This window comes from Peromyscus maniculatus, chromosome 3 (genome assembly GCF_049852395.1).
Source record: "Peromyscus maniculatus bairdii isolate BWxNUB_F1_BW_parent chromosome 3, HU_Pman_BW_mat_3.1, whole genome shotgun sequence".
NCBI lineage: Eukaryota > Metazoa > Chordata > Mammalia > Rodentia > Cricetidae > Peromyscus > Peromyscus maniculatus.
Window position 1 is genome coordinate 167,354,015 of NC_134854.1, and position 287,179 is coordinate 167,641,193.

Genomic DNA, 287,179 nt, shown 5'->3' on the forward strand with positions numbered 1-287,179 from the left:
GACTAGGAGAGACTAAATAAGGGACAGTAAATTAATGATTGTCCAGGAGCAAAGGGGAGCGTGGTGGCAATTAGAAATGGCACTGGGCCGGTTAGAAATTAGAAATGAGGTGTCCCAGAGTGTCAGATGGGAGACATTTGGATTAGCAGTGAACCATGAAATACGAAGCAGGAGCTTTACCTAACTCTGTGGTGAGTAAAAAGTCAAAGGGCAGTCACCAGCCGTGAGCATGCTCTGTCACTGTTGGAGCGCGCTTGTTGAGTGGAGGTCTCTGTATAGGGTGTGTTAACCAGACAGATGAGCGTGACCTCTGACTTCTCCAAAGACCTGATGGCTTGGGAAAGGCTTGGCCTGCTGGGGATGGATGCTATGCAGATCATCGGCACAGATTGGGGAATAGGAATGCACCTATGTATTGAAAAGCTGGACTCTATCCTGGGGGGGAGGTCTCCTCAGAATATCCCAGGTTAGCCCACCCCTTTCCCGTTGACCCCACCCCCAGAGAGGGTCTTCTTGTGTTGCCCAAGTTGGCCTCAGGTTCCAGGACTTAAGCAATCCTCCTGCCTTAGTCTCTGGATTGTTTGAGATTATAGATGCACACTACTATCTAATATTTAAAAATAATTTAATTAACTAAGTTTGTAATAAGATTATTTAAGGGGATATACATATATATATATATATATATATATATATATATATATATATAGCATGGAGGTCCCTAGGATGACTGTGGCTTATAATAAATTTCGGTTTTACTCAATTATTGAAAAAAAAAAATAGCCAAATGAATGGAAACACATGAACTATGAACCAAAGGCTGAGGGGCCCCTAGCTGGATCAGGCCCTCTGAATAGGTGAGACAGTTGATTGGCTTGATCAGTTTGGGAGGCAACTAGGCAGTGTGACCAAGTCCTGTGCTCATTGCATGAGTTGGCTGTTTGAAACCTGGAGCTTATGCAGGGACACTTGGCTCAGTCTGGGAGGAGGGGACTGGACCTGCCTGGACTGAGTCTACCAGGTTGATCTCAGTCCTCGGGGGAGGCTTTGCCCTGGAGGAGGTGGGAATGGGGGGTGGCCTGGGGGTAAGGGAAGGGGATGGGAGGGGGGAGAATAGGGGAACCCGTGGCTGATAAGTAGAACTGAATGGTATTGTAAAATAAAATAAATAAAAAAAAAAAGATTATTTAAGGGAATTTGCTGAATCTCATCATTAATCAAAGGCTGTGAAAGGAGCTGATTCTTATTTTTAATTAAGAATGTTTCCTTCAACTTATAAATGAATGAATAAAATGTTTAAATTGAATGTACCTAGGTTTTTAGATTTATCTGGTGGATGGATGACTAGAGAATACCCGTAGGGTGCTAGGAAAAATAAAATAAGACTCACCCTTGGGACAAAGTATTTGAGTATTACTGACCTGATTCTATGGGAAAGAAGGGCTGGATTCACAAGTGATGTTCCTAGTGAGAGCTAGCGTCTCAGTTAAGATGGGGTCTGTGTTGTCACCAAGCGCCATGCCCATGGTCAGGCAGAGCAGCAGCACTTCCCTTTTGAAGGAATTCTAAAACCACGCTTGGTTTTGACTCATGTTTTCACTGTCTGTTTAGCGTACTGTGGGCTGGCCATGTGACTGAAAACAGCTGGGGACTCCAAAATCCTCTGGGGACAGTCTGGCCAGGTTGTTACTGAACCTCTAAAGACCTTGTCCACAGCAGGGTACAAAGGGGGGCATTTATTCAGTGAGTTTTTATTGACTGTCTACAGTTCTAGGTGGCTGGAGAGATGGCTCAGCGGGGTTCTAGACTGGTCTGGGTGTTGTAGAACCTACACTTCAGAATCCTGCTTAGCCTTTTCATTCTGTACGTTAGAATGGCACTGATGATCTAGGGCTCTGGGTAAGAGCACCTGCTACTCCTGCAGATGACCTGGCTTGGTTCCCAGCACCTACACGGTGACTCATGATCGTCCGTCACTCCAGTCCAGGAGATCCGATGCCCTCTTCCAGCATCTGAGGGGACTTTAACTTCAGCAGGTGCCTGTATACATAAAATAAATCTTTAAAAGACAATGCACTCATCTCATGGACAGTTCAGGATTACTGAAGAATACTCGGGAGGGGCTTTTGGAGAGGGAAGTGTGAAAACCAGGCTGTGGCGCAGTGGGATGAAGATCCTCGTGGTGGTCGCTTTCCTGGCTTCTCTGCTCCTCTTCCTGTGGGAAATGCTGAGAAGGGCTTCTTCCAACAGGAAGTTGCATCACATGACATTTAGGGGTCCTGTAGGGTTCTACTTTACCCTTTCTTCTGCTTTCTAGTCCCTAATAGCCTCTTCTAGTCCCCACTCCTAATATAAAGATAATACCTGGCAAAATTCCTGAGGCTCAACATCGGAGTAACTAGATAGATAATAGTCATGTGACCTACCGAGCTAGTGTGGATCCACAGGTGTCACGTCGGGACATTCCCATAAGCCAGAGATGATCTGGGATAGAGGTTGGTGCTGGGTCTCTGACCCTCACCATCCTGTTTTCTTCTGTGACAGTGTCCTGATTGGAGTTTCCCCAACATACACAGAGGCCTATGGCTTCAATGCTAATTAGCAGGCTGACTTTTTATTTTATGTGTATGGGGTTTTGCCTGTATGTATGTCTGTGCACCATGTGTGTGTAGTGGCTGCAGAGGCCAGAAGATGGTGTTGGACCCCTTTGACTGCAGTTACAGATGGTTGTGAGCCCCCATGTGGTTCTGGGGATTGAACTCTGGTTCTCTGGAAGAGCATCCAATGCTCTTAACCACTGAGTTAAGCCGTTTCTCCAGCCCCCGAGGCTATCTTATAAAAATTCAGTGTTACAATAAAATCCAAGCGTAGAACAGATGAGAGCTGGGACTGAACTCTCCCCCACTGGCCCCTCCCCTACTCTCCGTGGAACCCCTGTTTTGAGCAGACTGCTCCAGATTTGTTCTGTTTTCAGCTTTCCTTTTGAGTCTTTTGTTTTCTGGACTTTGGTGGCAGCTGTTATCATTCCAGCTGTAAAGGGAATGGGAGGCAACTTCCTGTTATTCTATCCTGCCATCTCTACGGGGGTGGACATTCCCTCCCCCTCCTGTGGCTGGCTGTGGTTTTGGAAGAGCTGGAGTCTGGAGGCCGCCATCCCATTACTAGGGCTGGAGGAGTGGCTGGAAGCTTCTGTGAGGGCCCCTGGGAGCAAGGCGAGAATACAGGCACTGACAGAGCAGGAGGAGGCTGGGATGGCAGAGGGAGGTCAAGCGGTGAGTTTAGAAGATTCAGGAGGGAGTTAGGGATTGGATGAGTGACTAGCAGGTGGAGGAGGGGGAGGGGAAGGGAAGGCTGCCACTAAAAGGGACAGGAAGGGATGGAGGGAGGGAGAGAGAGGCGGAAACCCACTAGGAGATGGTTGATGTTTTTGGCTAGAAACGATTTGTGAGTAGACTGTGTGTGAAGAGGGAGAAGTGACATGGTCCCCTCTCCAGGCCTGTGTAGTTGTTAGATTTGCTGAACTCGTTCACTGAATTTGGCATAAGGAACACACAGAGGGACTGAGCATGAAGCTTGCTCTTCAGAAATTTTAAGTGCTGAGTATGTGATACAGGCCTACAATCCTGTCACTCTGGAGGCTGAGGCTAGCCTGGGCTGCATAGTGGGTTCTAGGCCAGCCTGGACTACATAATGAGACTGTCTCGAATATTCATTTTCTGGGTGTGGTGACATACGCCTTTAATTCCAGCATTCTGGAGGCAGAGGCATGTGGATCTCTGTAGATTCCTGGCCAGCCTGTTCCAAAGTACCCAGGTTACATAGTGAGACCCTGTCTCAAAACACATAACCCCACCCCATCACAGAGTACACAATGTTAGCAGAAGGCCAGGACTATCTCTGACTGGGTAAGCACAACCACTTCTTACACACCTGTAAATACCCTGCATGATAACCTTGGATAGGTCTTGTCAGCCCCACTTAGGGTGGAAGTAACTTGTCCAGTGTTGCACCAAGCAAGTGGCAGAGCCCTGCAAGGGTCCCAGACCTCCCCAGCCCTGCCCTGTTTTTTCACTGTAGCACCCAGCTGAGTCTTGACAAAGGACAAAAGCCTTAACTGGACCTGGCCAGAAGAATGGGCAATCCAGTTACACCAAAAGCTGACACCCAAGCATCGGTCTGTGAGTTTTTATAGTCAATGGTGGATTCCCAGGACAGATGAGGGAGGTAAGGTTGGAGTTGGGGGTAAAACAGAAGCCAGATTAGGGATAGTTGAGGAGGCGGGCTGAGAACTTCAGGGGAGGATGTTGATGACAAGAGCAAACATTATTTCGGAAGGAAGCTCGTTTGGTTTGGTGTAGAGAATCACAGCTGGAGAAAGCCAGGAATGCAGGTGAATGAAGGCTTTGGAATCGAGTCAGTCAGACAAATACCATGTGACAACATAAAGTAGGTGTGAGCACAGTGGTTCAATCTAGATTACTTCTGTAGTGTTAGAACGTCTAAAGTTGTGTGGAGTATGAACAATCAACGCTCTTTTTTTCTAAACGTGTCATGCTCTCAGTTACCTGTGTGCATTGTGTGTGTAGTACCCCTGTAGGGATGAAGAGGGCGTCAGATCCCCTGCATCAGTTACAGGCAGCTAGGAACCTTGCTGAGACTGGCTCCTTGTGTTAAAATCAATGAACCTCCCATGGACTGGGGGGCCGGGAAGATTACATGGAACGCAACGATGGACATTGTGAATCCATTCCACATTTTGGCAGAAGGGTGAATGTATGACATCAATCAAAGACAAACAATAAAGCCAACTGGAAAGTAACATACCCTAGCATTGGTGAAGAGGAGGCAGAAGGCTCGAGTTTGAGGCTAGTATTTGCTACATAGTGAGCTCCAGATAGCCTCAGCTACCTAAGAATCTGTCTCAAAAAAACTAAAATCAAATTAAATCCCCAATCAACACACACACAAACCCGACATCTTCCATCCACCAGAAAACCAAAGCCAACAAAAAGCTAACAGAAATTAATTGTTCTTCTAGATGACGATGGCTATAGTTTGACACCTATATACATATTCTGTATACATAAAGCCACCTTTCATCATTCCATTCTGTCCTGGGTCTGATGGGGAAATTGAAAGAAGTGTTCCTGAGAACCTTCCTGACTTAGCAGCCAAGGGGATTATGCCGCTGATATCCACCGGAGAGTAAATAGTAGTTAATTCTTAATTGTTAGCTCAGTCACTGCAGTCGGTTCAACAGTAATTATTATCGTGTGGTTGAACTCAGTCGTGAGGGTCCTCCCTCTTCGGTTGTGCTTCGGAAAGTTTAGGGCAGGGGCTGAAGAGAGGCCAGACAGTTAAGCCCTTCTGCTCCTTTTGCAGAAACACCGAGTTCAGTTCCCAGCTCCTACCTCACAGCTGCCAGTCATTCCAATGCCAGCAACTGCCAGTGAACCTAGGGCTTCTAGCCTCCATGGGCGCACACATACACATAATGAAAAATAATGAAACAGCCAGGTTGGGGGGCGCACATCTTTAACCCCGGCACTCAGGAGGCAGAGGCAGGCAGATCTCTGCTCCTGGTCTACAGAGTTTCAGGACAGCCAGAGCTACACAGAGAAACCCTTCTCGGGAAAAAAAAAAAAAAAAAAGCCCAACAAAAGTAATAAAAACAAATCTTTAAAAAACAGGTTAGGGCTGGGTTTGGTAGTGTGGGCCTGCAATCCCAGCCACTAGGAAGGCCAGCCCAGAAGAATAACAATTTTAAAATCAGCCTTGGGATACAGTGAGATCTTGTCTCAAAACAAAAACAAAATGTAAATAGTAAAATTTCCGCTCCCTCAGCAGAGTCCATTTTATTTGCCTGAAAGCTTGCATGGTGTGTGGTTTTATTTATTTTTTTGTCACTGCATGCAAAAACAACCACGTGGTTGGTTGAGCGCCACCAGTTGACCACGCAGAGCTAGGGTGACCGCGTCGGGGATGCCCTAGTCCTCCCAATCTCTCCAAGTCCTCAGTTTCCCCGGGGCCGGATCCCCCGCGGCCCGCGCTGCAGGGCAGGAGGCCTTCGGGGCCTTCGCTTTATCCGCAGGGCTCCCCGCCGGCCGTGTCCACCCCGTCCGCGAAACCGAGGCAGTTTTCGGGGTGAGCGCCGCTTCTGCTCCGGGAAGAGCGGCGACCCGAGCCCACAGCTCTCCGCCGCCCTTTCTCTGCGCTCGGACCGCAGGCGAGCCGGCCGCGCTTCCCACCGACGCCCACTTCCAGCTCCGCCGGGCTCCGCCAGGAATGTGGGAGCCCCGGCGGCGCCTCGGAGTGACCGCGCGCCGGGCCAATCAGCGGGCCGCAGGCGCGAGGCCCCGCCCCCTCGGCCCCCGGGGCTGGTTCCCGCCGGGGGCGGGGCGGGCCGAGGAGCACCGAGGGGAGGCGGCACCTGGGCGGCGGTGATGTCAGCCCGGCCCCGCGCTCCGGCCCGGGCTCCTGTCGCCGTGTAGGGCGCGGGGCGAGCGCCGCGGGAGCAGCGATCTGGCAGCCGCGCCGGCGCCGGGAGGCGGGACCGCAACTTGTGGCGCTCGGCGGCCCTCCGCCCCAGGTAAGCCCGCGGGCGGTTCCTCCTGCGAGCCGCGCTCGCGTCCCCGGGGACCCCCGCTTCAGGGAGTGGGGGGCAGCCTCGGGGTGACAGGAAGGGCTCGTCCCGGTCCGCGGCCCCTGCGTCCCGACTCCCCCACAGCTCAGAACTCCAGTCAGGGCAGGGTGCTCCGAGCCCACGCCCCGGACTCCTCACCACAGACTCCAGGAAAATGTGCTCACACCCGGTCTCCCCTCCACACCACAGACTCCAGGAAAATGTGCTCACACCCGGTCTCCCCTCCACACCACAGACTCCGGTCGGGGCAGTGTGCACCCAGCGCACACCCGGGACTCCCCTCCACACCACAGACTCCAGGAAAATGTGCTCACACCCGGTCTCCCCTCCACACCACAGACTCCGGTCGGGGCAGTGTGCTCCCAGCTCCCATCCTGGGACTCCCCACCACAGACTCCCGTCACGGAAGTGTGCTCCCAGCGCTCACCCGGTCGGTCTCCCCTCCACACCACAGACTCCAGTCAGGGACGCGTGCACGGTGGGCTCCCTACCACGCCAGACTCACCCCAGACTCCTCCCCTCCACACCACAGACTCCAGTCAGGGAAGTGTGCTGGGACCCCACACCCCACAGTCTCCTCCACACCAGACTCCAGTCAGGGAACTGGGGTGGGACCCCGCACCCCCCACTCCCTCCAATATGCCACAGATTCCAGTCAGAGCTGTAGCGGAACCCCGGATCCCCTGTTCCCCATGTAACACCACAGAACTCCAGTCTTGGAAAGTGTGCTCGGACCCTGAATCTCAGTTTCCCGCATTATTAGAGAATGCCCACCAGGGATGTATGCTTGAACCCAGTCTCCTCCACTCTTACAGAACCAGCAGGGAAGTGCATGTGCGGTTGTGGATAGGAGTGAAGAATATTTAAAAATGCCACAGATTTTTGTGAATCATCATCCCCAGAAAGTAAAGAGAAATCGTTATATTTTTTTCCCAGTTTCCTAACACCCTACTATATATTGCTTAAGTGAAAGAATATCGACGTTATTCTTACACGCCAATGTAAGATATTCTTTTACATAGTACAGTCAGGATCTGAGAAATTCACTTGAGGTGTATTCACCGTTTGTGGGAAAACTGGTTTCTTGGGGGCACAATTCTAAAACTGTTGCTGTGTATACACCAGAGTGTTAGGAAGGCTGCTGACAATTTAGATCTTGCCTGGGGCTTCTTGAGAAAAGGTTGAATGAAGGCTGTTAGGTGTGTTTTCAGAGTTCATTTTTAGAGAAAGGAGTTTAAATTTTATTTTATTACTTTTCAAGCAGAGTCTCACTATAGCTCTGGCTGGCCTGAAACTCACTGTGTAGATCAGTCAGGCCTGGAACTCACAGAAATATGTCTGTCTCTGCTTCCTGAGTGCTGGGATTAAAAGCCTGTGCCACCACATGGGTTGGGAAAGGAGTTTTAACAGGGAAATGTAGTGGAAGGCTTAGTATACAAACTCTTAATAATAAGAATATGACTTTTTCCAACATGTGGGACAAAAACAAACCCTTGCTTCCAGTAAGAATTGAGAGCAGTGCAAAGGGAACTCAAAAATAGAATTTTTTAATTTTTAAATTTTTAATTTCTGTTAAATAGAAAAAGCAATTGTCTTTGGTAGGATTCTGATTTTTATTATTTATTTTTATTATTCTTGTTTCAAACCCCTTTTCTTGCTGGGAGGTTTTTCTGTGCATGGGTCACTGAGTGTGATTGGCTTTCTGGGGGAAAATTAACTCTGAACACACTGATTCTAACGCTGTCTCTATCAGTGTTTCAAGCGCTTAGAGCAAGAAAAAGAAAGCACCTAGCTGGGTCTTGTGAGTGGAGCAAGTTTCCCCTCTCAGGGCAGCAGTTCCTCAGCAGAGAGGATTCTCCCTTGCCAAGTCTGGAGGAAGTAGGAGTGGGCCTCATTGTTAGTCAAAAGCTGCATCCCCAACTCTGACCTAACGGGCATTTCCAGGAGCTGGGCAAGATTCTAGTAAACCCAAATCAGGAAGTGGGGGGGGGGGGGGGAATAGAGGACTTTAAAGATGGAATTTAAAAGTTATCTCTGTAGTCAAACCTGGAAAGGGCATTTGTGTTTTGTTTGCTTTGTTTTCAAAAAACTTGGTCAGTATTGTTCTCAGTTCCTGGAATAATGAAATAGCACAGGGTATTTGGAGAGCAGACTTTTTGACCAGGATCTCCCCACTCCCCTCTTTCTTCATTGAGACAGGCTCTCACCATGTAGCCGAGGCTGGCCCTGAACTTTTGATCTTCTTGCTCCCTCTGGCATTAAGTGTGTGTGTGTGTGTGTGTGTGTGTGTGTGTGTGTGTGTGTGTGTGTGCATGCGCGCCAGCAAGAACAGACTTTGTGAAAAGGGAGTATGTGCTTTACAGAATCAGAACATTTTAATTTTGGCTGAGTTTTTGGACTAAACATAGAAATAACTAATGGCCCAGCAATAATATTGGACAACATTTTGGTGTTTATGTTCAATGAAACTATATAAAACATATTATATTTTTTAGTGCTCTTTTCTTTTATTAGGAAAGAGATATGGAGTTCCTATGGGTGTTAAGGTGAGCATTGTGTAGCCATGGTTGATTACAGTATTTAGACAACAGCATGCAGCTAAAAGAGGGAACCCCCAAAACCACACAAATCAAGCAAAAAATATCTTTATAATGTGTATATATATTATATGTATATAATATATATTATTTCTTGACAAGTTTTAAAACAACTTTTTTTGAGTAATAACAGTTACTGTACATACTTAATTTGAAATACTATTTCTCTTTTTCAATCATGTTTATGAGGGCAGATGGGGTATAATAAAGCATGGTACTTTCATTTCTTATTTCATATGTATGAGCTTATTGCCTGTATGCATGTATGTGCACCCCATGCTTTGCAGTGCCCAAGGAGCCCCGAAGAGGGTGTCAGAACCCCTGGAACTTGAATTACAGACTATTGTTAAACCCTTGCTGCCAGATCTAGTCTCTGGAACCCAGAATGGCAGAAGGAGAGAACTGAGTCCCCCAAATTGTCTTCCAGCCTCAGCTCCTTGTAACATATGTGGGACACACATGCTAAATAAATAAATATACAAGGAAAATTAAATGAGAGTTGTTAAAAATATATATAAGTTAATTGAGAAAGGTGAGATTAGGTTTTGATTCAATTCCTTTTGACAAACAACTGTTACTGTTCATTATGGATGGTGGTGAGCCAACATGTGGTTGCTGGGAATTGAACTCAGGACCTCTGGAAGAGCAGCCAGTACTCTTAACCGCTGAGCCATCTCTCCAGCCCCTGTTACTGTTCTAATAGCTACATGAAAAATAAGAGGCAGTTGGCATCGCTGGACAAGAAACTTGAAGTCTAGGCTGCGATCTAATTCCAACTGAATGATGCCCAACCTGAAAGCTGTCTTGGACTGTTCTTGAGAACAAGTTCATTGAGGCAGCACCAGTAATAGTTTATTCAGTCTTTCTGTCACTCATTGTACCAGCAGGGGACAAATCAGAACAAGGTCATTTTCTCCTGTTGCTGACCAGCTGACTGACTTCTTTAAAAATCTCTTTTTTTAATTATTTATTTTTATTTTATGTGCATTGGTGTTTTGCCTGCATGTATGTCCGTGTGAGGGTGTCTAATCACCTGGAGCTGGATACACATAGTTGTGAGCTGCCATGTGGTTGCTGGAAACCTCTGGAAGGGCAGCCAGTGCTCTTAACCACTGTGCCATCTCTCCAGCTCCTAAAAATCTTTTATATCCATGGATTGTTTTATGGTTAATTATGCTGACAAATTGTTATATTAAAGTTGAGTTTTTGAGGTTTTCATCTCCAATTTTTAAGGTACATATATTCTAAATAGCTTAATTTTCAAGCTTAAACTGAAGAAAAACCTTATTTAACACTGTGTTTTCAATGATGTTACATGTCTCTGTCCTGCTTTGAATTACCTTTACAAAACAATGAGTGAATGAGTTAATGACTGCATATCCATTTGTACTTGGGTTTGTGTCTTGATTTCTTTTTCTTTTGTGTGTATGTGTGTGTTCACATTTTTATTTAATGTGAACAGATGTTTTGCCTGCATGTATGTCTATATACCACATGCCCAATATCCTTGAAGGCTCAAAGAAGGCATTGGAGCACCTCGGACTGGAGTTACAGACATTTATGAGCTGTCATTTGGCTGCTAGAGATCAAGCTGAGCTGTCTCTCATGCCCCACGATTCTAATTTTTAAAAACCACTGTCAAACAGTTAGGTTTAAATGAGAGATACAAGGTTGTTAAGGTTAAAGCTCAGTTTTGGTGCTGGGTGGTGTTTAGAAATAAAGCAAAGTGTCCCCTGGCCAGCATTTTGGTGCAACTAAAAATTCATAAAATTATGATTAAATCAATTATCAAACTGTCCAAAAACCTCTGTGGGCTTGTGTAATTCCCTCATCTGTTCTATTACTTATTCCTCAGATTTATTGCAGTGCGTGTCAGAACCCATTGCCTATGATACCCCGCAGCTTTTGTCACATATATCACAGAGATTAATGCTTCATTAAATAAGGCTCATGGCTAAGAAACAAGAAACAAAACCTAAACTGAATTAACCCACCCTACAGAATTCAAAGACTTCTAATTTTTTTTGCATTCTTTGATATGCAGTAATTATATTGTTAGAAAGCAAAGTGGTGAGGGTTCCTTTTCTGTTTCATTTTCCACTTTGAAGGAACTGAAATACCGAACAGTTGGCTTTTAGATTAAAAATTGGCCTCTCTGAAAAGATTTATGTTTACATGCTTATTAAGTAGTTTCAGAATAAGAAGGGAGGGTCTGAGTTAAATTCGGAGTAGTCTATGCATTGGACAGTTTCTATTTCTGAAATGTGCGTTTGGACTCTTGAATGGACCAGGTGGGTTTGTTGTCACAGTTTGTGACTGCACTGGGCTTATGTGTCTCACTGGAACATGGTATGACTCACATTTTGATCAGCCCACACACATGTCTTTGTTTTTGTTGGCAAGTTTAAGGAGTTGAGAATAGACAGACCATTTAGTGCTTTCTGTACGGCGTGACACCTGAAAACGGCCATGAATGCAGGGATTGTATGAATTTAAGGTACATAGAGGACCAGTTATTATGGCAAAGACTCATAGCTCAGGAATGGAGCATGTAGGGGGAAGATCAGACACTGTAATGTTTGGGGTTTGCTGTAAATTTCATGGGCACCCTATTAGCTTGAGTGTGAATGGGGTAGTTTTACCTGTTCTCTAATTAATCAAGCCTTTGATGTAAAGCACACATCTTCAGGAAAGCAGGTATGCTATTCATAGTGCACGTGTTTTTGATAACGGCGCAAACTTGAGATGAAAATGAGATTAAAGATGGTGCTTTCAGGGGGAAGGGCTCATGAGGCCTCACACTTAGCTGAGGAACTATAGCCTGTAAGGGAAGCAAGAGTCCATTTCCTTTGGGGGTGTGGCCTCTGGTAGGTTGCTCCAATCTATGGCCCTAAAGCTGGGCTGCACACACACACACACACACACACACACACACACACACACACACACGTGAGAGAGGGAGAGAAGGATGTGTGTATATGGAGGGTTTCCCAGAGAAGAAGGAAAGGGGAGTAGAGTAGTGGTGGATTTGACCAAGGTATATTGTATACATGTATGAAATTGTCAAGGCATAAAATAAAAATATTAAAAAAGATACTGTTCTCAGTGACCAGATTTTATGCATAGAGAAGCGATCAAATCCTTCAGGCAGACAGGATGCAATATAATAAATTTTCTTACATTCTTTTTGCTGTCACTCATATCTCTAGCTTTACAACTTTGTATAAATGTTATCTCATTACTACAGAGTTGCATGGGTTTTTTAGTAGGAAAATTTTATTGAATTTACTTCATTTAGAACATGAAAACAGGAAGAACTTTAATGGCCTGTTTTTATTGTTGTTTTTAATCATGTAATAACTTTGAAGCATAGGTGGAGTTGAATAAAGAACACCCCTGCAGCCATTATCTTTTTCTAAGATGCTGACTCATCGAATTTTGTTTGAAGTAAAATTTGAACACACTCTATTTTCTCTTATGAATGATGGGAGAGTCTGTGAGCCTGTGGGTTGTCCTCTAAGTTAGCTGTGGGCTGAGGTGGAGAGGGGGAAGGAAAGGGAAGTAGTGATGAATCAGAAAACTATCTGGTTGAACCTGTGAGTCTGCTGGGACACATGGGTGAAGTTACTTTGGTCTCACTGTTTCCTTCAGATCAGCTGCTTGGATGTTTTTGTCAAACTTTCATATTCTCCCGTCCCCTACCTTCATCAGAGTGTAACTGCACAACGGAGAAGGTGTTGAAACACAGAATTAAGGTTCTTGATCATTTTTTCTTAGGGACTTTGGTTCTCTAGAATGACATACCCTTCACATTACCATGTAGGGGTTGGTGACTTGAAGCTGCTTGTGGTTTTAACTGAGTTTGGATTAGAAACCAGCTTATTCTTTTAATAATTAAAAGAGATTGTTCTGTGTGAGGTCCACAGGCACTCAATTAGAAGTCTTGCCTTGTTGTTTAAAGCAGATTAATATTGGCAAGTCACTAAGCTCTCCCAACTTTAGTTTTCCTATCTGTAAAGTGGTAGTATTGATTTTTTTTGTTGCTATTTTTTCTGCAAGAATTAGAAATCATTAGAAATAAGGAATCAGAATAAAAATGGCACTGAAGATAGAAAGCTTAAGGGGTTAGAAAGGCAGGTTGGGAAGTTAATTGGAGGATGAGAAGTAAATGGTATTCTGGATCTGCTGTATTAGATTTCATCTGCCCATCTCTTGACTGCCACTGGCATATTTTGCATATAGATTTCTAAGAAAAGATGTTAGCTATAATGGAAGATGTTAGCTGTTTTGAAAGGAACATGTTGTAGGGACCCTGAAGAATGGGAGCTGAGTAACTCAGTAGTTTTACTCCAAGTAGGTTCTCAGTTAACCTAGGTGGAGTGGTTGGGTGGTATGTCAGCATCATAACTGCAGTTTCTTGTCTCTGTCTACTTATTGTTCCTTTAGCGCTCATCTCAGTTCCACTTCCTAAACCAGAACATCCAGAAGTCTGCTCTCCAACTCTGAGAAAGTAAAGGATATGCTTATGAAAATTTCATTAGCCACACCCTACAGGAATGAAGGGTGTGGGCTCTGGAGCCAGATGATTGTAGATTCGAATCCCTTGTCTTGACTAGCTATGTGATTTGGGTTAATTAAATTGCTTGTGAACTGGGAGTAGTTGGGTGGTTATGAGGTTTAAGTATGGTAATGTCTGTGAAACACTAATAGCTTTATTCTTGGCAAACAACCTGCCCTGGATTGATGATAGATATTGTTATTATTCCATTGAATATCTGACAAGCTACTCCTACTTGGGGATTTTTTTTTTAAGGTGTGGAAGAGGGTGATTATAAAGAAGGTTTTGGAAATAGTATGTTGGGTATCACTAGATGTGTAAGTGAAAATGGGACCACAGAGAGTAGATGACTCTTAACCAAGAAGGAAAAGTGGAATTTTAATGGGAAATATAATGAGTTAAGTTTGATCTTTTAGAATTCGAGATTGCACTATGATTCATACATTATCATCAACCTTTGTGTTCTCACTGTATAAATTAATAACATAACCATCTCACTAGGTTTTTAGGTGAATAATATTATCAGTGAGAGTTGCTAGTGCTTACCTAGCTCTTTCTATGCAGTAAACACTTGTAAACATCTTAAATGCTTTAACTTAATCCCTGCATTTGCTCTAGAAGAAAGTATTGCTATTATGTGTACCTTCCATACAAGGACTCAGAGGCACTGAGAGAGAGAGTTTCAGCAACTTCGTCAAGGTCATGCAGATTGTATGAGCTGGGCTTGGGTGGGGATGGGGGACCATGCTATAAATCAGGCTGATGGTTAGTCACTAATGTCAGGTAGGTAGAGTTTGAGGCCGTATTCTTGCCTCTGGTTTGGCTCTGTAAGGAGTATACTAAAGGCTTTTAAGCATTGTTAGGTGGGGGCTGGAAAAATGGCTCTGTGGTTAAGAGTGCTTGTTCTCAAACCACAAAGACTGGAATTTGCATATTAGCATCCACATAACAGGCCAGGCATCTCTGCAAATGCCTGTAACCCCAGCTCTGAGAGAGGCTGAGACAGAAGGATTGCTGTGGCTTTGTGGCTTCCAGTCCAGCCAAGAAATATGAGCCCCAGGTTCAGGGGAGACCCCTACCTCAAAGGTAGGCATGGGTGGAGAGGTGGCAAGTGATAGAGGGTATATTCGATGCCCCCTTCTGGTCTCTGCATGTGTACACACCTGCATAAACACATGTCCATATACTCACATAGACAGACATACGAACAAATAAATACATCTTTTAAAAAAGAATTGTGAGTTGATATTATCCACATGATTTTAAACAAAAATTAGAAATTTAAGTTTGCAGTGTGAGCAAATTCCTAGGTTGATAGTCATCTCCATAGAATTGTCATATAAAAGCTAAGAGTAGATGAACTCCCAAAGAAAAGTATGTAAAATAAAGAGAAGCAAGTACACAACATTCAGGGAACATGTGACATTTAGGAGTGGTCAGGCAAAAGAAAAGCTACCCAGGGAGGTAGAGCAGGAACCATAAAAAAATGGTGGCCAAAGAAAGGGGTGAACCCTGCGTTGGAATTGTTCATAGCATCTCAGGCAGCAGACTCATTGCAAGGGTAGACAGGGGAGCCTGCCAGGGCTTTTTGTGAACTCACAGAGAGCAGTTTGAGTAGCACAAGAGAGAAGGAATCCAGAGGGTAGAACACTGAGGGTCATGGAAAGTGATGAGCTGCAGGTGATCATTTTGTCTGTTGCCTCAAGGAGTTGATGGGAGAGGCGTGACATAGTAGCTGGGGTTGGAGAAAGTATGATCAAGGAGTGAGTGTGTACCAGGCATGGGGAGAAGGAAGGGAGAGAAACAAAATCAGGTGGAGGGTGGTGGGTTAATTTGAATTCTAGAAAACTCTTGTTTAGGTGGGGTGGAAGGAAGCACTCAGAGAAATGGAAAAAAATATTATGGGAAGGGTTAAGTGTTGACTAAATTCTCTGCAGGCCGTCTTCAATAGAGTAGGAAGCAGTGAAAGGAAATTCATAGACAAGTTGCTCTGGCTTCAGAGGAACTGGCTCTAAGGATTATTGGTCAAGAGGAAAAAACTTGAAATAATGACAGAAATCTCTCATCTAAACAATACAAAGTGACATATTTACCAGGATGTGTCTTGAGGCAGTCAGTTGATTTATTGAAGTGGAAAGTGGTGGGGAGAAAAAAAAAAAAAAAGAAAAGAACAAAAAAAAAAACCCAGACAAAGGAAAACGGGTTGTTTGAAGAAGGAATTTTTAGACAACCAGACTTAATGGCTTAATGGTTCCCAGGCTAGCTTCTTGGAAACTTGAGCATTCTAAGGGGTGAGAAATAGCTGTTAAAGCTACCAATGCACCCGGAAGTGCTCTACAGGGAGAGGCTGTGACACAGAGGCCATTACATTAGATACTAGTTTCGATAAGGTTGCTGCTGATCTTCATTTTAACTAGTTACTTCCAGTCAGAGCTTTTGCTGGAAAGACATCGGGTTGTGGTATTTCAGATTTGTTGTGGTGATGATGTCAGGATGATGGAGCTGAAGACTAAAGCAGTCCAGTAATGAAGAGTGTGGCGCAGTGATGTCCCTTCATGATTCGTTTAGTATTTTGCTGTATGGGTTATCAGCAGTCAGACATGGACCAGCTGTATTAAATCAAAGATTCCAGAAATAAACAGTTTTTAAGTTTCAAATTGTGTGCCATTCTTAGTAGCATGATGAAATCTCACACTGTTTTCTGTTTGCCTGGAGTGGGAATCGTCCCTTGCCCAGAGTGTTCATGCTGCATCTGTTTCCTGTCTTTTTGGCTCTGGCTTACATCAGGATTCTCATACAGGTAAACCTGAGGTAGAGATTGCACAGAGATAGGTATGATGTGGCCTGCACAGTCTTTAAGAAATTTTAGCCAGCATTTTTTCCTAGGAACTTTTACTTACTGAAGTTAAGATTTAGAAAAGATCTGGCTCCTGTGGGCTTTCGCTTTGGTGAAAGATGAGCAGAAGAGCAAGGTGAATTGGACTCTGAGATAAAGAATATATATAAACAATTATATACATGGAGTATATAATTATGGCAGATTGACTTTACCTTCAGTCACACAGCTTTAAGCATTTGTGTTTCCTATGAATTCTTGCCTAAAAGTCAGAAGGCACATCTTTTATTCTGAGACATTCATTATGGAAGTTGAGGATGTGCTTTGTAGCAACCCTTGTTTATTTTTTTAGGAAAAAAAAATTCTTAGATTTTGCCTGGCTGTTGTCTCACTGTGACACCGTGTCCCATCACCTGATCTTGATCTCTTTCCAAGCTTGTCTTTCCTGCCCCTGTGCAGAAGGACTCACCTCTGGCGTGCTTGACAGGTATGAGCCCTCTTCCTTATTGCTTTTCTTGCTTAAATCCATCTTCCCTTCAGAGCCCAGTCAAAGAACTCTACAAGGAATCAGGTAACCTACGTTGTAGATTTTAAATGCCCAGCTGCTATGTAAGGGAGGAGTTCAGGTTGTCCAGCCTAACTCATTTGATACTTTGAGTCTCCTAATGCCAGGCTTGTTTATTGCTGTTCATTTGGTATGTAGTTGTTTCTTAAATTGTGCTTTATAATAAGAACTTCATTTGTGCTATCTCAGCTAATTATGAGAGCCATGTAAGCATTGTTTCTGTTTTACAGAGGAGAGAAGAGTTTTCTTCAAGATAGACTCTCCAAACGGTTTATATCTGGATGTGTCTTACTTTTTTAAGTAGATTATATGCTAGTTGAAGACCATGACATTTTTGCTAAGACCCTAGTAGGAAGTAAGTAAATATGTGACGAGGATAAGGTTTCTCGGACCTTAGCACCAGCATGTGCTAAGGTCCATTATTGGCTCCATGGAGGGTAGAAAGATGATTCAATAGGCAGGATATGTGAGAGAGGCATCCTACCTGGAGGCACATGGAGTACAGAATTGGGGATCATCGCTTCACTTGCCCATTTGTCAAGTGAGGGTAATAATGGTGTATGCTTCTGTAGCAGCGGCTTGCAGTGGAGCTGATTCTGACTCAAAGGAGACATTTGATGATGTCAGGAGACGTTTTCTATGTCACAACCTGGGGGTGGGAGGGAGTGTCACTGAATCTTGTGGTAGGGTCCAGAGATTTATGTGCCTAGGAATCCCACAGAGGAAAGCCCTCCTGACGAAGCCTTTCCTGGCCCCAGATGTCTGTCATGAAGATGAAACAAGACAGGGAGCACAAAAGTTGCTGTAGTTATCAGTTGCTATGAGAAAACCATCTCAGAGACCTCAAGACCAACCTTTGAGAGGGCGAACCTCTTAAGAGTTAATTTTATGACTGTTGCCAAGGCAAAGCCATGTGCTCTGAGCTTCACACTGTCCTGTTCAGAAGCAGACAGACTCACTGGACATGATTTGTTTATGTTACACTGTGTACCAACATGAGCTGGCTGTGTTATTCAGAGCTGTAAAAACAATTATTAGTTTTTAGGGTGTTCCTAGTAAACTTCCTGCCCAACTAGTTTGTTTTGTAGAGATAATTTTGGTGTGCTGGCATAAGTTCCCTGGTAGAAAAGGTTTCAGTTTATGAATTTCCAAAATATGTTTTGATATGTGGGACTTGCAGCTTTTGTTCCGACACCAAGAAGCCTAATGTTGTGCTAGGCCCAGTTCAGTACAGAGTGGCTGTCTTCCTGATGTGGCCTTAACTGTAACTTACTTGCTACCTGCAGAAATGTGAGCGCCTTCGGCTTTCCATCTATTGTTCATTATGTAGTTATACTTGAAATTATTATTTACTTACTTTTTTTGTAATCGCATAAGTAATGAATGTACCTTATAGATTTGAGTAGTATAGAAAAAAATATAATGAAGACCCATTTTTCAAAATGTCATCAGGAGCTGGAGAGATGGGTTAAGAGCACTTGCTGTTCTTTCAGAGGATCTCAGTTTGGTTTCCAGTGCCCACATTGGGCAGTTCATAAATGCCTGTAACTCCAGTTCCAGGGGATCTGGTACCCTCTTCTGGCCTCTGGGCCCTGCGCTGCACATATGTGGCACATATACTTTAAATGCCCCCCTCCCCATGTGTATCCAAAATTAAAATAAAATCCTGAAAAATCCAGGAAGGAAAATTAAAAATAAGACTAAAAGCCAGAGTCACCTGTAGTCCTGCTGCGTAGAGTGTGCTTCTTTGGTTTGGGAGGCAAAGGCAGGTGGATCTCTGTGAGTTCGAGGCCAGCAAAGCAAGTTCCAGTACAACCAGGGCGACACAGAGAAACCCTATCTTAAAAAACAACAACAACAAAACAAACAGCCAAAAAAAAAAAAAAAGAAAAAAAAAAAAGAAAAAAAAGAAAAAAGAAAATTAACGTTTTATTTCTGAAGTATCTGAAAACACAGTTCTCAGGACTGTATGATGTTCTAGATATTGTGGACAAGTTGCTTGTTTTCAGCTTTGATGAACATTTGTACTGTCAGCATTTTCTGAGTTTCATATCTGTTCCATCTTCATGGGATGGAAGCTGCATTGAAGGGTTTGGATGTGTGCACGTCCTGAGTAACATTGCTGTAATTAGCCAGAATTAGCTGTTTTTGTTCCCATTAGCAGAGTGATAGTCTCACTTTGATAATATTTGGGGCATTTTAAAAGAGAAAAGATACTTTTTCTTTTCTATGTGTTTGCTATTAATGAGATCAAATGTGCATATATGACTAATGGCATCATGCTCTTCACCCATTTTGTCTATTTTTAATTTTTAAATGATTTTATTTATATTTTATATATGTGTGTGGTTTTCAGGCACATGCGAGCATGCAGTTGCCTGAGGAAGCTAAAAAGGAGATGTTGGGTCCCCTGGAGCTGGAGTTACAGATGGCTGTGAGGTGCTGGAAACTGAACTGTGGTCCTCTGCAAGAGCAGTATATGCTCTTAACTGCAAAGTCATCTCTCCAGTCCTTAATTTATTATTTGCTACCTGAGATCTTCAGTTTGCCTCTGTCAATGTTAAAATGAACTCTTTTTGCTCTGCAAGTCACCATTTGATATAACCAGTGTTTAAAATTATATGTTAAAGTAGATGACTACTGTTTCCTAAGGAGAATTGACCTCAGGTGTCTATGTGCCAACTGTGTCCTGGGGTAAAAGCCTTCATGTACATATGGAGAATACAAAAGGGAAAGTTGGCAAGAGAAGATGAGGCTCTTACTGTTTCAAGGTTTGCTTGATTGCTTTTGATGCTGATTTCCCTTGCCTCTAGGTGGAAGTGAGTTTACTGAAGGCAGGAAGACTTTACTCAAGGCTGATTAACTATGATCAGCAGCCGTTGGCCTCCTCTGGTATAGAGTTGGCCCACAATCAATTTTTATGTTTTTTGTTTGTTTATAGGAAGATAGACAGAATGGGGACTGTGACAGGTCTCATCCATGCCTGAGCCCTTATCCCTTCAGGCTCTGTTGTCTAGTCTTAACCAGGCCATGGACCTGCATTCAGTTGCTTGTTAGCTGTACCAGCCCAAACTTATAGAGGAAGGTAATACTTATGGAACACTCGGCCTTGTTTTGGCAAGGCCTTTCACTGTGGCTTTTATAGTTGCTTCTCACCTCAATGTTATGAGGTTAAATATCATTTTCATCTCCATTAATTTGGGAGGAAACCACCACTCAATGGAGGCATCATAACAGAGAGCTTCTGACTCCAGGGCTGATCTGTTCCATTTAAGAACAATCCCATCATTGTAATTTGGGCTCGGAAGTTCTTGGTGGAGCTACTAGGAAGAGTGTAGCATCAAATATTTTAGGTTTTGGAATCAGATGTACTTTGGATAGAATCCCAGCATACTCTTGTCTTAGGACTGTGGCTCTGTTTCTTATTCACCCTGAGCTCTGGCTTCTCATCAGTAGGATGAAATATCTTTACCTCATAGGACTGTTGGGTTAAATTGAAATGCCTAGCATAATATCCAGCACATTTGCTGTAGGAGTTGAGTAATGATTATGTCCTAGTTTGAAACCAAATATACAACTTTTATTTTTTTGTTCAAAAGTTTTAGAATAACTGGTAAACCTATTTTGAATTTTTTGAAATGAAAAAATACAAATATTTTGATGTGAGAAAATTTCCTCATTCACTATGTTTTCTTTTCTGTTTTGAGTAAGTCACCTGCTTCTTTCAGGTCTTTCTGCTTAGAGAATTTCATGATGAATCACCAGCTGAGGACTGCTCACAGCTAAAGCAAAGCATGTTTTGTCTGTTCATGTGAAGAACACAGCTCTTGTGAAGGGCAATAGCTCAATCATTCCTTTGCACATAACACAGATTTTTGGCATTCTTTAAAGAGTTGTTACTTGTCCATGTTTTATAAACAGAATAATGAGAAAAGACAAAGTTGGTAAATATCTCACAAGAGAACAGTAAACTTAAGTTTTCATGCCATTTAAAAGTCAAATTGGTTTGGTACTTTGCTAAGCCCTTGTGCTGTGATGAGATCATCACTATAGGAAGTCATTTCTGCCTGACAAATTCAGCGTGAGGTTATCTTACCATTTAACTTCTACTATTTGTTGAGGCTTTGACATTTTAATCAATTAAGCCAAGTAGTTAAATGCTTTCAGAATTCTAATCCAATATAGTCTTTATTCTCCAGAGTTAAAGAAAGACATTCATTGGGAATCTTCTTAAAAAAATGTTTTCTAACTTCATGTTTTATTTATTTATTTTTGGTCCCTGAAGCCATGGTTGTATTTAATGTTTTAAAAGATTTATTGTTGGGGGCTGGAGAGATGGTTCAGAGGTTAAGAGTGCTGTCTGCTCTTGCAGAAGTCCTGAGTTCAATTCCCAGCAACCACATGGTGGCTCACAACCATCTATAATGAGATCTGATGCCCTCTTCTGGCATATGGCAAACTTGCACAAAGAACACTGTTTACATAATAAATAAAATAAATCTTTAAAAAAAGATTTATTGTTTTATGTGTGTGGATGTTTTGCCTGCATGCATGTCTGTGCACTACATGCATCTTGGTGTTCACAGAGTCCAGACAGAAGAGGGCATTGGATCCCCTGAAACTGGAGTTACAGACAATTGTGAGCTGCCATGTGTTTGCTGGGAATCAAACCTCGGTCCTCTGAAAGAACAACCTCTCCAGCCTTGTGGCTGGACTTGAACAGTAAATCAGCTTAGTATTGTAATAGTGGATGGGTTGTATTCATGAGCAAAGTGCTCCCTGGGTTGATGACTGGCATCTGAGATTTTGTTCTGGGAACTTGGATCTGTTCCTACAGTGTTCCACCTCCTTTCTTGCATCTTTGTAAGAATGGAGAGAAGATGGGAAATTTTCCTTTATATTACTTATATAAATTCATAAATTAGAATTTTAATATAATTTAGGATGTGCATATTCCTTATGTAAGACATGGGTACAGTAAGCGTCAGTGATTATATAAATTGATGTGATTTCTATGTTCCCTTACATATCTAGTGTTCTGCAGACTGAGTCTAGGACATTGTAAAATGCTATGTTCAACTTTATGATCAATAGGAATTGTTTCTCTAAAATTCCAGGCTTGCTGTCTGATTTCTTGATTGGAAGTCAATGTGGACATTTGGGGACAGAGGTGGAGGTAACAGTGAGGCAAGTTGATATTGGTGAGGAGAGAATGGCCGAATAAAACTGATGCTGATTTGACGGTTAATTGATGGGCTCAAAGGACTGGAGAGAGTGTTTCATGATCCTGAGTTAGAAACCCAGCAGGTGCTCTGTGCTGGCCACTTGAAGTCATTTTGGCTCCAGCCCTTTGAAACAAGGCAGGGGTGGTACCTGCAAGAACACAGGGAGTTTTGCCAGGTGTCTTGTGTCTTGTTGGCTGGTTGGCTGATGGAGTAAATGGAGTGATTAGCTTTCATTAGTGTTTGCCTGAGCTGTGTGATATACCTACCCGAGGCTGAAAGATCCTCTGACTCTGTTGACAGCATGAAGATTCCTTTCTGACTTCTGCTCCAGCATCTTTCCTTGCAGAAACAGATTGCCAACTTGGCATGAATAAAATCCCGCAAGTGCCTCAAATAACAGCAGGCAACATCTAATGACCAGGGACAGTCTTTTCTAAGAACAGTTACTATTGCTAAGAAGTCTGTGAACTGTGTAAAGCTCTTTTTCTACTTTCTTCCACATATATGCATTTGACAAGAAGTGAATTAGTGAGTGAAGTTCAATGCTGGTGAATTTGACCCTTTCAACCTCTGTCAGCTGTACTTTTGAAGTTGTGGTTTGTATCAACAACAGAAAGTCTAGGTTATTTAGAGTCAGACAGAGACAGAGAGAGGGACACACACACACACACACACACACACACACACACAGAGAGAGAGAGAGAGAGAGAGAGAGAGAGAGAGAGAGAGAGAGAGATTGGGATTCCTTTGGTGATGTAGGCGCTGCCCCAGGATTTTGTGCCATTAGTAGTCTTTTTTCTAATGAACTATTGGTCTGTAGCATGAAGGTGGGAGGTAGGGAAGTAGAAAGGGACCAAGCTTTCAGGGACTTGTATACAAGTTTGAAGAAATACATAGATAAATTAGAAATGGGCAGAATTTTATAATAATAACCCTGAATCTTCAGAGGGAGGAAAGGAAAGAGGAAATGATGTAGTTATATTATAATGTCAACAACAACAATAATAAGATAATAATCTGATAGTTTGACCCCAATGTTGGTAAGTTGTGTGGTCTTGGACAATCATACTGCCAGTTGTAGAGTAAGTATAATAATACCAGGACAGCTTTAATAGGGAAGGCTGTCAGGCTCAAAAATGAGATCAGATGTGAGATACAGAAAATCATTAGGCAGAAATGTAAGGTTAGGCCAAGTTTTCATAGGAAGTCTACTTCTCCTTGAAACCTCCTGACTGCAATCCTCTGGTAGTTAGAATAGACACTGCTTTCCCTTCAACTGGTTCTGACAAGTCTCCTTTCATCCCATATCCTTAACTGGACTGGAGCCTGTATGGATCCCAGGCAGTCTCTTGGGGTTTTCTGAAAGAAGATGCAGCTTCCTGTATAAGGCAGTACAATCCCTCCTCTGTCTGCTCTCTTGAGGATACAAAAATTCCTAGCTTGTCATCAGTATCAGCCCCAAGCATTGTGCTTGTTAGTAAAGGTTGTAATGATGTTCAAAGCTCAGTGTATACTTAAGATAGAGCTGTTCTTGTTAGGTAGCTTAGCAGGGGGAGTCTGCTGGGGTTTGAGGGTGAACTACGTGGTGCCAGCTTTGGAGTAGTAACAGTTCATGGTGCACATTGTTAGTTGTGTTAGGTCTTGCTGTACTGACGTGTGACTGTGCTGTTCTCCTGTGCATCACTTACCTCTTGTGGTTGTTGACCAGCTTGGATTGGTGTTCAGAAAGGGATCTGAGCTGACTGTCAAACATTTGTAGTTTTCAATTGAATGGCCACCTGACAAGTATCAAATTTCAGCTTTCATAAGACTTTTGAGGGAGCCTGTGGTGTCCTCAGCACAACTCTTTAAACCTAGATTGCCAGCATATATCCTAGATTGGGTTCACTAGAAGCCCTAAAGTGGGTGTTGAACGGAGCTATGCTGTGTCCATTGGATTGTCCCAAGGAGTCTATCCAATTAGAAAGGAAACAAACACAAATGTAGTATGTGGCAAGACACTTTATTTGCACGGTCAGAAAGTTTGGACCCTGTAGCCGAAAGGAGGGAGAGATCATAACCCTTTTGTTAATTATTAAACAGCAGGTCTGTAGCTTCTTGGAAGTTCACACGTTACTTGGTGATATTTTTGCCTGATTGTGGTATAGTAAGGCCTAGCTTCTGTATTTATGAAGTGGCTGACTCCAAATTGAGTACTTTTCCCAAGCTTGAATTACTGCATGATCAGAATATTAATCTTGTATGTATATAAATACAGTATTTTCTGAAACACTTAATTTATGTTACACTTACAAACTGGTAGCTCATCATCACAAAAGGCAAACAAGCAGAAAATCTCAACTTAGAACCTTTTAAGAAACAAGAGTGGAGGGCAAATGGAGGAGATTTTGTCTCCTACTGACATTCAACCCCTGCTACGATACTTTAGTCAATGCTGAGGTTGGGATTTATGAGTCTGTTCTCGTTGCTTTTCTTGTCACTGTGACAAACACCCAGCAGAAGCCATTTAAGGGAAGAGATTTGTTGTGGTCCATGGTTTCTGAGCATTCAGTCCTTCATGGCAGGGAGGCTCCGTGGCTGTGGGAGTGTGGTCAAGCTCCTCACATGGTGGCCAGGAAGTAGAGAGCTAGACTAGACTCAGGCAGATAGAGCCTTCCAAGGCTTACTCCGAGTTGCCCACATCCCCAGAGTTCTACAGTGTCCCCAGAATAGTCAAACCAGCAGAGGACCAGGTCTTTAAAGCATGAGCCTGTTGGGGACATTCCAGATTCAAACCATAACAGAGCTCCCTTGCCAAAAGATAAAGTCAGCCCTACTTCCTGGCATTTCCAGAAGCTAGTTGTATTCAGCAAATTTCTGAAACGTTCTGTCATGGTTTGTGGTGTGAGTGAGCAAGGCCAAAGTAACACATAGGTCACTGTGCACAAGCTCCTTCCTGAGCCCAGAGTGAGTCGTATCTGCAGAAGTGAGCACAGATCTGCTTGTCTGTCTTTTGGTGAGTTAAAGGGTTGTAGGCTCTGTTCACCTAATGTATCCATAGGTTGGGTATCCTGTAGGGCCTAGAGATAGGAAAGTCTGATGATTTGGCCTTGGCACACAGCCAAAATGGTGATATGCTGGTATGTGCTGGTGTGTGTGTGTGTGTGTGTGTGTGTGTGTGTGTGTGTATGTGTGCGCACGCGCATGTGCATGTGCTGGCTTCCCAGGAAGCCTCCCTCAACTCCTGGGCAGGTTTTGTAATCTTTGCTTTGATCTATATTATCAGGCTGAGCACTCTATTGCCAGGTGGAGGAAGATGTTACCAACCTGTTTCCATGATGTTTGTAGTGGAAAGATAAATAGTTCACTGTTCTCTGTTCAGAAACTGAGCAGACTCAAATTGCCATGGTGACAGGTTTTGTGTAAAAACACCCATCTTTGAACCTCTTAGAAAGATGTTGGCAGTTTGATGGTTGAGATGTGACGTGGCTGACCTGCCAGTTGGCTTACTGTATTGACTAGAAACAAGAGACAGTATATAATTAGAAGCTCAAGTGTCCTCAGATGAGAAGGAAATTTGTAGCACTCTGATTGTACTGTGGTAGAAAGTCTGAAGATGCCTCTCTGGTGTGTGTGTGCCGCCCAAGAAAACTTGGATGATCTTCTGCTGTGTGAACCCTAGAGCCTTTGGAGTTCTCACTTGGTCTTTTGAACATGCCTATACGCATGTACCCACTCGCCTGCTTGAGTTAGCCGATTACCTCTTACATAGTTCAAGTGAGGAATCTCCAGCTGTGCCTTTTCATTGTGACTCATGTCTGCAGAGGATGAAAGAAGAGTTTCCTGGCAGGGAGGGTGGTGCTGTGCAGAGAGAAATGACTGTTGTTAGGAGAGAAACTTTGGAAGAACTAGAATTTTAAAAAGTTTATTAAGAAGAGCTGGACCAGAAGTGATCTGCAGAGTGTTTCATAGACATCTGGGAAATAAATCAGGACAAGAAATGGAAAAAGGTCAAATGAAAAACCTTGTCACTTAGGACTGGCTGCAGACTTCGGAAAGAGGCAGAGTCATTTGGGCTTAAAAACCATTGGAAACTCTCACTCATGCCATACCGTACCACACCACCCTCTTACCCCACCTTGGCCTCATTCTCTTGCAGTAGGAAGGTCTGACACATTCCCCAGGGAGGATGCTCTTGGCTGTTTGCAGGGTGGGACCTTGAAGTGTGGTAGAGATTTGCTTCCTTTAAGCTGATATATTGCATAATGTCCCCAGGAGGTAGGACATGGTACTTAAGGGCAGGCTTGCAACCAGGCTGACTTAGACACTTCGGCCTCAGGAAAATAGGTTATTAATAAAGAGTTAGCTGATCATAATGAATAAACACTCAAGATTTTTATTGTTAACACACTAAGCGTTGTAGCTGAATTTGTAAAAAGCACTTTCATATCTTCCCAGGTAGACTTTGAGCCAGAGTTCAGCCATTGCCAAGAACTGGGATCTTAAGGGCCCCACATGCGGCCTGGTTAGTAACCTTAGGCTTTGGGTGGTGTTTAAATCAGGGGCAGGTCCTCACAAAGGGTGTGGGGTGTGAGCATATTGTTCTATTAGAGGGTTTCTGTATTTAGCTATTTAACACCTGATATTTGCAAAAAATGAGTCCAGCCAGAATTTTGTATACTCAAACATGTTAGCCAAACATTTCCACGGCTAATAGGTTATTCTATAAAATATATGAAAATACTTATCCAACTCAGGAGATGCTGGATGTGTAATGCTGTTAGTCATTTGTATGGTTATTTGTGCTTTGTTACACCAAGTGTTTGCTAGGGGTTATGGTTATTTTTCCCCCATAACTCTAAGAGATGTGGGCAATACTAATTTTATAATTAGTTCTATAATTTTATAGAGATTAAGTAGCTTGGCTAAGATGAACAGTGAATAGAAGGCACCACTGATAATAAGATACTTTCCAATTTGTCAGAGAGTAAAATGTGAAAGGATATCTTTTAAATTAATGAAATTGTAAGTAGCAGAGCTTTGATTCTATTCAACCTCAACTACACCTGCCTGATTTCAAATCTTGTGGGTTCCCCCACCCCATAACACACAAGTACTTTACTACCTCAAATTTGCAAAGGCAAATTAAAACAAGCACAGGTAATAGACAACTGCCATGTGTAAGTCTTAAAAGTTGGCATTTATTGGCTATTGTGGCAAAGCTTTCCTTCACTTAGATTCCTAGGAACATTTGTGATCTTTATAACTGTCTGAGATGGACCTTATTTTCCCTCTCAACAATGGAGATAGGTACTATCTCTCTTTTTTGAAAGATTTATTTTATTTTAAATTATGTATATGCATGTATATCTATCTGTGTCTGGGTTTATGTGCACAAGAGTGCAGATGCCTGTGGAGGCCAGAAACATCCCTTGGATCTGGAATTAATATGGTGTTGAGCCATGTGATGTGGGTGCTGGGACACAAACTTGGGTCCACTGGAAAAGTGGCAAGCATTCTCAGTTGCTGAGTCATGCCTCTAGATGGGCACTTATTCCCATTTTCACACGAGAAACGACACACAGACTTCCAAGGTAATCTTGGGACAAGGTCACATAGCTAGTACTAAATGTAAATTCTGTACCGTGATAGTCAGATTATTTTTCATCATGACAGAACCTGGTTTGGGTTCCAGAAGTGTATGTTCTGGTGAGGGATCACCAGAGTTCCCTCTGGACTCTGATGTAGACTTACGTAGGACTCAGGCGGTATGCCCTAAGGGTGTGGCGGTCCCTTCACTGAGATGGGAGTTTGTTCATCCTAGTAACTGTGCTGCCAAAAGTAGTTGCACTCGTCCCACATTTCAGACTTCCTCTAGTCCCAGGTCTCTTACCCTGGCTTAGCATGAAGGAACTGGCTTTATTTATAATTTAGATCTTTCCACTTCCTAGAGCAATTAAGGAATTGCACAGATGTATCTAGGAGAAAGTTCAGGAGCCTCGCTAAAAGTTGATCAAGCAGAGAATCTTCACCACTCAATTGATTGGAATACAACTGACCTTAATTACACTGCTGTTCTAGTCCTTGCCTGTGGTGGAGAAAGTGGTGGATTGAAAATATAGATGAGCACAGTTTGAGCATGGTAAGGAGGACAGTGGAAAGACTAGGCTGGTCCTTCCTGCTGGCCCTCAACAGTGCTGCTTCTATTATTGCTCACCCAGGCTGGCACAGTGCACTTGCATCCTGTGCGATGCTACTTTGGGTCAGGCTCTGTTGGTTCTGCCACAACCTTTTCTGGTTTACTGGCTGCTGCAGTCTAGCAGCCTGGAGCCTGAAGGCCATTAGCTGCTGGGCTGGATAACCTGTGTATGCCATATACAGTGACTTCATGAGTGTCCTGTGCAGAGTTCTCTGTGGGTGGGATTACTGTGCTCCTTGACATGTGTCAGAAAAGTCACTAGAACTTGAAATCTTCAGCAACCCCCATATTTTGAGGCGACCCTCCAGGAATGATGGCTTTCTTATGAATTGGTGACCTAGGAGTTACAGAGAAAGTAATTCTGGTCTGCAAATTTTACCTCCAGTTACAGGGAAAGGCCACTAAGAAAGGGCACTGATTACGATTACATAAAGCCTTATTCTTAGGGACTCAGGACACATTATGACAGGGAGGCACCACTCATATCACCTAATCTGATCCTCTCAATAGTTCTTCATACATTTTAGTATATTTTTGGTGACCTTCTTTGTGAATAGGCAGATGTGATTTCTTGGGCTTTTTTTCTGCCCCTCTAGGCCTTCCAGATTGAATGACTAAATGCTTTAAGAATTCATTACACATTATTTAAAACCTGTTTAAAGAAGCAATGGATCAGTAATTCTTGCTGAGTATTTTGGGTAAAACCCACTGTCTCATAGAACTAAGCAGGGCAGAAAAAGCATCTTGCAGGAGTGCCAGTGTTTCCATACAATATCATTTGGGACCAACCACTGCTTAATGGCATCCATCTGGTTTGCCCAGGGTGGATGGATGGGGGAGTAGCTTTGAACTGGGAGCTCATCAACATGGACTGGCAGTCCTGCTAAGATACTGCACAGCATAATCCAGAAAAGTGGAGTGGAGACAGAGAGGGTGGCAAGAGTGGCCATGTTTTCTTTTTCTTTTTTATTTATTTTATTTTACAATACCATTCAGTTTTACATATCAGCCACGGGTTCCCCTATTCTCCCCCTCCCACCCCCTCCCCTTACCCCCAGCCTACCCTCCATTCCCACCTCCTCCAGGACAAGTCCTCCCCCGAGGACTGCGATCAACCTGGCAGACTCAGTCCAGGGAGGTCCAGTCCCTTCCTCCCAGACTGAGCCAAGTGTCCTTGCATAAGCTCCAGGTTTCAAACAGCCAACTCATTCAATGAGCACAGGACTTGGTCCCACTGCCTAGTTGCCTCCCAAATTGATCAATCCAATCAACTGTCTCACCTATTCAGAGGGCCTGATCCAGCTGGGGGCCCCTCAGCCTTTGGTTCATAGTTCATGTGTTTCCATTCATTTGGCTATTTTTTTCAATAATTAAGTAAAACCCAAATTTACTATAAGCCACAGTCGTCCTAGGGACCTCCATGCAATATATATAGCTTCCATGGTTCTATGGGTTGTGGTCTGATTGTTCTTTATTTTATATCTAGAATCCACTTATGAGTTAGTACTGTCTTTCTGGGTTTGGGTTACCTCACTCAGGATAATTTTTTTCTAGTTCTATCCATTTGCCTGCAAATTTCATGCTTTCATTGTTTTTCTCTGCTGAGTAGTACTCCATTGTGTATATGTACCACAATTTTTTTCATTCATTCTTCCGTTGACGGGCATCTAGGTTGTTTCCAGGTTCTGCCTATTACAACTAGTGCTGCTATGAGCATAGCTGAGCATGTATCTTTATGGTATGAATCAGCATTCCTTGGGTATATGCCCAAGAGTGGGATGGCTGGGTCTTGAGGTAGTTCGATTCCTAATTTTCTGAGAAACCGCCATACTGATTTCCACAGTGGTTGTACAAGTTTACATTCCCACCAACAGTGGAGGAGTGTTCCCTTTGCTCCACATCCTCTCCAACATTGACTGTCATTGGTGTTTTTGATCGTAGCCATTCTGACAGGTGTAAGGTGGTATCTCAGCGTCGTTTTGATTTGCATTTCTCTGATGATTAAGGATGTTGAGCATTTCTTTAAATGTCTTTCAGCCATTTGTGATTCTTGTTTTGTGAATTCTCTGTTTAGCTCTTTAGCCCATTTTTCAATTGGACTGTTCAGTATTTTGATGTCTAGTTTCTTGAGTTCTTTATATACTGTGGAGATCAATCCTCTGTCAGATGTGGGGTTGGTGACGATCTTTTCCCATTCTGTTGGCTGTCTTTTTGTCTTATTGACTGTGTCTTTTGCCCTGCAAAAGCTTCTCAGTTTCGAGAGGTCCCATTTATTAATTGTTGTGCTCAGGGTCTGTGCTGTTGATGTTTTATTTAGGAAGTGGTCTCCAGTGCCAATGCGTTCAAGAGTGCTTCCTACTTTCTTTATGTTCAGGTCTTTGATCCACTTGGACTTGAGTTTTGTGCATGGTGACAGATATGGATCTATTTGTAATCTTTTACGTATTGACATCCAGTTATGGAGTGGCCATGTTTTAACCAGTAATGTCTTCTTCCTTACAACTGCTTTCCCCAGATTTCTTGTCCTAGTGAAATTGTTCACTCCATTTCAAGCAAGTTGCTTTCTGAAGTTCTGTAAATTTTTTTTTGTAGAAAGATATACATTTAGAGATAATTTGGAATCAGTAGCACTCAGCACAAGGTTCTTAGCATTTTTATCAGTGGCTGGTTGGAAGCTGTGGTTGAAACATATCTGGGAGAGACAACTGGTGGTAGTCAAAATCCAGAAAACAGCCTGGAAGCTGATAAAACTTTAACAGCTGCGTCATATCAATCTACACTTTAAAAACAATCTAAAATGGGGATGACTTGGTTTGCTTAAAACTTGAGGAGGTTTATGGTTCAGCACAAGCCAAATGTGTAGTGTCGCTGCTAATCGGAAATTAACCCAATGCAAGTTAGTGTCTGGGTTTGTAGTTATTGCCCTTTGGGCTCCTGGTTGGAGATTCCACATCTGGAGTCTTTGCCCTCTTTTCTGATTAAAGAGGAATGTTGCCCAGTTGGTGTGTTTCCAGTGCTGGAGTGTTGACATGACACTGACCAGAAACCTGCAAGTTGTTCTCTTATAGGTGTGGTTTGAAGAGCTGGAGCTCTGGAGTCGCTGGAGGTTAAGGGGAATCAGGGCTGTTGGTATCAAACACCCGTCTGTGTGCCAAGCAGAAGGAATAGGCTTATCATCTTTGATCCTGAGAACAGTCCTTAAAAGAGCATGGAGCTGGAGTGAGTGAGGCCTGAGTCCAGGAAATACCTTGGTCAAGGCTGGTGAGTGGAGCAAGCCTTTGACATGTGTTACTATCAGCACTCAGGAGGTAGAGATGGGAGGGTCATGAGTTCAGGGCCAGTCTGTAGAAGCAAGACCCTATCTGAACTACACATGCAACCATCCTGGGAAATATTTGGATCTTGATCCTAGCCACTGGCTCTGGTCTCCTTTGGCGACCAGGTTCTATGGTTTTGTAACTATCCCTGCTCAACTGTCCTTGTTGAACATTTAAATTTGGAGGAGTGGCCCAAAGGCTCTTATTTGCGTTTCACATGCCATAGGAAGAAAAGTACAGCTGCTGGTGTCTGAGGACTGCTGAGGAGGCTCTGGAAACTTTTCCGAGGTGGTTTGTCTTATTCCTGCCAGGACCGTGGAGTCTTTATGCCTGTGTTTGCTTTGGTTTTACTTGAGTGGATTAAATGGCAGTGATTATTATATGCAAAAAGTATTGCTACAGTTTTTTTCCTGATGTGAAAGCTGAGCCTTGCTTGGCAGATATTGTGCTTTTTTTGTGGAGGAAAGCGTAAATCAGGAGTAAAGGTAAAAGATATTTAGACCCAACTTTTTCCTCTTTCTCTGCAGAGGAGCAATTGCTTGGCTCTGAAACAGCGTAGGGATTGATAATCCAGAATTTAACTTTCTGTTAGTGAGCTTGAATTTCCATGGACTCAAAGTCTTTTAGGAAGTATTTTGGGGGAGTAAGAGCTCCTACTTTATTCTCATTTGTCTGATCAAAAATATGGCAAGTGTGTTTTTGTTTTAAGGCTACCCTTTACATAAAACTGTAGCTCACTTTTTATATTAGGTGTTGTGTTTTATGTTTATGTAAATGTATGTATGTAGGTATATTCTTATGTAGTTTAACATAAAATTACAGACTTATGGTTGAAACTACTGTAGAAAAAGCAATTACTTGTCAGGGTTAAACTTAGACAGTGTTTGGAGCTTAATTGTGAAGCTTAAGTTGAATTATGAATAATGAATACAGAATATTTTGGAATTAGCAACTTGCTTAGTGACTCAAGCTGCTTCCTGAAGACATCTGTTGCTATTGGGATAAAGCATTTTCTTGGCATAATATGCTGGTTTTGAGTAATCTTTTTGTGGTTGGTAGGCTAATTTTAAGATCTTCTGGAGAAACAAACTTTCAGTGTAGGCTTTTAATTTCTCACAACCTAACTTTAAATTAATTTCTGACACACATATAAATGGCTAATAATAATATTTTCTCCAGCCTCCCAGAGTAACAAAGATCAGCAGCATCCATTTCTGTATGTTAATGAAACATGTAAATATTTTACAAAACAAATATTGTCTAGCTTGGTGCTTTGAGCATTGTCTCTGTTCTCTGCCAGTGGTAATATTTGCTGTCATAGGATGGACCACTGTTTTTTCAGTGTCGTCAGACAGCCACTGTAAGAGCCAGAGAGGGATGAAGACCAGGTTACCACTGCGTAGATTTGTTGTAGAGCCTTGATAGGGGCTTTGGTTATGGGAATTGGAAATTCTAAATGAAGTTTTAGTCTCGAATTTGTTGTTTTTTGTTCTGTAGGGCATTGCCCTTTCTTACTGAGGGCAGGAAATCCAATGTCGCGCTGACTTCTAATCCTTGACTAGGAGAGTCTGTTGGAAGGACTGACAGAATGACCTAACAAACCACCTCACCTTTATGCTTTAGTTTTCAGACAAGACTTCTTAGTATGATTTGGAGCTAATACATTTGCTAGGGATATTTGAAGGGAGAGGGAAGGACTGGGAATCTTAAGAACTCATGAAGACTACTTTACCCAGCCCAACCCATGTCCTCTACTGGTGCTTAAAGAATGCCTCAATGGCTTAGATTTTATTTCTTCAGTTTCAGAATCTGAAATTGTGTTGAGTCCTCCTGTGCGAAAATCCCTCATGACATACTGGCTTCATATGTGCTTTAGGAAAAATGAATCTCTTCATTGTTTGATTATTTATTTATTATTATTTTGGTTTCTTGAACAAGGTTCTGCTGTGTATCCCTGGCTGTCCTGGAACTTGCTCTGTAGGTCAGGCTGACCTCAAACGCAGAGATCCACTTGCCTTTTCCTCCCAAGTGCTGGGATTAAAGGCACGCACCACTACACCCAGTATTTGATTTATTTTTAAATTAATGCGTGATAAACTTCTTTTCTCCCATAGACCTTCTTTTTCTGTATCAAACTGAAAGTTTTGGGAGTAACATTATATTAGCAGTATTTACTTTTACACAAAGAAAGGAAGTAATCGGAAAAGTTAAAAGTAGGTTTAACAGAGACCCAGGACTGTAAATGTTTACCGGGTACATCTATTGCTTTAAAACTCTGCCTTTTGTATACCAGTGTCTATATCACTGCTATTTTTACTTCTCAGACAGATTGGAAAGTGTCCAGCCTTGTAGGCATGATAAATTTTGTCTATTTAAGTGCTAAACGACTCCCTGGAGATTTTATACTAGAAATGAGTGATTCAGATTTATTAGGGGCAAACATACAATTATTAGAACATGAACTACCTTCTGTGATTCCATTTCCTCAGGAGAATTCTCACTGTGAGAGTTCTAAATGAAGTTTCTGATTGGATATGTTTGAGTGTAAGCTGGCTGAGTTGTCTTGGCACTGTATCATTTGTAAACTCTTTGTTAACATGTCCGTGTATGCTGTTGCTCCCACCTTGAACTTTTCCTACCATCTGGACTTTTTCTGAAAGTATTTGATTCTTGGAATATGTAACTCACTTTTAAACAAACAAGGCTACTTACATCAGAGCATATAATAAAAAATGGAAAGAGCTACTCTTCATCTTCCCTCTTCCCAGGGGAGCAGCAATCCAGGAAACTGAAGCTATATGTGACTGTGTCTTAATGTGCTTGTGTGTGTAATGTCAGACAATATTCTATACAGGTTAAGAAATTCCTTACTCATATGGAGGTATAGGTTAGGACAAATAATTTTAATAAGCAATTCCCTCCCCCTCACTGACCCAACACAAACATGCTGTTTATATTGAGTAAGTTATAAATTGTATCATTTTTCTTCTGCAAGGCAGAAGCATAAATGAGCAAGTGCAAAGTATACTGTATCATTAGGAGTGTGCCTACAGTCTCATTAGCATCCCCAAGGTGATAAGTTCAAATTATTTAACCTGAATTTGGTATATAGCCTAAAAATGATCTAATTGTGATTATTTATTAATTTGCCTACTTGCCAACATAGAGATATAACCCAGAACTTCCAGCATTCTACTGAGACACACCTCCAGTTCATTATGACTCGTGTGTGTGTGTGTGTGTGTGTGTGTGTGTGTGTGTGTGTGTGTGAGAGAGAGAGAGAGAGAGAGAGAGAGAGAGAGAGAGAGAGAGAGAGAGAGAGAGAGAGAGAGAGAGAACGAACATACTTAGGTATGTGAGGCTGGAGGTTGATATTGGTGTCTTCCTCAATCACGTTCCTCTCTTTTTTTTTTTTTTTTTTTTTTTTTGATACGGGCTTTCTCACTGAACCTGAGACTCATCAATTGGCTAGACTGACTGACCAGCAAGTGTCAGGGCTCCTCCTTTCTGCTCTTTCTGGGGCTGAGATGCAGGTGCTCACTGCTGTCCTGGGTTTTTATGTAGTCAGGGCGTCTGAACTCAGGTCCTTACGTTGACACAGTAAGCACTTTCAACCATCTCTTCAGCACTGCTCATAATGGTTTAAAGTGTTACCAAATATATACCAAAATCTCACCAATGGCAAATTCTGATGACAATTATAATAGCTTAACTTCCTTATTAAACATACACCTTTTAGCCAAGATTTCCACATGTTTTCTGAGGCCTGAGGGGTGTGATAACTGAGGAGAGAGAAAAGTTCACTGAGGAACATAGTACCAGAACCCTCTGCTGTTTCACAATTGGATCATAGGGATACCTATGGTATTAGAAGACCTAATTATAGTTATGCCTCATGGCATAATTATAAGTTTCTCTTTCCAGACATGAAAATTAAATAGTGAAGTTTCTATGCACATACGTAGCAGCAATGTGAACAAACCCTGCTATTTCCGAACATGAAAAATAAGTATAAGTGGGCTAAGTTGACATTCTCCAGCAAGGACACACAGACTGGGAGATGGTGAAGTTGTTTATTCTTCCTCCTTAAAACCCACAACACTGTACACCATTTAAACCAGAACCCCTATGCCAATGGCCAAGACTTCCCTTAAGGACAGAGCCCACAAAGTCTGTGCTGTGTTCTTACTTTGTGCAGAGATGTGCTGATAGGAAACTTCACACACTTGAATGCTTTATAATTGACATTTGGAACTTTGTCCTCCTGTGAAATATATTATGTTTCTATCAAAACCAAGGTTTTTTTTTCTTTATTTTCAAATAGCAGTCGATAATCTTTTATTTTAGAGTCAAATGATTGCCAGATATGGTAGCTTTGACCTGTGCTCAGGAGGTAGAGGCCAGAGGACCAGGAGTTCCAGGGTCATTCTCACTTACATTGTGAATTTAAAGCTAGCCTCAGCTACCTGAGTCAAGGCCCTGCCTCAAAGAACCAAATTAAAAATAAATAAATAAGTAAATAAAAAGAAAGAGGAAAAAGTGATTGGCTAGCTTGTGAGGACCCACCTGCCTGGAGCCTTGAAGGAGGATTTGCCTGAGGAAAGATGAGTCTACCCTGAAATGGAGACTAAAATAGGCCTGTTGGTTTTATTTTGATGCTTTTGGGACTTCTGTCAATGTTTGTTTTTGTTTCTTTTGAGTCAAGGTCTTTTGATGATTCATCCATAGTTGGCCTGAGCGCCTGGCAGTCCTCCTGCTTCAGCCTCCCCAGTCCTGGGAGGACAGATGTTAACCACCATGTCCTGAAGGGACTTGTCTTTTCTTTGAGGCAGCCTTGCAGAGCACAGATAGAAGGACAAGGGGTGTGGTTTGAGTCTCATACATGCTACCAGTGTCCAACACGTGGTCGGTCCTTAAAGAAGGACTGGCTGTGGGGGCCTTTGTGATGGGTGCCACTTGGTGTGGTCGGCCTGGGAGCTCTCTGTCACAAAATGGCCAGTTAAGGTGGCTCTTAGCCTTCTATTTTAAGATGAGTAAATTAAGGTGGTGAGGCATTGGTGACTTGAAAGGGTGGAGCTGGGATCTAAATCTGGCCTGGACGATCCTCCAGATTCTCCCCACTGTACTTTGTGCCTGAGACTCACTGCTGTCCTGTGCATTGTACCTTTTAAACAATCCATGAGTAAACCTGGACGGGGTGGAGGTGTTCCCAAATCACTCAGCCGCCAGGAAGACAAAATTGTTGGAACATTCAAGGAAGCTTTCCTTTTCTGTTAACTTTCAGTTTCAAGGCCTGTGAACTAAAAGAAAAAAAAAAAAAACCTGAAAAACTAAAGATAGATTGACAAACAGAGGGAGTGTGTGTTTGTGCAAGTAGCTGGTGACATGGTTAGTTTATGTACTAATCTAGTAGGGAATAGGGAAGGGAAGGAGAGGAGTCTGGGAAGAGAACCCACATTTCTCTAGGAATAGCAAAAGGGGTTTCTAGACAAAACAAAGCTGGAGATATTTTTCTAGCCGTGGAGTTTGGCCTTCTACTTGCCTTGAAGTCTTTTTTATTTTTTAAGTAGGATTTTTATTCTTTGCCTATTCCCACTTCCTCCACCCCACCCCCCTCTCCGCTTCATTTGTTATCTGTTTTTTAACCTATGGGATTGGTCAATGCTGTCTGATGGAGCTGACGGCTCTCGTGGTCTTGACCCTGTGCAGTAACCGCAGTTGCTGTGCGTCCATGAGTGTAACAGCCATGCTGTGTGAGCACCCCAGCACTCCCTCCATCTTCCCTCTCCTCTGCTGTGTGTCCCCTGAGCCGTGAGTGGTGACGTAGACGTCCCATTAGGGCTTAGCATGCCTCCTGCCTCATGGTCTTCAAACTCCATGGCGTTTCCCTAACATTTTATGTTATGCTTATCTTTGGTCTGCTTTCTGGGTGTAAAAGTCACTGAGGGAATTTAAAAAATACATGTATTTATTAATTCTTGGAGAATTTCATACATGTGTGTAATATAGTTTGATCATATTAACCCCTTACTCTTCCTCCTAAGTATTCCTGGATCACTCCCCAGCTTTGCCTCCCAACTTTTTTTTTTTTTTAAGTATTATGTTACTTTAAATCATGTGTATGTGTCTGTATCTTTGTGAGTCCATGCTACATGTGTGTTGGTACCTCTGAAGACTAGAGGCATTGGATCCCCAGAAGCCAGAGTTACAGGTGGTTGTGAGCCTCCTGATGGGAGTGCTGGGAATCAAATTCAGGTCCTCTGGAAGAGCAATATACTCTCTGAATTGCTAAGCCACCTCTCTGGTCTTCCTCTCTCCACCTCCTCCTTCTTTTATAACCATTGAATTCAGTATGTGATGCCCACATACTCAGGTGTGGGGCCATGCACTGGAGTGTGAGCAATATACTGGGGGCCCCCCCGCACTCTTAGAGAAAACTGACTCTGCTTCCCCCAGAAACCACAGACTGTCAATAGCTCCTCAGCTAGGGGTCAGGATTCAGAAGCCCTTCCCATTTCCATGATGGGATGTGGACTGGCTTGATCTTGTGTGGCAGCCACAGTTCTGTGGGTTCCTAAGAAGCAGTTGTCTTGTCATGCCTGGAAGACACTGCCTCTCTCGTCTTCCCGGATCTCTGCCTCTTAAAATCCTTCTTCCTGCCAATGGGCAAGTGGTCTCACACACCTTTAATCCCAGCACTCTGACGGCAGAGGCAGGTGGATTTCCAGGTTTGAGGCCAGCCTGGGCTACAGAGTGAGTTCCAGTACAGCCAGGACTAATAGAGAAACTCTGCCTCAACTTTCTTCCCTCTCTTTCCAAATGGTTCCTGAGTCTTAGGGTCTTAGGGGTAGAAGGTATGCTATAGATGTCTTATTTGTGGCTGGTTGTTCCATAATGTGTTCTCTGTACTTTGATCTGTCGTGAATTTCTGTATTAAGCATCATTCATTGTACAAAGAAACTTCCCTGATGAGGTCTGAAAGCAGTACTAATGTATGGATATAGAGATACAGCTTGGCAAGTAGTTTTATATTATACCTATTTAGCAAACTAATAATAGTACATTTACCTCTAGGGCCTAGGAGATCCCTAACCATGGATTTTTGGCCAACTTTACAGTACTAGGGATGCATTTCCTCCTTAAATCCAAGCAGAAAGCAAGCAGTTTGTTACCCTCATAATATTCATCCTATTATTGCACCCATGGGCCTATCTTACCATGGTGGTCATTATTGTAGTTCACAAGGTTCATAGCTGGGACAAGACTGTTTTACTTACACACACACAAACACACACACACACACACACACACACACACACACACACACACACACACACACCCTGCAGCTTGCATAGCACCTTATATAACCATAAAAGCTATCCACCAGGGAGGAAACTTTCTGGTTAATCAAGAAGCAATGGCAGTATCCCTGTATTGTTTAGTGACCAACTGGAGGGGAGGTATCCCACACCTGGGGCTTTTATTTGGCAACCTATAGATTATGGTAGGAACATTACCTGCCATGTAGGTAGCTCCAGTTAAACTCTTTTATGTGAAGTGTGTGTGTGTGTGTGTGTGTGTGTGTTTTATAAAATAGGTTTCCATATGGTGTTTCCAAACATTTTAAATGTTTGTTTCCCCTCCCATCTACCTCCTCCTCTACCTGTCCTCCCACCCCTCTCCCCACTGAAACCCTCACCACTGTTCCCCCTTTCCTTTTCTTATTGTCTGTGTTCTGTCTCCCCCACCCTATACACTTTACGATCTATCTTTCGTCTTCACATCAGTGGTCCCTTTATAGTTTCCTAGATTCAACAGGTACTTCAAATTAAGCACAAAAATCTGAAGAGTCAACACTAAGTAAGAGCCACACATGAGAAGAACATGTAACATCTGTCTTTCTGGATCTGGGTTAGTTCACTTTCCAGTTCTATACATTTACCTGCAAATTTCATTTTTCCTCACAGCTGAATAGAATTTCATTTTGTGTAGGTACCACATTTTCATTATTCATTCATCAGTACATGGACATCTAGGCTGCTTTTATGTTGTGGCTATTGTGAATAGAGCAGCAAATAACATGGATGACCACATATCTCTATATTAGGATATAGAGTATTTTGGGTATATGCCCAGGAGTGGTGTAGTTGGGTCATATGGTAGATCTATTTCTAGTTTTTTGAGGAACCAACCACATTTATTTCCATGTTGACCTCACTAGTTTGCACTCCTAGCAGTTCATGAGGGTTCCTGTTCCCCACATCCTCACCAGCCTTTTTTGTCTTTTGTTTTCTTAACCTTAACTATTTCTGTGGGTAAGATGAAATCTGTAAGTAGTTTTAATGTGTATTTTCCTGATGGCTAAGTTTGGCAAACACTTTTAGAGAGTATTTCTTAGCCAATGTATTTCTTCTTTTGAGAACTCTGTTAAGTGCCATAGCTGTTCATTGGGTTGTTGTTTTCTTGGTGTTTAGATCTTTTGAATTCTGCCCTTCTTCTTTCCTCGTTCCCTTTTCTAGTAGAATGAACACAAGTTGCACATTAGTTCTGTGCTTTCACAGGCATACAGTGTTCATATATATGCATATCTGGATGTTTTTGTTGGTTTATAAAAGTGCTGTCATGTAGTTACTTTAACAGATTTCTTTCTGCAACTCCCAATGTGTGAAAAATGCCTTTCTGTAATTTATATGCAGCTCAGTTTTTAAAAAGAGATTTATTTATTTTTATTTTATGTGCACTAGTGTTTTGCCTGCATGTATGTCTGTGTGCAGGTGCCGGGTTCCCTGGAACTGTAGTTACAGACACTTGTGAGCTGCCATGTGGGTGCTGGGAATTGAACCAGGATCCTCTGGAGGAACAGCCAGTGCTCTTAACCACTGAGCCATCTCTCCAGCCCCTCAGCTCAGTTTTTAAATGACTCTACCATGCTCTACTGGGCTAGACTCTGTTCTTTGTTGTTAGATCGTCCCTAGTTACTCACTGAGTCACTTGGTACACAGCTCATTTTTGTGGATTCCTGTAATTGGTGTTTGGAGGTCACAGCTTTCATCCATTTTAAATGTTGCCACATGCCTCTGTATTGCCCTTCAGTGAAGTCCGTTGATTTATGTTATACCAATGGTTTGATATACTCTGGAAGGACACCCAGGAAACTCTTAACAGGTAGTTGAGCTAAGAATAGGATCAGGTATGTGAGAATCAAACATAATGAGGAGATTTAACCCCCTTTGCACCTTCTCCTTGGCCACGAAGCAAGATCGCTGATAACTTCTTGTTTTCCTGAACATTTCCAAATGGGTGTTCTGGGAGGAGAATCTCTTGTTAAAATGCTGGGTCAGATGTCTTTAAGATTTTTGGAATATTTGTGTAGAATTTTGTACTGAGCCTCAAAAATGCTCAAACTTCTTCAGGGTATTTAGATTTGGGTTGGGCTGTTCAGTTCATACCACAGTTTTTAGTAGTGAAAAAAGTTTCATGTTAGCTTATATTTCCTAGATTGTTAAAATTATTACTTTAGTCTCATTAAAAACACGCACACATACAATTTGGGAGTTTTTTTTTTTAAAGTACATTAAAATTTAGTGCGTGTATGCATGTATATGTGTGTGTACATGAGCACATGTGTGTATCATAGTACATGTGTGGAGGTCAGAGTATAGCTTGAAGGAGTTGGTTCTCTCCTTCCTCCATGTAGGTTCTTGGGACTGAACTCAGGTCATGAGCTTGGTGACAAGCACCTTTACCCACGGAGCCTTCTCTAAAGGCCCTCATTTTTAAAAAGCTTAATTTGAAGATAATTTGAAGATAAAAGAACAGATTCTGGGTGCATTCTCATTATTACAGCAAATAGCAGATCCTCTCAGGGCCTGCCATTGTAGCACCTAGTAGTGTCCCATTCATTCTTGTCTCTGCTCATAGCTGCCAGACACCTGCTGGTATAACTTTGGAGAAGTCTCTATGTTTAATTGATAATTTTTGGGTATGTGCTTTAAGGATGTTAGTGGACTTATGGGATATGTAGACCTCAAAGGTTCAGACCCTGGGTGAGCCAGTTGTAAATACCGGTCCCTTCTAATTCTACATGCATAAGATATGTCTGAGATGCTGAGAGCTTGGCAAGCTTGGAACTTGGGCATCTTTTCTGAGCTGGAAATGGTATGTATTCTGCATATAAGAAGAATCAATATACGGTTTATGAATATCGGAGAGTAAATCAATAGTGTGGGTTAAAAACAGTCTTCTTGTGGCTGGAGATATGGCGCAGGGATTAAGCGCACTGGTTGTTCTTCCAGAGGACCCATGTTCAATTCTCAGCATCCACATGGCGGTTCACAATTATTTGTGATTTGGCTCCATGTGATTTGACACCCTCACACAGACATAAGTGCAGGCAAAACACCAAATGCACATACAATTTTTAAAAAGTAAAAATAAAAACAAAACAGTCTTCTTAAGCATTGGCCTTGGGGCCGGTAGGTGTGGCACAGTGGTGTGGTACATTTGTAATGTGCAAGACCAGGGGCTTAATCCCTGGCATCAAAGCAGACAGAACAGAACACACCCATTTGGTTCATTTCACAAGTACAGTTCTGTGAATTTACTTCAGCACAATTTACCAAGCTCATCTTGTTTTCACTTTTTTAAAATAAGGAAAAAAATTAAATGTAGTTGATTTCTAGAAGTTGAATATTAGAGAAACAAAAAGTGAATTTGCATGATCCACTTTTCCTTTTGTGATATCCTTCAAAGACCTCCACCTCATCTTCTCCATTGCCTTTAATGTGTCTATCATCCTGTAGGTTTGCACAGATACTGTTTCCAAGTTGTTGCCAGAATACCTCCCGAGGGAGTCTTCCTGCTTTCGTGGTCCCTCCTTCTTCCTTCTTATCTTTGCTTTCATGGAAGTTCTTCTTCCTTCTCCCAGGCCACCAGCCCTGTCAACATCTTCTCTAGGTGTCGGCAATGGCTTTTGTCCTCACCAAAGTTCTGACTAGGTCCTAGACCCTTTTGTCTTTTTTAATATCATGACTACCCTGTGACTTCTGCTTCCAGGCCAAGTGACGAATCACTGTTATCTCTTTGGCAGAGGAACAGACAGCCGTCTTGATTTTTCATCTGTTGACTTCCTGCCCACTTTCTTGAAGCTGCTATGATTTCTTCCCCATAATTTTCAAGTCTTTTTCTACAGTCCCCACTTACTCTCTGGGGATGATGTTATCTCCTTTATTTACTGAAAAGATCCAGGCCAGGGGTCACAAATTCAAATGTCAGCAGGAGGTGTTGAGATGGTTATAATGCAGCATGTAAGTGTGGTCTGTCTAAGCCAGGGAGGGTATGGTGACCTTTGCCCCACGGGAGCTTGGGCCTAGTGTTGCTCCTTCTTCTGTTTTCTCTAGAAAATTCAAGGGTCTGTTTTTCTGTGTGAAGTCTGATCGTGTTGAAATCATACTGTGTAGGCCACCAAACAAACAGGCAGATAGTCACCTAATTCCAGAGCTTTCCTTTCTTTTGCCACTTCATTTGTCACCCAGTCTTTGTCTTCAGAGTGTTCTGTGTTTTCTTTCCTCTCCAGGGATCTAATCCTTTGCCCATGACTTTTTTTTCTCTGCATAAAAACCCTTAAGCTGTCTCCTTTACTCCTTAACTTTCTTGACGCTGTTTGTACTTTTTCTATTGGTCCTGGTGGCCCAACTCAGCTTGTTGGAATGGGAGTCATTCCATCACCCCTTTCCCAGGCCCCCCAGCTGCTCACCTGTGTCCTCAGGACCTCATTTTTTCTCTATCATGGCCAACTGAATTTAGAGGGTTTGCATTGGATGGTTGATTGATTGATTGAGACAGGGTCTCATGTAGCCAGACAGGTTTTGAATGCCTATATAACTGAGGCTACCCTTGAACTCCTGATCCTTCTGTCTCTGGCCTTTGAAGCGCTATGATTACAGGCATTTTCCACAATACCCTGCCTTTACTTCTTTACATTTTTTGCATATATTAATTGTGCAAACCAGTATGTTTCATTGTGAATTTCCATCAACCCCTATAACATTCTTGGATTGTATTTATCCTGTTTCCCTCTGTTAATCCCACACCCTATCTTTTTCTTATTCTCTTTACAGCCCAGGATCTACTTACTTCTTTAACCCTTACTCTAAGTCAAGCTGTTATCTTCACACTCATTCTTGAGGTTCTGAGATTGTACTAACTTGAATATTTGTCTTTGAACATAACTTTACCACCTGTTTTTACTTGTTTGCATTGCCGTCTCCCAAATACTTTATCTCAAAGATTTTTATCACTGTTCATTATACTTCTGCTGTTGCCCCTGGCCCAACTCTACTTCTTGGAATGGGGCTCACTCCATCTCCCTCTCACCCATCCAGCTCCTCAATGACTCGTCCACTATTTCAGAGTGACATTTTTCCTTCTGAAACTTCCTTTGAAGGCTTTCACTTAGGAATTAGCATATAGGTGGTTCTCCTTGTCTTCCTCTACTTTCTCATGTGTCCATATTACACTATGGAAAGCCCAGCTCTGGCCAGGCTACCCCAAGAGCTGTGAGTTAGCAAAGTGTACTGCCTTGCTTGCCACCGTTGTCACATATCCCTCTAGATACTTCTCACTGCCCCTCCAGATGCTCTAAGCTCCAGCCCACTGGAACCATGGCTATTGCTGGACACTCTGCTTTAGCCCTGTGCTTCTTGGCTGATTTTCTTTTTGCTTCTTCCAGCCCTCTCTTAGCTACATGAAATTCTACATTATTTACATTCCATCTACCCATCATCCCTTCTTTAGTAGCCCTTTAACTACCTTTAGTTGTGAGCTACTATTCCATTTTGGCTTTCTCAGCTTTTCATCTGTGCTTCCTCTATGACATGTGTCTTGGTAATGCATTAGTTTACTTTGCAGAACATTTATAAACCTCTTTTCTAAGTCTCTTCCTAGAAAGATTCTGTTCTTTTAAAATTTTATACCCAGTACAGAGTATAATGAAGTGGTGGTAGGTACTGAATATAAGTTTTAATTAGAAATTCATGTTACTAATAATTAAAACATAAGACCATTGAATTTTTTGTTTCCTTCTAACTCAGCAGATTAGAATTCATGAAGTTTTTTTCTTCTTCTGAATGCCATACTTGGCACATGACAAGCACTTGGTCAAAGAAAAAACTTCCTTGTCCCCAACTTGAATTTATCAAAGATCAGTTCCATAACTGTATCCAGGGACAGCCGTTTGCAAACCATGGAGGATATGTTGCTGTGAAGTGTCTCTCTGTATGCTTTAAATATGTGTTGCTCTGATTGGCTGATAAATAAAGCTTCATTGGCCTATGGCAGGGCAGGATGGAGTCAGGCAGGAAAATCCAAGGGAGATAGTGAAAGGAGAAAGGAGAGGAAGGAGACGCCATCCCGCTGTCCAAGGAACTGTATGTAATGGCACACAGGTGAAGCCATGGAACACATGGTGACATATAGATTAATAGAAATGGGCTGAGTTTAGTTGTAAGAGCTAACTAGCAAGAAGCTTGAGCCGTAGGCCAAAACCATGCAATTCTTAATTAATATAAGCCTCTGTGTGTTTATTTGGGTCTGAGTGGCTGCAGGACCAGGTAGGATAAGGAAAACTTCTGACTACAGTAAGTTATCCTACAGCAGGGCTGGTTTTGTTCAAAAGTGTCATGTAGGACAGAAACTGGATTCTATAATAGTACAAAAAATAAATGTTTTCAGCTTTTAATATTTTTCACTTTGCTTTTTCTGTCAGTTGATAGCAGTTTTAGTGAGAATAATACAACTGTGTGTGCTTTCTTGTTTTTAGAATTCTATTTCCACCTTTTTATTTTTTTCCATTTTCACATATACTTGTGTATGTATGCATGTTTGCATGTGTGGTGTGCATGCTTGCATGTATGTATGGGTACACATATATATGTGTGCACGCTTGCATGTGTGCATGGGTACACATTATCTCTTTGTGTGTGTGTTTATGTGTGTGTGTGTGTGTGTGTGTGTGTGTGTGTGTGTGTGTGTGTGGTGTGTGTGTGTGTGTTTGTGTGTGTACATGGGCCTGAAGTTGATATCAGGAGTCATTCTCCATTACTCTTCCACCTTATTCACTGAGACAGGACCTCTCAATCAAGCCCAGAGGTCACCAATTGGCTAGTCATCCTAAATAGCTTACTCTGTAGATCCCATCTCTTGCCTCTCAAGGCTAGGATTACAAGCAGCCACCACTTTTGCCTGACATTTTCTATGGGTCCTAGAGGTCTGGACTCTGACCCTCATGGCCTTCTCCCCAGTCCTATTTTCACATTATAATAGAGTAATCTTAAAAAAAAAAGTTCAGTTTATTTATGTGCTTGTTTTTGGAGTTGCTCATCGCTGAGGAAGTTAATTTATATTGTTTTATTATTATTCTCATGTATGTGTGCATGATGTGTGGCAGTCACAGTTTTGTGATGTCAGTTTCTTATGGTCGCGTGTACTTCTGATCCTGGTTCCTTTAAGTCATGCTTCTGCTTTGTGGAGTCAGTCTGGTGAAATTACAGCAATAACAGCTCGTGTGCTCCTACACCTGGGCACATAACTGGCTCAAGGCCAGCTGGGAGGGTGACTGCTTTGTGGAAAGTAGAAGGGAAGACCTGTTGGAGGAAATAGATTCCTTGGACACTTATCCTGCCCTGAGGGCTCCTTCCTGGCCACCATGAAATGACACCTTCCCTGACACGATGAACTGACACCCAAAACTGTGAGACAAAGCACATGATTCCTCCCTTGTTTATATGACAAGAAGAGGTGTGTAACTCATCTACCTTCTGTGTCCTGAACTGTTGATAACTCCCCTGGACCTGTCTAATCTCCTAAGAGGTGGCTTGTAAGTAAGACCTAGGATTTACACCCATAAGAGGTAGAGAGATGGAGATTTAAACCCATAATCCCAGCACTTGGGAGGCTGGAGAGGAAAGATCAAGAGTTCAAGGCCAACTACCAATACATAATGAGTTTGAGGCTAGCCTGGCCTATGTGAGACCTTTTGTTAAAAAACCAAACCAAAATTAATGGATAGGTTTTACATATAAATTCTTTCCATCTTTTCATATAAATAACATCATTGTGAAAAATATATGCACCCATCTTCATCATTTGTCCAACTTTAAGCTTTATGTGAGTCAAGGTTATTACATATTTAAGACTTTTGGTAACCTTTGCCAGTTTTCAATTTACTGTACTATACAAGCATTTAATAATTTGTCTTGTGCTAAAATGAAGAGGTAGAGAGATGGAGAAGGTGAGAAGAGCTTTGGTGTTGGCCTTGATTGGTATGGTTTCAAAAAGTGGGCTAACCGTTTTTGGTGGTAAAGGCTTTCATGTTAGAGGTGGCTTGTAACTCGTCCCATGTATTTTGTTAGTTCCTTAATTAATAATTGGGGCACTTGAGTAGGAAATGTTTTAGCCTATATCCTCCTTAGAATTGTGATGGAGTCTCTTGAGGTTTGCAAAATTTACATGCTTTCATGGAAGCAGGATTTGAGGGAGGAGTCTGGACTGTTTGTTGGGTCAGCAGCAATGACATTCAGAACAGGCTGACCCTTTCCAGACCTGTGGGACCTCACTGGGATTGGTCTGCTGGTTTGTGGAGTTCTCCTGACGTGGTGAGTGTAACATAGTAGTGAGCTGAGGTCACTGACTTTACTAATGCGTTAGCTATGTGAACGTCATAGTGCCTAAGGACCTGAGTGTTTTAACTTCATATTTTGTGAGTCATGTTTGCAGAAGCAAGTTAACTAATGATTTGGTGAAAGAATGTAGCCGGAAGTGTGGTCTAGATGAGTCTCTCTCACCTGAGGTCCTGTAGTCACTTATAAAATAATCACTCAGAGGCTTATATCAATTACAAACTGTATGACCTATGGCTTCAGCTTCTTGCTAGCTAGCTCTTTCATCTTAAATTAATCCATTCCTATTAATCTATATGTTGTCATGTGGCTATGGGGTTTCTGGTCTGCTGGCATCTTGTTGCTTCTTTGGCTGCGGCTGGCGTCTCTGTTGATTCTGCCCTTCTCTCAGGATCTCTGCTTGCATTTCCTGCCTGGCTGTAAGCTTTCTTGCCGTAGGCCAAAGCAGCTTTATTCATTATCTAATGGGGGCCACACATATTCACAGCATACAGAAAGATATCCCACAGCATAAGAGCTTACTCTGCAGAATGTCTTGGGTGTAGGTGGCAGTGTCTTGGAAAGTCTTCTCCCCACAAACACAAATGATTACGAAGCAGCATGATGATTTAAAAACATGTGGGCTTTTTTTATGTACCCAGAGCAAATGCAAATACTCTGGAATCTTTGGGAAACTATAGGGACTATAGGGGCTATTAATTTAGCAGGAGAAGTGGGTTAACCAAGGACCTCAGATATTGCTGTCAGGTTATTTATTCTCCTGAATGTATGTATGTATGTATGTATGTATGTATGTATGTATGTATGTATGTATCTTATCTATCTATCATCTATCTATCTATCTATCTATCTATCTATCTATCTATCTATCTATCTATCTATCTATCTATCTATCATCTATCTATATGAGACAGGGTTTCTCTGTGTAGCTCTGGCTGTCCTGGAACTCTCTATGTAGACCAGACTGGCCTCAAACTCACAGAGATCTGCTTGCCTTCGCCTTCTAGTGCTGGCATTCAAGGTGTGCGCCACCATGCCCAGCGCTATTCCCCTGGTTTTAAAGCTCAGTGCTTGTACTATAGTGACATACAAGAACCTGTACACTGAGCCCCTTAAAAGCCAGAGGGAAGAATCCAAGTCCTTCATCTAGCTTCAGACTTAAACATGCACTATAACATCTGAACATCTGATTTCCTCCTCTCTTCAGTGTTGTGGTTTTTAAAATTATTTATTTTATGTGTATGGCTGTTTGCTTTTATGTGTCTGTGCACCACTTGTGTGCAGTGTTCACAGAGGCCAGAAGAGGGTGTTACAGATAGTTGCAAGTTGCCCTATGGGTGCTGAGAATTGAACCCAGGTCCTCTGGAAGAGCAGCCAGAGTTCTTAACTGCTGAGCTCTCTCTAGTTCAAATGTTTTTGTTTTTTGTTTGTTTTTGAAGCTAGAGACCATGATTTTCTTGTCCTACTCCACTTGATCTTCAGTTTCATTGCTAGCTTTTGTTATTGGTTTTCTGATGTCCTATGAAGAAATAGTTTTTAAGTCTGCTCTTAAAAGTTACTAGATAGGCAGGAAACAAAGCTATGTTGGAATACAGAGATGTTACATTGTTACTTGGGAGAGATGTGCATGTAACTAGCCACACAGCCCCATTGCTTGGGAGGGGTCCCCATGTAACTAGTCACAGAGCCCTGGAGGGTCCCCATGTAACTAGTCACAGAGCCCTGGAGGGGTCCCCATGTAACTAGTCACAGAGCCCTGGAGGGTCCCCATGTAACTAGTCACAGAGCCCTGGAGGGTCCCCATGTGACTAGTCACAGAGCCCTGGAGGGTCCCCATGTGACTAGTCACAGAGCCCTGGAAGGGTCCCCATGTAACTAGTCACAGAGCCCTGGAGGGTCCCCATGTAACTAGTCACAGAGCCCCGGAGGGGTCCCGATGTAACTAGCCACACAATGCCAGTTTGTGACTGAAATTTGCTTCGCAGCTCAACTTAGCACTGCTTGCCGAGGACCCTGAACCAAAAGTTTGAAAATGCCAAGTGGTCTTTCTGAGAAAATCTACAGCCTGCTAACAAAATCTTCCTGAGAATCATATAGACTATGGGAATATTTAGAGCGCGAAGTCAGTGTGTGAAGAAATCTCCTAGAGAGTGGATGGGAGAAAGAATCACTGCCATTCGCACTGAGACCAGATGCAAGGTGTTGTGATTTACACAAGACTTAAGAACCCACTCCCAGTGTGGTTTGAACTGGGTTAGACACCAGCCTAGTGTATTTGATCTGAATTCCTACACACACTGTTAGAGCCGCAGGTTTCCAGGATTTTGGACTCAGGGCTGTCTTTGCTCTGGAATCTGTGACATAAATCTTTATCCTGTGTGTTACTCTTCCACCTTTAGAAACAACCATTCAGCCCCCACCCCTTTCTTTAAGGTTCAGTCTAGGTAACTCTCTCTCAATTTGCTAGTCAGTAGCCTGTGAAATCTTGATCCTCTCATGTATAGCTTTGATTTAGTCTGTTACCCACCTCCTCCTCTGTTGTAAGAATCTTCAGGGAAAGAAACACTCGTTAACACTACACAGGCTTGAGTGCAGACACTGTGCTTAGTGTGAGGTGAGAAAATGGTATCCAGTGAAAGCTGCAGAATGAGCCTTGCCTCAGAGGAAGGAACAGATGTGACAGGCTACAGGAAAAGCAGGGCATCGTAGGTGTGAGAGACCAGAAACAAGAAGTGAGGTCCAAAAGCCGGAACCAGCTCATATTCTTAATCTCTATGCTATAATGACATTAATCTAATGTTAGACAAGCCATATAAAATACAACCAAATCTCAAAAGGCTTATTAGTTCTAAGTGTTACATCAATACAATAAAGTGTCCCTCTTAATTGGATATTTAAAATAATATAAATGGGACTTCCCGGCAGGTTTAAGTCCTTTCTGATGCTATGGTTAGACCTAATCTTTAGGTATTAGGAACATAAAAGCTACCATAGTCTTGACTGTCACAAGTAGTCAAAGAATCAAGCTAACTGACCAACATGGACCTTAGCATGCGAGCACTCTCCAGGAAGCCCAGACATTTTCCAGATTTGTACCCATCTGGCTGTATCCTTCCTGTGAGGCTTCCACCTGGGAGAGGTGGAGCAAACACTGACAGAAATCATCAAAAACCGTTCCTCATGACCCATCCGTGCACAGGAAGAAGCCCTCTTACTGAATCTTCCCCACGCTTCCTGCCTTCTCTGGGATTTCTGGAGGAAATGTGTCATCTCCATGTGACCTAGTGCCCTTTTGTCCTGAAAAGAGGTTGGTGAGGTTCCAAATAACTGGAGGGAATTTGAGAAGCTCCTCCCCCCTCCACTCCCTCCACCTGCACATCCCTGGTTCCTCTGCAGGCAGAGTTGTTCTCGGTCTCCAGCTCGTTTTAAGTGCTGTAGAATGAAGCCCAAGGTGTAGCGTTTGAACCTGGTTCCGGCTTTTGGACAGGTTACTTAATCCTTCTGCCCCAGTTCTTGATCTAATTTACCTCCCACATGAAGTTTTTGTCTAATTGACTATTTTTTTTTTGTGTGTGTTTACTAAAGATAAAGCTCTCAGTATCTGGCATTTACTTTCCCAGTAAATATTAGTAATTAGTGTATCATAAATGATGTTGATAAAGCAGCTAAAGGTTAAACGGGTTAGGAAGATGTCAGGCATTGCCACTGAGCTAGGATTGGTATTACTTTTTCAAGGAGGGGCAAACCTTTTCTTAAAGGGCCAGATATTAAACAGCTTATACTCTGGGGATCTTACAATCTCTGTTGGTATCATTCAGTTCTGGCATTTCATCTTGCAGGCAGCAACTATGGACAGTATGTAGACCCATGGACATAATTGTATTCCAAGCAAAATTTTATTTACCAAAATAGATGTCAAGCCATGTTTGGTTATGAACACACCCTTGCCCTGGACACTTTAGTCATGTCTGATTCCATCCACCCTGGAGCTTGAAATACGGTTACAATAGTAGCTTCACTTAGCGTGTGGCTCTCAGGATGGCCAGACTTTGGAGCAGTCATGAATGTGTCCTTTTGAGGGTGACACAGAAGTCACTTATTTAAAGGCTGGGAGCATTTTATTCGAATTTGAACCTGAGGTTGTAGAAAGGATCAGGGTTTGTTTTATTCGATGGACACAAATACAGACTGTTTTCTTCTATAATCTCTATATAGAAAGGGTTTGTGAGGCAAATAAAAAGCTGTTTGTATTTGTGCTTGTTGGCACATTGAGGGTTTTTCTTCTAGGCATGCTGTTTATATGGGTTTGGATTTTTTATTTCTTATTTTTCAGTTTAATAGTGAGCTCTTGTTTTTAAATTAAAGTTGCCAGTGGGCCTTTCTGTGAGTGGCTGACTGTGTTGCTGAGTTTGTATTTATAGTCTGGGTCTGTTTCTGAGGAAGTGACTAACGTCCACTGCATTCCATTGAGACTACATAACAAAGACCATCTTTGACTCAGGGAAACAGGGCCTACGATGAAGACTCAAAAACCTAATGATTAGTGTTTATCAATGTTTTTATGTATTCAGTCCTGCTTGGGCGAGATAATCAGAGCTTTGTGCTGAGGGCCACATTAGAAAACCACTGTTCCTAGTAATCCAGAGAGAAGTTCTCAGGAGCACGTTCAGGCTGTGCTTAGCTTTCTTGTGGCCCCGTTTACATTTTTGATGGTTTAAAGTGGGTGTTATAGAACATGGGTATTTATTTCTTGTCTTCAAAGAATTCTATCAGAACCCTTGCCTTATGTCCAGCAGAGAGGTCGCTGGTGTGGTGGTGGGACCCAGGAAGTGATTGACTTAGGGAACTCATTATGTCTTATTCTTTGTCACAGCCCCCTGGTTTTCCCATCATGCATTTTTGTGGTATTGTAATAAAATACTTGAGACTGAGTAAGTTATAAAGGAAAAAGCTCCCCGCCCCCCCCAGTTTTGGAGGCCTTCTGCTTGTTCTTGTAGCCAGCAATGATGGGCTGAGTAGGAAGAGTGAGCCGGTCTAGCCCTGGGCTGTCTTGGGTTCTGGGGTCCAGGCTGGAACTCATACTTTCCCGGAAAGGATCCGTTAGAGATGGTGGTTGGGCTGAGGCTGCAGCTCAGTGTGGAGTGTTGGCCTAGTAAGAGCTGGGGCCCTGGTTCTTCCCCCAGTGCCAGTCTTTTAACAAGGAGAGAGAGGACTGGAGGAGATTAGATTTTGTGTTTCAGTCCTCTGTGTGTGTTGGCTCATTGGGTTTTTCATACTGGTTGAAATGGTCATTATTGTTTGCTTTTGTTGCTTCTTCCCTTTAAAGGGGTTTCTGCACTTCGCAGTTATTGTAATTATAAGTCAGGAAACCTTCCATGTCCAAGAAAGTGCACCCTCCTCCTCAATTCTTCTCTGGTCATGTACCCAGAGAAGACCACGCCCATAAGGGCTAGTCACCCCAATACCATTGGCTAAATGGATCAAATTTCTACAACAATTTACACTGATTTTTTTTTTCAGTCTTCTCATAAGCCACTCAATAAGTCACTTTTAACTAAGTTGTGGAAGGAGTTTAACTATAACTATAACTAACTATATATATATATGAAGGTAAAATTGTTCTGCGCGCTGTCACACAGCTGCTGGCCCCTGCCTCTGTTCTCAGAAGCACCTATCAGCTGGGCACTCTAGAGGGTCACTCTGAAAGTGATTTATTGGGACTGAGACGTTTCAGTGGGTAAGAGTTCAAACCACTGTTGCAGAGGACTCCTTAGTTCCTGCAACCCACCTCAGGCAGTTCACAACCTCCTAGAACTCCAGCTCCAGGGGACCTGACATCATCTTCTGGCCTACACACACACACACACACACACACACACACACACACACACACACTAAATAAATAAATATAAACATTTTAAAAAGAGAAAAATGGTTATCAGGTAAACTTCAATTTTGGAGTGCAGCTTAATCTGAAAGCAAGGCTTATCTTTATGAACATCACTAATTGTCTATGTGTGTCTATAAAGTGTGTCTATGAAGCTAACTTTTGGAAAAGCAAAACAGACAGATGCTTTCCTGATGTGACTTCATGGGGTGTGAGAAATTCCTTAAAGACCATCTACACCTCCATTCATGCCTAAAATGTCCGTGCCAGCAAAGCGTTCTGTTTCAGTGTTAAATACCTGTTCCTTTGGAGCTCTTATGAAGAGGAGGAGCCGAGGAAAAGAGTACATAGATAAATACCTTCAGCTGGAGCTGATTTTGGCTTCCCTGCTGGATTTGGACCCTGAGGCTACTGTGTCAGCATGTGTCTTGTGGGGGCTGTTGTTCCCATACACACTAATGGGAGTGATTTGTTTTCCTTATGTATGCAGTATTTAAGAGTATTTGGAGGGCAAGTCTTAAAACTTGCATGTTGTCACGTGTTGTCCACTCTGTTCTTCTTGGTAAAGAAGCCTTCACTTGCAGGCATCTCTTGGTTCTTTTTACCTTGACACCTATGTACATCTGACTCCATATCTGTAGGACTCAACCAAGTGGATTCAGCAGGATTGGATAGAACGTATTTGAGGCGATTACATCTGTCGCCAACCTGTATGAATTTCCCTCTTGCCATTACTCCCTAAATCAGGGCTTCTTAAACTTCCCACGTGTCACCTATTTCCACCTGAGAAAGTTTTGCATGACCTGTGATATAGGCGCATAAAGTAGGTATACAAGTCAAGTGTCTACTGTTGAGGAATCAAAAAACGAATCAAAAATACGTTTCAAAGAGATTCTTTGTGTATATTAATGATTAAAAATGGATGGCTGAATATTTGACATTGTAGGACATTGAGCACCTTAACATTTTCAGTTGATTAGTATTTTATTTTCAGAGATGATCTCACTCATCCCAGGATGCCTGAACCTTGTGAAGTAGCACAGGCTGGCATTGAACTTGTGACCCTTCTGTTTCTGCTTCTCGAGAATATTATGACTTTATAATCTTCAGTGCTGAGAATGCTACTATGCATAAATGTGTGAAATAACAGTGGAAGTATGTTTAGAGCTATTTAAGAAAAACTTGAAAATTGTGTTCTAATCCTATCAAAATTTATTTTAACAGTTAAAAAATGAAAAGCAAGCAATTCAAACAGAAATTAAAAAAAACAAACATTCTAGCACAATACAAAGATACTATTTTGCTACTTCTGTGCTGAGGAATGGTGGTAAGAAGATATTAAGGTCTTTGTTTTCATAACTAAGCCATTATGCTTCTACAAGAACAGAAAGCTTTGTATGTGTGGCAAAATCTCTTTGGTTCATAGCATACAATAGTCTTTTTAAACTTTAATCTTTTTTTTTCTAGACAGGGTTTCTCTGTGTAGTTTTGGTACCTGTCCTGGAACTCACTCTGTAGACCAGGCTGGCCTCGAACTCACAGAGATCTGCCTGGCTCTGTCTCCCGAGTGCTGGGATTAAAGGTGTGCTCCACCACTGACCGGCAACTTTAATCTTTTAAAGGAAACTTTTTATTGTAAAAGACTGTTGAACTACATCAACAAAACATACACAGAGGAAGACAGAAAAGTGAATTACATCAAGGTGCTTGTGTTTCCAAACTGCTTTCTTGACCTAAAATTCTTAATTTATATTAAGTAAATAAGTGTGTAATTAACAGTGAAAGTGTAAAACCCTAAACTCCATGGCTTTGGACTGGCCATTCTAACTCTGTAGAAGTTCACTGAGATGCATAGAGTTTGAAGGTGGGCATGTGCTTGAGTGGCTTCCTTAAACCAGCCATGGGTTTGTGTGTATGTTAATTAGAATAAATTGATTTTATTAAAAAAAATCCTGAACCTGAGCTGAGGTGTCTCAATCCATGCTTACAGGTATGCCATAGTGTGAGGGCGTGTTTGGCTCAAAGAGTGAGCTGTGCATTCTTTGTCGAGGTCACACAGCATGCATGAACTGCCAGAAACACTTAAATTTGTTATGTTTGAATTTGAATTGGCTTTTGATCATTGTGCATTCTGAAACTTTTTTTTGCTGCCACATTTTTCATGACTCTACATTCAGTTATGTGATCCTATATCAGGTATCAACCTATGGTTTCAGAGGCTGTGTTCTAAACAGTACAACAGCTTACATAATGTTTACACAGTAATAAGCATTATAGATAACCTAGACATGATTTGACATATACAGAACGGTGAGCTTGGACCATACACAAATTCTGGACCCTTTTATATAAGGGACTTGAGCATCCTGAGATCCTGGTATCTAGCAGGGGTCCTGGAACCAATAGCTGGGCAGATAAAGACTAACAAATGTATGTATTGTAACTAACATAGTGCTGAGTACTTTGGTTATAAAAATGAATGGTGATGGTTTTCGCAGTCTTCATACAGATTTTCTTGTTTTTTTATAGCTCCTGTGGTATTAGCTTGATGTGCTTTGTTTATATAACGGTTTACCATCTAAGCCCTTTTTTCTGCTGTGCTATGATTTGAAATTTGTTTTAACATGATTTTTATTTCTTTTCAGTACAGAACCTCTATGGATCAGTTTGCTAAGGACATGCAAGATTAGAAGAGCTGAGAAAAATCAGCGTTGAATCCGTTTTTTTAAAGTGAGTAGGCTTACTCCATAGATGTTCATTTCTGACGTCTTTATACCTGTAGTTAGCAGTCTACACATCACATCCTAGAACTCACAGCACACCCCCTCCTTATAGGCTTCTAAACTCTAAGAGCAGCATGACAAAAATGGGCTGTGCAGGCTTAGACATGTCTCCCCGCTGTCAGGGAGCCAGTCTTCATCTGGTATCCAGCAGGAAAACACAGGCCTGGTAGCATATCAAAGGCACCACCTTCTTCCTTCTCTGGTGCTTTGTTGCCCTTTGCCTTCCTGCCCTGTGTTGACTTGTCCACAGGAGTGAGGCTTGTTGACCCTTCGGTGACCCCGCAAGCTGAGGAAGCGTTTTCATGTGGCTTACTGGTCTCCTTTCTCCCCATTCCTCTTGCCAAGTGGTAATAAATACTGTTGCTGAACTTCTGCTAGGTGGTAAGCATTGGATTGACTTGTTCAGACTTACTTTGTAAGTTCTTCTCCTTTATTTTTACCTTATGCCAAACACTTCTCTGTCCCTGTTACCTCATCACCAGGTAGTTAATGACTAGTAAGTAGTAGATATTTCAGTGGCTAAGAGAAGGGAGGATGCTGAGGGTCAGAGTGTACTGTCAGTTATCTGGATGGTGAATGTGGACATAGCACTATCATCTCTCTTTGACTGCCATATGCTCAGTAGTGATAGAATGCCATTCCTGTCATGGTGGTGGCAGGACACTGGTGTTTTCTGGGTTGTGATCTTAATAGAAATGTGATTCTGCTCCTTTTAAACCCTGACAGGAAGGAAGAGAGGGAGGGAGGGAGGAAGGAAAGAGAAACATTATTCTGTGTTAGAGTTAAGAGGTGACTGTCCCTGGATCTCTGTGGCCTTGAGAAGCTGACCTCCCGAGGGCTCGAAGTTTCACACATACACAGAGACCAAGCACATGTCCTCACGGTGTCACAGGTGAACCCATTTGAGTGAGCAGCATCTCCGTTAACAATCACTGGTGCTGCGGGTCTCCTGCCCTTGCATTCCCAAGAATAACTGTGTCCTGACTTCTGGTGTCTTTGGGTAGTTTTACTTGCCTTTAAAATCTGTGACTAGAATCCTGCAGTGTATATTCCTATGTGTGTGGCTCACTTGGCTCAGTGTGTATGTGAAATTCTCTTGTTATTAAATGTGGTTTACCTTCTTGATTTCTTGCTCTGGTGGTATCTAATTATGTAGTTGCAGGGCACTTAGGTTGTATTCAGTTTGTTTTTAATGTTGTATATACATATGACTTTTTTTTAAAAAGATTTTATTTTGTGTGTCCACAATTTGAGATCCTGGTGTCTGGGGAAGCCAGAAGAGAGTATTGGATCCCTGGACCTGGGCGTATAGATAGTTGTAAACCAACATGTGGGTTCTAGGAATCAAACCTGGGTCCTCTGGAAAAGCAGTCAGTGCTCTTAACTGCTGAGCCATCTCTCCAGCTCCTTATTTTTCATTTTCATTTTGTGTATATTTATGGGTGAGGAGAAGTATGTGCATGTGTGTACAGTGCCTATGGTGGTTGGAAGGGGGTGTTGGATTCCCTAGAGTTAGAGATACAAGCTGTTGTGAGCCTTCTAATATGGGTACTAGATATCCAACTCAGGTTTTCTGCAAGAGCAGTATGTACTCTTAACTGCTAAGCTATTTGTGAGGATGTGTGCTCTTCTTTCCTCTCTGTGTGAAACTTCAAACCCCATGAGGTTAGCTATCTCAAGGCTACAGAGATCCATGGACAGTCTTCCCTTAACTCTCTGTAACATGATCTTTCAAGGCCCAATACTCAGTTTTGACCTTGTAATTATTTCTATGCCTATCTTTTGACATAGGTTGTCATTCAGGGACCACTCAGCAATTTAGGTTCTGTGGAGTGATGTGAAACTAGACTTCTTTGGAAGCAGGGGTGTTGACTTTTGGTGGCCAAATGATATGCCTGCTTCCCTGCGATGCTTTGACATCATATTCAGCAGGAACAGATGTTTTCATTGGTCTTCTGGGGCATAGCCAGGTAGAAGTCCTCTCTGGTGTGTATGTGCTGGTCCCTTGGCACAGACACATTTTGTCTGTATGGCAAAAAAGGGATTGCAGAGGAAAAAGAGATTCTAGAGAGAGATGTATCAGGACTGCCCTAGAAACTATCACAATACTCTGCACACCAGATCAAGTGCTGGGAAAGGGACATCCCAGAGGGGGACTTGGTGTGTAAGACCCGATGAGGGAGGTGAGTAAATGAAAATGGATCTGATGCAGCGGGCTAGAGCTCAGAAGGAGCTTTGAAAGTACATTCTGAACCAGCTTACAAGGTCTGTTTTTTGTCTTTAGAAAGCTTTGAAACACAGTTTCTAAAGTATGAATCTTCAGCCAGGAAGTAACTGAATAAAATTACTGAACTAGGGGATGTAGTTTTCATAACCAATGTGAGCTATAGAGCTTTGTTTTGAGGGGGTTCTGCCTTCAGATCTCAGCTCCACTTTTTCTCGTCCCATGACTCCTTGGTTGGCCTCCTCAGCAGTGAAATGGGGATATTATCATGCCCCATAAATTTACTGTCCCAGTTTGGTGCAGAAGTGTCCCCAGTGTGCACACTGCCACCGTGGCCATTATCTGTGGTGCGCTCTCACTCTTGTTACTAATGTCAACTGACTAACTAATACAATGTACTAATTTTCGTCTTTAAAAATTATGAGACTAAGCATGTGGGATGCTAGCCAAAACCTTAAGCTGCAGAGGAAAGATGTAGGGAAACACTTTTCCCTGTGTCCTTGGTGTGTCACTCAACAGGGTCCACATTGAAGACTTTACTTGTTTGTAGTGGTGTTTGCTCTGCCCATGACCTTGGGCTATATGGCCCAAAGGAGGCGGTACTTCCTGCCATTGTATGTGACCTCTTATAAGGAGTTGGAGAGGGGTCACATGCCCCTTCTCTCTGCTCCTGCCTGAGAAGTGGATTTAATCCTGGTCAGATCAGAGGACATCTTCAGCTGTCTACTCCATTCTGTAATCGTGAGTGTATTTCCTCAATTCATAGCTTAATAAATTCTGTTACCCATTTAATAGACTCATGTGGATTGATCGTAATAAGTGGCGCCCAGTGTGGGGCTCAGATCCACGTTGTTGGGACTGAGTGGCTCAAATAGTGAAGTTAATTTTGTATTATCAGGAATACACTCACTTGTTTACTTGTATTGGCTCAAGAGTCCATTGGAGCTGAATTCAGAGGGGGAAGCAGGATCATTTTGCACATTGTCATTTAAGGCATCACACTCTTAACTCTTGCTGGACATTTTGTAGTCTTGATGGGTTAGGGTTTTGGTGAGGGTCTCAGAGAGTGACTGACTCTGCAGACCATAGCCAGTCTGAGGTGTCTTTTCAGCCAGCCATAGTCAGCGGCATCCACCTCTGTCAGAGCTGTGGCACATGTGAAGTATGATTGTTCCCCTGATGAGTTCATGATCTAACAAGCTATCCTAGTGTGAGAAGGGAACTTGTCAAGGTGCTTGAGTTAGAAGGAGCAGTGTTTGTGAGCCTCTAACTCCAGCTCTCACTTCTCTACTGTGTGGCCTCCATTTCTTCCTATATAGAAACCAGTAATTTTATAACTGGAGAATTTCTCTCCAGCTCCCTCTAAGTCCCGCCAGTCCCAGAACCCATTTATAAAATAAACACACAGACTCTTACATTATTTAAACTGCTTGGCCATTAGCTCAGGCCTATCATTGTCTAGCTCTTACTCTTATATTTAGCCCATTTCTATTAATCTATACTTTGCCACATGGCTCTTGGCTTAATGGTACCTTACATCTTGCTTGTCCTGGAGGTGGCTCCAGGCAGTCTCCCTCTCTGTCTTCCTGTTCCCTCAATTCTCCTCTCTGTTAGTCCTGCCTATACTTCCTGTCTGGCTACTGGCCAATCAGTGTTTATTTATACAGAGCGATATCCACAGCAGAATTTGGTTTAGATTGAGACAGAAGCACAGGAGGAGTATGTGACCCCATTAGATGTAACACTGAGTTGTGTGTACATTTGTTTTTCTTGATGTTAGCTTTTCTCTCATGCCTGTCCAGGATCAGAAGTTCTTGTGACTGTTAGGGAGAGGGTGGTCTTATGTTGCAACTTGTGTTCGCCAAGACTGTAAGTGATGCATGGCTCTATGAGTAAGTCCACTTCACACTGATATTACTTCAGCCAGCTCCAACACACGTGCTTTGTTCATTAAAGGGTGTGTATATTTTTGTCTGAATTAAATAATGGATATAAAAGTCATTGCATATCCATGTATGGTGTGGTTGGATTATCGAAGCTACACTTAGGTTTATGTTCTTTGTACTTATTTATTTAATGTCCAGAATGTGTTTATTGGGGTGGTTGCTTTTAGTATGTGTTCTCCTGAAGGAACATCTTTCTGTAAGCTGACAGAAGACAGTAAACAGTTAACATATAGGTCTACCATTTGTGCAGGGTCAACAATCATGGTGATTTTATTGCATCTTGGGATTTCACATCCATGAAGTAAGAATCAGGGTTCTGCAGAGGCTCTTCTTGTGTTTCCTTTCCTCTTGTGCTGAAGGATGAAGGAGGTCCTTTGTGAGAGGCCTGTTTTTTGGGGGGTTGTCATGGCTGGAAGGCTTATGTCTGTTTTTAAATTTTCAGTGCCCACATTGTAGTCACACAGTTAAGAATGTTCCATATAAATATTGAGTTTGTTTTGTTGTTTAATTATTAAAGAAGTAAGTATTTTTGTTGTTTTTTGTTTTCCGAGACAGGGTTTTTCTGTGAAGTAGTTCTGGCTACCCTAGAACTCACTCTGTAGACCAGGCTGGCCTTGAACTCACAGAGATCCACCTGTCTCTGCCTCTCAAATGCAGGAATTAAAGGCGTGTGCCACCACCACCCAGCTAGAAGCAAGTATTTAAGAGCATTATTTAAAATACCAGCATTGCCTGGTGTAGTGATGCATGTCCCAATCCTAGCACTTGGGAGGCAGAGGCAGAGGCAGGTGAATCTCTGTGAGTTACTTAGCCTAGTCAACATGTCAAGTTCCAGAACAGCCAGAGCTTCATAGAGCCACCCTGTCTCAGACAACAATAACAACAACAAATCCCCAAAATAAAATTAAATATTAGCATTAAGGGGTAGGTGTAGCATGTCTGGCATCCTAGCACTTGGGAGGTTGAGACAGGAGGATTCTGTTTTTGAGGCTATATTGGACTACATAGCTTGTCCCCATCTCCAGAAAAAATTAAATTGAAATATTAGATTACATGGAATTAAAAAATGTACAAATAAGTATTAGATCGTGTTTTCACGTAATCACATGGCTGTCTGAGCCTGACAGCAGGATCAGCACAGGAAAGCACTGAAACCCTGTAGCATTTGTCCGTTTGGCCTGGGAGGCATTCTTGCAGCTTGGATATTGATGCAGTATCATTTATTTGCCTAAGAGCATAATTAATGCCTTAGTCTCTCTCCCATGACACTGGTTCTTGCTTTCTTGAGGACAGTTGTGGCCTCTTGTACCTGGGTATACTTTTGGGGATGGCTGGAACCATGTGTTCCTAAGAATGAGGTAGGCCCTGTCTACCTATACCATCTTTTCATTGGTTCAAGAAAGGTTCTAGGATTGGATGGTTTCCACCCACATAGACCTACCTTCCTGTGTCTCTATGTAGAACTTTGCTATAAACAGGCAATGTGTAGCCTCTGAAATGTGTCACTCCCCCAAGGAAAGCACACCCCATGACTCTGTTCTTTGTATCCTTTTCTTCATAGTCCTTACAGTCTTTATCTCTTTGTTCTTTGGAGTTGAAGTTCCTATCTCCTGACTGCTTTGTGTGGACCAAGCATACCTAATTTAAGTGCATTTTACCAAACCACCACCAACAAAAACTAAAATAAACAAACAAGCAACAACAACAGCAAAAAACAAAAGTAAAGATTGAACATCCTTAATCTGAAATCTCAAGTGTTCCAATACCTAAAACTTCTTGAAAGTGGCTAAATTTTGGATTTTGGAGCATTTGTGATTATAGATTTTTGGATTGGGGATAATCCATTGGTAAAGTCTACACAGGTGTTCTAGAATCTGAAAAGAAAATCCTAAAGCCAGAGCCAGTTGAGGGCCCATACAAGGAGATGTCACCTGTGCTATTGGGATGGCAGCGCCACCTGAACATTGGTCACAGTGCTCTGCCTGGTGTTTTCCTGGTCAGAACAGGAAACTTCTCATGGTGTGACTCAGAAGATTTTCCGTACCTAGGATCTTGCCTACCAGACACCGAGGCTCCTCTTTATAATCAAATGGAAATTTAGTTGGTCTTTTTACCTCTTCAAGTAAACACTTGTGGGTGTGGCCAGAGTTTGAGAAATTCAAGTGCTATATGCTTATCTTGCCAAAGCAGTAGGAGTCTTTTCTAGATCTTCAGTTTCTTAGGACATTTCAACAGTGATTGGGAATTCCTTTTTTGTCTGTATGAGACAAGTGTGCTAGAGTATTACTGCAGACAGAGAAAAAAACAGCTTGCATGTTTAACAAACTGAGAGTTGGGGAGAGAAGGAGAGAGGGAGGGAGAGAGAAAGAGAAGAGGGAGAGAGAACTTTCCTCTCAGGTCTTCATGCATTTATTTACTTAATTAGAAGACCATACTTTCTATTTAATGGCTACTAGTTGTGAATTTCCTTTTCACTCTCTCCCTCTCTTCTTCCTTCTTTCATTTCTTCCTTCCTTTGAGGGCAAGTGGTCCCCACACCAGGGTTTCAATGAGCCAGGGCGTTCCATTGCTTCAGAAGTAGAAAACTAGGAGGTAGATGTAAGTGGTTTAGTAGCAGTTCAAGGGTCTGTGCATTGTGATCAAAGGATGGAGACTCTCTCCCCTGGGTCTACACTGTTCTTTTGGTGCCCGTCAGCCTTTTCTGATAAAACCCCAGAGCTTCAGTGTTGAGGGGTTGTGGTGGTTCAGAACCACTGTCACAGCACCAGGAGGCTCTAAGTAGCAAGTCGTAGGCGGTATCTCTGTAGATATTATGGCAGCTTTGAGGTGGTGGTGTATAATTCCTGGCTAACTATAGTACAATAATGTCCTCCTCGTTTACACTTGTACCAAAATGCAAATTGTCAGATTTGCTTGTTTATGTGGTTTTTACTTTACTCCTCCCTGTGGTAGTAATTCTGGCTCAGCCTTAGATAGTTAGGGCTTTTGACACTGTGATATTTAGATTTTAGAGAAAAGGTCATCAGCTGTCTTTCTGGGCTATTCTGGGCATTTCGTACTATATTTACTTTGGACCTAACTTTTTTTACTCTTGTTCTTTGATTAGCTGTTCCTTCTCTTTGCCTTGGCCTGTCAGCTTGCTTGGAAGCTTTTCAGCAGTTCTGCATGTGGATGCCAGTTTTGTTCAACAAATAAGCATTAGAATTTGAGAAGAGCTAGGACATGGGGCAGAACCACTCCACTAATGCCTCTGGTCCTGAGCATGGGATTCCTGAAGCAAGAAAGCCAGCTTCCTGTGCCTTGGCATTTAAGTTGTTTCCTACTAGAGGAGGTTAGCTCTGACCTAGGGTCATGTGGCTTCTGAAGCATTCTTGAAGGTTTTTGATAACTTGGTGGAATTTGAATTGCCTTATTATTTATAAGTTTTGGAAAATTGTACAAAGTATTGTTTGCTCAGACAGGTGAGACTTTGAATTGTCCTAAGAAAATCCACTGTGTAAGAACTGGCTACCAAAGACAGAAGGTGCCAAAGGATTCAACAAATACTCAGATCCAGGACTGTGCAAAAATGCAATTATCAGTGACTCATGGATGGAAGTATGCCTTGAGCTATAAGACAGGTAGATCCTCATACTCTGAGACAGAGGGAAGTTTATAGGATGAGGCAAACATAGCCATGGGCAACTGGAATGCATCTGGACTTTCTCAACAAGCAAAAAATAGTAGTAGAGGAGCCAGGTATGGTAGTACACACCTGTAATCAATACTTGGAAGGCTGAGGCAGGAGGATAGTGAGTATGGGGTCAGACTGGCTTATATAATAAGACACTGTCTCAAAACGACAACATCACCCTGTTACTGGGCTGTGTGTGCAGCCCAGATGTAGAAAGTTTACCTGGCATGCTCAAGGCCATCAGTTTGGTCCCCAGCAGCAAAGGAAAAATTGTATATTAAAAATTATATACATAAGTAATGAAACTATTAGTATAATAATATCATCTAAGAAGTAGCATATGTGTCAATGACTGGCACAAAAACCTCAGCTGAGGTCTTTTATTTTTTGGCTTTTGAGACAGAGACTCACTGTATAGCCCAGGCTGGCCTCAAACTCACAAATTTCCATCCTCAGCTTCCTTCTTTGCTGGGATTACCAGTTTATACCATGTTGCCTGCTTGGCCAATTATCTTTTTAATTTTTTTTAAAGATTTATTTTTATTTCATGTGTATGTGTGTTTTGCCTGTGTGTATATAAATATGCATACCATATATGTGCCATGTAGGTCAGATGAAGGTTTTGGATACCCCGGAACTGGAGTTACAGATGGTTGTGGGCTACCCTGTGGATGCTAGGGACTGAACCTGAGTTTTCTTTAGCTCCTTGGCCAATTATTTTAATGACTATGTTTATTCTGTGGAGCTTGGGATACATGCCAGGGTCTCAAGCAGAATGGTAGATACTGCTAGGATGGTGCATTTGTGACAAGCTGGGTCCTTACTGTGTTCTGTATTGGTTTTATTAGTGGCTTCTCACGCACATTGGTCCTCCCTGAGGTTGGGCAAAGTTGACACCAGAGCACCAAGCAGGAAATGATAGGAGTGGCAGGCCTCCAGTCATGAGCCTTCTCACAAGAGGAAACAGCACACCCCCAGCCCACAGCACCCTTGGCCATATGGCCTGGAAAACAGCAAGCTCTCCTTTGAAGGCTGTGAGTGAGGGCTGGGTGTTGTTTCTCAGTCTGTGGCCTGGCCTAATCTCAGGAGGTGAGGTTCTGCTCTCCAGACCGGATGTAATGAGTGGTTCTTGTCTTTTGTCACCTCAGGAAGTTATTCTCTTTAAGGCTGGCATGAACCAGAACTAACTTGGTATTTTTCCTAGAGGAACTACAGAGTTAATTTCCTGCCAGCCTCTGGTCACAGCATTTTTGTCAACCAGTTAGTACTTAACCTTGTTTTATGTGTTTCTGTTTAGACACTATTTAATAGTTGAATCATTAACATTGAGTACACGGCCAAGTGCATTCTGACACAAGCCTGCACAAAGCTCGGCTAAAACACATATTGTTTGTCCCCTTGGTTTCTCAACTTTCTTGACTTAGGGATATCAGGCAGCCTTTCAGCACCAAACTTGGTGCTTTGAAATAGTAAAATCTTCAATGAAAAGCACACCAGTGTGAACAACTTCAGGATACACCTTGGGAAGGGAATTTCACAGCATGAGGGCAAAGCTGAACTAAAAGGCAGAGCCTCCATAACCTGGATATACATGTGGGCAATCAGTGATGGCCATACACCCCACCTCCCCCAACCTAGAATAGTAGTTTTGGGTTGCAAAATGTTAGTAAGACATGTGAGTAAAGTGACCCCAGTTGTTGGGCATGAATCATCCTCCCCCAATAGTCCAGCTATACAGGTCATGTGGTTGAGGCACAGATGCAATCCCCCCTAGAAGCTAGCTAAAGGTTGTGAAAGGAAATGACATTCCATCCCAGATCTTATCTTACTTAAATTGTTTCCTGCAGATTAACCATTCATTTCACCAAAGGTTTATCATGGAGCCTCTGTATGAGAAACTGGGTCAGGGGCTTTGGAGCATGCAGAGATAAGCAGAACACAGAGCCTTTGTCTGTTGGAGAGAAAAACATGGACATGTGTTTCTGTTCTGATTCCTACAAGAAAGGGTAAAATGTGCATTGACAAAAACAAATGCTTTAAAGACATAAGGGAGGTGGGATTGTGCCCCAAACCTGCTCTGTTCTGTAGCATAACTTGAATTTAGCCTGAGCCTTGAAGGATACATTTGGAGAACAGAGAAGCAAAATGGACTGAAGATGAGGCAAAGTTAAGGGCAGTTCCTGACAGAGGAAGTAGCATGAGCCAAGGCCCTGAGGCAGGAGCTCATAGAAACATGTGCTGCAAGGCTCTGGCCACAGGTCTGAGACCATAATAACAAGGTGTACTGGGAGGGACTGTGGAGAAACAAGGTGCCATTTTACTGGAATTTTCTTCTCTGGCCACCAGTAGATGTGACAGATTTCTTAGAATAAGGGTATTATGTGACAGCAGTTAGCAGCTTCTAAACTCTGTAAATATATGTGCCGTTAGTACTTAGACTAAGTACTCATTACAGCTTCTTTTTTTAAGGTCGGTGCTTCTAGTGTTACAGCTTATAGATGAAAAAACAGAAAGCACAGAGATGTCAAGTAACTTCCTCAGAATTCACAGCAAGTCTTAATAACTCTATTCACTCTATTCTCTAACTTGGGGTTAGTTTCTGGGTGTTCTGAGCTGCTTGCAGAGTATTCTGTGTATGCTAGTGTGTACATTTGTTTAAGATAAGCCCTAAGCTTTAGCTGTGCAGTCCCCAGTGTACACAGTTCCCTATCTAAGGACTTGGCCTCTGCTTTTGATGTTGTACTTCCCAGAAAAAAAGGAAACGTCCAAACAATCTATGGGAACTCTTAGACCTGAACACCAGGCTGTTCCTGGTGAGGGACAGATATACATACAGTGAATACTTTCCAAGGTAGACCAGATGGCAAGTCCTTGAAATTTGAAGTCATTGAAAAGGCAGGGAACTTGCCTCTAATTAGCAAAAATTATTCTTCTAATCTTAACAAAGCTAAGTAAGCTAGGATCTTGTTTTAGGAGAATGCTTTGATGATCTTCTGCGCTCAACTAGACCAGCTTGTATGCTACAATTACAAACTGGATATTCCCTAACTTGCATGAGACTTGAAATTCCTTGGAGTCAAGGAATCTAAGACAGGGCCCAGAATGAATGAGGGAGTCTAAAGAGCTGCCCCATTTATATAGCTTCAGCAAGTTAATATCTTGTTCCAGTACTTTAAATATTAGTTTTAAATGTGTATGTGGCTAAGATATTGTGTCATGAAAATGTTATGTTAGAAGGAGAAAGCTGGATTCCCTACTTACAGTTTATTTTTCTTTATGTTTTCCTGGTCTTTGCTTTCTTATTTTCTAATTTTTAAAGAATCAAAGGTATTCTCTTATGTAGACTTAATGTTACTATACAATAAAAATTCAATCATGTCATCTGTTGATAACTACTATGATGGCTATTTTGGTTGTCAACTTGACTACATCTGGAATTAACTAAAACCCATGCAGTTCAGTACACCTGTGAGGGATTATTTTCTTAATAAAATCTTCTGAAGTGGCAATACCCACTTTTAATCTGAATCTTTTGAGGTAGGAAGATCCACCTTTAATCCAGATCTTTGTGAGGTGGGGCACGGAAGAAGGAAGCTTGCTCTTTGCTGCTTCTCTCGCTCTTGCTGGCAAGTCCATTCCTTTACCAGCATTAGAGCCTACTTCTTTAGGATTCCAGTATATACTGAAGACCAGCTGAGATATCCAGTCTTGTGGGCTGACCAACTACTGGATTCTTGGACCTTCCATTGGTAGACAGCCATTGTTGGATTAGCTGGACCACAGCCTGTAATCCATTCATTATATATATTAGAGAATAAATACAATTCACCTTATAAGTTCTGTTCCTCTAGAGAACCCTGATTAATACAACTACTCAATCATATTATATACTGTCTACATTTAGGTTTTTCCTAGATGTTATGAAAACACCCTCTACCTAAGTTTTGTTTAGCTTTGTGGATTTGATCAAGGATTCAGTCAGAGATTGCCTTCATGTCTCTGTAGTCTCCATTATGACCTGTCATGTCTTTCTGCCTTTTTAAATTAAAAATTAAATACACACACACACACACACACACACACACACACACACACACACACATATATATATATAGTGTTTTGTGATGCTAACATGTTTACTTCCAAAGTTGTCTAGTAGAACTTTCTGTAACCTAAGATTCATTTGACTGTTGCTGTTCTTGTAGTGAGATTCAGGTTTAACATTGCAGGGCAGTCTACACTGCTTCTCTTGAAGGTGTATGATGTTGGCTAGGTGGTTTTCCACTTGAGGGTGACTCTTGGACCACTCGTGTATCCTCTTCCCTGACAGCCCTTTGCCCAGTGACTTTAGTGTCTATTTCTGATTCTTATGTGAATGAAATTTCTATGTTGCAATATGATACAAATGGAAGTTCTGGTGCCTCTTTACTGGTAAAAAGTGTTTCTCATCCCATACCCTATTTGGGAAAACTAAGACCCCAAAGACTAAGCAGATATAACTAACCACTGGGACACCTGGCGTGCTATCTCTTCTTCTGTGAGAATAGGCTTATGGGAAAGTTTTATAGGGGTGTGTGTGTGTGTGTGTGTGTGCTCTTTTTATTTTAGAAGAGTTTTTTTTTTTTAAGCTTAAAATGTGGATACTGAGGTAGATGAGAATACAAGTTGATCACCATTCTGATTCCCTTCTGAACAGAGAATGTTAATGAGATTAGTTTCTCTCCAAAGCCTCAAAACTGGAGAAATGCCCTAAGTGTCTCAGAAGTAGTTTCTTTATCAAGTGTATTATACTGAAATAAAATGGCATTAAATCCACGAGGTTCGTTTGAAAGATAGGGTAAGACGGAAATTGTTTAGCAAGGGGACTTCTTGATCTAGGCTAATCATCTTCTAGGGAATTTATCCAAGGGCTTTTGCACCATTGGCTGAAGATGGGCTCGTTCATTCAGCAGTGTTATCTGATGGGGATTTTGTTTCTTCTGAAAGCTGACCATTGTTCTGTTTGCTGGGGACTTAAGGGGGTAGCAGGAAAAGACTCATGGCAAGCAGTGCAACATAAAACCCAGCTGTCATCCTGGAATTAGATACATGTGCTATGTAAATTCTTCACTTGCAGTTCACAATGAAACAGTGTGCTTTTGAACAAATTGATTATCCTTCCCAACAATATCCATCTTCAATATTGAAGCTAGAGCTTTAGCATTCTCTAGATATTTAGTTATCATTGGCTTCATTTTTATTCTTATATCTTTTGGGGGAGTTTTAAACATAGTCTCTCTATGTAACTGGCTATCCTGGAACTGAATGTGTAGACCAGGTTGACCTCAAATTCACAGAGATCTGCCTGCCTCTGCCTCCCAAGTGCTGGGACTAAAGGTGTCTGCCAGCATGCCTGAAAGATGTTGTTCTTGTGTCTAAATAGCTTTGAACTCATGCCTGCTCTTGAACCATGAATTTGTATTTTATTCTTAAAGTCTTGAAAAAAAGATTTTGCCCTTGTTTATTGACAGATCACCCTACACATCTTTCTGGGGTTCTTTTCATAGGTGATTACTATAATATGGTCACATTAACATGGCATGCTTGTGTTTGCAGAGAGTTGAATAACTTTTAAGTTTGATCAATTTTTATGCTATATTCAAGATTATTACAGTATTATGAATTCTAGAGTATGATTGCATAAGTTATACCCCTCTAATTCGAGCAACTGAACCTTCATTTCAAGGTTGAGACACACTTGAAGGAATGGTTTTAGTTTTCAGTCATAAGGTAATAGATCCTAAAATCTATTGATTAATGAAATTATCATGTTCCTGAAAATTATAGTAACTCTACAGGAGACTTGAGGGTTCAGCCAACCTCTTTTTTCCCCAGTGACCACTTGCAGTTCATGCTTACTCTTTTTGCTACTTGCTGTGGCCAGATCCACCCCTTCCCCACAAATTTGGCACTGAGGACCTGCTTTAGTTGGACTTACAGCATACTGGACTAAAATGGATGAGGAATGCTAGAATGTTTCCTATTGCTGAATTCATTGTCTTATTTCTGGTATATGACATGCTACATAATTCCAGAGATTAGAAGGAGTACAAGGAAACCAGAAATCTTACTAAAGAAGTGGTCTTGTTCTTCTGTATAGGTGAGGCATAGACCTGGTGAAAATGGTAGCTCCTGGCCAGTAATCCCCGGTTGTTTGTTTTGTTTTTTCCCCTTAATAATCACAGATCTCTGTTATCTGTGTCTTATCCCAGCAAATTACTTTGACTTGAGCTGAAAATATACTTGTTGAATTCAGAAGGCTGAACTCATTCTTAGAAAACTTAGGTAGTATTTTGCTTCCTAAATAGTATCCCTCCCCGCTTCTTTTTGCTGTATTTTGCTCAATTGTGTCTATTTTATGTGTGTTTTACTCATTCTTCATTAACTCATACCCTCATTTCCAGAAGGCAGTATATATCCCACTAGCCTCCCACCATGGCAGGATGGTTTGGGCTGTGCTTCCAGCAGGTATTGAGCAGGTTTGGAGCTACCACTTGTGATCATGGCTCCAACATGGAGACAGCAGTTCTGATGATCCGTGGTACCAGACTGCTTCAGGCACACTTGTTCTCAGGTGCCCCAGCATGCTGGTTGTAAGTGGCTGGTTCAGAAGGAATGTGAAGATTGGAAACTCCACCTATGTGTTCCTAGTCTTGATTTCCTCATTTGTGAGGCAGAGGAGAGAACAACACACACCACCTCTTAGGGACTGTCAAACAAGGGGCTTCAAAAAGTTTAAGAATCTGGGAATGTCAGGCGAACTCATTCTTGAGTCATTCTTGGGGTTGGATTCTGTTGCCTCTAAGAGAATGTATCTTTCTTGCTGCCTTCTGGTGCCAGCTGGTGGTGGCCTGGCTAGGGTGTTCTCTCCTTAATCGGGAGAAGACTTGTGTCCTCAGCCAGTGGAAGATCCACCGAAAGTTCAGACAGAATACACTATATGAGTGAGAAGCATCCTCCTGCTGAGTGGATGGCACCGGGGAGGTCTCCATGGAGCTTTGAGCTATCTGGCTTATCTCCTGTTGAGAAAACAAGAATGAATTAGATGCATGTAGCGTCAACAGTAGTGGGCTTGCTGTCTGCTCCCTTACAGGACCCAAGCCCATTTGCCCAAAATAGCCCAACTACAGCAGAGCTTCTAGACCCATTGTCTTGGACACATATACAACCATTTTTACGTGGTTGGTTCTACTTGCTATTCCTACCCTCACCCCTCCCTCCATGGTCCTTGGTGTCTTTCCTGTAGCTCTACCCTCTCTCCTTTCCTGGGTATCATCTTCCTCCCTTGTCCTAGTCTCCTGGGGCTCACGTTGCCTCAGAGCAGGTAGTGAGGCTCCACTGTCCAACCCTCTCTTCCCCAGTCCTTCCCCTTGCTCTCCTGGGAGGCTTCTCTGTGCTCACCACAACTTCATCTTTCTGTAGCCTTGGAGGATTCTCTAAGATCTGACAGATATCTTCATTTCCTGGTGTTTTGTGCTTGGGCAAGTCTTGACAAATGTCAAGGAGTGGAGGGGGAGTACTGGTCAGGTGGACGTCTTTGTTCTGAGTAGATTCAGGGAGTGCATGACCATCATGTTGGCTACCTTTTTCTTTTTCTAGAAATGTCTCGAGTTTCTGTACTAGGTTATCCAGTTTGCAGAGAGTTAGTTTTGTCCTATCTTCTGGCCACTTATCCATCCACAGGTGGTGGCCATTTAGATCCATATTAGCTAGAGAGTCTGCATGGTCAGACCTCACATCAGTATCCCAGGCCAGGGTGATGCTTAGCTTGCAGAACTGCTCTGGGTCACCCTCCATCTGATCTCGTTTCCGGAAGAGTCTCCTTACACTCTCTGTCCCCCAGGTACCTTGGATAGGAGGGAGGAAGTGGATGGAAGAATCCATGGAGGCTGCCTCCTCACAGGAGAACATCTCCTCATAGGAAAACGTGTTCTCAGGGGGGTAGTGGCCAATCGAGAGGCTCTGGTAAGATTGGCATTCGGAAGCAGAGTCCTCTGTGCTACTGTAGTCACTGCTAGAGGGTGAAGTTGTCATGGTGCTGAGTCTCCAATCTCATGTCTTCCTTGACTCAGGGAACTTCAGAAGGAAAAAATTAATACATGATATTGGAGAGGGAAGAGAGTCGTGTGAGCCATCCCTTTTCTATGGAACTATCCCACTCCATACAGTACAGTCCATCTGTTTGTACTCTCTGCCTCTGTAAAAGCATTTCACAGTGTGACAACAACCCTCTGGGCATCTCTTCTTGGTACCTCTCATTCGCTTGACAGTATTTGAGAGAACGTGTATCATAAAAGAAAAAGGAAAATTGAAAATGACAGGAAAGTGTGGATGGAGTTCAGTATGCTTTTGGTCCACAACCCTGAGGTCAAGGAGACCAATTTCTTGATAAATACATGTATCTGTGTACATATGTACATACATACACATATCCAAATACATGTGGTTCTCATCAACAGAAATTTACTATTAAATTTATAATAATATATGGCTACTCTGTATTCTTAACTATTTTCTTATTAAATAGCCTATTAATATTAATATTTAATTTTAATTTAATAGCCAAGTAAGATCAATTTCTTACTAAATAGCTTATTAATAATCCTTAGCTTAGATGACTAATGACCATTAGATTACTTAAGTCCATTACGGGGTGAGTGGACCAGAGATCACAAATACATAGTCTTACAATAGTTGATACCAGAGTGCTTTCTGGACAGGTGACTGCCATTCAAGCACCCATCCTCCCACTGTCTAATAGTATGTTTATTCTGTATTTTCCATGATCCCTCTGTAAATAGAGCTGGAGGACCACACACACACACTCACACATGCCCATGCCTCTGTCATTCCCTGATGAGGGCTGCCCACATGAGACAGGCGCTTCCAGCTCCCGAGACAAGTGGGGGTGTCAGAAACCCTTCAGGGTCCACATCTTAGTGATATAAATCCCAACTGCTTCTGAGAAGTTTGCGTTCCAAGACCGTTGGTTACCATGGCAACAAAGGAACCGAGTTTATGGTCAGAAATGTGTAAAGGGACAGGACCAACCCTTCAATTCCAGAGTATTCTGTGCACATATCGTAGCAGGCTGAACTCTACTCATTAGAATCAATCAGTTCCGTGAGATTTTTCCCAAATGTTTTCGTCCCCTAAGATTGCAGTTAAGGTTCGCCACATGTCACACTTAGGTTTTCACCACTGGACTGGCTTCCATTTCTAGGTTCTGTTAAATTAGATTGCTGTGGGTGTTGGTGGCATGATACAAGACACAGGTCTAGCTGGAAGCAGGAGAAGCACTTTCCTCTGCTGTCCAGAAGATACGACTTAGCAAGGCTCTCAGACTGCCCCAACTTTACCAGCCACTAGGGACCACTTAGCTGTGTGCTGGGTCTTGTGATAAGCCAGTTCTGCGTTATCCTGGAAGGAACATGGGCTGTAACCATTACTGTTTTTCTGAAGAGTCAAGGTGGGAGTGGTTCTGTGCATGTTCACCTTCCCAGACCATATCCTCGAGAACCTGAATTCAGACAGGCTATGCTTCAGGCACTAGTCTCTAGCCTCTGCACATCCTGTCTCTGGGGAGGTTCTCCATGCACCTCCTCCTTCCATCTGGGTAAAGTGATTCAATCCACAAGCAAAACCATGTCCTGGTTCCTCAGGGAACCGCATGCTCCAGGAGACATGTTAGTGCTGCAAGTGCCCTACACAAGGACCACATATGATACAAGGAAGGTTAAAAATAAGCCTCCGGCTTCTTCCTCTGCTTTGACTTTTGCATTCCAGAACACTAGGTACTCTCAGCAGGCTTTCCTTTTATGCACCTGAAGAGGGGACAAGGCAAAACTGTGCTGCTCTGCCCCTCATGAACATAGGCCACTGTGAACCAAATATGAGCAGTGGAGAGGAGAACGTTGTCCTGCAAACAGGAGAGCTTCAGAGAGAGAGCCCAGAGAAATCTGGAGTTTTCATTTTTACCCTCCCTTGTTCTCTTGTGTCCCACCTCCCTCCCCACTCTCCCTTCTTCTCTCCTCCCCTTTTGCTTCTCTCTTTCCACACATGTACACACATTTTCCCTCATTTTAAATGTACAGTTCAGGTTGTGAAAGTCCCTGAAACTGACTTTATTTCCAGCCTCCAAGAAAAAAAAAAAGATAGCCATGACTATTAGTTATATATATATATATATATATATATATATATATATATATATATTCAGAGTCTTAAAAAGCCATCATAAAATGGCAGTGACTCATATCCCCCTTAGGATGCCCCCTCTGTCAGTTCTACGTGACACCCAAGCTTTTGTCTCCAGTCAGTCAGGGGCTTGGGGTCTTCAGCAGCAATCCATTGTGTTAGTTTCTTTTTTGTTTGTTTGTTTCTTGTTTTTCCAGACAGGGTTTCTTAGTGCAGCAGCCCTGGCTGTCCTGGAACTCACTCTATAGACCAGGCTGACCTCGAGCTCACAAAGATCTGTCTGCTTCTGCCTCCCGAGTGCCTGGGATTAAAGGTGGCCATGCCCCACCACTGCCTGGCTCTTGTGTTAGTTTCTTAATTGCACTTGCTGGCCTGGCTTATTTTGTACTGCTTAGACAGTGTAACCTGACTTTCTCTTGAAGCAAGACCACCCATCCTCAAACTTGAGATTTTAACAGTGATAATGTGCTGTGAACTTAAAGAAGTTTGGGCCACAAGCCAGCAATAATAGTGACTGAGAACTGGAACACTTCCTAAGATCCCTTGACTTGATAGGACTTGAAACCTAAATTTGTAAAGAAGGAAGCTTCTGATTTGATGGTTATAATTTTTGTGTCAATTTGACTGGGCCGTGGAGTTTCTAGTTTTGTGGTTAATATTTTTCTGGGTGTCTGGATGAGTTTAGCATTGGATCTGGTGGGCTGAATAAAGCAGGATGCCCTCCCCTGTGGGGCCTGACTAGGACAGAAGACTGTAAAGGGAAGTTTGAGCTGCTCAGCTGTCCAGGAGCTTCCCTTTCCCTGTCCTTGGATGGGGTGTAAACACTTTCAACTCTCCTGCTTCTCAGGTCTCCAGACTCAGACTACAGCTTTACTGGTCACCATCTTGGGTCTCTAAATTACAGATGGCAGATCTCAGACCTTCTCAGCAATTCCTTGTAACAAGTCTCTTTTTGTGTATTAAGATCTCCTATTGTTTCTGTGTCTCTAAAGCAAGCAGGCTATCCACTTATTTTGCTGTTTTTGAAATTAATGTAGTATTTTAGCTGGCCATGTAGTACATACCTGCCCTTGGGAGATGAAGGCAGGAAGAATGTATGTAGCTCAGGCTGACCTTGAAGTTGTGATCCTCTTGCCTGAGCTTATATGGGATTACAGCTCATTTATATATATAAAACCTGACAGTTGAGTGCCTATCAAATTCCAGGCCCTATGTCCTGCCACTTGTAGCAGCAATGTTTATTTATTAAACTAATTTATTTGATGTATGTGTGTACACCACATAGATGCCAGAGGGTCTTGGTCTTGTAACTAGTGTTATAGATGGCTGTGGGCCTCCTGATGTAGATCTTCGAACTTAACAGGAGTCCTCAGCAAGAGCAGTAAGTGCTCTTACCTGCTGAGCCATCTCTCCATCCCTGTTCTTAACATGATTTTATTCATCTGTAAAACAGAGATAATGCTATCCTCCTTGGTAAGATTTTGAGGTGATTGGAGATTATATGTAGGATGTTCGATACAGTTTATTTTCATTCCATGATTAAGCACACAAACCTCTCCCTCTGCCTTGCATTGGCAGCGCCACCCTCCTCTGGAAGAAAAGGATGTATTTTATCCTAATATTTCAGATATACATACCCCGGTTATGTATCAAAATCATGTGCATTTATTAACTATAATTCTGTTTATGTGATGGTTGCCTCTGAAAAAGCATGGTGGATGAAGGTTCAAGTTAGTGTCTGCTCCTGCCAGCATGGCACCAGACCGCAAAAGCCTGAGACTACGGGGGTCACAGTAGAGGAATTCCCAGAGTTGGTGTCCATACCCAGTCTACTGCCAGCATGGGAGCCGCTGTGGAAACTTCAGTTTTGAGTGTATTGTGCCATCGAGAGGAAAGAACCAGAAGGAATCTTTTGGGTAGGAGGGAGAAAAGAGTGTTACCTACCCTGGACACTCGGGCAGTGGTGATGGCTGACAGTTCTCCCTTTGGCAACATTCTAATTTGGATGCAGTGTTTCTATCAAAACCAAAAATGTTTAAAAGGGAAGACTGGGAGGATGTAGGCTCCCCAGGAAACAAGAAACCAAAGAGTGGAATTTCCTTAAGAGACTAGCAGCAAAATGCTTAAAATGCAGACGATCTTCATTCTGTCTAGTCCTCAGGGCACTGTGAGGGTAAGGGCAGAGATAGGTTTGAAGTGAAGGGAGGGCAGAAATGTCCAAGGTTGACTGTTAAAAAGGAACCAATTTAGAGGCAGAGGCACTGTCACCCAGTTCCCAAGTTAACTTAATAGAAAGTGGGGCTCAGGGCTGGGGATGTAACTCCCAGCCTATGTGAGACCCTCTATTCAGTCTCCCGCACCACAAAAATACAGCGTCAGAAAGGAGATAACCTACCTACAGTGTTTCCTGTATTTTGGAAAATCAGACATATGGTAAAAAGTATCTGAAGAGTAAGTAAATATGACTATGAATAGCAGCAGGCAGCATGAACGCTTGTTATAAATAATAATTATTTTCAGTTTAGTTATAAGGGATCCGGAGCAAAGCAGAGAGGGAGCAGACAAGGCTGGGGTGAGTGAGGCAGGATGCAGTTGGCTGGCTTTGCCTGTCTCTGGATGTTATCATTGAGTACCACAAAGTCCTCCCTCACAGGCCTGCTCCAGCCAGAACACCCTTCTCCTGCTTCCCTCCCACATCTGCTAACTCAGTGCTGTGCATTTCTACCCAGCCTGTTAAAGATAAAGCCTTTTCTACATACACTTCCTGAGGCTAAGAAAAACCAAGCTCTGGGAGGTTCCCCACCTTTGCCTCAGATCTCCCGCAGCATCTGTGAATAGATGCTGTTGTGTGTGTGCACAATGGCCTCCGTTCATTTGAGGATCACCATGCACATCCCTTGGAAGACAGTTTACTGCCCCAAGTGCATCTGAGGCTGGTTAATGAAATGATACTGATTGACAAATATTATAGATGAGTCTTTAAAAAATCTTGCAAACTTAAAAATGAATGCTAAAAATTATGTTTTAAAAGCCTCCACAAAATGCTTAAGAAAAATTAGAGACTACAGGATAAGTATTTTAAGGGAAGTATTTTAAATCCTCTTAAAAACAAATCTTTCAGGGATACAAGGTAATTAGTAGTTGCCTGGAGCTGGGGCCGGGTGTGGTATTCCCTGCAAATAGGCAAGGTGAAAAACCATCTGTCAGCAAAAGACAATTTGAGGCACAAGTGTGATCATTAACTTTTAATTTCTAATAGGTGCATAAAAAGAGGGAAGACACAGGTAAAATTATTTTTGCTGTACTTCAGGTGATTCATATACAATATTGTAATTTCACATAAAATAAATATAAAAGTGTTAAGCTCCTTTGCATTTTCTCAACCAAATCTTTGATGTCTGGTATGTTTTTTTACATTTAAATCATACCTGGTTTGGGGCCTGCTCAGTCCTCACCCCCCATGCTCATATGCATGGTGCCTTCATTGAGCAACAAGGCTCAACAGCTTTGGTAGCAGTTACATGGCTGCAAACATGGTCAGGGCTCATACTGTACATCTTAAAAGGACAACTTTTGCTGTATGTGGATTATATTTCAATTAAAATGTTCTTCCAAAAATTATTCTTGCAAGCCTGCAGTAGCCAATGCTTGTTTCTTCCACGAATATGTATTAAAGCTGTTCTCTTAAAATGGGTCCTGGAAATGGGATTTGACCAGTCTGTTGTCAAATTCAAAAGAGGCAAAGTTAGCCACAAGCCAGTAGTTTTCATAAACTTCGGGAATATGTGTGGGCGAGTGAGAATGTGTATGTTCGTTTTCTCATGTGTTTCTATCACCCATAGTTTATGTGCATCTTAGTTTAGGAAGGACTAGTGGAAATTTAATTAAAAGGGATTGGCATGTGTTTGGCAAGATAAAGACAGGCACAAGTTGCTTCAAGAAGACCCAGTGATAATTTTTGTAAAGAGCTTGTCATTTTTTCTTTCTGGTTTACAGCCATTTCTTTTTTTCCAGTTAAAAATCACTTGTCTCTGACTTTTTTCTGCATCTATTACATACGTTTTGGGGTGATTATTTGACTGGCTGCCTACAGGTACACAGGAGTGGAGAAAGGTGGAGCTCATGGGCATGGAACAGTTGGTTACGAACAAGTTTAACCTTCATGGCTAAGACTGGGATAGTTTTGGGGTGGGACATGCTACACTACTTATAAGTAACATTGCCGGCAATTTGGTAGTTACCTGGATGTCTTCCCTCGTGTCTTGAAATTCCATGTGTCCATTTTGCTGAAGCTTGTAGAAACTCTGACAATTTACAAATGACTTAAATCAAGGAAAATAAACCAGAAAACACCTTCAAGATGGTCTTATAATACCTGGGCTGAAGATAAAGCTCAGTAACCTTGAAATTTAATCCTGTAAATTTGAACCAGGGAAAACTATGTGATAAGAAAATGAGCCCAAAGTTTTCACAGATAAATCTTGAGTGAACACAGGACTTGGTGGTTGTTTTAAGCTTCACAACCACAGAATACATTTGAGAAGTGGGCCACGTGCTAGGTTACCCTTTGGTTTAGTTTAGAGTCTATCCCAGTGTTTTCTTAAACCCAGAGGCAGTTGATCCAAGGTTAGTTATCAAGATGAGTTTCATCCACAGCCGTAAAAATTAAATTCCAATGTGTCTTGAAAGTATGGATTCTCATACCCCATTCCTAGGACTTTCTGGTTAAATAGATGAGGAACAGGACCTTCCGAGTACTTGTGTGTGTTGACACAGGGTCTTACTCTGCAGCCCAGGCTGGCCTGGGGTGCATGATCCTCCCTTTTGGCCTCCCAAGTATACTATACTTAGCTTCCAGGTGATTTTCCTGCTTGTTGATTTCACCTTGAGAAACAATTGGCCTAGAATAACCAGATGTTGTGATGAACTCCAGTAAAAGGCAGGATCTCTGTTGTGTGTGTGGAATAAGGCTGTGTACTCAGAGTGGTACAGCACAGTAGGAGCCAAAGACGCTCGGATCAGGGTGGCAGTGCCACCAGACTCGACTCGGGGCATGGGTAAGACTCGAGTTTGGTGGAGACAAACCTTAGATCTCACAGGAAAGCTGGCATTGGTGGAGAAGGAGGGTTATGTAGATATTGAATGCAGCTTTTAAGTGCCAAGGAGCTCTTAGTGGAGAGTAAAGCACAGCAAATGGATGGAAGCAGACACGAAGGAGACCTGACTGGTCAGTCTGAACTTCAGTGCATTTCCTTGTCATCCCAGGGACTTGTTATGACACAGTTTTCCAGCCCCACCCTCAAACTTTCTAGTTCAGTAGGTCTGGGTGGAGTCTGAGAATCTTTGGTCTTAATGGATTGGGTGTTTTATGAAAAGTTCAGATTATAGAAGGGAACAAATTAAAGTAGCAAAACAGGGAAGGATGATGATTAGTCTGTCACATGATCTTGACTACCTACCCTTTTTCTTGTGAGACTTCTTTACTCTCAGAGCAACTGGTCTCACCAAAAATATTCTGGGGGTGGGACAGGAATGTGGCCATGGAGAATAGTTTGAAGGTTCCCAGTTTTAGAAGCAGCTTGTAGGCTCAGTGCTTCTGAAACTCTGATCATGATTGCATTTTCCAGTTTTATTTTTGAAAATTTAAATCTAGCGTGTTATATTTTGGTATCAACATATGCCAAAGAGCATTTTAGCACATTGTTCTACAGAAATCCCAACTCTAATACTGAATCCATGACCCTCACCATCAAACTTGTCCTTCTAACTAGTGTTCTTCATAAACAGCCATGGTATATGCCAGTTCCTTCACACGCCAGGCTGGACATTGTCTTGGTGACACCCCTGCCTCCCTCATGCTTCTGTTATTGCACTGTCTCTCAAGAATCCTTGCAGATTCTGCCTCCCATGGTGCCCTAAATGTCACTTCCCCACTTCTCTGCTTTGCCCCGTCTAGTTCTCAGATGGACTTTTTTTTCTGGGTTCCTCCAGGAAAGCCAGGAGAGTTTTTAGACACATAAGTCATATCAAGTCACCTCTGTACTGAAGGGTCCTTACTGACATCCCTGTTTTTTAAGGTAGACTTTAAATTTTCAAAATGGCCCTGCATGGCATGGTCCTCAGCACTGCCTGTTTCATCTGGAGCTATTCCTAGTCCATTTCTTTAAACTCCAGTTGTGCTAATTATTTCATCTCCTGAACCAAATGTATTTCAAACCTTTACAGTGATAATCTTAGGTCATTAACACAGGGTATCCATCTCAATAATATTCATGGGGGTGTGTGGAGTGAATGTGACACTCTGAAATGACATTTTTATTCAGATTGAAGCTGAAAAAATGATATTGAAAATGTGTTACCACTGGTCCATAGAGAGCCCATGCATAACGTGCTGAGTTTCAGCATCTATTGGCCAAGGATGAGGGACCTGCTTCAGGGAGCATCCGTCAGGACAGTGGCCTGACTGCAGTGTCTGCTTGACCTATCTCATAGTGGAAGAACAAAGAGTAATGTCTAGGAAGCCCAGCGATGTGGTAATAGTAATAACTAAGAAAGGCTTTTGCCACAGGTGGTAGAATGGTTCTCCCTGTGACCGGTGAGGCATCGTAACTATCTTGTGAGCCAATGTGGTTGGGATTTTGCTTCTCGCTAACAGCTGTGGGTTGTAGTTGAAGATCAGGTGTGCTTTACAGTCTGGAAGGCCCCTAGCTACTGGCACTGTCGGTCCTCAGCCTGCTGTGACTTTACCACTTGAAGGGCCTCCAACATGCCAGGAACAGCATTCTTTGATCTGACGTGTTTGCTCTTGTGGAAATGGCTGAAAGTATTTGAGACCTGGCAGCAGCAGAAGTGGGAGGAGGCCCAGTTCTCTCTAGTCGTGAGTCATCCCAGGAACATGTAAAGTGGATATTTTCTTCATCGGTTTCGATGTTGATAGAGTGCTGTGTGTTGGTCTTTATGTGAGCCTTGATCCAGTTAGCCTTACAGGGACAGCTGGACTTGATTTGGAGTCTTCCCTAAACCAGAAAAACAATTATAAGTTGATTGAATTTTGTCCCTTTCTAGACCCCACAGAATGTCATGGTGCTGTTTCTAGTCAGCACCACTCTTGGTCTGTGTTTGGGGAAACGTCTAACACAGTCTAAGCTCTTGGGGTTTAGAGTGGAGCTTGTCACAGTCTTGCTTTGCCGATTGTTGTCCTTGACGCCTTGTTTTGGCCCCATCTTCCTTAGATATTCCCATCATCCACAGGAGCCTCTCTTGGCTGTGCACTTTTGACATTTTCAGCTTTCCAGTGCTCTGGATGGACTGTTTATCCCAAGAGATAACAGCTGCATTTTCTGGCAGGTCATTCAGCTGTTTGGATGCTGTCCGGTGACTCCGTCAGAGCTGTGGGTTGTCCTCTGTTTCTCCTCTGCACTCTTCCTTGTCTCTGGATGTTCAGGGTATCTGCCAAGTCCCTCTCTCTGCAGCTCTTGGCTTCTGCCACACTCTACACCTCAGTTAAATCTTTAAATGCACCTCATTCTTCATTGCTAAGTGTGTGGTGTGTTGGTGTCACCAGTACATCCCATCTCAGTCCTGGGCACCAAGATAATAGCCATGTTTTGTTTGTCCATGCAGGGACCAGGCAAAATTAAAACTTTTCTCTCCTTTGTTATGCTAGCCATGTTTTGTTTTCCCCGACAAATATTCTAAAATACCATTGTCTTCTAATAAAACCGCCATGCCTGCCAGAAGTTGATTTTGGAGGAATGGATGACATTCCTCCCTGTTAATATCACTTGTCATCCAGGCCACACTAGGCCTGTGGCAGTGAGGAGGGAAAGGGAGCCAAGAGTCCTTTCTGTGTGTATAAAAGGCTGCAGTGACCATTACTGTTAAGGTGAAGACAGTCACTCACTTTCTACCCCTGTTGAATACTTTCTAAACTAGGTATTCTCCAGTTGACGATCTTAGGTTAGCTTGGATCCCCACCCTGCTTCTCTCCGTCCCCTAGGAGAAAGTTACTTCTTGGGGAATTCTCCCCTGGAACTGGAGTCAGCATGCATATGCTTTCCCTGCTGGCTTATTTGCTGCTACGATGAAATTTAATGGATGACAGTCATTTTCTCTGCCACTTTCAAAATGGGCAGGTTGCTTGGTTAAAATGAGCTAGCCAACCCCAAAGAAGCAAGCCATGTAGTGTGACAAAACTGATATGCAAGATGCTTAGCCGTCACAGATGGCCTTTAAATGCAGGTTTCCTCCCTTGTGTGCCTCCTATCAGAGCTTAGATGAGAGGTCATCTTTAAAATTCTACCCGGAGCCGGGCGTTGGTGGCGCACGCCTTTAATCCCAGCACTCGGGAGGCAGAGCCAGGCGGATCTCTGTGAGTTCGAGGCCAGCCTGGGCTACCAAGTGAGCTCCAGGAAAGGCGCAAAGCTACACAGAGAAACCCTGTCTCAAAAAAAAAACCAAAAAAAAAAAAAAAAAAAAATTCTACCCGGAGCCAGGTGGTGGTGGTGCACGCCTTTAATCCCAGCACTCGGGAGGCAGAGGCAGGCGGATCTCTGTGAGTTCGAGGCCATTCTGGACTACAGAGTGAGTTCCAGGAAAGGCGCAAAGCTACACAGAGAAACCCTGTCTCAAAAAAAAAAAAAAAAAAAAAAAAAAAAAAAATCTACCCGGAAGTTGAAGTATCAGGCCTAGAATATTCTTTGGCTATTTGCATTAGTCCCTCGAGCTGGTCTTTCAGGACGTGTAGTGTAGCATGAACCTTAAAAGGTCTTACTAATAAAAAATAAACCTGAAGCCAGGTATTGGGGTGAACGCTGGAAGATCAGAGAAGCAGAACAAGCCACAGCTTCCTCACCTCGCCAGTTCCTCAGCTGATCCTGTTTCCTCAGACTCTGAGTCCTCATCCAAATGGATCTCAGCTGAACTGCTTCTTGAAAGCCTGAAGCTTAACCTGCATGAGTTCCTGGTCCTCACGCCTTATATACCTTTCTGCTTCCTGCCATGACTTTGTGGGATTAAAGTTGTGTGTCACCATTCCTGGCTGTTTCCAGTGTGGCTTTGAACTCCCAGAGATCCAGATGGATCTCTGCCTCCTGAATGTTAGGATTAAAGGCGTGTGTGCTACTATTGCCTAACCTCTATGTTTAATATTGTGGCTGTTCTGGTCTCTGACCTCAAGATAAGTTTATTAGGGTGCACAATATTTTTGGGAACATAGTATCACCACAGTGTAGGCTGTTCTCTGGTATGGTCCTGCCTGCCTCTGACTATTTCTTTTATTGGAATATAAGATAAACAACTAACACCCAGCTCCTCCCTGCAGGCTGACATCTCTCTTGCCTTCCCCACACCTTTCATACAGCTTTATTCTTTGCACCAGTGCCTGAGGTATTAGCCTTTGAGGTGGCTGCTCTAGGTCCAGGCTTCCTTCCTGTCATCTGGGAAGACTGTCTCAGCACAGATTTGTACTGTTCAGCTCTCAGTTTCCCTCTCGCCATTGTCTTAAGCTTGGACTTCCCTAACTCTGTACACCAGGAAATGTGATGAGCTGGACAGGAATTCCAGGCTTGGCTGTCTCCCTGCAGACGAGAATCTGGGGTACTTCATGGTTCTAAGCCACTCCTGGGTTATAACCAGACCCATTTGCTTGTCCAGATGGCACAGTTGTCACAGGTGGGTGAAAGCAAGATGCTGCCTTCAGACTTTTCTGTTTATTCTCAACCAGGTGATAACTTCAAACCAGTAGGAAAGTTCAGCCTGATATTTCCCTAGGGGAAATTAAAACAACAACAAACAATTATGACTGGGTTCACTTAAACAAACAATGACTATGTGATCAGATTCATAAGTATTTTTACACTTAATTTGAAGTAGCAGCTTTGAAGATTTATATTTAGTAATCCAAAAATGATTATTTAATTTACTTGAGGAAAAAAAAAAAAAAAAACTCCGAAACATCCATTTACTGATTTGGTGGAGGAATTGGTTAATGGAGAGACTTTAAAAATTTTTTAAAGATATACTTTTATTTTTAAATTATGTGTGTATGTGCCTTTGTGTGGGTGTGTGCACATCTGAGTGCAGGTGCCTGTAGAGTCCAGAACAGACCCTTGAACACCCCATGGCTGGAGCTACAGGGATTTATAAGCTGCTTGATTTGGGGGCTGGAAACTCAACTTTGGTCCTGTTCAAGAAGAATACATTAACCACTGACCCACCTATCTAACCCCAAGTTAAAGGACATATTTTAAAAATGATTTTGTGTAAGTTAGCTATCTAATACATTCGTGTTGATATGATTTATAAACCCAAGGAATGAACTGTGACTAGGAGAGCCAATTAGAGAAAGCAGTTCCTGGAAAGGAGCCTGGGGGCGTGATGCCCTCCTCTCGTTCAGACTACTCATCACTTCTTCCATTCTTTTGACCTCTGAAGAGTCCATTGTTCAACTCATTTTCCCAAACCCAGGAAGTTAAGCAAGTTATTTTAAAAATTCTTGGAATTATATGCTTAGAGAAAGATCTTGAGAGTGGAAAATGACACTCTGATGTAGCTGAAGTTTTCCTGTGTCCCACCTGGCTCATGGTCAGGGCAAATTTCTCTCACTCACCAGTCCTGCAGCCGCTTGGACCCAAGTAAACACACAGAGGCTTATATTAATTAAAACTACTCGGCCATTTGCTCAGGCCTATCACTGACTCAGGCCTAGCTCTTACATTTATACTAACCCATAATTCTTATTTATGTTTAGCTACATGGCTTGGTACCTTTTCTCAGTTCTGCCTTGTCATCTTGCTTCCTCTGTGTCTGGCTGGCGACTCCTGACTCAGCCTTCCTCTTCTCAGAATTCTCCTATCTGCTTGTCTCGCCTATACTTTCTGCCTGGCGATTGGCCAATCAGCATTTTATTTATTAACCAATCAGAGCAACACATTCACAGCATACAGAGCGATATCTACAGCACTCTGATTTTGTGCTTTGTTGCCTTTGGAAGAGCAAAGACAGGATAACATTAAAAAGGCCATAATCATGCTTGCAGTGGGTATGTCCACACCCAGCAGAGGGGTAGGGTAGAACTTGAGGACCAGTTGTGTTAGATTTCAGAAAAGAAAAAAAAGAAAATGTGAATATGTCTGTCTCCTCAAGGAAAGAATTTATAGTATTTAATATTACAGAGTTATTGTCTTAAAAATCTAGTCAACCATTGTCATTTTTGTGTATTGATAATGGCAGGTGATGGCTTGTTCAGGCCTGATGTCCTCTTCTGGCCTGTATACAACTTTAAATAACAAGTGTCCAACTTTAAATAACAGTCAGGTACAGATATGAAGAAATATTAAATTTATTTGGCTTAATCTCATTTTGCAAAGTAGGGAAAGAAGGCCTGGAAAATAAGCCTGAGCAGTGTGCTCTGTCATGTCTCACATTGCTTAGCTTTGTTGTCTTCCACAAGGGGAAGAAAACAAGTGTCCACCTCTCAGAGTTAGAGATCATTCACATTCTAGTTTACTCTGGTGACTACCCCAGACAGCCCAGTGGCTTCTGCTGAGACCTAGGCGCTTTCCCATTGCTGTGGCTGGAGAGATGGCTCAGTGGTTATGAGTACTGGCTGCTCTTCCAGAGGGTCTGGGTTTAGTTCCAGCACCTACATGGAGGCCCACAAATACCTGTAACTCTAGTTCCAGGGTATCTAATGTCCTCTTCTGGCCTATATACATGGGTACTGTATACATATACACACACATAAAGTAAAAATAAATATTTTTTTAAAAAATGTGTCCCAGAATAACTCAGATGTTCATAGTCATTTTATGGGAGAAACCCAAGTTTTCATGAAAGAAAAATTCAGGGTTTGGGAAGATGTCTTGGAGGGTAAAAGCACTTTGCTGTGCAGGCTTGATGACCTGAGTTCAATCCCCAGAACCCACAGTGGAGGGAGAGAACCAACTTACAAGAGTTGTCTTCTGACTTCCACACACATGCCATTGCATATAAATTCCTGCATTCATGAGTGTAGTGCATGTGCATACACATACAGTAAAGAGATAAAAAAGAAAACAATTCTCAGAAGACATCTCAACTTTTTCACACCCCACTTTTCTTTCCTATGAAAGGGATATTAAAAGTTGGGGTTCCCTAAATCACTTGGATACTTAGCACTTGAGAAATGCTACTTTCTTTCTTCCTTTCTCCTTTTGTTCTTCTACCACCCTCCCCTCTTCTACACCCTTACTGCCATTATTGTAGTCCTAATCTAAGGGGTAGGAACAGATGAAAACTGCATGTCCTGAACACCTGGGGCCATTGGTCAGTCCTGCCCCATGTCCACAGCACCAGTAGCTGTTGTACAGTTGCCCTGAGAAGAGGTGAGTCCCTGTCAGGTGCACTTTACCCCCCAGGTCCATCGTTGCCACTTTGTTTTACGTGTGTGAGTGTTTGTTTGCATGTATATCTCTGCACCATGTGTATGCCTGGTATCCTTGGAGGCCAAAGAAGGCGTTGGATGTTCAGGAACTAGAGGAGAACCCAATGACGGTCCTCTACAACAGCAGTGCAGGCTCCCAAACACTGAACCATCTCTCTAGCCTCTGGACTTAGCTTTTTATAGAGTGTGGTGTTGCTTTCAGGATTCTACACCAAGCTTACTCTAGTGGCCTCTAAAGGAAATGAGTAAGTAAGAGCTGCTTAAATCTATCAACACAAAATTAGTTGCCACCAAATACTCCTAGGAATACTAGCTAGGTGTGGTGGCTCATACCTGTAATCCAGCACTTGGGAGGCTGAGGCAAGAACATTGAAAGTTCAAGACCAGCCTGAGCTATGAAGTGTGTACTGAAGTCCCCAGAACACCCCCACTTCCCCCCTCCAAAAAATGTTAAAGAACAACTTTATGATTATAGACAGTTGGAATGTTGCAGATCCAGAACCATAATCCTAGACTGTCTTTAGTTCCCTTAAGAGCCTATTACTTCTTTGTCTGACCTGTCATCCTCATGACTGTCAGGTAAAACTTGCTAACTTAGTAGATCACTAACCTAGAAGCTAAGAGTCATCAGACATCATCTGGAACCTTAGAATTTCTCCTGCTCCTGCCTCCTTCTACCTGCTATCACCATGAGTATAAGTGAACTGGCATCAGACCTGTCTTTTGTTCTGCTGTAAAGGCTCACAAGTCGCCTCCAGGACAGTCCAGTTATTTGGAGCATTGTGAACTCTATGTTCCAAAGCTGTGGCCTCTCAGATTTGACCAGAATAGACTTAGTCCTTGCTCACTTGGAGGTAACAGCTGTCTTTTGCATCAACAATAATGAGACTCTGTCTCAAAACAGCAAATGCAAATCCAAATCTAGTTATACCTGTGCTTCCTTTAGCTCCTCACAGCTCAGCTTCACAATTCACATTGAAAATCCCATGAACAAATAAAGGCCTGATTTGTTCCCCAGAACCCTGCCTTTCACACACAAAAGTCAAAGAACAGCCCAGTAAGTAAGTACTCGCAGGAACATTTGACAGACAAGACTTTCCCTGGGTGGATGTGGTATCTCCTCAGGGGTAGATGTGGAAGTCATGTGCTGAGATGAAGAGTGGGCAGGAACAGGCTGGGGGAGGTTTACTAGGGACTGTTAAAGACAGTGGAGTGTTGTAGGGAGGGACCTGGGATCAGTAATGATTCCTGCGTATCATCAAGTGCAGGCCAAGGTGACAAAGCTAGGAGCTTCCTAGGAGGAGTCAGTATTCGCACTGCTACTCTTTAATGGAAGACTGAACCCACGTGTTCTGAGATGAAGATAATTCCAAGGTGTTTGGTAACACAGCCGAAACTGAACCCCACTGTATCATTTCCTGACCTTATTTTTTTAGAAAACTCTTGAGAATGCCTCATTAAGTAGAACACATTCTCTGATAACTCAGAGTACCCAAGCTTGGGGATGCCACTTAAAAATATACATACTTAGCTAGAACAGAGGACTGTCTGTGCAGACTGTGCTCTGTGAGGTAGACTCGATTGGAAGACACCCAGTGAAGAGAAAGCTCTGAGAGTTCGGATCTGATTCTGGCACACAGGAACTCAGTGGGAAATATCATTGAATCCAGTATGTATGTGTGTGAGGACATGTACAGTCATCCAGGCTAGATTGCAGCACTGGTCCTATCAGATGCTACACAATATAGAAAAGCCTGATGGTCATGGCTAGCTCTGCCAAAGCCATTCAGCACACACCTACAGTAAAAGCAAATTTTCAAACTCCCATCAGGGCATTTCACAATGTTCATTCTCTTCTTTTTTTTTTTTTTTTTTTTTTTTCTGCTTCTTCCCCTTCCCACCTGGTTTCTTCTCTCTAGAATGCTGTTGCCAGAACCTTTACTGACATAAAAACAAAATCTAGGTCAATGATTTAAGACATAAAAGGAGCTAAGTCCAGTAATGTACCATCCTTTCATGAATATTACTCCTGAATATATGGTGACTAATGAGTAGCTGTATGTTGCTGAATAGACATCTTTGATGAATAATTTATCCTTGTTAGAGATTGATACAGTAATCCTGGTACAAACTATGTTGAAAGTGATGTCAGAGTCCCTAAGAAGCTCACTGTAGTAGATACTGGACCTGGTGAGCAAACCCAGCTTCCAGGGACTTACCCTTCCCAGGGTCACTGTAAAATAGTTGGGTTTGTGTGGATGGTGTATGCTTGTTGCTGGGAGGACTGGTGGGAAGATTCATCAATGGATTCCTGGGTAAGATTCTGCCATGGCATGCAGTTTTCTTCAGGCTTTAGGAGCACAGGTGATATCTCACCCTGGTGAAACTTTGGCTTCCTTTTCATGCTTGGGGTGAGGAGTAGGCAGTTAATCAATTCAATGAAACTCACCTTTGTGTAGCATAGGCTACACTCTTGAGCTTGTGCTGTATTGTAAGTAATCTAGAGGTGATTTAAAGCATATGGCAAAATTGCATAGGTTATATACAAATACCACATCATCTCACACAGGGGACTCATGCAGCTGGGAGTTTTGCTATTTGGAGTCCTGTAGCCAGTACCTGCAGATACCAAAGGACTACTGTGTGTGTCCCACGACACAAAGCCTGGTCCAGGCAGGGAGAAAACAGTATGTGGGACAGCACAAAGATAAGATAAAAGGGCAGGATGTGCAGAGGGCAGGTTGCACAGCTGTGTGGTGAAAGGCAGGGGTGGTGCCCCATGCATACTGTGTGGTTGGGTAGAACTCAAGGTTGGTAGCCCTAGTCTGTTGTTCAACTCTTAGATGGTCTTTTAATTAACAACAACAACAACAACAACAACAACAACAACAACAACAAAAACAGAGCCAGATATCAGGGTGAAAGCTGAAAGATCAGAGAAGCAGAACAGCCAGCCACTAGTTCATACCTCTACGAAATCCTCAGCCTAAAGAGTTCCTGTCTCCTCACTCCTTATATGCCTTTCTCTGCCTTGCCATATTACTTCCTGGGATTAAAGGTGTGTGTCACCACTGCCTGACTCTATGTCTAATCTAGTGTCTAGCTCTGCCCTCTGGCAAGTTTTTTTAGGGTACACAATATATCACCACACTAGTCAAGGCATAGCAGTTTGACAAATTCTTGTTCCATCAGTGAGATACATACCTGAGTAGAGATCAGGAGAAATGGAGCATCCTTACCCCAGGTTCACCATTTATCACATTTATTCCACATCTACTTTTCAGTAACAGCAGAGTCCTTTTATTCAGGGAGAAAAAGAGCTTGACTTATCGTGTGGATCTTTCCATTAGTTCCATTCTGGCTGTCATTCTTAAATATTAATAGCAGCGAGCCAACGGCCTCACTTTGTTTTCCATTGGTCTAGTTCCCCTCGCTGCTTCTGTCATCCTTCCCCATCGTCACCCCCATCGTCCTTTGCAGCATGTCATTTAGCTATCAAAGGAAGTAATGCATATTAACTTCCCATTGTTAGTGCTCCTTGACACCCACATCACAGTTCTCTATCTGCAGGAGGCTGTTCTATTTTCAGAGAGTACATGTCTGTGATAGTGTTTATATGGGTAGCTAAAATTACAATTATTTCATTATTTGGCTTGTAAATATTTGGGGAGCTCTCAGTATGCTTGTGTTCATGAGAAAAACAACCTATTTAAGACAGTATGTCATGGCTGAAGGTGTTTGAAAATCCTGGAGCTTGAACGTCTGGGTAGAAATGAAATACCTTTGTTACAGAAATCTCCAGTATGCAAACATGTAGCTAGAACAGAAGGACATGCTTGTCACTTCTCAATAACTATAGTCATTCCTGGCTTTGTTTCACATATATTACCCTCATCCCCGTCTGCTTTAATGTAGGCATTTCAGATGTCATATTTCACCCATGAATATTTTGAAGCTCATTTCTGAGAAATTGGGATTCAGAAATGAACTGAAGTAGCATTATTGATAACTTTCTAATAATTTTTTAATGCAAATGTAGTTTTCAAACCTCTAAGGTCAGCAATATCATACATGCTTTGCAGTTTGACCGATTTTAAACCCATGACATTAAATATTACCCCTGCCATGAAGACCCCAGCCTTTCTGTTTTCACCTCTGCTGTTCCCAACAGCCTTCCACCCCCACAGCTCCCGCTCCACCCTGTTACACTACTCGAGGACTTTTTACTTTGTCTGGGCACAGTAAAAGCATATTGGAGATGAAAAGTGTTTGAGTTGATGGAGTACAGAGAAAATCTGTGGTTGCAGGTACATTACAGAGAATCAGGAAGTAAGTTGCGAGCCTGATATGGTAGCATATGCCTGCAATCCCAGCACTTGGGAGGCTGAGGCAGGAGGATTGTGAGTTTAAGGCCGCTTTGCGCTATGTTCCAGGACAGCCTAACCAGATCCTGTCTCAAAAAAAAAGTGGAGAGAGCACTTACATGTTTTAGATATGAAGACTTAGGGAGAAAATTTTCAAGTTGAAACTTTTTCTTCTTTAGAACTGTTCTTTTTGGATTGGAAGTTAGTAGCAAGGTGGGAAGGGGAATTTTGCTCTATTTACCTTGGTAGCCAGTTCCCACCTTGTTCCTCCTTTCCCAGAGGGAAAGGCCTGCTAGTACCACTTCTTTAGTTGTCTCAGAAGCTTCGGACTGCCTCTGGCTTCTGCTCCTGTAAGGGAGGATTTGCATTTCTAAGAAGCTTCCAGCTGCTGCTGCCCTCAAACCACAGACCTGGCAAGCTTTCCTACTTCCCCTTGGTCCTTCTGTTTTGAAGATGGCTTATCTTTGTTGAGCTTGTGTTGCTGCAGACTCCTGAGCTGAGCTCAGTCTGGCATTGGTCATCCTCCATTGGTAGCATCCTGAGAGGAACATCTGTTAAGAAGTGTGTGGTAGTTGATGTAAAAAATATGTTCTGTTTTCATAATGATCGCATGCTGTGGTGTTCCACCAGCCAGTCTGAATGTGTGTGAACATTCTCTCTTTCCTTCAGGGGATTTTTTTTTTCTCTTTTAAATTGTGGTCTCTGTGAGTTGTGTCTGTCTTAGGCAAGAATTCCAAGTTCACTTTCAGATGCAGACGTTTTGGATAAAGCAGGCTGAGATTGCTAGAGCAAATGCTGTCTGTTTTCACTAAAGCTCAACGAAGACTTGGTGATTTTCATAAGTCTTTCTTTTCTTCTTTATGTAAAGGCTGGGACAGTTGGCCTGACTTAAAACATCAGCCAGTCAGCAGCCCTGAAAAAAAATTGTGATTTCCTGCCAACCCTTGAGACACCACACCCATTGCCGGACCTTTCCCTGATATTTTATCCTGTTCAGATCTGCCCTAAATGTGTCCCTGTCCAGGTCTGAAATTAGATTCTAAAAAAAATGTATTTCTGTTGAGTTTCTTTCTTTTTGTGTGTGTGTGTGTGTGTGTGTGTGTGTGTGTGTGTGTGTGTGGTGGTGGTGGTGGTGGGAGGTTTCATGCTATAATATGTGAATGTTGTTTTTAGAAATTACTTTTAAGATTTTTCTAAATTGACATTATTAATATAGATCCATTGTGATAGGAAACCACTACCTTTTGGACCTGTGAAAAGTCTTGCACTGCTTCTTACATTGCCCAGCATGGAAGGAGCGTCTCCCTATGAGCTGTAACTTTGAACCTAAACACGCCTTTGCTGTGGTAATTGTGTTCCCTGGTGCCTTTTCCTCCAGCAAGTGCTTAAAGAAGCATAAGGTAGCTTCAACTTGTAGGTTAGAAGTAACTTTGCTGCCGTGGGAGGCTTATGCTGGCGAAGTTTGAATTTTCTAAGTGAGTTTGTCAGCTCAGAAGAAAAAACTATCAGCAAGTGATGGCAAGTGTTTGTAATCCCAGCCTGGGGAAACGGAGGCAGGAGAATTGAAATTCTGAGGCCCATCTGGGCTGTAGAGTGAGACTTAATTTTACAGATAAGCAAAGAATGAGCCCAAAGGGACTTGGGTACCATGACCTTTTACTCTGGGCCTCGGGTGCATAGGGTTAGATGATTCTGGAGTGTTATTATGGGTTCATGGAGGTGCTACTTTTATTCATCTATTTATCTATTTAGTTCATTTAAAAATGTGATTTTTAGCTGGACAGTGGTGGCTCATGCCTTTAATCCCAGCACTTGGGAGGCAGATACAGGTGGATCTCTGAGTTTGAGGCCAGCCTGGTATACAGAGTGAGTTCCAGGACAGCCAAGGCTACTCAGAACAACCTTGTTTCACTCTCCCTCACAAGAGTGATTTTTATTTCTAGTCTTTAGTGATCATTTTCATTTTGAATTTTTATTTGGATGTGTATTTTATTTGGGGCCATGTGCACCTGTGAGTACAGGTACTCTTGGAGACCAGAAGAGGGTGACAGATCTCCTGGTGCTGGAGTACAGGTGGTTGTGAGTCACCTGACATAGGTACTGGAACCTATCCCCAGTCCTCTGCACGAACAATATGTGCTTTTAATTGCTGAACTGTCTCTCCAGTTCCCAGATCTTTAATATTAGAGTGAAATTTGCATACAGTGAAAGTGTATCATAGGGTACAAATTGTGTGTGTGTGTGTGTGTGTGTGTGTGTGTGTGTGTGTGTGTGTGCGCGTGCGCGCGCATGTGTTTTCCCACTTCCAAAGTAGGACACTTATTTAGAAAGTTATCCTAGGAAAGATTGCTAGAGGCATGGGAGGTCAGAGGAATTGGGAAACCTACAAGTTATGCTTTATCAAACCAGTGACCACTCTGAGTGGCACTGAAACCCTTGGTAATTCCGGGCACCAAGGTAGATGACATGAATAGGAGGCAGTAGAAAGTTTAAAGATGGTGACTACCCCCTGGGGGATGTTGATAACCCTAGCACTTCTGGCAACCCCCAAGTTTGATGGCAGAGGGAAGGTTCCCTGAAGTCTTGGTTAATTATAATTTGGGCTATATGTGTGGAAATGTGGATGAGCACTAATTGCATTGGCCTTAGTAACTGAACAGTACTTAACTAATACATGCCTTTTAAAGAAATTTCTTACTAAGCAAGCTTTGAACAAATTGTATTCTTTCAACATTAGCCATCAACCAATAGGTCTGTCTTAGTTAAAACAAATAACTTAGATAGCATTGATACTGGGATCCTTTTCAGGAGTGGGGTGGGAAGAAAAGATTTATTTCAGCTTATACTTCCCAGTGTTAGTTCACTGTTAAGGAAATTTGGGGTAGGAACTTGAAGCAGAAACCAAGGAGGAAAGTTGCTTGTTGAGTTACTCACTGGCTCATACTCAACCCAGGTTCATTAGTAGCATTCTTAATACCTAATAAATTATGAATCTGTTGCCTACTTTGATGAGTATGAAGTTATAAAACTTTGTGTAACCAATCAAGATATGGATCAGAGAGTTCCCCAGTTCTTTAACTATCCATTTGCTAAGGGTAGTTATTTCACTTTCTATAAGACACAGCTTGCTCACAGACTTCATTATAAGGGCTCATGCTGGTCATGGTCATTTGTGTCTACTTTCTTTCACTAGAATGTTGCACAGTATCACTTGTTCAGTCAGGTTTAAATTGTAATTTCCATTGTGTTAGAATAATATTTCATTATATTAATTAATTACTGGAGGGAGCTTGGGAAATCTTCCTCTAAGAATTTTTTTGAGGACATAAAATATTTTTCAGAGCATTGAGCTTTCTAAAATATTTTTATTTAGCATTTCCATTTTTAAAAATTCTTCAGCTGAGCCATGAAAATCAACATAGCTTTATCAACACATGCTCTCTAAACTGGGCTGCATCTTAAATAGCTCATCCATGGGCAAGGCAACATTTTAATAAATGTACTTTATAGCATCTAGTTGTCCTTTCGGGGCTTTCTGGCAGTCCTTTAAAACCCATTTGAAATTTACTGAGGCATATTTTGTGGTTTTGCATCTGTGCTTTTTATGTTGGCTCCTTGGTTTAGGGTATGATTCTTGTTTAGGGTGCGAGAGATCCTCGACTCAAATCCCAGATGAGCCCTACTCTATAGACCCGAGGTTTTTGTCAATAGGTAAGTAGATGCACAAGTTATGTTAGAGTACGGAATCTGTGCCTTAGGGTGGTGAATGTAGCATGCAGACTTGTGAAGAATGTGTGTTCTGCATTTGGGCATTTTGTTCTATAACTTGAATTAGTCCAGGGTAACTGATGGAATTGCTCAAACCTTCTGTATTAGGGTCTGTTCACCCTTATCTGACACCCCAACAGAAAGGAGGAACAAATGAGTTCTGGGATGAATAAAAATTGAATATTTATATTTAATCCTATCAGTAATCACATTACATATAAATGAGCTAAATTTGTGTAATTCTTCCTTAATTCTGCCAGTTTTTGCTTTGTGTATTTTGAAGCTTTCATATTAAGTTGTAAAAATATCTCTACTCATTATGACTTCTTGGCAAATTAACTCTTACCACTGTCAACTATACCTGGCAGGTATAATGGCTTATATCTGTAGTCCCAGCTACTCTGGGGCAAAGTCAAGAGGACCAGCTTGAGGCCAACCTGCCCCCTCTTACCCCTTATCTCCGCCCCTGCCTCTGCATGCCTGTCTTCTGTTCCCCCACCCTCCTTCCCCATTGAGCTGGATTTGAGACCCACACTATTCTTACTGCAGTTGGGGGTGGGTGGGTGGGTGGAGTATGGCTGGGCTAAGCTCCCACAGGGAGCTTAGGAATCTCTCCTGTGGTAGGAGTTCCCTTTCCTCCAGTCTTGCCTACTTTTTTAATCTCTCTTCACTTTCTTTCTTCAAAGCTGTATATTTCATTCAGCATACAATTTGCTCAATATAATCATTCTGCCAATGACCAGAACTGGAATTCCCAGTTGTTATTTTTAGTAATATAATAGTCATTTTATTATTCAGTACTTAACTTGAAAACTTCTCAGTAACTTTAGCCCCCTTTTCCCTTTTGCATAGTTAAATTGACCATGTATTTATTTCTAATATATATATAATTGATACATATTTACAATATACATATTAGTTATCACACACAAACACACACAATTAAGTAGGTCTGTTTAATTGTCTTAAACATTGTAAAATATTTTGCTGAGATTTGGGGGAGCCTTTGTAGGTACTTGTCTACTGTACAGACTACACCGCTGTTAGAGTGTTCACAACCACATGTCCCACAATCCTGTTCGTATGTACCAGTTTATCCCTCCTCATATTGAGGAGTGCTGGATTGTTTCCATAGTTTTGTTCTGTAAAGACTCCCTCTGTGAACATTTCTACATTGCTCTTGGTTACGTGTTTTGAAGGAAATACTACTGTATTGAAAACTAATGTAACCATTTAAAGTGGCAGTGCCAAACTATTTCTCAGTTTGGTAAATCCATGTGAAGTCCCAGCACCATTCTGCAAGAGAGTCATAGCCTTCACAGCTCCTCGTAGTCTTAAAACGTTTGCTAATTAACTCGGTCTAAAGTAATATCACACTGGTTTAAGTTTTTCAATTCTTAACGTCATGTTAAGCACCTCTTCATATTTCTATGGGTGAAAAGACATCCTGGACGTGTCTTCACCCCTTCTGCTCTTTCACTGACTTGCAGGAATTTTGTGCTTGGGAGATGTCCTCTGAGCTCTAGACACCTGCTTTACCCACTTCTAGCTCATGACAGACATCTTTGGCTTTGAATCTGTCACTGCGCCCCCTCCCCTCCAAACTCTGTGCTCCTTTAATCTGGTCCACCTTCTCCAGCTCAGTATCTGCACTCTTCACCATGTTATGGACACATTTGTTACTTAGGCCCTACTTCCTTCCCTCAGGTTATGTGGAGGTGCCATGTGATACAGAGATGGAGAGTAAGCACGGATAAATGTGTGTAGATATTCAATACTGCTGCATTTTATTATCTCAAAGAAGGGATTGGTTTAGTGAACTGGAAACTTTTAAAAAGCTGACTCTTCACCATCTGGACAACTGTGGTCAAGGTGGTCTCAGCCCTCCATGTCATAGCACTCAACGGGCTCCTGACCAGGACGCAGGCCTGCACTTGGAGAGTGCTGGGCCGTTGCTGTTGCTTAGCTTTGTTCTTGCACAGCTGCCAGTCAAACTCAGGGCCTCGTGCTTGTTAGACAGCACTCTACCACTGAGCTGCATTCCCAACCCAAATATAACTGATTCAGTGAAGCAGTGAGCATCTTTTTTTTTCTCCTCTTTATTTTTTGATTGATTTTGGTGAGCATGTTTTTCTGATGTGGGTGTCATTTTGTTGTACTGATAGTCCCACATTTATAGTTGAGCCTCATGTGTGTTTTGTTTTGTATGTGCACATTCATGAGTGTGTGTTTGTGTGTGTGTGTGTGTGTGTGTGTGTGTGTGTGTGTGTGTGTGTGTAGATGGAGTAGAATAAAGGGGTTCAGAGTTTGGAGGGGCTTTCAATTTAAAAGATGGCAAGTTGTATGTGTATGCATATGCTTCTATTTTTAAAATGAAAAAGGAATGGAGTCCACTTAATTATAAAACTCAGGGCTTGCATATACCTTCTGCTTAATCTCTTATGCTCTCAGTTTTAACATTTTGAGTTTTCTAGCTGGTGTCACTGTTAAACTTGTACACCACCTCTACGGACTGTGCCCACCCAAGGCTATGAGTAAACTTTTATTGATTTATTTATTTTGAGACAGGGTTTCCAGGCTGGCCTTGCTCTCAGAGACTGCCTGCCTCTGCCTCTGGAGTGCTGGGATTAAAGGAATATACCACCACACCTGGCCATATGAGTAGATTCTTAAAACCCCTTGGTTTGTAATATAGCTTATTTATGCCTTGGTATGTACTTGGGTATTATTGTGCTAATTATTTTCACATAAAATGATAGTGAAGTTTTATGTCTTCTGAAGTGAGTAAAATTCCAGGATTCATAGATAAACTTATGAATCTGAATATGGTATATCAGAATTTTGAAGCATTTTGCCTATCAAATACTTGTTCTTATATTAAGTTAGTAATAAAACAAAACAAAAAGTATTATTTCATAATTGTATGGAATTTTGTTAGAAAAATTAGATAGTGGAGAACTAATTCCTAAAGCTGATAGCAGAACTATAAATACATTTATGAAGACAGAGTGGTGTGTGAGGTCTGGGTGCTTGGAGACAGAGGGCAAAGGTTTCTCTTGAGCAGCATGCCCTTTACTTCTTAGATGTTTACTATACTACCTTCAGCATGACACCAGCTTTATCTAGGCCTGCTGGTTGAATCTGTGTGGGTGCTGGCACCACATATGCATTAAAGAATGAAAATCGCATGTATTGACTATTCTGTTGCTGACCAGTGCTTTGATAAGTGCAATTTCACTTGATCTTTTAGCCAGTAAATCCATGCATGTGCCTTTAATCCCAGCACTCAGGAGGCAGAGATAGGAGGATCTCTAGGAGTTAGAGGCCAGGCTAGTCTCCATAGCCAGTTCCAGGCCAGGTAGGGCTACATAGTGAGACCCTGACTCAGTAAAGAAACCAACCAGTAAGACCATGGTAGGTAGTGATGCCACTTCAGAGTAAATTTCCTGTTGAGGTGGGACCAGATAAACAGAAATGCAACATGCAGTGGATACCACACAGACCTTTGTTAAAAACTGCTGTATTTGTTTTCTTTTGTTTTTAAAAAAAAATCATACGTTGTCAGTCCTAATTTATAAAATGGAGAGGCCAACTCATTTTACTGATTAAAAATTACGGCTAATGGGGTTGTAGCTCAGTCAGAGAGTGTTTGCCTAGCACACACAGCCCTGGGCTTGAGCCCTAGTTCTGTGAAACAAAAGCAAAATTCAAGGCTTATGGTTGATTTATGTACACAGTTAGGGCTGCTACAACCACTCAGTACATGGTACCTATTTGCATGTTATAAAGTGTGTGTGTGTGTGTGTGTGTGTGTGTGTGTTACAGTTACATTCAACTAACTGCAGGTCAGAAGTGTTTGGAAAAGACACATTCCTACTGATTATGTGCAGACTTGTTTTCTTATTTGTCCCTCAAAGAATGCAGTGTATCATCTAGTTACAAGGCACTTTTATTGGGTTAAATACTGTTAAGTAATCTTCCTTATATAAACTTTATGGTAAACTGATATATGAACTTGAAAAATAGAAAATGAAGGGAACAGTGATTAGATGAGGCTGATACAGAAAAAAAGTTCATCTGCACCCTCCTGACCCCTGTCTGTCTGTCTATCTGCACCCTCCTGGCCTCTTGGAAGGCTTCCACAGTACCATTATGCCCTTCAGCATGCCTGCACCCTCCTGGCCCTCAGAAGGTTTCCATGATACTCCCGTGTACTTCACAGATACCTAAAGCTCTGCAGAGTGGTAAGGATACCATCCCACCAGACTGCGTTTTGCGGTTTGGGGGACTGAACCCAAAGCCTTGCACATCAGGCAAAATGCTTTGTCACCAAGCTTTTCCCCCACTTCTCTGCTGGACTTTGGACAACCTTGAGTGCAAGATCTAAATCTTGTCTTATTAACTGGTAGAGACATGAGTGCTGGTGTGCTGTTACCTCTCTGCAGGTGATTAAAGGGTCCAGTTAATTCAGCTCCATGCTGCTTCTGACATTCTCTGGTTGCTAAGTGGAGTTATAATCTGAAGTAGAATTAATAAACCCATGAGCCAGCATGCGTCACTTAAAGCATGCAGTGATAACATCGTAGTCTTCTGTTCCTTCCCCAGATTAAAGCTGGAATTTGCCCCCGACAAATAGAAAGATGATGAGTGATGCCAGTGACATGTTGGCCGCGGCGCTGGAGCAGATGGACGGGATCATAGCAGGTACCTGAATCGTGCAGCCTGGCCTTCACTCACCGTCTCTGTCCCCTCTCTGCTCTTTTTATAATTTATCGGCTCTCTTCAGTGCTCTTAGGACCCCCAGGTTTTTAACCTTTGTTCTGGTTCTCCAATTCTGTCAGTTATTCTGACATTTTGCAGCAAAATGTCAAAAATTCCACTTCTACCCCCAGGTTTCTCATCAAGCTACAGGGTCCAAGTGCCAGGTTGTCAGATATGGGTGGCCCATGGACCACACTGTAAGAGTGTGTTCTGTCCTGTTTTTGTGAATGACCTGTTCCTAAAAGTCAGCATTCAGGCCATAGGTGACTTGGTTCCTCACTAAGGCTCAGGTCCCTACCTCTGCCAACAAGATCTTTCCTGTGACATGCCCAGTAGGTACATCAGTGTCACATTGAGCTGAAGAACAAACTAAAACATCAGTTGAGCACATTATCTTTCCTTTGGAAGCACTTCCAGTGGCCTTTATCTGGGTTTATTTCTTCTTCTTCCATCCACAATTTCCTAAACCTAAAAGAAGTTACCCTCCATGTTCATTGACTTCAGTCCTGCCAGCTCTCCCCCTCCAGGTTTTACCTTTTCCTTTCGTCTTGTGGAGAAGCCTTCCTGTCTTGCTGCTCATATCTTGCTTTGACCAAATAACCCTTCCACCATGTCACTGAGGTGGAGCGTCCTACTCTAGTTCCCCGCCTCTGGATCCCAGAACCTTCACTCCAAACACAGATCTCAGCATGTGCTCCCCTTCCTTGGAACCTTCAGTAGCTCTTTGTGGTGGAAGCAGAGCCTGGACCCTGACTTCTCACCAGCAGAGCAGCTGGTCTGGAAACACAAGTCCTCATGTCATATTACAGTGTTGTGTCTCAAGAGAAGACTTGTGTGTGCTGCAGGCCTGTGACAGTATTGAGAGGGTGGACAGTCACAGCTGTTGTTGTGACAGGTATATACAGGAGACGGATATCTATATATCTATATCTATATCTGTCTGTCTGTCTGTCTGTCTGTCTATCTATCTGTCCGTCTATCTATCTATCTATCTATCTATCTATCTATCTATCTATCTATCTATCCATCTATCTATCTATCTTGTCTCTGTCTCTCTGTCTCTCTGTCTCTGTCTCTGTCTCTGTCTCTCTCTCTCTCTGTCTCTCTGTCTCTCTCTCTCTCTGTCTCTCTGTCTCTCTCTCTCTCTGTCTCTCTCTCTCTCTGTCTCTCTCTCTCTGTCTCTCTCTCTCTCTGTCTCTCTCTCTCTCTGTCTCTCTCTGTCTCTCTCTCTCTCTCTCTCTGTCTCTCTCTCCCCCTCTCTCCCCCTCTCTCCCCCCCCCTCTCTCTCTGTCTCTCTCTCTCTCTCTGTCTCTCTCTCTCTCTGTCTCTCTCTCTCTGTCTCTCTCTGTCTCTGTCTCTCTGTCTCTCTCTGTCTCTCTGTCTCTCTCTCTGTCTCTCTCTCTCTCTGTCTCTCTCTGTCTCTCTCTCTCTCTCTCTCTCTCTGTCTCTCTCTGTCTCTCTCTCTGTCTCTGTCTCTCTGTCTCTGTCTCTCTCTCTGTCTCTGTCTCTCTGTCTCTCTCTGTCTCTGTCTCTGTCTCTCTCTGTCTCTCTCTCTCTCTCTCTCTCTCTCTCTCTCTCTCTCTCTCTCTCTCTCTCTCTCTCTCTCTCCATCCATCTTACTAGCTCCTGCTCTTCTCTTCTGACCATCGGTTTTACTGACTGTTTGGGGCCCTGAGACCTGGAGGTGGTTTTCTGTTCAGAGACTTCCTCTCCTGAGGGAGGCGGCCTACCTGCTCGTTGTACTTGGATGCCCTGGAGATGCGACGTCACTTTACCACCTCAGTTTGGAGTGTTCTACTTATTTCTTGAAATATCTTTTTCAAGGGGGGTATTTGTAAGTGAACCTCTGTAGAGGGATGAACTTGATAGTGACAAGTTCAATAACCAGATCTAACAAAGAGCCAGTTAGCTTTAATCTGGAAAAGTATTGTCTTGTTCTTGGGATGATACACGCTTTCAAACAGCCTTGTATCTGCAGACGAGGCCAGGCTCATTCTGCTGCGATCTCAGAAGCAAAGCTAAGCTCTCACCGGCCCAGCCTCATACTCGTAGATGTTGGAGGGACAGCACATCTGGAATAGCATTTGGGGCTGTCCGTGTCATACACTCTGCTAGATTAGGGCGTCAGCTTCTTAACCCCACAGGACTTGAGGACCAGAGCTGGGGCCACTAAGAAAAAGGGCCGGCAAGATGGCTCCAGAGGTAAGGGTTGCTGCCACCAAGGCTGAGGATGGGCGTTCGGTGCCTGGGACACACATGGTGGGAGGGGAGAACCGACCTTCAGTGTCCTCTGACCTCCATACGTGCTCTGTGATGACATGTGTGCATATTCACGAGAAAACAGCACACAGACATAATAACAATTAATTAAAATGTGAAAAAAAATTAAGGACTGGAAAGATGGTTCCGTAGTAAAGAGCACTTACTGTTTTTGTACAGGAGCTGGGTTACATTCTCAGCACCCACATTGGTCAGATTACAGATGCCTGTAATTCCAGTTCTAAAGTAATCAGGTTCCCTCCTCTTGCCTCCACAGGACCTACATGCACACGGCACTCATAAATTCACATAGGAGGAACATGTGTGGTCACACACACAGAGAGACAATAAATAAATTTTTATAAAACTTTTGTAGAAAATAATAAAAGAAAAAGACTATCCAGGATCCATACGAAATGAAGTCAGATGTTTTGTGGGTAGGTAGGACCTGGGCTTATCCTAGTTAGCAACAATGATTCTCCAACTGAAGTAGAAGGGAGAGGAGGAGAAATGACTATAGATGCTTAAGGTTTTGTTTTGGTTTTTTGTCTATGCTCACTCTGTTCTGTAACAAGATATAGTGGAGTAGAAGGTTATCATGGGAATAATATCAGGGGATCTTAATGCTTGTAAGTGCTGAAACAGAGAACTTCAGTCTTCAGGAGTGTGTGTGTGTGTGTGTGTGTAATATGCATATTTTTATGACTAGGATGTGTGTGGAGGACTGAAGTTGATGTGGGGTGTCTTCCTTGACCTTCCACCTGATTCTTTGAAGTAAAGACTCTTACTGAATCCCAAGCACCAATTCTGGCTACTCTTTTGACCCAGGAGTCTTGTCCCTGCCTCCCAAATACTGGAATTACAGACCATTGTACTTTTTTTCTGAGACAAGGTCTTACTATGTAGTCTGGCTGATCTGGAACTTGCTATGTAGACCAGGGTGGCCTCAAAATCACAGTGCTGTGTCTGCCTCTACCTCCCAAGTCCTGGGATTAAAGGTGTGCACCACCACATTTGGTTCAGAACTCCAATTTTTAAAATTAATGTTAACTAGAAATTTGGTGCTAAGGCTATAAACAGAATGGCAGAGGAAATGCTTGTACACATATGCTCACATAGGTATGCATGTAAGTCCTTGAACATTACCACTTAAGTGCATCGCTCATTTCAGGGAATGATTCCTGTTTTCTGGGAGGCACGGCCCCACCTGAGCCGGTCAACCACCTTGGGCCGACCTCTCCTGACCTACCACACCCCTTTGCTTCTGTCCCCGCAGCTGGCCCTTTTGTTAGACATCCCACCATTCAGATTTACCATCAATGACATTTAAATTTTTTCAATTATATAAGATTTGGAGAGATTTACATGATGGGATTATTTTGTCTTTTCCCTGTTCTTTGTGATCATTGCTGGTGACTACTTGGTTATCTTTTTCAGGTGTGGTATTTTGCATGACATAAATCCTATTGCTCACTCTGATGTTTTTGAAATCAGGTTCTAAAGCCTTGGAATATTCCAATGGGATTTTTGATTGCCAGTCTCCCACCTCCCCGTTCATGGGAAGCTTGCGAGCTCTGCACCTTGTGGAAGACCTGCGTGGACTCTTGGAGATGATGGAAACGGATGAGAAAGAAGGACTGAGATGCCAGATTCCAGACTCAACAGCAGAGACGCTTATTGAGTGGCTGCAAAGTCAGATGGTAGGCTTCTGCGTGTTCCTTCTCTGTGCTTTCCATCTTTGTTGTTTGTTCCAGAACTGCATGCACGGATCTGCAAGGCAGAGCATGAGATCCAAGTTCCTCTTATCTCTAAAGATAACTTAAAAATTTCCCTACTTCATTTTATAGGCAGGAATATTTGCCTGCATATATGTCTGTGTACCAAGTACATGCAGTTGCCTGTAAGGCCAGAAGAAGGGGTCAGATCACCTGTGTGTGTGTGTGTGTGTGTGTGTGTGTGTGTGTGTGTGTGTGTGTGTGTTTTCCCACGTGCACCTATCTGTCTTACAATAGATAGTTGTGAGCCACCATGTGAGTGCTGAAAACTGAACCATCCTCTGAAAGGACAGATAGTGTAACTTTGAATCTCCCCATCTCTCTAGCCCCTAAGGATGATTTTTGAAAAGACACGGTATTGTGTGGGTGCCAGTAAGCTGTCCAATTCTACCTCTGAAAATGGACTGGCTTTTAGGTTATGTAAATGACCTGGTATGTCTTAAAGCAAACGTTGCTGTGAGGAAAGAACCTTGCATGTAACAGGTGCTCTCTCAGTAACAGTAGTGTGGGGCCACCTATGAAGGACTCAATGGTTATTCTAGACAGGAAGTACAGTGAGTGAGCTCTTGAGAAAGCAGTAACATTTGTAGCTGGGTTTGAGGAAAAGTGCCACCTACTGGCGTGTGACAGTCATGCCGCTCCCACTGTTAGGGCCTACACTGGCATTCCTCTGTGAAAGGTGCCATCCTTCCCCACGCCGCTGATGTGGACACAGTGGTAGATATCATGTCTGATATGTGTTGAACAGCACAAAACAGATGCCAATGAGAAGACAAGGAGGCGGCACAGGATTAAGATGCACGCGTGTGCTTATGACTTGTTTGGTTTATATAAAAACTGATGAGGCCTGCGTGAAAGGACGAAGGTCTGTGTGGCAAATGGGAGGGACGAGAGCTGCCGGCTCCGAGAGTCTGAGTGCGCCTGTTGCCGAACATTCCATGTAGTGTTGCACAAAGTCTGGAGCCCCAGCCCGTGCAGTCCTGGGCCTGGTGTTCTTGGTTCTGCCCGATTTGTACCAGCGCAAACCGTCTTTCAATGGTGGTGCTGCTAGCCACATGGGGTTGGAGGAGCTAGAGACGGTTCATTTCAGAAACAGGTGATGCCTGCGTGTGACGCTCGCCTGGGAGAGACCTCCCAGGGATTTAAGGGTTCAAGTTTGCTGGTTTCGTTGGCAGTAGCTTAGTGCTCTGAAACTCACTGTTCCCTGGCACATTACTCAGCCTGTTCCTACTTCCTACTTCCTGTGTCTTTATGTTCAGCACACAGTGAGAAAGGAATTTGTTACTGGCAAAAGGATTTTCTCCACACTCACACCCAGAGGCTGTCAGTGGCTCAAGAGGACCGGTAGATAATTGACTTGTGCTCAAAGCACTTCCATTAACATGTGCCTATTGGTTTGTTGAGCGTTTCTGAGGGCTGAGGGGGCACAGGGGTGTCAGCAATGGTATTGTTAAGACTGGCCTGGAGTGCAGTGAAGGTTCTTCTCTTACCTGCCGCTCTGCGCGGCCACCCCCTTGAGAACTCTGCAGACTTGGTTGAGAACTCTGCAGACTTGGTTAGTGTGATTGTGGACAGATTGTGGGCTTTCCCAGAAGCCCCGGGACAGTTGCTTTAATGTCAGCTGGGGTGTCTCAGTGTGCTGCTGTGTAACACCGATGACTCAGACCACTTAGAGGACCTTGTTTGCTGAGGCGCACATGAAAGGAAGGGCCTTGCAGAGAGCAGCGCTGTGCAGAGAGCAGCGCTGCGGGAGGCTGGAGAGAAGGCCCTGGGTTGAGCAGCTGGAAGTCTGCAATAGAGCAAGACTAGCCAGAGGCCCCAGAGTGCGCATCTCACAGCTGAACTCTAAATTATGCACATTTGCATTTTTACCCTTTAAAAAATGTGACTTGGGACTGAAATATTTTCATCTTTGAAATATAGAAATAAGATAGCCTACATGACAATTATTTAACAGGTCATAAGCTGGCCAGTAATGCCTCATTTCTGTGCTCTACCTCACAGGTTAGCATCCTTGATTTGCAGACATTAAACTAGTATTTCACTAAAAATGGAATTTTTGTGACTTCTACTGACTGTGAGACTGCCTCATAACTTAAACTGCAGAAACGTGAGACTCGCCTGCCATTCTACCTTGTTTTGCGGTTGACCTTGCTGTTGCAGCTCTGGGTCCTGATCCTCACAGTCTGGGATTAGAAAAAGCATTGTGACACTATTCATGTTAGACCTAAGATAAACAGAAACTGTGTGTTTGGCTCAGATATGTTCTTTTATTTGCTGCCTTAAATCTAGGGCTTGGCTGGGCAGTGGTGGCACAACTCTTAATCCCAGCACTAGGGAGGCAGAGGCAGGTGGATCTCTGAGTTTTAGGCCAGCCTGGTCTACAGATCAAGTTCTAGGATAGCCTGGGCTACCCAGAGAAACCTTGTTTTGGAGGGGAAAAAAGATCTAGGGCTTGATAGACACATTAGTCATGTCCGTGTAACACTGTAACGTTTCATGTCACAATGGAATTCTGTTCTGCCTCAGTAACTGAGCAAGTTTCCTATTGGATAGATTTTTTTTTCCAGCCACAGGAACTGAATCATAAATGTCATCATTCTTTAGAAGCATAGAGTTATAGAAATACCATTAAGACACATTCATGCTTACACACTGTGTCCCTTCACCGTGATAAGCTATTAGCGCATGCCTTATTTTATCCAGCTACCTTTGTTTGTGTGTTTGAGACGTGGGATCCTAGACAGGCCTAGAGTTCTCATTCCACCTTCTGAGAACTGGCATTACAGGCAGGTGTCCAGCTGCCAATTACATGAAATAATTAAGGAGGTGGCAGCAATTAGTAAAGAAGTAACCTGCATTTGGGAAGTCAGGGGTGCTCCAGACCTGCAAGAGTGATAATTAGAAATGCAGGTGCCCAGTGCACTAATGAGAAGATGAGCATCTCCTAGACATGGACTCTTAAACTGGCCACCATTAGACGGGAATGAAGACTTTAATTGCTTAATTGGAAGCATTAACGAGTGACTGTAAAGTATCCTGGGAGCATCTTTCAGTCTCAGAAGCATCTGCTCTCCACCAGAAGTGAAATGCTGTGATGATCTGTAATGATGTAGTGACGGTCCCTTATGGTGGGGCCAGGGTCCTTTCCCTCTGTGGAAAGGCATCCTGTTGGGTTCTCCATCTGTAAGATCTGCTGCTGCCTGTCAGGCTCAGGGAGGACTGCCCAGCCCGTGTTAGTACAGGGCCCTCGCAGTTCCCTTTGCTAACGAGGAAGTGGAGACACGGAGCTTAGGAGAGCCATCTATGAGGTAAGCCCACCTTAGAATTCCAGTTTGCCGTCTTGCCGTCCACTGCCTTCCCCCCAGTTACCAACCTCCTTTACTTGTCACTGGGACCGCTTCCCATGTGCAGTGGGGGAATGTGCTAGGATTCTGTGTCTCAGGCACTTTTCTTGCTGTAATAAAGTGCCTGACGACAGCAACTTAAAGATGGACGGGTTTATTTTGGCTCAGGATTTAAGAAGGAATTCAGTGCACCGCGGTGTGAAACATGTGGCAATGGGAGTGTGAGGTGGCTGGTCACATTGTCAGCAGTTAGGAAGCAGAGAGCTGACAGGAAGTGGGGCTGGGCTACAAAACTCAAGGCCCTCCTCCAGCGTCCCACCTCTCTCAGTGAAGTTCCATGCCTAAAAAATTCCACAACCGTCTCAGTAGCAACACCAGCTGGGAACCAAGTGTTTAAACCCATGAGCCTAGAGGAGGGGACACTTTAAACGGATACCTTGTGTTCCTTCAACTCTGATGGCATTGACTTTTATCTCAAGGGTTGTTTTATTTTTAGTTCTAGAATTACCATTTCAACTGTTGAAGTGTACAGTGCAGAAGTGCTGAGCACAACCTCACTGGTGCAAACCTCACCATCCTCTACCAGAACAAGCCTTTTCACCTTGAAAACTCAAGTCTGCTGTGGGATGCCATCCCTGCTTTCAACACTGTTGTCTTTCTGTCTGTGGGTTAAGAATTCTAGATACCCCGTAATAAAGAGTGAAAGGGAAGAATGGATACCAGCTAAGCTATGTATGTATGTATGTACACCCCCATTTTAATATGTCGACATACATCCTGATTCTGAAATACTTAGTGGCGAAGTCACGACATTGTAAGTGTCAGACCCTCCTCCTGTGGAGTCTCAGCCTCGGCCCAGGTGCACTGTGATGGGCCGGTGGTGGCTCCTTCATACTCCTGACTCTTCTTCCCACACCCACCTTTGCTCTCCTCTTCAGGCCTTGTCCTTTACCGTCTTTCCCTCCTCCTGCTCCTGTTCCCCCCTCCTTCCCTTCCTGATTCTTTCTTCTTCCTCTTTCTTTCTCTGTGTGCCTGAGAGAAAACATTTACTTTGGTTTGGAAGGTTTGGGATGGGAAAAAGGAATAGACAGAGTGAGTTAGGCCTGAAGAAGTTGAAGATGAAAACTCTAACCTCTCCAGATCCATGGGTATTTTGTTACTGTTGGAATGTTATTGTTGTAATGGAATCTTTGTTGGTTCTAAAAAGTATTTGTCATTTTCTGGATTCTTCAGCTTAAAATGTCAGATGTGAAGACAGAATACAACCTGAGATAAAAACCGACCAGCGGCCATCACCCAGCAGTGCACTCTGAGCCATTTCCTATCTTATAAATGCACATAACACTTGGTCAGTCATAGAGCAACTCTTATTGCAGTTACCAAGTGCCTGCTGCACTTGAGACACTGCTCTAGACATAGAGAATACAGTGGGTTTGTTTGTTGTTTGAAAACAAATTTCTCCGACTCATAATGCTGACATGCTGTTGGGAAGACTGGAAACAAAGGATATCAACATGGTAAATGGATAGTACATAAGAATTTGGTGAGTGTTGGGAAAAGCTCCAGCAGGGAGAAAGAGCGAATCCATGTAACTGCAGACGAGGTGGCGAAAGCATCTCTCAGAATGCAGCTTCTGGATAAGCACCAGGATGTGAAGAGACTGAGAGAGATGGTGGCCAGAGAACGAGTTTCCAGATTGTGTGAGCAGCCAGTACACACCTAACCAGCGGGCTTGGTGGTCAGTGACTCCGCCACTGGCAGTTTCCAAAAGTCATGCTCTAGCTTGTCGCCTAAATTTAGGCATCTCCGTTATCACTATTAAATTTATCATTGTGCTAAAAATATTCTCTCTCTGTGTGTGTATGCATGTTCATGTGTGTATAGAAACCTGAGTATGGGCGTGCACATGTTTGCATGTATATGTGTATGAAGGCCTGAGTTTGATGTTCAGTGTCTTCCTTGATCACTTTCTGCCTGATACATTGAGTCAGGGTCTCACACTTGAACCCAGAGCTTACCAATTCAGCTAGTCTTGCTAGCCAGCTTGCTCTGGGGATCCTCTATCTCAGATCCCACCTTCCCTACCCTGAAATTACAGGCATGATGGTGTGCCCACCCAGCTTTTATGTGGGTGTTGGGGATCTAACTGCCAACCTCATGCTTATGTGGCAAGCACTTTACCTGCTCAGCCATCTCTCTAGCCACCAGAATTTTGTTTGTATTTCTAGGGATGGAGTCCAGAGCCATGTACACTGGGCAAGTTCTCTATCACTGAGCTACACCCTCATTCTTCAGAAATACTTTAATAGACTAGATTAAGCACATGTTAAAGAATGTGTTCTGGGCACATGCCAATTGTCTACAGGTCCTCTTGGGCCATGGCTGCCACTGGTGGCCTTTTGTGTGAGTGAGGAGAAAATCCTCTTGCCGGTAATAAATTCCTTTTTCAGTGTGTGGTGAATGTAAAGACACAGGAAGTAGGAATAGGCTGAGAAATGTTTCAGGGAACAGTGAATTTCAGAGCACTGAGATACCCACAAAACCCCCCAGCAAACCTGGACCTTTAAGTCTCTGAGCGAGACACTCCTAGAACAAATGTCAAGTCTTACAAACAGGCACCACCATCTGTTTCCAAAGGCAAAACATCTCAAATTGCTTGAGTTATCTTATTAGCCGCACCACCACTGAAAGGTGAATCATACTGTCTGCACTCAAAAGTCCAAATGCCCTGCAAGGCTCAGGACATTTTGGAAGAGGGTGGGAGAAAAAGTAAGCACTGGAGAAAGGGGTGGCGTGCTGTAGAATGTGTCTTCAGGGCTGGCTTGGCCACTGCACTCTTGAACTCAGCAGCTGTGATTACCTGCACAAGATTGGGCCTGTCAGCATTCCCTCTCGGAGAGGGGAGGGGTGCCTGCAGCTCTGCCTCTTCCAGAGGAGCTGGAGGCAGGTAGTGGTTGCTGGGGGAGGGAGAGGCATTTTCTTCAGTGGGGAGCCTCTGAAGTTGCCCATGCTCCTGTAAGTAACTAGTTAAACTCATTCAAAAGACAAAAGAGATGAAAGTAAAACGGGGTGGGGGGGTTACTTGAGCAGAAGGAGCTCAGTGAGTAGATACGGGGTAGTAAAGGTAAATATACTCCCAGTATGTCACGTGCGCAGAGCCGATTATTATGTGTAATTGTGTATGGTAACAAATGAGCACTGGCTCAGGACTGCACTGGTTGGGTTCTAAAATTTGTGATGGCAGGTGTGTGCCACCATTCCTAGCTGATCTGGGATTTAGACAGAGCTCAGAGAACAGAGCAAGGTGGAGGTGGGAGATAATGCTGATGACTGTAGATGAACAGAACCAGGAGATCGAAGGGAAACACAACCACAAAGCAGGCAAAGGCTCTCTTTCTGGTGAGCTGAGAACTGTGGAGGCTGAGTTGCATATAGAGGTAGCTGTTCCCTCTAACTATTGTGTGTGTCTTAAATGACCCGTAACAAAGGCGGTGGTAAAGCAATCATGTGACAGGATGCCAGCAGTTCCTACATGGTAGTCCTGATGTGCTGGTAACACTTGGCACAGAAATGAAAGGGTGGGCCGTGCCCTCATCTGTGTGTACCTGCACTGTGCTCAGAAAAGCCACATTCCCAGGTCAGATTATTGGCTAGCTCCAGGACTCTATAACTGTGAAGAGACAATACTTGTTAGATGTTTTTCTCCTGACTGTACCAGGAAGACCTGACCAACACCATAAGTTCCTTAAGTGAATATAGTGTCCGTGTGGCTGCGGAGTGTACCGTGCCTCCTGTTGTTGACTTATGCCGCTGGATTGAATGTTGTCAGTGAGACTCGTAACACACTGAAGTGTAAAGAGCTGTCCTGAATGCATTTCAGAGGAGTGAAATATAGTAACTCAGGGTGGTCTTTACTGCCTTGGACATAGGAATCTGTAAAGAACTTATAGTGAATACAGTTTTTGATGATGTGTATCATATTTTATAATCCTTCTGGAAGAATGAAAAGAAATATAGGAGGGTTTTACACTAAGAAACTGTTAGGAAGAATAAATGGCTGTTCTAGTTTGCATATTGATGTTATATAAATAGCAACTTTGGAAGGAAAGAGTTTATTTGGTTTGCACTTCCAAATTACAATCTACCAAGGAAATCGGGTCAGGAACCCTGGAGGACAGTTGCTTAACAGCTTACTCTCTGACTCACATTCAGCTACATTTTTTATGCTGTTCAAGCCTCCCCTGCCTAGGGGTGGTCACACCCACAGTGGGCTGGGCCTTCCTACACCAAAAAGCAGTAAAGAAAATGCCCCACAGGCCAGTTCTGTGTAGGCAAGTCATTGGTTGGGGTACTTTCTTCCCGAATGTGTGACATTGACACCAAGGTTAGCCGTTACAGTGGTCAGTTCACATAAAGTTGGTGATTGGCCATCAGTGGCAGAATGTGGTAAAAAGCTGTTTTATGAAGTTGAGGGCAGGACATGCAAAGGGGGCCGTTGATGAGAAGAGAATGACACACAGTATCCAAAGGAAGAGGTAGAGCTGGTTATGAACGTTGGGTTAACATAGGCAAGGGGATCAGGAGGTGGGCAGAAGTGGGCACAAAGCCTTTGGGTCAGTGTTGAGAGAAAAACTGAAGAAATCTTACTACGTGAAGAAGCTGAAAATAAGAAGAGGCGACAATTACAGGTCTGTGGGACACAGGAGACCAAGGCTCCAGGGGAAGACAGGAAAGATAGATGATGAGGGGTCTTCCTGAAGGAGGATGTGAACTAATGCAGCACACCACCATGAAGTACTGAATTTAAAAGAAATGTGACTGGAACAAGGACAGTTACTCATCTTAAACTCAACCCATGGGTATTAAACACTGTTCCTTCTTTCAGCAGTCATTCAGTTAAGCACTCCTAAAGAACCGCTCCCAGAGCAGCGTCTCTGAGCACGGTGCTTTGGAACTTGTCCAGTGCTGTAAATAGTTTATGAATGAACTGTTCATTCAAGGAAGACTTTATAGACCCAAATGTAGGCAGATAGGGAAAGTTTAAGAAAAGAATAAAAAAGGAAAAGAGGGATGCAATGCATGTGTGAACTCAGAGAGCATGCCACTGGGTGGAAGGCCTTGAGTCACATGGGAAGTGGGTCATTGTTGAAGGAAGGACAGAGGTGACAGGCACCTCATAGGCTTAGGCTTAGCTCCAACATTCTTAAACAGAAGTCACAGGAAGAAAGAGGTCATGTGGACAGACTAGCTCTTTATCTACTTAAATACTTTACCACTCTATATAGCAATTCCTAAGACTTTTTGCTTGTGGTTCCTGTGGAGACTACTAATGCTCCAGAAATGCCAGCTGATTTTGAGTATTATAAGTACTTACAAATATCAGGACATTTCTGATTCATTTGCTCATTTTGAATCAGTTCTCAGCATTTCACTTTGGAGAACTGATTTTGAAACATCTCATGTCTGTATAATATTTGGCCTGAAAGAAAATGCTGCCAATCTGGCTAGAGTGTCTTGCTCTCAGAATAAAGGAACAGGGTGTAGTTCAGAGTGGATCCTGTGAGTGCTTCTGTGTGATGATTGCATCCATGTAAGGCCCTGGGTTCAAACATCATCCAGAACCATGGGAGGAAAAATGAATGGATACTTTTGTTTTGACTTAGTGACACATGACTATTGTCAGAACTAATCAGAATGCTAAGACAGGAGATTTACTTGAGTCCAGATATTTGAGGCCAGCCTGATCAACATATGGAGCCCACCCTGTCTCTTAAAGAGAGACAAAAGAGAAAGTTCTACCTCTTACATTCACTGAACATAAAGTATTTTTTTTTTTACCTAATGAAATGTGTTTATAAAACATTACTTGCATAGGATTTTAGAAACAGATGCCTCATAATGTACATAATCAAAATGAGGAATTGAAAGCTGTCCAGGGTCTGTCTCTGCACTCTCACAGATTAAGAACATACGTCAAGTGTTCTGGCTGTTTTCCAGAAGCCAGTCCTCAAGGAGTTATGAACATTTCATTTTCATGGTCCGCAGGGCCTGTAAGTCATTCCTACTACTCCATCAAACTCTTGTAAGTTAATTCTGGGCACTGTAGTTAACAATGTGAACAGGGTTGTGCAGTGGTAATGAAGCAGGTATGTGGCTGAACAGCTGATACTAACACCACACACACTCTAAGCAAGCATTGCACACCTTGCTGAATTAGCTTTTGAATATTTCTTGGCCTCTTGGGAAACATAATCTAACATGTTCAGAAAGAATGCCCTCAGTTTTTCTTTTCTTTTCTTCTCTCTTCCCCTCACATACTTCTTCCTCCCCCTTTCCTTCCTTCCTCCTTCCCCTCCCCTTCTTCCCTTTCTTCTTCCTCCTCCTCCCCACTTCTTCCTACCCTTCTTCCTCTCCTCCCATTTTGTTTTGTTTTCAACACATGCCATCCGTCCCTCCTAGAACTGAACTAGGAAACTGGAGAGGTAGAATAGTTGCAGGTTAATTCTGGAGAAATAATAGATGTCCCATCAAATGTGCCTGGGGAAGAAGAGTACACAGTTTGTGGTTTTTTTGTGATTCTAACTCTGAAGGGAGTTGAATTCTAGATATCTATTTTGGATTCCTTTTGGCTTTTATCTCTGTTGTATTTAGAGGAATATTCAGGGAATCCTCTGGATAAAATATATAAGCTATTTAAATGAATTTATAAGGAACACATCATGAGCTGGGCATAGTGGCTCATGTCCATGATCCCAGGAGGCTAAAGCAGGGGGATATTTATGGACTACAGAGTAGTGGCATCCTGGAGAGGGAAGGACAATGGAAGAAGGAGGGAGAGCTGGAGGGGGGACGAGGGGGGTTGTCTCACATGCTCTGTCTTAGGGTTCTGTTGCTGTGGAGAGACACCATGGCCACAACAACTCTTACAAAGAAAACATTTGATTGGGAGACTTAAACAGTTTCAGAGGTTTAGCCCATTGTCATCATGGAGGGACATGGAGGTGTGCAGGCAGACATGGTGCTGGAGAAGGAGCTGAGAGTGGAAAAGGAGCTGCATCTTGATCCCACAGGCAACAGGAAGTGGTCTGAGACACCGGGTGTATCGTATCTTGAGCATATATAAGACCTCAAAGCCCATCCCAACAGTGACATGCTTCCCCAACAAGGCCACACCTCCTAATAGTGCCACTCCCTATGAGCTTATGGGGGCCAATTACATTCAAACCACCACACTACTGTGTTTCAGAGTGACAATTTTATGGGTTTTGCTCTTTCATGACTTGGATATGAAAAAAAATAGAAGAAAAAGTAAGTCACAGTGGCACACACCTTTAATCCCAGCATTCAGGAGGCAGAGGCAGGTGAATCTCTGTGAGTTCGAGGTCAGCCTGATCTACATAATGAATTCCAGGACAGCCAGGGCTGCATAGGAAAATGGTGTTTCAAAAATAAAATAAATAAAAATAAAATCTGTAGAAAAAATGTCTGTACTTCCTTGGAAAGTTATACTGTGCATAATATACCAAATGGGATTTTAAAAAAAAAAAAAAGGCAAGAAGGAGAAGAGTGAGAAGGTGAGCATGGGAGAGCATTGAGAAGAGTGAGAAGGTGAGCATGGGAGAGCATTGAGAAGAGTGAGAAGGTGAGCATGGGAAAGCATTGAGAAGAGTGAGAAGGTGAGCATGGGAGAGCATTGAGGCTGACGCCGGGAAGGTACAAGCTGATGCCCAGGCTTTGCCTAGTAGCTGATCATAGTGTTGTTTGGACAAATAAACACATAAGACATTAGTTTAGCCAAAATAGAAAATGATTACAAAGCTGGTAGCCCAGCTAGTCAGTGTCATCAGGGAAAATCACTTTAGACTGGGTGTTTAAGCTTGTGTGTGGGGTGGGGTGGGGGTGGGGGCTTCTGAAGGCTTTCTAGGCAAGAACCTTCCTGTGTGACTGGAGAGCTGAGTGAGCAGGAAGAATCCAGGCAGACATTGCCCCCTGTCTGCTCCATCAGCAGGCAGACAGTCCTGTGTAGGCCTGGGGATGGAGTGGCAGGAATGGGAGGACATCACAAGTCATAACCACCCAAAATTAGTGACAAGAGTCATTCAGGGACAAATGGAGTATCGTCTTCTACCGCTACTCAGAACTTTGCATGCCCCGTGCCTGTGGCCCCTGGAGCATTCCAGCAGCTGCTGCTTCTTAGTCTGTGCTGGTTAGCTAAAGTCATTTGAAAGAGAAACCTCAACTGAGAAAAAGTCTCCATTATCATGTTGGCTTGTAGACAGGTCTATAGCGCATATTCCTAATTAATGATTGATGTGGAAGGTCCACTGCACTGAGGGTGAGGGCATTCCTGGGCAGGTGGTCTTGGGTTGGGTAAGAAAGGCTTATATGGCTTATAAGCTCCTCAGGCTTTGTGGGCCATGAGGAGCAAGCCAGTAGGCAACGTTCCTCCAAGGCCTCTGCTTCTGTTCCTGCCCTGACTTCCAGTATGGTGGACTATAAGGTAAAATAAATCCTTTCCTCCCCAGGTTGTTTTGGTCAGTGTTTTATATAGCAGTATATTTAGAACTAAGAAAGGGAATTGTGTTCTGTTTGCTCAGAAATGGTGTGGGTCAGTCAGTTGTGTCTGGATGCTCAGTTGCATAGAAGTGTTCACTGTGCTTGTCTACTCATTTTGAAGTCAGTTAACTCACATTTTCCACCCATGGCAGTGACAACTGTGCTGAATTTAATTCAGGCCTTTTGAATTTAAAATATATCCATTTTACTGATTCATAACATGTCTGTCCTAAAGGAGAGTTGACCTTATCTATGTTATTTTCTTGTTCAGACAAACGGACACCTACCTGGGAATGGAGACGTCTATCAAGAAAGGCTAGCGCGTCTAGAAAATGACAAGGAATCCCTCGTTCTTCAGGCAAGTGATACTGCAGGATGTTCCTTTCTTGGGACACGCAGGGTCCTTGCAACTGTGGATCACGTATATGTGGACACAGAGCACCTGTAGTGAACATGCCATCAGATCTGACTTTACATACATGTGAACTAGAAATTCAGATCTGGAAATACCTGTAATGGATTGCAATATAACAACTGTTCATGTGCATTCACATTGTACTGGGGAACCTCATGATGACTCGGAACATAAGGAAGATGTGTGGGCTATAAGTGAACACCCTGATGTTCAATGAAGGGACTTGAGCATGCAGACTTTGTCATCTGCAGGGATTCTTGAGCCAGCCCCACTCCGATACCAAGGGAAGTCTGTACCTCCAAAGACTACTGAAAATGAAAAACTCAATTCACATTCGTACAGCAACCCAACTCGCTACTGACAGAAATGATACAGTAGAGCAGAAGGAAGTTGTGGTGTCAGTGTTTGTAATCCCAGCACTTAGGAGGCGGAGGCAGAAGAATTGCTGTGAGTTTGAGGCCACTTTGGGCTATAGTATAAGATCCTGTCTCACAAACAAGCAGTGGTATGCTAGGCCATCCATCCATACAGGGAGTGTAGTGAGCTGGCTGTGGAGGGCCACGGGCATGTCACCCAGTCCGCAGGAGCCGGTCCTTGACTCAGCCCCTCCATTCAGACTCAGTGCCACCTGAGATGACTTTCTGTGTTACCATCAGATCTAATTTTACATACATTTGAGCCAGAAATTCAGATCTGTGAGTACCTGTAGTGTAAAAATCTCAGCCTGAATGTGCATTAACCTTCCAGCTTTGAAAATGATACACGAACCACACAAAGCATCCTGAGTGGAGCCTGCTGCTGGAAACTGCTGTGGGGTGTTTGTTTGCTTCCTTGTGGTGTTTCTAAGTACGGAGCACATGGCTTTACTTTCATGTTTTGAACTGAGTGGATCAAAGAATATTTACTCAGCTGCCTGAGGAGAGACTGTAGATCTGCATGGGACCCTGAGGACGACAGAGGAACCCCACTGTTTCTTGGGACATTTGAGTGTGTTGCGGTGCACTCTGGCTTTTTCTTTTTTTCTTCGTGGTTCTGGGAACTGAACTCAGAGTCCTGCACATGTTGGAAACAGTGTACCTCTCTTCATCACACCCTGGCTTTGAACAAATTTGGGACCATGTTGATCTTGAACGAGCTTGTAGAATTTGAGTTCTTTATTCATTTTTGCTTCTTTTATTATTGATGTATGAGATCTGAGTGGTCCTTAACGTCTGTTTCAAATATGGACCGCATTTCCTCCATTGCCCTACTAGTTATTCACCACTGCCTTAGAAATCAAATTTTCTCTATGTACTCTATAACTGAAATGATTTTAATATGGAAAGTATTGCATATCTTGGATCAGAACCAAGTTCCTCCTAAATTGAATAGGAATCCTTAAGTCATCAGGCAACACAGGGCTTCGGCTGTTACTCAGTGGTACAGTGCCTACCTAGCATGCCCAAGGCCCTGGGTTTGATCCACACGAAACAAATATAAATAGCAGAGGGCAGGATCCCTGTCATCTTGTTAAGTCTGGGATGTTTTAAGCTACCCTGAATGATGGGTGGTCTGTCTTTGTTCCAGTTAGAGAATGAAGCATGCTGTGGGACCCAAAGCCTTTCAAACCCACTGTGGTCTTCTGCTTTAAATTGATAGGTGAGTGTGTTGACAGACCAAGTGGAGGCTCAGGGAGAGAAGATTCGAGATCTGGAGTTTTGTCTTGAAGAGCACAGAGAGAAGCTGAATGCCACTGAGGAAATGCTGCAGCAGGTATGGGCCAAAGCTAGTGAGGGAGGGGCCTGCTGAACTGTTTTAGTTGAGGTGCAACATTCCTGTCTGGTGTCTGCAGCAGTAAATTCCAGAATCCCGTAGACTGGTGCATTTAAAGTCTAGTAGCAGAGTCTAAAAACACAGAGACATACAAAGTTATACAATTAGAATAGAATACAGTGTTACAGGAACTGTAAATATTCATATTATTCATATTATTTCCAGCTCTCAACCATGAGATGATAAAACACTACATGGGATTTGTTTTTAGGCAAAGAAAAAGAAATCCCACCCACATGCATTCGTGTGTGCACACAGGGTTTATAGATGAGAAGCCTTGTGATGCAGTGGACAGAGTTAGTTATACATGGGGCACATGGGAACAAAACTGCTTCTGTTGAATGTCTGTCTGCCGCCCTTGCCTGCCTGCATTACTCCACAGGCTTGTGACCCCTCTGTCCCTCAGTTTCCAGGTCCCTAGAAACCCTGATCAATGAGGCTGATAAGCTTTCTTACCTCCTAAGGTTGTTGCCGAGACTGAACCACTTATGAGTGTGTTCCTCGTCCCGGCACATAGCATGCACTGTGTACAGCCATGTTGTCATCAGGCTTGAGAGTGTGAGGAAAGATCTTTTGACAACGTGATGATGTCTTTAATTCTGTTCAGAAGAGGGTCACTAGAGCGTGTGGTCCTCAGCAGTGTGGTGTGTGGCTGTTATGTGGCCGTTCCTCTTCATCCACAGACCACATTTAACCATTGCTGCTTTGCAGTCACGGCAGAAATTTATAATAAAACAACTTGTGAATATTGATCTGAAATTCTAACAGGAGCTTCTGAGTAGGACCTCCTTAGAAACACAGAAGCTGGAGCTCATGGCAGAGGTCTCTAACTTGAAGTTAAAACTGACGGCTGTTGAGAAAGACAGACTGGATTATGAAGACAGGTTCAGAGACACAGAGGTGAGTCATGTGCATGATCTCCTCCTCCTTCCCTTCTTAGCCTGCGTACACACATACCCAAGACAAAGCTGAAATTCCTGGAGGTGAGAAGGGAGGGTAGCTAGTTACAATATGCTCTCATCCTGCTTCCTTTTAAGAAATTTTAGGTTTGGGAGTGTAGCCCAATGATAGATGTCATGATCAGGGCTCACTAGATCCTGGGTTTTATCCTCAGCACCACTCCAAAGACACAGTAAGCCAGCCATGGTGGCATATGCCTGTAATCCCAGCACTTGAGAGATGGAGGCAGAGGATCAGGGGTTCAGAGCCAGCCTCCATGACATAGAGAGTCAGAGAGTAGACTGAACACCGTGAAGCCCTTGTCTCAAAAGAATAAAGACTATAAATAAAAAAGAACTTGGAATAAACCTTAAACACATTGTAATTTCTTCACTAAATGCTAGGTACAGTTTTTTTTTTTTGTTTAGAGATTTTGTTTGAAATGTTCTGTAGAACTAGTTTTGACTACAAGGTATTTGTGGCAACCTGGACTGACAGGACCACACTGGTTTTCTTTCTCTGAAATTATGTATCTAATCCACGGTTTCACCGGTTGTCCTTGACTGTGTCCTACGGGATTTGTTCAAGTATAGAAACCTTGTGCTATCCATTCACAGAGTCCCAGCAGTTGGAGACCGCTTTATTTGGCTCTTAACTTTTAGTATGTTCCACATACAAGTCACTCCAATTAACAAACATTCTCTGTACTTTCATGATATTTAGGGTGAATTCAACAATGAGAAGTACTTGTGGGGGATTGGTACAGCAGCTCCACAGTTAAGAACACTTGTTGCTCTTGCAGAGGCCTGGAGTTTGGTTCCCAGCACCCACAACAGGTGGCTCAAAATCACTGTATACACACACACACACACACACACACACACACACACACACACACACACACACCACACACACACACACCACACACACACACACCACACACACATACACGCACACACACACACACACCACACACACACACACACACCACACACCACACACACACCACACACACACACCACACACCACACACACACACCACACACCACACACACACACCACACACCACACACACACACCACACACCACACACACACCACACACCACACACACACCACACACACACACACACACATACCACACACACACCACACACACACACCACACACCACACACACACCACACACACACACCACACACCACACACACACACCACACACCACACACACACACCACACACCACACACACACACACACCACACACACACACACCACACACACACACACACACCACACACACGCACACGCACACGCACGCACACACCACACACACACACACCACACACACACACCACACACACACACACACCACACACACACACCACACACACACACACACACCACACACACACCACACACCACACACCACACACCACACACACCACACACCACACACACACCACACACCACACACCACACACCACACACCACACACACCACACACCACACACACACACACACACACACACACACACACACACACACAATCAGTCTTTAAAGTACTTGTGGCTAAAGAAACTTAGCTGTTTCTTCTCTCATCTAACTTAATCTGGGTGTTCTAATTTGGGGAGAGGCGGGGGGCATCTGTCCCTTTCAGATCTTCATTTAGGATGAAGCATAGAGCTGAGGATGTAGCCGAGGGCAAGATCCTTTTCGGGCATGTGCAAGGCCCTGTGTTCAGTCCCTGATACCACAGATGAAGTGAAGTGGAATGAAAAGTGAATGTAGCTGCAGAAATCCCTTCTTAGGGATCACCACCCTCTGCCTCTTTTGTTTTATTTCTTGGTTAAGGGTATGGGGCAGCGTCCTGGGTCAGAAAATGAGTACCAGGAAGGAGAGAGAGGAGGGTTGTTTACTTTTCTCTCCCTTCAAAAATGTCAAATATTTGCATGTTGACCCAGTGTTTTCAATACCATATGACGCCAGGCTTGAGATGATGTAACTTATGCCACTGTGATTTCCAAAATAAAGTTCCCCATCCAAAATGTAATTACAATGGAAAGCCTTGGTTGTTTACTTCCTTTGTAGCAAAAAGAAATAACCATCTTGATTCATGTTCTAACCCTAAAATTCCTTGTCAGCCACTTTTAAGAGCACATTCCACCTTAATCAAGACTGAGCATTTTAAAGCAGGATCATGACCCAGTCTCTTAAAAGTATTATTTTAATGCTTTTTGCTGTTGTTGTTTTGTTTTCTTTTTCAAGACAAGGTTTCTCTATGTAGACCTGGCTGTCTGGAACTCGCTCTGTAGACCAGGCTGGCCTTGAATTCAGAGATCCGCCTGTCTCAGCCTCCCGAGTGCTGGGATTAAAGGCGTGCTCCACCACTGCCTGGCTTTACTTCAGTGCTTTCTAAAAGAATCTGTTAACCTCATCCTGTCATCCTCTGACTTCACAGTCACTGCTGAACTTGAGTAGTGGCTGGGCTGCAGATAGATTGTTCCGTGGTAGAGCTAGGAGGCTGGAGGGAAGGTAGGAAGGAGCTGAGGAGGCCGTCTACACCGTGTAGGCAAAGGTTAGGTGAAGTCTTACCCTATGCATTGTGCTTAGTTTAGTCTGAATGTGAGGTTAAGCAGTCAGGGGAACTAAACTGCAGCAGGTTGTAACACGAATTCCTAAACTGTCTTAACAAAAAACCCGGAGCCAGATATTGGGGTAAATGCTGAAAGATCAGAGAGAGACAAAGGAACAAGCTACCTCTTTCCACTGGGACTCCTCAGCTTAAAAAGCCTCAGCCGATAGGCCTCTAACCAAAAAGGCTTCAGCCGGAAAAAGCCTCTAGCTGAAAGGGATGCTTCTGCTGAAAGGCCTCTTAGTTCCTGTCTCCTCAGGCCTTATATACCTTTCTCCGCCCAGCCATCACTTCCTGGGATTAAAGGCGTGTGTGCTTCCCAGTACTGGGACTAAAGGTGTGCCACCACTGCCTGCCTCTGTTTCTCTTCTAGACTGAGTCAATCTCATGTAGTCCAGGATGGCTTTGAACTCACAGAGATCCAGACAGATCTCTGCCGCCTCCTGATTGCTAGGATTAAAGGTGTGTGCCACCACTTCCTGGACTCTATGTTTAATCTAGTGGTTTGTTCTGTTCTCTGATCTTCAGGCAAAGTTTATTAGGGTACACAATATATCACCACAGCAGGTGTTTTTGACCTTTTTGGTAGGATCTCAGAACAGCACCTACATTGTGTTTTGTGTTGTACCTGGTTTCTCCCCGTTTCCATTCTTTTCACGTGTTCTCATTCAGAATCCAAGTGACACCATGAACACACTAAGAAACACAATCATCCCTGATCATTTTCTACGAAATAATCTACACTATTGATAAAATGGAGTACACATATTCACAGGGCAGATTACAGAGTGTTTGATAATTATGATTTTATATAAAAATAGTCTTCAAAGGTTGAAATAGAATGGAATATGTACTTGTTCTCGCTTAATGTTTCCTTAAAAATAAAACGTTTACCTAGTTATTTCTGCAATCCCAAATCTCTTAACACTATTTGAGAATTTTAGAGAGTTTGGATATTAGTTTCTATGAGAATGTTGAAGTAAGGAACACTTATATGCATTTCCAAAAAAATAGTGCATTAAAGTCGTTGAACCTTGAAGATTTAGGACTTGCCTGTCCTGGAACTTGTTAGTGGGAGATGGTTGGCTCATTCAGCGCCCCCTTCTGGTATGAGCACAGATGGCGGAAATGTAGAGCTCTGAAAGGAGCCTGAACTGATAAGCTAATTGAATAATGTGTATATGTGCACACCCACACCCACACCCACACCCCCACATGGACACAGACACAGACACACATACATATATAACCTTAAGGATATAGTGCCATATTTTCCAGCCAGACTTGTCATGGGCATATCTGACTCCTCCCATGTTGGAATTTTAGATTCATACTTAATGTATTGCCACTGAAAACAATTGGATGGTTTTTCTTTTTTCTTTTTCTTTTCTTTTCTTTTATTTTTTGAGACAGGGTTTTTCTGTAGTCCTGGCTGTCCTGGAACTTGCTCTGTAGACCAGGCTGGCCTCTGCTTCCTGAGTGCTAGAATTTAAGGCGTGTGCCTCCACTGCCTAGCTTAGATAGTTTTTCTTAGGAAAGAAAAAAAGGAAATGACCCCAGTATATAGTTCAGTGTTCTGTGGTTGTTTCTTCGTCTTTGCGCTCACCACTAAAGGAAGTGGCAGTGTTTACAGCAGTGCCTGCTGAGAGTTCAAAGATGCCTGTTAATAGTAACAAAGTCTAAAAGACCAAGGGAAGGGCACTGCTCCTGATTTCTGTGCATGAGCAAATGAGGGAGACTGACTCTTTAAATTTGAATTCAGAACATTTGGGCCAATTTTAAAAGCATATTTTAAAGTGACAGTAGAAATGGTCTTAAATTATATTATATTGTTATGAATCATTTGGATTTTTAAAATTTTGCACATATAAAATTACATTATTGTATTGTATTGGATATATGAATATATTAAAACACATACATGCACATAAAAGGCCTTCATCTACCTTCAGGTTGAGATTTTTGGTTTAAATTTAAGTCTGTAGACTGGGCAAATAATTATAGAAATCTTCAACTAACTACTAATGTGTCACAGAAAAGGGTCTCAAGGTAAATGACTGCACCAGAGAAAACCTCAGGTGTGTGTCACAGAGGTGGGGCCATAGATGGTTTGAATATAGAATGGGTACTAAGTGGCTTTGAGTCGGTGTTAAACTGCCCTTATGAGTTAGTCACGTTTCTCGGAGCACTAACTGTCAACTTGACACAGCCTAGAATCACTAGTCAACAGTCCCAGTTGAGTCATTTGTCTCTTTCTGGTTGGTCTGTGGACATGTCTGAGAAATCATCTTGCTTGTCTTAATTGATGTAGGCAGGCCCAGCCACTGAGGGGGCCTCCATCTCCTGGGCTATATAAGAAAGCTAAGTGCGCATGAGCCAGGCGAGTGAGCCAGTGAAGGAGCCAGCAGGTAGCATTCATCTGGTTCCTGCCTCCAGGTCCCAGACTTGACTTCCCACCCTGACTTCCCCCAGTGATAGACTGTGATCTGAAGTGTAAGCCCAAGAAACCCTTTCTCCCCTGAAGCTGCTTTTGGTCAGAGCGTTCTATCACAGCACCAGAAAGGAAACAAGACACACCACTGGGACAGACAGATATCCAAGATGGCTTCTAAGGAGATGATTGAAGATCTTAGTCCATCATCAGTGGGCAGATACCCAAGATGGCTTCTAAGGAGGCAATTGGAGACTTAGTTCATCACCACTGGACAGATACCCAAGATGGCTTATAAAGAGACAGTTGGAGATTTTAGTCCAGGATCAGCGGGCCCCATTGCCTTTGAGCCAGCTTTATCATGAAGTGCATGGCAGAGAAAAACTACTTACCTCAGGACAGAAAACAGAAAAGAGGGGAAGGTGCCAGGGTCCCACAATCCCCTCTGGGACATGCCTCTAATGGGTAAAGGTTCACCCTGCAGGCCCAACCTCTTAAAGGTCCCACAACCTTCTAGAGTTATGATGGGCACTTGGTCCAAGAATTCCAAGAACAGCATTTTCCTGGTCAGAGTCATGGCTGCATTTGTTTTTATAAGCCGGGCACTTGGGGCCGAGGTCCTGGAAACTTAAGTTAGTGTTTTAGTGGAAGTGTGCTTTGACTGTTAGGAATACATTTCACTGAATCTCCCTTTGTTGCACTGGTTCTCACAACTCATATCTGAGGAGCTGCTGCTGGCTTAGGGCTTCCTGGCTACTCCTTTGATAACTGTGCTGTGTACCCTTTTCTAATTTTTTTTTTTGACAGGGGCTAATACAAGAGATCAATGATTTGAGGTTAAAAGTCAGTGAAATGGACAATGAAAGACTTCAGTATGAGAAAAAACTTAAGTCAACTAAAGTAAGTTTCTTTCTGAAAAAAAAATTTAAACGTGGTCTGCCATTCTGTGAGCAATATTATAAAAAAAAATGTTTTCTAACTAGTACATGATAACAAACATATCTTACAAGTAAACTGTGTTTCCCTGAAGCTGGAGACACTGAGCTTACATGCTAGAGTTCTCAATAAGACCCAAGGCTTGATTAATTTGGCGGGACACAGCCTGCTGTTTCTGAGTTAGCTAGCCTTCTCTGTGAAGTGATGCTGCTTTCTTGGTTATTTAGCTTGTCTTTTCTGCCTCGATTTCTCTCACTCCTCTGTCTCTCTGCCAGTCTTTAATGGCCAAACTTTCTAGCATGAAAATCAAGGTGGGTCAGATGCAGTATGAAAAGCAACGGATGGAGCAAAAGTGGGAGTCACTGAAGGTGCAGTAGACTTGGTGGGAGCCCCGTGGCTGTTGCCTTCTGGCCTGTGTCGTTTTGCTGTGATGGTGTTTTAGTAGCATGTGCATTCATTGTGCGTGTGTGTGTCACCTGTTTATTAAGAATACATACACCCTGATTTATAGGACAAGGAGGTCTCTAGTGTAAATAAGGAACAGGTAAAATATAAAAGTATTGGCTTATAAGCTTATTTCTAAGACCATCTGACCCCTAAGCATAATAAAGCGATTGTTTTAAGTTCACCTGTGGAAGAATTCCATGTCAATAACTGGAGCCTGCTCTCCTCTTTTAGGGTTTTCTGGAAGGTCAGTGTGTATGAGTTCATCATTATGGCAGGGAAGAGAAGCCACCGCTTAGAAGCCCTGCAGGGAGAGGGGCCAGCACCTCTTGTAGGGCTACTGAAGGTTTCTGAACCTGACTCCACCCTACCACAAGTCAGCAGTACAGGGCCCATTGGCCTCCTGGGTGGATTTTCCATCATTGCATGTACAGATAGCTGCAAAATATAAATTTGCAACAGCTAGTGCTCTCTAAGTCAAAACTGAAATTTAAAATGTTAGCAAATGCATCAGTGGCCTGAGCAGCTTTTGCAGGTTTGCCATTTCCAAAGGAAGACTGTAAGTCCTTTTTCTCTAGACTCCTCTTGCTTCCTGCTGCAGGAGTCTGTCTTATTCAGTGATGAGGGTGAGTTCTCGAGTCCACCCCTGAATTGTCTCCCTGTGGCTACTGAGTCATGAGTGTCACCTCGAAATGCTGAGGAAGCCAAGCAAATCTTTTTGATTTTATATTTTATTTTTGCTTTTATGACAAGTATCTGATTTTGACCATCTTCTTTGACTAACTTGGTGAGACATTTTGATTTAATGTAGGTGTAACTTTAGAGAATATCTTGTCCTGGTTAGTCTTCCATTTCCTCTTACATTTACTCACAATCTTGAAACAATTACACTGTAATTATTACAAATTACTCATATTAGTAGTGCTTACCACTGCCTCTGTCTAATTTGTGTTTGTGTGTAAGTTTTTGCAGATTTTTGTCTCATTCCCATAGTCTACATATTGACTCAAAGGGCCAATATGCTCTGTAAATATTGCTCTTCTGCCATAGTCTACTGTTTTAAAATGGGTTTGTAATTTTGTAGGATGAACTGGCATCTTTAAAAGAGCAACTAGAAGAGAAAGAATGTGAAGTCAAAAGGCTGCAGGAGAGGCTGGTGTGCAAGACGCAAGGAGAAGGGATCGAAACCCTTGATCGAGGTAAGACTGACTGACTAGCACTTGCTCTGTTCAAATCCTGTCAATACAGGAGAGGAGCTGATATTGGACAATAGGAAAACAACTCCAGGGACGTGTGTTTTTAGAAACTTAGGTTTGGGTCTGATGGAGTGGCACATAGGTGCCATCCCAGCTCGTGGATGCTGAAGCAGAAGGATCATAGGTTGGAAACCAGCCTGGTGACCCTGATTATTTTTTCAAAAATCTTGAAATATAATATGTATAACATCTGGAATACTATATCAGATTTTACCTTCCTTTGTGATATATGTATGCATGTTTGCATAAATATGTCCAATGGCAGCCACGATGCTGCACACTGGAGCAATTAATTTCTAATTCATTTGGACAGCCAGATTCCAGTTTGTGGAGCTTTGTCATGCCATGTCTTACATGGAAACAAGTAGCATTTTATACCCATTTCCTTATCCATCAGAAAACTCAATTTGTCAAGCTTTAGAGAAGTGGGTGTACCTTCCTGTGTTTTGACATAAGTAAAATAATGTTATAGGACATTCAGAAATCAACCATAATTTTAGGATTGAATTTGCTAATCATGTGCTGTGCCACTGAACCACAATGGCAGTCCCACTTTAAAGAGTTTAAGAATTGGTTGGGCAGTGGTGGTGCATGCCTTTAATTCCAGCACTCGGGAGGCAGAGCCAGGTAGAGCTCTGTGAGTTCGAGGCCAGCCTGGTCTACAGAGTGAGATCCAGGACAGGCTCCAAATCTACACAGAGAAACCTTGTCTCAAAAAAACAAAACAAAACAACAACAACAAAAAGAATTTAAGAATAGAATGGACACTAAGTGAGTAGTTGCTAGAGATGTATTTGGGGAGTGCTGCCCACACCAAATTGGGGATTGGAACCAGTCTGAACTGCTCATTGTCACTGCAGGACCAGCTTAGTTCAGGGTCTAAACACAGGATGTAGAACCCCCGTGCAGTCTGATCCTGATACTGACTATGTCATCAGTGGACTTGTCTTCTTGAACGGGGGACAGACCTTTTCAGTGATGTTGGACTTGAGTGCTCAGTTGGATGTGGCGTGTAGTCAGGAGGAGCAGGTGCCAAACTGACACGCGGAAAACCCTGCCAGAGCGGCACTGGCCAATCCACATCATGGTTGGTTGGCCCTGTGGGCCTAACTTCCCCAGAAACAGCGAGGTTCAGAGAGCTTAAGTTCAGATGTCGCCATCAGCTGAGTGCACAGTGGTTCCTCCCCAGACTCAGCACTGCACTGACTGCGCTGCTGTCCCAAAGTCATGTGGTCGCGCTTCACAGTCGGGGTTGTTCTCGAGATTAGAGTTCTAGCACTTAGAAAAGGAAACCAAATACTGGGACTTTGAAGATAGCGTTTTTTGTTGTCATGTATGCTAATTTCCAATCCGATGGGTTTTCCTGTGCAGATGAGAATGTTAAAAAGAAGCTCAAGGAGAAAAGTAAGGTTTTCGTGTTTCCATCAGCTTCTCATTCGCCAGCCTCACCACTTGGTTCTTTGCATGTCTAAACATTCCTGTCTGTCAGCGTGTGCCGCTGCTGCATCTCTAAGCCCTCCATTGCTTCACGGTGCACACAGAGGCTCATCACTAAACCCTCCATTTCTCCACGGTGCACACGCACACAGACTCATCACTAAGCCCTCCATTTCTCCACGGTGCACACGCACACAGACTCATCACTAAGCCCTCCATTGCTTCACGGTGCACACACAGGCTCATCACTAAGCCCTCCATTTCTCCACGGTGCACACACACACAGACTCATCACTAAGCCCTCCATTTCTCCACGGTGCACACACACACAGAGACTCATCACTAAGCCCTCCATGGTGTACACACAGAGGCTGCACAGACAGACCATAAAGTAAGGAGGAAAAGATCATTTCACAGGTTTTCCCGCAGCCTGTTCACTCCCCATAGTGCAAGAGGGCACACAGAGAAGTGAGCTCAGCAAGTGTGCTCTGGTGTGGGTGACAGGGAGCAGAGGGCAAGACACCATGTGCATCTGTGGAGTCACAGCCAGGGCTTTGCCGGCTTTGAAATTCTCACTTTTCAAGTAACACTTGTATTTGGTTACCAGAGTCTAAGGAAAGTCACATTCTGCACCCCATGGCTGTTGGGTCTTGATTTCTGTTTTAGAGCAGTGTTAGAAATGAGGCTTATGGATGAAGCAAGTTACTCTTCCTTCTGTGGAACTGCAGCTGGCTTCTGGTCATGACTATTCACGTAAAGACCACACCGCTCAGGCTCTTACCATGGCATCTGCAGCTTGGTTATGACTGAGCACCATCCCTCTGCTTTGGCCATTGTGAATACCGTCCATTGCTCTCACTCACTGCCCATGGCTTCCATTTCAGAAGACGTGGTGCTGCCGTTGCTGCTGCGCCCACATTTCATCCTCAGTGTCTAAAGGGAGATCTTGTTCTTTCTCTGAGAGAGGGTGTCCTGTTCTCCTCTACCCACGTCACTGTCTTTCTGGGGTGACAGCTGCGCGGGTGAGGTAGAACATGCTCACCTTTTAGTGTCCCTAAAAGAGAGTCATTGCCATGTTTACCTTGAACCTTTTCGGACAGAAGAGCACGTGGTTTCTCTCACAGGTTAGCTGAAGTACCTCCTAATGATGTTCATCATTTTCAGACATTGAAGTACAGAAAATGAAAAAGGCTGTGGAGTCCCTGATGGCAGCAAATGAAGAAAAGGTACCAAGTGAGACTAAGATGTCACTGTATGTTTATGATCTGCGGGTACCAAGTGAGACTAAGATGTCACTGTTTATGATCTGCGGCACCATTTTGACTGTTGCATACAATTCCCTAGCCACTTCAGCCTCACAGGGACATACACAACAGCCCACTGACATCAAGGGGCCGTCCTTGTCCCTCCCTGCCCCAGTATGTACTGTTTCAATGATGTCACTTGTGACTGTGTCTGTCTGTACAGAGTAGAGAGAGGCCAGCAGCCCGGTTCCAAGGAAATCCTGAGGCTCCCTTCCCCCGCTTGAATTTAGAAAATATTGAGAGCATCAGAGTTCTTTATATGCAGAGCAGAGGAGAAAGTACATTCCATAATGTGTCTGGAAATTCCGGGCTGACTTGACCTCTGCAGGGTGGTGTTCCAACTTCACAGAGGTGCCCACAGCTAAGGAGAAAGAAGACATTAGCATTGCCATGAAATTGGAGTTACTTTCATCACATTCCTGACCTCTGTCACACCTGGGATTGTCTCGGCTTTCCTGAGAGGTGAAATAACAGAACAGACATGGGCCAGGCCCGTGGGTCATCCCTGGTCCCTGCCTTTGCACTTGGCTCTTGGCTGTGGTCTGTTTTCCTCACCCACATTTGGCTTTCAGTGCCTTCCTCAACACCGACCTGACCTCACAGATCTTGGTTGCCTAACGACCATTGGATTCAGCTTATGACACCAGCACCACTCTCTACTGTGTCCTTTAGTGAATAGAACAAAGGGACATTTCCCAGAAAAGACTAATTCCAAGGAGTACAAAACTACAAAATGCCCAAGAGACAGTTTTTCTTTCTTATCATGACTTTTTCCAATGCTTGCATCTTTTCTGTTTTCTCTCATCTTCAGTGTGTGTGTGTGTGTGTGTGTGTGTGTGTCTGTGTGTGTGTGTGTCTGTGTGTGTGCATGCGTGCACACCCACGTGCACCCATATGAAAACCAAAAATCAAGGTCAGGTTGACTTTGAGTGTCTTCTTATTCTCTCCCCATCTTATTTTTTAGAGACAGAGTCAGTGACCCAGGAGCTTGCCGATTGAGCTAGACTGGCTGACCAGCAGGCTCTGGGAATCCTATTCTATCCTTCTTCCCCACTCCCCAAAGTGCTGAGGTTACAGTTGCCATATCTGTCTTTTATGTGGTTGCTGGGGATCTGAACTCTAGAATTTTATCCACTGGGATCAAATGCAAGTCATCAAGCTGAATGTTGGGTCTCCCCACCCACTGAACTATCTCACTGGCCCTTGATTTTTTTTTTTTTTGTTATTGTTGTTAAATGCTGCTATATCCGTTTTATTTTTAAAGATGGCAAGTTAAAGAATCTGTAAGATCAGATTCTCTATGTCTCTGATACACATAGGAAAAATACAAATATTGCCACTTTTACTGAAGTTTAGAAATATTTTTCAAGCCTGGCGGTGGTGGTGAACGCTTTTAATCCCAGCACTCGGGAGGCAGAGACAGGCGGATCTCTGTGAGTTCAAGGCCAACCTGGGCTACAGAGTGAGCTCCAGGAAAGGCGCAAAGCTACACAGAGAAACCATGTCTCGAAAAACAAAAAACAAAAAAAAAAGAAAAGAAAAGAAATATTTTTCAAATAATGTAAACAATGCACAGTACTTACCTTTACTATTTGAAAACTGTAGTAGTGATGATGATTTATGTTATTTACAGGATCGTAAAATAGAAGATCTCCGGCAGTGTCTAAACAGGTACAAGAAAATGCAGGACCCCACAGTTCTGGCCCAAGGTAATAAAGTAGAACATATCTCTGGAAACCTTCCTACTCCACTTGAACTTAACCAGCCATGAACTTACATATTCAGACTCAATTAATTAACAAAGAAAATTGTTACATAGTTCATATGCATTATCCCAGTCTGGGAGGCTAATCTGTTTATTGACAGTAGTGCTAAGCAACTGTCCTTTTGGGAAAGCACTCAGGCTGGTGAGGGTGTTGTAGATCCACGTGTCAGCAAGAGTGTCTCCGTCACAGCACTCTAGAGCAAAAACTACAGTATGTGCAAAGAGCCTTGGGTGTTTGAGAAGAAAGACCAGTATGTCTGGAAAGTTCTGTGTGGTGGGGAGGGTGTGGCATGATGACGTGAGAGGAATCTCAGTAGGGCTGGGTTGGGCATCTGCTCTTTTTTTTTTTTTTTTTTTTTTTTTTTTTTGAGTAGTTTTGTGCCTTTCCTGGAACTCACTTTGTCGACCAGGCTGGTCTCGAACTCACAGAGATCCGCCTGCCTCTGCCTCTTAGTGCAGAGAATCCAGTGAGGGTTGTTTTTTTTTTTTAAGTGATCCGAGGACTTGGACCTACGTCCTTGCACATACCAGACAAATGTTCTACCACTAAGCTACACCCCCAGCCTGGGTCAAGGGGCTGAATAACAAGTTTGCAGCGTGACCTTTGCTAGAAAAGTGTTATGAGGAACACTAGTATCAAGAGCAGGGGAAGTCAATCAAAAGACTCTTGCAATTATTGTAACTACAGAGACCAGTAGATCTGAATTGACCAGATATATTAAGGTTATGATATGCTGAATTAGATGATAGGCAAGAAGCAAAGGAAAATAAATCAGCAAAGGTAGACATTTGTGGCTAAAGTCACAGGTAAGTGATGGTGCCATTAATCGAGGTCAAGGAATGTGAGTTCCTCTTTGAACATGAAATTCTGTTGCCTTACCTGCAGAGGGCCGTTCTCAGACGCGGAAAGACAGAGGGTCATTTGAAACAAACAGAATGTTAGAGCGCTTGTTTACAATGAACATGTAGGTAGTTGTCACCCTAAAGATGATAAGCACTGGGGCTGGAGAGATGGCTCAGAGGTTAAGAGCACCGACTGCTCTTCCAGGGGTCCTGAGTTCAATTCTTAGCACCCACATGGTGGCTCACAACCATCTGTAATGAGATTTGACACCCTCTTCTGTATACATAATAAATAAATCTTTAAAAAAAAAAAGATGATAAGCACTGAAAACATGTCTCTGGAGAGGTATTTTAGTTAGGGTTTCTTTAGCTGTGCCAGAATACCATGACCAAAAGCAGCTTGGAAAGGAGAGCCCTTTTTTTTTTTTCAGCTTACACTTCTGCATCACAGTCCACTACAAAGAGAAGTCAGAGCAGGAACTCAGACAGGACAGGAACCTGGAGGCAGGAGCTGAAGCAGAGGCCATGGAGGAGTGCTGCTTACTGGCTTGCTCCTCATGACTTGCTCAGCTGCCTACTTATATACCCTCAGGACCACCAGCCCAGGGTGGCATCACTCACAATGGGCTGGGCCCTCCCCAATTAATCGCTAGTCGGAAAATGCTGCACAGGCTTGCCCACAGCCTAATCTGGTGGGGCATTTCCTCAGTTGATATGTTCTCCCAAACTATTCCAGCCAGTGTCAAATTGACAGTAAAACTAGCCAGCGTAAGAGATAGTTGTGAAATACTCAAGAACTTGAAATTTTATTTTTAAAATTAATTAATTTATTAGTGCTTGGAATCTGCCTCATACATGCTAGGTAAGTGTTCTACCACTGAGCTAAACTCTCAGAAATTTTAATTCTGATGAATTCATGAATCAAAGGAAAAAACTGCTTTGGACCAGGACCTTCAAAATAAACAGACAAATAAATAGAAGTGGATATCATCATTTTTTTTTTTCATAAGAACTAATAAAACTGTTCACTTTCTGTGAGGAAAACCAAGGATAACTTGTGAGAGCAGGTTTTCTCCTTCTACCATGAGCATTCTAGGCCCAGAACTCAGGTCCTCTGGCTTAGCAGCAAGTCCCATTTCCCACTGAACCATATACTAGCCCCTCCCTGAGACGGGGTTTCTTTGTGACACTGGAGTTCACGGACTGGCTAGACTGGCTGGTCAGTGAGCTCCAAGGATTGCCTGTTTACCTTCCTACCTCTGAGGCTACAGACCACCAGGCCTGGCTTTTAAAGGTTTATTCTTATTTTATGTGTGTGTGGGGTGGGTGGGTGGGTATATGCCACATGTGTGCCAGTGCCTGAGGAGGCCAGAAGAAGGCATCAGATCCCTGGAGCTGGGGTTACAGGCAGTTGTAAGCTGCCTAGCTTAGGGGCTGGAAACCAAATCCAGTTCTTCTTCATGATTAGTATGTGTTCTTGACCTCCAGGCCACCTCTCCACTCCATGCCTAACTTTTATGTGGGCACTGGGGATCTGAACTTGGGTCCTCATGCTTACATGGCAGCCACTTGACTGGCTGAACCTTTCCAGCCCCATGCAGTAGTTAGAAATCAGGACAAGTTTTCACAAGTCATAAAATTCATGCCCTGCTAGGTGAGAGTTACATAAAAAGTGATTTCTCCCTAAGACATATTTAGTTACTCTTGACAAAACGCTAACAACATTTAAAATCTAGTAAAGTGAGGGTACAATTATAGTAAAACTCAATTTAAAAGCTATGGTTGGGCTGGAGAGATTGCTCAGTGGTTAAGAGCATTTGCAGAGGACTGCATTTTGGCTCTTAGCACCCATTCTGGCAGCCTATAACCACCTGTAACTCCAGTTCCAAGGCATCCAACACCCTCTTCTGGCCTCTGTGGACATATGTATACACAGGGCATACACACAATACTCATAAATAAAAATAAAATAAATCTTAAAAAAGATTATAGTGTAGTTGGCATGCCTGTAATCTAAGCACTTGAGAGGCTGAGTCAAGATGACCTTGAATTTGATGTCAGCCTGAGCTATGAGATAGCAAAACAGTCTCTTTAAAAAGAAGGAGGAGAAGGAGAAGAAGAAAAGAGAAGTTACAGCCTTGTTAAGATCTTTAGATAAGTATACAGTTTGCCATTTGGCATTCAAGATTAGAGTTTTTAATATCACTCTATTTTTAAGAAAATGACTGTCTACCATTGTGTTCTACACTTAATCCTTTACATCTTGACTGATGTTAAAAATTTTTCAAATTTAGTGCTTTGATGGATATGTGGTTTCTTTTTTCTGTTAGGCTCTTCCTACTTTAAAATGGCATAAAAGGATCCTTTTGAAGGATCAGCTTTCATTTTTCTTTTTCTTTTATCCTTTTTCTTTTTGTGTATTTTCCAAAGCACAGCAGTGATGAGAAATAATGTGTTTAAATGGTGACTCTGTTGTTGTCCAGAATTAGATGTTCATGCTAGAATAGATAGGAATGTAGGTGGATAGATGGGTAGGTAAATAGAGTAGATAGGTAAGTAGGTCGGTAGGTACAAACTACATACATACATACATACATACATACATACATACATACGTAAACTTTTTTCAGATAGGGTCTCATGTAGCCCAGGCTGGCCTTGACCTTGTTATGTATCCAAGGATGATCTTGAATTTCCGATTCTTCTGCTCCCACCTCCTGAGTGCCAGGATTAAGGGTATGAATCACTAAAGCAGGCTAAACTAAAGCCTGGAAATTTTAAAACAAGATTTCAGTGGGTTCTTGGAATAAATCAAACCTGAGTCCTTCTGTTAACACCATTGGTGGGTACTTACTGCTTTGTCTTTTCCAGGCCAGGATGGTGAGTATGAGGGCCTGTTCCACTCCAGCTCCATCTCCACCTTGTTGGATGCACAGGGCTTTAGTGACCTGGAGAGAAGTACTTCTTCTACACCAGGAATGGGGTCTCCCGGCAGGGACCTATTCAACACGAGTGCTCCAGAAGAGGTACCTTCCATATTCTGACAGTTCGTTTGTGTTGGAGGGGCTGCGTCTTTCCTGTTGTGTAGTTGCTGGTGCCATGTGATGTGGGTTCTTTTCCCGGTTCCATCATCCGTTGGTCTATTCTGACCGATTTGTGCACTGCCAATCTCGTTCCCCTTTTAAATGTGTGCTTCCCCCTCTTTTTAATAAATACTCTGGGCAAAGTAAAAATTTCTTGTAAAACTCAGTAAAAACAAGACAGGTACCTTGGCATGTACCTGTAGTTTCAGCTATATGAGAGGCTGAGGCAGAGCATCCTTTGGATGGAAATTCGAGAGCAGCCGAGAAGGACCCGAGTCTCAAAAACAAAACTCTGAGCATCTTTGAGATAGATAGCGTAAGGTACAAGATTACAGTCTGTCTTTTTAAAGACCAAGTACAGAGTAAGTCAGGTGAGGAAAGTAGAGTATATAAACAAGTCTAGTTCTGTTGTGACTTGGAGAAAGCAATTAGAGGACAGTAAAGTCTTTAATTCATCTACATTCATCAAGGTGGCAGAACAACTGTTCATTACCTACTACACACCAGCACCAAACTGTGGCTGGGTTGTCTTCTTTCTGAGGAGTCTGCAGAGTGGGCAGAGTCTATCTGCTCAGCTCCAGGAGCAGCAGGAAGGCTTCTCATTGCAGTGTCTTATTGTGGAGGCAGCCTATTGGCTGGGACCTCCACTCTGCCTGGCTGCCTCACAGTCTGGTGAGAGCATCCCGAGAAGACCGGGTGGGTTTGCATCACCTGTAACTCAGAAGTCACGAGCTTTGCTGCAGCCACAGCTCAACCAGATTCATAGTGAACGTAGACTTTACCTTTTAGGTCCAAGTGACATCCCAGTGTCAGCACATGGAATGAGATGTGGTGTAACCACTTTGGAAAACAGTCACCATTTCCCCTCCTGGGTAAACCAGTTTACTCCTTCTCCCATATAAAACGAGGCCTTCCCTTCTCCACATGTCCTTCTCAGGAGTCGTCATCCGTCAGGTTGATGTGTGGGGAGGTCCTTCAGGGAGTTCCTAGAGTGTCCTTCCAAACAACTTACAGAGTTGGGACCTCACAAAACAAGGCATCTGTCACCACACACCCAGCATGCGTGGAGAGTCAGGAGCAGGGTAACTCCTACTTAAAAGGAGGGGGAAATAAAGGCCCACGGCTGTCCCTGGTCCATAACAGTTCCAAACCCAGCTGGACAGGTGGTGCCACTTCTGCATTGGAGGCCAGCTTCTGAGGTCATCATTCTTCTGTCCAAGTCCACTTTCCTTCCCCCTCTAAATATTTTCAAATCAAGATTGTCTCAGCTTTGTAAAGTGCCACTGAGGTCCAAAGCCACTTTTTATTTTCTGCTGTGCTTGACCAGTTGAGCCTGATTTAGTGCATTACTTTAACACTCAGAATCTCCTCGGAGTCCTCCAGTCACAAGCTTGTCTGAGCGTTCCTTACTGCCCGTCAGGGCTGCTGGACATGCTGCTTTTCTGTAGATTCTGATAGCAGGCAGCACCTGTCCCAGGATTGCCCTGAGGTCACGTCACACCCTAGTTTTAGTATAATTGCTGTCTGGAGAGACCAGGAACTGGGAACTTCTCAGGCCACGCTACAGCCTTACTGTGTTCTACCATCTCTTCACCATCTCTCCTCTCTTGCCTTCCTTCCCTCATATCTGTTGTTGATAATCCCATAATGAAAAAATGGTGTTTAGTAAGGAATCTCTTTTTCTAGTCCTTTTTTCCCTCTTTGCAGTTCTGGGCATCAAATCTGAAGTCTTGCGCATGCTTAGCAAGTGCTCTGTGTTGAGCTACACCACTAGTCCTGAGAAAGTAAAAATGGGATTGAATGAAAATTAATTCAAAGAGAAAACAACTAACATTGGACACTTAAATGTTAGAGAGTATTGAAACAGTTCATCAATCAAGATTTCAGTTGTGAAATAAGATACAGGGAGAAGTTCCCTGCTTGTTAAATGTGGTTACATTGAGAGGGAAAAAACCCTTTGTTTTATTTTGAGACAGAGGCTCACTTTGTCGCCCAGGTCAGCATAGAACTAGTGATCCTCCTGCCTCAGCCTTCCAAAAAAAAAAAAAAAAAACAAACCCCTTTGATAGCCAATGAGTGTGCTGTTTTTAGAGAGATTGCTTGCATATGTGGCATAGACCAGATTATTCTAGAGTATCTGCTACATGCGCCTTGTCTTAAAGGTTTGTTTCTATTTATGTCTGAGTGTTTGCTTGAATACCTACCTGTATGCACACTGCTTGCATGCAGTTCCTAAAGTGGTCAGAAGAGGGCACCAGACCCCTGGAACTGGGGTTAACAGGCATTGGGACCCACCATGCTAGGAATTGAACCCAGGTTCCCTGGGAGAGCGAGCTCTTAACTATTGAGCCATCTCCCCAGCCCTCATGAATTACAGTTTAATGATGTTTAGTTTGTCATAAATGATTGCTCCAAACTGAACAAAAATGGTGTGATGAGAAGTGATAGAGTTCAACCCTATTTTTAAAGAAGAGCCAGAGGAAAAATTAAAGTTGGAACTGAAGCCTTAAAGTTTGAAAAGGAAATCAAGGAAACAGGCCAGTGTGATAGTGTATTTTTCTCATAATTAGGAGTCCAGGAAAATAGTTGAACTTCAGGAAACATGGGTAAGTGCTAAAGAGATTACCCAGCATTGATTATAAAGATTCAAACCAAAACCAAACCAGGAAAATAAAATAAAAGAAAAAAGAAAAAAGAACCCTATTTTGCAATAATATGACTTGATGTTTTATGAGCTTTCATGGTCCCATCACTCAGTAACAGGCAGCACTCACAAAGCTGAGTTCATTGCTTCTTCATGAGGCTGAGCTTTGCTGGTGTTTACCCAAGTCCATCCTACCCCATTGGGCTTTCGATCCCGGGAGCTCAGAGGCAGGCGTGGCTCCCTGTTTGTGGAGTGTATGGCTAAGAGGAAGCCGTTGCTGAGTAGTCGGTGTAGATGTGTGTCCACTGTGTGTCTTTACCTGGTGCACTGAGGAGGTAGCAGCCAAGCCAGTGCGGCTGTGCCGATGCACACCCGTCATCTCATAGGAGGCTAAGCTCACGGCCAGCCTAGGCTACACAGAAGAGCCTGATCAAAAAGAGAGTTAGAAAAAGAGGTCCTGGATTTGAGGGGGAGAGAGAGAGAGAGAGGGTGAGAGGGGCAGAGAGAATAAAGGAAGGTACGTGGGGTTGGTAGGAAAGGGATGGGGGAATATTATGATTATATTTTAATTTTAAAATTATTAATAAAAGTTAGAGAGGACAGAAAGTAAGTGTGGCTGGGATTATAGCTCAGTAGCAAAACACTGGGTGTGTGCTAGGCCTGCAGATAGTTAAATGAAGAGACCACTGATTGGCTGACTCAGAGTTCACTGAGTGAGGAGACCACTGATTGGCTGACTCAGAGTTCACTGAGTGAGGAGACCACTGATTGGCTGACTCAGAGTTCACTGAGTGAGGAGACCACTGATTGGCTGACTCAGAGTTCACTGAGTGAGGAGACCACTGATTGGCTGACTCAGAGTTCACTGAGTGAGACCACTGATTGGCTGACTCAGAGTTCACTGAGTTTGTCAGTGTTTTCTCTGTGAACTCTTGATGCCACCCACACTCCATTCTCCAGTTCTCACACATTACTGTGGCCTTCAGTCCTGAGACGCAGAGATGGGTGAGAAAACAGGGTCCACGTTTCATTGTTTCCACAGCATTGCCATTATTACACCAAGCATTTTAACTGGAAACATATTCCAGCTGATTTTAATGCATTTTTCATCAGTTACGATAGTTGGACTTAGCTTGTTCACACATAAAAGAAAAATTAACCAACTTGATGCATGTTATGTGTTAGACTACTAGTAGAAATAAAAATGAAAATAGTGCTTTGTTTACAGTGTGTTTGTGCTGAAGAACGGTCAATACCTTGCGCTGGCATTCCATGGGTTTTTAACGTGATCAGAACTTGGTGCTTTTTGTGGTTTAAGGTACTTTCTTATTCAAGATATTTGCTGTCTTAGAATGAAATTAAGCCCCCTTTCTCCAGTGTTTCCTCCCACTAACACCTCATTTATATAGATGTTTGTATTCTGAAAGGATTTTATAAATATAAGGCTAGAGTTCTAAGCACAGGCATGTAAGATTTGGATAGACTAATTCTGATATGTTTTGATTGATTTTATTTTCTTTTTACTTGTAATTTTTTACAGTTTCACACCAGCATCTTGCAAGCTTCAATCCCTTCCCTATCGCCACCATCTATGGGTGTGGAAACTTCTGAAAAGTCCAAGTTGCCTACTAAGCCTGAGACTTCATTTGAAGAGAAGTATGTTATTTATGGGCTAACATTGTGATATAAATGCTCAGAGCAATAGAGTAGCCCAAAATAAGAGCATAACCCATTTTTACAGACACTGTGTTCATCATCAGTTTTGTAATATTAAAATAAAATGCATGAATCAGGAAGTGATAGAGAGGAGCCTGGGGAAAGGAGGGGCCTTTAAGAAACTTGGGATTTACTTTCTAGGTCATCGGTGACTGTCAGAGGTGGAAGGCAGAATGGTCAGAGTTGGTGCCACGAGGCTCTGTGAAGGGTGGCTGTGGAGTCCACACAACAGGGACGTGGTCATTTCTCAGTTAGCAAATAGATATTTTGCCAGAAAATTCTCAAACTAATTGCCTAAATTTGAATTAGGCCTAAGAAAATGTTTAAAAATTAGAAATAGCTTTCTTTGCACTATTTTTTTTAAACATTTCTGTTCACTTAGAATATGCACAGCAGGCCCACCTATGATGGCTTGACTCGTGATTTTCGTTTTTGACTTTCAGTGTTGCTGTATTTCATTTTTGGTATAGTTTTTGATAGGTACAAGATAGTCAGCACACCTTCTAAAGTTGACTTTGTTAGAGAAAGAGATTTTGCTCAGCCATAGGCTATTGGGTTGCTGTAAGTATGACCAAAGTAGAACAGGCTTAGCTGTGTTTTTGGTAGATTAACAAAAGGTACTTTTGACTTGACAATGATTTGAGCCTCCAATGGGCTCTTTGGGACTTCACCGTTGTAAGCCCAGGAAAGTCTGTGTGGTGTTTGATTCATGACATTAACAAATGCCTTTAAAAAATATTTATTGTAGTGATGGAAAAGCAATCCTTGGTACTGCCGCTGAAGCCTCGCTGTGTGATGGTCTCTCGTAAGTTGTGTGCTGTTGAGTGTGAAGTATGATCAAGGCTTGAAAAAGCAGGAATCTGTTATGCTCACGTAACCATTGCTAACAGTGATCCATCAAGGCTGTTATATTCATACATACAAGACTGCGTGGGTCCTGACAGCTGGGCTGGAGGGCTGGAGTTTACAAAGAGACACTCCTTTCTTGGCATCTCATGCCTGGCATTTGCAGATTTTTAGTCTTCCCTCATCAATTTTCATTTGAAGGTCAGAACTTTTCACTCATTTTGTGCTGATTCGTATTTTTTAGTCCCGTAGAAAAGAATCCCAGAGGAAGTGACAGCTGGCAGAGCTGCTCTGCACTTAGAGTTTAATAAATTGGCCTGATGGGAATGTTTATCCAAGTTAAAGTCTGGATCAGATTAGGAAAGCCCAAAACAACCTGGAAAGCCTATTTTCAGAGCAGAGCTTGGATGAGATGTTTCTATTTTTCTGTTATCTTTCACGTTTTTTTGGCAATCAGTACTGCTGACAACTTACGTAAAAGCAGAAATGCCTTTTAAAAGTTCGGTTGCTTAGTTCTAGTTATTAGAGTAAACACATTCCTTCTTTAGTCTCTTCTCTGCTCTGTCTTCCTTTTTATCTTGTGTTGCTAGGGATCAGGCCTCAGGCCTCTCCCGTGCCAAGCACACTCTGGCACTGAAGTATGCCCCCAGTCCCTCGTTTTTTGAAACTGGCCCCATATTTGTGCGTTTAGATTTTGAGTAATACCATCTCCAGCTGTGTATACTGAACACTAATTATGTAAAAGAAAAAGTCTCTGTGACTTACAGACCCTTCTGCCTTCCTAGGCTAGCAAATGAATTATTATGGGCAATAACAAGGATTCCTCTAATGCAGTGGTTCTCAACCTGTGGGTTGTGACCCCTATGGGGTGTGCGTGGAGTGATTCTTTCACAGGGGTCACCTAAGACTGTCGGGAAAACACAGAGATTTACATTACGATTCATGACAGTAACAAAATTACAGTTATGAGGTAGCAATGAAAATAATTCTATGGTTGGGGGTCACCACAACGTGAAGAACTGTATTAAAGGGTCACAGTGTCAGGAAGGTTGAGAATCACTGCTCTAGTGAATTTTTCTTTTCTTCCTTCTCCCTCCCCTTCTCCTCCTCTCTATTTTTTCCTCTCCTCCCTTCTTTCTCATTTTTGGAGGCAGGCTGTCTTGATAGCCCAGACTGTTGTCACACATTCAGCAATCCTTCGGCCCTAGCCTCTTGAGTACTGGAATTACAGGCTTGTCCCACAAAACCTGGCTTATTATGCTTTCCCAGACTCAGAAAAGTTATTCCTCTTTGAAAGAAAAGTAGACATTCATTCTTCAAGTAGAAGGATTAGGTCTAACCGTGCACAAGCTTCTAAGAAGTTCCTAGTGTGAATGTGTAAGCGCCACTAGTCCGTGGAAAACACTGGCATTGCCAGGGCAGTCTTAAGTGGTTTTCCAGCTTCTGTGACATGTGTGGGACAGTTTGTGTTATTGGCGAGACAGTTAACCACCCTGCTTTTAAAAGAACTAAATGCTGCAATTTACTTAAGCACATAAGTGTTTGCTTGGATCCAGATTTTCTTTTATTACCAAGATTCAACCCCCAGACAGTTTTTAGTTTCCTTCTAAGATGATCTGCTTAGACACAGGCACCAGAGTCAACTTACTGTTAATTCTATTTATCATGTCTCTGTTGTTAGAACTTCAAGTCTGCAAAAATCCAGCAGCCTGGGCAACCTGAAGAAAGAAACATCAGATGGCATGGTAGTTTTGTGTTCTCTTTTCCTCCCTTCCCCCTTTTCCTTGTTACCCTGAGAAGAAAGTACTGAGGGATGGATCTTTATTTACACAGGGGAAAAAATCATTTTAGGAAGAGCTTGTGGTTTCTCTGATGGGAAATTACTACCATAGTACAGTTAATGACAGATATTAAGAATGAATATAGAAGACCGAAAGTACATAAATGAAAGGCTGAGACAAATAAAACATTGTAGGAAATAAATACAACTAAAATTTTGTGGTTTGGAAGTGATCTAAATGGCTTCCTATTTATGGAAGTATATATGACAACTGAATATATGAAGGATTTTACAGTAGCCTTCCTTAAATGTCATTGTTTTTGAACAGGAAAAGGAGTCTATCCAGAAGCCTTCAGAGGTAATTTTTATATCTGAATCAAAGTATAAAAATCTTTTAAATTTTATGACTTGTAAGTTGAGGAAATGTCCCCAATCCAGGATACCAAGGCTGTCAGAGCCTTCAAAGCACTATGCTAGGTGCAGAAAGCCAGCTGGGAAGGTCATGTGCACACTCCTGTGTCTCAGGGAGGTGTGTGCATGAGTGTGTGCAGAGAAGGCTGCAGAGAGGTGGAGTGTGCAGCGTGAGTGTGTGCAGAGGTGGCTGTAGGGGAAAGAGTGGAATAAGGAGACGCTGAGGGGCTTTGGCTGTAGGATGGTGGCAGTGTTTTTGAACTAGATGGGGTGGGTATGATTCAGAGAAGTGCTAAATGCCACTGAGTTATTTACTTTAAAAAGTTAATTTTAGCCAGGAGGTGGTGGTGTAAGCCTTGAATCTCAGCACTAGGCAGAAGGACCTCTGAGTTTGAGTTCCAGGACAGCCAGGGCTACACAGAGAAACCATGTCTCGAAAAACAAACAACAGCAATAACAAAAAAGTTAATTTTGAGGGCTGGAGAGATGGCTCAGTGGTTAAGAGCACTGACTGCTTCTCCAGAGGACCTGAGTTCAGTTCACAGCACCCACATGGCTGTTTACAACCCTCTATAATTGTAGTCCCGTGGATTTCAGTGCCCTCTTCTGGTGTGCAGATGTACATGCAGACAAAACACCCATATACATAACATAAATATATAAATAAATCTTTCTTTTTTTAAGTTAATTTTGAGTTAGGCATGGTGACGCATACTTATATTCCAAGCACTTGGGAGGCAGAGGCAGGTGGATCTCTGTGAGTTTGAGGCCAGCCTGGTCTACAGAGCAAGACTCTGTCTGAAAAAAAGTTAATTTTGAGATCTGAACCCAGCACCCAGCTCACAAACTGCAAGAGACCCAACCCCCTTTTCTATTTTACACACACACACACACACACACACACACACACACACACACACACACACACACCATAAAGTCAACCAAGCCCATGTCCATACTCTGCAGCACACTGGTCACCTCTCCTCCCTGGGGTACCACATCTGATCCACTGCCTGCTTTCTCCTCTTGATTCCCATCCAAGCCAGGGCTCCACACCAGTGGGCTTCCAACTCGGTGGTTGAAAGAGTCCACTCCTGGCATTAGAGGGTGGGACAATCATGTAGAAATACAGAAGGGATGTAATGTATGAGAGGAGAATAAAAGTTAAAAAAAAATACAAAGAGCCAGGCGGTGGTGGCACACATCTTTCATCCCAGCACTCGGGAGGCAGAGCCAGGCGGATCTCTGTGAGTTTGAGTCTAGCCTGGTCTTCAGAGCAAACTCCAGGACAGGCACCAAAACTTCACAGAGAAACCCTGTCTCAGAAAACTAAAAAACAAAACAAAAAAACAGAACCACAAACTTAACAGAACTTCTAAGAAATAGGGGTGGGGCATTGCTTGAGAACGTGATAATGAAGGGGCTTCAAGTGACGTGTGAGGCTGAGGTTATTCTGGGGCTGGAGAGACAGCTCGGTGGTGCAGTGCAGACTCTACACACATGAGGACCCGAGGTCAGATCCCAGTAACTACCCAAGGTGCTGGGCGTGGAAGTACACACCTGTCCTCCCGCTGCCGGGAGATCTCGGGGACAGAGGATCCCTGGGACTGGCCAGCCCGTCTAGTCAGTCAGTGGGCTCCAGGTTCAGTGAGAGACTGTCTCAAAAAATACAGTGAGGAGATATAGAAGACACCCAACCTTGAGCCTCCATATGCACACATGAACACGTGTACCTGACATGCATACATTATTATTTACATACGGACATGCAAAGCCTACATATAGAACAAGTGCAGGCCACTATGCTATGGTCTCAGACTGGTTCCCAGGCTGCCCCTGACTAGGGTGTAGATGTAACCAACTGTCTTATTAAAATAAGAAACACAGAACCAATGTAAAAGAGAAAGCCAAGAGGTCAGAGCTCAGAGCTAAAATCTTACCTCCTGCAGTGCTCCTACCTCCCCGAAAGAGAGCTACTTCCTGTGTGTCTGTCTTTAAATAGTCTTTCTGTTCTGCCTTCTCATTGGTTGTAAACCCAAACACATGACTGCCTTGTCACTGCCTGTAAGTACCGCCCTCCAGGTCTTAAAGGCGTATGTCTCCAATGCTGGCTGTATCCCTGAACACACAGAGATCTACCTAGCTCTGTCTACCGAGTGCTGGGATTAAAGGCGTGCACCACCACCGCCACGCTCTTGTTATGGCTCTAATAGCTCTGACCCCCGGGCAACTTTATTTATTAACATACAATGAAAATCACATTTCAGTACAAATAAAATACCACCATACTAGGGTGTAAGTATTGGGTAGTCATAAAACGAACGTTTCAGTAAAAAAAAAAAAAGAAAAAGTTAATTTTGGGCCATTGAGATGGTTCCAGGGGTGAAGGCATTTGCCGTCAAGCCCGATAGCTTAGCTTAAACCCCCACGGTATTCAGGTAGAAGGTGAGAATAACTCCCACAAGTCATGCACTGACCTCTACACACATGTGTTGTGGCACATGCACCCCCACACATGCACATAGGCACACATACACATAAGTAAATAAATATTTTTTAAAAGTTTACCTCCATCTGTTATTAGAAAACCAACCTGTGATGTTAGAGCCATGCATATGCTGTGGTCATCTTTGTGACCACAGCTGCCTTCCCCAGGCCCTGCAAAAAGCCTTTCGATTACCAGCTGGCCAGTTCCAGTCCTGACTGTCAGCTCCGAGTGCCTGAGTCCTTAGAGATGGAACTGGCCAAAAACAGTCAGTGGACACAACTGTCACTCAGGTCCTTTCCAACCCTTTGTGCAGTAAGTGATGGACTTGTCAGTGTTGAGAGACAAGTGTTAGTTATCTGCAGATGATGACTGTATTGTGCATGTAGACTTTGAGTTAGTGTAGTCAGCCATCTTTTGACCTTTCAGCAGCTCTGTAAAAGAAAAGCAGAAAGCAGGAGTTAGAAAAGAAATGCAACCTCTCTCAGTGATACTAAGCTGAGAAAGTTCTTTATGAGCTTAATGGCTGGTGCAAAGTTGGAATGAGAAGAATGTAAGATAACTGAGTAGGATCTCCTCATTGTGTTTGAAAGCATGTGCACTGGCTGCTTTGTGGACTTGCCCTAGGCTTCTGCTGCTGTAGTGGTGATTTAGGGATGTAAACCCATTTATAGCTCTGCGTCATACTTGCATCCTGGGTATGGATGTCTTCACTGCATGTCTTGAAGGAATGAGGCGGATGGAATTAATTGTTTTTTAAAGCTGTCTTAAATATTTAAAGTGACAAATGTATTGATTGTAGATGGAGTTAGACTGTTCACTGTGTTGCTGTTTATTGCTTAGGCTTCCTTAATGTGTCACTTGGCGTTGGTCTTAGTGTGTTCCTTCAGTGGTCTGTCCAGTGATGTGGCATTGAGTTGAGCCCAGCCTCCTGTCCTAAGGATTATGCATCCTAACACTCAGTTACCTCCTCATCACCCCTCAGGATAAAGCTCCACACGACAGCCGCACCTTTGGGACCCTGCCTCCCAAGGTTCCTGGACATGACGCCTCCATGGATGACAACCCCTTTGGCACTCGAAAAGCCAGGTCCTCCTTTGGCCGAGGCTTTTTTAAAATCAAAAGTAACAAGAGGACAGCAAGTGCACCAAACCTTGGTATGTGTGGCAAGAATACGTCGGTCCTGACCTTCCGGACGGAGGGGAAGGCTTGGTTCCACCCATCCTTTGATCGATTCTCTTTCTCAGAAAGGAAGGTGAATGCCTTGGGGGTGGGGGAATGTTAGCAAAAATGCTTCCATGGATTTAATTTTCAGTGTGAAGTCAGCTCCTACCCCATTCTGTCCAGTGATATAAATAGCGAAATGAAATCATCCTACCGCTGTGGTGGTCTGTGACTTTGTGTGGACAGTCTCCCCTCTGTGGTGGTGGGGTGAATGAGTCCCATGGATGACCCTGTACAGTTTGTATAGTCTTGGTGCATGCATGCATTCCTCCTACGGGCATTGGCCTTGGAGGGAGGAGTCTGATCTGTTTCATTTTGTCATCCCTGTGTTCTCTCCACTGGGCTGCGTGTGTTGTGTGCGTTGTTGGGATACCTGAAGATCGTAAACGAAGTGCCAGTGCACCCACCTTAGGTACCGTACCCCTGCATGCCAGCCTTCACCGGTGCTGCATTCCAAGCCATCTAATAACCACTCTTGGCCTCTGTGATCTCTACCAAGCAAGCTGGCTGCAATCAGAAAATGTAGTCTGTTCCAGAATATTCCTTCATCTTTGGCTAAAACAGACTCCACGGAGACTTTGCTTCTGAGCCTACATGCTCTTTTAACCAGTGCTATTGACACTTTTTAAGTAGCTCTGAGAGGCCCTAGAAATGCCCAGCAGCCCGCAGGGTGCAAGGCTGGAATGAACTGGTGTCATACATCCCAGCTCCCCGCACCCGTGACCGAACCGTCACCCACCAACTCCCCTTCCCCCTTCATGTGTTCATTTTCCCAACCTCCCCCCAAAACATCTGCTGCCAGGCAGGAGCTGACTTACTGCTCTTGGAGGAACATTCTGGAGATTTTATTACTTTGGTGTTGGGGATATTTAGTGATGACAGAGGTGACTACACATAGTATCTGAGGAGTCTCCATCAGAGTGCTTGTAAGAGAAGTTCATTTTGTCTCCCTGTGGGAAATAGTGAGAAGAAAGTCTCCCCCCCCCAAAAAAAAAAATAAATAAAAGAAGTATGATGCTTTTTAAATGAGTTGGGCTAGGAACATTTTCAGGGTACCCATACCACTGTGGCTGTGGAGTGAGAGTGGATAGCGCCCCCTGGGTTTCCCTGAGGCTGTCACCTTGTATACATACCCAGTTGTTGACACACGTGTTCTTGCAGAGTAAGGTCATTCTCTTTGGAGCCTGAAGTGTTTGCAGTGAGCGCTGGCTGTACAGACTAAGCTCTCCTGTGTCTCTCTAGGGCAGTAGCCAATGCTTATAGGCCAGTGCTGCTTATTATAACCTGTAGTCACAGCTCTGCTTCATAGAAAATTCAACTTCTGCAACCTCTGCAAACCCTTCTGAGACCTTTTCCTCATTTGTTTGAACAAGTGTTATCTTCCCTTATAAATGTGAAGTTGACATTTTGGACCACAGCAGCCCTGTCTTTGCTTGTGGCTGTCCTTCAGGAATGGGCAGTTGCATGTGTGGGTCTTCAGTGGCAAATGTGGTGCAGCTCTTTCAAAGCCAAGTCAAGAAAGACTGATTTTACATCCAAGGAAAACCTCACATTGTTCTCTCAGCAGCCAATATGTGATAGGCTAGGAGTTGAGACAGGGTCTCAGCTACAGCCTGGTCTGGCCTTGGCCTCCTGAGTGCTAGGATTTAATGGATGAGCACCACCATATTGGTGATTCATTTCTTGAAAAAGAATTGCTTGTCCTCTGTAACTGATGTGATCTAAATGGCAAAGGAGAAGGAGTGTTAAGAAGAAAATGACATAGAATTTGAATTCAGTATCAAATAAAATTTGAGAGAAGACTTTCAGGGAAACTGGAGAGTTTGATAAATCCCCTGTGTCCTTGGCACATCAAAATTGGGACTCTGCATAGTCTGTGGGTATGGGGCTGGTGAGTGAGGTTGGGCTCAGAGGTTTTGGTGCCATCTGCCTATGAAAATCAAGCCATCCTTCAGTGCTGCGAGCCTGAAGAGGCAGCTAAGCAGAGTCTTGGTGTAAAATGCAGGAAGGATAGAAGACGGCAGGAAAGGGGGGTGGTGACCTTGGAGACTGTAGAGACTAGCTGGACCAACACCAGGTTAGGCACAAGCTCATCACGAACTCCTGTCATCAAGAATGTAACAGTTCTGAGACATTTTATTTTAAAGAGTCCCACATTGTAGCCCATGTTTATCTCACAATCAGTTCTTTGTGTCAGCCTCTAGGTGGTGGATTTACATGTGTGCACCGCCACACCGGCCATGCCACACATTTTTAATCTCAAAGGGGTGATTGTAAGCTGATTAACTTTATGCAGGAGAGTAGGCTGTAGAGAACATACATTTACACGAATTTTTCATACTTAAGGGCACTCTTTGTAAATCACTGGTTTATAGACCCAAAGAAGAATTCTTAAGGGTCTAAAACCAAGAAGGTTAATATTTAGTTATATTCATACGGTCTTTATTCTATCCTTGGGACAGCTGAGACAGAAAAGGAGACAGCTGAGCACCTAGATTTGGCTGGTACATCTCGGCCAAAAGGTTCACAGGGGACCAGTCCTTTCCAGATGTCTCCACCATCTCCAGATTCCAAAAAGAAGTCCAGAGGCATCATGAGACTCTTTGGGAAGTAAGTGGAAGGAAGGGCAGGTAGAGTACCTGACTCCTGTGTTGCCCAGTGCAGGGGATAATGGGAGGATTGGCTGGCAATGGGCATTGAATCCTAAGGCTTCATGGAAGGAAGACCGATTTGGGATTCATTAACTCATTGGGCCTTGGCTAACATTTAAATTCAAATACCTGGGCTAATGGCATACAAAACGAACAAACAACAAAAAACCGCTATGATTAACCTTCAAAGCAGAGGCCTCCTGAGGTCTAACACGACCATGTGTGTTGTGTCTTCAGACTCAGAAGAAGCCAGTCGACGACTTTCAACCCAGATGACATGTCTGAACCCGAATTCAAAAGAGGAGGGACAAGGGCAACTGCAGGCCCCAGGCTTGGTTGGTCTCGAGATTTAGGGCAGTCCAACAGGTAAGAACACCTGTGGGGTCACTACTGCCTGCGTCCTGGCTTACTTCTGTGTCTGGTAGGAGTGGTCCTGTTCACCAGCGGCTGATAACAACTGTGTTGGTGAGGGCTGTGTGAGCATGTGAGGTTTCGGGAACATGGACACTTCAGTGGTCCTTGGGCTTAATGTTTAATGTGGGGAGCCCCTGGAAGCATAGTCTTCTAAAGATGGGGCAGCCTAGTGGTTAGGAGCTGGGCCTGAGGGCTGGGCTTGTGGCCTAGTAGCAGAGACCTTGTCAGCATACATGGGGTCCTGACTGAGTTCCAACCTCAGAACTAAGAGGTGGGAGCAGGGTGGGGATGGGGGGATAAAAATTGTGTTCTAGAGTCCAGCCTCTTGGACTTGCTCTCTGGCCTCACTGGCCACCAGCCAAGTGACCTTGATCTGTGGCTTCCACATTCTCCACCTACCCCAAGGGTGAGGATTGAGTTGATATGGGTCAAGTATCTGTCACATAACAACTGATCAATAAACATTAGCCATTGGTGTAGTCTTGGAAAGTACTTAAAGACACATTCTATCAGAATTCCTGGGCTTATCAAGACTGTACGTTGTTCTACCAAATAAGCAAATAAATGCCTCATTACACTGGATGGGGGAAAAGGCTGTACAGTGTTTCATTATTAGGACTCCAAGAGCTTTCCTTGTGCTTTGTTGATGCATAGAACCAGTTTGGAGCCAGCTATACTGACCTCCTGAGCATAAGAGGGTGGGGTTGGCAAACACCAAGGTGTTGATGCTGAGCCTTTTAAAAGAATAATCAGCTGGAAACAGACGCTCCCACACAGGTGGAGTCCTGGACACAGGTTTCATCAAGAAGTTCCCTTTGGCCTTCAGATAACAGATGTTCTCACTTGCCATATGTTCTCAAGCACAATAAAGAACTCCCTTGTGCTATTAAAAAAAAAGTTTTGTCATGTGCATACTGGGGTGTGTGCATGCATGCTCTCTCTCTCTCTCTCTCTCTCTCTCTCTCTCTCTCTCTCTCTCTCTCTCTCACACACACACACACACACACACACACACACACACATACACACTATAAATGTTTTTTTAAATTTAGCTATGTCACCCTTATATTTTTTCTTTCAAGCTATAAAACTGTGTAAATAAAAGAAAATACAAACTTTATTTGGAGAGTCCCTTCCTATACTTAGCAGGAGTATATTTTATTATCTTCTCGGTGACCTCTGCCAGAGAGAAACCATAATTCTGCCAGAGTGAATTCATATTAGACTTGAATTTCTTTCTGCCAAGTCGAGTGTTTCCTTTGGGAGTGTGCTCTTTGGATAGCATTGTTTGAATCTGACTTATATGGCTCATCTTGGTGTTTTTCTATAGAGTGAGTTCTTAGTAGCTCCCATTGATCCATTTGCAGTTTCCTTTGAATTGAAAACAGGGATTTTAGAAGGTAATTTACCAATCTTGTACAGAAAATTAGGTTTTTCTTGGTTAAATGTGTGTCACCATGGAATTTCCATATGGATTGTACACACAGTTGCTCAGTATGGACTGTTAAGCGTCAAGACTGGCTTAGGGTTGTTGCGTATTTTCCCACAGTGACCTGGATATGCCATTTGCCAAATGGACCAAGGAGCAAGTGTGCAGTTGGCTAGCAGAGCAAGGCTTGGGGTCCTACCTGAGTTCTGGCAAGCACTGGATTATATCTGGCCAGACACTTTTGCAGGCTTCTCAACAAGACCTCGAGAAGGTAGCTGCTTCTATTTTGTTTGTGCATATGAAGAAGGGAATGTGGGTGTAGTTGGGGATCTAACTCAGTGGTATAGTGTCAGGCATGTGTGAGACCCAAGGTCCAATCCCCAGCAACACCCACCCCCATCCCCTGCCAGAGTTGAGTCCTTAACTATTCTAAAACAAAGCAGTTTGAGTGGAACCCGTGTTACTACTCTTGAAAAAGTATTAGCTTATGTAATTATATAGCTGTTATATATAATGAATAGACCTCATATCATGAATTGAGCTCATATGTCTCAGTCATTTTGTAGACTACATTGACTTATCTTTTCAATGTAATATATGCAACTCAATTTTACTTCACAAAAGAATATTCTGTATTTTATGTTTTAACTATTAAACATTTGTATACAAAATAGGAGTAAAATCCCCATTACACATTCAACATTTTCTTTTTTACAAATAAATTCCTAGGCAATATCTGACATTCTACTCAGCCCATTGTGGTAGACTTGGGCCTTTTCTTCAGCAATGTTGTGTTGGCCCAAGGTTCATACTATAATTTAATGTAGAATGGGTTTATTAGCCTGAGGTAGTATTTAACTTAATACAGAGCTGTTCTTGAAGTGCAGCTTCATTGTGGAGGATTCTGCATTCTTTGCTGGTGGGTCCTGCACTGATGGGTAGAATTCTAAGGTTCTGTTTATTGTTCAGGAGCTTGGCATCAAGCATTCACTGCATCGCAAGAAGCTCCAGCTGGCCCTGCAGGCCCTGGGATCTGAAGAAGAGACCAACTATGGAAAGCTGGACTTCAACTGGGTCACTAGTAAGAGGCTCTTTTGGGTGAAGAAGAATAAATATTGTCGAATTTTCTCCTTGATCAAGAAATAGGCATTTGCAGCATGGTAACGACACTGGCTTTTCTCCTTTAGGATGGCTGGATGATATTGGCCTCCCTCAGTACAAGACCCAGTTTGATGAAGGGCGGGTGGATGGTCGGATGCTGCATTACATGACTGTGGTAAGTGGCTCTCTATTTTAGGTGTTTCCTGAGAAGTTGATGTTGTAGGATTTGGCAGTTGGCACAGCTTTGAGATAATTTGAAACCCAATTTAAGCCAGCAAAACTAAACTTAGCCTAAGCTATCTACAGGTTTGATATAGTCAATAAATTCTGAAGTGCACATTGTGAATGTTTGCGTTTTGTGGTATGTGAATTATCTCATAGAGTGAAGCCCTGGTCATTTCTGCATTACCCTTTGTCCTGACATCCACAAGGCCTGGCCTCCTCCTTTGCCTTCCTTTACATTACTGTTCCCTGGAATGCTTCTCACTTCAGATCTGTCCCATGAGGCGAGAGTCACTGGGGTGAAGGGGAGGGGAGGCCTTGGCACAACTTCCTTCTTAGAGCAGCGGGGAGATGGATTCCAGAACCTTGTTCTAGACTCCATAGTAGGATTAATGTTTTACACGAGATACTTTTATTTGAAGAGCATTTTGTTAACTAGGCAGCCCCATAGCTGTTATCTTTGTTAAATAAGTGGAAATCAACCTGGTAAGTCCATAAAGATTTCTCACTGTGAAAGAAATTTGAGCTCAGCTCATAGGGTTTGTGTTCTTTTATCATTGAACCAAAGTACTTTCCAGCTCGGTGGGAACATCACATGACCTTGCATGAACAGCCCTAATGAGTTTGGCACATTTTATTGTCACCGTCTTTTTTTTAAGCACATATTCCTGGGTGCTCAATTCTCAGATAACCCTTTAAGTTAGTGTTATTATCATCTCCATCCTTAAGATGAAGACACAAGGAATTGAGAGGTTCCCTTAGTTACTGAGTGGTAGGGTGTCAGAGAGAATTTAAACCCAGGCTCACTGTTCCACCTGGGACAAATAGAGTGACGTTTGACTTGCCTCTGTCCATGCCCATAGGTGTGATGGGTCACATCCATGGGAATTTGAGCAACTTCATACTTAAAAACCACAGGAAGCACGTGCAAGATCTTCATGCCTGAATGACACTGAGTCATCCAGGAAGGTGTGATCTATGAGTCCCAAGTCAAAAGTCCCTCTTAAAATGTGGTCCCCTGCATTGGCTCCAGGAACAGAAAAAGGATCTGGCTGGGAAACTGGCAAAAACCAGGAAGTAAAAGGCCAATCTGGGAGCCAGTGAGATGGCTGGGCAGGTCACAGTGCATGCTGTGTTAGCTGGACAACCCGAGTCCTGTCCCTGTGACCCGTGGAAACCCTGTGACCCATAGAAAGGTGGACAGCGAGAACTGGCTCTGCAAAACTGTCCTCTAGTCTCCACGTGTGTGCTTGAGTCCTTCCATACACGTGTACACATGCACTAGTGATAATAACAAGTGAGCCCTAAAATTAGCAAAAGCTGAATGAAACCTGTACTTTGTTTTATCTTTGTTAGTTTCTTAATTTTGATGTGTGCCACACTTTCATAAAATGTAACTATCAGGAGAAACTGTAAAATGTACATAGAACTCTACACTATCTAGAAATCCTTGTTTAAGTTTAAAATTATTTTAAAATATTTATATATTTGCTTTTTCTATTTTTCGTTTTTTTTTTTTTTTTTTTTTGGAACAGGATCTCACTGTGTAGCTTCTGGCTGTCTTGGAACTCACAGAGATCTGCCTGCCTCTGTCTTCAGAGTGCTGGGATTACAGGCATGCATTACAATGCCCAGACTTAAAAGGGTTTTTTTTGTTTTGTTTTGTTTTGTTTTGTTTTGTTTTACAAGATTTTATTTGTAATGTATGCAGTGTTCTGTGTGTATGCTTGCACACTAGAAGAGGGCACCAGATCTCATTACAGATGGTTGTGAGCCACCTCTGGAAGAGCCGCTAGTACTCTTAACCTCTGAGCCATCTCTCCAGCCCTTTAAAAAGGGTTTTAAATGAAAGCAATCCTTGTAAAAATTCTTCAGATATATTTTCAGAAGTATATATTTAGATGTTTCCTAATTTGATAGACTTTAGTTAAATGAAAGTAGCCTATACTTGAAATGTTTGGAATGAGTATCTTAATTTTAGATTAAAATATGTTAAATGCTTTTTCTAATTTATCATAAGATACTAATTTTAATAAATTAATCCTACAAAAATTTAGGAAATAATTTTTTGCTTAGTAGCCTCAAGGATAAACCACTAACTTTTTATTTTTACTCTTAAAAACATTTTTATAGTAAGTTAATTTCTTTGACTTTTTTTTCACAAGAAATCTGTTATCAGTAAGATATGCTGTGTGCCTACATGGGCAGCCCTCTGCTTATTCTCTGGGTGTGTTTAGAAGATTTATCTCGGCACTGCCCTGAAATCACCTACTGATGAAATAATTTGTTTAGGTGTGTTGGGCATGTTTGAAATTGCTCTTCAGGGTCTCAGACTGTCCAAAGAGTTTCCTTGAAGAAGATGATTGGTAATATGTTGAAATTTAAAAGTCTTAATTTCTTTTCTCTTTTACTATTACCCACACCTTGAACTGAGGGACATGATTTTTCCAACAGTCACCATGTCTGCTAGGTGAAGCAAATAACTCAGACTGGGAACTTTGCAGGCCAGGAAGCTTGATCCTAAGTGAACGTTCTGGCTCAGTGGTCTGCTGAGAGAAAGGCAGGGCTATGTGGCTGCCGACCTTCAGGTGTTTGAGTGTTTACTTTGCTTGCAGAGCGAGTTCTGGGGACTAAGGAGGAAACAGGAATTCCTCAAGGCCCAGCACCACAGCATTTAATCTCAGCTGCTCTTGAGGTGGAGGCAGTGGGGGTCTTGAGTTGAGGCTAGCCTGGCTGCAAAGAGACTGCCCTCCCTGCCCCTAATAAATGGCAGGTCATCGTGTGTAGTGACCAGTGGGTGCTTTTCAGAGCCCTGGTATGACGAATCAGAAAGAGGTAGCAGATTTGGGGAAAAATATGAATTTGAGGTTCTAGGGAGGGATTTGTGGAGAACAGAAAAGGGGTTCTGTTACTAAATGAAACCTGAAATCACAAGCAGAGTTCTGAGATTCCCCAAGGAGTCCCGGCCCCCTGTTGTGGGCCAGCACCATGAGCTCCTCACTTCTCCTGCAGGATGACCTGCTGTCCCTGAAGGTTGTGAGTGTGCTGCACCACCTCAGTATCAAAAGGGCCATCCAAGTCCTGAGGATCAACAACTTCGAGCCAAACTGCCTGCGGAGGCGGCCATCTGACGAGGTAGCGTTTCAGACAGGAAGTTTGCACACATGAACTTGACAGTCTGTGTGTGAAAGCTCTTCTTCTTGGAAGCTGCAGAGAGAGCTGGTTTCCTTAGCCTAGATCCTGTCTTGCTGTCTTCGTGGGCTTTTATTTCTTGTGTCCCTCCCTGTTACTCCCATGAAGATCCCACTGAGTCACTGAGGCCACGGGTTGTTTCTCTGCATCCTCCTGTTCATTGCTGTACTTTTTACCGCCACCTCAGCCTACAGAGTAAAATGTCACCGTAAATATTTCCTTTATCCTTTCTTACTACTGCAGAAAAAAGCTTGAATCTGTGTTCTTTCAAAGAGCAGTCAAATTAGCAAACACTTGTTTTGCCTTTTCTTTGAATAGTTCATGGGACACCAGATAGTTGCTTTCCAGGCCAGACCTGTAGACTGCATGTGTAGGTTTAGTATCTCAGTCCTGCCATCAGCATCTGAAGTATAATATGTGTTTGTTTTCACAGAACGGCATCACCCCATCTGAGGTTCAGCAATGGACCAATCATCGTGTGATGGAGTGGCTACGCTCCGTGGACTTGGCAGAATATGCCCCCAATCTCAGAGGCAGTGGTGTCCATGGAGGGCTCATGGTAAAGCTCTCTTCAGTTTAAAATTGACTGCTTGCTTGGTTTCCTTTAGTCCAAAGGGTGAGCAGTCTTGATCTGAAATCTGCACTGCTTTAAAACCTGTGACTTTGGTGCTTCCACATCACAAGAGGAAAATTATACGTCGTGGACCAGGTCTTGTGTACTAGAAGAATGGCGTCAAGTTATCACGAGGCTGTGCATGTACAAACATAAGTAAATCTGTGTTGCCACTCAGTCCCATCCCCAAGAGAAATCATTACTTCATGCTGATATTCCAGAATCTAAATGCTGGTTCCAACATTGTGGGAAGGGACACTCATCCTGCAGCAGTTGTTTTTAGTGATCCTGAGGTGCCTGGTCCCAGCCCTCCTGTGTTTACGCTGGATCTCTCTTGGATACTACATCGTTAGTGTCTTTCTCTAAACTAGGTGTATGCCCGTTTCTTTTCACTGCTCTTTAGTATTGAATGACATGCAGCAGCCATCTCTCACATGATCGTGGTTTTTAAACTCCTGTGCAGACACAGCTGTATTTCTGCACCTCAGTGTTCCGTGGTGGCTTTCCGAGGCGGCAGCGGTGTTCCAGACAGACAGACTGCTGCCATGGAAGCCTGGGTTGCACCACCAGTTTGCCCACTGACTCAGGCAAGGTGATGAGTGCAGGCTGGAGAGGCAGCTCAGAGCACTGGCTACTCTTGCAGAGGACCTGGGTTCAGTTCCCAGCACCCACATGGTGGCCAGTGACCATCTGTGACCCCTGTTCCAGAGGATCTGACACCTTCTTCTAGCCTCTGGGCACTGTACACATGTGGTATTCATACATCCATGTAGGCAAATGCTTTTACACAAAACAAATAAATAAATCTTAAAACATCGAAGCCCACGCCCTCAGCTGTGCTTCTGCAGACAGTGAAGTACTTCCACTACAGCTGTGTATGACCTGTGGTGCCTTTTACCAACCCCAGTTTTTCTTACAGGTTCTTGAGCCTCGTTTTAATGTGGAAACTATGGCTCAGTTATTGAACATTCCACCAAATAAAACCTTGTTGCGTAGACATTTGGCCACCCATTTCAACCTTCTGATTGGTGCTGAGGCCCAGCACCAGAAGCGAGATGCCATGGAGTTGCCAGATTATGTACTGCTAACAGCCACTGCCAAAGTGAAGGTTGGTCCAAGTTTGTGGCATTTGATCATTGTGTGATGTTTGCAGAGGCTCCATTATTCCATTTTTTAAGATTTACTCAGTTTTATTAATGAGTTTAAAAGTCTATACACACCCATATTTATGAATTTCAAGAGCAATTAAGGGACTGCATGTTTGAAATTTTCTGCTGAAGTCATTTATATTATTAGAATTAAAGACGATGTTGGCTTCTGTCGTCAGTGTATTGTGAAACCTCAGGACTATGACTTGGGCCCAATTTACCATTGCAATGGTTTCACTTTCCTGTTGGTAAATAGGTATAAGAGGGGAACTTAGGGTGGGAATAACTGTGTGGTGAACACATGCCTGGTAGGTATGAGGCCTGGGGTTGGTCTCCAGTGCTGCTAATGAGTAAATAGAAAGGTTTCTCCTTGCACATGTTAGGAAGGTTTCTCCTTGCATGTATTAGGAAGGTTTCTCCTTGTACATATTAGGGCAGTTTCTCTTTGCACATATTGGGACAGTCTCTCCGTGTACATATTGGGAAAATTTCTCCTTACACATATTGGGACAGTTTCTCCATGCACATATTAGGACAGCTTCTCCTTGCACATATTAGGACAGTTTCTCCTTGCATGTGTTAGGAGGTTTCTCCATGCACATATTGGGACAGTTTCTCCATGCACATATTAGGACAGCTTCTCCTTGCACATAGTAGGAAGTTTTCTCCTTGTACATATTAGGAAGGTTTCTCCTTACACATATTCAGCTTGTTTGGTTTATAAGTCAGAAAAATCTTAAGGAGAGAGTCAAAACCAGGGATTGTTATACCTGCCTGTCATCCCAGCATACAAGAGGCTGAGGCAGGAGGATTACAGATCCAGGGTTGGTCTGAGCTATGCATAAAGACCCTGGGGTGTTTTTTACTTACCAGGGTGTGTGGGTTGTAGAAGATTACTTTTCCTTTTTTTGAGTTAGTCCTACATTAACTTGTCTGTGTTATTTCTACATCCTTGATGTGAAGACAACTTATAAGTTCTCCCAGAAACATATGCCAAGCTTTCTTTGTTTGGTTTTACCCTGTCTGCTTTGGATTCCTTTCTCCTTGGGGTCTGTGTAGTGACTAAGGTGAAGTTTCTCTCCTAAAGGTCAGTAGACACTTTCTCTCCAAGAGTGTGAATTCCTTTACCACTCACCAGTCTTACTACGAAGCAGAATAGGCAAACAAAATAGTCACAGCTTTATTATCTGCCATCCCTTCCTCTTCTCTTCCCTCTTCTCCATCCAACTTCAGATTGAACCTAGGGTCTTAATCGTATTGGGCAAGTGCTCTACCATGACCTACACACTCCAGTCTGTCCCCTCCTGTTAATTTTTTTTTTTTTTTTAATTTTGAGTCAGGCTCTTACTAAGTTGCCCAGGCAGGCATGAAGCCTGTGATTCTCCTGCCTCAGCTCCCAAATAGCTGTGACTGCCAGCAGGCCTGTGCCACTAGACCAGTTAGGACCACTGTCTTTTACTGATCTTAGATTAAATAGCCTTGCAAAATTTGACTCATCCCTGAAAGGCAGTCTAATCTAAACAAAGGATTTTGACATGTCCAGCCTGTGGCATAACAGTGAGACGCACTTTTTGAGAGTTATATCAAGATCATTTATGCATTGCTCATGTGTCCAGGATATTTCTGGCCTTCTTGTGATAATTTGATCATCCAAGTTGTTTCCTTTGTGAGATGAAGTGAATAATTAACTCATACATGTTATTAGTCCTTTGTCATAGGAGTTTTATCAAATTTCTGGGTGTCTTTGTTTGCTTTTAAAGCCAAAGAAACTGACCTTTAGCAACTTTGGGAATCTGAGGAAGAAGAAGCATGAAGACGGAGAGGAATATGTTTGTCCAATGGACCTGGGCCAGGCATCGGGGAGTAGCTCCCAGAAGGGGTTGAGAGCTGGCTTGGACATGCGCCTGTATGAAGAGGATGATTTAGATCGGTTAGAGCAGGTAAGCCCTCAGACGTCCACGGAAGCTTTGCACACTGTCCCTCATGGAGTTTGCTGTCTTTGCATGCCTGAAAATAAAAATAGCGAAGTATTCTGAATACCTACAGCTTGCCGCCTACTTCCTGGTCCTGTCCTAAGCACTTGGCACGCTTTCTTGTTGGTACTGACTTAAGACTTTGAAAGTGTTTTCAGGGGAAGCTGGGGCACAGAAGCCCTGCTGCCCCTGCTGCCCCTGCTGCATTCAGTGCCATTTACGTTCTTTGTACTTTCCTTCATTCGTCTGCAGTTTTGAAATTGTACAAATGACTTTGTCACATTTTGGCTTGTTCTTGACAGATGGAAGATTCAGAAGGGACAGTGAGACAGATAGGTGCATTTTCCGAAGGCATCAACAATCTCACAGTAAGTTGAAAATGTTAGTCTAAAAGTATCCAAAGCCACAAACACCCACTTGCCTGTTGGCAGGTGTGTGGTGCTGAGCTCAGGACTCAGTGTAACTTGGCTCTCCTTGTTTTCCAGCACATGTTAAAGGAAGACGACATGTTTAAAGATTTTGCTGCCCGCTCCCCCAGTGCCAGCATTACAGATGAAGACTCCAACGTTTGACAGAGCACCTGGACGAGAACCAGGAGCACGGGTGTCGTTTTCCAGTTGTTTTTCAAATAGCATGTACAACAGGTGACAGGTTGTGCACTGTTTATTGTTCCGACTTCTGCTCACTCAGAAGTGGAACTGTAGTGGAGGGGAACGGTGCCAGTTCTGAAGATGCTGAGAACAATGAGACACTGGGGAACGGAAGTATGCTTGCTCTGCCTCTATTTAATGTAAAGTCTGTGATATATTCTATTTAAAGTGTTGCATTCAAGGTTGGGTATTTTACCAGAGTGCTACATTCACATCCAGGATGGAGGGTTTGGCCACATCAGTGTTCACGGCAGCCGTCTAAGCTGAACATGCTGCTCTCCAGATCCAAGTGCTCACCACATTTGGTGCCGCTAAATGCCAGCTGCACCTCCACTTGCCTCTGACTGTCTTATTTTTATATATTTTTCTAAATATGTGTATATATACAGTATATAGAAAACAGAACTTTTATTTTGTGACACAAGAATCAAAGGGTCATATTAAAAACAAAGAAACCCAGTGTTCTCAATTTTTATAAACCAGCTGATTCCTGAAGATATCAGAGTCCTTTTTCCCTCCATTGATAAATTTTAACAGTGTTAATCATTCAGACTTTTACTTCTTTGATTCCCACAAAATTGCAGAGCAGCTTAGAAGCTTCAGCTTGAATTTTGACTCCATTGGCTTTATAATGGATCCTCTGGATGCACTCATATTCCCCTCAGAAAAGTTTTTTGTTAGAATGACTTTGGAAAAACCAAAACAGAACCTTTACTTATTCAGTTTCTTATTTTCTTCCTTGCTAAATGCACCATTACATTGAACTAAGGAGTCTGCCTAGCCATGTCGAGTGTCAACTGATGGGGCTTCATGTTATTTCAATAAGGATCCAAACACTCTGAAGCTGCAGAATGCTTTCTAATGGTTTTTCTGTCCAATAGCATATTGCTCATGTTTTCTGTAATACAAGGCCCAAAAGCCCTTTGTAAAGAAAGTAGAAAGCTGAAAGCAGCTGTTCCTATGGCATGTGTATATGTGTGTTTTTAGCAGTGTTGGAGACAATCTGTTTTTCATTCAGGGCTACACACACTGTCTACAGACAGGAGCTCACACACTGGGGTGCAGGTGGGCAGTTCAGTCTATGGTAATAGATTTGGTGATAACCATTTCTAAATGTCAACTGTATTCCTTTTATATGCTCAGTAGGTTATGAAGCTGTTCATTGTGAAGTTTGTAACACTGCTCTTTCTTTCTTTTTTTTTTTGGCTTTTCGAGACAGGATTTCTCTGTGTAGCTTTGGAGCCTATCCTGGAACTCCCTCTGTAGACCAGGCTGGCCTTGAATTCAGAGAGATCCACTTGCCTCTGCCTCCTGAGTGCTGGGATTAAAGGTATGCGTCACCACCACCCAGCTACTGTTCTTTATTTCTAACTAAAATTATCTGATGCTAACAGTAAGTTCCTTTGAATGCTCTCATTCATGATTTGATGACTATATTGGCTTCTTCCTGTATTGGGGTTTTAGTTAAATATGAATAAATATCACCATTTGAAAAGCTCAATTTGATACTAGAATCTGGTTGAAAATATGAGCAGACTGTTAACAGATGCCAAATATTCTTTATTAAGGACAATGTAACAACTGATGATATGTGATAAAATTAAAAACTTTTGATTATATATTTTATTTACAAAAGTATTATGCACTGTTGGCATTACCTTATGAAAGGAAATAAAGTCAATTGATAATTGCCTTGTGTTTTAAATTGTCATTATTTGATGTTACTTTGTTCAGAATAACAAAGCCTTGGTTTGTGGTAGAAAAACAGGCTCTTGTATGTAAACTTGCATATGTTTGTTTGAGTTGAGTTCACAGCATGAATCACAAACAAACTGAGATCTCTCCTTAAGTATGTATAAAAGGAAACATGAGAAACATCCTTGGGGGATGAAGTCAGGCAGAAGTGACTTGCAAACTTGGAGACACTGTGTGGAGTAAAAGGCTGCACGACTCCAGCCTGCACACTCACATACTGTTTTCTGGACAAAGGAACCACATCTAGGAAGAGTTTATCAAAGATCAGAAGTAGCTTGTCCATAACCTGGAGAGGAACAGGTGTTCTGTGTGAAATTGTCCTCTGTCACTTGACAGGCAGCAGGAATCTGTTTGAGCACCACACACCCAGTTGACAAACAGGAAGCCCTCCCTCACATGTTTGTCCAACCAGGTCTGTTGGCTAGCCACACCAAAGAAGCTGTGACATTAGGAAGCTGGTGACAGTCTTAACAGACTTGGCTTTGATGAAGGATATCTCCTCTGAAAAAGAAGCAATTCCAGGCGACAGTCACATGTCTGATAGCTAAGAGGAGCATCTACTGGTGCAGGAGGACATGGGGCAAAAAGTCTCGCAGCAGGTGGCTGCTCCAAAGGACAGCCAGGAGGTTCTCGCCATGTGTGAGGTGGTCAGTGCAGCTGTTGCCCACGCAGCCCAGAAGGTGAAGGAGTACCTGGGGTTTGAGTATCCACTGAGCAGACTCGGCCTTGCAGCAAGTACACTGAGTGAAATCTTCCTTGTCCACTTCATCGCTTTCTGCCAGGAAAGGGGGGCTGATGAGTGGCTCACCACCACCAAGATGACCAAGCACCAGGCCTTGCTGTTTGGAGCAGACTGGATTTGGACCTTCTGGGGACCCGAGAAGCAAATACGGCTTCAGGTGGCAGTGCAGACCTTGAGGATGTCCTCTCCCCTTCCTCTGAGGGATCCCAAGTCCTGTGCATCAAGGGGAGAGGAGTCTTGGAAAAAAGGCAGGTTTGATAAGCTGGCAGAGTTCTGTAACTTGGTGGGAGAGGACTGTTTGGGCCTGTTTATCGTCTTCAGTGTGCCTGGAAAGCCTAAAGCCATCAGAGGTGTTGTTCTGGAGAGTGTCACAAATGGGATGGTGGAGAGCCATCTGTCAGGACGCAGGGCTGTGGAACAGTTTGTGCTGGAGACGGAAGATTGTGTCTCCATCAAGGAGCTGCTGGGAAACTGTCTGAGTAAAAGAGATGGGCTGAGTGACATGGGCAAGGTTTATATTAGCATTCTCTAAACTGGACATATTGCTGTGACTGGTGTGTAAGATAAAACAGAAAAAAAAACCCACAGGATGGGGTTAACCCCCCACATTGACTGTAAGTGATTACTTGGGTCAAAACTTGTTAGTGTCACAATTATGGAAAGGAAAAAACCCTCCAGCTGTGTTTGGGGAAACCTAGTCTTTGTTTATTCAAAAATAAAAAATTGGGGGAGAAAATGATAAAGTTATACATAAATTTTGATTTGCAAAACAGAAGTTGTCTTTGAACTAGTCTTATAGTCACAAGCATAAAATGTTATTGCTATTGTTGGGGGAGCAACTACTGAGCAGGTGTAAGGACATTTGGGGTGCCAGTCTTCCCACGGCTGGTCCTCTGAGCCTCACCTCCACTCATGTTCCTCACTAGCAACTCTGCACATAAAGGACTTTCAAAGGATTTAACTTAGGATTCAATTGAGTGTTAGCTTCACCCATGATTTACTATGTCATCCGTGAAAGAACTCCTTGTTACAATATCTGTAATTACAATAAGGAATGTGTTTTCAAACAGAACAGTCATCTTTGCTTAAAAGTCTTACCTAGGCTTAACATTATTATTTATTGAACCTCATGTTGGGCCCACTGATTTGAATATATTTTCATAATTTGTGCATAAGGCTCTAATAAGAAGTAGACATTTGTTCCTATTTGTCAAATCAAAGATGTATGTAATTCCCAAGGCATGAGCTATTACTTAATCCATGAGCTGGATTTTCTCAAGTTGCATGTTTCTCCCTCCATTGACTCCAGCCCTTTCCACCCTATTCTGGAACTCGGGCATCCAGTTATAAATAGCCAGTGGGTTGCCAACAGTGCCTATCTAATCGGCCTTCCTCTGACTCCATCCTTCTCAACAGGCCGTTGTCACTTCCCAGGGTACTTTGGTGATCCTTTTTGCTTTGTCCCATTCCTGCCTCCACCCCACTGTATAAATGTCTTTTTTCTGTTAAACTTCTGAGATATGCCATTTGGTTTCTTCCAGAATCCCAATGCCTTCTGGTTTTTCCATTCAAAGGTTAAGGATGAAGGGAGTGAGTGGGAAGGGTGTGACCCATACCTGTACTCCGGAGGCTGAGGCAGAAAAATTCCCACAAATTCATAACAAAACAAAGATGTGGTTGGGCAGTGGTGGTACATACCTTTAATCCCAGCACTCAGGAGGCAGAGACAGGCGGATCTCTGTGAGTTCGAGGCTAGTCTGGTGTACAAAGCGAGTTCTAGGACAGGTACCAAAACTACACCGAGAAGCCCTGTGTTGAAAACAAACAAACAAACAACCCAAAGATGACAACCCCTGATTTTGTAATGCTGCTATTGATGATCTGAAATCCAGAGTCTTCGGTGTTTAGCACTAATCCAGCCCCACTGAGTCTCTCTCATGCCCAGCACACAGGATGTGCAGAGAGCACAGACAGATGTTACTTCAGTATGGGCAAAGCCTACAGAGCCCGCTCTTGTTTTCTATCCACTGAGGCTTGTGTTCAAATGTGAATACACCTTGCAAGCCCCTAAGCCCTTCCTGTTAGGAGTGGTCACTCAGACAAGTCCTGGGGAAAGCCAGGGGAAAAGTTTTGTAGTCCCCGTGGCACCTTTTTGCTTCAGGGAAGAAATGAGTACACAGCCTTTTCCACTTTTCTTTTCCATCCTTGAAACATGTATTCAGCCAAAGCCCTCTCCTTAAGGAAGTTAGAATGAGGAAGAACTAGAAGCCAGTCGTATTCTGGAAATTGGAACGAGATGCAGTGTTTAATATTGCAGTAAACAAGTAGCAATGCACACGATTACTTATCAATTTAACTTTAAACAAAGTAAGATAGGGCTGAGGATAAAGTTCAATGGTAGATTGCTTGCCTAACGTACAAAAGGCCTTCATCTCCCAGCACTGCAAAAAAATGAACACTAAGGAACAGGGAATGCTGATAGCTTCATCTCTCTCTCTCTGGTGGCATGGTATTTGTGATGATGGTTAACCACAAATAGTTAACTTAGCTGGCTTTAGAATTTCCAAGGAAATACACCTCTGGATGTGGCTGGGAGTTTGGAAGAACCATGGTGAACGTGGGCAGCACCATCCCATGGCCTGGGGGCCTTAGACTGAATAAAAAGGAGAAAGAGAGCTGAGCACCAGCATTCCTGACTGCTTTCTGACTGGGGAGGCTGCTCATCAATAGCCTCAGAATCCTGTTGCCATGACCACTCAGACAGTGAGCTAAAATACCCTCTTCTTCCTTAAGTTGCTTTGGTCAAGATTTTGTCACAGCATTGAGAAGAGAAGGTACTGCCATACCGTACTCAACATCATAGCATATACAACTGCTTTTGCCTTGTATCCAATGAGCATGTTCCTTTAAAAAAAAGGGGGGGTAGTATAAATGGATAGGTTTATTCACAGATGTAACCTAGTCGGGCTTTGAACTTGGAGTCCTCCTGCCTCAAACTCTGAAGTTTCTGGGTCCCCTCAAAAAAAAAAAAAAAAAAAAAAACCACCAGAAATAGAGCTGGCAAGATGAATCAGTGGTAAGGGGCCTTACTTCCAAGTCTGACCACCTGAGTTCAATACCTAGGACTCAAAAGGTGGAAGGAGAGAACTAATTCTGACCACATGAATGATGTGCACATGTGCACACACACAAGCTTTTTAAATTAAAAAACAAACACAAATAACACTAAAAAGGTAAAAAGTAATGCTCAAAAGACACCTAGACTAATAAACAAACACAGAGTGAGGAGGCTAAGACATATATTTTAAATCTCTTAAGGTAATTTTAATGTTCAACCAAGATTGAGACCCATGTTTTCTTTTTTTCCCTTTTGAGACATGGTCTCACTGTGCATCACTGGCTGACTTGGAATTCACTCTGTAGACCACTGGCCTCCAACAACAGAGATCCACCTGCCTCTGCCTTCTGAGTGCTGGGGTTAAAGGTGTGTGCCACAATGCCCAGTTGAGACCCATTTTTTCTTTTTAAGTTTATTTATTTGCTTATTTACTTGTTTTATATGCATGGGTGTTTTGCCTGCATATGTGCATATGCACCCCATGCATGCCTGGTGCCTGTGGAAACCAGTAGAAGGTGTTGTAATGAATTACAGATGGCTGTGAGCCACCATGTGGATGCTGGGAATCAAAAGTGTCCTCTGGAAGCGCAGTCACTGTTCTGAATTGCTATACCGTCTCCCCAGTCCCCCCATCACCATCCATGTTTTCGTTAGCAGCTCCCTCTATCACGTGATGTAACCAATGCTGTTCTGGTGGCTGAATAGGCTGCCTGGATATTTGCACTACACTTCGAAATGGATGTATGTTGTTCACATACTTTTTATAAAGAACTTAGTTTTTATTAAAAGTTATCTCTCATATCAACCTAGGCTTTAAAAGAAGTAAAAGACCATTTAAAAAGAAGGCTTAGTAGTTCAAGTTGTTCTACTCAGAATTACCTATGTAATCTGTAGGGATCAATGAAAACTGAAAATGTGGAGCCCCCTTTCAGAACTTGATATGAACTTTAAGTCAGCAGGAGAGGGGCATTAAACTAAGCACAGGACCCTCTAAATGCAAATCATGTGTCCCAAAGGCCTTTTCCTGGCCTTTGTAACATTTTAAATAATTTAGTTTAAAAGGTTGAGAAGGTATTTTTTATTATGGATGAGGGATTGTACCTCCAAAATCCTTTCCAAGTAAAAAAATTACATAGAGTTTAGAAACTTCTACTGGCAAACTAATACACGCTTTACACTATAAAGTATCTTTGCCTACTGATGTTATAAAGGGGTTACTTCTTGTAAAGATTATTTTTGATAGTGGTGTGTGTGTGTATGTGAATGTGTGTGTGTGTGTGTGTGTGTGCGTGCGTGCGTGCGTGCGTGTGTGTGTGTGTGTGTGTGTGTTTGTGTCCATGGAAGCCAGATCCCCTGAAGCTGGAGTTACCAGAGGTTGTGAGCCTTTCCACATCGGCGCTAGGAATCCAGCTCTGCATGAATAATACATGAAAAGACAGGTATCTAAATTCAAACAATCTAGTTCAGAAGGCTATTTCTTTAAACTGCTGGTGGATGCAGCCATGCCCCGCGCCCTTCCCGGCCAGGTGCTTGTTACTTACTATGCTTGAAAACTTGCTGTCATTTAAGAAGTGTAAGGGCTGGTGAAATAGTAAAGCGGTAAGCCTTACCACTAGAGTTGGGTCCCCAGAACCTGGGTGGTGAAGGGGGAGAACCAAAGAACCAATTCCCTTAAACAGCTCTCTTACTAGTGTGGGTCTACAAACACACACACACACACACACACACACACACACACACACACACACACGTAATTTAAAAATGTATAAAATGTAAAGCTAGGTGCTATGCCCCATACTTATAATCCCAGCACTTGGAAGACTGGGTAGGATGACTGAAAATAAAGAGAAAAAGAAAAAAAGAACGAACGAACTAACGAATCAAAGAACGAAAGGAAGGAAGAAAGGAAGGAAATGGAAGAAAGAAAAAAATGGGGCTGAAGAGGTGGCCCATCGGTTAAGCAGAGGCTGCTCTTCCAGGTGACCAGGTTCAATTTCCAGCACCCACAAAAAAAGCTCACACCTGCTCTAATTCCATGCCCTCTGCTGGCCGCTGTGGGCAATGCAGGCACATGATGCTGAGCTACGCAGGCAAACACCAATATACATAAAATGCATCAATAAAAAGGAAAGGAGGAAAATGTCTTAGAGCAGCCATTGTTTTAAAAAGTCAAACAGAGCAGTAGACGGAGACCGCGAGACTTGTGGGTCAGAGACCCCATCCACACTCCACGCCAGCCCTCTGCCTAGTGCACTTCCGTTCCCACGTCTACGCACTTCCGGTCCCCGCCCCGTCCCGGCGGCGCGTTTCCCCTCGGGCTCGCCGGTCTCCAGCCATGGCGGTCGCGGCGCTGCAGCTGAGGCGGATCCTGTGCCCGGGGGCGCGCGGCCTGCGCACCTTCTCCTCGGCGGTCAGGCCGGCGGACCCGGGAGCCGGCCCGCGTGAGTGTGGGTGCGCCGCCGCGGGCTGGGAGAGGGGAGGGCGCGCACCCCACGGCGAGCGCTCACCGAGGCCGGCCGCTGTGCCCGGACGGGGTGACCCCCGGGGCCCGGGGGGCGGGGAGCACTGCGGTGTGAGAGGCCGTGCAGACGTGGGGCTGGAGGAATGCAGCGACGGGATCACCGGAGAGGCCCCCCCGGGGCGGACCCCTGCAGCCCCGGACCCCTTCCCCAGCTCCCTCTCCCCCACGCCGTCACCCTACCGCTCTTGCTCTCCCGAAGGCTCCTCCACAGCAAACCTTGTTGAAAATCTACCCACAGATGGTTTTTGGATAAGTTATAGGTTCCTTAATACGTCAGTCATAGTGGCTCGTCATGGTCCTAAGCTGTGTCCATCTCCAGATTTTCATTCTTTTACTCTCATAAATGGAAATGTCCTAGGCAGAGTTGCAGAGGCTGGCATACTAGTGAAGTTCACACCCAGCGTGTACATAAGTAAACAGTTACCATAAAATGTATTGTTGGGAAGAATAAGAAAGCAGAATATTGCGACTGATGTGCTGTCGAAGAAGCGGCCCTTCAGGCAGGATAAGGTAGTGAGGAGAGACCTCAGGAAAAGACATGTGAAGGGAGAGAAGGAGGGCCCCCCCCCCGACCTGCTGCGTGAGTAAAGGGGCGAGTGGTAGTCCAAGAATTAGTAATGGTCCGAATTTTAAGGGTTTGGAGGCATTTGGCTTTGATTTGGGCTTGGATTTTGTTAGAAGTGGAGGGTCACACTAGAACAGACATAAAACTTCTACTTGTAAAAGGCCACTGGCAGCTGTGTGGTGAACTCACTTCAGTAGGGTACGACTGCAAGACCAGTGTGGAGGCTGCTGGTATTCTAAATGAGAGGATGGTAATAATGCAGGTGGTTTGGTTTGTAGGATGTATTTTGAAGGGAAAGCCAGTAGGATTTATTGATGAATTTGATGTGAGCCTTGAGGGGTGTATCTCAAGGAAGCGGGGTCGATCCTTGCCTGAGCCATTGGGGTGTCAGTACCACCTACAGGGATTGAGAAGAAGAGGGAAGTCAAGGCCAAGCTGCCTTGTCATTGAAGCACATTAGATATCTTGGCTCTTCTTTTCAGTTGTCTGTTCCTTTTTCAGTGTCAGCCACACTGAGTTTGAGTTTACTTGTTTCCACATTCTGTGCTCTCTCTTTCTAGCAGGGAAGCTATTATATAGCACCAAGTCAGATAAAAAGGGGCATTTGGTGCTGTGGACTAAATGCAGATGTGGCCAGGTGCTTAGCATTATTCCTGCTTCTCAGTAGTAAGTGTCTTCGAGTGTGAAGGACTCAGTGTGATGCTCCAGGTATTCCTAATCTGCATCAATGAAGAGGGAATAATGTTCTTTGCATTGTGGATTCAGTCTAAATATGACTAGTGTCATAAAAGGGCCATACAGTGTCTCGTCATAGCAGAGACTAACGGTTACCGCTACAAAGTTTGTGCTTTCTTAACTGTTTGTCCACAGCTCTTTACCTTCTGACCAAGGGGTATCTCTTCAGGATGTAGGAGTACTCCTAATTCTGTCATCGGAAGAGGAATTCTCTGAGAAATTCAAGCAAGCACACTTCCAATGCCCCCAGTCCACTGCAGGTCCATGGGCTCTGCCTAGTGGGAGCTCAGGTACCAAGCATCTGGGGTTCCTAGGATTCTCTCATCACCCACTAGCTCAGAGTGGAATTCCTACCTTGACCCGATTTGGAGTTTTTCTGGATGAAAACATCCAAGCTATAGATTCTCAGCAAGGAGAATAAAATGTATAACCAGTGTCATATAGTCTAGTTGAGAGGCAAGTACTGCCTTAAAAGTTTATTTTTCTAAAACCCAAAGACTGAAATGTTACAAAGTTGTAAAAATATGGACTCCTTCCTGAATCTGCCTGTCATTCTTATGCAGGGCAGTGCTAACCTCTATTGATCCAGTTTTGCTGTATGGGCTGCTGAAGCGTTCTCTGCTGTCTTCAGACATTTTCTCACCAGCCTGTTTTCATGGCTACTTCCCACTAGCCCTCAAGCTTTAGCTTAAAGCGTGTGTCGTCTGGAGATATTGCCCACCTTGTTATTGGTGTTCTCCAGAAAGAAAGAACCTGTGGAGTGGTTGGATGGGCACAGGGTATTGCGGTGACAGATTTGACCATGTTTTAGGGAGGATTGTGGAAGGACTTTGGAACTTGGGGTTAGAAGAGCCGTTGAGTATTGAGAGCTCAGTGGGCTGTTCTGTCGGAGCTTTGAAGATAAGAATGTGAGAGCAGTGTAGAAGATGGAGCCCTGGCTAGTGAATTTTCAGAGGGAAGCAATGGCTCTACTGGGCCATTTGTGTCAAGAATGTGGTATCTGGTCTGCTGGAGCCGACCAGAACAAGGGGCAGTGGTGGCCCACGCCTTTAATCCCAGCACTTGGGAGGCAGAGGCAGGTGGATCTCTGTGAGTGTGAGAGCCTGGTACACAAAGCAGATGCCAGGACTGTTACACAGAGAAACCCTATCTCGAGAAACCACAAAAACAAACAAAAAACCAAGCCAAAACAAAAAACAACAACCAAGAGACCAGAACAACTGAAGTAAAGCCTTTACTTTACTGAAACAATTGATGCTAATTAGCTGGCCCTGAGAAATTAGCAGTGGTTCAGAAGAGAGTGGCATCATTGAGGTGAAATCTTGTGGGAGGTGTTTCCCAAGAGTCCACACACAAAAGCTGTGTTCCAGAGGTGGCCAAGGTTGCACCCCCCTTGGCAGCCGAACTTGTAATGTAAGAGTCCCTCAGGTGGTACTGGTTTTGAAGGCATGGAGAGGTCCTGAAAAGCAGCAGAGGGCTGGCACTGTGACAGGCCAAGAGAGGCCATTGAAGGTGCAGCTGGAGTAGCAGTGGAAGCCCAGGATTGGAGGGGTCTTTGCTCCATAAAGAGAGCCCAGGAGAGGCTATAGGTAAAAGTGCGGCCTAGCTGCAGCAGAAGAACCTAACACTTCAAGATGCTGGTACCATGGGATAGCCCCCAGAAGCAGCAGCTGGTGTGGGGTGGGGCCGGCCTGAGCCTAGAAGACAGTCTGTCTGTGCTGCAGAGGGCGGAGCCAGAGAAGTGACCCCATCCACTGGAGGAGTCCAGAAGATCATGAGTGAATCCCACATGATTGAACATTGAGTTGTTTATAATTTTGGAGTTTAGTTTTGCTTTGTTGAGGTTGTAACTGTGTCCTCGTTCTTCCCTCTTCAAGTAAGAAAGTACTTGCTTTTGATTTTACAGGAGCCTACAGCTGAGAGACTGAGATTTTAGGTTTTAAAAGAGACTTTGGATTTTCAAAGAGACTGAATTTTAAAGTGTTTTTTAATTTGTAAAGGCTGTGGGACTTGGAAAGTTTGTATATTGTTTTGTATTGTGATTTTGATGTTAATGTGTGGTTTTGGGAATGAAGTAGAAAGGAAAAGTTATGACTTAACAGTGATACGTTTGTGTGTCAAGTTGACAAGGAGTGATTGTCCTGGCCAGTTTTATATCAGCGTGATACAAGGTAGAGTCATCTGAAAGGGGGGAGCCTCAATTGGGAAAATGTCTCCGTAAGATACAGCTGTAGGGCATTTTCTTAATTAGTGATTAATGGGGGAGGGCCTAGCCCATTGTGGGTGATGCCACCCCTGGACTGATGGTCCTAGGTTCTATAAGAAAGCAGGCTGAGCAAGCCATAAGGAGCAAGCCAGTAAGCAACACTCCTCTATGGCCTCTGCATCAGCTCCTGCTTCTAGGTACCTGCCTTGTTTGAGTTCCTGTCCTGGTTTCTTTCAATAATGAACTATGATGTGGAAGTGTAAGCCAAATAAACTTTCTTCGCAAGTTGCTTTTTGGTCCTGGTGTTTGATTGCAGCAATAGAAACCCTAATTAGGATAGGTGTATGTAGCTAGAGTTTTCCTGCCTGGCCCACAGTCAGGACAAATCTCTGTCACCCGCCAGTCCCGCAGCTGCTCAGACCCAACCGAGTAAACACACAGAGACTTATATTGCTTACAAACTGTATGGCCGTGGCAGGCTTCTTGCTAACTGTTCTTATATCTTAAATTAATCCATTTCTATAAATCTATACCTTGCCACGCGGCTTGTGGCTTACAGGCATCTTCACATGCTGCTTGTCATGGCAGTGGCTGGCAGTGTCTCCCTCTGCCTTCCTATTCTCTCGATTCTCCTCTCTGTTAGTCCCACCTATACTTTCTGCCTGGCTGCTGGCCAATCAGTGTTTTATTTATTGACCAATCAGAGCAAAACATTTGACATACAGACCATCCCACAGCAGGTGTATAAACTGAAAAGGGATTCCATAGAAGACTTAACTCTCGTGGTGACGGAGGTGGAGACATCCCATGACAGACCCTTTGCAGGCCAGCAACACAGGTGTCGGCAGTGGGGCCTAGACCGTCTGCAGGCTAGCAACAATATTGAGAGCAAAAGCTGGATTGTATGCATTACTGTGTTCCTAGTTTGTAATAAATAGTAGCAATTAATTTTTGAAAGAATGAGCACTGTGGGATGAATAGAAATATGTCCAATGAAGAAAAGAGGGAAGGGGAAGAGCCAGGATCATGGGAGGGAGGCGTGGTCCAAGCAGAGAACCGAGTTGAGAGATGGACTGAAAGGCCTGGGAAGCACATTGCAGCTGTGGCACTCTCATCGGTGAGACCGGAGACAGTGGACCAGAGCATGAGGAATCTTATATGCTGTGCTGCAGTGACCTTCATTTCTTGTCCTTTGGTTTTCTTGAATATAAGTGGCCTCTAAAAGGACAATAATGATACTTGTATTTGAAATAATAAGAAAGGCTAAATGAAGTGATAATGAGTAGTCTAGCGTAGACTGTACATGTAAAAGTACTTAGTAATGTAGCTATTTCCACAGCAAAGCATTCATTACAGCATGCATAAAATAAGCTATGTTAAAAGTACTTTTGGTATGTGAGGACTCATCTTCTACAGTCCTGTGACTTAAGTGTTCTGTTCATGAGTTTGTTATTGGTAATTTTTGTCATTGGACATTTCAAATCAGTTACCTTTAAAAATTCAAATACTAAGTATTTTAATTTGAGAACATGAACCTATTGTGCTACAAACTTTAAAATTAATGCAAGTATTTTGTTAGCTGAGTGTGGATGCTGTACTCCTATAATCTCAGCTCTTGGGAGACTGAAGCAAAAGGATTGCAACAAGTTAAGGACTAGCCTGGGTTGCGGTGTAAGACCCTCTCACATAAAGGGAAGGCAGTATTTCTCTAGATGATGAGTTCTCTGTATCATTGCCATGGAGTTTCTTTGTTCCCACTTTCTGTTTTAAACTTGAAGAAAATAGGTTATCGTTCCGTTTTCATGTTGGTAAATGCCTTAAGTTATGTTAGAACTGCAGGCCAGTGATTTTGAACAATGCTACATTATAAATTTTTGTCTTTTAGGTCCAGCATCCAGAAGTGAAAGGCCAATGAGAAGAAAGGTACACATGTATTTACTTTACTTGTCTCTATCTTAATGATTTATGAAGTCCTAAAATGAGGCCAAGGGTACTGCCAGAGGAGGCTTCTCAAGGTCTCTGGGCAACTGCCATAGCCCTGTTAGTAGTTAGTCTGAGAATGCATCAGCTTTAGGAGGTAGACTCACTCATACATGCCCAGAAAGCAGGTGCAGAGCCTGAGTACAGACTCTGATGGTGCCTTCTGCAGTTAGCAGTAATCTCACCAGTTACTCTCCTCTGAGCATCTTTGAGACTTAAGGCCAGTTGTTGTTGGTTGTTTTTTTCTCTTTTGGGAGACCCAATACCCAGCTCCCAAATAAATTCACACACAGAGGCTTATTATTACTTATGAACAACCAGCCTTAGCTTGGCTGGTTACTAGCCAGCTTAACTTTAAATTATCCCGTCTACCCTTTGCCTCTGGGCTTTCCCCATTCTCTTAATTCTATAAATCTTACTCTTACTCTGTGGCTTGCTGTGTACCTGGGTGGCTGACCCCTGATGTCCTCCCCTTCTCTGGCTCTGTTTTGATCCCCTCCATCTCTCTTTTTCTTCTATATATCTCTGCCTGCCAGCCCCTCCTGTCCGTTCTCCTGCCTTGCTATTGGCCATTAATTTATGCATGTGTATTTGTGTGTGTGTGAGTTTATGTGCACCACATGCATGTCTGGTGCTTGTGCAGGCCAGAAGAGGACATCAGCTTCCTGGAACTGAAGTTTTGGGTGGTTGTGAGCCACCTGACGTTGGTGCTGGGGACAGAACTTGGATCCTTTGCATGAACAGCAAGTGCTCTCAGCCACTGAGCCATGCCTTTAACCCCAAGCCCTACTGTTTGTATGGAGGCCATCCCCTTCTGTGTGACACTTTTAAATACACACACGTGTGCTAATGCGATTTACTAAGCTTTCAAGTCATTTATCTCGGGCTTGGAGACATTTATGTTTTTAAATCTGTTTAATTTTGATTAGTTTATCTCAGAGTGCCTCTTCTATATTATTAAATTTTGAAATTGTGAATGTGTATGTATGTGTGAGTTGTGGTACCTGTATGAAGGTCAGAGGACTACTGGAGGCAGTTCTCTACTATGTGGGCCCCAGGGGTTGAACTCCAAGTAGTCAGGTTTGTGGCCAGCACCTTACTTGCTGAGCAGTCTCACTGGCCACTAAATATTTATTCTCTCTTACCTCCCTTATTCCCAAATTCCTTCCCACTACCCCACCCCTACTGTTTCTTCCTCCTTTTGAGACAGGCTCTCCTGTAGCCCAGGATGGCCTTAAACTTGCTGTGTAAGAAGTATAACCTAAAACTTTTTTTTAATGTTTAAATATTTATTTTATTTTATGTGTATGAGTGTTTAGTGCATATGTATGTATGTATGTATGTATGTATGTGTACCATGTGTGCCTGGTATCCAAGGAGGCCTTAGAGGCTGTATGTGCTCGTGGCTGCTGAACTATCTCTCTGTCCCTGGCCTTGAACTTCTGATCATCTCCTAGGTGCTGGTGTACAGGTGTGTACCATCATACCTAGTGGCTGGGGTCCAATCCAGGGCTTTGTGCATGCTAAGCAACACTCTGCCAACTGAGCCACATCCGCAGCTCTGTCTCCAAGTTCTTACATTTCTTTGTGTGTTGACTTACATCATTGAGGTTTTAAAAACTATTTTAAAGTATACTTTTAAAATACTTTTTATAAACTTCATAAATGTATTTCATAAGCTTCACAAATTGTTTAATTCTTGTGAAGGAAATGTGACATTAATGGAGAGCTTGTCATAGTTTGAAGCATCTATGCAGAGATATTTATGCTGAGTTAGAGTTTTTTATTTGAGCAACAAATTTGTTGGAAATGAGTCTTTTACTTGTCATATGTGTATGTAGTGTGCGGGCGTATGCGCCACAAATGGAGTGTGGAAGTCAGGACAACCCTGTTAACTTGGTTCTTTCCTTTCACCTTGTAGATTCTCAGGGTCAAATTTAGGTTGCCAGGTGTGCACAGTAAGCACCTTTCCCCATTTCTCACAAGCCTGGAAGTCAGTGTTTTGCAGCTTTTATGTATCTTAGTTACAGCTTTTGTCTTAAAATTAAAGAATATGTTGATATTTAAAAATTTTAAGTATTTCATGTTTCTTAGGCACTACCTCCTAGGACAGAGAAGATGGATGTTGACCAGGACTGGCCCAGTGTTTACCCTGTTGCAACGCCATTTAAACCCTCTGCTGTTCCTCTGCCTGTTCGAATGGGGTATCCAGTAAAGAAGGGCGTGCCCATGGCAAAGGAGGGGAATCTAGAGCTTTTAAAGGTAAGTGGCTGGTTCAGGGCTCAGAAAGCTCCTTGGTGGGTGTAGGTGGACTTTTCTGTCCCACCAGCCAACTCCCAAATAACCACACAGAGACTTATTATTAATTATAAAGCCTCAGCCAATAGCTTAGGCTTGTTACTAACTAGCTCTTTCAACTTAAATTAACCCATATTTCTTATATACACTCTATTACCACATGGTGGTACCTTTTTTCTGCACGGGCATGTTCATCTCCTGCTTCCTCTGCATCTGGCTGGCGACTCTGCCCTCCTTCTTCCCAGTATTCTTTCAGTCTGGCTCTCCTGCCTAACCTCTTTCTGCCTAGTTATTAGACAGTTGGCTCTTTATTAAACAAGTGAGAATAAAACATCTTCACAGTGTATAAAAGAATTATTTCACAGCACTTCCCCTTTTTTGTCTAATTAAAAATGAAGGTTTTAACTTTAACATAATAAAACTATACATAACGAAAACAGTTATCAAGTAAGAATTACAGTTACAATATTCAGTCCATTTGTATTTGGCAAATTTAGAGAAAATATTATCTTTGTGAGTCTAAAGTTTGTACTTTACCTTTTATCATAACTAAAGAAAACTATTAAGTCTGACTCTTTAGTCTTTAACTCTATCAAAGACCCCAGAAGGAAGTACTATAACCTAAGGACTAGGACAGCCGGCCGCCTGGACAGTAACCCAAAGTTCCTCTGCAACATTGGGGTACTTATCTTTCTTTGGCTTACCGGCCTAGAATATCTGACAGGCTTTCCTGTGAAGCAGGGAATTCTGAAGGACTGTCTTGGCAAAGTTCAACAGTTGCTTTTCTTTGTGCCCTGCTGGTCCAGTTTGGATAATATACTGTCAGCATTTGAGGCAAGGGCAGTGTTTTGTTTTGTTTTTTCCCCAAATGGCTAGCTTTTGCTACAAAGAAAGTAAACTCCATGTGGAGTTTCTTTGATGCCCATAATCTTCTCTAAAGTAGATTGGTGCCGCCAGGAGCAGACATGTCTCACTGTCATGAAAAGCCTTAGGTTATTAGAACATTTTAAATGCCACATTCTGTAGGTCTTTGAAGTGTTTGAAGACCGTCTCTTTATCTAGATAAATCTTTTTAACCTTGAAAACATATTTAACATGACTATTATAAGTTTGATTATTATAGATGACTAACTACTAAACTCATTTCTTAATTATACATTACATTTTTAAATGAGTTGCATAAGCACAATGCCCTAAGCAAGAGTATAAACATACATACAGTATAACAAAAATAACTTCAAATTTGTATCAATAAACCAAAATCGATACCATGTAAAATATTTTGAGATTAATAGTTGTTTTATTTTTGGATTAAAGTAGATTCAATAATCTACCCCTTTTTTTCAATCATTCCTATATCTCCTCCCCCACCTTTTTCTTCAGAAAGAGATCCTTGAATCTAACTCATTTGTCTAGTTTTTTGTTTTTTCCCCTTTTTGGTCCATGATCAGTAACAACTTATAACCAATCACCCCTAAATGATGACAAACATAACCCATCTTTTGAGCTCCTTGCTCAAAACATAACATAACCCATCTTTTGAGAATGTGGGCATTGTTTTCTCTAGACTGCTTCCTGCTGTTTGGGGACACTGGCATCTTTGGGGGAACCTTGAGAAAATAAAGACAATGGTTAAGTCTTGGCTGGATTAGTCTGTGAGGCCAGATCATCTCAGCCAGCAGCCTTGAAGCTGTTCTGGATGTGGAATTCTGAGGAAACTGCAGCAGAGGTGCTCTGAGATGTTAGATCACCTGGGCCACCCGTTGTTATTGGTGTCTGGTCCCCTTGCTCTGAAAATACATAAACTTTTAAAGGTAACATGCATATCTGCATTAATGCAAGTGTAGACTGTGTGTTGTTCACAAGTTAGCCAAAGATAATATTTTTGTTTTATGTTTGAGTAGGTGAAATACATGTTACGTGTCTTCTAGTTTTTCTAGGTTTATTTCTTTATGTCTGTAGCCAGAATTTTTTTTTTATTTTTACTTGTTCTCTTTATTTTGTGCACCTTTGTCCTTTTCCATTCCATTTGATGCTCTATAATCTTCTGTGATATGTTATTGTTTATAACAATGATCATTTATATGAAGAATATAACCTCTTCACTAAACTGGTCAGTTAAGAGCTGAGTGTGGTGGAGCATACTTGGGAGACTGAGGCAGGAGGATCAGGAGTCCATCATAAGTTCCAGGCTAGTCTTGGCTACAGGAGACTGTTTCTCAAAAAATTAATTAATAAATAAATACAATCAACTATCTAGTTGAGATTTGCTAGCTTTGTTCATTCAGTTTATAAAATGTTTGTTGTGTGCAAAGCAAAAAGAATATACCAAGTTTCTTGGAGGATTGGGTGATTGACAGATTGGTATCCTTACATGCATTCAAAAATCATTATTATTATTGTTTTTTGGACTTTTGAGTCCAGAGTGACCTTGACTTCACAAACTTCCTGCCTCAGTCTCCCTGAGTGCTAGAATTATAAGTGTAAGCTAACACCCTGAAGCCTTTGGTTTTATAATGGAATTGCACATGAATACTGTAGATACATGACATAAAGAATGCTATGAAAGTGTTTATTTTTTTTAACATGACTGCTGTCTTGTAAGACATAAAATGAAAGATGTGTGCCATCTGATTCTGATGTATCAGAACTGAATCATATAGAATCTACTTCCTGACTGATGTCTGTGGTCTGAACCAATGCTGTAGAAAAGCTGTTGGACTTTACTTTCATGATTTATTGGGCCTGTGGTTTAGTTTATAAGAATATGATCCTATCCGTGTGTTGATGATAGAGCCAGCATGGTGGCGTAGCTGTAGTCCCAGCTACCCAGGAGGCCGAAACAGGAAGGTCACTTGAACCTATGAGTTTGAAAATATCTGGGAAATATATCGAGACTTTAGCTCACAAAAAAAGGGAGTGGGAGGGGGAGATTTGGCTGTAATTTATCCTTTTGAAACATCTCTATTTTTAGATCCCAAATTTTCTGCATTTGACTCCTGTGGCGATTAAAAGGCACTGTGAAGCTCTCAAAGGTAGGCTTGCTTCTGGGAACTTGGGACTGATTTTAACATAAAACAAAGAATCTTAAGTCTAATGAGATACAACTTTATGTTCTGAGTCACTGTCTCTTTCCTTTACTTTTTATTTTGTTGAGAGGGTCTTGTTCTTTGCTAGGTAGCCCAGGGTGGCCTGAAATTTTATGTTATGTGGTAGTGCTCCAGGAAGGCACTACCCTTCTGCCTCTTTCTCCATTAAACAAAGATTTGTAAGTAGTTTGAGTTGTTAAGTGTGTAAGCAGTTTATGTTTGTTATTATTGTCACTGTCTTGTATTTGGGTGTTTTGCCTGCATGCATATTTGTGTACCATGTGCATGCCTAGTGCCCAAGGAGGCCAGAAAAGGGTGTCAGATCCCCTGGAACTGGAGTTATACATGGTTGTCAGCAACCATCAGGTACTAGGAGTTAAACCTAGGTTCTTCTTCTGGAAGAGCAGCCAGTGTGCTTAACTGCAGAGCCATTTCTCAGCCCTTTTATCAATAATTTTTTGCTGAGCACTGTAAACTCGTCAAAAATAAATAGAGGTTGAAACCAAGTAGACTGAGTAGACTGAGCCAGGAGGATGGTCAGTTTGAAGCTATCCTGGATAGTTTAACAGAATCTCAAAAAAACCAAACTAGCAAACAAGACAAAACAAAAACAAAAAACAAAGTGAAGCCTTAATTTTTTTTTTTTAATCACCAGATGGTAGACTGTTTTACCCTAATTCCATTTTACATTTAAAAATAAACACCATTGTGAATATTTAATACATTCAGTGGCAGAAGCAGGTTGTAGACGGGTTTTTCTTTGGGCTGCCAACTCGCAAATAACGACACGGAGACTTATTAATTATGAAAGCTTGGCTTTAGCTTAGACTTGTTCCTGACTACTTCTTATCACTTAAATTAGCCCTTATCTTTTAATCTACATGCTTTTACGTGATTCGGTTACCTTTACTTTGTGCTGCCCATCCTGCCCTCCAAGCCTGGCTGGTGACTCTACCTTTCCTCTTCCCAGCAATCAGAAGTCCTTTCTATCTCTCCTGCCTAGCTATTGGCTGTTCACACCAATTAAAGCAATCACACCAATACATCTTCATACAGTGTACAAATATCCCACATTTCCCCCTTTTTGTCTAAATAAAAAGGGAAAATTTTAGTTCTTAACACAGAACAATCATTAGGTAAGAATTACATTCACAATGTCCAGTCCATTTGTATTTGGCAAATTTAGAGAAAATACTCCATTATCCATCCTATCTTGGTAAGTCAAAGCTTTGCACCTAATTTACTTTCTATTCTAACTTATTTTACCAGTCCAAAACTTATCTTTTTAGACCTCAAAACACTTTCTTAGATAAACAACTTAAGCTTTTATGTCTTTCAGACTTATATACTTTACATTCTCTTTTGTGAGTTTCCTTTCTGAATTTGGTAACAAGGAAAACTGCAACTATAACTATCTACTGTTTAACCTCATCAAAGACCTGAGAAGGATTTAATATTACCTGAGTATACAGGATGTGCAGAGCAAGCAACTTCCAAAACTATAGAAACAACAAGAGATACCTACCTGCCTGCCTGGACAGTCACCTAAGATTCCTCTGCAACGTTGGGGACTAGAATATCTGACAGACTTTTTTGTTAATCAGAAATTTTGAAGAACTGTCCTACCTATCTTGGCAAAGTTTGACAATTACCTTCTTTTGTGTCCTGCTTGTCCAGTTTGGACAGCATACTGTCAGCAGTTGAGGCCAGGGTAGTTTCTTTCCCAAATGGCTAGCTTTGCATCATAGAAAGCAAACTCCATGTGGAGGTTCTTTGGTGTCCATCATCCTTTTTTGAAGTAGATTGGTGATGCCAGCGAAGATGTGTCTCATTGTAATGAAAAGCCTTATGTTATTAAGACATTTTAAATGCCATATTCTGTAGGTCTTAAGTGTTTGAAGAACATCTGTCTATATAGAATATATCTCTTTGACCTTGAAAACATACCTAACATGACTATAAGTTTGATTATTATAAATGACTAACTACTAACCTGCATTTCTTAATTATCCTAAATAGTTAATAATAATAGCTTTCAAGGACTTGAAGTTTACATTACATTGTTAAAGGAGCTGCATAGATACAATACCTTAAACAAGAGTAGAAACATATATATATATATATATACATATATACATATATATACTATAACAAAAATAACCTTGAATTTGTATCAGTATATAAAAATTCACACCAATGTAAAATAGTTGTTACTAGTAGTTGTTTTTTTAGTTCAAAAGTAGACTCAACGATCCTTCCTTTTATCCTGTCATTTCTATACTGTATCCCCCTTTTCCCTTCAGGAAGAAATCCCTGAATCTCCTTTGCTCAGCTTTTCCCTGACCATGACCAACTTTCAACCAACCCCCTAAATGATGATAAACATCCATAATCCATGAACAATCAAAAATCACATATTCTACCTCTTGGGAATGTGGGCATCATGTTTTCAAGACTGCTTTCTGTTGTCTGAGGGCTATAGCATCTTTAGGGGACCCTGAAAAAAATGAGATAATGGTTGAGGCCTGGGAGAGCTAGTTGTATTATTTTTTGTTTAGTTTCTGTGTGATGGGAAATTGTAGAGCTTATCTTGGCTGGAGTAGTCCGTGAGGCTGGACCATCTCAGCTAGCAGCTTTGAAGTTGTTCTCGATACAGATTTTTGTAGAAACTGCAACTGAGGCAGGCATTCTGAGAGGCTGGGCTACTTGTCTTCATTGGTGTTTGGTCCTTTTTTTCCTGAAAGCACACAAACTTTTAAAGGTAACATATCTGCATTAACACAAGTATGGAATGTGGTGTGCACAAGTCAACTAAAGTTGATTTTTTGTTTTATGTTTGAGCAGGTAAAAGTCATCTATTAACTTTATAAGTTTGTTTGGACTGTATAACCAAACCTCTATCCATGCCATATGAAAGAATGGCATGTAATAATAAGTCATGAGAACCCTGTAGCCAACAAGATTTATCATGTCTCATCTAGTCTCAGCTGTTCCCATAGTAGAGGGATCAGCATATACATCACCTGTCCTGTAGTTTTTTGGTTTCTTTTTTCATGTTTGTAGCCAAGATTTTCATGAAGTCTCCCCCAATCAAATCTGATATTTATTAATTTTGAAGAGAACCATAACTTTTTGTTCCTGTGGAAACAAAGGCATAACCCCTACCTCAACACAATATATTTTTGACTTCCATTTTGAAGTTAAGATAGTCTTAAAATATAGAGGTGGGTTTAATTGATCGGTTTCCATAATCCACTGTCTCTCAGCAGCTAATGATTTTTGTACATTATTGAAAAAATTTAAAGTCAACAAAGCACCATACAGGATCCAGACACCCTGTTTATTTCCCATCTTTACACGACTTATTCTTTTTATATTACTTTATTCTTTCTTTAAAGACTTATACTATTCATTTGTTTCTATGACTGTCTCCCCCCCCCCCTTTTTTAAGTATCTAAGCATATTTTCAAACATACTGTACCTTTAGAAGTTTTCTGTGTCTGGACCTGGCTTTACTAAGTACCTGCAGCATTCTCTGACCATGTGAGACAAATCTTAAATTGCCATGTCAGCAGCTGTGTTGCTTAGCTTAGTTTTTAAACATTCATTCATTCATTCATTCACTTATTTGAGACAGGATCTTGCTGTGTAACCCAGGTTAATCTGAAACTTGCCCTATAGAACTGGCTTCCACCTTGCAGTCATCTTCCTGCCGTTGCCTGCAGAGTGCACGATTACAGATCTGACCTGGTTAATTGTTTAAAACATTGACAGCTTAAACGTGATACATGTATGTGGTTCATCAAATAGTAGAAGCCTCCTGCTATTCCATCCCTGCCTCTCATCCCAGAAAAATCTTCTAGTCATTCCTTAGTTCTTGTAATTACTTCCAGAGCACTGCATTTATTTGTACCAGTTCTAGATCTGCTGACTTGGAGCAGCGGCTGTTGCTCCTTAGGCATTAGCGTATATGTCATCCACCTGCATGGTGGCTCTCTCCTTCCCTCATGGATTATTAGTATTTTCTTGTCACTGTGACAGAGTACCCTACTGAAGCATCTTGCAGGAAGATTTGTTTGGGTTCACAATGTGAGGGTTCTAATCTGTCACGGCAGAGAGGGTGTGGCTGTGGGCTCCTGGCTGGCACAGCTGGAGTGTAAAGTGTCTTACTGTCTGACAGAGCAGGATGCAGAGCGAAAACCCCACCCAGTTTCCTCCAGATAGGCCCTACCTCCTAGAGGGGGTTCAACAGTGTCCCAAAGCAGTGCCACCAGCTCACACAGATGAGCGTGCAGAGGAATGCCACGCCCCACAGCAGCAATGCCGTGAAGGCAAACATCTTCACGCAGGTGTGTTCACACAGGTGTGTGCGCGCGCTGCCCCGCAGCTGTTGGGATTCTGTAGTTGAAGAATTAGTACCTTTAGATAGGACCATCAGCGAACACCAGGATGCTATCAGGCACTCTTCGGTGCGCAGAAAATTTGTTCTGGCTTTTTAGGAAAAGAACAAAAGCTAGGGCATTTCTAAAACTGACAACTTCCAAATTGATGTCCCACTTGACACAGATTGAATTCCACGTTTTTATCTTATAAAAGCCAGTCCACAAATGCATTCCTATAGACCATGGTAAATTACATTTTTCATCTTTTTAATATTTAACAAAATAATTTTAAAATTAGATTTTATTTATTCTGTGTGTACGTTGTTGCTTGTGTTAGAGCATGTGCTTGCCGTAGTGTGCATATGGAGGTCGGGGCAGCTTATGGGACTCAGTTCTCCCCCCATCGTGGGGTCCCTGGGATCAAGCTCACACCATGGGGTCCCTGGGATCAAGCTCACATAGTCTTGGCAGCAAGCATCTCTGCTAACTGAGCTGTCTTGCTGACCCCATTTTTATTTTCTAAACATTTTTAAATGTGTTGCTTGTATTCTAGCAACTGATTGTTTTGATAAAGGAGTTCTCTAATTCCTAAACTGAAATCAAGGCTTCTATATAGCATGTTCAGGATAGCAGCACTGTTTCCTACAGGGCGTAAATGAGCATTTTCATGTTTCCTTAATTACACTTCTGCCATCTCTGGCTTGAGATTGCATCTTCCAAAAGACTCAAGGTTTTTCAACATTTCTTCTCAGTTTTCTTTTAAAGTAGGTCACTTGAGATTTTATATCTAACTTGCAAATGGAAAATGTGAAATGCAGGAGTTCAGTAATTTACCAAGTGGAGAAGTCAAGTAAAAGCCAAGACTTTTGAAAGTCAACCCGCTGCTGTGCCTATCAGATGAGGCGCTAATGGGTCTATTATGTGCTTTCTCCTTGGCTGCGTTTTTTTTTTTTTTTGTTTTTGGACATATAATTTAGGTAATTTAAAGTAAAAACTATAATTATCATCTGGTGATTGAAATAACTTATTTGCAGTTTAAAAGAAAAAAATATTCTGTGCAAAACCAACAGTCTGTGTACTTAAGCAGACTGGTCTCTTACAAGTGCTTGGCGGCCTGCGTCATGGCGTAGAATGCTGTCTGAGTCCACAGTGGAAATGATGGTCAACCCTGCCCTGCTTTTCCCTTCTTCACATCAAAGTATTATCCGTGTCAGAGACGTCTCCCTTCCCTCAACACAGGCTTTGGGATTGTCATCTTGTGAGGGTTTGTTCTGTTTGAGACAGGGTCTCGCAGGGTAGCTCAGTCTGGCTGGCGCTCCCTGTGATGGTCAACCCTGCCCTGCTTTTCCCTTCGTCACATCAAAGTATTATCCGTGTCAGAGACGTCTCCCTTCCCTCAACACAGGCTGTAGGGATTGTCATCTTGTGAGGGTTTTGTCTGTCTGAGACAGGGTCTCGCAGGGTAGCTCAGTCTGGCTGGCATTCCCTGTGTAGCCAGGGTGGCCTTGAGTTTATGACCTGCTGCTGCTGCCTCGGCACAAGCCACTGATGGCAGAGAATCTTTGTAACTCAGAGTGACATCTTATTGACTCTGACCAAGCCTAAAGGGAGATAAACAAAGTACGACTGTTGGGAAATTGGGGAAATGTCACAGGAGAAGGGCCTCTCAGTGTCCCCCACGTTATCTGTCCACAATGATGACCAGCTTCTCTCACAGTGTGCTTTGCAAGAGGAAGACAGACATCTGAGGTCTGTCTATAACTGAGGAACCGATTGCTTTTCATAGAGTGGGGCTCTTCAAGGTCTGAGAAGCGCCCCCAGGATGAGAAATCCTCATCCTCAGCTAAAAGCCATGTCCACAGAGACTTGGCAGGAGTGGGGCAATGTGAAATCAGATACTCATAACTGGGGAGCTGGCAGCCACTCCCCATGAACAAATTGGGATCGAGTTTATCCCTCTGCTCGGGGAATGAGAGAGCCCTGTCCATAAGTGCTTGGACCAGACCGACCTTCTGTCTGGGGTATCTTACTTGAAGATGAGGACAAGCTGTTTGTGTTTTCCATTTTACCGCACTGGCTCATCGGGGTCACATGGAAGAGCAGGAGTTGGTGTGGGGACCCTCTTAGGATGATGTAAGTCGGTTTCGGGAAGAATGTTGGCAGGACTTGGCTCCTCCGGGGTCTCAGTTCCTGTCAGTTGATCTTGTCTGGTCATGTTGGTTTGGGAATGAATTAGCAGTGAACTCTGGGCACTGAACTGTCTGCCGGTTGTTGGGAAAGAAGAGTTAAACAGCAGCTGCTCACAGAGCCTGGCACGTCCATCAAGATAGTGTGCTCAGTTTCAGTGCTGGGGACTGGGCCGTGGGCATGGTACGCCCCCCCAGCCACACCCCAGCATCCCTGCTCCCCCCAAAGCTAACATTCTCAGGTTAGGATGGACCACAGAAGAAAGGGGTGAGGAAGAGCAACACGCATGTCCAGTGCAGAGGAGAGCCTGTGCTTGCCCTTCTGTGACTCCAGACTCCTCCAATGACTGTCTTGTCTGCTGGCCCATGTTACAGTGGGCATCACTTACAGAGCTACAAATGAGATAACTTTTTATCATCTCAGATTTCTGCACTGAGTGGCCAGCTGCACTAGACAGTGACGAGAAGTGTGAAAAGCATTTTCCAATTGAGATTGACACAGCGGATTATGTGTCGTCAGGACCGTCTATTCGAAACCCCAAAGCACGAGTGGTAACATTAAGGGTAAGAGCATTTTGAACACTGACTGTCGTTAGGTGTATTTTAAGTGCATTTTGTATCTGATTATAAAACGAATGCATTTTTACTGCTCGTGCAGCCTGTTGTGTTTAATGGGGTGGTATTGTGTGTGCTTTGTAATCTGATGATTGCGTTTCATAGGAATAAACATCGTAACTGTTACTAAGCAATCGTTAGTTGTGTGCTGTGGAGTTGGTTCTCTCCTCCCGCCTTTACATGAATTCTGGGTTAAACTCAAGAGTGTGGTGAAGGAGAAGGAGAACAAATCCTACAATGCAGTTGTTCGTGGGTTCCTATTAGAGACAAAGGACCTGACAGAAGCAGTTCAGGGCAGATCTGTCCTGCTAGCTGTTTCACGGTGGGGAAAGATGGCAGCGGGAGCCCCTGTCCAAGACGGCAGGAGTGTGGGGCCGCTTGCTCGTCTCTCTGGATCTGCAAGCAGAGAGCTTGGCCCGAAGTGGAGCCAGGCTGTAACATGGGGGCTGTCCTCCCAGCTCCCCGATTCCTCTAGCCAGACCCTATTTCCCAAAGGTCCCAAGATGTCTCCAGACAGCACACCACCTGGGAACAAAGTGTTCAGACACGCGAGCCTGTGGGATACTTCACATCCAAACCAATGTTTGTGTGTGGCATGTGAACATATATGTATGCCTGTTTTTCTGTGACTCCGGTGTGTGCATGTGCTTTCTGTGTGTGCGTGTATGTACATGTGTGTTTGTGCATGTTTGTGTGCATGTGTGTATGCTTTCTGTGTATGTTTGTGTGTGTGCTTGTTTTGTGTGTGCGCGTGTGTATATGCTTGTTTCTGTGCATGTGTGCATGTGTGTATGCTTGTTTGCGTGTTTGTGGGCTCGTGTATGTGTGAGTGCATGTCTATGTAAGTATGTTAGGAGGTCCTATGCTCGAGTTAAGAATCATCTTGGGTTACCCTCCACCTTATTCATTAATTAAGGCAGGACCTCTCATTTGAACCCAGAGCTTGCCAACCTAGTTAGTCTAGCTAGGCAGCCCACTCAGGAGCTCCCCATCTCTGCCTGAGCTGGAGTTACTGGCAGTCCGCTCAGGGGTCTGAACGCAAGACCTTACACTGGTGCCGCTGCTTCAGCCTCCACAGCGTCAGTCTGCAGAACGGAATACGTGTTGTTTTTCTCCATAGCCATAAACATTTAGAATCAGGGACTTTATGTTTGTGTAAGACTTGGCTTTTAAAGTGCTTCCCTCTGTTAGTCTCCTATTCCCGCAGAAGTCCCCTGAGTTAAGTTGTCCTGAGAAACGAAGTTTTTCTGAGATAAAGTGACTTGAAGTTACAGAGCAGGTGGCAGACCCAGAAGCCTGCTCAGTTCGAATGTGTGGGCCACAGTTCTGTCACACTGTGTTTGCAGATATGGGAGACATGCCTCAGTGTTGGGTAGTTCTTGTGATAATAGACAGGCGTTGGAGGACAGTGCATTGCACTACAGCCTCCTGTGACCGGAAGTGCAGCATTGTTGGGGGATAATGTTCACAGCACAAGACTGTGGAAACAGAGCTTGTAAAACATGGATTTGGGAAGAGGCTATGAATGGCACTTGGCCTGGAAGTCAGAGTGTTGGTCCAGCTCAAAGATGAGGATTTGCAGTGCCCTTCCAGGCTAGCAGGTGGCGTGAGTGTGCCACATAGCCACTTGTGAAGAGCTTCAGAATGTCTGGCTAAAATCCTTTTATATAAGATATTAATGTGAATATGAGTTTTAAAACAGTGATTGCAACAATAATCAACATTGCTGCCACTTTTTTTGAACATTGGCATAAAAATTGGAATTTAAAATGTTATTGTTTAATACTATGATTTCATAGGTGTTTAAAAAGGAAAAATCACTGTATTCTCATTAGGGTATACCCAATATACCCTAATATAAAAGATACTCATTTTACTGTATGTTGTCACTGCACATAGATGTATGTACATACATTTGCATTGTTATAAAGTAGTGCATTTTGCTATTTTCATATAAATATTTCTCCATATTGTTATCAATCAGTTATCACAGAATGAGTTGCTTATTTATCAAGCTAATAACCTGCTTGTTGATGCATACACTTTCCAGAAGACAGATGGTTCTCCTCACCTGCAGAGGGAAATGGTAGTGAATTGTTTCCTGAGACAGGGTCTCACTGTAACTCCACCTGTCTTGAATTTGGGATCCTCTTAACTACTGGGGTGGTGGGCATGTATCATGACTCAGTGCCTTTCTTTTTAAACTTTATGTATTAATTTACCAAATACTTACCTGCACTATTGCCAACAACAAAATAGACATTGTTCTCACCCTCAGAGGTTTGTAATTCTCTGGGGAAATGGGTGGATGAATAAGCTGCTGTGCTCTGGTGTCTGGAGAGAGGTGCAGGGTTATTAAAGTAAGAGATGAAGACTGGTAGAATCTCAGAATCCCGTTTAACATTTTTTCTTCTTCGTGAGGTTTCAGTTCTTTCTTACTCCTGATGCTTTCCAGAGAATTAACTATGCTTGCTATGATGTGGTAATGGTTGCCACCTGCCCCTGAAGACTTGTGTATTGGGAACTTGGTGCTCAATGTGACAATGATGGGACTTAGGGCCTGTGGGAGTTCCTAAGTCCTGGAGTACCCCCTGGGAAGGGATTAAGAGAGTTCTTGGGAGACCTGGATTAGTTCTTTAGAGAGCAAACTGTGGGACAAGCTAAGCCTGAGCCGCTCTCTTGGCTTTTTAACCTAGGCTCTATCTCAACAAACAGAAAGACCCTGACTCAACTCAGTGTGTCCTAAATATATCCAGTAGAAACAGAAATAGCATTTCTGTCTTTGCATCAGTGGGGATTGTACTCAAAATCTTGCACGTGTGCTGGACAACAGAATCACCTTGAAAGAAGATTCTGAGCTAGGAATGCAGCTAAGTGGCAGAGTGCCTGCCATGTGTGCCAGACTGTGGCTTAATCCCCAGTGTGGGCAAAAGGGGTGAGGGGGTGAGGGAGAAAAACTTCTAGGAGGCCTCCACATCTTTTTAAAAAATTGTATTCATTCCACTGTGTGTGTGTGTGTCCCCTTGTGTGGTGGTCAGAGGGTAACTTGTGGGAGTCTGTTTTCTCTTTCTATCCTGTGGGGTCTGATGATTGAGCTCAGGTCCCCACGCAAGTGCCAGCACTTCGCAAGAGCTCTGAACTGTGTTTTCACTTTCCTTTTCCACTTTCCAAGAGTAAGGTTGGGCTGTGCACTTTGCTGACTGCTAACTGCATACAGAGAAGTTGGGGAAGTTTTGTTTTTTGAGTTTAATGTTGATTTAAATAGCAGCTCTGCTTTTCTTCATTAAACAAATTATATGATTTTTTTTTACATATTTTTTCTTGTATTTTGAAGGTTAAACTTTCCAGTTTGAATTTAGACAACCATGCAAAGAAGAAACTTATTAAACTTGTAGGAGAGAGGTATTGCAAGACAACTGATGTGCTCACTATCACCACAGACAGGTGGGTGGAACTTTGCGGACTAGTGTTCTTCATTGTGTGTGTCTATCTCTCTGTGTGTCTGTGTGTCTGTGCCTTTGTTGTCTGTGCCTCTGTGTGTGTCTGTGCCTCTGTGTGTGCAACTGTGTGTGCATGTGCACCATCTGATAATGCTGCTTTTTCTGTCAATGATAGTACCTATCATTTATCTAGTTATATGATTTATGCTGGCAACTATGTAGAGTTAAAAGACTTTATAATAAGCCATGTGATGCTTTTATTTTATACTTTAAAGTGATTAGAGGCATTTGTTACTTTTTCTGTCTTACTGTTCTAAAAGTATCACATGTCATTCTCATAGGAAGTTTCACTTAATATTGGGGTCTTAGTTCGATTTTAAAAGAGCAGCAATAGACACATAGTACCCCTCATTTTTTGAAAGAATCAGCATCTGCTCTTGCAAAAAAAAAAAAGATTTATTTCTATTTTATGTATATGAATGTTTTGCCTGCGTGTATACCATGCACATACAGTGACCTTGGAGGCCAGAAGAGGGTATCAGATCCCCTAGAACTGAAATTACAGATGGCTTTGTGAGCTACCATGTGAGTACTGGGACCTGAACTCAGCTGTCTCTCCAGCCTTGTCTGTCCTGCTTTTTAAATGGACTCGTTAGATAAGCTTGTGCTGTCCACATGGCTCGAAGCACTGAAATGGTAAAGAGAACTTCTTGGGCATATCGTATTCCAAGTTGCTTAAAGCTACTAAGCTCAAATAACCCCATTAATGATGAAAGCAAAGATAGAAATAACAACAGTATTTAATATCCTGAATATTCTCATTCTTAATCTTTTCAAGACAGGGTCTCACTACGTTGTCCTGACTGGCCTAGAACTCACTGTGTAGACCAGGATGGCCTCAAACTCGCAGAGATCCGCCTCCCTCTGCCTCCCACGTGTGCCGCCAAGTCTAACTATCCTGAATATTCTAAGCACAGAATTTTCCTAAGGCAGATAAAATTCAAAGAATGCTACCTGTTGTCTTAGAATGTCTTATGAATTATCTGTATCCTGAAACTTTGACCTGTTCTCTTCTTAAAGATGCCCTTTGAAGAGGCAGAACTATGACTATGCACTGTATCTCCTCACCGTCCTGTACCACGAGTCTTGGGTAAGTGTGTGTGTGTGTGTGTGTGTGTGTGTGTGTGTGTGTGTATGTGTTTAGAGGGGCAAGAACATATGTGATGTACTGCAAGCATGTATAAAATGTATGTGAAGACCGTGAGGTGATTCATTTGGCCAGTCTCAGGACAGTGTTCCTGCCTTAGGCTCCTTAGTGCTGGCATTGCAGACCTGTGCAGCCATGCCCTGCTCTTAGATAGAGCAGAGTGGAAGCAATGGGGGAAAGCCACCAGTTCACTGAAGGAGCTTTCTATTGGATTCATCCAGAGATATGGTGACTTCTCAGTGGGGCATGGTTTCCTGTGTTGACCCTTAGTGGGGACCCAGGAGAGAAGCCTCTCCCTGTGTGTTAGTGGCAGCCCTCAGGGATGATCGGTGAACACATGCAGCTGTTTCAGACTGCTCCTTACATTTTCATTGTTCCTAACAATGATCAGGTTTAACACAGTGAGTGGCAAGTGGAAGGAAAACAAAGCTTTATTTCAAGATTAGTAACAAAACAGCCTCCGGCCCTCTTCTTCTGCAGGATTCTCTCCCGTGATTCATCTGCATTTTATATCCTGGCTTTGAGAATGTCATCATGGTAGCAGTTAATCTCTTTCCTGTCGATTGATTGAGAACTGCCGTTGGCTTGAGATAATTAAGTTCCCTTTGAACTAAGAACATGTTTGAATTAGCTACAGGTCCATAGTTGCTGTCGAAAGAGTTAATAACAAACAATAAAAACCAGCCAGTTTGGAATCTCTTATGTTGCCAGCTGCCTATAAAGTGAATTCGCCAGAGGAAATGACAGCATAAATAAATTCAGTGACAGTTGACTTCCCATATTCTTTCTGTGGTTCTGTGACACAGAATCCAGCAAGGCTATACTCTGGACTCATGCCATTCATCTTTCATACTAATTACTTTGGTGCCAGAGTAAGTACCACACGTAACTGTCTTAAACGGCTGTAATTAGAGAATTCCTATATGAAAATTGGCACTCGATCCTTCCTGAACAGACTGCATCAGTGAAGACACAGGCACCAGTGAGCCACAGAGCTCTGCAGGGCTCTAGGATGGGGTTTTACTGAATTGAATTATTTCTCCACCAGCCTTCACCAGCTTGGAATTCATACTTGAAACTGATGTTGCCACCTGGTGTTTGATCCAGTGTTCAGAGTCCCTGCCCAGTCCACTGCTTTATTCTCAGTGGGCTGAACACTTGGTGTGCAGACATGAATGTCCTTTGGCTTTTTAGAGTTTCTATGGAGGCCACTTCTGGAAAAGTGTTCATCTAGACTTTAGTGTAAGAGTGTTTGCTGTGTAGCAGTCAAAGCAAGTTAACTATAGCAGTGTCAATCATCTTCAGTCAGTATAGACGTCACAAAGCATGGCTTTAGGACCCGAGGCCAGTGCTTCTCATTCTTGAGTGCTGGCAGTGATGAGAGAAGCATGTTTGCTAGACCAGCCTCCTCAGCTATGCTAAACTTGTGTTAGTGTTTCAGTTTGATGAGCTGTGAATCAGCCTTCAGCATGTGGAACCGTGCAGACTTGGATGCTAGCCTTGGTTCTGTGACTTCCTACATGGGTCATCGTTCTAAGCATCAAAAGCCATGTGTAAGCTATCTAGGCTCTGATACTAGGTTCCTTCTAAACAGAATTTTTTGTAATATCTAGCAAATTATGAACTCTCAGGAACTGCAGTAATTAGTTAAAAATACTAAAGTGAAACTTTTTTTCTTAGAGTTTCAAGTACCATTATTGCGAATTCCTCTGAACAGCCTATCCTTAACTTGACAGAGTTGTGTCTACTGAAGCCAGGCTAGAGCGTGCGATCTAGATCTGCTCACAGTCTGCCTGGCTGCAGAACCTGCTGTCCCCTGTGCAGTGTGATGCTTGTTAGCTCTCCACATGGGAAGGAGGACTGGAGGGCTTGCACAGAGGCAGGCAAGTGCCAGCACAGGGCCAGGGGAGGCTTGGAGGCAGGGGGCTGGCACCAGAGGACCTTGGGGGCTCTGATGCTGAACTGCTACAAAGGCTCCTTTTTAACAATCAAACGTGGGTCTAGATTGGCGTTCACCTTACTACAGTTGTGTGTCTTAATACTGGGCATTGAGCGTGGGGCTTCCTGAAAACTAGGTAAGTGTTCTCCTGTAGCATGAATCTTCAAAGTTCTTATTAATAAGATCAAACCCGAGGCCAGTTATTGGGGTGAATGCTGGAATGTCAGAGAAGCAGAACAAGCCACAGCCATCTCACCTCACCAGTTCCTCAGCTGATCCTGTTTCCTCAGACTGGAAGCTTTTCAGTCCTCATCCAGAATGAATCTCAGCTGAACTGTGCTGCTCAAAAGCCTAAAAGCTTAACCAGCCAAATGCTTCTAGTTTCTGGCCCTCATGCCTTATATATGCTTTCTACCACCACTCCCTGGGATTAAAGGCATGAGTCACCATGCCTGGCTGTTTCCAGTGTGGCCTTGAACTCACAGAGATCCAGAGGGATTTCTGCCTCTGGAATGCTAGGATTAAAGGCGTGTGCTACCACTGCCTATCCTCTGTTTAGTATGGCTGTCCTGTCCTCTGACCCCAGATAAGTTTATTAGCATGCACAATATTTTGGGGAACACAATACTACCACATTCTCCTGCTAGGCTCTTTCCCTAGCCATCATGATGTTCTTATTGCAAAGGGAAAAAAAAAAGCCTGACTTTAAAAATCATGGCGTCTCTAAGTTGATGTTTGTGTGAGGTGTTGGGAGCAAGCCCAGACCCTTCTGATAGCTGAACTACAACCTCAACCCAAAGTTAGATCATTTTATACTCATCAAGAGAGTTCACGCCGGGCGGTGGTGGCGCAGCACTCGGGAGGCAGAGCCAGGCGGATCTCTGTGAGTTCGAGGCCAGCCTGGGCTACCAAGTGAGTTCCAGGAAAGGCGCAAAGCTGCACAGAGAAACCCTGTCTCGAAAAACCAAAAAAAAAAAAAAAAGAGAGAGAGAGAGAGAGAGAGAGAGTTAGTTAATTCACTTTAAAGGGGACCTTACAGTAAATACTTCCAATAAAAAGGAAGTCTTCGTTGAAGTAGAGGCATGCACACCAGAGGAGGTCTGCTGACAGGTGCAGTTGCTTGCCGACTCTTCTCTCACGTAGGGTCAGGGCTGGAGTCTCCCTACAGACCTGTTGATTAGTTTAGCCTCAGCACAACCCTTGACTTGGAAAAAGAGCCCAGTGAGAAGTGGATCCTGTGGCAAAGGCGCTAGCTGGCTGGGTGAAGAAGCATCTGTTCTCCGGGATGCCTTCCTTTCCCAGCCTCCCAAGAGCAGAGCCAGGTCTAATGCTGGACCTGGTGCTCGGCTGTGATTTCCTCTCCTAGGTGTTGGGCTCACTGTCAGCATCTTCCCAGTCAGCTCTCTGTCAGCATCTTCCCAGTCAGCTCTCTTGTTGATTAGAAAAGGTGATGTGTGATCTTAATACCCAAGCCTTCTCCCTCTCCCCCTGCCTTGCCCCTCCCACCATCAACCCCCACTGTCTCCAGTGAGCCCTTTGGGCCAACAGAGGAGTCAGCCAGGAAGTTTTGAAAGTGTTTCAAAGCAATCTTTTTTTTTTTTTTTCTTTTCTGTTTTAGTGCAGAGCATTTAGTGTGGGTCACCCTTTTTACCCTGAAAATCAAGGATGGAAGGCTGTTTTATTACAATCTATTTTTTTTTCTTTAAAAAAATTTTTTTATTCATTTTACATACCAACCCCAGACCTCCCTCTCATCCCTCTTCCCACTCCCCCCCACCCCGCCCCCGCCTCTCCCCTTACAATCTTATTTTTTATGCTGTGAAATTTTGACCAGAGCAGAGGTGCCCAAGGTCACTGAGATTATCAGCAAAGGAGCACAGCCTGAACTGCTGCTGAGTTCCTTCTGTCACAGCAGTGTGTGCTTTTCTTTGTCCAGCTTTGACTTCCAGAATAGTCAACAATCAGAGCTGAAATAAAACCTGACCTGTGCTGTTCCTGTCTTCTCAGAGTCAATAGCTGAGGAATCAAGAGTCACCTGGGTCCATGCCCACTGCCAGCCAGGCTTGTGTCCCCGCACCTGTGGAGTGCTCCAGCTTCGGGGTCAGTCTGTAGCACAGATCCAGAGGCTCTGCAGCACTTCTGTTGAAGAGCCTGACTGTTAATTATCTCATAATTGTTAATAAGGAAACTAATTAGAAGGTTAGCCTCTCTGAAGACAGTTTTTGTACCTGACAAGTGTGAGCAGAAGGATGGAGATGTTTGTCACACAGGAATTTGGACATCAGGTGGAAGTAGCAATGTTGCCTAGAGGCAAGACCTTTCCTCCACTGCTTGCTGAGCTAAGCCTTGCTTCCCTTTCCTCCCAAGGGCTGAAATAAAACATCTGAGAGTTATCCATTCTTTTCTTCCTGTATCTAGTACATTACCAGATCTCTCCTGTTCTGGTGGAAATATCTGTTGAGCTGCTTCCCTCCTGACTTCGGCTGCTGCCCCGTGAGCATCTTCTTGTCCTCCATGGAGTCACTACCGCAGCCTCCTGACTGGTCCTGCCATTGCCTCCCATTTTGCCCTGTCTCCTTCATAATACCCTGGGCTTCCCAGGCTTCATGTTGAGTCTGACTCCAGTGTGTCCTTCACAGAGTGTGCCTCTTCATTCCTAGCCACTTGGGAATGTAGGCTGTGTGCTCTAGTTAGCCGGGGGTGAAGCCACTGCAGTCCCCATGTGTTGTGACTTTGCATGTGTCCTTCCGCATTATTGGTCAGCCTTTCAGATGCATGTGAGACCTTTAATACGAGGATGGCACCACTCCTGGATGTTCCCGATGCTTTCCTTCCTTCCTCGGTGGACATTCTTTCATGTTTAGTACCTGTGCACACATCTGCCTCATTGGGGGCTGTTGTGAAATAATCTTTACACTATGTGAAGATATGTCACTGAGATTGGTTTAATAAAAAGCTAACAGCCATTAGCTAGGCAGGAGGTATAGCAGGACAGCCAAGAGGATGCTGTGAAGAAGAAAATCAGGGTCACCAAGTGACCCAGAGGGAGCAAGACATGCTGGAAGACAGGTAGAGCCTCAAGCCATATGGCAGTATGCAGATTAACAGAAATGGGTTGATTAAAGTTTAAGAGGTAGTTAGTAAAAAACAAAACAAAAAAAGAGGTAGTTAGTAACAAGCCTAAGCTATGGCCAAACTTTTATAATTAATAAGTCTCTGTGTCATTACTGAGGAGCTGGTGGTTCTGACCAAACGGTCCAGCTACAGTGGACAAGGACAGTTTTTTACTCATCTGTTTCCCCAGTATCTAGTACAGTATCTGGCACACGGTACTCAGTGAAATGCTTTTAAAACTGGTCCAGACTGATTTGAACTCCTTGATATATACAGTTAAAATTTAGCCTTGACAGCTAAAATAATTGGCAGGATTTTTTATTTTTATTTTTTTTACTTCTTTTAAGAATTTTTATTTCAAATTCCCTGTTTTGTAGCTATATAAATTACAATGTTTATTTTGTGTGTGTGTGGGAGGAGGGGCACACATATCATAGTGCCGCATGGAAGTCAGTTCTTTCTTTCCACGTGGGTCCCAGCGATTGAACTGGGTCACCAGGCATGGCTTGGCAGCAAGTACCATCACCTACTGAGCCATCCTGCCAGCCTCGTTGTCTTTAGTGGTTAAACTGTTTTCCCTCCTGTAGGACAACAGCGTCCTTGTCATCGTGAATAGTGGAATATTACTATGACTCATGTCCTTGTCAGAGAGCTGTAAATACAGTGGCAGGAGGTGGCAGATCTGTGTGTAGGAGGCACGCACTTCTGCTGCTGCAGAGGGTGCTGCCTGTTGCATTAACTAGATAGCATGTTCTTTGTATTAAATTTGTGCTTACAGAGGAGAAGGATATTAGGTTCAAATCAAGTTATCCTTATGCCCTGAGATTCTTCTCACCAGGTCTCTGTGTTCTTAGAACACGCTGTTCCACCACTGAGGCCCATTGTGGTTTTGGGCAAATTATTTAATTGCTCTGGGCTTGAGTTTGCTGGTCTGTAAAACAGATGATAATAGTTGTAACTCACAGGGTTATGTGAGAGGTCAGTGAGTGCTGGACTCTACAACAATGCGTGGTGTGCAGTGAGTCTCCTGGTGGCCATCTGGCTCTGTCCATGCTGCTTGGCCCTGCCTGGCCCTGATCTCTCCCCTGACTGCTGAGCTTGTGTTGGGACCTTTATGAGTCTGTATCCCTGCTGGGATTCTGCTCTGCAGCAGGCAAATGCTCGACGTCAGGCCTCTCACTGGGCTGAGGCTCAGGAGGGCGCAGTGCCTGGCGCAGCAGATGGTTCATAGATTTATTGAATGAAGGAGTAAATGCATGACGGAGCCAACTGGGAAGGTGAACAGGATCACATGGAATGGAAAGTTGCTGCTTCAGAGGTGTGGTCGGTCAGGGAGAGAGGAGTGTGAGCGTGTGTGTGTGTGTGTGTGTGTGTGTGTGTGTGTGTGTGTGTGTGTGTGTAAGCATTCAGGGTGGGCAGGGGGAGGGTGGGTATGTGCATCTGAGTGCCGCCATACCTACAGGGTCAGAGGCATCAGATCCTCTAGACTGAGCCAGGTGGATAGCCGTGAGTTTGAGGCCATCCAGTGCGTGTCCTATGGTTATTAATGACATTTTATTTATATTTGCATCTTCGTTTATTGCATGCTAAATATTGTTTTTTCTTTCATTTAAAAAAAAAAAGATTTATTTTATCTTTAATTGTGTATGGGTTGTCTGTGTGTATGGGTATGTGCACATAAATGCAGTGCCCTCAGAGACCAGAGAATGGTGTCACGTTCCCTGGAGTTGCGTTTCAGGCACTTGTGAGCTCCTGTATGTGGGTACTGAGAACCAAACTCAGGTCCTCTAGAAGAGCTGTGTATGTCCTTAATCACTGAGCCACCTCTCCAACACTTTCATTGTTTTGAGATAAGATCTGTCTGTGAGCCCAAGCTGGCCTTGGCCTTTTACTCACAATTCATAGATTTCTGAGCAGGTAAGATCATAGGCTTGCCCTTTACTAAGTTGTGTTTCCCACAGCCCATAGCAACTCCAGGTGATAGTGTCTATCGGAAGGGATTTCCTTATCTCCATGAGCAGGCAGCATCTCAGGCTTGTCATATTCATTCTGATTGAATTGGTCTTGGCTGGGATGCAGTTTTCATGATTTAGTTTACCTCTGTTTGTCCCTTCTCTTCATCATAGCATCCAGTCTTGGGTAAGTGCCTTCTCATGTGGAGAGGGTGGCTGTCTGCTCCCTCAGAAGTTTGAGGTCTGGGTTGGTAATGGCGAGCCCCTTATAGCTTCATGATCCAGCAGCCTGGGAAGGGTGCTCTCCTCTCGGGACTCTGTGTCCTCAGCACCGTGAGATTATAGGAGATCTCACTGTGCTTTTTAGAAGCCTGGCCTGGCTTGCAGCTTCCTGTAAGCAGCCCAGAACTAAAGCCAGTTCTTCATGTAGCTTCCCAAATTCTGATCTAGCTTGCAAGCTCTGGCTCATACCTCAGTGTCAGAGTCCCTTTGAATAAAGCAAACTCCACTCTTAATGTGCAGAATCAGAAAATGTTCCAAGGAAGAAAGTGGCCAGTGATTGTTCAGAAGGACCTTTCTGTGTTCTTGCAGCCAGGAGTTCTCATTCATGTAGTCCTCGTGGATTCCATAATCTGCAGTGCCCCTACTGGGGCGGGGCTGTGACCTGGTTTTCTTCAGTTGCGCTTGCTGTGACCTGCTACATCTTGTTTTAAAGTAGCAGCTGTAGGTAGATGGGACAGCACACACTCATATCCCAGCAGTTGGCCACCCAGGAATAGTTTGCAAGTTCAAGGCCAGAGAGGAAAACTAAAGAAAGAAGAGACAATGAAATTTGCTTAAAAAAAAAAAAAAAAAAAAAAAAAAAGCTTTTGTGCTTCTTAAATAGAGAATATTCCAACAGGACGTGCTTCATTAAAAAAAAAAAAAAAAAAAAAGGTACTGCCTTTGTATCTTTGAGAAAGTCTGGAGGGTGTTGGAGTAGCTTCTGTTGTTATTTTTAGATGTGGTCTCACTATGTAGCCTGGGCTAGCCTATCTCACCTCCTGAGTGTGGGGATTAAAGGTGGACACAACCACGACTGGCCTACTGTAGCTTCTTGGTGCCATTTATGAGCAGCCTTTCCAGTAGGCTTTGTTTGCATTGCAGTGTACCTTACGTGACATGGCAACAAGGCACCAGAACTAATAATGCAAGAACAAAAGATAAAAATAGCAGCAAAGCAAGTTTAGAGGATATGAAGGTATCATGACGAAAAGCAAAAGCTGTGTGCATCCGTGTACATCGACCCTTCATGATTTCCTCTATCATAGCAAAAGCTGTGTGCATCCATATACATCGCCCCTTCATGATTTCCTCTATCAAAGCAAAAGCTGTGTGCATCTGTATACATCACCCCTTCATGATTTCCTCTATCATAGCAAAAGCTGTGTGCATCTGTATACATCACCCCTTCATGATTTCCTCTATCAAAGCAAAAGCTGTGCCTCCAGATGTGTTCCTGATTTAATTATCATGGTGCGTTATCTTCCCTGTCATTCCCACATCTTAGATAATACTTCTATCAGTTCATTATTTTTAACATTAGAAATGTGAGATATCAGGGGGTGTGGCATCAAACACCTGTAATCCCTACTCCTGGGACGCAGAAGCAGGAAGATCAGAAGTTCAAGGCCATCTGCAGCTACATGGGGAGTTTGAAGCCAGACTGGTCAACACAACACCTGGTCTAGTGTAAAATGCTGATGTACCATGGGTTGGGCCCAGCAGGACTGTCCCACTGCGTGCACTCCAGGACAGCAGCAGAGCAGCGGCTTATGTAAGAAATACCTCTGGTAACCTAGGACTAGGCACCTTCAAGAGAGCTTTCTGTCTGATACGTGTGTGAGGCAGAGCAGTGCCTATATGAAGCTAGAGCTGGTGTCCATGGAAGAGTGCAGCCCTTAAAGCTGGCGTGGGTAACAGTGCCGTGTGGGATTCTGGGTTCCTAGTATAGATGGGGCCTTGAACATAGTGTAACATTCTCTTTCCCCAGAACCAACAAGCAGAGGAACTTTGTCTTTTGATAACATTTCCTGGAGTTCTGAACTTTTCTTTTTCTTTCAGAAAACTGAAGAATGGGAAAAAAATAAGACAGAGGAAGACATGGAAGAGTATGTGTGGGAAAATAGCTCCTCAGAGAAAAATGTTCTCCAAACTCTGCTGCAGATGAGAGCCTCTGAGAGCAGTGTGGCTCCGAGCAGGGAAGAGCTGCTGGGGACCAAAGAGGTTGAAGATTACCAGAAGTGTGTTGTTCGACTCAAGAATGAGGGCGAGACCGAGGCGAGCCTCACACAGTACAAAGAGTCTGTGAAGAGACTGTTGAATCTGGCGTGAAGTTGGAACTAGAAGTCTGCTGTATCACTTTTGTGATGTGTTAGTCACCGGTTTGATATAAATGGGAAAATATTTAAGAATGTTGTCTGTTGTCAGTTAGCATTGCCCTCTTCTGACTCCTGAGCTCTGCAGTGTGCTTTTGGGGCTTTCTGGTGTACCCGAGGATGGTGACGCCTCCAGCAGGCTGTGGTTTCTCTACAGTGTTCTCACTTTATTTCTACACGCCAGCTCTAGTCCTCCTCTGCTTATACGAACATAATTGTCTCTCCGCTGTTGGTGTTTCCTGATCACTCTTGATCAGTGTCTTTGGTTATTGAGGAGACCTGGCCCAGCACCTGACCAAGCGCTCAGTGCCCCTCAGTGGCCGGTCTCAAGGAGGGCTGCTCTCTTCCTGGACAGCAGCTAGGCAGCCTTGTTGCTCCTGACTGCTCCAGCTCTGTACACGCACTGCTCTGCCTTATCGACGTCATCCAACAGCAGGCAGGAAACTTGCAGGTAGCTGTCCCTTTGTAACTGACCTTTCCAGTTTGCTTTGCACAACTGCATACCCTCGGTGGATGCATGGCAACTAAACACCAGCACTAATAAAAATCAGGTGTTGTTATGAGAACAGAAAATAAGGTTGACAATCCTGAAGGTTGTGAAGCCATCATGGCAAAAACTGCACATCCAGATGTGTTGGCCGCTTCCTGATTTAGGCTTGTGTAAGTAGAGGATTGGAGGTTTTGTGTGGAAACAAAGTGACTGGCCATGTGACCCACCTGCAGCTGCCTGTCCTGCAGTCTGAAATTGGTCCGGTTCCTTCTGGTGGCGATTTGATGTTGCCTCAGCTCTGATCAGCATCTACTCTCTGCCTCTAGAGCTCATGGTTCCAAGCCTCACTGGCAGGAAAGACACGTGAGACCTGCCCACAGCCTTCCCTCGGCTCCTCAGGCCACCTGCCCCTGCAGTGCAGCAGTTCAGAAAGAGACAAGGGCAGGACAAGGAGCAGTGACAGGTGGACTGCAGGGCACTGCAGTTGAGTCTTGGGGTGGGTTGTTTGTAGTGAGTGGGCTTGAACCCAGGCCTTACGCATGCTCAGCTCACACTGCCACTGAGCCTCATCCCCGAGACCCAGTCCAGTATTTTCAAGTGGATCTGGAAGTCACTGAACATTTGTGGAAAATGAAACTAGGCTTTGGAATTAGACCAAAAAGATAGATTGAAAAGAACAAAAATAGAGCTTTGAGCCCAACTGAGAGGGGTGTGTGTGGCACTTGGGAGGGGGGGTGTCATTTCATAGAGATGTGAATGAAAAACCAGAGATATAAATGACCTTTTTTATTCCGTGGAGAGCATATATTTGAAGGAGTTTGTCCTTGGTGCTAGAGGGCCTACATCTGTGTTTCTAGTACTCAGAAAGCTAAGGAGGCAGGTGAGCTTTTATTTTTAACTGTATGTCTATGTATGTGACTGGTGTGTGCATGTGAGTGCAGGTGCCCAGGGAGGCTAGAGACATCGGAGCCCTGGACATGGGTCCTGGCCCCGAACTCAGATCCTCTGCAAGAGCAGTATACGCTCTTAAGCACTGAGTCATCTCTTTAGCCCCCTAATTCTTTTAAAAGCATATCACCACTTTTAAAGACTCATTTGGAGTGAAGGAAAGAAGGTATAGAGTATGTCTAAGGTAGGGCTGAGGTGGACATCAGGGTGCTGGTGAGGTATAATTCCAGTGCTGTCTGCTGGTGCAGTACTAATGAAAGTAGGGGTGTCCAGGCTGTGATAGAGAACTTGACTTTGTCTTTGGCCTCAGTGTGTGTTACCTCATAGGAGAATCTTTGTCTAAGGCAGGAGCTCACCTTGGAGGGTCTGAGGAGCCAGCACTGATTCAGGGTGGGCCTCTGGGTCATACAGCTGGCAGCTGTGATTGGGTCACTGATGGCCTTCCTGTGATAGAGGCACAGTAAGCACTTTGGTTAGCCAGGTATGGTAGACTACAGCTATAATCCTGGCGTGTGCAAAGTTAAGGTCAGCATGGGCTACGGGAGACACTCAAGAAAAAAAAATAACACAAGCCTCGGACTTGATTGGACTGTTCCGTGCAGCTGTCACACTGTGACGTCGGGAGAGTGGTGTGGCCTGACTGCAGAGAGAGAACCTGTGCTCAGCACTGAGCTTCCGGGACTCCGCACACCACTGTCCCTGGGCCGTGTTAACCTATGTCCTCTTCCTGAAGGATAATTGGCTGAGCCCTGAGTTCTAAAGACTTTCAAAACCCAGGGGGTGGTTTTGTAAATACCAAAACCTGCATTTGGGTCAGAAGTGAGGACAGTCTTGGAGGTACTGCCTTAATTGTTCGGCCAGTTCGGGTTTGCCCGAGGATTCGGGCTGTCATCATCAGTGTGGGGCGGCAAGAGCTTGTCTGTGTCTCTAGCCTGCCATGTTTGCCTCTTGCCTGTCTCTGGTCTGCATTGCCTCCCTCTCAAGTTATCCGAAGGAGCATTGGGTGTATTTGTTTCCTTACAAAGGTAAATAGGATTTTCTCAAATTATAGTCGTTTCTGTGAGATTCTTCAAGGAATGAAGAAACATCTGTTGTGAGAAATCCCAGGAGAAACATCTCTTGTACCTCTACTGTGTTGGAAAATCCCTAAGCAATTCATATGAATTAAAAGTAAATTTGGAACTGGGCATGCTCACACATGCCTTAATCTCAGCACTTGGTAGATCAGGAGTGCTGTGGCATGTTCTGTATGCTGTGAATGTGTTGCTCTGATTGGTCAGTAGCCAGGCAGGAAGTATAGACAGGATAAACAGACAAGGAGAATTCTGGGAAGTGGAAGGCTGAGTCAGGAGACGCCAACCCGCAGTTCAGGGACCAGCATGTAATGGCACAAGGTAAAGCTACAGAACACGTGGCAACATACAAATTAACAGAAATGGGCTAAGTTTAAATGAAGAGCTAGTCAGTGGTAGGTAGGCTTGAGCTAATAGCTGAGCAGTTTTGATTAATATAAGCCTCTGAGTGATTATTTTATAAGTGGCTGTGGGGTCTGTGGGTCTGGGCAGGACCAGAGAAAACTTCAGCTACACAAAAGTCCAAAGTTATCCTCTGCTGCATATCAAGACACTCTCAAAACAGCAAAAAATGGGGCTGGATGGTGGTGGCACACACCTTTAATCCCAGTTCTCAGGAGGCAGAGGCAGGTGGATCTCTGAGTTTGAGGCCAGCCTAGTCTACACAGGGAGTTCCAGGACAGCCAGGGAAACCCTGTCTTGAAAAAAAAAAAAAATGTAAATAACTTTTAAAAGACTAATCTGTAGACACAGTTTCTTGAGTTATTTCTTTAAATACAATTTGAGGGGCCAAGAATCCCAGAAGTACTACCACATATATGCTTGAATAAAGCTTATAATTTAAATCTGGATATTCTTCCCACAAATGATGTAGAACTTTATAATGTGTTAGGAAAGAAGTTAACAGAATTTATGAAGCCTAATATTTTGAATCATGAGCAAGTCAAGGTAAGTTTTTTAATCAGATTTTTTTTTGCTTGATACTGATAGAAATTTTTTATATTTGTGAATTAAATGTGTGTGCACATGCCTGTGTATGTGTGGGTGTATATGCATGTTTGTAGGGAGGGCTTGGTGGTGTCTAGGTAGAGGTCAGACAACAGCCTTTTGGGAGGTGGTTCTTCTGTGGGTCAGGGGTTGAAAGCCTGTGGTCAGGCAAACACTTGGACCCACTGAACCATCTCTCTGGCCCTTCCTTCTTTATATATTAAAAGAAATTGCTACTTTCTTTTTTTTTTTTTTTTTTTTGGTTTTTTCGAGACAGGGTTTCTCTGTGTAGCTTTGCGCCTTTCCTGGAGCTCACTTGGTAGCCCAGGCTGGCCTCGAACTCACAGAGATCCGCCTGGCTCTGCCTCCCGAGTGCTGGGATTAAAGGCGTGCGCCACCACCGCCCGGCAAGAAATTGCTACTTTCTACCCAGTGTTGTGACTGGAGGTCTTCCTCTGTCCTGCCCTGTCCCGTAGCCGTTTCCAAATAATCACTCAGAGGCTTATATAAATTATAAATGTTTGGTCAATGGCTCAGGGTTATTACTGACTAGCTCTTACATTTAAACTAACCCATTTATATTAATCTGTGCATCGCCACGTGGCCTGTGGCTTACCTGTTCTCTGACATCTTGCTCCTTGGTTGGCTAGATCGAATCTGCCCTGACTCTGCCCCTCTTCATCCCAGTCCTCAGCTTGATTTCTCACCTAACCTTATCCTGCCTGGCTATTGGCCAAAACAGCTTTATTTACCAACCAGTGAGAGCAATACATATTCACAGCGTACAGAAAGACATCCCACAGCATAGTGTCAACACTGGGGAAAGAGAAAAAGACATCCTTTAAGCCAGTGGGCAGTTTGTTCTTAACATCTGAGGTAACAGTGTTCTTTTAGTCTTTTTTTTTTCTTTAATTTTTCTTTCATTTTTTTAAGTTTAATATTTTAGTCATATGGTGGATATCATTGCATTTATTGGTGTATGTGTGTGTGTGTGTGTGTGTGTGTGTGTGTGTGTGTGTGTGTGTGTGTGCACACATGCCACCATACTCTCTGGAGTTTGTTCTTTCACTGTGTGGGTCCCAGGGATTGAAGCATTAATCAATTGACCTGAAAAGCAGGGAGTGTTTGCTTGCAGCTACGTTGATGCCTGAGCTCAGAGTCAATTTTTATCACCATGTTACAGTCACTGAGAATTGGCTTTGAGCCCGGCTACCTGTGTCCCTCTTTCCTCCGCTTCCCCTCTCCCATCCCATTTTCTTTTAAAAGATGGTCTCACACAGGCTAGGCTGGCCTTAAACTCACTCCTGATCCTGCCTCCATCTTCAGGGTGCTGGGATCACATGTGCTGTCCCTTCCAACTGTGGTTCCCTCCTGACCCCCCCCACTCCCCTCCCCTCCCTTCCCCTCCTTCTCAATTCAGGAAATGGAAATCATCAGGAAAGTAGACAATTTTACCAAACCTTGGCCATTTGGTAGGACTCAGGTTTCTGGCATAGCTTTATTTTTTTAACCAAAATGTTTGTTATTTTCTTACAGAAAGCCGACAACACACTCAAAGCCCATAACCTGGCTCCAGCTTTAGGAACTCTCCTTCAGTGTATCATCCTGACCTCTGCTGTCCCAGGCCATACCAGCCCTGCTGCTCTCCGCAGCATCTGGATGCCCTGATGACCACACAGCAGCAGAGGCAGACGATGGCAGCGCCCAGGGCCACAGAAGCCAGCCAGGCCCCTGCGGTCACTGGCGCTCCATCCTGAGGCACTTCATCCTCAGCTGTGTGGTTTCCACTGTGGGACCCCTTTGTTCTGTTCAGTAATTGTTGGCTAATGTTGAGTCGGGATTGGCTGGGCACCTGAGAAACTTTTGTGTCTGTGGGTCCAAAGAAAGGAGAAATAGTCATGTTATCTGGACTATGGGTGAAGTCTGTGCTTGGTGACTCCATGTTGACCTTGGTAGCAGGGGACACATTCACAGAAATGAATCTTATCCCCAGATCTGTGGTTGACTTCCTGGAATAACTGATGCCTGTGTTTGTACCCGGATCTTGATGTGTAGTAGACACAGCAGCCTCTGTGGACAGCAGCAGGTGCTTTGTCCCATCTGCGTATCCTTTATTACCTACATTCAGAGCTTTCAGAATTCGCCGTCTATCCCACCAGTCAGACGAGGAGCGGGTGTTTGGGTATGTGGGGGATGGATGCTCAAAAACCAGCAAATCTGGATCTATGCCTGAAAGATAAATAAGATCATTTAATTTTTTAAAAATAATGCTTTTTCTTTATCTGAAAAAATTCAGGAAAGTATGTACATTGTATTAGGTTTAGTTTCAGTGAGAGCGCCTTGGGCACAGCCTGTAAGTTCTGAGGCTTTGCCTCACTGCGTCCCTGGGCTGAGCCAAATTCCAGTTCTAGATCCACAGACTCCTAAGGTTGGAGCAGGCTGGGTGCCGAGTTTATCCAGTGTCCTGGGACACTCTCTGCTATGGACAAATATGGCTGTACTGAGAAGAAGGCTTTGTGTACAAAGGAGGCTTTGTGCCAGGGTTCTGCTGCCAGCAGCCATGGGACACTATACGCCACTTTAAATTAAGCAGGCAAAACAGAGCCAGGGAAGGAGGCCCTTTGAAATTGGGAACAAAGCCAGCAGCCATGCCTCTCTGTTTGGGTTTTGCATCTTCTCCTTTTTCTGTTAGGAATGCCCAAACACTTATTTTTAGGGGGAAAGAAAAAAAAAAGTCTGTATAGCTTTCCAGTACTCCTGCCAGGGAGTACTTTCTGTCTCCCTCCCTCCCTCCCTCCCTCCCTCCCTCCCTCCCTCCCTCCCTCCCTCCCTCCCTCCCTCCCTCCCTGTCCCTCTCCTTCCCAACTTTGGCTTCTGATGTCTCATCCCTCATCATTGTGTAAAACATAAGCTTCTGAGGCAGTGACTTCTGACTTCCTGGTCACTGTCTCCTGTCAGTTGTCTTTGGCACCCTGGGACCCTCTTTTGAGTCTCCCTGGCAGTCCACCTGGACTGTCTGCCTCCCTTTAGACTTTGGCTGGTTTGTAGGCTCCATGGTCTCCATCTTCTCGGCCAGTTTTTGTTGTCAGCTAGAGCCTCCTGGGAAGAAGGGACTTCTCAGCAGTAGCTAATTCCACTGAGAAATTACCCTCCATCAAATTGGCACATGGGCATGCCTGTGGGACATTGATTGATGGTTGATGTAGGAGGGCCCAGCCACTGTGGGCCCAGGCTGTATAAAATCTAGCTGAGCTCAAGCCTGGGAACAAGCAAGAGACTGGTAAGTGCTCCTGTCTCAAGTTCAGCCCTGACTTCCCTTGGTGATGGATTGTGAGCTGGGCGTCATAAGATTGTAAAATGGTAGTGGTGGCCCACACCTTTAATCCCAGTGCTCGGGAGGCAGAGGCGTTCAAGGCTAGCCTGGGCTACAGAGTGAGTCCCAGGACAAGCCAGGGCCACACATGAAGCCAGCCCACACATACACACCCTTTAGTTGGCTTTCCTGTTGCTGTGGTAAAACACCATGGACAAAAGCGACTTCCAGAAGGAGTTTATTTTGGCGTGTGGTTCCAGAAGTGAGAGAGCACCGTGGCCAGGAGGCACGGTGGCCAGGGAGTGGAGAGTCACCTCTTCAAATGCAAGCTGAGGCAGAGAGCGAACTCGAAGGCACGGCTGTCTAGTCTCCGAGCCTGACCCAGTGGCACGCTTCCTCTAGCAAGGCTGCACCTTCTAACTTTCCCAGAGCACCACCAACTGGGAGCCAAGCTTTCAAGTACCCAAGCCTGTGCGACACTTACACTCCAACACTGCACTCCACAAGCCGCTTTTAGTGTGGCGTTTGTCACTGCCACAGAAAGCCAACTACACCACCATCCTTAGTCTTCAGTGGGTTTTCCCTTCGCTGCCCGCCCCCACAGAAATTCCACAGCTCCCCACCGTGCTGAAGGCACTGCAGACAAGTTTCCATGTCCTCTTTCACACACTGTTGTTCTCCCAGCGTGCTATGGGACGCTTCACCCGAGCACACCTGGCATCCTCTCTCAGGATGCCCAGAGCCAAACCCTGACCTCAGCTTCTTGCCTCCCCTCCCCCGCCACCCATCCTGCTCATCAGGGGTTGACCCTTCCCTCTTCGCCATTTTCTTCATTTAAAGGGTAACAAGGGTGGGGACGTGGCTCAGTGGGGAGCCCCGGGTTCAATCCCCAGCACCACACACACTCCTAATAGATCTTTCTTTCCAGTGTTCAGGTGCTTCCTTTGTGACAATCGCCACTGCCTTGTCAGTGCCAATGCTTCCCTGACTATATGTCTAACCTGTATCCTGAATATTACCCACCTAGACCAAGGCAATTATACATAGCTCTTTAATCCCAGTGTTTTCTCATTCCATGCTTTTGTTGATTCCTTATTTCTTTTTGTTGAGACAGGGCCTCACTATGTAGCCCAGGCTGGCCTTGAACTAGTGATGTTTCTCTCTAGAGTGCTGGGACTACAAATGAGACCACCATACCCGGATCCCTCTGTTTCTGATAAAGTTAACCTGAAGACACCACTGTGGCCTCCTGGAGCCATATTTCCACTGTGGCTCCTAATGTCCCCATCCCTCTGGCCAGGTCAGATTTCCCACTGTCCTGATGATGGTTCAGAGTTCCTTGCCTGCCTCTGCCTGGTCTCACTTTCCACTGTCTCCTCTTCTGGTCTTTGTGCTAAGGCAGTACCATGTGCATGTGTGCATGCATGCATGTGAGTCTCTGGGAGTGTGTGTGTGTGAACACACACATGTGTGCAGGGGCACATGTGGAGATGAGAGAGACGGGTTGCTGGAAAAGGACAGCCTGGGTACTTAAGCCTGGTGTTGCCAGTTTCAAGGCTACAAGTGCTTCTAGGGTACTAGCACTCTCTTCCAAGGTCTTATGAGGCAGTCCTTACCTGCTGTTATGTTGTACAGAATGGCACTGGTCCCAGGCTCCAGAATGCAGCTCTCCAGAGTTGGGCAGTGGACATGGAGGCAGTTGACATTGTCGTGGATGGGATCATGGAAGAAGACAGCCACATTACAGGAAACTGTAAAGGCCAAGGGCATCTGCATAGGTTGCTGGCTTCCCTCAGTTGGTGTGTGTGTGAGGGAGTCAGAGTCTTGCTATATAGTCCGGGTGGGCCTCCAACCTGTCATCATCCTGCCTTAGCCTCCTAATGCTGGGGTCCAGTCACATGGGCTCTGAGTAACTTCTATTTCTTTCTGGAACACCGAATTAACCCAATCTTGTGCTGTGCTTAAAAACTACTGAAACTGGCCAGTTGGTGGTGGCACACACCTTTAAAATCCCAGCACTTGGAAGGCAGAGGCAGTTGGATCTTTGTGAGTTCGAGGCCAGCCTGGTCTATAGAGTGAGTTCCAGGACAGCCAGGACTATTACACAGAGAAGCCTTGTCTCGAAAAACAAGCAAAATTGAAGCTATATAATACACCAATTTGAAAGAAAATATTACTTTAAAGTACTCTCTGATATATTCCTTTCCATAGAGGATACCTGGAATTTTTGTTTGTTTGGTTGGTTGGTTTTTTTGAGACAGGGTTTCTCACAGAGATCTGCCTGCCTCTACCTCCTGAGTGCGGGATCATACCACCCAGCATTGGTTTTGGTTTTTTGAGACAGGATCTTGCTAAGTAGCTCTAGCTGGCCTCTCTGGAACTTGTTATGTAGACCAGTCTGAATGCAGGCCTTGCAGCCTCCCACCTGAGTGCTGCGACTGTAAATGTGAGCCATGTAATTAGCCTTAAATTGATGGGCTGATTATTTATAGACAGGGACTTACTGTGTAGCACTGGCTGGCCTTGAACTCACTATGTAGACCAAGCTGGCCTCAGAAAACTCAGAGATCTACCTGCCTCTATCTGCCTCTATGTGCTGGGATTAAAGACACGCACCACCATACCTCACAGAATCATTATATTTTAGTCTTAGTATTTTTTGTGCATGCAAAACATCAGTTGTCTACACAAAGCTTTGGAAAGTACCCGTCTGGTTTCCAGGTACAGCATGCTGTCTGAATGCTAAGGTCCTGGGGCCACAAAGGAGGAGGGACCCAGAAGGGAAGCTGTAACCACTGACAAGGGAAGAACAGTGGTGGAGAGCCAGGGGACCATGTGACGCCTGGGGGTGTGGCTCTGGGAACAACCCTTACCCCAGGAGCCAAATCAGTGTCTTAAAGAGAAGCATGCTGATGTCTAGGATTATTAGCAGGGTGTATCTGCATGTCACACACTCATGTTGGCCTCCCTTTTCTAAATCTCCTTAAAATGTACTGTGTTGTTTCTGGAAACCCAGAGTCAGTCACTGGGTGCAAAACTTTGAGTGCACCCTCCCTAACATGCAGTGGGACTTCATTCCCATTGCAGAGCGGGCACAGAACCACGTGATGCGTCAGCTGGCTCAGAGGTATCACACATTCTAATACTGCAGGATTGCAGAGACACAGTGTGCCAGGGCTCAGGGCTGAGGTTGGGGAGGGCACTGTGCTATGAAGTGCCCTCAAGAGGCTTAGCCATGGGGAGCCACAGCTCCACTCTCATTTCTGGGACACCCTTGGGTTTCTGCATTCCTTATCTTTTCCAGAGGAGAAATAATAAGACAAAATTAATTACTAATGTTTCACTAATCTACTGGGTTGCAAAAACAGTCCCCAAGGATGGTTCTGGGAAGTTATAAGAGAGAGGAACTGAAAACATTCTTACTTAATATTTAGATTTGTGATAAGAAAGTCATTGATGTGGTAGAGAACAATATTATTTTGTTTGAGGTAAAATCTTACTGTATAGCCTAAGCTGGCCTTGAACTCTGACTTATTATGAATCCCAAGGTGACCACAATTTCAGGCAATCCCCCTACCTCAACCTCCCAAGTGCTGGGATTACAGGCATCAGCCACCACATCTGACTTATGGAGAGTGATTTTATTGGAGATAATTCTTTTTAAGAAAGATTTGTTTTGACTTTTTGATTATGTGTATTTGTATCTGTGAGAGGGGAGGTATGCGACATCACTGTGAGTACCTGTGGAGAACAGAGACATCTGATCCCTGGAGCTGGAGTCACAGATGGTTGTGAGTCACCTAATGTGGGTGCTGGGAACTGAACCTAGGCCCTTGCAAGAGTCATAGGAGCTCTTAACCCCTGAGACATCTCTCCAGCCCTTTAAAATGGCCTCTATGGAACCAGGAATGTGGTGCCCACCGACAGCCTCAGCTTTCCGGAGGCCAAGGTGGAAGGATCACGACTGAGTTAGGGTAGCCTGGCCTACTTCGAGGAAGGGAGAGGAGAGAAAAGAGGGAGATCAGGAAGGAGACCTTAGATTTCATGAGTCAGTTCTCCAGCTGTGGACAGGAAAGTGACAAGCTGGGCCCTGCCTCCCTGCCCTGACTCAGGCTGCTGAGGTGTGTCCCGATGACAGACATCCCAGACTGTTTTTTCTATGTAATCTTGTGTGTGTGTGATATATGTGAGTGAGTGTGCATGGGTGTGAATGCATGGGTGTGAGTGTGCATGGGTCAAAAGGCAACCTTGGGTGTCAGTCCTCTTCCACCTTGTTTGAAACACAGCCTGTGTTTCGACACTGCGTACCTTAGACTAGCTGGCCCGTGAGCTATCCAGGACTCCCAGTCTTTGCATCCCATCTCCCACCTCCCTCTAGGGCCACTGGGGATTATAGATGCTCCCTCCCTCCCTCCCTCCCTCCCTCCCTCCCTCCCTCCCTCCCTCCCTCCCTCCCTCCCTCCTTCCTTCCTTCCTGTGCCCAGCTTTAAGTGGATTCTGGGGATTCAAACTCAGGACCTCACACTTGTCTGGCAAGCACTTTAACCACCAGGCCATCTCCTGTTTTGTTTTTTTATTTCACCAAATCTCATGTATCCCAGGCTGGCCTCAAACTTGCTGCCTAGCTGAGGACACCCTTGAACTTCTCATCTCCCTGCTTTCTCCCCTGAGTGTTGAGACTATAGATGTGGGGCACCACTCTGGATTTAGGTGCTGGAGAGGGAACCCAAGGCCTCCAGCATGCTAGGCAAGCACCCTACAAACTGAATCGCAGCCCCAGCCCTTGACCGTGCTGTGCAAAGGTCCTTTATCAGATTCGTGGCTCTTTGTGTCTCATTAGCTGTGAAGGTCGTGGCCTGTGACAAGTCTCTCCAACCATGATCCCTGAAAATCTGCTGCTCTCTCCAGAACACTCCAAATTTTATTTTAGAACTTTGCATATATAATGGATAAGTGATATTTTCAATAAGTAATCTGTATCAAATTATGGTTAAAAAGAAGGTGGGGATTGTTCCAACAAGACACTATTTTGCTCTTCTGTCCAGGTAGCTTTAGAATTAGGGAAAACTGAAAATGAAAGTGTCTTCAGGCAATTGTGATCTTGAAGGCTTTGATGTGGGTATACGGGAGATAGTTACCTCCAAATCCCATTTATTATAGAGGAAAGCTGTCTATTAGGGAAATTTGAAGATAGCATGATCCATACTCTAACCTCCTATCCAGTACGCTTCACATTTCTTACGGATCCAAGAGACACATCTTATAAAATATGTATGACACTAAAACCACCAAAGTTATTTTAAGAAAAAAAATATTAAACTAGGTGTGGTGGTGCATGTCTAGAATTCTAGCACTTGGGATGTGGAGATGAAGGACCAAGAGTTCAAGGCCAGCCTCCACTGAAAAGTGAGTTCAAAGTGGCCTGGATGAAAGCATGTCTCAAGCAAACCAAACACCTCGTGAACTCACAGCTGTACAAGACCAAAGCAAGATCAAGCCAGTCCGCATTCCACCGTGGAGCCTCCACCCCTAACTGAGGCACTATTGACGGTTGATGGAGGGAGTCTGTGTCCTTTAAGGGAGCCATGGTCACAGCATAAATTAGACTCCGTGGATTACTTTAAATAAAAGAGAAATTGAAGTTGAGTGGTGGTGAGAAAAGTTAGAGGAGGGAGCGGGGATGAATATGACCAAAATAATGAAATTCTCAAAGAATTAACAAAAAATATTTTAAAGGAAACTAGCATATAATAATAGTTTAAAAGTAAATTGTTGTAAATCCTTTTGTTTGTGTTTGTTTGAGACGATCTCAGCCCAGGCTGGTCTGGCTCACAGTGTTGCTAAGCCTGGCCTTGATCTCTTGATCTCCCTGCTTCCAGCTCCTAAGTGCTGGGATTATAGATTTAGGCCACAGCACCCAGCTTATTGGAAACATTGGGCTTTGAAAAAAAATCAAGTTAGCCCTGGAAGGGATCTACATCCATTTAGCATTTTGACAAAGCCAGCAGGATGCCCCGGGTTCTACAGAGTCATGAAGATCTCCTTCAAAACCACCTGCTCTGATGCCTCCCCATGGGGCTCCTCCCAGGTCCTCGGTGGTCCTCCCCCTCTGCCTGGGCCTGTGCTCTGATCCCGGGGTCCTCGCTGGTCCTCCCCCTCTGCCTGGGCCCGTGCTCTGATCCCGGGGTCCTCGCTGGTCCTCCCCCTCTGCCTGGGCCCGTGCTCTGACCCCGGGGTCCTCGCTGGTCCTCCCCCTCTGCCTGGGCCTGTGCTCTGATCCCGGGGTCCTCGCTGGTCCTCCCCCTCTGCCTGGGCCCGTGCTCTGACCCCGGGGTCCTCGCTGGTCCTCCCCCTCTGCCTGGGCCCGTGCTCTGATCCCGGGGTCCTCGCTGGTCCTCCCCCTCTGCCTGGGCCCGTGCTCTGACCCCGGGGTCCTCGCTGGTCCTCCCCCTCTGCCTGGGCCCGTGCTCTGATCCCGGGGTCCTCGCTGGTCCTCCCCCTCTGCCTGGGCCCGTGCTCTGATCCCGGGCTCCTCGCTGGTCCTCCCCCTCTGCCTGGGCCTGTGCTCTGATCCCGGGGTCCTCGCTGGTCCTCCCCCTCGTGCGCTGACACCACCCCCGATGGGCTCACCATCCTTCCTGAGACAGCAGCTCCGGCTGCACTTCTGGCCCGTGCTCTCCGAGTAATACTTGAGGAACTGGGCCCCCAGCCTCTGAGATTCCTCTAGGTCCAGGAGCAGCCCTGGGAAGCGGCGGATCCAACAGTCTCTGTAGAACACTGAGGGCGAGCAGAGCCCGCGCACGGAGCAAGCCAGCCCCAGCAGCAGCAGCCCCGCCGCCTGCATCTCGGGGTGCCGAAGGGAGGCCGCTGGAGCCGACCATGGGCCGCGCCAGGGCTCCTTCCGCAGCGGCCTCTCTGCACCTTTGTTCCTGCGCCGCTGAGCCCCGGGAGAGCGCTGGCCTGCGGCCTTGCCTCTGAACCCTCTCCAGCCGGTTTCGGTGTTCTGACCCTTCCCCTCTTAAGACAGGGATGCTCCCCTGGCTTTTCTTCTTTCTCTGGGAGTGAAGAGTCACAGACACCTTTTCCTAGGCAGATAGGAAGGCCAGGAGAAACCCGAGCCCAGAGTCCTGCTGAGAAAAACAATTACCCGGTCTCTTGACATCAGATTAAGGGAGGCTCTGTTTCCAGAAACAACTCCTGGTTTTGTGAGGTGTTCAGTATAGGCCGAAGGGCTGGTGACTTCATTTTTTACACTTCTGTTGTTCAGGCTCCTGAGAAAACCAGTTCATGTACTCATTTGACTTTCAAAAACTTGAAAGAAAAAAATAGAAAAAGGAATATATTTAAAATGTTTAATGTTTCGATGGCTGGACTCCGGCTGTATACTTATTTTTATTCTTATTCTGGTTACTTCTTAGGGCCAGTAGTTTTCATGCAAGCTAGTCATGAGCTTTCTTCCTAAAAGAGACGAAGGAGTCAACCTTTCTACCTCACCCCTGCACCCCGAGTGCTCAGAATGTAGGTGAAATACAGCAGCCTCTCAGGGGCGTCTGTGGCTTCTCAGGCCTGGCAACCCGAGCTCCATGTCCAGTAACCCCTGTCAAGGTAGAACAGAGCCGACTCCACAGAGTTGTTCTCCAACCTGCACACGTGTGCCTGCCTCCTCACTGCACATCACACGCGCGTGAGCACACGCACGCACTCACGCTCACATGTACACAGGCATGCACACGCGCACATTCTCACACACCATAGTGCCCAGGCCGGCCGTCAGACTTCCTCAGCAAGCGCTTTGACCCACGGAGCCACCTCATCAGCCAGCCTTTATAGTGATTTGTGATGGGATGCTTTCCTTATTCAGCGCTGGTGTGCAGCCCCAGGGTGTGCTGGGTAAAATTCTACCGCTGCTTCAGCCCTAGGATGTTCTGAGAGAGTTCAAAAGTGAGATGTGGATCTAGACAGGCCTCACCGCCCCCCACCCCCACCCCGCCCCCAACCCCTCCCCTACCCCCCACCCCAACAGCCTAATCCAGCTGCTGTGGGGGTAGAATTTTTAGTTTTACAAATGTCCCAGTTGACACCCTAAGAATTCTGGGAATGCTGGCCTTGAGAGACTTCTCCAGCTTTTCCACTTTCTTTCTTTCTTCTTCTTTTTTTTTTTTTTTTTTTGGTTTTTCGAGACAGGGTTTCTCTGTGTAGCCTTGGCTGTCCTGGAACTCCCTTTGGAGACCAGGCTGGCGTCGAACTCACAGAGATCTGCCTGCCTCTGCCTCCCGAGTGCTGGTATTAAAGCCGTGCGCCATCACCGCCCGGCGAGCTTTCCCACTTTCAACCCCCATGATTTTTGAGACAGGATCTCACCATGCAAACCTGGCTAGCCTGGAACTTGTTATGTAGACCAGGCTGGTCTTAAACTCAGATCTGACTGCCTCTGCCTCCTAAATTCTGGAATTAAAGGTGTGTTCCACCTTTTTTGCTGGAGAAATGTTTTTCTTAACCCCAGGTATATAGTACATAAAATAGATATACAAATAAAATATTACTGATAGTAAACCATAAAGAATTTTATTTTAAATAATTTTTGATATGCATATAATTTTACCATTTATTAAAACAAAAGTAAACTTGTATGCTAATGATATGGATATGTTTGTTTATTTTACATAAAATATTTTTAGAATTATTTATTCTTTGACAATTTCATACATGTATATAGTGCATCTTGAACATACTTTCCTCCAATTAATTCCTCCCAAACACCTCCCAACACACATCCGCCTCCCAGCTTCAGGGTCCCCCCTTTTCTGTAACCCACCAAGTGCTGCCTGCTCGAATGTTGACTGCTTTTGTTGGCTTGACCGTGGCGGGGAACGGCAGCTTCAAGTGTGAGCTCCTGAGTGCAATGCCCCCGTCACATTCAGAAGACAGCATTTCATAGCACCCTCCCACACTCCCGCTTTTCGGTTCTTCCAGACTTCTTCCATGTTGTTCCCCGAGCACTGGGGAGGGTGCTATCGATGTCCAGTTTAGGGCTGAAGCTTCGGACACTCTTTCCCAGCACTTTGACTAGCTGTCAGTCTCCGGCCTGCCGCCCACTGCAGACAGACTTCTCTGGCCAATGCTGAGAGCAACACTGACCTGTGGATATGAGCACAAGTACTTAGAAGGTAATTTGGCGACACATCCGGTTAGCAAAGCGGCGGGAGTGGGCTCTCCTGGGGCTGTGACTGCCAAGCTGTGTGTAGGCCTTTGAGCAGTTGTTGCTGTTTAATGATCAATGTCAGCACCATCTGGTCAATACGATAACATTAAGCAATATATTCACAAAGCCTTGAAATCATAGTTTAGCCAGTTTGTAACGAAGTGGTTTATATGTGTTTGTCTTTATGCCCAGCTTTCTAGAATACTCACTGTGTGGTTTACTAAAATTATTGGATTTTTAACGATGCCCGTAGTTTCCAACAATGCCATTGTGTTGTCCAGGGCCCAAAACCTTGCTGGATCAGTGCCCAGTATTGTCAGGGAACACTTCAGATTCCAGTCCCAGCTGAAAGAGAATCATTCTCAAAGGTTGCTTTTGGGTTTGTTTTTAAAAGGCAAGAGAATACCAGTTGAAGGCGTATCTATGATCTGGAAACAAAAGCTCCCATTGGTAAAGGTTCTAAAGAGCCAGAGACTAAGAGCCTGTCCTTCTGGTGACCCACTGAATCCTGCCTCGTTGCTAATGGAGGCACAGGCAGATCCAGGTCCAGCCTCTTTGAAGTCATGCTTCCCAGCAGCCCCCAGCCTAATGTTTAATGGTAGATGTGGCACTTTGCTTTGCTATAGTGATGGCTGAATCGAATCCTTGGCCCCTCACCTGCCTTATACCCCAAACACTGAGAGTGACAGATAAGTGGAAGCCATCCAGCAGTGCTCCAAGGCCTGTCCCTCATAGTGCAGTATGCCAAGTTTCTCAGAGAATCCAAGAAAGCAACAAAGTAAAACAAGTCCCAGGTCCATGTCTTTGTGCCCTTCTCCTAGCAAGGCTGGACTCTGCTAGAGTGTTTTCTGTACTTTCTATCTCCTTATCCTTGCTTGTATTCTGCAGAATACAATGGCTGGAAGGAAGCCCCCTCTCTGTGAAGCAGCGGAATGACACAGTAATGCTGGGGAATGCAACCCAGGGCACCGTGCCTGCAAACCCACCATTACACCACAGTCAGCCCTTAGGAGTCAGCCTTCTAACCGAGCCCCCGCCCCCCAGGGGAAATGGGAAAAGTGTCCTCTCCCAACAGCTACTGATGGGGTGATGAGGGTGGGTGGATAGGTGGTGTGAGGGTGAGCAAGTGCTACCAGGGGTCAGACTTCTGCCCAGAGGCGACAATTCTAATGCGTCTCGGTGTCCTCTCCATCCATCTGCCCCTTCAGGTGCTCTCTCCAGAGACCCTGCTCTGCCGTCCCTGGTGCTGGGATCTGAACTCTCCTTAGAGCCCTAACTGCCATTGCCTTCCTGTCCGTCCGCTCCATGGAGTTAATAACGCTTCTAAAACTCCTTAGCTCCAGTAAGCCTCCAGCGAAACTCTTGAACCACCAGGCGGGGCACAGTCCAAAACCTAACAGTACTGACTGGTCCCCGAAAACTCACACGGGGACAGCTAAACTGTGGCAGGAAATAAGTCAATGACTTGTGCGTAGGGAGAGCGAACCAGCGTTTGTTTGTTCCCTAACCAATTAACAAAAAGTTTAAAGACCCTGCTGGAGGAACGCACTGCTGCTGCGGAGGGCAGGGGTTCGGTTCCCGCGTAGGGCGACTCACAACCGCCGGTACCTCGGGCTGCAGGGTCATCTGCCGCCTTTGGGCTCCGGGCACCTGCGCTCACGCGCACGAACCCGCACAGACACGTCGGTAAGAGACACAGAGAGGCCATTTACTCGGAGGGCGCATGACGTGCCGGAGGGGCCGAGCCCGGGGCCGCGGCGGCGGAAGGAAGCGCGGGCGCAGGCCAGGCTCGGCGGAGGGTGTGAGCCGGGGGGAGGAGCCTGCGCGGCCGGGCTGCGGGCGCAGCGGCCCAGCCATGTCCGCCGAGGAGGTGGTGCAGATCCGCCTGGAAGGCCGATGCTACCCGGTGAGCAAGAGCAAGCTGATCGAACAAAGCGACTACTTCCGCGCGCTCTACCGCTCCGGCATGCGCGAGGCCGTGCGGCCCGAGGCCGGCCCCGAGGTGCAGCAGCTGCGCGGCCTGAGCGCGCCGGGCCTGCGGCTGGTGCTGGACTTCATCAACGCGGGCGGCGCGCACGAGGGCTGGGGCCTGGGCGAGGACGAGCTGGCCGAGGCCAGCGTGCTGGACGAGCTGGTGGAGGCCGCGTCCTTCCTGCAGGTCACGGCGCTGCTGCGCCTGCTGCTGTCGCATGTGCGTCTGGGCAACTGCTTGGAGCTGTACCGCCTGGCTCAGGTGTACGGGCTGCCCGACCTGCAGGACGCCTGCCTGCGCTTCATGGCCCTGCGCTTCCACCAGGTGCTGTGCCAGCCGCAGTTCCCGCTGCTGCTGTCGCCGCCGCAGGCCCCCGGGGACTGTAGCCTGAAGCAGAGGCTGAGGGAGGCCCGCATGCGCGGGACCCCGGTCCTGGTGGCCCTGGGGGACTTCCTCGGGGGACCCCTGGCCCCGCACCCGTATCAGGGGGAACCCCCGTCCATGCTTAGGTACGAGGAGACCACGGAACGCTGGTTCCCGCTGGCCAACAACCTGCCCCCCGACCTGGTGAACGTCAGGGGCTACGGCTCAGCCATCTTGGACAACTACCTCTTCATCGTGGGCGGGTACAGGATCACTAGCCAGGAGATCTCGGCCGCGCACTCCTACAACCCCACCACCAACGAGTGGCTGCAGGTGGCCTCCATGAACCAGAAGCGGTAAGTGCCAGCCGGACCTGAGCCCTTCATTCATTGCCCTGGTGTTCGCTGGCCAGAGGCGGTGGCATCTCGCTGAGAGCTGCTGGCCTCGCCGCCGCTGGCGGAGTTCCCAGTGAGCCCAGGGCTTGCCAGGAAGAAGTCGGCTAGCCCAGTGGCCTCCTTACAGGTTCGGGCCTTGGGTAACTGGCTTCTCTGTCTCCGATGTGTGTTTGCAGAGGATATTGCAAAAGATAACTGCTGTTTTTCCCTTCTCTTCTTTCCTGGTCAGCTCTGAATTGTAATGCCGCCTGGGCAGTAACTGACACTGGCTTCGGGAACGTTTGTTGCTGCGTCCTTCTGCACTGGGGTACGAGTCCGCTATCCCTAGGGTGATAGCAATATGTGCTATATAGGGTTCCTCTTCTTTTCCCCTTTCATTCTCCCTCCTTTCGTTTATTTCCTCCCTAGACAGCAATCACCTTTGACCCAAAACTTGAGCCCGGAGTGGTCAACTACAGAATGGTCATGCCCTTGTCTCCGACCAGGGATGCCTGAGTCCCTAGCGGCTGTACCGTTGGCACGAAGCCTACCCACACCCTCCTGCATACATAAAGGTTTTCCTTTATCTTGGTGTGTTCCTCAGGCTGGTTTTGAACTCCTGGGCTGCCTGGGCTCCCGTGATCCTCCTGCCTTCAGAGTACTGGGATTAAAGGTATTAAAGGTAAAGCCACATCTGGCATACTAGTGGTTGTCAGACTGTCATTTAAGGAATGACTAGAAACCAGCCTGTACGTGTTCAGTATACACACGTTCCCCTCTTATTGTTTGAATCTATGAACCCGTGGATTCAAAGGGCCAGATGCATTCCTTTCCGCTCACTCATGTGTCCCTTCCTGCAGAGCCCTCTTCCCTTCACCTGAGGTGGCTGGGGAAGAAAAGGTGGAGCTGGGGGGAAGCAAATGAAAAAGAGAAAGGCATGGAGACAGCAGGCCCCCAGTGCCTCAGAAGTCGGGTCTCCTGTTGCAGGCCTGTCCCCCAGCTGCTCAGAAGGCTGAAGCAGGCAGGTTCCAAGTTAAAGGCCTTTCTAGGGTGCAGGTGAGTTCCAGGCCAGCCTGGATAATGCAGCAAAACAGGAAGAGAGGGGAGACGGACCTCAGTGTGAGAGGGCTTGCCTAGACCTCATGAGGCCTCCGTTCAATCACCAGCGTCCCAGAAGTGGAAAGAAGAGTAACCAGGAGAAGACAGGCACTCTCTGCCAGGCCGTCTGCTGCCATCCAAGTCCCACTATGGTCTCTGCCCTGAAATGAATCAGGCTAGAAGGAAGAAATCTGAACTGGAACTGCTCGGTCCATCACAGGACAAGGGACCCTTAGGTCAGAGGTTATTTGCAGAAACACACCTTGTTCTGATGGCTCAGAGGTTAAGAGCACTTGCTGCTCTTGCATAAGACTGGTGTTCAGTTCCCAGCACCCAGCTGGGTGCTGTAACTGCAACTCCAGGGCATCTGGAGCTAATAGGCACCCACATGCATGTGTATGTACACACACAAGCACGCAAATTAAAAAATAAATCCTAAAAGTTCTGGCAAGCTGGAGTGTAAGAGGTAGAGATGAGTGTGTCACTCCTCCTTCCAGAGGCCCTAACTAGGGAGGGGATGGTGGATTTTCGTCCAACCACCTGTGATATGATACTTAATATGATCATCAAGTAGCACCTGCCTGTAATTACAGGACTTAGGAGCCTGAGGCAGGAAGATCTGTAGTCTAGCCCGAGCTATAGAGACTCTTTCTGAAAACAAACAAAAACAAAATAATAAAGTTTAGTGTCAAAAGTGTTATTTTAAAATAATTTTTAAGAGCTTTAAAGTGCTCTGAGAGAGGGTGGAAGGGTCTGTCTCCTTCTTCCCTGTGTGTCTCCAGCACATCCACTGGGACTCAGTGTGGTGACCTTCGTTCGCTCCACAGTCCTGACCTCTCAACAGTCTCTGCCCGAGATCCTCAGTCTGTTTGCCTCAGAGTGTTCTTTCTGTGGACTTTGACTGAAACTGTGAAGTGAACGCATCTGCCTTAAACACTGTGCCAGGCCCCTGAAGCGGCTTCGGGAAGGGAGGGTTTGTCTTGGCGAGTGGTTGGAGAAAGCATGGGAGGCCTGAGGAAGCAGACAGGAAGCAGCAAGTGATGGATGTCAGCATGCAGCTGGCTTTCTCCTAGCTGCTGGGAGAGTGCCACCTACTTCCAGGGTGGGTCTCCCTTCTCAGTTAATCTAGTCTAGAACATTCTTCACAGACTGCCCAGAGCTTGTCTCTGTAGTTCTAGATCCCGGTAAGCTGACAATATTAACAATCACCGCCTGTGTCTTGATTATTTCATTGTGGTGGCCGGCTGAGACAACAGGGGAAAGCAGGTGTGTGGGGAGGGGGTATTATTTGGGGTCAAGAGTGATGGCCAAGAACATACCCCTCAGAGACACACTCTCAGGGACCTGCTTCCTCCAAGGAGGCCCTACCTGCTAGTTTCCACCACAGTCCAGTCACGGTGTTACCTGATTTCACTCATGGGCTAATGCACTGATGAGGTCAGAGCCCTCCTGACTCAGCCCTTGCTAAATCTACTTGTGAACAATGCAAGGGGACCAACCCTCCCACACGTGAAGGCACCCAAGCCACAACAGTATCTGTACATGCATGTTATAGTTAGGTATTATAAATGCACGATGCGTATATAAATATAGGCATGGCCAGCCATTATCATTCGGGAGCTATGTGTGTATGTTCCAGAGTGAGTGGGATATGTGTCCGTATATTTTTACTCTAAACTTATTAGGGTACTTAATGCTTCTTCTAATCAACGGTTGTTGTATATGAATTTTTGTAACAATTATCTAAATTAATAACAACTCGGGAGTCAGATATGGGGTTAAAACCTGATTGATCAGAGAAGCAACTCGTGACCTCTCTCCCCTTCCTTGATCCAAACTGGCTGTGAGTCTTTCTAACCCCTCCCTACTACTTCCTGTGTCTCTCCATGTGTCCTCGGTCCTCCAAAACCTCTATGGCTGATTCTGGTCAGCTACTAGTTAGCTCTGCCCTCCGATTCAAGGTAAACTTTATTGTCAGTCTCAGGAGTGGCAGAGTGTGATCAAAATATCCCACAACAATTTTTGTGTGTGTGTGTGTTAACAGATGTATATCTATTGATACATTTTTGGGGTTGGTTTTCTTTGTTGTTTTATTAATTTTTTGGGACGGGGTCTCATGTATCCCAGTGATCCTTGAACTCTCTGTATATCTGAGGATGACCTTGCACTTCTTAGTCTCCTGCCTCCACCTCATGAGTGTTGGGATTCGAGGCATACACCAGCACATTGGGTTGTTGTTTGAGTGTGATTCAACACTGGAGTCTGAAGTGGAAGGGTGAGTGATGTCAGGGAGTAGAAGAATGGGGACCCAGAGTCAATGTGTCACCCTTGGGCCTCCTCACCCAGGACCACACTGCTTATTCCCTAGTGAAGTGAAAAGTCAGGGTGGCCAGACATGAGGTAACCCAGTTTTTAAATGTTGGCAGTTTATTCTGTCTTGAAAATAAGGAAATCACCAACCGTAGAAACCTGGCGTATCAGACGGACGCAGCCCAGTGCTGGCCCTGCAAGCCCAGCCTCGACTCTGGGTGTGAGCGGCCTCTGTAAGAAGCAGTTTCCTCTTCTCAGCTTGATTTGCCATGTGTGACTATTTTTATATCCTGTACGTGGACGCTTTCTCCAGATGAGAACGTGGGCATACTCACCGGTACCACGCTCTGTCATATAATTTTGCCCTTTTGTGTTTACATGTGAATCTCTGAGATTTCTTTTCAAGGTATTGTGTGAAGTTATAGGCTTGAAGATGACCGTATTGGCCAGTGAGATGGATCTTGGTTGGTTAAGCTGGCAAGCCTGATGAGTGGACCCACACAGTACAAGGAGAGGACTGACTCCTGCAAGCTGTCCCTTGACCTTCCCTCGTGTGCTGTGGCCTGTGCACATGTTCACACACACACAAATGTAACTTTTAAAGAGAAAATGACTGTACAAATCCCAGCAATTTTTTTTTTTTTGGAAGCCTCTTTCAGTTGTACACCAGTTCATTGTCTGAACACAGACTTGACTCTTGACATGTGAAAGCTTGTATGACCACAAAATCGCCTTCCTCCCCTCCCACCTTAATTAGGGACAGCTTGCAGGGACTGGCCACTGACTGCAGCCGTCCTTTGGAAATGTCTAAATTTCTAAGATGTTTCTAGCGCCTTCCTCAGCCCTGGGTTCTTCTCCAAAGGCAGAGCTGGGTGGGTCCTGTGTGTGTGTGAACACAGCAAGGCCTCACCAACAGCTGTTTGCTGGCAGAGGAGCCTGACTGGGGAGCCCTTGAGAGGTTTTGTCCTTGGGTGTGGAGCCCACACAGCTGGGCACCAGAGAAGGAGAGAAAATACAGGCCTGTTAACCTCCACAGCTGAGTTCTGGCCAACAGTTGAAATTGCTTTTTGATTTTTGCTTTCTGAGTTTCCCACAGGTGGTCGGAGCCACAATAAGCTTCTGTTTCCCAACTTCTCCCATCTCCATCCTGGTCCCCAGCAGAGGTCACTACAGCCGAGGAAGGGGAAGGAGTGACGAGGGACTGGATGGGCCCCTCACACTGTCCAGGCCAGGGAGGAGTGTAGCATTTCACAGTGACAGAATTGTCTATAGCAAGCCATAATGCTGTTCTTGTTTCGGGAACTGTCTCTCTGGGTCAAGTGTTTCTGGGTCACTTTGTCATCGGCCCAGCAGCTCTGTGAGGTTGGTTTTATTATTGACCCCGTTTCCCCGTTGAATTTAGTTTGTTTCCACACAATCACAGGGCTAGACTCCACTCTCGGTTATCACCCTCCTCCTTGTGGTTTCTGTGGCTGTTAGTAGGTGGCCAGGTGTTTTGCGAAGTTCTTTTCATTTGGTCTTAAGTGTGTGTGAGAGTCAGGGTCTCGCTGTATTGCTCAGCTTGGCCTCTCACTGTGTAGCCCAGGCTGGCTTTGAACTCTTAAGATCATCCTGTCTCAGCCCTTTTGGAGTCACGGCCCTCCCCCCACCCTCCGCCCCAGCCTCTGCTTTGGGAATTGAACCCAGGGCCTCAGGCACACTAAGCCATGTTCTATCATCATCGGGCTATGGCTGCAGCCCTAGAGGGCTTTTTATCTCTTCTCAGTGAAATGGAAATTAAATTGCGGCCATGTCTAATTTTCCTCACTTGCTTTTTATTTATTTATTGCAAGTGAATCATATACAACTACACAATGAAGGCTTATTTGGTATCACAATCATCTTTCTTCCTGAACATAGCGCGTCAGGGATCAATACGAAGGAAGAAAAGGTAATTGTGAAGTAATCGATGGCTCAGATGCACAGTCACGCTCCGGAGGTGATGAGTGTGAGCTGCTTTCAGAAGTTGGAAATGAGGTGTCAGGGATTTGTAGACGGGAACACAAACTGCAGAATTCTGTGCGGTAATAGGAAACCAGCCCTCCTGCAGCTAAGGAACTGGGGCTGAGGGCTGGAGAGAGGGCGCAGAGGGCTGGAGAGAGGGCGCAGTGTGAGAGGCTGCTGCTGAGCCCGCCAACCCAAGTCCACCCCTGGATGCTTGCGGCTGAAGGAGAGAACAGACTCCTGCAAGCTTCCCTCCGACCTCCATGTGTGCACTGTGGCATGCACACCCCCACACGCATGAAGATGCACATACACACACACACACACACACAGAGACACAATAAAGAAACACAACAAAGTTTAAAAACAACGAGGAGCCGGAGAGATGGTTTGGAGGTTAAAGGCACACACTGCTGTCCAGAGGACCTGGCTCAGTTCTTAGCTCCAGCACCCACTTTGGGTGGCTCACAGTCACCGTGGGTACCTGCATTCATCTGCACTCATGTACATACTCCTCATAGTAAAAGTAAAAGTAAAAAAAATCTTAAAAAAAAACAGCCCAAGATTTAAGACATGAGGAACATCACCCTCTCCACCCCACACAGAGCAGACTGTGTACTTGGCTCTACTTCAGAGATGCGGTAACTGGGGCACAGATCTGCTAAGCTTCAGTCAGTGTCCCAGGTCGCACAGCCGTTCTGCAGCGGAGTTTAGATTTCCCTGTGCAAGCCTGGAGTTGGAGCCCTCAGTGATTTGCCTCTAAATTTAGCAACTGGTTTGTTTTCAGGTGGCTGGCCCATCTGCAAGCAAACCCAACATTAATAAACTTTTCTCTTGACGAGAGCTTGCACGTACGGGGTTTGGAGGGATGGAGGTGTTTACTTAGCTGCCTGTCTGATCGTCTCAGAAAAAGACCTCTTACCTGTTTGCCTAAGACAGATGAGCATGCAGGATGAATTGCACCCGGTGTTTGGATGTTACAGTTTTACTATCTGTGTACCCGTGGGAAGTGAAACCAGCCTGAGCTGGTCAGGATTTAGTGCTGGTTTACAAACGTTATTTCCTCTGGTTCACCAGATCCGCACACACAGAGGGCGTCATGGTCAGGTGTTAAGGACCATCGGCAGAGGGGAAAGTAAGCAACACGAATCGGGGACCCCCCAGTTGCTGCCACCAGGGCGACTCTGCGCGGCTGGCTGGGTTTAATGGCTCTGAGGCTCTGCATGAAGAATGCTGGGTTCACCCTCTCTTTTGGAAAACAAATGAAAACAGTCCCTGTGCATCCAGACTTCCTCCACACTCTTCCTGGCCTATGCTCCACCTTGCTGCGTCTAACTCCCTCTTCCCGGCACACGGCCTCCCTCTTGCTTTGCCTTCGTAGCTTCTGCCCCCATCTTCCCTCGACTGTCGTCGTTCTTTCTGGGGTGATCATTGATGGAGCTGGACACAAGGGCCATGCCCAGGACCCTCACTTCACACAGCAGAAAGCCTCGAGGTTGTGCCGAGACGATCCCCTGCATGTGTGTTTAGCCACTGGGTGAGATTCCCCCACGTTAGAGAGGAGGACCCGAAATGCACGGGCTGCCCAGTGTTTGTGTTGGAACTCACTGCTGGCTTGTGAATGTCTGTTGTGTGTCTCTGCAGAGGTGGGGACTCCCTGAGGACAAACTTTGTCTTGCTTAGCCAGTGTTTGAAGCAGATGGCAACACGTTTGTCCAGATATGTGTGTTACCGTCTATAAATACTCTAAAGTACTGGACCAGAGGATTTTAATTAGTTCAGCTTAGACCTCCCCATTTATGTATAGCAGCCGAGTATATGAACTGCCTTCTGGTGAGAGGGTGAGTCCCTGCTGATGGCTAATGGGTCTCCTTGGCCACTCATTAATTAATGCCTGTGTTGTACCCGGATGGAATCTCCTCTCTGAGGAAAAATGAACTAGCAGTTCTGTGAGGAGAAAGCCTAGGGGTGAGTCTGTGCACTCTCTCTCTTTTAGAGACTTATAAGTATATTTAAATGTATGTCTGTGATTGTAGGCCATGTGTGTGCCAGTGCCTGAGGAGGCTGGAAGAAGGCGTCAGATCCCTCAGAGTTGGAGTTACTGGAGGTTGTGAGCTGCCATGTGGGTGCTGGGAACGGAACCTGGGTCCTCTGCAAGAGCAGCCAGTGCTCTCTCCACTGAGCCCTCCCTCCATCCGGTACTTTCTCTCCTGCTTGCCCCCTGGAACATCATCTCTTAGCATCTGTGGGTAGTGATCTTCCCTGTCCCGTCCCTGCTCCCTTCCCCTCTCCCCCACCTTCAGGCTGGTCTTAGGTATTTCTTCTCTGGCTGGTGATGCTGCTTGGTGAAGTCGTGGAATGTTTAGAATGTGGGTCTCAAGGGGAAGATGGTCACAAAGGGTGGGACTTGAAGGCCACACCTAGCTGCTGCCTGGTTTCTCTCCTCTCTCTCCTCCGGCTCCACCGTGGAGTGACCGCCTCAGGCCCCTGCTAACTGTGAACTGTTCTCCACTCTCCCTGCCATGACAGGATTCTGAAACCCTGAGGAACTGTGAGCCAAAAACCTGTGAGTTCTTTCTGTGGTGTGTGGGTGCCACAGTGATGTGAAGCCGTGAATGTGGCTGGGGATTGGTTCCAGGTCCACATGTAAGATGGTGTGGACTGCACAGCACTCAGACATCCTCCTGCCCTTGAATTTATCTCTGGACTTCATGCACCGTCTCTTAGGTAGTTGTTCTGCTGGATAATCTAAGGGGGAGATGTCTGTATGTGTCCAGTACAGATGCAATATTGTTGTTCACACACTTGGGTCTGCAGCTGCTGGATCCGGGCGACATCTTCAGATGAGGAAAACTGAGTTCAGTGTGTAGCAGGTGGCCTCAGGCCCACGAGCAAGATCGGTCCTGATCCTAGTAGCTGCTTGTTTGCAGTTGCTCACGCCTGTGGATTTCCCATTTCTGCTCAGCAGATCACGGAGCCTTGGGTACCAGGGTAACCTCCGAGACGCGGCCTCTGCAGTCCTTAGGCAGAATGGCTCCACCTCTCCCCACATCTTGACCAGAACTGACCTTGTGGGCTTGTGTCTTTTTTTCAGCTCTAACTTCAAACTCGTGGCTGTCAGTTCAAAGCTCTACGCTATCGGTGGGCAGGCTGTGTCCAACGTGGAGTGCTATAGTCCTGAGCAGGATGCATGGAATTTCGTGGCTCCCCTGCCAAACCCTCTGGCTGAGTTTTCTGCATGCGAGTGCAAGGGGAAGATTTACGTCATCGGTGGCTATACCACCCGAGGTGAGTGAGCGTCAGCTGCTTTTGTATAAGCTGCAGCGCCCTGGGCAGAGCAAGACTGCCCAGAAGAGGCTGGGTGTCTGAGTGTGATCTTATGCACTAAATGCTATCTACTCACTGTTCTTAAGGAAGTGAGTTCCGATGGAAGCTTCCTTACGTGAGTGAGACAGCAAAGGCCTTTGATGACCTTATGTGAACATGGACCTCACTCAGATGGAAGAGAAGAATTATGAAGGATCATGAATGTTCTTTGTGCTTCTAGAAACCCAGCCTTGTGGTTGGCACCTGGGACCTGGCCAGGCTGGAGGTTTGGGTCACAGCTTTCCTTGTGGGAGAGCATAAACTAAGTACCTTTGTCCCCTCAGAGTTGGGCCCACCCACCAGTGCCACACCAGAGCTGGGTCGAGCCTTTGCTTCACCAGATAGAGACCCTGAAGCCAGCCATGGGGCCTTCTTCCTACGGGGTGGAAGGATGTGAACACAGGAGAACTCTCTAGACCAGATGGTAGTGCCTGTGCGGCGTGTTCTCAGTCCTCGGGTGCTCTTCTCTCTGTGGTGGGCATTTTACAGGAGTAGCATGGAAATAAGACCGTCCCCAGGTTTAATGCTGCTGTGTGTAGTAGGGAGACCCCAGGCGGCAGGGCGCACGGGGCCGGCAGGGCGCACGGGGCGGCAGGGCGCACGGGGCGGCAGGGCGCACGGGGGCGGCAGGGCGCACGGGGCGGCAGGGCGCACGGGGGCGGCAGGGCGCACGGGGGCGGCAGGGCGCACGGGGGCGGCAGGGCGCACGGGGCGGCAGGGCGCACGGGGCGGCAGGGCGCACGGGGCGGCAGGGCGCACGGGGCGGCAGGGCGCACGGGGCGGCAGGGCGCACGGGGCGGCAGGGCGCACGGGGCGGCAGGGCGCACGGGGCGGCAGGGCGGAGCATCCCGGCTGTATGGGAGGGGAGAGCTGCTCCCCTCTCCCTTTGCCCTCCTTCGAGGCCGCTGCCAACAAGTGGTCTCTTGGTCACGGGGATTTACTTCTGTGCTGGGTGCGTCTGACGTGCAGGGCCCACAGCTGAAGGAGAGGAGCCACTGGACTTGTGGAGTGGCTGGTGTCGTGGTTGGGTCACGGAGTTGCTGGTGTGTTTCATGGTGTGATGAGACAGACAGAGCTTTCTAGCCCTGGCTGATGACTGCACGAAGGAGACTCTGGGCTGCGAGTATAGTATTCAAATAGGTGGCCCAGAACTAGGTGTGATGGTGCACCCCTGTAATCCTAGCACTGGGGAGGTGGAGGCAGAGGGATCAAGACTTTAAGGTGAATGTGGAGATAGTAGACCATATCTCTAGGGGAAGAGAAAGAAAGCTGTCAGCAGGGCTCTCCAGAGGCTCCATAGTCTCCCTCATCTGTTCAGCTCCTTGTCTGGTCTTCAGCATGCATCTCTGCCTGTCTTCATGTGGCTTCTCCTCTTGTGTCTCTGTCTCTCCTAAGGATGCAAGCAGGTTGGGTTTGTAGTCCAGAACCGTCTGTTTAATATCTTTACTTATATGGCTACAGACCTGTTTTCAAATAAGGTCTCACTGGTTGGTGCTGAGGTTGAGGAGGTGGACCTGCCTTTGGGGGTCCCCCTACCCCCCGCAGGTGACCTGTGTATTTGTGCATCTGAGAGGAGCAACAGAGGGATGAGTGTGCCCGAAGCCGTGGGCCACCTGCTTCCTCAGATGCTGCCACTTCCAGTGACCACCCTGAAGAGAGGAGGTTTATCAGCATTTTCTTTGTGGAGATGCAAGGAGATAATTGGCCTTTGCTAAGAGGTCTTTCACTCTGTACACTGGGGCTTAGGGTACAGCCATCAACTAATTTCACATGTTTAGACAGCCTAGCCTTGGCCACGCCTAGATGTCACATCTCCGTATCTGTTTTTCTAGTGAAATAACTAGCTAAGTTGTTTACCTACAGATGTTTCTCCTTTCTTTTAGGTGATGTGGTTTGTGTGTGTGTGTGTGTGTGTGTGTGTGTGTGTGTGTGTGTGTGTGTGTTCCGAGACAAGGTTTCTCTGTGTAGCTTTGGAGCCTGTCCTGGAACTCACTTTGTTAGACTAGGCTGGCCTTGAACTCACAGAGATCCGTCTGCCTCTGCCTCCCGAGTGCTGGGATTAAAGGCGTTAGCCATCACCGCCCATCATGGTTTGTGTTTTGAGGGAAGGTCTTACCCTGGAGCACTTGATGGTATAGAACTCTGTAGCCCAATCTTCCTGCCTGAGCCTTGGGTGCTGGATTCCATGAACGAGCCTCTAACTCCCCCAGATGGAGTGAGACAGACTGAGTCTTGGCTGAGGGGACACCCATGTGTCTCAGCTTCTCCTCCACACAGGAGCTTCAGGTCCTGCCTGTGGCACTGTTCTTCTGGTAGATTTCCTGGCTTTTCCATGACCTTGGCTGAGCAAACAGCCTGTAGATTTGACCTGGAAAACCCTTCTGGTGTGTTTTGAGCTTACAAGCCACCACTAGTGTGTCTTCCTCGCTTGGGCCACCCAGGATGAGGTCGGTCCTGGAGTCCCTGTGCCAGGGACCATGACGGGCGGTCAGGCAGCGAGGCTGGATGGTGTTTGTGTTCTAAGCCGAGAGGGCTGGACACTGTGCTCCTCTCTAGTCTGGCTTTTCCAGTACTTCCTGATGGTTCCCGTTTCCAACAGGTCTTCCTAATTGTTATGAAAAAGACAAAAACCAAAACAACCAAGATGAAATAGAAACCAGAACTTGAGTTGGAATCTCGTTAAAAGAGACTTAAAATTCAGTAAATAATGGTTCATGGCTTTGTTTGTTTGTTTTTGAGACAGCGTTTCTCTATTATGTAGCCCCTGCTGCCCTGGAACTGGCTATATAGTCCATGCTGGCCATGAACTCATAAAGATCCACCTGCCTCTGCTGGGATTAAAGGTGTGCACCACCACACCTGACCGGTTCATGACTTTTATAATAGATTTTGATTATTTTGGTTCTTGCCAGGCAGTAGCAGATGGAGGTGCGAGGTGTGGCACCCCATCTCTGTCACCTTATCACCTGGGAGGCTGAAGCAGGGGGATTGCTACAACTTGGAGGCCATCCTGGGCTACATAGTGAGTTCCAGGTCATCTGAGCACAGGCTAGGGAGTGAGACCTCTTCTCAAAAAACAAACAGCAAAAACAGCAGACAGAAATTCAGTCGGAAATCCTAGCAGCCCTAAAGGGCAGAGGAATCCATTTTAAATGTGAAGAGCAAAAGATTATCCCACCAAGTCAGACGCTTTGCAGTGGCCTGAGCCAGTGCTGAGTGGGGTGGAGCTTACAGAAGATCCAGGAAGAGCTGCAGGCTCTGGAATGAAGAGAAACTTCCTGGTGACCCAGGCAGGTGTCCTTGGTAGATTCACCAAGCCTCCTGTCTGCCTCCTAGAGTGACCTTTATTACCTAGTCTGTAAGGAGATACGTGCAGACCTGCGTGAGGACTAGGAAGGCAGTTTCCTAGGGGCAGAAAGTTCGTGCGCTCCGGGACCAGCATACACTAAGCACCTGGTTTCTCCGTGCCTGCTAGCTTGGAATTTGGAGCTTGTCTGTCGGTCTATGGCCCCCTCACCCTCTCTTTCTTTCTGAGACAAGGTCTTACTATGTAACCAAGGCTGGCCTCAAATTTGTAATCCTCCTGCCTCAGCCTCTGAGTGCTATGATTACAAATGTGCACCATTGCCAGGCCTGGCTGTGGAGCTCTTTTTATGTACCTGCGGGTGAGTTTGGGTGGAGGCTGGGAGGGGTCCGCTATTGCTCTAGGCAGGTCAGTTGCTATGGGCGGGCCCATTGCTGTGGAAGGGTCTGCTGCTGTGGGAGGGTCAGTCGCTGTTGTGGGGCCATTGCTATTGCTGTGGGCGGGTCTGTTGCTATGGGTGGGTCTGTTGCTAGGGGAGAGTCCATTGCTGTGATGGATCCAGGGCTGTGGGCGGGTCTGTTGCTATGGGTGGGTCTGTTGCTAGGGGAGAGTCCATTGCTGTGATGGATCCAGTGCTGTGGGCGGGTCTGTTGCTATGGGACTCACATTGATGTGAGTCTGTTGCTGTAGGAGGGTCCGTTGCTGTGGGCGGTTCTGCTGTTGTGGGCGGGTCCGTTGCTGTGGGCGGTTCTGCTGTTGTGGGCGGGTCCGTTGCTGTGGGCGGGTCCGTTGCTGTGGGCGGGTCCGTTGGCTCCCAACCTGAGCTGTTTTCTCCAGTGATAGTTTTTGTTGTTTAATAATAGCAAACAGGGACTTCACTTTTTTTTGGATTGCTAATATTTTCCTTTTCTTGCTGAAGCTAAGACCATTCATGCTTTCCTAGAGAATAAAATATTTTAAAAATCAGTTTAAAAAGAGAAAAGTGAAGCCCTGTATTTTGAATCTCACAGCATTGTTTTCTGTTTGTCTAATTTGCAGTGTTGGGGATATCACCAGGGTTGGGAACCTCATGCACACTAGCAAGCACTCTATGTTCTTAGCCTTGTTTTTCAGTTACTTCGAGGTGGAATCTCACTCAGTTGCCAAGGCTAACCTTGAACTCACTTTGTAGCACAGGCTAGCCTTGAACTTGAAATCTTCCTCAGCCTCCCAAGTAGCTGGTATGATGGCAATTTTTTTCTCTCAAAAAGAGAAAAACTATAATTTTCCTCAAAGAAATTAGCTATTAGTTAAAAACAATGACAGAGAAGGCTTTTGCCCTGGGTTTTAGCCACATGACCACGAGCAGGCAAAAGGTGGGGCCTTTGATGGGTCTCCCTTGCTACAGTGGGGAGGCTGATCTGTGAGTCTGCCGCTGTGGAGAGTGGGAGCTGAGACTTTTCTGTGTCTCCTGACAGGGAAACCTGCTTTGCTGGCTTTTAGAGTTTGTCAAGGACAGACCCGGATAGGGCCGGGCCTGCCTCCTGTGTAGTCAGGCATTCCGAGGCTGTCCCCGAGAGTCAGGCTGTTGGGCTGTATGCTGATTGTGTGGCTCAGCGGGTTGCCAGGAAGGGCAGCCTGCACAGGCCAGAGAGCAGGGCCTGTGAGGCATTCTAAGGGCTGTACAGCACTCTCTCCTGAGGCAGGCAGTACCATTTCACGGTGTTTATTCAGGACTGACCAGGTAGGACACCTGTCTGGGCCTCGTCTGGATGTCCTGGGGTGGACATACCATCTTTTTGCCAAGGAATATGTTTTACAATGTGGGCTTTCTATTTGTGTAAGGCAGCATAGGTCACTGGAGTTTGGATGGCCTGAGCTGCTCGTTAAAGCATAGAATTCACTACATGGTGTGAGGGCGTCCAGCTGTAGCCAGGGCTTGCTGGCTTCCCTCAGAGGATCTGTGGCCTGTCTCTGAGGCCTACAGCATCTCACTCTAGCCATCCATCTGAAACAGCATCCACAAGCTGTCTTTAAAGCAAAGCTGACCTTTCCAGGCTGCCTTCAAACTCATGGTCCTCCTGTCTCGGTTTTCCCGGGCTGGGATTATAGGCATGAGCCATCATGCCTGGCTCCTGTCTTTGTGGTTTTCAGGGCCTCCTAAGAAAGGGGTGCCTGGGAGGAAGGTAGTAGGGGAGAGTCCAGATGGATGAGCCCTTCCCCATCTGCTTGGAAAACCGTTCCCGGCCTTTCTGACTGAGCTTCACCTGCCCATGGCCACAGGGTAGGTGTGGAGGAAGATGCCTCCCCGCTGCCCGGGCAGCGCAAACCCTGCTGCTTGTCATCCAGCCTCTTTCTGTGTTTCAGATCGCAACATGAACATCCTGCAGTATTGCCCCTCTTCTGACCTCTGGACGCTGTTTGAGACCTGTGATGTCCATATCCGCAAGCAGCAGATGGTGTCTGTGGAGGAGACCATCTACATTGTGGGTGGCTGTCTCCATGAACTGGGTCCCAACCGCAGGAGCAGCCAGAGTGAGGACATGCTCACCGTGCAGTCCTATAACACGGTCACTCGGCAGTGGCTCTACCTGAAAGAGAACACGTCCAAATCGGGCCTGAACTTGACGTGTGCACTGCACAATGATGGCATCTACATCATGAGCAGGGACGTCACTCTGTCCACCAGCTTGGAGCACCGAGTGTTTCTCAAGTACAACATCTTTGCAGACAGCTGGGAAGCCTTCCGGCGGTTCCCGGCCTTCGGACATAACTTGTTGATTTCCTCTCTCTATCTACCCAATAAAGCAGAGACCTGAGTGATCCAACAGTATTTAAAAGAAAGATCTGGTTCAAGGAAAAAAAAAAAGGCAACTCTTTGAAATACTGATCCCTGAGGGGACAAAGTAGACTAACGTAGGTCACGTACGTAGGAGGCTCAGCTGTAAATAAGCTTTCTTGAGCTAATTACTTGAAAACTTGGGGGAAAGAAACCAACATTATTTCTTATAGGTTGTTTTTTACATCATGGGAACAAATGTCATGATAAGTATTCATCCAAACAGTCTTGGGCCAACAACTAAAACCCAACATTAAAAAGTAGACTGCTGGGGTCGCTCCTCCAGGAACAAGGTCAACGGCTGACCTGATAGTAGCCATGGTTTTGTTCTGTGTTTCCCCCACTGCAGGTGGAACCTAGGGCCTCACGCTAGACCCGTAAAGATTACTTTAAAATACTGTTTCTTCAGGTCACCTGAGATGACATTAGTAGGGGATGTTCGGTATTTCTGACAAGTGTTGGGAGCCACCTCCTCACTCCTCCTGCCTCCTGTCACCCTGTTTTTCTGGTCAACCATCTTATTGTATATTTGCTTTCAGGAACCCTAACAGGTGTGTCCAATCTTTTGACATTTAGACATTGCACTACCATTTATCAAGTTTATGCACAACTGAGTTACCTTAAAAAAAAAACAAACAAAAAAAAAAACTCTTATTAATGTTTTAAGTAAGGTCCTGATGTTGTGTTGGCTAGAGTTACAGCATCCTCAGGGGCCCACGAGCTATGACCACCATGCCTGATGCAATGGTAGAACCAGACAGAGAATCCACACAACCAACCGGTCTGTCCAAAAACTTGGATAAGCACCTTCTCAACCACTTGAGAATGCTGTGTGAACAGACTTGTCAACCCTTACGTTTGTGTGGCAAATGCAGGTCTACGTGGGTCACAGACCCTGCATTGTGAGGTCTTTGTTTTATAAGATTGCTATTAACATTTTATAAATTGTGTCTTAAATGAGGGAGTACCGCATAAGGAAACATGCCTTTATGAGTTATTTTTATTGAATGTATTGACTTAGATCTTGTTTCAAGATTTAAAATAAAAAACAAAACAACAAACTTTGCACATTTAGATGAGGACTCCTCCTAACTTAGTCTCAGATGTGTAGTTACGTTCTGCCTTTCAAAGGCGAGGGTAGCTGTAGCTCATTTATGCTGGAAAGCAGGGGTGAGGTTCTTTACGGATATGGAATGACCTCTGCTGGTGTGTCTGAACTGAGGGGAGGTGCTGGCCTCCTGGCTCTCATGCCAACAGCCGTGAACAGCTCTGGGGATTTCACCAAGTCTGTTCACAATGAAAAAAAGAACCTGCCAATCATGGGTCTGTGTTTCCTAAAAAATTCAAGGGCCCACTTAGAATGCACGAGAGGCCCCAGGTTTAATCTCCAGCACTTACAGCAACAAGGCCTCACTCATAGGAGTTTTGATTGGAGACCATTTGCTATAACCAGCTGCTATCTTGTAGTGGAGTTAGCTAAACGAGCCGGACTCCATCTCTGCCCCAGCATCAGACAGAGGCAGTGAGTGCCCTTTCAGTGACAGCCGCCTTGCTTAGTTAAGAAAGCTCCATAGCAAAACAAAAACTACAGGCAGATTCGTTCCTCACAAAGCTGCTCTCCCAGTGGCTGGTCATGGGGGGAATGAACTCCCCCCCAAGTAGGTCTTCAGTGTCATGAGGGAGTCACTTCAGGGTTTCTTTACAGCCATGCCTCCCAGAGAGCCTAGTTATAAAAATCTTATTTGCCCAACTATTTGAAAGTTCTGTGTTCGAGGCCAGCCTGGTCTATTTGGGACATGGTGACAGATCTCAGTGTCTTGTCACCAGATCTACCAGTAGCTGTCAATCAGTAGCCTGCTTATGCTATTGGAAGCTTGCAGGCTGTTGCCTTAGAGCCCAGGATAACCCCAAACTCGGGATTCTCAGCTCAGCTCCCCAGTGCTGGGATTGAAGGCCTCTTGCAACCATGGCTTCCTTCCTTTATTATTTTTAAATTGTTTCACTGGGTTATTTTCAAAAAACAAAAACTCTGAACTGAAATCTTCACCAAAAATGGTATTTAAATAGATTTGATCTATAATTAATTGAAGAATTGAATTTGGGGGAGTCTGTAGTTTCATTAGTGCACTTTAAAATCTAATTTATGTTTGCCACCGTGGCTCTTCACTTTCTCACCATATGCACCTCATATTCAGAGGAGATGGGCGATTATCTTGTGAGAAAATACATCTTAAAAGTACATTTGTGTGTCTGCCCGTCAACCAGTTCTCTTCCTAAGGGCCATCTTTGGATGTATTTCCTGACACCAGCAACTAGATTCTTGGACCAAATGGACTTGTACTACTATCATCCACAAACTCTTAGCAACTGGGCTTAGAATGTCGTTGTCCTTGTCCTGTCTGTGGATATGAGGATTTAGATGCACAGGCGACTCCCAACAGAATGTCGTTGCCCTTGCTGCCAGCTGTGCTTGGGGAAGGGAGGCATGTCGTAGGACTGGCTGGTTTCTGTGACATCTGTCTGCCTGTGCCCTCACCTGTGTGGGCACTTCTAGTTTGGCTGGTACCAGATGACAGTGTCCCTGGAACCCCTCCCTTCTTCAGGCAGCGCCGTGTGGGATGTTTTTATTTGTTTTCTTCCCATTCTTTATTGCCTTATCCACCCCCAGATGCCTCTGAGGGGTTCAGACTGTGTCAGGAAGTGTCGGGTGGGAGCTGCCTGCCAGAGCCTTTATTTCACAGGCTCGTGTCAGTGGAAGAGTCTGGAGTGAGGGTTGGTGGAAGGTGTTTGCTCCCTGACCTCAGCACTCCTTCAAGAGGCTTCTCACCTTGGTACCCTGGAAAGGTTCTGGGATGTGTGAGAATCCGTAGTTTCTGCATTCTGCACTAAGATGTAGCATCAGAGTCTGGAAGGCTGGGGTGCTGGCAGGAGACAAAAGGCTTAAGACTAAGCACGAAACCAAAGAGACTTTGACCCTGCTGTTTTCTGTTTTGTTTTGTTTCTAAAGCCAAGAACCCGAGCGACTCCAAATGCCTTAGGTTTTCATTCAAGCTGAGTGAGGGAGAGGTGCTGCATCTCTCTACCCAGAATGTAGAGGCAAACGTGTCCTTGTACTAATGTTTATAGTGCATTAGGGGTGTGGTCTTCAGATTTCCAGTGAAAGTTCAAGCCTGTTTGGCCAAAGACGTAAATAGGAGGTGCTCTGTTGTCTTTGTCAAAGGGTGTTTAGTGAGCATGCTTAGCACTCAATAACCTGACCTGAGGGTCTGCTGAAGGCTGCCGCTTGTTCTTGGACCACGAGTAGGGACTATGAGGTATGTGCCCCTCCCTCTCTGCCAGGGTTCAGTGATACCAGACATCCCTGCCAGCCTGTCAGAGTGGAATGGATACTAGTTCCCTCTCCTGCTTCAGAGACAGTGGCCACGAAGGGAGCCATGATCTCTGGAAGCAGTGAGCTGTGTCAACTCTGTTCCCCGGGTGACCAGAAACACCTGAGTGTCAGTGCAAGACAGTGCTGAGCCCGGAGACTGACCGAGCCTGGTCCCTGTGACAGACAGTGCACTCTCATGTCAACCAGAGTGCCATCAAAGATGCCCATTTTAGTCGGGCACACTGGGCTCGGTCTGGCCACCTCTTGCATCTTGGCCCAATCTTCCCAGTGCCTCATGATTTAGAATAATCCTGAGAGCTGGTTTGTCCATAAATCTGAACACCGCATCCAATGTTTCAGTTTTTTACTATATGCTTTTTGAAACATTAACTACTTTTTATAATCCTTGCACTTCATAGTTTGTGAAAACAAAAAAATGACGTGGAGTCTGTTTTATTTAGAATTCACTCAGCACTGTAGCCCCACAGATGGTTCTAATGAGGGAGAAGGGAGGCACTTGGGTAAGGGCTTGGCGTGAGCAAGCTCAGCGCTGGTCCGTTTGGGCCTGTGCCTTCAAAGCATTCCAGTGGGAGAACTCGGCAATGCTCCCTCAGACACTGCCCACTGATTGGTTGAGTCTGCCTTGCTGGTGACTACGCTCCATGTACATGTTTGCTTTCCACTTTCTCTTGTTAGTCTGAGAACACAACAGCTTGACACAGCCATGGTCACCCATTCCTACAGGAAGCTCATGAAATGTAAAAGAGGGTCCGTTCCGAAGAGCCTAGGGTGCTTCGTGTTTCCGTAGGTCTGGTTGGTGCTTCGCATAGTCTGTCACGGGCAAAGCAAAGGGAAATGCGATTTGCATTCTCCGTCACTTCAGAGTGGGCACTGCACTGCCCTCCAGCCTTCTCTTACCTAGTTGTCATTTTATGGAAAGAATAATCTTCAAGTTATGTTCTTTGTGACGGACACCTTCTTTGTTTGAAAGGTTGTATTGAGTCCATAGTTTGGAGTGTGGAATAAACACACACGTTAACATTGTCACATAACCACAACAATGATTGTGTCGGGCACCTGTGAGCCACAGAGCTGTATTCATTTTGTTTCTTTGGACTATGGAAGGAAACGTCTTCAAATAAAATAGTTCTCGGTCAGTTTTTGATGTGTGTGATGGATTCTGTTGTCATCTGTGTGTGTACCCAGGGCCGTGCCAGAGCTGGGAGGAGAGAGGAGTAGCAGGAGCCTGTGGAGCCCTGGATGGCATGCTAGGTCAGGGGAGTGAGCCCTGCAGGAGGGGGAGCTGCTGCCTGTTTCTGCTCTTTGGGGGGCCCACCACCCAGCTCCCAAATAAACCACACACTGAAGCTTATTCTTACCTATAACATCCAACCTTAGCTTGGCTTGTTTCTTGCCAGCTTTCCTTAACTTTAAATTATCCCATCTACCTTTTGCCTCTGGGCTTTTCCCGTTCTCTTACTTCTGTAAATCTTACTCTTACTCCGTGGCTAGCTGTGGATGTGGGTGGCTGGCCCCTGGGTCCTCCTCCTTCTCTGGTTACTTCTTTTTTCTCCCAGATTTCTCCTTCTACATATTCTCTCTGCCTGCCAGCCCTGCCTATTCTTTCTCCCTCCTGCCTCACTATTGATTGTTCGGCTTTTTATTAGACCACCAGGTGTTTTACACAGGCACAGTAACTCAGCTTCACAGAGTTACACAAATGCAACATAAACAAAAGCAACACACCTTAAAATAATTTTCTGCACAGAGAGCCACACTGGGCATTGGGGGAGCCAGAGGGGTGAGGGTTGTGCGACCAGGCCTGGCTTATCAGTAACTGTTTTTAGAAAACATTTATTTTATTTTTAATTATGTGTATATGTGGGGAGAGGTGCAGTGTGAGTGCTTGTGCCCACAGAAGCCAGAAGAGGGCACCAGATCCCCTGAAGCTGGAGTTACCGGTGGACTCCCTGAGGTGGGTGCTGGGAACAGGACTTGGGGGTCTCTGCAAAAGCAGCACATGCTCATAACCACTGAGCATCTTTCCACCTCTTTATTAGTAACCTCAGAGTGGTTCCATCAAGACACACGCTTCCAGCCCAGCTAGCACACATGAAGGCCTGGGACAGCCGGCCCTCACTTTGTATGTGATAGCCTGTGTGGCTGTGTTCCTGTGGCCTGCCAGAGCTGTTCTGAGCACTTCACATGGACTGCTGCACATTTTTTGCCATGGTTCCATAAGCAAGCAGATATACTTGCGCCTGCTTCACAAATAAACCGAGGCCCAGAGAAAGTGGGTTTCCCAACCCCCACTGCACACCTGGGAATCGACAGTATGAGAAGGCCGCCTGGGCCAGGCTTGCTGGAGAAGTCAGTGCTCTGAACTCCACCTGCAGCCAGCGGCCAGCAAAGGGCAGACACAGTGGCCTTCAGAACTATGGTGGCCAAGTTCTTGACTTTATCTGACCCTGAAGGGGCAAGAACAGTCATGGAAACACAGTAGGTCCACCCTTCTGAGGAAGCAAAGGAAGGCGTGAGATTTCCTCCCTCGAGGGCCTTGAGCCACATAGAGGCCATTGTTTCCACTACAGCAACACGCCCTAGGATGTGATCTGCCAAGAACATGGCTGTTTCAAGTTTCCCCAAAGCTGATGGAAAGTCTAGTACCATTAAGCTGTGTATGTGGGGGAGAGGTGCTGGGTGGGTGGGGGGACTCCTCAGCCTCAGCAGAAGTGTCCAGGCTTTCCCCATATCCCCAGTGGCCATGGCCACAGGAACAGGGCTGCCATGTGGGCACACACCACTCAGTCACAGCTACAGGACATGTCACTATAAATCAGAGCCATGGGTTCCTAGTCTGGGTGACTACTTTCCAGGAGGGGGAAATTTTTTATGTTTATATTTACCTATAACATAGACAAGAACAAATGTCTATTCATCCCAGACAGGGCCCCAAAGACACAGCAGAGAAACGACTCCACCTAGATTGGGTGAAGCAGTGAGTTTACTGGAGTTGATTACAGGATCCTGGGCGACTCCACGACAGCTGCACCGAACAGCCCCCGACTAAGCCTGAGGGGCGACTCACAAGAGCTGCTCAGCTTGCAGGCAGGCAGCTCTGCTGAGGAAGCTCCTCTCCCCTGTAACTGCTTACCGCCTTCTGCTCCTCGAGAGGAGCCTCCTGAATCTTGTGCTTTTCTTGTGAGTTTTGGGAAGATGAGATTAACTGATGGTTGAGAGTTCTTGGTGTAGAGGTAGGTTCTCAACTAGTGACATCTTCTCTTCCACCATTGTGTTCTGGATGTGTAGGACATGGTTAATGATTCATTCATTCACAGATTGCCAGAGCCTAGTGGCCATCTATGAGGAGCTGATATCCCTACGTCCCTGGGCCTGGGTGTCTGTGAGCCATACACAGCCTTTGGACGTAGTAACTGCTGCAGATGCTCCCCCCACCCACACACACACCGGGGAAGAAAGGTGGGCACGGCAAGTGTGCACTTCATATATGCATGTAAGAAGGCTAAGTGCACGTTCATGTTTTCCTGCACATGGAGCAGCTAGAGGCTGCTCGGAAACGGACTGTGGAGTGGCATCTGGTGACAAACCCTGTTATCGTCTACACCTTGTCCCAGCCTCATGGAACAACACAAAGTCAACACAAGAGGAGCAATCGTAGCTGTATGTTTCTCCCACCCCGCCTGGCCCTCCAGTCCTGCAGCCGCTTATAATCACTTAGGGGCTTCAATTAATTACCAACTGTGTGGCCTCTGGCAGGCTTCTTGTTAGCTAGCCTTTTCATCTTAAATTAACCCATTTCCGTTAATCTATGTATCGCCACGTGTTCCATGGCTTTACCTGCGTACCATTACATGTTGCTCCTTGGACGGCGGTTTGGCATCTCCTCTTCCTCTCCTCTCACTATCTCTCTTGGATTTTCCTGCCTGGCTCCATCCTGCCCTGCCATAGGCCAATGCAGCTTTTTTTTTATCAACCAATCAGAGCAACATATATTCACAGCATACAGAAAGGCATCCCACAGCAAGTTGTGTGTTTCCACTTTCCTGGAGAGAAGGGAGAAGAATGTCAGAGGACAGAGAGGCACCATGATGGCGCAACATACTGGCCAGGCTGCTCTCTGGTCAGGATTCCAGGGACTCATTCATCATCTACCTGTCTGTCTGTCTGTCTGTCTGTCTGCCTATCTATCTATCTATCTATCTATCTATCTATCTATCTATCTATCTATCTGGAACGGAAGGCTGTAGGGGTTAGTCTATGTTTAGACAACATTGAACTGCTCTTCTGCATGTCTTAGTGTTCTATTGCTATACATAGACACCATGACCACGGCAACTCTTATAAAGGAAAACATTTAATTGGGACTGGCTTACAGGTCAGAGATTTAGTCCCTTATTGTCATGGTGGGAAGCACAGCAATGCACAGGCAGACATGGTGCTGTAGAAGGAGCCAAGAGTTCTACTTCTGAGTTGGCAGGCTACAGGCAAAAGTCAACTAAAACATGGCTTGCACTGGACATCCAGGGGAGCTATGAACCAGCACAAAATAACTGACACTGGATATACGGGGACCCCCAAAGCAAACAGTGATGTAATCTGTTATACAGGTATTTTGCAGAGAGCCACTTGTGTGGTTCTGTATAAATGTAGCCTTGAGGTCAGAGGCTTGAGCCTCTGCATCAGACGGACAGCCTACTGTGTGTGTGCCTGCCTGTGTGTGACCCACGTGTGCCTGTCTGTGTGTGACCCACGTGTGCCTGTGCCTGCCTGTGTGTGACCCGCGTGTGCCTGTCTGTGTGTGACCCACGTGTGCCTGTGCCTGCCTGTGTGTGACCCGCGTGTGCCTGTCTGTGTGTGACCCACGTGTGCCTGTGCCTGCCTGTGTGTGACCCGCGTGTGCCTGTCTGTGTGTGACCCGCGTGTGCCTGCCTGTGTGTGACCCGCGTGTGCCTGTGCCTGCCTGTGTGTGACCCACATGTGCCTGTGCCTGCCTGTGTGTGACCTGTGTGTTGCCTGCCAGCAGCTGCCTGTATGTGGGTGAATAAAGCATGTCTTATCTGCCCATGGCTTCTGGAAATCTCTTCAGCCTCCTGTGACTTTCGGCTGGCATCAGAGTACGGCCCTCACACAATCTATCTATTGCTGTTTGGCTGATTTTTAATGTGTTTATTGAATCTGTTGGTTTGGAGGCATCTTTCTGGTGCTGGGGTCTCAGTTCAAGGCCTCAAACATGCTAAGCAAATACTATGCCATTAACCCCATATTTATTGAGTCTGGAAGGTTTTTGAAATTTCTTTTAGTTTTCCAAAAATAAATATAAGTGTTTGGCTTATCTAGGCTTAAATTGTCATTATAAGAAATAAGCCCAGCCTGGCGATTAGTGGTGGATGCCTTTAATTCCAGCACTCTGGAGGCAGAGGCAGGTGAATCTCAAAGTTTGTGGTCAGCCTGGTCTACAGAGCAAGTTCCAGGACAGCCAAGGCTACACAGAGAAATTCTATCTCAAAAAACAAACAAACAAAAAATCCCTAAAACTTTGTTATAGAAAATTATAGTGTTTTCTTTTTCTTATATATGTCTGTGTGCCTATGTGCACATGAGTGCAGTTCCCTCAAAGTCCAGAAGAGGGCATTGGATCCTAAGGAGCTGGAGTTGCAGGCAGCTGTGCGCCGCCTGACGTGGGTGCTGAACTGAACCTCTTCAAGCATGCTCTTAATGGCTGAGCCATCTCCCCTAATACAGTCTTTCCTTTCTTTCTTTCTTTCTTTCTTTCTTTCTTTCTTTCTTTCTTTCTTTCTTTCTTTCTTTCTTTCTTTCTTTCTTTCTTTCTTTCTTTCTTTCTTCCTTCCTTCCTTCCTTCCTTCCTTCCTTCCTTTCTTTCTTTCTTTCTTTCTTTCTTTCTTCCTTTCTTCCTTTCTCTCTCCCTCCCTCCCTCCCTCCCTCCCTCCCTCCCTCCCTCTCTCTCTCCCTCCCTCCCTCTCTCTTTCTTTTTCTCTCTCTTCCTTCCTTTCCTCCTTGTCCTCCTTCTTCTTTTGAGAGTTCTTGTGTGTGTGTGTGTGTGTGTGTGTGTGTGTGTGTGTGTGTGTGTGTGTATTGCCCTGGCTGTTCTGAAACTTGCTCTGTAGATCAGACTGGCCTTAAACTCAAGCTCTGCCTGTCTCTGCTTCCTGAGTGCTGGGATTAAAGGTGTGCACCACCACCCAGCTTATATATAGTGTTTTCATAATAAACCACATTTATTAGGTGTACCACTTTCTGCTGATGTACGTAACCCATCAAGCACGGGGAGAAATGGCAGCTTGCAGCTGTGGCCAGAAGGAACCTCTCCCAGAGACAGTGTGTCACTAATGCCGGGGCCCAGCAGGTCAGTGGGAATTGGCCTCACATTTCACTTTGTCAGTGGAGTACATGTTGGGGTTTGAGGGCTGATGTTACTACTTACAGGCCCCCCACCCTCACACACACACAATCAGAATTGAGTGCCACAAATTCAAAGATAGCAGAATTTGAATGCCAGAGGGAAAGAGAAAGCTTAAAGTTGGGTCATCTTGAGGAAGCGTCCTGGGTCTGTGGCAGAGTGGTGGTTCCAGGAAGGAGAACTGACCCTTTCAGGTCACCTTTGTCCCTGTTGATCTCCAGGTGCTGCTGGGCGGGAAGATGAGAAATCTGAGGCAAGAGCCCTGGTACCGAGCCGGGCGGTGGTGGCGCACGCCTTTAATCCCAGCACTCGGGAGGCAGAGCCAGGCGGATCTCTGTGAGTTCGAGGCCAGCCTGGTCTCCAAAGCGAGTTCCAGGAAAAGGCGCAAAGCTACACAGAGAAACCCTGTCTCGAAAAACCAAAAAAAAAAAAAAAAAAAAAAAAGAGCCCTGGTACCGACTCTGACTGAATATAAGCTGCTTGTGGCCGAAGGTGATTTTCTTCACAAAAGATGATTGATATGTGTGCAGGTGTGTGTGTGTGTGTGTGTGTGTGTGTGTGTTAGAAGACAGCTTCTGTGAGTCTATTATCTCCTTCAACCACGTGGGTCCTGGGGACTGAAGCCAGGTACCCAGGCTTGGCAGCCACCAAACCACCTCACCAGTATCAAGAAGAAGCTTTTCCAAATCGAGTTCTCTGTGTCTCTACCAGACTCTCAACGTTTAAAGGAGCAGGGGCTCCGTAGTGCTTATTGCTTAAGCATGAAGACCCCTCCATTCAACCCCGGAACCCACATCTAAAAACCTGGCATTTATTTGTAATCTCAGCCCCGAGGGGCAGAGCCAGGAGGGTCCCTGGGGCTCACTGATGAGCCAACCAGCCTAACTGACAAGTCCCCGGCTGCTGAGAGACCTGTCTCAAAATGACATGGTGGATAGCTTGTGAGGAACTGTACCTGAGACTGACCTCTGGCCTACACACGTGAATGTGCTGCACCTACATGCACATACATACATGATTTTTAAAGCACTCTTCCAGACCACGGTCCTCTGTGTATTGGGCCGCACTGCATTTGAGCCGTTTGCTCCTCTCCCTAGGATGGGCGGACGCCTGCACGCCATGGTTAGTGCGCTCTGATCTTGGTTCCTTGGGTCTTTTTACCAGCAAATCCTGTGCACGGACTAGGGCCAGAAGTTCTCTCCGCAGCAGCTTCGCCCTGAGGTGTGTTTCAGAAACTGCCAGGGTGTTTGACACCTCTGACCGTTCTCAATAAACACAACAGTCCTACATTCATATTGTCCAGAATCCTCAGTAGGCTTTGTGTGCTCCAAAGTGTCTGGCGTCCTCTTCTGGCCTCCATATGCCCCTGCATGTACATGCACACATAATAAAAATAAATCTTAAAATCTTCTAAGTCCATTCATATATTATATGAATGAGTGTCACAGCAGGATCCTACCTAACACACACATGTGTGCATATGTGTGTCTATATGCATGTATATATGTGTGTTACAGGCTGTCCTGTGGCCCAGGCTGGCTTCAAACTTGTGGACCTCTTGCCTTATCCTCCCTAGTGCTGGATTATAGACTTCTATCACCGGGTCCAGTACCTAAGTTTTCTTTATTTTATTTCAAAAAAATTTTTTTTTCAAGACAAGGTTTCTCTGTGTAGTTTTGGTGCCTGTCCTGGATCTTGATCTGTAGATCAGGCTAGCCTCGAACTCACAGAGATCCGCCTGGTTCTGCCCTCCGAGTGCTGGGACTAAAGTTAGAACTGGCCTAACTTTTTTTTAAATAAGTAGGCATGGTGGCACACATCTTTAATCCCAGCACTTGGGAGACAGAAGCTGATGGATCTCTGTGAGTTCTAGGCCAGCCTGGTCTACATAGCTAGTTCCAGAAGAGCCAAGGCTACAATGTAAGATCCTTCTCAGAAAATCCCAAAACCACCACCACAGCAGACCAATAGGCATCAAGCATTACTATTATTTTTTCGGAGTGTAACTGCACATGAACTTCCTCAGGAATATATCAGGAGTTTGAACTTTGTTGCATTCAAAATTCTGCCAAGGGTGGGCACATGTGGCTCAGCCAGTAAAGGCTCCTGCTGCTAAATCTGACAACCCATGTTCAATCTCAGGTCCACAGCGTGGAAGGAAAGAATTCAGTTCCCACAAGCTGTAGTCCGACTCTGCGTGTGCCCTGCAGCACACCTCCCCCCACACACAGTTAATAAACATGTTGTTTAGAAGGGTTTTGTCCATCATTTCTTACCGCTGTAGGACCCATGGCGGATGGCAAGGCTGTGTGGGTGTCTGAGTAACCGGTATAACACCTTCGCCAGTCACATTGACGCCTTCTGTGGCAGGTTGCCCCCTCACACTTCTATTTATCTTTTTGAGGCAGGGTCTTCCTGTGTCACCTGTGGCTTATGATCCCCCTGCCTCAGCCGTTGTAGGTGGGTTACCTCTCCCCAGATCACATTTATTTCTCAGCGGAGATTAGGGAAAGGTTTTCTCTTACACACTTGGCCTCCAAGTCCAAAAGTGACCATCACAGGAAACAGTAAAAAGGAAGAACTGTGTCCAGTCAAGCCAAGAACACTGGGATTAGATGATTCTCGTGGCACCTGGTACTCACAGGGCACAAAGGTCCAAGCAAGTGGTCAGAAAAAACGCCTGAAGGAGGGAGGGCTTGACTGGTTGGTCTTGGTCACGCTATGGATGGAACCCAGGCCTCATGCATGCTGGGTAAGAGCCTGCCTCAGCCACACCTTTAAAGTGTTATTATTGTTATAGTTTATTCTGGTTCAAGGAATAAAAAGCCAAGGGACTAGAATGGCAGGGGGTTTCTTGGAGAAAGAAATTGTTCATGATTGGCTGAGGCCGGTCACTGGGAACAGTCACAGAGGCAGAACAAATGGGAGCCACCTGTCCCTGGGGACACTGTTCACCGCACAGTCCTTCAAGGTCAGGCTTCTGTGGAAGGGGGGGATGTCAGCGATTCTGATCTCTGCTATATTTGGGGCCTGAACCCTTCCCCACAAATACAAGAAAAAACAAGAATTAGGAGGACAAAATTAAAGCTCCCTTCTTTTGATTGTGTGTGTGTGTGTGCGCGCGCGCGTGCGCAGCCCTGGCTGTCCTGGAACTCTCTCTCTGTAGACCAGGCTAGCCTCAAACTCACAGAGCTCTACCTGCCTCTACCTCCTGGGTGCTGGGTGGGATTTAAGGCTTGCACCACCACTGCCCGGTTTCCTTCTTAAACATCAGAAAGAGTGAACTGGAGACTGTCGGCAGCAGTCAGCAGACGTTCAATCTAGGAGGAGGACGCCAAGCCATCTGAAAACGTCTGTTTGCTCAAGATCAGACTTCTTTTTTAAAATAGGGGTTAGCTTTTACAACGTGCCGTAATTACGTGAGATTTTGTGTTATAAACGTTTGTTTTGCTACGTTGACTTACTATTCTCTCACTCTGCTTAAATCTCAAAGCCTGTCTCTGAGACGCTCACAGCTCCTGCCTAAAGTTGTAATTTTTATAAACTCAAGTGGATCAGCTCCAGGGAACGCGCGGGCTCCCGGAAAGCCTTTAAATTGTACTGCCGGCGTTCTCGGCCACCTAGCGGTAAAAATCTGAACTGCAAGCATCTCGCCCGCGTTGGGATGCGTATGCTAAACCAAGGGTGAGGAGCTGGCCAGCAAATTCCAGCCTCTGTAGCCACAGCGGCCATGTGTGGTCTACTGTGGCTCCGTCATTCCTCTGGGGGCTTTGGGAGACCCAGAGAATCTCGCCTTTGTGGTTGAAGTGAACGCGGCTCATTCCTTTGAGAGCTGTATGTGCCAGGAAAACAGAGCACACGTTCTACAAAACTACATTCAGGATGTTTTCAAGTTTGTGAATAGGATGTGTGTGACTTTTGTTTGTTTGTCTCTCTCTGATAAAATACTCCAAAGAAGCAATGTAAGGATATACTGTGGCTCCTGGTCTGAGGATACAGTCCATCATGGCCACAGGAGCATGAGATTGGTTTCACAGGTTTCAGGAGCAGGAAGCTCTGCTCTGTCTCTTTATTTAGTTCAGGACCCCAGCCTGTGGCATGGTGTCACCTATGTTACAGGAAGGAGGATCTTTCTCTGGAATGCCTCACAGACACATCCGGAGGTATGCATCCTTGATGACTTAATGGTCTTTTAATTTAATTAAGCTGACATAAACATTAGCCATGATAGAACGGAGAAACAAAACACTGGAGAGTTCTGTTACCACCAGTAAGCTTACGCAGATGAGCAGCGACCATATAAAAATCATGCAAGCAGGCTCAACTGAATGTTTCAGGCTGTGTAAAGTCCCGTGTATAGCTTCTGGCCAAGAGGTGGTATGATACTCTAGAGATCGCTCTGGTCATGCACAAACTTGACTGTGGACATTGGCAGGCTCTCCCAGCCTCAGTTTCTCTACTCTTAAAATCGGACAATATCCAGAGAGCATGGCAAGATTAAATGGCACACGTGGGCCAGATGTGTCTTTGGAGGGGAGGTGAGGTGACTTTGTCTCCTTGGTTCCTCTGTTTGGAGGCACTCGATACTTCTGGAGCATGTGTTTCCAACACCACCTGGGTGTATGAGCTCAGCCTTGAGTCACAGCTCAGGAAGGCTCAGTGTGATTCACCTTCCCAGGCCCCTTAGTCATCCACACTGGTCCAGACAAGGCTGCCCGGCTGGGGACTGCTCACGCTTTGCTTTGAGTCAAGTTGCACTATTTACTGATAGTCTTCCCTAGATCTGTGGTATTTGTGTATGGGCCTGTGGTGTGGCTAAGGTAACATGTTCTTCTGAGGCCCGGCAAAGTTGTGAATAGCCACAGAGGCCTGGAAACTGCTTTCAGCTTGGAGGGCCAGAAGCTGGTAACTTTTATGGGGCTCTCCCAAGGTGCTCCCTACTTCTGCCCTTGCAAGAGAGGCCGTGGTTCAGGGCTTCTTACCTGCAGCCATCGAGAGTAACTTTAGCAAGTCCCCAAGCACTTTTCCTGATATCAGGCATGATGGCAGCCACAGCCATGGCTGTCAATGCTGTCTGACTACTCTGGAAATGAATTTCAGTTATGCTAATTTGATATTTATGATTTGAACGAGAAGGAAAGCTCACAAATTAGAACTACTGTCTTATTTTCTCAAAACAAGAGATTTTGAATGTGTAGTTATTACTTGTGCATATCAACGGGTCTCACTGTGACATTCCCATGTAAGTGCGTGGGCTTTGGTCATCACGCCCTCCCCCCAGCCCCCTCATTCTTCTTTGGTCGTCATTTGCTTCATTCAAGGTTTTCATTTGTTTTTCAGTTCTTGCTTGCACATGTGGAAGTGATGCTTGTCTTTCTCAGGGAGGGCATTCAGTTCTTATGTCATCCCCTGTACCCCCCAGGGATAACACTCAGACTCTCAGGTTCATGTGTAAAATGGCAGAACATTTGCTTATAACCTGTGCATGTCTTTCTGAATTCTTTAAACCATCTCTAGATGTTAGTGATGCCCCAAAGAAGGATGGAGATATATAAACAGTTGTTACGATATCGCTTAGGGGTGTGATGGGACAAGGATGAGTGTTCGGTAGAGATGGATGGTTTTTATTGAGGATCTTTTTGGTCTGTAGTGACGGGTATTTGGGGACTCTACAGATGCAAAGGACTGAGTGCATCGCGGTGAAAACTTCAGCTCAAACAATTAGGCACCCTCCCATCCCCTTCCTGCTCAGCAGCATGCCGGCGTGAATGGTGCAATGCACGGACTTCTATTCTGGTCGTGTCCATACCACTGCCTCTGGAGACAGCCACCATGCACACAGTGTTCTAACAACGGGGTCAGGGGAGAGCAGCAAGAAGCCTGTGTTGCAGAGAACAATCAACCAGGCTCTGGAGATTGGCTGGAACTTGCTAGAATAGATGTATGCTTTTATGGAGACGTCTTTTAAATTACAACTGTGGCACACGCCCATGTGTGCACCTCCTTCCCAGTATACCTGTGGTTGGAGCTGGAGCACAGTTGGAGGAGAGCTTGCCTGGCATGCTTGAGGCCCTGGGTTCAATCTCGGAATAAACCAGGCTTGGCGGAGCAGGCTTGCAAGCCCAGCACTTGGGAGGTGGAAGCAAGAAGATTGGAAACTTAGGTCATCCTTGGCTATTCATAGTGAGTTGGAGGTTAGCCTGGGCTATATGAGATCCCATCTCAAAAACAAATAACAAAAATCTTAGGGGCAGTGAGATGGCTTTATTGGAGAGCTTCCCACCGAGCCTGATGAGGACCCGCGTGGTGGAGAGAAGCCCCTCCCCAAATTGTCTTCTGACCAACTTGTACACACGCTCATATGCACACGTGCTCATATGCACACACAATAAAAATGGCAACAAACAGAATTGCTTTTCTGCCACCCCGTGTCAGAAACATGAAAATAATATATGTACATGTTTAAAACCCGCGGTTGCTGCCCTACACGATGCCCCAAAGTGGCCACCTCTAGTTGAGTTGCCTTCCCTCCTCTGTCCCTCACTCTCTCACCTGAGAGACTGGGATGGCTCCTCACGCGCCTTCAAGAGAAGGTCCTGCTGTACAATAAATGCTAAAATGCGGTAATTACTATCTATCATCGCTGCTGGGCTCTCTGAACACTTGTTAGTTCTTCATTTAGCCACTATACAGAACGGTTCTTAACCTCGTTTGTAATAAACAAAAATCCCCCAGTCAATACGGAAATGTGAGTTTTCTGAGGGGCCTCTATTCGAATGTTGTTCTTAAGCAAATATGCCTAGGTTCAGTAAGTCCAGACATGGGACCATCACCCTGGCTACTAGGGACTGGTCCTTCCAGGTGGGGCTTGGGGCAGTCTGGGTGTGTGGGAGGCCGTGGGCAGAACGTTGACATTGCTGTCTGTGGTGTACCTGTTCAGTCACAGACAGAGGGCTTTAGTCTCCATCTGGCTCCGCTCGCTGGCTCTACACTCACAAGTAAGAGAGAGAAAGAGAAAAATGAAAAGGAGAGACATCTCAACTGTTCCAGGGACAGGGTCAAAACAAGCCTGATCCCACGATGCCAGGTTCTAATGTGGTCAGAGTGAGGCAGGAGATGGAGTTTTCTGAAATTAGAAGAAAAAAAATCCCCTTGGAGGATGTATTTGGACTGTGCACATCAGCTCTTGTCTGTTTCCAGCGATGAGTGCTACCAGAGCTGTAGTCAAAACACCCCGCTGAAGCTGAGGGCCGCTGACAAGGCCCTCCTTTCCTGTTGCTTTATTTAGTCCCAGCCAGTCCCCACGTCTTGTCAGACAGACGCTGAAGAGATGCCTCCTCTAGCCTCACTATGATGGAAACTGTGACTCAGAGTTTCACTCCTTTTAGGATCTTACAGCACCCCTCCTCTCCCCGGCTCCACCCGACTTCCTGTCTTATTAGGTTTGAAAACCCTGTCTCCAGTTTGGGGGACTCACTGTTTAAAGGACTGTGACCCAAATGCCCAGCCCAGTTTTGTTCTCTGTTTTCTGAGGTTCTTGTGAGTTGATGAAACCCAGTTCCCACCCAACTTTGGGTCTAGGGATCATGAACATCCATATTATCTCCTCGCTCTTTGTGGCACCAGCGTGAAATGTCCCCAAGCTCAGGCGCTTGAGCGTTGGTTCTCAGCTGTTGTGCAAATGGGCTCTGGAGGTTCAGAGCCCACCCCCTCACTCTCCCTTCCTGCTTCCCATTCCATCAGGATGTGAGGAGACAAGCTCTAACCGTTCCTGCACCCACCCTGTCACCATGAACTTGATGGGCAGCACCCAGCTCTCCCTTAGGGGCTCTTATTGGACATGCTGTCACGCTGACAAGGAACGTGACCAGCTGTTCAGACACCAAACGTGTATCAGTAAGACTTTTCTCTTTGCATGGTATTAAAGTACTTCCTTGAAAACCAACGGGTCACAAGCTGCTGTCTTTTTCCGGGGATGATAGTTTGATTCTAGAAAGCAATTTCTGGTGTTTATGTCTCTTACAGACACAGAGTGAGTGGCACACAGTGACCAAGTCTTGACGATCATGCTTTATCTCATTGAATGATGTCTTAGGGTTTCTAATGCTGTGAACAGACATCATGGCCATGGCAACTCTTATAAAGGAAAACATTTAATTCTTGTCATCTTGGTGGGGAGCATGGCGGTGTGCACCTGACTGGCCAGTGAGCCCAGGGATGCTGCTGTCTCCACCTCCTTGGTGCTGGGATTGCAAGTGTGTACCCCCATATGCAGACTCCAGTGTGTGTCCTGGGAACCAAACTCAGATTTGTGCTTTAGCTACAGAACCCTCTCCCTACTCCATCTTTTCCTGATAATTAAATTTTGTTCGGCATACAAAGAAACAGGTCCCATGCCGACGGTTTCATTTTGACTTTGCTCTTATTCACCCCACCACCAGTTCCCCCTCTTGCATGGCCCCGCACAGGTCCCCTCTGCTTTGCCGTATGTGTGTACTCTATGACCCCGTCTTGTTCCCTGTTCCCAGCATTCCTCTCTGTAACCTGCGAGCCACAAAGGCAGGTTATTCATGCCCTAGCCGTCCCGGAGTGGGATAAGGAGGGCTAGAGGCAGCCCTGGAACTCAGTGGGGTGAGCCTGGGCTTTCCTCACGACGGCCACACCCCTGCATGGGGATCCTCAGCACCCCTGGCTCTGCCTTCCGGGCACCCTGACTTCTGAGCCACCCCCTTCTCCATGTCAGTCAGTGTTTAGAACTGTTTTCTCTCATCGTGTCTCTTCTTGTGTCACAGAAGTCTCCAGTCTGTGGCTTTTCATTTTATCTTTCCTGTGCTTTCCAGTCAAAGCAGAGAGTTTCTCAGCTATCACTCCTTAGAAACTGTATGAGCTTTTTGTGACTCCTTTTGGAGTTTACTATACTAGAAAACATGCACAATAAATTTAAAAGTGCTCATTTAAGCTATAAACTTCTAATGAGGGACAAAATGTCTTTAAATTCTTGAAAGTCCTATTAGTTAATTGAATGAGCCCATGACTCAAACCATATATCTGTAGAGCATTTCTCCTGCAGAGCACACACTGTCTTCTTTAAGTGACTTGGATTTGATTTCCACTTGATGTCCTTTTCTGAAATATATGATCTAGAAGGGCTGAAAAATTTCAGACCATTGTATTTAATGGTTTCCTGGCTGGTTCTGTCTAGTAGTCTGTATTAGTCAGAGTTCTCTAGAGGAACAGAATTTATATATGTACACACACACACACACACACACACACACACACACACACACACGTATTCACTCTCTCTATAAAAATAATATAATGTAATGTATCATACATACATACACATATATGCATATATATATATATATATACATATATGTCAAAGGGATTTATTAGAGTGGATTACAGGCTATGGCCCAGCTAGTCCAATGGCTGTCTACCAATGGGAGTTTCAATAATCTGGTAGTTGTTCAGTCCATGAGGCTGGATATCTCAGCTGGTCTTCAATAGATGCTGGAATTCCAAAGAAGTAGGCTCTAATGCCAGTGAAGGAACGGACTTGCCAGTGAGAGTGAGAGCAAGCAGACAGAGAGCGAACGCTTCCTTCTTCCGTGCCCTTTGTACAGGCTGCCAGCAGAAGGTGTGGCCCAGATTAAAGGTGTATATTCCTTTAAGATCCAGATTATAAGTAGGTCTTCCCACTTCAAATGAATTAAGAAAAAAAAAATCCCTCACATGTGTGCCCAGCCATTTGGATTTTAGTTAATTCCAGATGTAGTCAAGTTGACAGCCAAGAAGAGTCATCACACAACCTTTCACATACCAGCCTGGTATGTCCCTCCCTCACAAACTTGCCTATGACATAGTTGGTCCTCAGCTGATGGTGTCATTTTGGGAGATGTGGTCACCAGGGCCTGACTTGGAAGGTTATGCCTGATCTCTAGTCTGTCTTTCTGCTTCCTGTCTGCCATGATGTGACCAGCCACCCCATCTATGTGCTTCCACTGCCACGATGATCTGCCTCACCATGGGTCCAGCCAGGGTCAACAGTGTCAAGGATTATGGGTCAGGTATTTGCTCATAGCCATGAGAGAACCGAATCGCATTGGTATTTGTTCTCAGCACCAGGAAAAGCCCGTGGCAATGAAGCTCTCTGCCTCTGTGTAAGGAACTACTTCTTCCGGTTTCTTTGTAGAGATTGCCTGGGTTCTTTGAGTCCTCAGCCACAGCCGTGGTCCAGAGTCACATACCACGTGTTCACTGCACTTTCACATTTCACTAAAGCGCTGCTCAGAATCTCCTCTGCTCCTCCAGTTTCCGCCTGTGCTCAGTGGCAAAGCCATTCCCACATTTGGGTGTTTGTTATGGTCTCCACTCCAGATGCCAAGCTCTTGACCACACTCCTTCCAGACGAATTCGTCTATTCCTCCTGCATCCTCGGTCCCACTTGCAAGCAGGAAGTGTGGAGAGCTTGGAACTTAGGTTTGCACAGTGGGGCGTAGCAGTGCTGGGACTCAAGTGTGGGAGGCCTGACTTGTGAGCACCTTTTTCTCCTGACCCGGCCATATCTGGAGAACAGACCATTTATTAACTGTCTGGAACTGCTGAGGTCTCAGCAGGAGGAGCACAGAGTCACAGTTCTGGTGGCCTCTTTTCTCTCAATTTGGTGTTTTCTGGGTGTGGAGGTCCTGGGTTTTTAGGTAACCCTCATTTTACTAGTGAAGAAATCAAGGTTCCTGAAGATCACCCAGAGCTAAGCATTATTAGGGTCAGGGTTGACACAAGGCTGGTCTAACACCCAATTTCTGCACTGTCATGGTTTGACTCTGATTTGTCTCACATAGATACCTCTTCAGAACTCTTGGCCTCAGCTGGTGGTACTATTTTAGGATGTGCTGGGACCCTTAAGGAGATGGGTTCTAGTGTTTCATGATTGGCAGGATTTGGAGAGCTTCCGCCCACCCATGGGCTGGCCCACTTTCTGCTCTCCAGTCTTCTCTGCTGTGGTCAGCTCCTCTTCACACTCCTGTGGCCCATGGATGGAGTTGCTCGCCATGTCTTCTCTATTTTGATGGGCTGAGACCGTCTGAAACTGTGAGCCTAATGAAGCCTTTCTTCCTTTACTGTTCCTTCAGGTTTTGGTACAGGGACATACCTTACTTATTGACATGTGCACTGAAGCTTGAGGTGTCCACTTCCCAAGGAAGGGCAGAGTGGAGTTAGCTACATGGCCTTAAATGCTCTGCACTTAGAGTGTCTTGGGTGAGAAGCATTGTGGGGAATTTTTTTGTAGATTTGTACTGACTGGATGAGGCAATGTCAGGGAAGTGGAGCTTACCCTGGTGGAAATGCCACCCTTGCCCTCCCACACAGACTCAGGAAGTTCCAGCTCCAGTCCCGGGGTTGTGTGAACTATGCCGGATCCTGCTTCAAAATAAAGATGGGAAGGACCTGATGCAGATGTCACTGAAATGCTGAGGAAAACCGGAGGAGTTCCATGTTGAGTTCCTCAGCAGAAAGCGATTGCAGAAGTCTGGCCTCAGGCACCACCATCTCTCAGGGTATGAAAGACTCATTCTGAGTCCCTAATGCTCCTTTGGCTCCAGCCAGGGCCCACGCTTCATTAAATCCTGAGAACTGTGCCAATGTGTCTGGGGCTTTATGAGGTACATGAAAGGGGTCCCGGAAGCAACTATTGGGTCTGCCCTGGCTCAGGTCAGTGTTTGCCCCCAGCCCCGCGTGGTGAGACCGCAGCTCTGGTTCCCCCACCTTGCCGCAGGCCTGGCTTCTCTCAAGGGCCAGGGCATTGATCTCACCCTCAAGGTTTGGAAGGAGGCTCAGCCTTATCCTCAGGCCTCTTGAGGCTCCACAGTCAGCCTCATACTTTCACAGGTTTATTCCTGGTGGTCACCAGCCTCACAAAGTAGGAAAGTATGAATTTGGGGCTTTGTGGTCAGTTTTATGTAACAGTGTTTCAATACATAAGATGTCAGCATTGAGCTTTCTATGCTTTCCAAATGGTGTCTGTAGTTTGATTTTTAATGTGCTTCCGAAGAAGGCTGTCTGCCAGCTCTGGCCAAATCTGGTTACGAGGCGCTCCTGTACCTGGAAAGGGTCCCTTGAGAAAGCACTTCCAGTCATTTATCCAGCACTGGCTGTGTTGGCTCTTGGCTTGGGCAGTCAACTTTCCACCAGGCCCTCCACACAGCAGAGCACATCCTCCCAGAGAGGGTGCGGTGAGGGAGCCGGGGCAAGCAGGTTGCAGGAGCCATGGCTGGAAAGCCCATGTTATTTGTGGGTCCTGGGTGAGGCTGGGATGGGAGTACAGTAGCTTCGTTTCAGCCTCCAAGGTGGGCTGCAAGTCTGTGGTCTAGAAGGCAAGTTGCTCTCATTTGGCTGAGTCCGCATCCTGAGCATCTCCGGGTGGAGAACGCTTCGCCCGGTGTGTGAATTTAGGGCTTGGGTCTGGAGGGGACCGTGTTTGATGAAATGCAACATTTGGGGTTCAGCTTGAAAACTGTCAAAAAGATGCCAGTGAGGATCTCTGAGCCAGGAATCTCAGTGTGTCACCACCACCCACTTTCCACCTTGCTTTACCTGTCATTTAAGTCATAAGTCTGATTAAATAAAAAGGAAGCCAGGGAAAGCCGGAACCACAGCAGTGGGAGAATGTGCACCACCATCAAGCGGGACACTGACATGTTGCTAAGTCAGTGTCAAGGAGCACATACGGAATTTAGGTTAGAGGCCATGACTCAATTTCCTATTCCGAACCTTAGGTCATCTCCCTGGTGTCTTCACTCTGAAAGAACAGCTTAGTCAATCCAGTGCCCTTCCGTTATGAGCCCCTTTGGGACCTGTAGTGACTGCTGACAGATGATAAAGGAACCAGACTACTCACTACACAGTGGACATCGCTTAGTAGTTAGATTTAGGTTGTGTTTATTCCCTCCCAGAGAATTAACGTAAGGTTCATTAGATATATTTCTTATTGAAATGACCAAATACACCTGGCAAGAAGCAACTGAAGTGGGAAGAGCTTGTTGTGGCTCATGGTATGAGGAGATGCACACTCTGATTGAGAGGAGGGCACGGTGGTGGGAGTGTGAGGCTGCCTAATTCATCCTGGTAGACCAGAAAGCTGAGCGCAAACAAGAAGCAGGGCAGATGAGAACCCAAGGCTCTCTCCCAGCAACTACTTCCTCCGGTGAGGCTCCGCCTCCTAAGAATTCTACCACCTCCCGAAACAGTGCCACCAGCTGGCAAACAAATATTAATAACAGCAGGCATTTCACATTCGACAACAGCACAAGGATAATTCTGTAACTCTGACTTTGACCATATTTTGGATGAAGTCACTGCACATCATCGACAGCTCTGTGAGCCTCTGAGCACTTTGACAATCTCCCTGCCTCAGTGACTTCTCTGCTACTTCTGCCTCACCATGGGCATCCACCCATACCTCTATTCATATCATATATTCCCTTAGGACAATATAATCAAGTACTAAATAATTATTCTTAAAGAACCATACAACACATTATGGTAAGACCTAATTGATCTCACTAAGCTGTGTGTTAACATCCAAAACTGAAATTAGATAAATGTCCATAGAAATAGTAATGATTCCTAGAGGCTCAAGCATAGGACTTGTATTTTGAATGCAAAATGTCTTTGAATATGAAATGTCTCCACAGGTCCATATGTTTGAACACTTGGTCCCTAGCAGTGCCATCGTTTTTAGAGTTGTGGAACCTTTGGGAGATGGAGCCTCACTGGAAGAAATGTCTCTAGGGGTGGGCCTTGAGGTTATATAGCTCAGTCCTTTTCCCATCTGCTCTTTGCCCTGATTTCAGGTTCAATATCAGATGCCTCATGTGCCTGCTGCCGTGTCTTTATCACTGAGACAGAGCATATCCACTGAAACTGTGAGCCACAATAAGTCCTTTGTCCTTGAAGTTGCTTCTTTTCAGGTATTTGGTCACAGCAAATGACTAAGACAGTGCCCAGAGATACACTGTAGCTGGAGATGGGTGCCCAGAGATACACTGTAGCTGGAGATTGGTGCCCAGAGATACACTGTAGCTGGAGATGGGTGCCCAGAGATACACTGTAGCTGGAGATGCTGTTGCTTGTGGATTTACCTGCTTATCCTCTCTAAATTGCCTCTCTAAACATTATATTTTTCTGGGCATGGTGGCCTTTAGTCCCACCACTCTGGAGGCAGAAGTGGATCTCTGACTTTGGGGGCAGCCTGGTCTACATAGTGAGTTCCAGAACAGCCAGGGCTACATAGGGAAAGCTTATTTCAAAAAAAAAATTACATTTATCATTTCTTTGACATTCTTTTTGGCCTTATGAAAATCAGGACCAGCTCTGAGGCTTCTAAGGATTTCTTTGTTTTATCTTGTTTGTTTTAATACAAGGTCTCATGTAGCTTAGGCTGGCTTTTGACAGCTTGTTACATGGTTGAGGAGGACCTACAACTCTTGATACTCCTGCCTCCACCTCCCAAGTGCTGGGATCAGAGGCATATGCTCACTAACCAGGCATCTAATTTTAATTCTATTTATTTTGGTTGCTGGGATCGGACCCAGGGTGTGCCAAGCATGTGCTACACCACTGAGTCCCATCCCCAGCTTCCCCAAGTGCCATTCACCCTCAAGGCAGTGCACAGACACGTTCTTCGGTCTTCTAGTCTTCCCACTTTCCTTTTCATGGGGTTGTCTGCTGCTGTTGTGTGTGCATCAGATGACACTGAGTCAGGCTGGAAGATTGCACACATCTACACGAAGCATCCTTAGCTTCCTAAATGCCAAGCATGTAGTGCCAAGCTGGGGCACTGTGCTGTGCACTCATTCATTCGACAGTGCTTTCCTCCCCTCTGCAGGGTCAGCCTCATTGTTCTAAGGAGGCATCTGTCTTGGTTATAATTTGTGAAATAACCTCATTAACTTCAGCATTGTGTTGGTTCCAAGTTAGGTCTGTGTTTATATTTCCAAATATAAATGAGTGGAAGCCAGAGGAAACGGCAGTCATCTCAGCACTTGGCAGGAGAGTTGCCAAGAGTACACGGCCAGCCTGAACTACATAGTGAGCTCTAGACCAGCATGGGCTACAGTGTGAGACTGTTTCAAAACAAGATCAAAAACAGTGGATGAACCCAGTAGAACTAGCACTGAGGTGTGGTAGAGAGGAAGAAAGGATACCAAGCCTGAGGCTGACACTAATTCCAAAAGCAACTGCCCAGCAAGGGACTTGCATTGTGGAGGTATTTGATTGGCATGGGTAGTTGGAAAGGTAGACTTTCACAGTGACCCTCAGAGGCTGCAGGGTGAATCCACCCCCTACATTATTACTTGTACCCTAACTTTCTCAGAGGCTCCATGTATTCTGTGGTTCTGTGTACCATAAAATAGTCATTAGGTTGACAAGCATCTAACACAAGAAAGTGAGGGACAAAGGGTTTGGGGAGGTGGAGGGGACATGAGGAACTGCCACTGGCTGATACAACTCAACACTTTCTTTCTTTCTTGTTTTTTTTTTCTTCAAGACAGGGTTTCTCTGTGTAGCCTTGGAGCCTGTCCTGGATCTTGCTCTGTAGACGAGGCTGGCCCTGAACTCACAGAGATCCGCCTGCCTCTGCCTCCCAAGTGCTGGGAGTAAAGGTATGTGCCACCACCTCCTGGCATCAACACTTTCTATTCTGTTTCCAGGAAGCAGGTCTTAGCCCCTCTAAGATGATAGCTTTTAGGAATGTACTGGGCAAGAACATTCAATGTCATGGTAGGACAGAAATACTCCTCACTATAAGTCCATTGGTGATGGGTTTTGAATTACCATTTTCTCTAAGTGATAGCTACCAGACAATAACCAAACATTTCTTTCTTTTTCAGTCTGCATTTTCTGACAATTTCTGAATACACTGAGTATCAGTATCAGATATAAATGTGGCTAGAGTTTTCCTGCCTTGCCCACAGTCAGGACAAATCTTTGTCACCCGCCAGTCCCACAGCCACTCAGACCCAACCAAGTAAACACAGAGACTTATATTGCTTACAAACTGTATGGCCATGGCAGGCTTCTTGCTAACTGTTCTTATAGCTTAAATTAATCCATTTCCATAAATCTATACCTTGCCACGTGGCTCGTGGCTTACTGGCATCTTCACATGCTGCTTGTCGTGGTGGCGGCTGGCAGTGACTCCCTCAGTCTTTCTGTTCCCTCCTTTCTCCTCTCTATTAGTTCCACCTATACTTCCTGCCTGGCTACTGGCCAATCAGTGTTTTATTTATTGACCAATCAGAGCATTTGACATACAGACCATCCCACAGCATATAAATGATACCTCGGCTAGTTTTATGTCAACTTCACACAAGCTAGAGTCATTGGAGAGGAGAGAGTCTCACCTGAGACAATGCCTCCATAAAATCTGGCTGTAGGCAGGCCTGTAGGGCATTTTCTTAATTGGTGATTGATGTGTGAGGGCCTAGCCCACTGTGGCTGGTGCCACCCTGGGCTGGTGGTCCTGGGTTCTATAAGAAAGCAGGCTGAGCAAGCTATGGGGAGCAAGCCAGTAAGCAGCACCCCTCCATGGCCTCTGCATCAGCTCCTGCCTCCGGGTTCCTGCCCTGTGTTTCTGCCTGACTTCCTTTAGTGATGAACTGTGATGTGGAAGCTGAATAAGCCTGGTCCTCCCCAAGCTGGTCAGGGTGTTTCATCACAGCAATAAAAATGCAAACTAAGACAAATGATATCTATAAATAAACATTTGATAACTTATTATTTTATGGATAAAGGTGATTTTTCAACTACAAGTATAGAAAAACTGAAAGCTGAGTCACAGAGCTCACTGCTCCCTCCCTCCCTCCCTCCCTCCCTCCCTCCCTCCCTCCCTCCCTCCCTTCCTCCCTTCCTCCCCTCCCTCCCTCCCTTCTTCCACTTTTAATATTTTATTTTTTTCTCTTTTTGAGGGTCTTGGAATATATCTTAGGCTGTACTTGAGCTCACTGTGTAATCCAGGAGAGTCCCCTGTCTCAACTTTCTAAGTGCTGGGATTACAGTACTAACACCCTGGCTGAGTTATTCTTCCCCTGGATATTATGTATTCTCGGTACTCTAGTGTTCTGTACACACTACTCCTCTGAAGTATCACACAGCCCATCTTTATTATATTGCTGTTTTATAATTAAAAAGCTGACATCCAAATCCACCATGTCTCAAGATTAAGAACAATGGCTCATTCTTTCAATCAAAATGAAAAGATACTCCTGTGCCTAGCTTACAAGACTGAACAGACTCACTGGGTATGAAATGCAGTGGAAAATGGACTGTAGTGCTGAAGCTCTGTTGAAATGCATCTCACAGTCTGTGAAACCATTTTCAGTCTAGTGGAGAGAGAATGCAGCAGGATTGGTGGAGGGAGAATGCAGCAGGATTGGTGGAGAGAGAGTGCAGCAGGATTGGTGGAGGGAGAGAATGCAGCAGGATTGGAGGAGAGAGAATTCAGCAGGATTGGTGGAGGGAGAATGCAGCAGGATTGGTGGAGAGAGAATGCAGCAGGATTGGTGGAGAGAGAATGCAGCAGGATTGGTAGAGGGAGAATGCAGCAGGATTGGTGGAGAGAGAATGCAGCAGGATTGGTAGAGGGAGAATGCAGCAGGATTGGTGGAGAGAGAGTGCAGCAGGATTGGAGGAGAGAGAATGCAGCAGGATTGGTGGAGGGAGAATGCAGCAGGATTGGTGGAGAGAGAATGCAGCAGGATTGGTGGAGGGAGAGAATGCAGCAGGATTGGTGGAGAGAGAATGCAGCAGGATTGGAGGAGAGAGAATGCAGCAGGATTGGTGGAGAGAGAATGCAGCAGGATTGGAGGAGAGAGAGAATGCAGCAGGATTGGTGGAGAGAGAATGCAGCAGGATTGGTGGAGAGAGAATGCAGCAGGATTGGTGGAGAGAGAATGCAGCAGGATTGCACTCTAGATGCAATAAAGAAGACAGAACATGCTGGAAATGATAAGTGCACTCTTCGAAGCATAAACTACATGCTACATAATAAAGGATCCAGATTTTTGGTTTTTTTTTTAAAAAACACATAAAGGTATCTTCAAAAATTAGTTGCTAAGCAAGAGCCCAAGAGTGATGGTACACACCTATAGTCCTAGTCCATGGGGGTGGAGGGAGGAAAATTGTGATATTTTATTTTTTTGTAATTTTTAAAAAAGGACTTATTTTTATTTTATGTATATGAATGTTTTTCTTGCATGTATGTCTGTGTACCACATGCATGTCTGGTACCCAAGGAGACCAAAAGAAGGCATCACATCCCCTGGAGCTGGAGTTACAGACAGTTGTGAGAGACCATGTGGGTGCTGGGAACTGAACCCTGGTCCTCTGCAGGAGCAGTCAGTGCGCTTAACTGCTTAGTGAGTGATCTCTCAGCCCCAAGGATTGTGAATCTGACCTGGGTTACAGACTCAGGCACCAGCCAAGTTATTAAGTCAGTGTGGTGTATTTGCAGATGTTGGAACCCTAGGATGATGTGTAACTGTCTCCTCATGACCCCCCCTCCCCCAAACTCTACAATTTTAAGAGACTTTTGCTGGCAGTTGAACAATTGTGTAAAATTTATGTATGGTTTGGAAACGAGGAGCTGAAGAGATTGCTCAGTGATTAAGAGCACTTCCTGTGCAACCCTGAGTACTCGACTTTGGATCCCAGCACCAAGTGACGAGCCTGATCCTGTGTGGCATGTAACCTCAATGTTGTGAGGGGTGGGGACAGGAAGTTCGCTGGGACTTGGTGACTTCTATCCTAGCCAAAAAAAGTGAGGTCCAGGTTTAGGGAGAGACCCTGCCTTAAAGGAATAAAGTGGAGAGTAGAGGACAATCAAAGCCCTCCTGTAACCTCCACATGTCCGTGTACACGTGCATGGGTATGCCTTCCCCCATGCATATATATCACACATATACCTCTCTCTCATACACAGACAGTAAATAAAAATAAAATGATGAATCTTGCCTTTTAAAAAATAGCATTTAAAAACTAAGTATTAACCTCTTCTTAAAATTTGAGAAAAGGGCCCCATGTAGCCCAGGCTGGCCTTGAACTTACTATGTAACTGCATGAACATACTATGTAACTATGTAGCTGCTGTTGACTTTAAACTTCTGATCTCCCTGCCTCTGCCTCTGAGAGATGGGATTATAGGCATGTGCTACCATGACTGGATTATGTGGCTCAAACCCAGGGTTTCCTGGATGTTTGGCAAAGGAAGAGTGTGCCTTTCAGGTCAGCATTCCACCATCTGAGTATCACTCTCGGCCCATGAACCACTTCTTGCTTTACTTTACCATCATGTGTTTTCATTTTCATATTAGTGACTGGTTTTGAACATGAATTTATATTTAGGAGTATTATTTGCTTAGTACTTCTTTAGAATGCCAGCACATATTTAATATTTATATTTAGGAAATGTATTTTTCTAGAGATGATTTTAACTCAGAAGTGTTCTCTTTCTGTGCCCCATTTAGTTCACTAACTCCTTTTTTGCAGTGCTGAGGGTTGAACCCCAGGTTCCACACTAAGTGATCGCTTTGCCCTGAGTGATGGCCCCGCCTTCACTGACAATTTCTTTTAAAGATTTGTTTTTATTATTTTAATTATGTGTAGGTGTGTGTGTGTGTGTGTGTGTGTGTGTGTGTGTGTGCATGTATGTACATGCATATAAATGCAGGTGTCTGAGGAAGCCAGACAAAGAGTGTGGGGTGTGGGGCCCCCTGGAGCTGGAGCTGTAGACAGACCATTATGAACTACCTGATGCGGGTGCTGGGAACTGACCTGGGTCTCTTAGCAGCTGAGCCAACTCTCCTGCTTCATCACTGACAACGATTATGAAACAATACAATAGAAGACCCTAGTGTTAAGTGAATTAAGTGCAGATTGCATATTTTCATTACGGCCCTATCATATGATAAAGGTTTCCACTTATAAAGATGCTGGTTTTAATTTTTAAAATAGCTTTGAACTCCAAAATCATTTCATGCATCTCATTATCCAAGTACTCTAAGGTCAAGGTGTAAACCGGTATCTGCCAGTGGGAGATGACGGCAGAGTTTGAGGGTCACGATGTCAGGGAGATGAGAACCCAGGGCCCCGGGGCATAGCTTTGGTTCTAACAGCTGCTGCTTCCTAACAATCATTAGTGTCTCATGAAGTCATTAACCTTCGACCTAATTCTGATGGATTGGAAAGTTAATTTAGATTTTAATCAGAGTATTATCTGCAAGTAGCTAAAAAGTTATAAAATTAAATGGCTCATCTGCAATTGCTTGTTTTCATCTTTTCCCAGAACAGTGATTCTGAACTCGAAGATCTCTATCTTTGAGGAGTGACCTTGAATGTCAACCTCTTAACTGATTATCTCATTCATAATTTATTGACTTCTATCTACTTCTCAGTTTTCAAATATTCAGTCTTTCCATTGGTTTTGATTTCCCACCAAGACAAGTTGTCTGAATGTGAAGTGTCCTCCCAGGCTTGTGTGTGTGTCTGAATACTTGGTCCCCAGCTGGTGGTGCTGTCTTGGAAGGAATCTTCAGGAGCTGGAACTTTGCTGGAGGAAATGGGTTTCATAGCCTGGTTCTGCTTTTAACTGCTCTGGGCTTCCTGACTGCTGATACAACGTCACCATTTGCTTCTTGCTTAACCTTTGCCACAAAGATGGACTGTATCCATGCTTGAATCTGGAGCCCAAATAACCCCTTCCTTCTTAAATTGCATTTTCTCACAGCAGAGTGACCCACTGATAGGCTGTGGCGGCTTTTCCTGTTGGGCGTTTTCTTCTCCCTACAAGCGACTCCATTCCTCCAGAGACTTCATTCCTTCATCTGTCCAGTTTTCCAAGATCACATGACGAGGTCTTCTCTTATGGCCTTGAAGCTTTATATGCGCTCACGTGTACATCTGAGCACCAGGAACCTGGCAGGCACATTAGAGGTCTGGCTCTCACTCCCACTTCAGGAAGCCTTACCCGGCCACCATGCAGAGTACCATTCCCTTCCTCTGTGCATCATGGGAGCCTGCTAGTTCAGTTTCTCTAGAAGAGCCTGTGGTGGGGGCAGAACTAGCATTTCAGAGAGACTTTCAGGGTGGCCTTTGGTATCACAGGTGCCTTGAAGTCTGGGATTTCAATGGTTTGCTTCTCAAAGCCATAGCTCCCCCTTGCTTCCTACCTCGACAGTTCTGATTTTGTCCTTCCACCTCTAAGATAAATTACTTAGTTTTCCTCTCTCTCCAGAGGTGACTAGGAGATTCAAGGCTATGGGAACTATGTTAATTTCAGAAAATATGTATTAGTTTTATTCCCTATTTTAAAAACATTTATTTAAAAATTATTTTTGTGTATGTGTCTGTCTGTCTGTCTGTACATATTTGTGCATGTGGCTATGAAAGCCAAAAGAGGGCGTTAGATCCCCTGGAGCTGGAGTAATAGGCAGCTGTGAACTCCTGATGTGGGTTTTGGGAACTAAACTCGGGGATTTTGCAAAAGCAGAAAGTATTCTTAACCCCTGAGCCACCTCTCCAGCCCTTCTATTTTCTGTTCTTCTTATTTTGAGACGGAGTTGGAAATACTTTTGCTGTTAATACTTGAGACTGGACCCCCCCCCCCACTGCCATGTGATGTAACATGCATGTGAGTGCAGGTGTATGTACCCAAGCATTCCTGCAGAGGCCAGGAGAGCACAACATACCTGTGGACATCTAGGATCTTGTTCTATCAGACTCTGTCTTACCCTACTGAGGCAGTTCCTCTCACTGAAATCTGAGCTGGGCTGGTGGCCAGCAAGTCCTAGTGACCCTCCTGTCTCTGCCGCTCACAGTGCTGGCTGGGTACAGGCACCTGTGCAATCAAGTTCAACTTTTTATGTGGGTGCTGGGAATTTAACCACAGGTCCTCAGGCTTGCACAGTGGGCCCCTCTTCTTTTCGTCACCATGTTTGTGAGAGTGTTGGGGTGTTCACCCTGGGGGTTCACATAATTCCTTTCCCCTTCAATCAGGGCTCTTTGTAGGAAAGGACAGAGACCAGTTCTGGTTCATTTGTGGTCACACCATCCATGGACAAGCTCAGCATCAGGGTCAGAGAGGGCACATGTCAGGGCATTCCAAAAGGCTGAGGAGCAGGACTCGGGAGCACATTCATGAGAGCACTGCTCTGAGACTTCCGTCTGCTCCTCCCAGCTCATTTGTCTCTTTAACCAAAGTCAGATCCAGAGTGGAGAAGGTCGGACTGGGATCATGTGTCCTTTGCCCGAGCAGTTCTGGGCCAAAAGAAAGGGGGAAAAGTGTCTACAGAGAACAAAGCAAACAAAAAAGAATATAGCTGTCTGTTCAGGTGATAATTTTACAGCATTGGAGAAGTGAATGGACGCCTGGCTTTGCCTTTTTTTAGAGAGAGATTTTAAGCAAAAATTCCTCCTAGAATGTGCCAGGGCCTCTGGCTGGCCACTTTTTATGACAACGGTCTGACTGGTACAGACTGTCCACATTAGGGGAAAAATACTTGCCACCAAACACTTGCCTGAATCCCCTTCAGGGGAACATCCCTGAAATGCTTTTCATAGGACATTTTGGGCCAGAATTAAGAAATTTCTCTAGGAAGAAAACACTCTCCCAGCCCCCTACCTGGTCTTTTTCTTCTCAAGTTTGAATCATTTCTTTCTAAGAAAAATACCTGGAATAATTATTCTTTTTTTTTTCCCAGTGGAGAAACGTTTAGTTTTGTAGTGTAGGTTCCTGTGAGGACATGGGGTTGGTCCTACATCTCAAATTTGCAGGGTGGTCAGAGTGATTTACAGCCTGTAGCTTTGGAGGTCAGCTCTGAAGCAGTTGAGAGTGAGAGAATAATCCAAGTATGTTTTCCTAAGTCCTTCTCTTAACAGACTGAGTTGTATTCTTCCCAGCCAAGCACCCATCTACAACAACATCCATATTTCAGTCTCAGGGGCAAACCAGCCTCAAAAGTTTGAATATTGTCAGGGTAATTAAATCAAGACTTTGGCACCGCACAAAGAGATTTCCCAGAAATCTTGGGCCCCAAAAGGACTCCTGTCAAACAGAATCAGTTCAGCTTGCTCAAGAAAAGGAAAATTACAGTAATACTTACAAGCGGGATCAGCACAAATCTAATGTTTTCCTAGAGTGATCAGGTCTCTGGCTTTGCCAGCAGGGTGCTTTGTATAAATAATATGGAGTTAGTGTGAATTTTTGATGTTTGGACAAAATGACCAGGAACACGGCTCCCTCCTGTAAGTTCTTTCAGGGGCCATTTCTGCAGATAGGTCAACCATGCAATGTGAGTTTAAAAGGGAACAGGTGTAGTATACCAGGTGTGTATCAGATGTACACTAGGTGTGTACCTGGCCCTTTTGTAAATCTCACCGATCCAGTGTATGCGCTTCCGTTCTCTTTGCAACATGAATGAAAGTCTCATATTTGAAGTGCTGCTGAGGTCAAGGCCTGGGGATTGTAACCCATGCAGAACCTTAACGATTTGCAAAAGTCTTGGCATTTAGCATGTTACCATGAGATGTCCTGAGCTCAAGTGATGGCGGTAGCAGTCATTCGCCCACAGTTCAGCATGGAAAGGGATGAGGAGCAAGGAAGGATGTGCAGAAGGCCTCTGGAAGGACTTCAGTTTGTAGCTTTCCCATCTGAAAGTGGGGCCCTGGAGCCCCACTTCTGAGAGGACAGGTACTACTTGAGACACCGTGGCTGAAAGTGGTGGACTGAATTCAGCATGGAACCAAAGTGCATTGTTTGACTAGGGAGACGGTCCAGTCAGCAAATTGGAAGTCTTAATTATAATGAAGGCAGGAGGTGATTCTGTTGTTGTTCTTGCTGGTTTTAAAAGCTAATGGCACTGCAGGGTTGAGACCTTTGTTGAGATCCACGTATACGCTAAGTGCCCCCAAGGTGGGGTAATTAACCAGGGCTGCAGCAGCTCTTGCAGAGCATCTGGCCTTGCTGAGGCATGAGAAACCTAAGTGAAAGATTGTCCTATTTCAACAATACTCTCATGCTGGTCCAGTGAGATGGCTCAGGAGCTAATTGCCACCAAGCCTGATGACCTGAGTTCAATCCCTGAGTTCTACATGGGTGCATGCAATCTGTGCCCAGCACCGTCATGCTTCAACATGCCACACTTTGCAGTTCAGTGCAGGCGACATTTCTTGAGCACCTCCAATTTTTTAATTAACCCCGCTGTTTATATCAATGCTTCTAGACTGTATAATAATGAATTCCTTGTGAAACATCTCAGGCAGGTCATTAATTGCTTTAAAGTACAATTTAATGCAATGCTTCATGGCAGGAAGTGAGTAAGATCATAAAGACCTTTATTGCTGAAAACCACACTTAATATTTTTATGGCCCAGTTGGCCTGACAAAGTATTCTCTGTGAGTCATCACTTCAAAGCAAGGCCCTGGGATTTATGAAAGACATAACAGCAGCCCAGGCCCATTGTAGAAAGGCCCATGAACTTGAAATGCTCAGGCAAGACCTTTCTAGTACAAAGTAATGCACAAGAGAGCGACTACAAAATGGTCTTGGAAGACACGTGACCAGGTGTATTTACTGCAAATCTTTCAGTCACATACATGCACACTGTACATACACATATGTGTTCCTGTGTTAATGCAAGCGGGAGGCTGGTGGTCAGTCTTCAGTGTTGTCCCCCAGGCACTATCCCATTTGATTTTTTGAGGCAAGAGTCTCTTGCAGGGGCCAGGGGTTCACTCTCTGACCCTGCCTCCCCAGCACTGGGATCACAAGCATTAGTTACATTCGTAGTTTTATACATGGATGCTGGAGACTGAACACAAGTGTTCATGTTTGTGTGGCAAGTACTTTACTGACAGGAATATCAGCTCATTGGATTTCCGGTGGCTTAGCTTTTGCACATTTTATTAGTAAAGTGAACGATTTAGGTGGTTCTGTTCCTCATAAGCTCCAGGGTGCAGAAACTTCATGGTTTGCATGGACACCATTGTTGATGGCTCAGCTTTGCCACGTGCAGTGACGTTCCCCAGCTCTCTCATCTACAGCATATCACCTGTTAGAAAGCCATTTCCTCGTTTCTGTAGAGTTCAAAGGAACTGGATTCTTACATCATGTAAGTTATTCACTGAGGTACTGGAGGTTGCCAGTAGTGTAGAGCACTTGATGATCTTGTAGAAGACCAGGGTTCAGTGTCCAGCACCCATGTCATAAGGTGGCTCACAACCGCCCATAACTCCAGCTCTGGAGGCCCGTTATCCGCTTCAGATGTCTGTAGGTACCCACATGCAGCTGGGCACACCAACACACACAGACACATGAGTAAAGGCACACTGAACCTTAAAATAGTTATCTGCTGAGCATGTCCCATGCCCCAGACCCTGTTTGGCCGTGGGTGACTAGGTGGGGACAGGCAGAGGCCCGACCCACAGAGCAAGCATGGCACTGCGGGCTGTCTCCATGTTTCAGGTTCTCACAGGTGAGCCGACCTGCCAGCCTCTTCTGCCTTTGTTCATCTCGAACCTCTCAAGCTTCCCAAGGCAAGCCAGTTATTAAAGCTGAGTGGTTACCATCCGGTTTTCATCTACTCTCTGCCACATTTCACTCCGTCTTCCCCATGCTTGCTCTTCTAAAGGTGCACACATTTTCTTATTTTTCTTCTTCATATTTCCTAAGAGAGAAAAGTGAATGGCCACAAACCATCACAAACCCACACATTCACAGATGCCTGGAATCGTGCATCTTATCTCTCTCACGGTAAGAGTTTTTTTTTGTTTTTTTTTGTGAGACATGTCTTACTATCTCAGGCTGGCTTTCAATTTATGAGCTATCTGCCCCAGTCCTCCTGAGTGCTGGGATTCCAGGTGTGTGCCACCATGCCTGATGGAATAAAAACATTTGACAACAAATGCTGGACCTAATTTGAAATGGGTTTGTGTACTCATCAACAAACATTTAAGATTGTACATTCATTTGTAGACATGTTAGCTCTATACAAAAGTCCAAGAGAATGAGGGGAGGAACTCACTCATATTCTTAACAGCTGGAGTTAACTGCATTAAAATCTGAGCATGGAGACTTGCAGGAACAACCGTATTGGTTACTCTTGTTGCTAGGACCAAATCTTGACAAGAAGCCTTGGAAGGGAGGGAGGGTGGGTTTCTTTTGTCTTGCGGTTTAAGAAAGGATGCCTTCCATCATGGTGGGTGTCTCAGCTTTCTTCTGTTGCTGTGATAAACACTGTGACCAAAAGCAACTTGGGGAGGAAAGGGTTTATTTGACTTACACATTCTAGCCACAGCTCATCACTGAGGAAGTCAGGACAGGAACTCTAGCAAGGCAGGAACGCAGAGACAGGAACTGAAGCAGAGACCATGGAGGAATACTGCTTGCTCACTTACTTTCCTTACACACCCCAGAACCACATGCCTAGGAGCAGTGCTACCCAAAGTGGGCTGGGCCCTCCCACATCAATCATTAAACAAGAAAATTCCTCACAAAATTGCCTATAGTCCAGTCTGATGGAGGCATATTCTCAATTGACATTCCCTCTTCCCAGATGACCTGGCTTGTGTTTAGTTGACAAAAACCCAGCAGCACAGTGGATCAGACATGGTGTCAGGATGAAGCAGCTGATGGTGTTCAGGAAGCAGAGAGCAGACAGGAAGTGGGACTAAGCTGTAACACTACAAGGCTCACCCTCCGGTGACCCACTTCCTCAGCAAGGCTCCCCCTTCTAAAGGATTCACAACCTTCCAGAATAGCATCGTAGGCTGGGGACCAAGTGTTCAAACACCTGAGCCTGTGGGGACATTTCACATTCAAGCTGTCACAAGCATTAAGCTTAACAGCCAACACCGAGGGAGTTCAACAGCGCTGCTCAATGCACCCACTGGGTGCTTCACTGCATTCATGCCCTGGGGAGAGAGGTTGGTTTGTGTGGAATTTTCTCCAAGCACTGCACAGGGCACAGATGAATGTCTCACTGTAGTTCTTCTTGCAGGGTCCTCTCATTCGGTACCCACTTGAGGGTCCTTACCATCCAGCCACAGAAGCTTGTCTGTGTACCCATGAGCACGACCCAGCAATGGAGCTTCTGTTATCTACAAAATATTTGGGTGTGGGTTTGGTGGTCAGACTCCCCTGAATTCAAAGGCTCTTGTGAACTGGAACTTGACCACAGATTATTAAAAAAACACACACACCACACCCCCCCTGTAACACATACACATACATACTCCATTGGCTAAAATAATTAAAAGATATTGTAAATAAGTCAATGTTGACAGCAATTGCCCCTAGGGGTCGGGGGACAACATCTGGGCACTGCCCCAATTTCTCCCTAGGACATGTATCCCAGGAATTTCCCAAGAAGCCTCTCCCGCAATTTGAACCTCTGGACGCCTCTTCCAGGAACCTCATGTATCTGACTTGAATGCTGGTAAGTGACCTTCCTCAGCAGTGTCTCAGGAGAGACTTTCTCCTGCCTGGACGTGGGCTGTTGGGAAGGGTGGCTGCTGGCTACTGCAGCCTGCCAGCCCTGAGTTCAGTATAGGACCAGACATGTTTGGTCTGCCTCTCCCGCTTTGCCCAAGTGGCAGCTCCTCACAGAGCTGGTGGGCTGATCACAGCAAGAGTCCTGATCGCAAGTCCTTGTTTGATTGCCGGCCAAGTGTTCCAAACAGCAGGCCTTTCACAGCTGGGGAAACCCCAGCCTGACCTGTTGGGCATGCCACACGGCCACATGTGGCTCCCCTCATGTCAACAGAACTGATAACCTAACCAAATGGGGCTGCTTGGCTCTCTGTCCTCAGTGGCCTTGCCAGCCCGCTACCCTCCAAGTACCAGTTAATAGGCAATGGTGGTGCCCTAACCAGAAGGCAGGAGTTGAGGGTTTGTTTACCACATAGTTAAGGGGCAAATACAACTTAATCACAAGGAAAACAGCTTTTATGAGGACCACGGCGAGCCGACAGCCTTTTTAAAGTGTTCAGAGAGTTGAAACCTAGCCTTCCCTTCGATCTTGACCCTGCCATAGGAGAGGCGGGCAGGGACAGGTGGAGTGGCCTGTGGTTTTGCTTTTTTTTGTCTATTTGTATCTGCCAGGTTAAGTGGACATCTGCCCAAGCCCCATTGTGCTCACGTGACCCTGCTAGGTTGGGCTGTGAGTGAGTGTGCAGAGAAACACAAGGTGTTTTTCTAGGAGGGTCGGCTGCATGCCGGGCAGTTTGCACCTGCCTGTGGAAGGCCCCTGTGTCCCTCCTTCAGGTCGGCTGCATGCTGGGCAGTTTGCACCCGCCTGTGGAAGGCCCCTGTGTCCCTCCCTCACGAAGGAGGAAAGCCAACTGCATGCATGTGAATTAACTGATTATATTATGATTTGTAATAATTATATTATGGTTTGTAATAATCAGAGACAAAGGATGCATGGAATGTCTTGTTCTGCTCTCATAGAACAAGACAAAGAACCTGAGAACCTCCATAGCCGTGGGGTTAGGTTTCTGGTAGAGCCTCCAATCAGCTTGAAGGAAAATGTGAATATCAAGTACTTGAATTACCTACAGTTTGAAGTCCAGGGAATTTCTCTACATGTGCTGAATCTGCTTATCTCTTAGACCCCAGAGTGGCTGCAAATCAAACAGTTTTATAAGGTAGATTGCCAAATTACATCACCAGTTGAATTTGGAACTTCAGGAAGTTTCTTACTTGATAAATAGGTGTTTCTAATGATTGAGAATAGTAGGATCCAAGAACTGAAAGAGAAATCGGGATAGATTAAATGTCTAACCTCAACTAAATTCCATCTGTTAGCTACGGTAAGTCAAATGATACTCCAAACTTTCCCGTGTCCTAATTCTTGGAACCTGAAGACCCTTTGCTAATGTGACTAAGGTTGAGGGCCTTGAAGTGGGGAGAGAAAACTCTGTTACACAGGAAGCCCAATTTAATCCTGTGTGTTCCTAAAGGCAAAGAAAGACATGTGACTTTAGAGGAAAGTTAGAGATGAAATGCTGTTGGCCCTGAAGATGGAGGAAAGAGCTACAGCTGAGGAGTGGCCTGGAAACCGCAAGGAAGCACCCTGCCCCAAGGGCATGACAAGGGCCCAAGAGTTTGGCCATAAATCATGCTTTCTTTCTTACTTTTTTTGTTTTTTTTCATGACAGAGTATTTCTGTGAAACGGCTCTGGCTGTCCTAGAACTCGCTTTGTAGACCAGGCTGGCCTCAAACTCACAGAGATCCGCTAACCTCTACCTCCTGAGTGCTGGGATTAAAGGTGCGTGACACCAACACTAAGAGTCTGAGCATAAATCATGCTTTCTTGGCCATGTAAATTCTCCTTTGAGAAATAGGCTTAGACAAGTGACAGGTTCTGATAGGGACTGGATGCCTCAGCATGGGGCAGTTGCTTGTAATCTGTGCCACCCTTTATGAAGCAATCTTACTATCAAAAGAAGCATCTAGAAGCCGTCCACCATCAAAGGAGGCCTTAAAGGCAAGATGAGTTTGAGTAGGCCATGAAGACATGAGGGAATAGCATTCAGTGGGGCTTAACTTTTATTATGGTCTGCTCCTGTCCCATGACAACTAGTCCCTCAGTCTGCATCTGTGACACCTCCAGGTGTCAGGTGGCTCAGGAGGAAATATTTTACATCAGGTTTTAGGTGACTATTCAGTGTGCTGACATCAGGCAGAAGTAGAGTGTCACGGCATTGCAGCTCCCCGAGACTCTGAATGAGAGTGGATAAGAGAAACACCAATACCTCTCTTGGGGGCAGACTGTTGAACGATGTGCTTCACCCAATTTGTTTGGAAATTCAGATGGCTTTCAGGGAATATTTACACAAATCTGTGAAGGGAATAAGGCAGGCCTAGGATTCAGCTGGTGATCGAGACCATACGGAATGATAAATAGCTTTACCTGGACCAAGGTATAGAGGGGGATCTAGAAATATAGACTAACCATTAGAGCATGCAGTAGATTCAGTTCCCCCATGGGACATTCTAGAAGTCAACTAGACACCTCTGGGTTACCACAGTCTTAGGAAAACTAAGTGGGTACCAGGTGTTTTCCTGCCAAAGGGTCAGCACCCTACCAGAGTGTCCTTCCTCAGATTTGGCCATGCTCTATCTAGGGAGGCCCCTAGGATGGCAGAAGAAGTCCCGATGAGCTTGCTGGAGAGCCTGCAGTCTAGTTAGAGACAGAATAAAGTGGTGATCTGGGGCCTTTAAGACAGGGGAAACTAAGGCACAGAGAGCTGGTGGCTCAGGGTGACTACTGTTTTCAAACCAGTATGGACATGTTTCTTTACCCAGGCTTCCTGGTTTGTAATGGTTGAGGAGCAGCTCTGGGGGAAGGTTGTGCCTGGAACCCTTAGAACAGAGCCAGAGCATCTGCCATGATGAGAGAAATCTCTTAGCCAACAGAGGACTCAAGGATTAGGCCCGGAGCCATGTCAACTTCCTTTTCCATCTCCCCTGATGCTAACCCGATAGTCTCTTGAACTAAACAATCAGGGAGGCAGTGATGGAGGATGTAGGTTAGTCATGTATTCAACCAAATGGTCTTTCCTTCTCAGGCAGACCTGACCGGGCCACTTATGGCCACTGATGTTGCTATAGAAACTAGTAGCTTTGAAACTGAGATAAGGACTGCTAATTGAGAATTATATTTGACCCTGATGATGCTCAAGGGCTTGCTTGTTGTGAATAGTACTTTAACTATGTAAAGATGTGTTACATTTGTTTATGCTTTATTGTTTAATTATGAAAAGATGTGTTGCTGTTTCACTCTGCCTGCCTAAGGCACCTAATAAAAAGCTGAATGTCCAGTAGCTAGGCAGGAGAGGCCTGGGAGGGGCTGGCGGGCAGGGAGAATAAGTAGGGGGAGAACTCTAGGCTTGAGAGAAGAGAACAAGGGAGAGAGAGAGGGCCACGCCCAGGGCCACCAGGCAGCAGACAGGAGGGAAAGTGAGAGTAAGATACACAGAGGAAAGAAAGGTAAAAAGCCCTGCGGCAAAGCATAGATAAAGAGAGACAGGTTAACGTAAGTTAAAAGAGCTAGCCAGAAACGAGCCTAGGCTGGGCCGAGCATTCGTAATGAGTCATGATTTGGGAGCTGGTTGATGGCTCAGAGGAAAACGCCTGGCACACTCACTTATTGCACTAAGATCTCAAGCAGGCCGAGCTATATACGGCTGCTGTCCTGGTGGCGAGGTAGGTCTGACGGGGAACTTCCCACACTGCGCCTTCGGTTCTGGGAGTGAACCTAGCGCCTTGCTGTGCCTTTTGCTCCGGGTCTGGTGGTTCTGTGGAAAAGCTAAGCTAGGGAAGACAGCTAAGAGCCACTTGCATGTTAATGGTAAACCAGAACCTACAGACATGGCTCCGCTCAACTAGAACCCAAAATAGGCCAGTACTTGGGAGGCTGAGGTAGGAGGCTTGCCATGAGTTCAAGGCCAGGCTGGGCTACCTAGACAAGGTCTCAATAAAACAAAACAATGAAGACAAGACTCTTGACTCAAAGCGGGGATAGAACAAATGATGGAGCTTGACAGGCTGACTTGAATAAAGTTATCAGGAGCCCTGTTCAACTATTAAGAACTAGGGCTGGAGAGGTGGCTCAGTGGTTAGAGCACTGGCTGATCTTGCAGGGGACCTAGGTTCAATTCCTAGCACTTGCATGGTGGCTCACAACCATCTGTAACTCCAACCTCAGGGGACCTAACATCCTCTTCTGAACTCCTCAGGAACTGCATTCACAGCATGCACAGACATGCAAGTAAAACACTCATACACAAAATAAAATGAGAAACAAGTGTAAACTTCACTTTGAAGGCAAAGAAAACTCACTGAAAGATTTTAGCAAATGATAGATATTACAAATATAAACAAATAAGGTGAAATCTTCAAAGTCATCCTTTTGGCGTCTGTAAGCCATAGTTTAGAGAAAAGACGAGAAGGAGCCAGGAGAGCACCAGGGAGGATGCAGCAGCAGTCAGGTGATATACCACAGCAACCTCAGAAGTGGCAGGAATCTGGAGAGAGCAGGATGGACTTAGAAGTGCTTGGAGGGTGATGGTACAGAATGGGTGACTGGATTGGCTGGGAGCAAGGTTCCTTGGAGGTTTCTAACTTGAGTGTGTAGATGAATGTTTCTGACACTGAGTTAGTGGGGACAAGAGGAGAAAGCAGGTTTGGGAAGAAGAGTGGTCAAGGTGTGCTGAGCAGGAGATGCTCTCATTGAGTGGAAATGGCGTCCATGAAGCCCCTGGAAACAGGAATCACTATGAGTCAAGGACTCAACCAAGTGGTTTAAACAGACAAAAGGTGATTTGGAAGTCATTGGGAAGCTAAGCAGAGAACAAGCTGAGTGTGAGGGTTCATATCTGTAATCTTAGCACTTCAGAGACTGAGGCAGGAGGATGACTGACAGTGTGAAGTCAGCTTGAACTATATAGTGAGCTTGAGCTCAGCCTGGTCTACAGAGATAGCCTGTCTCAAAACAACAGTGACCAGAGCAACGAGGGCAGGATAAACAAACCAACCAAAACCCCTAAGCAAGTAGAAATCATTGTCAAGAAGAAAAAAAAAAAGAAAAGAAAAGGAATGTCTTACAGGGCTCCTCTGGTAGTCCTTTCCAACTTGACATAAGCCAGAATCATCTGGGAAGAGGGAGCATCAGCTGAGGGATGACCTCCATCAGACTAGCCAATAGGCTTATCTGTGGGGGCATTCTTCTTGTTAATGATTGATGTGGGAGGGTCTAGTCCACTGTGGTAGTGCCATTCCTGGGCCGGCAGTCTTGGAGGTATAAGAACAGCAGCTGAACATAAACCTAGAGAGCAAGCCAGGAAGCAGGTTCCTACATGGTGTCTGCTTCAGTCCCTGACTTGATGTCCCCTTGTAATAGACAGTGAGCTGCAAGATTAAATGACTCCTTTACTTCCTGAGCTGATTTTGGGTATGGCTTATCATGGCAATGGAAGACACCAGGACAGGTTCAGAGACCCTCGATTGATATGAACCACTGACTGGTTAGGACTTGCTGTGGCTTCTCAGCACATGGTGGGCTTTCCATACACCCTTGCCTCTCAGTATCTCCTCAGCACTCTCTGGTACAGGACATGGCACTCATAGCGGCTGGTGACTGTGCCCCTCCCTGTGCCAGAAGGATGGCCAGGCGTACCCCGGAGCTAGTGTCTCCTGAGCACCCTAGGGCTTAGTGGATGAATTCTGTTCGACGTGTGATCCTACATGCCAGAACTACCAGGCAGGGCTTCATGGCTTGGCGAGCAAGCTGCTGGAGAAGGCACCCGTGCCGTGTGTACTTGCTTGCTCATTCTCATCCCCTCCCAAATGAAGTACGTCAACCAAATTGCTGCCTCAGGTTCTGCTTCAAGGTGAATCTGCATAAAGCCGGCTTTCTTGTTCATCTATTTGAAATGTACAAACTGCTTCTGTCTTTTTCTCTGATGCAGAAGACACCAAGGGCTGGAGACACCTGCAGAAAAAGTCCCTCCTCTGTGCCTGGAAACAGGTGTAACAATAAGTGGTTTTTGTATTTACTAATCTTCCCTTCTCAGGACTTCAAAGTGTTTCTCATGTGTTCCCTGTGGGCAAGTGCAGGGCCGGCATCTTGTAGAGAAGTCAATTATGTGAACTGTAAATTATGTGAAATGAAGCTTTCAAGACCATTCTGTCTCTAACTCTCGTGGCCTCACCCTGCTCTCTTGAGCTTCGGAACACGCCCCCTGCTAACCACTCCTGTCCTCTCCTGTCTGACTTCTCTCCACAGTGGCTCCTTCTTAACCACCCAGCATTTCCAAAGGTTCACAAAAGCAGAAAAATCCCCTGAATAAAAGCCAGTAACAAGTGTAGCAGGAATCTTAAAAGTTCTTATTAATAAAATCAAACCTGAGCCAGGTATTGGGGTCAATGCTGGAAGATCAGAGAGACAGAACAAGCCACAGCTATCTCACCTCGCCGGATCCTCAGCTGGTCTTGTTTCCTCAGACTGGAGGCCTCTGAGTCCTCATCCAGAATGGATCTCAGCTGAACTGTGCTGCTAGAAGCCTGAAAGCTTAACCAGCAAAATGCTTCTAGTTCCTGGTCCTCACGCCTTATATACCTTTCTGCTTTCTACCACCACTCCCTGGGATTAAAGGCGTGAGTCACCATGCCTGGCTGTTTCCAATGTGGCCTTGAACTCACAGAGATCCAGAGAGATTTCTGTCTCTGGAATGCTAGGATTAAAGGTGTGAGTGCCACCATTTTCTAGCCTTTGTATCTAGTGGCTGTTCTGTCTCTGACCCCAGATAAGTTTATTAGGGTGCACAATATTTTGGGGAACACAATACCACCATAAACAAGCCTTTAATCGTGTGAGAACTTTGGTCAAAGTAAGTCTTAAGTCCTTCATTCATCTGTGTGATTTCCAATCGACTGGTGCAGGGCTTTCAAGAGGAAGAATGTCGAAGGTTCAGGGAGCATCTGCCATTCCTGTTTAAGGGACATTTGAAAGGCAAGACCAGGGAGCTGGGGGGAAGGCTCAGTTAGTACAGTGCCTGTTATGCAAGTGGGAGGGTCAGGTCTCCAGTGCCCACTGAAAAAGCCAGGCATGGTGGCCATTCTCCGTAACTCCAGTGCTGATGGGTCGGGAAGACAGAGACAGGGTTCTCTGAGCTCACTGACCAGCTACTTGGTGAGCTCTGGGATTAAGGGGGTCCCTGTCCCAAAGAATAAAATGAAGGGTGATAGAGGAAGACACCCAGTGTTGGTGCATCTTCTTACACACACACACACACACACACACACACACACACACACACACACACACACACACACACGGGGCGGGGGGGGGGGGGGGGGGGAGGGGGCGGGGGGGGGGGAGGAATCAATTTTTTTTAAATTTTGTGCAACACGTTCCAAACATTTGATTACCCAGTGAGTCAAATGTGTGCATTTCAATTAAGCTTCATAGAATAGAGTGGTCCTATCTTTGTCTGGTCAAGTGTACCTCATGACCCTCTGTGGATGTCTGAAACTGGAGGTTAGCATCAAATGCAGCAAGCTTTATTATCTATCATCTATCTATCTATCTATCTATCTATCTATCTATCTATCTATCTATCTATCCATCTATCCATCCATCTATCATCTCTATATTTATTGAGACAGGGTCTCTATGTATGTATGTGTGTATGTTTGTGTGTATGTATGTATGTGTATATGTATGTATGTATGTATGTGTGTATGTGTATATGTATGTTTGTATGTATGTATGTATGTATGTGTGTCTGTATGTATGTATGTATGTATGCATGTATGTATGTATCTCCCTGGTGTACTAGAACTCACTATGTAGTCCCAGCTGGCCTTGAAACTCACAGAGATCCATCTGATAGACTATTTTTTTTCTAAAAACATACACAAATTCGATGCCTTTTCCACATTAAATAAGCATTAAATGTGCACCATGGCTGTACCTTTGCCAATTTGAGGTGTGATGGCAAAACTACCATGAATCTCGTTTTTTTCAGAGAATATTCTTTTCCACAGATCTGAGTTATGTCATCAGTCAGTCAAGAACTTTTGCCTTTTCAACTAAGTGAGGCCTTGCCCAACTTGCCCTGAGCATGTCTGAGCTATCACTACCCCTGTGCTCTGGGGCCATGATTACTAAGGTAAGCGCAACTCACACATAGGTACCACCACAGTTGATCTGCTCACCAAAGCAGCCACTGAGTGACTAAAGGCAGGCAGGACCTGTCAGGTAGGGTGGGGGAAGGCACACTGATTAAAGAATGATTCACCAGATGGAGGGAGAGATCATCATAGAGGCTGCTTAACATCCATGAATTGTTTACTTCTGGGATTTTCTATTTAATGTCTTTGTTCTGTGGCTGACCACTGAGGCCAGAGAGGTGTGGTCAGGAAGAAGTGTTGCATGTGCTGTGTGCAGATCACTCCTGGGGTAGGTGCAGGATGTAGAGGAGAACATAGAGGACTGGGGTGTTGCATGTCCTCACAAAGCTACGAGTTTCACTTCAGCTCTTAGCTGAGATACTATGACATCTATTTGTGAAATGGGCCCCAAAATTTGCCTGTAAGATGTAGGCTTGGGGTACACAGGGAGTGCAAATGTTCTGCCTGAATTAAGGAAGACACTATGCTTCCTTTTAGGAGGGCTTAAAATGGCATCTCTGGTCCTGGATTTTGAAGTTCTGTTTCTTTAAAAGGAACTGAGTTTTGGACATTCATGTGTGGTTAAGCCTAAACTCAGAAGAATGTAATAAGCATAAAAGCTAAAAGACCCTTCTGTGGCTTCTTTTTAAAAGTAATGGGGAGAGGTTGTCACATTCTCTCCAAATATGTCTCCATTAAAAATATATTCCATCAAAGAATGGTGTTGAGCCAGCAGGGGTGGCATCTGTTTGTCATCTCAGCACTTCAGAGATGGAGACAAGAGGATCAGATGGTCAAGGTCATCCTCAGCTACATAGTGAGTTTGAGACCAGCCTGAGCCACACGAGCTTGTCTCAAAAGAGGAAAAGGGGCCTGAGGAGATGTGGGTACAGGGCTTGCCAGGAAAGGCAAGGGCACACACCTGAGGTTATCTTACACACATGAGCATAGCACGTACATGTGTATACACACACACACACACACACACACACACACACACACACACACGAAAAATGAAGATGGTGTGGTAGTGCCTGGCTTTAATTATAGTACTCAAGAGGCAGAGACAGGCAGATCTTTGTGAGTTCAAGGTGGGCCTGGTCTACAGAGAAAGTTCTAGGGCATCCAGGGCTACATAGAGAGACCCTGTCTCAAAAAACAACAGAAAGAAAACCGGAAGTGATGCTGATGGAAATTCGGTAAGATTGACTGTTTCCTACCCCTCTGCAAATGTGAAATATCGAGAGTGCAGACAAAAATGATTGTGCCTGCAGCTCGGCTACATGAACCCCAGTGGGAATCCCCTTGCCTAGGGAAGCAGGCTCCTGTCTATGCAGGGCTCGGGGAAACTTGGTGTTCAAGGCAAACATAAACTGCTCAAACCTGGAACAAATGCTTGGTTTGTCCAGTGCCCCCCAAATATTCCCAGCTGAAGATGCATCAGCAAAGTGTTCAAAGGTCAGCAAAGCAGTCACCTTGTGCCAGGGCTTTCTGTACCCTCAGGACCTTCCCGACCAAACTGAATCAAATCCTAAGGGAAAAAAAGTACCCCACCCCCAATCCTAAGTGACCATAATGACTATTTCCATAAAGACATCCAGATGTTTAATTTTTTTCCAAAAGAAATTTTAACAAAACCCAAACAAAAGCCACTACGGAAGGATCATTTTTCCATTGACTTTTTAACCCAAGTGCGGTTGGCTGGGCCAGCTGAAACCACAGATATAGTTCCCCGACCACTCATCCTCTGTCTCGACCCCTTCCCTGACACAGGTGCCTTCTGCCCCACAGGGCTGCTGGCTGGCCACTCACGAGCACAGCACTGATGACTGGAGTGGCCAGACTTTCTCTCCAGCCCTCTGGGCCTGGTCATGTGTACAAGCAGGCTTCATCAACGCTTCCCTGTCAGTGAGGAAATCCCCTCAACTGATGGCCTGCAGACGGGAAAGCATCGTCAGAGGGAATGGGAGTCAGCCGTGGAGCCGTCCTTCTGTGAGAGGGAAGGCTCTGAGCAGACGAGAACACACTAGCTTCACTGACCAGGGTGGGAAGCAGTCATTTAAAATAGCTCTGGCCAGTCATAAGGCCATGCTTAGGAACTGTTTACTCCTCTCTCTGAAATCCCCTAAGCCTGAGCTCAGGAGGTGTGCCTCTCTAGAGGTTTCTAAATGGTCTCCTGATTTTTACTAAGATAAAGTTCTGTGGGAACAGTGGAGATGACAGGCTCCTCTGTGAGCAGGGGGATGCTTGAATGCCTACCTGGGCCTTCCCACCTTGGTCAAGCACCGTTGAAGTGAGATCCCTGTGTGTGTCCATCCCATAGCTTGTTTGGTTAATGCACTGGCTCGTAACGAAAATGCCAGCTTAACCACCAGTTTGTTTTGGTGGTGTTTGGTTTATACATAAACATGAGTGGGAAAGGACCAACATTTTTTTTAAGTACAAATTTTATTTTTATTATGGCTGCTTTGCTTTTTGTTTCAAAGGGATGGCAGGGATTCAGGGTACCACAGCTGTACACAGCCCAGCTGGAAGGCCCCGGATTTTGAACTTCAATTTCTTAAAAAAGGGGTTGTGTGTTGAACATTCAAGCGTTGTTAACCATCTCTATTTTATTTTCCCTGAAGCTCCCTGTGGGGAAGAATCCAAGGCCACCTCCATCTCGGACAGTTGGGGAAGGTGAGGCTGAGGAATTTCAGGAGTGGTTTAGACGAGGGTCCTTCAGGAGGAGTTGAATCGTGTCTTAGTCCATTTTGTATGATCGTGAGAGGATGCCCTTGGCGGAGTCAGTTATAAACAATAGAAATTAATTCAGCTCGAGGTGGTAGTCAGAGGACAACTTTCGGGAGTCAGTTCCGTCCTGCTATCTTGACTCCAGGGGGTTGAACTCCGGTCCTCAGGCTCGGTGGCAGGTGCCCGCTGAGCCTTCTCACTGTCCTCTGAAATGCTATTTTATTTCATTTGGTTCTTTTTTTGGTACAGCTATTCATTTTTTGATGGGTTTTCTTGCTGTCACGATGTGAAGGAAGGCACATATAGAGAGCTCAAGAACTGGCTCAGGTCTCTCTCCTTATAACGTCACTAATCTCGTCACAGGGGCCTTGCCTCTAAATACTGCCATACTGTTCACGAGAATGTTGGGATTAAATGTCTAGCCCGTGGACTTTCATGGGGCACATGCAAATCCTGCCAGAACGCCACCCACTAGACCCCTATGTGCTCTGATTATCCAGGGCTCATTGGAATTTTGTGTGTGTTCCTCCTGGCTTCTCCATACGTCGTGTGCTCCGTCTCTGAGACAAATGGCCCTGTGCAGGCTGGACTAGCTTCTTATGTCTGTCAAAGTAGAGTGGAGTATCCTGAACATCTGGTGTATATAAAGCAAGCACAAGATAATGCCAATGGTTTTTAGGTCTTCCTTGGGAAAAAACTAAAAACATATTACTTCCTAAGGACATTTTATCTTTTTTTTTTTTTTTTTTTTTTTTTTTTTTTTTTTGTAAAGATCAGATATGAAAGCCTAACCCAGTTAAAAATCCCCAATGTGGACCTGAAACAAAATGTAAGATGTCCCTCCCTGAAGACTGTCTTTCATGGCACCATTTAATCTTTCAAGGGAGGGAAGCAACCAATATTCCTTCCCAGCTATGATGCCTATGAACCAAAATAATGACCAGCATAGGATTATATCCCTAAGGGTACAATGTGGTATGCCTTCCTTGGTGGTTTCCAGCAGCTCTCTAATTGGACTAAAGGCCCACACAACAAGAGGGAAATCATGCCTGAAACTGGACCTAACCAACTACCAAAATGATTATGTGGTGCTGAGACCCAACTGATACATCTAAAACACAACTCCTGTACCTAAAGCTCAGTGACCATAGGAGAAGGAGGAGTGGGAAGATTCTAAGAGCTAGAGAAACAGGAAGTTTGTTGTGAGATTTTGTCTCCTAGGAATGCCAGAAAAGCTATACCCATGAGGTCTCATTCACACAGCACCAATGGACAGGGAAAGGAAACATCTCATGGAGTCTCAGCTCAACGCAAAGAACTATGGGCAACCAAGGAATGCTGGAAACAGGAAAAATAGTCTTCCCCAAGGAAGAGCCTCCAAATTGGTTTCCCAGTACCAAGTGGTCAGCCTTGAAGTCATATACATAAAAATAACATTATACAGACTGAACAGGTTCTATTCTGTATTCATACACATACATATATGAAACTACTATTAAAGAAATTTAAGGAATACCTATATATAAATTAAAGGATATATAAGCATATATTCCATATATATGCCATGAGATTAAGAAAAAGCAAGGGGGAGGGGTACATGGAAAGCATTGGAGAGAGGAAAGGAAATGGGGAAATGATGTAATTATATTTTAATTGCAAAAATACTTTTTAAAAAATGTGAGATGTGTTTAAGAGGCATTGAATGCTCTCCCTTAGTTTGTGTTCATTTAAATGATACATAATATATTCAAATTATACATTTAGATGGGGTCTCACTATGAAGACCTGGCTGGCCAGAAACATAGGGATGTTGACCAATAACATAACATAAGTATGTTGACCAATCTGGCCTTAGATTTACAGAGATTCTCCTGTCCTTGCCTCTTGAGTGCTGGGATTGAAGATGTGTCCCACCATTCTGGCTGGTTTAAAATGCTTACATCACTTTTATCTTGTGGCTCTGGAGACTGAATCCAGAGCCATGTACCTTGCTCTTGACAGACAAATCTATATCATGGATGCATCTGCATCCCTTATGCCAGCTTTTATCAAATTAAACCCCAGTGTGCTCTTGAGTGAAGCTGGTCACTCTATAGCAAAGCTCAGCCTGTGGAGATTTATTCGATTCATATGAAATGATTAGACACCTTTTAGAGGATTAGTTTTCCAAAATGATTTCTATTGCTTCTTCTAAGAGAACAAGAGCTCTAGTTTCTTCGAGTCCAAGAGCAGCCATTTCTTCTTCTTCTTATCCCTTCCATGCTTCCCCTCTTTAACTATTGGATTTAAATCTAATATTTTAAGCTTGATACTTAAAAGCATAAAAGTAACATATTAATAGGGTAACAGGTGATGTTTCAACTCAAGTCTAGGATTTTTTAAAAAAAATTTCTTTAAACTTTATTATTGTGTGTTCATGTATGATATGTTGTGTGAGTGTGCTGTCCCACATGGAACTTGGGAGACAACTTTGTGGAACTGGTTCTCTTTTTCTACCTTTATGTGGGTTCCAGGACTGAACCCAGGCCATCAGGCCTGCCCATTGAGCTACCTCGCTGGCTCCAAGTCTAGGTTCTTTCTTGATTATAGGTTCTCTACATGAGTTAAGGAAGGGTTTTAAACCTGGGTGTGACATTTTCTGAAGAAGGCAAGTCTGAGAAAGGCTTTCCTAGTGGGTTCTCCATTTGAAGGGAGAAACCTATGTTCACAGGATAATTTGAAAACCACAGAGTTTTGACTAGAACAACTCTAAAACAGAATACACGTCAGAATTAAGAACTCTCCTGAGCTGGCGAGACGGCGATGGCAGAAGCGTCTCACAGAGTGGCAGTGGCTTTGGATGTGGTGCTATGGGGTGCCGGTCAGCGCCTCAACTTGATATGAATACTTTCAAAGTTATTTCTAGGAAAGCAGATTGGAAAATTGATAAAGACAGAGTAAGAGAAGATGAGAAGAGTGACCAGGATCAAAAGATTAGGGGAAGGAAGAGGCATTCCTTCAGGAGAAAAACATATCACAGGAGGCAGTATTTTGGTAGGAGTCCAGTCAAGCTTCCAGAATAGATGACTTCCATTCTCCTACTGTTGTGGATCCCTAGAAGGTGTGGACTATCTGGAGACAGTGCTAGGAGCCTGAAGTTAGGCTAGTCAGTAACACCCCTGGGAAGGAGTGAGGGTTTTGATTTCTGTTTTTTTAGACTTTTTTTTTAAATTTGTGTGTGTGTGTGTGTGTATGTGTGTGTGTGTGTGTGTGTGTGTGTGTGTGTGTGTGTGTGTGAATGTGAATGAGTGCACTGTGGTGTATGTGTGGGAATTGGAGGACAATCTGCAGGCATGGGTTCTATGCATCCATCATGTGGGTTCTGGAAACCAAACTCAAATGATCAGGCTTGGAGGCAAGTTCCTTTCCTCACGGAGCCACCTCTCCGACCTGTAAAATTTTATTTTCTTTCATTTGACTCTTCTTTGGTAGAGTTGTTTATTTTTTACATGCAAAGAGTTATATTTTATAACATAAATTAATGAGTTGGGAGAGAAGAATGCACTCAGGAAACCATTGCTATAATCTACACCAGGAATGAACCATCGTTGCCTCTAATGTTGTTCTCTAGTTATTATCATTTATGGTAAGGACATTCCCCACAAGGTCTATCCTCTCAGGCAGTTTCTAAGTGTGTGAGCTAGACTTGCTAACTCCAGGCAGTTTATAATGCAGATTTCTAGAATGCATTCATCTACATAGCTGAGAGCTCATTCTTCTGGACTTTAGGATGTCCCCATTCTCTCTTTCTACAGCCCCTGGCAACCATCATCCTATTCTGGATCTACTAGTTTTGTTGATATTTAAAAGATATTTTATTTTTATTTATGTGTATAGTGTTTGCCTGCATATAGTTATGTGCTCTGTGCTTGTGCAGTACCCTTAGAGGCCAGAAGAGGGCATCAAACTCCTGGAACTAGATTTACTGATGGTTGTGAGCGGCCACGAGCGAGCTGGGAACCAAATTTGGGTCCTCTGAAAGAGCATTTTGCCTAACCATCAGCAGCTGACTAAACCTTGAAGGTGGAGCTTGGAGGTGCTGATTCATGGATGCATTTATGTGTTTTTATATTTGTAGAAATTTTCTTTCTGATATGAACATATTAATTTCAAATTATTTTATCTACCAGTGGCATTACTAATTCTGACTGTAATATGTACATTTTACCTTATGTTAATTTTATGTTAGTTAAAATTTGAATATGCCTCTATTTTCTGATTAGAAAAGACATGATCATTTAAAAAAAAACTTCACACCAAAGGTGTACTATTTGAAACATCTTTACTATTATTTTAAACATCAGGTAATTATTGACAGATTGGGTCAACCCACACAGCACTTATATGTCAGTCTTTGGGCAAAAGCATGGACAGGAAGCTGCCTTGCCTTTGTGGGCCTAGAGCAGGGTGGAGCTTGGGATGGGGACCCAGTACCATGAAGCTCCAAATCTTTTCTGTCTGGCTCTTTACAGAGTGATTTTGACTCCACGGGGAATCCACAGTGGCAGTGGGAAAGAGCACTGGGGATGTGACAAGTCAGTGGGGAAATGTCCAGATGGCCGCTGGCGGCTGGGTGTGGCTTGCACACTAGACAGGTGTGTGAGTGCATGGATGAAAGAATGATACATATTTTTTTGAGACTTGGTTTTGTGTGGCTCAGTTTGACTTCAAACTCACCATACAGCTGAGGATGACTTGAACCTCTAATCCACAATCTCCACCTCTTGGTGGGATTACAGGTGAGTGTCACCATGACTGGATCTGTGCAGTGCCAGGGATGCTATGCAGGGCTCTGTGCATGCTGTGCAGCAGTGCCAGGGGTGCCACGCGGGGCTCTGTGCATGCTGTGCAAACGCCCTGCCAACAGAGCTGCATCTTCCGCCTGACTGTCATGCTGGGGGATAGTGCTGTGTGATCGGGATGGTGTCTAGATGTGTGTGGCATGTCCATCTTTTTAAAAAAGTTATTTTATTTTATGTGTATGGGTGTTTTTCCTACATGCATGTATGTGTGCCACATGTGTACCTGGCACTCCTGGGGGTCAGAAGAGAACATCAGATCCCCTGGAACTTGAGTTACAGATGGTTATGAGTCACAGTTTGGGTACTGAGAATCGAACCCAGGTTCTCTGGTAGAGCAGCCAGTGCTCTTAACTGCTGAGCTCTCTCTCTCTAGCTCTGGGCAATTTATCTTTTAAGAGGAAAGTTAGAATTCACAGTGAATTCCTGTTTAAGAAATGACTCTGGAGGGTCCTGGCATGCAATATCATTAAGTATACAGACACATGGAAAGCATTTTCAGGATTCTTCAGAATTTTACAAAGTTAGAGGGTGTCTTTGTCTCCCGAGTTTATTAGATAAGGTTTTCTTTCGGTCTCTGCTCAGAATGAGCATCCAAGCAGTCTACCACACTTCCTATAGAATCCCAAAGGACTTGTTAGGGGAAGACAAGAAAAGAATTGGAAACCTCGTTCCCCCATCAACACTGAAAGCAGCTGGGAGTCACGGCTTCTCGGTTGGGAAGGGACTCCCTCTCCAGCTTGGTGATTTAAGGTTCTATTGTTGCATCCGTTTGTTTTACTTGAAGCCAATTCATGTTG

General features: G+C 44.6%; 6 protein-coding genes across 45 annotated transcripts; 4 read left to right on the forward strand and 2 right to left on the reverse strand.

The window, feature by feature from the left end:
* The first annotated feature begins 6,448 nt into the window (after positions 1 to 6,448).
* Positions 6,449 to 161,087, forward strand: Ppfibp1 (PPFIB scaffold protein 1). 37 transcript variants are annotated; one of them, XM_076568324.1, is made up of 32 exons: positions 6,449 to 6,589; positions 56,129 to 56,213; positions 94,776 to 94,844; positions 99,507 to 99,605; positions 103,416 to 103,621; positions 115,871 to 115,957; positions 117,653 to 117,766; positions 118,595 to 118,726; positions 124,636 to 124,728; positions 125,040 to 125,132; positions 126,293 to 126,407; positions 127,836 to 127,868; positions 129,066 to 129,127; positions 130,839 to 130,914; positions 134,685 to 134,839; positions 139,081 to 139,196; positions 140,005 to 140,061; positions 141,784 to 141,847; positions 142,211 to 142,240; positions 145,764 to 145,935; positions 146,382 to 146,414; positions 148,465 to 148,612; positions 148,891 to 149,019; positions 150,617 to 150,767; positions 151,466 to 151,577; positions 151,684 to 151,772; positions 154,832 to 154,954; positions 155,445 to 155,570; positions 156,544 to 156,732; positions 158,533 to 158,712; positions 159,048 to 159,113; positions 159,231 to 161,087. In XM_076568324.1, exons 4-32 carry the CDS (start codon positions 99,542 to 99,544, stop codon positions 159,315 to 159,317), a joined length of 3,102 nt encoding a protein of 1,033 aa, XP_076424439.1. In that variant the 5' UTR covers positions 6,449 to 6,589; positions 56,129 to 56,213; positions 94,776 to 94,844; positions 99,507 to 99,541; the 3' UTR covers positions 159,318 to 161,087. The 37 variants fall into 37 exon arrangements, with proteins under 37 accessions (XP_076424439.1, XP_076424433.1, XP_076424456.1 ...); XM_076568326.1 differs by having other exon boundaries at positions 6,451 to 6,589; positions 56,134 to 56,213; XM_076568329.1 differs by lacking the exon at positions 6,449 to 6,589 and adding an exon at positions 31,993 to 32,207.
* On the reverse strand, positions 70,302 to 73,135 carry C3H12orf71 (chromosome 3 C12orf71 homolog). 2 transcript variants are annotated; one of them, XM_042274366.2, is made up of 3 exons: positions 73,020 to 73,135; positions 71,550 to 72,224; positions 70,302 to 71,167 (listed from the first exon to the last, which is right to left on the reverse strand). In XM_042274366.2, the coding sequence occupies exons 2-3, from the start codon at positions 72,180 to 72,182 to the stop codon at positions 70,922 to 70,924; spliced, it is 879 nt and encodes a 292-aa protein (XP_042130300.1). In that variant the 5' UTR covers positions 72,183 to 72,224; positions 73,020 to 73,135; the 3' UTR covers positions 70,302 to 70,921. The 2 variants fall into 2 exon arrangements, with proteins under 2 accessions (XP_042130300.1, XP_006986701.1); XM_006986639.4 differs by having other exon boundaries at positions 72,978 to 73,133.
* Positions 161,088 to 161,224: 137 nt separating the features above from the next.
* Rep15 (RAB15 effector protein) lies at positions 161,225 to 164,890 on the forward strand. Its single transcript, XM_016005179.3, has one exon. The coding sequence runs from the start codon at positions 161,726 to 161,728 to the stop codon at positions 162,422 to 162,424; it is 699 nt and encodes a 232-aa protein (XP_015860665.1). The 5' UTR covers positions 161,225 to 161,725; the 3' UTR covers positions 162,425 to 164,890.
* A 2,407-nt stretch (positions 164,891 to 167,297) lies between these two features.
* On the forward strand, positions 167,298 to 199,692 carry Mrps35 (mitochondrial ribosomal protein S35). Its single transcript, XM_006986654.4, has 8 exons — positions 167,298 to 167,451; positions 172,923 to 172,960; positions 175,112 to 175,279; positions 178,290 to 178,350; positions 185,397 to 185,536; positions 188,922 to 189,031; positions 190,108 to 190,177; positions 199,343 to 199,692. Exons 1-8 carry the CDS (start codon positions 167,346 to 167,348, stop codon positions 199,610 to 199,612), a joined length of 963 nt encoding a protein of 320 aa, XP_006986716.1. The 5' UTR covers positions 167,298 to 167,345; the 3' UTR covers positions 199,613 to 199,692.
* A 4,899-nt stretch (positions 199,693 to 204,591) lies between these two features.
* Positions 204,592 to 213,596, reverse strand: Mansc4 (MANSC domain containing 4). 2 transcript variants are annotated; one of them, XM_006986655.4, is made up of 3 exons: positions 213,098 to 213,589; positions 208,084 to 208,218; positions 204,592 to 205,383 (listed from the first exon to the last, which is right to left on the reverse strand). In XM_006986655.4, exons 1-3 carry the CDS (start codon positions 213,309 to 213,311, stop codon positions 204,755 to 204,757), a joined length of 978 nt encoding a protein of 325 aa, XP_006986717.1. In that variant the 5' UTR covers positions 213,312 to 213,589; the 3' UTR covers positions 204,592 to 204,754. The 2 variants fall into 2 exon arrangements, with proteins under 2 accessions (XP_006986717.1, XP_042130303.1); XM_042274369.2 differs by lacking the exon at positions 208,084 to 208,218 and having other exon boundaries at positions 213,098 to 213,596.
* A 1,420-nt stretch (positions 213,597 to 215,016) lies between these two features.
* On the forward strand, positions 215,017 to 237,787 carry Klhl42 (kelch like family member 42). Of its 2 annotated transcripts, XM_076568353.1 has the most exons (4): positions 217,463 to 217,575; positions 218,151 to 218,360; positions 226,864 to 227,057; positions 232,786 to 237,787. In XM_076568353.1, the coding sequence occupies exons 2-4, from the start codon at positions 218,347 to 218,349 to the stop codon at positions 233,235 to 233,237; spliced, it is 660 nt and encodes a 219-aa protein (XP_076424468.1). In that variant the 5' UTR covers positions 217,463 to 217,575; positions 218,151 to 218,346; the 3' UTR covers positions 233,238 to 237,787. The 2 variants fall into 2 exon arrangements, with proteins under 2 accessions (XP_006986718.1, XP_076424468.1); XM_006986656.4 differs by having other exon boundaries at positions 215,017 to 218,360.
* The last annotated feature ends 49,392 nt before the right edge of the window (positions 237,788 to 287,179 follow it).

Coding starts and splice junctions, on each gene's coding strand:
- Rep15 (XM_016005179.3), top strand. CDS start 161,726: ATGGGGCAAAAAGTCTCGCAGCAGGTGGCTGCTCCAAAGGACAGCCAG.
- Ppfibp1 (XM_076568324.1), top strand. CDS start 99,542: ATGATGAGTGATGCCAGTGACATGTTGGCCGCGGCGCTGGAGCAGATG. Junction 151,773..154,831: donor TGCTGCATTACATGACTGTG/GTAAGTGGCTCT, acceptor CTTCTCCTGCAG/GATGACCTGCTGTCCCTGAA. Junction 155,571..156,543: donor GTGTCCATGGAGGGCTCATG/GTAAAGCTCTCT, acceptor TTTTTCTTACAG/GTTCTTGAGCCTCGTTTTAA.
- C3H12orf71 (XM_042274366.2), bottom strand. CDS start 72,182: ATGACAACTTCACCCTCTAGCAGTGACTACAGTAGCACAGAGGACTCT. Junction 71,168..71,549: donor TACAGAAAGATGAAGTTGTG/GTGAGCACAGAG, acceptor TTTTCTCAACAG/GAGATAAGCCAGATAGCTCA.
- Mrps35 (XM_006986654.4), top strand. CDS start 167,346: ATGGCGGTCGCGGCGCTGCAGCTGAGGCGGATCCTGTGCCCGGGGGCG. Junction 172,961..175,111: donor AAAGGCCAATGAGAAGAAAG/GTACACATGTAT, acceptor CATGTTTCTTAG/GCACTACCTCCTAGGACAGA. Junction 189,032..190,107: donor CTCACTATCACCACAGACAG/GTGGGTGGAACT, acceptor CTCTTCTTAAAG/ATGCCCTTTGAAGAGGCAGA.
- Klhl42 (XM_006986656.4), top strand. CDS start 217,393: ATGACGTGCCGGAGGGGCCGAGCCCGGGGCCGCGGCGGCGGAAGGAAG. Junction 218,361..226,863: donor GCCTCCATGAACCAGAAGCG/GTAAGTGCCAGC, acceptor TCTTTTTTTCAG/CTCTAACTTCAAACTCGTGG. Junction 227,058..232,785: donor CGGTGGCTATACCACCCGAG/GTGAGTGAGCGT, acceptor TCTGTGTTTCAG/ATCGCAACATGAACATCCTG.
- Mansc4 (XM_006986655.4), bottom strand. CDS start 213,311: ATGCAGGCGGCGGGGCTGCTGCTGCTGGGGCTGGCTTGCTCCGTGCGC. Junction 208,219..213,097: donor CTGCTGTCTCAGGAAGGATG/GTGAGCCCATCG, acceptor TGGCCTTTACAG/TTTCCTGTAATGTGGCTGTC. Junction 205,384..208,083: donor TCTGTACAACATAACAGCAG/GTAAGGACTGCC, acceptor TTTATCTTTCAG/GCATAGATCCAGATTTGCTG.